Genomic DNA, 288,358 nt, shown 5'->3' with positions numbered 1-288,358 from the left:
TATATTTATATGATTGGTTGGCTGTTGTCCTTCATTTTTAAAGAGGACCAAAATGACATCACCATGAAAAACTGAAGTTTCAGTGTGTCCAACTATGGCTGATCAGACCAATACTAGTTCAGAATGTTCTACCACAGGTTGGGGACAGATAATCCGTATGAATTTTGGGGGTGGATACTCCATATTTGTGCATCCCACATTTACTTTGTGCTGTCTCAATTCTGCTTTGCTCATAGAGCACAGCACCCTTTCCAGAATGTCATGTGAGCAGTCCTGTGCCAGTGTCTCCCATGTTGCAAAATCAAATCCAGAGTTCTTGAGAGAGACCTTGAGAGTGTTGTTGTATCACTTCTTCTGACCACCATGTGATTGCCTGCCCCATGTGAGTTCTCCATAAAATGGTCTTTTTGGCTAGCATGTGTGTGTTCATCCTTCATTGCCGAAGATCATGCTATCAGAGAAATAATGACATGACTTGCACTTGACTTTGTTTTCAGTGAGGGAGGACTGTTGCAGGTCACCAGCCTCACTTCTCCTCCAGAGCCATCTGAATCCAGTGACCAGATATTCATCAAGATAACTGGAGATGACCCAGGATGAGGCAATTGCGGTTAAGTGACTTCCCCAATATCACACAGCTAATGAGTGTCAAGTGATTCGAACAACATGGCCAGCCCATCAGAGCTGTGCTCTCTGAAGCATAGTTTGAATACTTGGCAGTTAAGCTCTAGCAAAGACTTTAGTATGTGGTACCTTATCATGCCAGGTGATACTCAGAATCTTCCTAAGACAGTTCAAATGGAAGTGATTCAGTTTCCTGGCATGGCTCTGGTCCATGTTTCACAGGCATACAACAATGAGGTCAACACAACAACTCTGTAGACCTTCATTTTGGTAGTCAGTCTAATTCCTCTTCTCTCCCTGACTTTTCTTCAAAACCTCCCAAACACTGAGGTAGCTCTGGCAATGCTAGACCTCATTGTCAATGTGTACCTCCCTGGAAAGTATTCTACCAAAGTAAGTGAACTTATCCACAGCATTCAAATCTTGTCCATTTGTTGTAACCAATGGCTTCACATATGGATAGTGTGGTGGTAGTTGATGAAGTACTGGGGTTTTCTTGGTGCTAATTATTAGGCCAAAATTAGTAAGACAGCAGTGAATTGATCCACACTTTGTTGCATCTCAGCTTCAGAAGCTACATACATTTATGTGTGTATACATTTTTTCCTGGAGCTGTGTGAGTCTTAAGCAAATTATAACCTTTGCAATTGAGGGATGGTCTGTGACTTCATCTGAGATCCTAAACACTATGTTGTGCCTGGTTCTTTTCATATTGTTGCCTGTGAGAGTCAAGCTATGTTCAGTATTGTGCTTGCTTGGTTAATAAGGACCATAGGATAGAGAGGAAAGAATGCTAGAGAGAAGGAACACAAGGATTAAGCACCCATGGTTGCAGAGAGTCTAAAGCTTCCTGGAAACCAAGGAAGCCATACCATTCTCAATCCACACCACCATGGAGCAGAAACATTAGTCCTCTCTGGGCTGTCAAAATGCCTACAGGGGATTCTGAGTTCCAGATTTACCATACACACAGTTATCTAAGTACCCATGTATATAAATAGGTGCCAGGCCTAGAGGCCTGTGGGCTACCCGAGTCTTACCTTACCTCTATCAGAGGTCTTCGGCTGGCCAAATCAGATACTCGTATGAGAGAAGAGACCTATCAGAGTCGAACAAGGGTTGAGATTTATTCAGGGTTCTGGTTACAAGTGCAGGAGAATTCTTCCTTAGGAGGGAGCGAAGAATCTCCCAAGGAGGCAAAGATCTTACAATAAGAGATTGGAAGTAGAAGTGTAAGTGGGGAGAGAGGGGGAGGGGAGAGTGGAGAGAGGAAAAGCGGAGCCTTCTGTCCTGTCTGCTCCACGCCCCTCCCACCCAAGAGCGCTTTCAGGCTTTCCTGATCCTAATTAAGCTCTCCAGCCGCATAGTTTGCACCTGAATACCGTGCTGTTAGATAACAATAGTGTGCCCAGATCCGGGACAATCTCGAGGGCAGGGAGAGCTCTCTCCCATCACGTTTCTCACGGGAAGAGGCGGAAATACACGAGATAGCTCGGTTCACCTCGATTCCCAGTCATTTCCTGGGGGGCCTCGTGAGAACTCTAAGATTTAGAAGTTCCCACCTTTACCCGCCCGAGACTGTCCACATGGAATTGAGCTTCCATCCCCAGCATCTCCCCTTTTTTGTTTTGCGCAGCGTGCACATGGCTCTAGAGCAAATAGTGGCTGGAGGCTGAGTGGGTCAGGAAGGCCTTTAGCATATGAGTACCCCACAACAAGAACTTCATTTACACAGAAATCTGCAGCTAGCACAACTGACAAAGAGAGGCATCAAATAAAACAAAGATGAAGCTAAATGGCTGAGTTACAGCAAGAGAAAGGGCAATCACTAATTCCAAAGCATATTCTAAGAGAAGCAGCTAGTGCTGGCGCCTTACACATCACCACCCCCTCAGTCATGCAAATGGATCTCAACGGCCAAGCCTGAATGGCCAAGCCTGTGGTATTCAGGCGAAAAGTTGGTCATCTCCCGAAAAGTTGGTCACCCCCTCCTGCCCCGAGTGTCCTGGGTTTGTGATATCAAAGTCCTCCTTCAGCCTCTGGAAAGAGATGCCTAGATGGAGTGGGCAGCAATGTTGGGATGAGTGCTGCTTCCTCTCTGGGCAGCAGGGTTAAAGCTGTCAGCAGCAGACTCAGGTGGTGCATGATCCTTCTCCGGGGTCTCCGGGCTCTCCAGGGTCTCTGCCTCCTGCGTCTCCGTTGTCTCCGACACCGGTTTCCACCTACGGATCCTTCTAATGGGAATCCACGCATCCCCTTTTCCTGTGGAGACACAAACATACCCTGGACCCCATATTAGTATCTTATACGGACCTTTCCATTTCCCTGAGGCCATATCCTTTACCATGGCCCATGTGTCTTTATATCCAGCCTGGGTATTACTTTCCTTGCGGAGTTGTCGTGGAATAGTCACAAAATGTCTCATAGCTGGAGTAGTATGTGAATTTTTTGAGACAGCTGTATCAAGCTCTGTTTGTGTTAGGCGATCTCTTAATCTCCCCCTTTTTTGTTTAGCGAGGATCGCCTTTAAGGTGAAGTTGATAAGAATGCATACTGGCTGTTTATTTTGGTATAGCTGCTGCCAGGTGCTCACAAATGCTTGATTAACATCTGTAAGGAACCTGAATTTTACGGATTTTTTCTTTATAACAAACACAGAAGCATTCCAGGGTGCTGATTGCTCCTTGACCAATAGTTGTAGTGCCTGGAGTTTTTCTGGAGTCAGGGGCCATTGCTCCACCCAAATTGGGGTGTCTGACTTCCAATTCAAGGGTGGGGACTCCAGTGCAACTGCAATGGCCCTTACTAAAAATTTGATAGCCTCATCCCCAGGCGGCTCATGATGTCTCTGCCCCAGATGTTAAAACTAAGTCCTGGAATCACCAACAGCCATACGGTCCCTTGGCGATCCTCTGCCTCCCACTTTACTGGGTGCATTGTCTCTAAGGTATTTTGGCACCCTCCTATTCCCCACACTGGTCTCTGGCTTTCTTTGAGCTTCCAGTGCCGGGGTACTGAGCGACCGCTAAGGCAGGTCCTATCTGCTCCAGTATCAAGGAGGCCAGTCATGGGAATTCCATTGAGCCAGATTGTACACTCAGGTCTATTCTGTCCTATTTCCTTTAGTAACTGGATTTGAACTGAGTGCTTTAAGGGAAGGGCAATAGCTATGGGAAGCTGATTGTCTATATGAGCCGGCTCGGCTACCACATTGGAGCATGGAAGTGCTGTGGTGCCGGTGGGATAAACTCCTGTATATATAACTACGGGTGCATGAGAGGGGTTCTGCAATATCAGGGATTCCTCCTGTATGGGGTCTCTCAGGGGAATCATAGTAAACTGATGAGCTGCAAGCTAGCACTTCTCTAAGCTGTAAAGGTGTTGCATTCCTTCCTCTGGCCCCATAATCTCCTGTATTCTCCCTCCAAGGGGCCGTCCTGATTCTCTGCCAAAGGGTACACTTTCAGGGCCCTCGAGGGGCCCCTCACCCCATTTCCCGACTTCCTACATTGTCTAGCTAGGTGACCTGGCTTTCCACATGAAAAACAAGGGTCCTGGCCCCTCCCTGTACTTATTTCTTTCCTACACTCTTTCTTAAGGTGTCCCGGTTTTCCGCAGTTAAAACATTTTTTCTCCAAAGAGATATTACTTAAGGCTGCGGCCAGGTACTTCCCTTGCACCTGTGCCAAGTAGACCTGACTTCTTACCCTGTCACATCTTTGTATCATTTCTTCAACAGATGCATTCTTTGGCAGTCCCAGCATTGCCTTTTTGCAGTCATGATTACAATTCTGCCTCAGCAATGTCTTTAATACTATCTCTGTCCCTTGATTCTCCTCTCCCATGTCTTGACCTACTGCCTCCTGCAGCCTGGCCACAAAATTAGTAAATGGCTCAGTGTTTCCTTGCATAATCCTAGTCATGGGAAACTCTCTCTCTTTCTTAGAGGCTATAACCTTCCAGGCGGCAATAGCCATTCCGGCAATCAAGACATAATCGGCGGCCGAGTACTGTAATTGATTTCCTGTAGCCTCAAACTGCCCTGTTCCTGTAAATCGCTGATAAGCCTGGGGGGCCTGAGCCCCCAGCCCACTGGTAGTGCTCTTTACCCTCTGAGAAAATTCTGATACCCAAATCACATTCTGCCCAGGGGTAAGGCAGGCTCTAGCTAAGCTCTTCCAGTCATTAGGAGTCAGAATGAACTGACCACTGAGAGTCTCAAGCATGGCTATGACAAAGGGTGAATTGGGGCCGTGCTTGGTACAAGCCTCTTTAAGAGTCGCTACTCTCTTCCACTCTATGGGTATGTGGCTCCTCCGAACCCCACCGGGGACACTGGGGTCCGCTATTTCTAGCACAGGAAATGTCCCTACGTCTTCTCCATTCTCTATAGCCTTTCGTATTCCCTTTTCCAAACTGGACTGTGGCCCTATACTGTCTGACCAATGGAGCATGCTATAAGAAGGCGCAGAGGGAAGACACGGCGTATTCTCCCCTGCCTTGCCTTTTCCATCTGCTAGATGGAGCTCCGAATCTATTTTTTCTCTACACTCCTTAACTTTCTGCTTGCCAGGGTTCTCCCCTCCCCTCTCTCCGCTTCCACTCTCCTTCCAATCCCGCCCTGGTCTCTCTGGCCCTTCCAAAAGACTCTTAAGCACACCAAATATCAGGAAATCTAAATCCCCCAGCTCCCCGGGGTATTGTTGTTCATAAGCGGTCATTTGTTCTCCAACCGCTCCCCATCTTTCTCTTGATATTCCTGTCTGCTCGAGCCAAGGAGAAACTTTCCAAATCCTTTTACAAAATTCTCGGAGGTCGTTTAACTCTATAGTGACCCCCGCCTCCCTGCATTCCCTGTAAAGTATCTCAGCCCAGACCTCCTGTTCCTCTGGCTTTATTACTGGCAATTGATTCCCCATCCCTGCCCTTTTCCCATGGGTGCGGGAAGCTACTCTCACTCTTTCTCTCCTTCCGAATCTAGGATTCGGGACTCGCGTCTTTCACAGCCCCTTCCGGGTGTTCCCAGGCACCCAGGATATCTGCACTCCTGTCCCCTGTTCGGAGACGCCAACTGCCAGGCCTAGAGGCCTGTGGGCTACCCGAGTCTTACCTTACCTCTATCAGAGGTCTTTGGCTGGCCAAACCAGATATTCGTATGAGAGAAGAGACCTATCAGAGTCGAACAAGGGTTGAGCTTTATTCAGGGTTCTGGTTACAAGTGCAGGGGAATTCTTCCTTAGGAGGGAGTGAAGAATGTCCCAAGGAGGCAAAGATCTTACAATAAGAGATTGGAAGTAGAAGTGTAAGTGGGGAGAGAGGGGGAGGGGAAAGTGGAGAGAGGAAAAGCGGAGCCTTCTGTCCTGTCTGCTCCGTGCCCCTCCCACCCAAGAGCGCTTTCAGGCTTTCCTGATCCTAATTAAGCTCTCCAGCCGCATAGTTTGCACCTGAATACCGTGCTGTTAGATAACAATAGGTGTGCCCAGATCCGGGACAATCTCGAGGGCGGGGAGAGCTCTCTCCCATCACGTTTCTCATGGGAAGAGGCGGAAATACACGAGATAGCTCGGTTCACCTCGATTCCCAGTCGTTTCCTGGGGGGGCCTCGTGAGAACTCTAAGATTTAGAAGTTCCCACCTTTACCCGCCTGAGACTGTCCACATGGAATTGAGCTTCCATGCCCAGCAAATGGGAATCATTTTGAAACTAAAATAGTAAGTTTTCCATCTTGATAAACTTGAAAATAGCAACAGTAACTGCTTCTTCTATGCTCAAGCCAAACTGTGTTTGTTGAACCCAACCCAAACCTGTTGGATGAAAACCCCACTGTACAAAATGTTTGTAGGTATTCTGTACATTTTATGTATCCCCTCTTGTGTTTCTGTAACTAAGTTCCTTGTTTTTTATAAGATATTTCTCATCCATTATTTGGATTAGCACCTTTAATTATTTTGTGTGGTAATAGGTTGATAATTTTGTAATAAATCCTGGGATGTCTCTTGGCTACTCCTTTATTATGAGTAAAACAGATGGATTAGTTTCTTTCTATAAACATTATTCTGGAAAAACCAAAATGAGATTGAAATTTGTGTTTGTAAAAAAAGAAAGAAATTGATCTCTTAAACATTTTAAAGCTCAACTCATCCAAAACTGATCTAATTATCATACCCTATATCCCAAGCCTTCTCCTCTTCCTTACTTTCCTATTGCTGGCAAGGACACTATCATCTTCCCATCCAGGCTTACAACCTAGGAGTCATCCTTGCCTCCTTACTCTCACTCCTCATATTTGATCACTTGCTAAGTTCTATTGTTTCTTCCTGTATGACATCTTTCCTCTACTCTATAACCATCCTCTTTTCTGATACTGCTATATCTGTGGTACAAATCCTAATCATCTCACACCTGGGCTTCCCACTACAGCAATGGCCTACTGGTTGGTCTCTATGCCCTAATACTTTCCCTACTCCACTCAGCTTCCAAATTAACCTTCTTAAACCTCAAGTCTGATCATGTCACCCTCCCCTCACTTCAAATAATAATCTCTATCAGCTCCATGTTGCCTGCAGGATCAAATATAAAATCTTCTATTTGGCTTTTAAAGTCCTTCATAACCTGGTACTTTCCCACTTACAACTAACTCCTCCCAACTTACTTTGCCATCTATTGATCTTGGTCTCTGTGTTCCTTAAACTAGATTCTCAATCCCTGGACTGGGCATTTTTACTTGCTGTTCCCTATGCCTGGAATTCTCTCCCCCTACATTTCTTCCTCCTGGTTCTCTGGATTTCTTAAAGTCCCAGCTAAAATCCTACCTTCTATAAGAAGCTTTTACATTCCACCTTAATGCTGTTGCTTTCCCTTTGTGATTATTTCCTATTTGTCCTGTATATTTCTTGCTTGAACATAGCTGTTTATCTGTTGTCTCTCATTAGGCTGCAAGTTCCTTGAGACCAGGACATGGGCTGTTTTTTTTTTCCTTTCTTTGCGTACCCTGAATGTATCACAATACCTAGCATATATTAGGCACTTAACAAATGTTGACTTGACTTTCTGCAAGGTACCATTCAGTTGCCATCTTTTACCTGAAGACTTCTCTGATGCCCTTCAATTCTTAATGCTCACTCTCACTCCTAATTTGTTTTATATTTTATCATCTGTAATTGTGCTGTGAAGGGCATAAGGCATAGTGGATAGAGGGTAGCTTTGATATCAAGACAGTAGGGATTCAGGTGCCTCTGATACATACTAGGTATGTGAGACTGACTTCACTAGTACTTACTCAATCTTTCAGGGCCCAAAATTAAGATGAAGTTGAATTGTTCATTTGTATCAATGGAGAGTTGTTTTCGCATCAGGAATTGTCCACAAATAACACCTCTATCCCTTACCACAAATACACAGTTTGCCTCCAGTTGGACATATGTTTATTAGTAATTTGTTTTTCCTCTTTGTATCTACAGCAACTTAAATACAGAAGTGTGTGATGGATGGACAGACTGCTCCATACTCTTGGGTGGTTTGGGGCAATTCATTTAACCTCTCCATGCCTCTGAAAGAGTCTAACATTCTACATTACAAAGCAACTGGTTAGCAACACTGGAAGAGAGTCTTTCTTCTTCTGGAGTTCCTTTTGTCAATGAGATCATAGATCTGTTTTAAAAACAAGAACGAGTTTAAACATTTAGCAGAGTCTGTTGCTTGGGTAGGGGCTAAATAAATATTTTTTGTGTTGAAATGAAGTCTCTTTTTCTCTCATTATTATAGAATATCATAAGTAGCAAGACACTCAAAGGTCCTGTGGTTCAAACCCTACCAGAGCAAAAAGCTTCTTACATGTGTTCCTTCTGAATATATTTAGTCATGGTCATCCACAGTTCCCAATTTTATCTTAAATTTCAAATTTTCTTTACATAGTATATTGGTGGATTGGTTAGTTGATTGTTGTCCTCTGTTCCTGAAGAAGACCAAAGTGACATCGGCAGGTTAGAGTCAACGTACAGTGAGCATATCTGACTGCAGCTTCTCAAGTCAATATAGCATTTATCTTGTCAATAAGAATAAATCTCCAGAAAAAGGTTGATAAATCGGCTTTACTTCACACTTATTTGTTGGCCTTCCTGTTTCATCTACATACTTGTGAATAATATGACTTATCCAGGCCTCAAACCACATATTCTATGACTTGTTTTCCCCTCAACCACTTTCCCTCTTTTGTAAGGCATTAGTGCTGGTAAAATTTTGCATTGTTTCCAGTAACATTTTATAAGTGAGTTTTTTATTCTAAACCTGTATAGTCCCTGTCTGTCATAGCTTTCTACTTAAAAAAATGTTTTTAAATGCTTGCTGAGATGATTTCCAGCTTCTTTAGGCTTTAATGTTTTCCACTGGTTAAATTTCTCTAAGGAATTGTAATAGGATCAATGTCTTTACCTGTGTCCATTTCCTATTTTCAGGGTCAACAGATTAAACAATTTGGGTCTGTAACTGCATGAGATCTTATCTTTATTTGTTTCTGTGAATTTTATATTTATTTAAAACTATGATCTATAAAGTGGATGAAAAGACTAAACACAATTTCACCTATTATTTCCTGTACGTTCACCTATAGTCCATTTCAATGTTTTGGTGTTGAGACCCTTTTGGCTTTCTTCTTGAAATTATTTGTGGCACCAAAGTATGACTTATAACCAAGCTTTTCATCTCCTTTCCATCTTAAACTGGATTTTCCAAAATGACTCTTCCCTGCTCCCACAATATCATTGACATTAATGAGATTGAAGTTGTCTTCACATAACTTGAAGAATGTCGCCCAATTCTTAATATGTATTTTATACTTTTCCTGGCAATTCCTCAGTCACAGGTTTTGGTGTATAAGCTATATTTACAATCATTTACCTGTTTACTTAACTATTCATCGTGAGCAAGACAAAGATGACCAAATGTCCCATGAAATAGGATTTCAAAATATATGCTGAAATTACCATTTAAAAAACTTGACTTCTTTTAAAGAACATTCATGAATGTAAGAACTTATCTGCAACTTGTTAAACTTTTCTGGTCCCAATGATATTGATGGTATTATAATGCATGTTTTTCCTTTCCTCAGTAGTATATCCATTAATGGATTATTATATAAACATCAGCATATGGAGAATACTAACAGCTGAACTGATGTCTGTAGACAGCTTAAGAACTAGCAAACAATTAATCCATCATCAACCATTTATTAAGTGCTTACTATTTGCAAGGAACTGTGCTAAGTGTTGGCATTACAATGCCAAAACTGAAACAATTCCTTCCTTCATGATCCTTCAGTCCTATTGAGGGGTTCATGTATAAATAAATTCAAAATATATGCAAAAAGGGGAAAATGATTAGGGAGGGAACATTAGCAGCTGGAGGTATCAAGAAAGATTTTAATGTAGAAGGTGGTCCCTGAAACTGAACTCTGATGGAAACTTGGAATTTTATGTGGCTAAGGTGAGAAGGGATTGCATTCCAGGTCTCAGGAACAGCCTGCAGAGATGGAGGATAATGTGGCTTGTGTGAGGAATATCAGGAGAATATTTTTGAAGGGAAGTAGTATACAATATGGCTGGAAAAGTATTCTGGGATCAGAGTGTGAAGGGCTTTAAATGTTATATAGAGGCTGTTTATATTAAATCTAAGAGGAAACAAAAGTAAGAAATATCATGAAGGTAATATCATGAACCCACACAACCACTTGAAATATTACCTCTGACACTTTCTGTCTATGTGACTATGGAAAGGTTATGTAACCTTTCTTACACTTGGTTTCCTCATTTATAAAATGGGCATGATAATAGCACCTACCATCAGATTGTTGTGATCAAACTAGGAAGTGCTTTGCAAATTTTAAAATGTTATATGGATGTGGGTCCTTGTTATACGATTATCATTATCCAGCAAAAGAAACTGAGGCATAACCAGATAGGTTGGGGGAAAATCAAGGGATAAAAGTATTATGAAAATCCAAATAGAAATGAGGTTCAAGAGAAGAGGGTGATCCATTATATCAAAGACTACAAAGAAGCTAAGAAATGTGAGGATTGAGAAAAGGTTGTTTTATTTGATGATAAATAGGTAATAACTAATTTTAAAGAGATGAATTTCAGCAGAGTGGCAAGTTTTGTAACCATGTTGCAAATGTGAATGAGAGGACAAGAAGTGGAGACCCTGAGTATAGATGGTCTTTTTCCAGGAATTTGACTTGGAAGAGAAGGAAAGATATAAGATTAAAACTTGGAAGGTTTACTGACTGGACAAGATGTGCTTTATTAAAAATATGAAAGACCTGAGCCTTTTTATAGGTAGTAAAGAAGAAGAAGAAGAAGAAGAAGAAGAAGAAGAAGAAGAAGAATGAGAAGTTAAAGACAGAGGTGAGGGTTTGGGTTTTTGGGGGGGGGGAGAGGGAACAATGAGCCAGAAACAGAAAGAGATATGATACTGTACCCTTCTGCCATGTTACTAAAGTACATTTTATATTTTTATCCATATCTATTTTCATTGTGTCTTAAAAAAAAAAGATTCTCTTGGGCTCTTGAAGGCTTTATTAATGGATCATAAACTCTAAAAGTTTCTACCAAGCTCAAAATATAAGCATAAGGAGAGACTTTAGCTATTGATCAAAGTCTAGTCTAAATATAGAAAACCTCATTATCCATGATTATGAAATGATGTATAATAAGAGCACAACCCCATCAAGCAGACAGAAATACAGAACAGTAGAAAATGTAATAGCATCAGTAATTTGTTTTTTTATACCTTTATGATTAACAAAGCAGTGTGTATAGCTTTCCATACCTACAATAACCACAGAAAGGTCAATAATGAAAGTATTCTTTGCCCTGTGATTTCATTGATATAGAGAACTCCCAGTTGATCAAACACCCTCTAGCAATGCCAATCAGCATCTTTTCTTCTACTTACAGTTGCTTAGGGCACTAAGAAGTTAGGGGACATGTCCAGGGCTACATAATGCCAGAAAAGAAACTTGAAACTCAGGTATCTGTTCTCTGAGATAAACATTCTATCCCATTGTATTTGACTGTCTGTCTTATTATTATCACCACATTTTATAAATGAGAAACAGACAGTTCAATGGACAAGCTAATCATCATACAGTTAGTGTCAGTTAGTGAGATGTGAACCCAGCACTCTATCCACTATGCATGACACTTTACATATAGGATTCCTCATTTTCAAGAAGTGAATGAATTGCAAGAAAAGGTTTGTGCTAATGCTCACAATTCCAACCCTAAATGCTCACGATTCTATGTTGGGCTTTCCTACCTACTGAAGAGATTTGGGTTAGATCCTAGAAGAGATCTTTCAAATTTCATTGTAAAGGAATCTTTAAGGAAAAACTGAGACATTACTGAAACCCTGAGAACCATCTCTTTCATCCAGCATGTGTTCTTCATCGATCTAGTCTGCATGGATAAGGAGATAATAACTGGAGTGAGAGGTCAGTCAGATACAACAATTCTCCAGCAGCCCCACCATGCCTTGACTACTGATGGCCTTCAGATGTGTTCTGTAAGAGGCTGGGAATCAGTTAGACCCTGCTCATCATCAGAAAACCAACAGTAAATCTCACAGAAAATTATGCAGCTAAACACTGGCAATCATGGTCTTTCCACAGTAAATTAAATATTAACGGATGCCATATTTGCTATTTTTGTGAATTAAGCAGGATATCTGATGCCCATCTCCTCCAGCAGATTATTTGTTCAGTAATATCCTCAATCTCCAAGGATTATTTTTTCTTTACATTTGTATCAACAGTGGCTAGCACTGTGCCTCAAACACACAGCATGTACTTAATAAACGCTTGTTGATTAAATGAAACCCTTCTTTCTGAAGTGACCAGAGGCCTCTCAGTTGCTAAATCTGAGGGTCTTCGTCCTCATCTTTTCTGTCAATTTTGTGATTATATGCCACTACTGCTTTTCTCACCCTTTTATGAACTATGAGGGCTACTCCATTTCTTCAAAGGATTTTTGCCCACAGCAGTATATGTAATGATCACTTGAATTCCCATTTATTTTAGTTCACTAAAACCAAGATGGTGGTGTTTAATCTTTCCACCTCCTGTATGGCCCCACCCTGTTTACCTTGGTTCCTAGATCTTGCATTCCGGGTTCCTATGTAATATCTTTACAGCATCGGACTTTCTTTTTGTCACCAGATACATCAGCAGGAAAACTTCCTTTGGACTTTGGCCCAGCTACTTTATTCCTTCTAGATCTAATTGTTGTCCCCTACTCTTTCCTCACAGTGTGTTGGTTGTCTTCTGACATGAGGGACCCATTTTCTTGTGTCATATCTTTTATTATTTTAATACTATCAATGGGATTTTTCTTGGCAAAGATACTGGAACAGTTTACCATTTCCTTCTCCTGGGGAATCAGCATTTGTTAGAACTCTCCACTGTGACCTGTCTATGTGGGTAACCCTGCATGCAATTGTTCATTGTTTCATGGAGCTACTCAGATCCTGTCACCATAACAAGGCAGTGAGTGATCCAGGAGGGTCAGTGATCCATATCATGCCCCTTTCTGTGGGTGTCTCAAGTAGAACTTTGCTTGGGGCCTTTTTCTCTACTCTCTCTAAGTGACCTTAGTTGCTCCTATGGATTTAATTATCATCTTTTATGCTAATGAATCCCAGACATATAGCCCTAATCTTTGTCTTGAGCTCTCCTCATACCTTTCCAACTAGTTACAAAATGTTTCACACTATATGTCCCAAAGTCATTTCAAACATGTCCAAAAGAGATTTCATTATCTTTCCTTTAGAATAGACTCTACTTCCAAATTTCCTTACTTCTATCAAAGGCAAAGCTATCTTGGCAGTAATTCACATTTATAACTATGTCATTATCCTTCACTCTTGACTCTCCTACACCCCATGTATCTCATTAGTTGTCACATCTTGTCATTTCTCTCTTCAGATCTCTAGCTTTTTTTCCTGTTCTCTTTATTCATATGGACATATGGTCTAATTCAGGCCCTCATCACCTGTCATTATTATAATCACTTCTTAATTAGTCTCCTGCCTCACATTTCTCCCTTCACCAAATTATCCTCACCACAAATGTTAAAGTTATTTTTGAGTGTCATAAGATCATGATACTCTTCTATGATCAATACACTTCACTGGCTTCTATTGACTCTGCAATCAAATATAAATAGCCCTCTCAATGTTCCCCACACAAGACACTATCTCCCTTCTCTTTGTTGGACTAATTGACTTTCCAACCTATCTCTGCCTCTTTAAATCCCTTGCTTCCTTCGAAATTCCATGAAAATTTCGTTTCTTTAACCAAGGTTCACAGATAACCCCAACTCCTGGTATCATCTCAGGAAAAAATAACCAAAATTACCTTGTACTTCCTTTGAATCAATATATGTATTCATGTACTTAATTTAACCCTTAATAGATCATAGGCTACTTGATAGCAGAGACCATTTCATTTTTTTCTTCATGTGCCCTGAATATGTAACAATATCTGACAAAGAACATGTGTTTAACAAATAATTATTCATTGTTTGATCCGCTTTGAAATAAAACAACTGAGTAAGAACTCAAAATGATGCTAAGATTTCCCTGTTTGAATTACATTCTTTCTGTATAAGAAAATAAAGTATAATTTTATCAACATTCTTAATAAACCACTTAGAATGTGGCTAAGAAATCAGACTACATTTTGGCCCTTCCATCACACTTTCAGATACAGGATATAGACATGTTACTAAAGAGTGCAACAATTGGAAAGGAGCCACATTGCACCAGGAGAATATAGAGAAGATCCCTGCAGGAGGAGAAAAAATGAGGTTATGGAGAAATCAGAATGTAAGTTATATGAAGGATGGGGGAGATAGAAAAGCATGGCCAAGGAGTCGGGGGGGGGGGAGGGGGCGTGGTGTTGGATCTTATTAACACTCAAAAATGTTTAACAAAATGTAGGTGATTAACCTATTCCATTGCTTCAATGTATCTTTGCAAACAAATCGTGGAATTGAACATGTGGAGAAAAGATTGTCTGCTGCTTTGTGGAAAGCCCTTGGCTGGACAACACATGCATGCCACATAGATCGAGTCATAATCATTATCATCAATGACCTCATAGTTTAATATTCTATGATAACAGAATAAAGGCATTTTAAAAATCTTTTCCATAATGAAAACATAAGTAATCTTTCATTTGATTATATTTGTTAATACGCTTTTTTGCTGCCTTATGTTTTTACATTACTCCAATAACATACACTCCTACTTCCTCACTCTGTTGTAACAGAATCCTCCCTTTTAAGAAAGGGAAAAAATAAGTTAAGCAAAAACAACTAATACTATTTACCCCCCCTCAAATTCTGTTGTCTTGTCTGTTAAATTGGGATCCTTGGGACACATGCTTCACAGAGTTTTTGTAAGGCTCAAAAGCATGTTTAAAAACAAAACAAAAATTTGATCCAGTCAGTCCAACTAATAATCTATGCAATATCCTGTCCCTATCATCCCACAGCTTTCTGCCAAAGGGAGTGAGTATGTTTTCCTTCTATATCCTCCAGGAACATTATTTATTTTTAATTACTCAGAGTTTGGTTTCATTTTAGTGGTTCTAAAAGCATAAGAACCTTTTGCCTTTATCTGTGATTGAATTTGGTTCAGATAACTAACGGGGATTAACAGCCTCTTCTTGTTTTCAATTTTATTTCTGCAAATATTAAAAATCCGTGTAATCAGATACCTCCCTCATACCTCCAAATGTCAGAGAACCTTAGCAAACACTGTGAATTACTCATGATATCATAGATTTCGATTGCCCCTGCTGGTTGTCCTTCAGACTCTAAATATTGCCACCATGACTCAGCTGCCTTCTCACCCTGGAAGGTCCCTTCACCATGCCCGCTTTCCTCTCTCATTTACAGGAAATTTCTTCTGGTGGCCTCCATTTTGGGAATGGACCCAGGCCAACCAGACCATGGTTTTGTCTGGACTCCATCCCATCTTTGCATGCAGGGAAAGCCCTCTCCACACAAACACGAGGGCACACACACACACACACACACACACACACACACACACATACACACATACACACATATCCTCTTTTCCAGCTTCCTTTCATGTGTTATTTCCCCCAATTAGAATACAAGCTTCTTGAGAGCAAGGACTGTTTTCTTTCATTTGAATTTGTATGCCTAGAAGTTAGCAGAGTGCCTGCCACATTGCCTGCCCAATCCTTGATGACCCTATTTGGGGGTTTCTTGACAAAAATATTAGAGTAGTTTGTTATTTCCTTCTCTAGCTCATTTTACAGATGAGGAAGCTGAGGCAAACAGTGTTAAGTGACTTGTATAGGGTAACACAACTAGTAAGTGTCTGAGACTGGATTTGAACTCAGGTCTTCCTAACTCCAAGTCCAGTGCTTTGGGGACTGCCCTGCATGGCACATAGTAAGCTTTTGCCGTTGCTTGTTGTCTAGCTTCCTAAGGTTGAAAAAGATTTAAGAGGGCATTGATTCCAAGCACGTCATTTTACAGATGAAAACATTAGAGGCCCAGAAAAGTTATGAGAACTGCTCAGGGTTACCTAGCAGTGAGTCATTGAATCAAGATTTGAACCAAGGTCATCCTGAGCCTAAGTCCAGAAAACTGGGAGGAAAAGTTGAAGAAAAACTTCATATGACTTTGCTACTAGAGTCCATACCTAGTATACAATTTATATTTATGTGTTCACGCACACACATACACATCAATAATGGAATATAGTCAGTGCCTCCTGCCCTGCAAGCGCTCTTGGTAGTGTTCTTTCAACTACCAGCTTCTGACAATATGTGCAGTCTTACAATGTGTTCAGGGCCTGAACATGCACTAAAAGTTTTATTCATCTTGAAGAGGCCAAGTTCAATTGAAGAATGGGTCTAGCTTTTTGAAGGAGGGCTGGGGGGGTGGAATCCATCTGTCATCTTTAGAGCAGAAATGGAATTCTTAGTGGTCTTAACTGACCCTCAAAGTTTAAACTCCCTCCAGCCTCATATATTAATTTTAGAGTGATTTATAAACAGACAACAATAAATCTGATTTACTGATAGTCCTCTCAACTCCATGAGGGGAAGAAGCACTTTACAATTCTCCTGTGATCCCTTGAGCTTGCCTAGGGATTCCTATCCCAGTTGAGTTGAGAGTCCTTCCTCATACATCAGCCCATGGCTTCCATTCCATGGACAGCACAGAAAAATGATCTTTTTTGTTATGATAGACAGGCTTGCCCAGAGGCATTGCATTACTGAATGATGAGTAATATTTCCAAGACTTTAAACTTTTCTTAACATCTGCTTTTCACAATCACCCTTCAAGAAAGAAAATAACAAAAGCCAAAAAGGGAAAAAATATGCAAAATCCCCAAGACAGAAAAAAGAATACCCTTATCCCCTTTTTCATAAACCAGCCTCAATTACAAATAGAAACCATGGATCATGAGATGACGAATGATGTTTTTCTGATGTCCCTTCAGGCCTGAGACTCCTTCATGCCATGATAATTGTCCCAACAAAGGTTAACATGATTTCTCAGAAACCCTAAATCAATCGATCTCTTCAAAATAGAGCAACCATCCAAGACCAAGGCACTGATGTAGGCAGAGTCCTTTTCTAGTACCAAAAAGGTCCTTGCCAGGACACAAGAGGCATCCTTTTATTCCTTGTCCCCTTCCTTACTAATTTCAGGTCACGTTTATTTTCCTAGGGGCATAAAAAAACGTCAGAGAGAAAAGACTTTTCAAGACAAGGCATTTGCCCCCAGGGGTGTCTCCAGAGATTCACCAAAACACTGAATTCCAGAGATGGAAAGAATCACAAAGGTCATGTTGTCTAATTCATCTCTGATTAGGAAATTGACATCTGTGGCCAGCTTTTCCTTAAAAGCCCCTAGTAAACTAAGGAACTTCCAGTCATCCAAGGTAGCTCATTCCAATTGGTAGGACATCCAGTTGGTAGAGCAGGGTTTTTTAAAACTTCATGTTTCACAGACCTCTGGCAGTCTAGTGAAGCCTGTGAACCTCTCCTCAGAATAATGATAGCTAAGTAGCACCATGGATAGAGCACTGGGTCTGGAGTCAGGAAGACTTGAGTTCACATCCTGAAGCAGACATTTACTAACTTTGAGACCCTGGGTAAGTCATTTAACTTTGTTGCCTCAGTTTCCCCATCCCCAATAAAATAGAGACTATGATAATAGCACCTCCCTCCCAGGGTTCAGGGTTGTTGTGAGGATCAAATGAGATAATATTTGTAAAGCCCTTAGCAGAGTTCCTGGCACACAATAAATAATTAATAAAAGTTTGTTTTCTTCCTCATTTTCTTCCTTCCTTCCTTCTTTCCTTCTCTTCAAAATAATAGGAAATGTTAAATTTTCCTTAGAGGTTACTGAAAAAGATACTTTGTGTCTAAGCCCATGAACCCCATAAAATCTATTAAAACCCCTACTTTAACAACAATTGAAGTCACCTTCTGCAGCTTTATTGCTTGATCCTAGTTCTATCTTCTGGACTCATTCAAAATCACCCTAATTTCTGTATCTCTCCCAGTAACCAGCAGTTGTATAAAGTACACATTGAGATTAACCCCAGAACCCAGAGATGATTCCACTTGGAAGTCAAAAAGCTTTGGGAGAAATGAAGAAATCAAGTCTACTATTTGTTGGTGATGTTTTAGAGAGCAGCAGTACCATATGAACGTTGAGGGTTTTTCCAGCTTGGGGACAGGGCTTCACATATTTCACATATTAAGCATGTATTCAAATACATAGAGTATGTCAGCTATTGCATTGGGCTCTGAGGCTGTGGCACAATGATTATGAGCCCACAATTTTTTTACATAATGAGAGGAGAGGGAGAGAGTTAGAAACCTTGACCATAAAGGAAAACAGATTCACAGGTTATAAGCCAGAGGGAATTTTAGAGGTCAGAGTCCCATTTCCCCATTTTACAAATTAGAAAGTGGGAGGTCAGAGAGTATAACTGGCTCATCCAGGGTCACACAATCAGTAAGTAGAAGACTCAGGTCCTCTGACTCCCAAATAAGCCCATGTCCTTTCTAATGTACACTATATACAATATTAGGAAATGGAGAGAACACACAGCTGTTAGAGGGCCTTGATCCAGCAAACAAAATTACGAACAAGAGGTTAATGTTGCAGAAGGTGATTTCATCTTACCATAAGGATAGCTTTCCTCATGATTTGGACTGCCAAATGTGCGATCCTGGAAGGACAACTCACTTGACGTCAGTAGTCAGCATACATTTATTAAACACCTAGGTGTCCAGTGGATAGATCACTGGACTTGGAATAAGGAAGACTCATCTTCATGATATTAAATCTGGTTCCAGACACTTACTAGTTCTGTGACTCCTGGAAAAGTCACTTAGCCTGATAGCCTCAGTTTCCTCATCTGTAAAATGAACTAGAGAGGGGAAATGTCAAACCACTCCAGCGTCTTTGCCAAGAAAATCTCAAAAGAGGCAATGACAAATCATATAAGACTTAATATGTGCCAAACACCATGCTAAGCTCTGGGGATACAAAAAGAGGTAAAACATAGTCCCTCCCTCAAGGAGCTCACCATGTAATTAAAATAGTTCACTCTCCAAGAAAATGTTGGTTTCAGTCATCATGGTATGTTGTAGAGACTTCCACATTCACTTTTGAGTTGGAGTCACACTCCCGGCTTATTTCATGTATGGAAAATATATTGGAGAGAAAGATCCAAGTAGAGTAAGAATTCTATAACATTTGACTCTGTGGGAGTTGGTTCTCTATTTAAAATATGCCTCCAAAACATAACCAAAACCAATAATACAAGGTATGCCCTTTTTGTTTGTTTGCCTTAAATGTGATGGTGGATATTGTGTAATGAGGACAACCTAATTCAAATCCTGCCTCAGATGTTTTATAAGTGTCTATGTGATCATGGACTTACTGTCTCTGTTTTGTCTGAGTTCAGATGAGGGGGTTGGAGTCAACTGGCAGCTAAAATCCCTTTCAGCTATCAATTTATGATCCCATGGAAGAGACATTTTAAACTTATTATGACTACCTAAATTCACAATCATCACCATTTTTTTCCTAATTAGAATTAATGATTACCTTCTACATAAAAGAGAGGGTCCAATGCAAATATCTTATACCTTTCTTGATGCACATAGATGGTATTAAACTATTAGAGTAATTTGGTAGATGGGGACCGTGCTGAATGTAGGATTAGGGAGACCAGAGGGAGAAACCTCTCTCAGTTACCTAATAGTTGTAGGACCATTGGCAAATCATTTAATGCATCTGGACCTCGTTTTTCTTATCAGGAAAATGAGAGCATTAAACTTGACCCCTTGGGTATCTTCCTGCTCTCAATCCCCATTTTATAGTTGAGGAACTGAGGCAAAGAGAGGTTGTATGACTTACCCAAGGTCATGGAGCTAGTAAACATCTGAGACCAGAATTTACCTCAAGTCTTTCTGATTCCCTGTCCAGTGCTCTGTCCATTAAACCATATAGCAACTTTCCAAAATAATTTCAACTTGTTTCCCTAGAATGGTTGGATCATGCCCACCTCCATCAACAAAGCATGAGTCTATGCCTCTTTCCCCAAGCCCTTCAGTACTAATTTTTCCCATATTTGCCACCTTTGCCAGATTTCTGGGTATTGTTTTGGATTGTTTGGGTTTGCATTTATTTAGTGAAAACTGATTTGGAGCATCCACTCCTATGATTATTAATAGTTTGCCACTGTCTTTTGAGAAGTTCTTTCATATCCTTTGACCACTGCTCTTTTGGGGAGTGCCTTTTGGTTTTATATATTGTTAGTCATCTGTATAAGTTATATATCAACCCAATTGCCAAATTTCCATGTGGTATGAAATAAAACCTCAGGATTGTTTGATTTTCATTTTTCTTATCATTAACAATTTGAAACTATACTTCATATGGTTGTTAATAGTTTTCAATTCTTCTTTTGACAGTTTTCTATTCATATTCACTGACTGCTGCTTCTTGAGACCGATGAAATGTTTATCAACTTAAAGCTTCTTGCACTCTATCTCCACCTAAGTTTCATCTTATACCCAGGAGCCTTTGGAATAGTAATGCATCCAGCCCCCTGCCCAAGGCTATCATCCTGAGAAGCAATCATTATGGAGAACACTTCTCCTTTAGGTGTTGCAAACACTTTAATGGGAGACCTGGAATAGAAAGTCCTTACCTTTGACATATGGTTCAGTATCAGAAAGGATATGTATTTTATCACTGGAAAAAAGAGACATTGTCATCTGCTTTGCCCCTACACCCTAAGAACCTTATGACCTTTCTATCTCATTTGCAGTTATAACCCTTTATGTACATTATCTCTACCATTTAATCATGGCCTCCTAGAGAGGAGGGCATTTTCTTTTTTCATTTGTATTCCTAGCTCCTAGTACAGTACCTGGTAATAATAATAATAATAATAATAATAATAATAATAATAATAATAATAGCTAGAATTTCTATAATAATTTAAAATTTATACAATATTTTCTAAATATTTTCTCATTTGATCCTTACAAAACTCCTGGGAATTAGATATTATTATTATTTTCATTTTACAGGCAAAGAAACTGAGATAGACATTAAGTGACTTGCCCAGGGACCCACAGCTACAAGGTTCTGACACCAGATTTGTACTCAAGTCTTCCTGACTCCAGAAAGAGTGTTCCAGCCATTGCACCATCTAGCTGCCTTAGCATGTACTAAGTGTTTGATAAATACTTAGTTCATTTATATAAAGCATAGAAAGTGATAGCACTTAGAGTTAATGTAAGAATCAAGAAGGTCAAATATGCAAAGCATTTTTAGAGCCATGGAACAGCATGTAGATATCTATCATCATCATCATCATCTTCATCATCATCAATCATCATCATCATCATTCTTGCACCATCATCATCCTTATCATCATTATCTCCTTTGGGTGTTTTAAGGAGGAGCCTAATCTAGAGGTTTTTGGAATGACAAGGCATGAATGAATTGTTATTGGCATCTTTGGGGGAGGAGATTAACAAAATCACCTCTTCATTGAAGTCTCTAAAGCAAGTTGAAAAATTCATTTCTCGGGTCCTCCTTATACCACAGCTAACTTTTAAAACAAATTCATTAGGTGGCATAATTCACACCTTCTGAATTCTAACCAAACTAGGTCTATATAAAATATGGGACAAAGAACAAACAGAATGTTTGAGTTTATTTTCAGACCCTGAGGTCACTTGTTATTGGAATATGTAATCTCACTTCTACTGCAAAGGTGGCAAAAACAAGGGGGAAAAATGTGATGCTGAATTTAGTGCTGGAAATAGGACTAGCAGTCTGTATCATAGCTTATACTCGTATTTTTCCAGAGTTTCTGAGTCAGTCATCCTTGTACAATTCCCATCATACTCATCATTCTGAGGGTCACAAAAGCTCTTTACCAAATTTGTTGTCCTCAGAAAAACAACCATTCATACTTAAGAACAGAACAACATGTCTGCACTCCTAATATGTCATTCATATGCCTGAGTTGATGAATTTGAGATCATAAGGTTTGAACTAGAATCAGTTAGTCAGCCAATACATATTTAATAAGATCTACTAAGTTCCCAGGCACTGTGCTAAGTAGTAGAGGTACAAAAGGGAGCAAAAGCCAGTCCCTGCTCTCTATGGGAAATACAAGATGAAAACAATCATGTACAAACAAGATATATACTGGATAAACTGCAACTGATTTATAGAGGGAAGGCAATGGAATTAAGGAGGGTTTTCATAGAAGGTGAGATTTTAGCTGAGAAACAAGGAAACCTAGACAGAAGCCAGAGATGAAACAGAGATGAGGAAAGAGAGTATTCCAGGCATGGAAACAGCCAGTAAAAATGTCTGTTTTCTGGAGATGGAGTAGTTTGTTCAAGGAATAGTAAAGAGGACAGTGTCATTAGATCATGGGGACCTTAGAGATCATCTAGTTCAACCCTCTTTGATTTACAAATGAGAAAACTGAAGTTCAGAGAGGTAAAGTGAACTGCCTACAGTCATAAACATAGTGAGTATCAGAGGTAGTTCAAAATTCAGCATATTTTTTAATTGCTTGAGAGAGAACTTCTGAAGGCACAAGGGAAAACTCAAACATGCTAGTAAGGAAGGAGAAGGGAGAACTGTGTAGAGACTGGTGTGAATGCATAAGGAACTCAGAGGCTAATTTTGACCCATTAAAAATACACGTAGATGAAATACCTGTAAAAAATGACCCTAAATAAATTCTAGACCAGCAGAAGTCACCAAATGACAGAGTAAAAGATACTTCTAGCCCAAGACAGCCTGGAAGACTGAAAGAAAAGGTCTGTGTGTGTGTGTGTGTGTGTGTGTGTGTGTGTGTGTGTGTATAGAGAGAGAGATGTATATATGTGTATATGTGTGTATATATATATATGTATGTATGTATGTGTGTATGTATGGAGAGAGAGAAAGAGAGAGAGAGAGAGAGAAAGTGGGGGAGAGAGCACAGGATGAGTTGAATAGGAAGAGATGATATCTACGAAAATAAAATCAAGGGGTGAGAGAGGAATATATTGGGAGAAAAAAGGGATAAATGGAATGGGGCAGGTTATCTCAGGCAAGCAAAAGCTTTTTCCATGGAGGGGAAAAGGAGGGAGATGAGAGGGAAAAAGTGAAACTTACTCTCATCACATTTGGCTTAAGGAGGGAATAACATACACACTCAATTTGGTATGAAAATCTATCTTATTCTACAGGAAAATAGTGAAGAAGAGGATAAGTGGCACGGGGGGAATGGTAGAAGGGAGGGCAAATGGGAGGAGGGAGTAATTAGAAGTAAGCACTATTGAGCAGGGACAAGGTCAAAAGAGAGAATAGAATAAATGGGGGGCAGGATAGGATGGAGGGAAATATAGTTAGTCATCCACAACTAGTCACTCATCATAACATGACTATTATGGAAGTATTTTGCAAAACTACACATATATAGACTATACTGAATTGCTTGCCTTCTCAGTGGGGATAGGTGGGGAGGGAGGAAAGGAGAGAAGTTGGAACTCAAAATTTTTGGAATGAAGGTTGAGAAATGTTTTTGCATGCAACATGGAAATAAGAAATACAGGCAATGGGGTATAGAAATCTACCTTGCCCTACAAGAAAAGAAAGAAGATGGGGATAAAGGATGGGTGGGGTGTGATAGACAGGAGGACTGATTGGGGGAAGGGGTAATCAGAATGCATGGAGTTTTGAGGTTGCAGAAGGCGAGAGATGGGCAGAAATTTGGGGAATATTTTCTCTTCTGGATCTATTTTCCAGGTCAGTTGTTTTTTTCAAATGAGATAGTTCACCTTACATTCTATTTTTTTTTATTCCTTTCATTTTGTTTTGTAATTTCTTGGTTTCTCATGAAGTCATTAGCTTTCGTCTGCTCCGTTCTAATTTTTAAAGAACTATTTTCTTCAGTGAGTTTTTGAATCATCTTTTCCATTTGGCTAACTCTGCTTTTTAAAGCATTATTCTCCTCATTAGCTTTTTGGGCCTCTTTTTTCCATTTGAGTTAGCCTGTTTTTAAAGGTATTATCTTCTACAGCATTTTTGGGGGTTTCCTTTAGCAAGCTGTTGACTCACTTCTTACGATTTTCTTGCATAACTCTTATTTCTCTTTCCAACTTTTTCCTCCACCTCTCTTATTGATTTTCAAAATCCTTTTTGAGCTCTTTCATGGCCTGAGACCATTGCATATTTGTTTTGGAGGTTTTGGATGCAGAAACCTTGATTTTAGGTCTTCCTCTGAGAGTATGCATTGTTCTTCCTCATCAGAAAGGATGGAAGAAAATACCTTTGAAGCTGTCTTTATCATTTGTGGGTTGAACAATCTGGGAATCACAGCTTCTGCTACGGATTCTGGCCCCTGAAGCCTGTTGTGGCCAAGGCCAATCTGTGTTCTGCTCTGGACCCAGTGAAATAGACTTATCTTGTCAGCTTTCCAGGCTGTCTTGGGCTGGAAATCTCTTTCACTCTTTTGTTTTGTGTCTCCTGCTGCTCTAGAATTTGTTTACAGTCATTTTTATATGTATTTTATGGACTATGGAGGGAAGCGTCTGCATGTCTGTCCTTCTACTCTGCCATCTTGGCTAGGCCCCCCCAATACTCATTATTCTCATTTTATAAATAAGGAAAAATGAGCAGAAGAAAGGTTAAGTGATTGACTCAGGGTCGCATAGCTAATAAAAGTCCAACATTGGATTTGGACTTCATATCCAGCTTTCTATGCACTGGGCAATCTAGCTATAAGTATTAAATTTTAAGATCAATATTAAGACTATGATTAAGAAACCAATTTAATAAAGTCTCTCATTATACTCTTGTAGACAAACTGGGGGGTGGGGTGGGGTGAGGTAAACAATAATACTGTTATATGGGAAAAGAATGAGTTGAACACCCAGAGCAAAGCTGTTTTTACTGGTTCTGTAGCAGATCGGAAGACATATGTAGTGGGAATGAGGGGAGAGAGACTGATTCTCTTTGTATAGGGTAAAGAGGATATCCTTAGGATTCAGTTGACTGGAGTAACTAGGTCTTGAATCACTGGAGTAGTTTCCTTGTTTTCTGAGGCATTTCTTAGACTATGAGGTAATGGTATAGCAAAGGTCTGCTGTAATTCCCATAATCCTGCAGGATATAGCCAGCCTTTCTATCATAGTGAATTGCAAGTAGGAAACAGAACATATTTGAATTAGTAATTGTACTTTTTTATTGTAAATACATTTACTTTTATTGAATGTCAATGTCTCTATGTGTTTCCTTTATAATAATCCCAAACCTGAATCACTGAACTGACCTGAGGGAGACCTGGTCTAGAATAGAAGTCTATACTGAAGTATGCAGGGATCTAGTCTTATCTCTGCTTTGTTTAAACATTTTATCAGGGAGTCAGATAAAGGCACAGATGCCATTTGTAAGGCAGGGAGGAGAGGTAACAATTTGAATGACAGAGTCAGGATGCATAAGAGATCTCACATTTGGCTGAATTGAACAATATGTAAATGAATAGAGATCAATACAATACGTGAAATAGGACATATTTAAATTCTACATTTGAGTATTAAAATGCTGATTTTACAAGATAAGACTGGCTATGTATGGCAAGGAAGTAGTTTCTCTGAGAAAAATCAAAGGATTATAGTGGATTGTAAGCTTGGCATATATCAAGAGAAATAGAAAATGAGAGAAAGATAATGTGACTTCAGAACATATTAAGAGACCCATAGGAAGAAAAATACTGGTTATTTCCCTATCTTCTGCCCTAGTCAGAGAACATGTGGAGGACTGGGCTCAGTTTTAGGTGCAACATTTTAGAAAAGATCATAAAACAAACTAGTAATCATCCAGAAAAGGCAATTTGCATGGTGAATAGGCTCAAGATTTTCCATTGTGAAAAATGGCTAAAGTCAGTGTGGATCTTAGCCTGAAAGAGGTGAATACAGGGATATGTTAGAGGTTCCTAAGTATTTGAGGACAGTTAGGTGGCATGATGGGTAGAACATCAGCCCTAGAGTCAAGAGGACTTGAGTTCAACTCTGACTTCAAACACTTAACAGATGTATGAACCCTATTTACCTCAGTTTCCTCATATGAAAAATGAACTGGAGAAGGAAATGACAAGACAGTATTTTTGCCAAGAAAACCCCAAATGGGTCAGAAAGAGTAGGACAAAAGTAACTTTTTGAAAAGTGGTTGAAGGACTGTAATGTGAAGGATGGGTTAGACTTCAGTCTATATGACCCAATAGGGCAGAAATAGGAGCAATGGGTGGCAGATTCCAAAAGGGATATTTAAGAGTTAAGTTTAATTGACATCAGAAAAATGTTCTAATAATTAGCATTATCCTAATGTAGAATAGGCCATTTCACAAAGTATTGGATCTCTTCATTTGTTTTTTGTTTTTTGTTTTTTTTTGTTTTTGAAGTGATGACTGTGTGATCACTTCTTGGGGCAATCAAAAGACTCTTCTTACTCCAGTGTGTTTTGAGATCCTCTGAGTTCACTTTCAACTCTGAGATTCTGTGATCCAAAATCCAGTGTGTCCTGCGTGATATCGTGTTACTACGTGTAATTGTCTCTGATGCTCCATTGATTTGTGTCAGTCTGGAAAAACTGATCCATTATATTACAAACATTTATCTGATTTTCAATGGAGTAGTTACAAATGAACAAGGTCAACATTGAAAAATTTGTCTCCTGCCAATGTGGTTAACTAGGCATCATTAGAAAGTCTTCTATCACCACTTCCTGCTCTCCTTGTTAACCTATGCAAGAGATCAAATGAGATAATCTGTGAAAAGTACTTTGCAATCTTTAAATCCCCACAGAATTTGACTTTATTTTTACTTCCTTCTACAGCTGTCTTTTGTTGGGAGTGAAAATGTACTGCCTGCATTTCAATGGCATGGCATCTTATCTATCTTTCTACAGTAAAAAGTAAGTTCCTTGAGGATATTAGCTATGCTGGCCTTTTACAAAAGTGGGAATTTTGAGGGAAACTCAATACAGGAGATAAAGGTCAGCTTTTGCAAATAAATCTGGGCCTTAGACCTCTTCCGGCCTTTCTCCCGGTAGTGCCTTCTAGATCAAGTGATAAGGTAATATTATCACCCCTCTCCTTACCAACTGATTTGTAGTCAAAAGACCTAAATTTGAACTCCACCTCTACCACTTCCTACCTCTAGAACCAAGGGCAAATTACTTCACTATGATGAGCTTCGGTTTGTTTTTTTTCCTGTAAAATGAGGGAATTCAACTAAATGGCCTCTAAGGTCCCTCCCAGCTTTGAATATATGACCATATGATTCCTGTATGCAATATGAAGTTCATTCATTGATCACCAACTGCCCATTGAAATCACATCAGCATTGCATGCTATCAGTCTCTGTCCCTCCTGGTTTTGCTCAGCTAGGGAAAGAGGACATGACTTCTGATTTGGGCCACTAAACCATGGAAATAATCACTAACAGGTGGTGATAATCTGTTGCCAATCTAATGGATTTCCCTGAAGATATGCCAGGAAATACAGTTTTCATTGAAGAGCCCTTGTTCTTAATGTACAAAGCCAATAGACAGAGTCTATCCATTGCAGCTGGAAGAGGGAGGCCTGCTTCTGATTAGTGAGATAGAACACACGAGCTCCACAAGTTCCAGTGGCAGAAATCACTCTACATCAATTTCTCTATCTCCTCTTGACTTTTAACCTTATTAACTATATAACCACTTGTTCCTTGGTTTCTGGGAGCCTGAGTGTGCTTTGTGACAGCTGAGAGGTCAGATGAGGTCTTTGTGGCCTAACTCACGAGTACCCCCCTGTTGCCTTTCCCAGAAGATGTCCTATCTTCTTGTCATATGAGGAGTCTGAGCAAAGACTGCCAGGGATTGATTTCTCAGGTTATCCTAATGATTAGCAGCACAGCCTGGATACTCCTCAGAGGTGGAAGATTTAAAAAAGGGCCTTATTTTAGGGGTTTTCTTGAGAAGGAGTCAGTTGCTCCCAGTCATGGGCTATAACAACAGTCAAAATGTTAAGAGCATCATGGCCAAAGAATGCTTTCTAAAAAACTAAATTGAAGTTTTAGGAATTTGAGATTCCTAATGAAAAAAAATAATGGTACAATTAGGGTACTACAGATCCCTGGGCTGAGGAAGGTTGGTTTCTGACCAGCCCCACCACCCACAAGCCTTTAATTATCAATCAATCAGCAATTATTTATAAGTACTTCTCATGTGCCAGGTACCATGTGAAACAGTATCTGCCTTCAAATGGCTTACCTTCTAAGGGAAGTGAAGAGGAAAATGTGATGTGAGCAGGAATATACAATGTATACAAAAATTGGTATACACATTATATACAGAGAAGTTTATGCCAGTCAGCCGAAGATTTAGAGAGGTAGTGGTGTCCATGGACAGAGAGATGCAAATGCTTTTTTCTGGTTCTCCTACATGCTCTACATTTAATGGCCCCTGTAGGGAAAGTTATAAGGGCTCCTTCCTCCGGGCTTCCCACCCCTACTGCATTATAATACCATGGTAAATTTCAGTATATTTTTATTGGCACCTGTTGTTTTCACATCACCATTTTTAATCTGTCCCTCCCTTCTCCCTAATCTAGGGAGCTTTTCATTGCAGAATGTAAAAAAAAATGGCTAGCAAAACTAACCAATACCTTGACTACATCCACAATATTCTAATTATCAAATGCCAATCTAAATTGAATTGTTGTCAAATTAAATTGTCATTTTTCTCAACAATTCTTGTCCAATCAGACATCTTCCTCCAAATAATTTAGATCAGACTTTTATCAAAAACAGATTTTAAGTTTAACTCCTTTCAATTCTTGCTTTTCTGTGCTTTCATGGTGATCCAGAACTTCCCTTTTCTGCAGTAAAGGAAGGCAGTCTCATTTTTTCACTCTTCTGCAGGGCCACACTTGGTCATTAAATTACACAGCTTATTTTTGTTGTTGTCGTGGTTATCATCCTTTCCATTTACTTCATTGTAGTTATTTTATGTAGTCTTTTTCCTGGTTCTGCTTAAATTCACTCTTTATTAATTCATGTTTTTCCATGTTTCCCTAAATTCATCATATTGTAGTTTCTTTCAGCAGAGTAATAATATCTCTGCCACAATTTATTTGCCCAGCCCTCACACTTGTTCTTTGCTGACATAAAAAGTGATGCAATTAATATTTTGTCATATGTGAGATCTTTCTTTCTGTCCATGACAGTTCTGGGGTATTTGGAGAGCAGAGGGATTTTATGGTCAAACAAAATGGGTAATTCAGGCCCCCTTCTTTATTATATCAAAATTACAAATTGTTTTCTAGGATGGTTTGATCAACTCTCCAATTCACCAACAATGTATTAATTTCTGTCTTTCCAATATTAAATATTTCCATATTTTGTCATTTTGACAATTTTCTGTGTGAAAAAAATGTGTCAGATTTTTAAATTTGGATTTTTATTATTGGTGATTTGGAACAATGTTTCATTTGGTTATTAATAGTTTGCAGTTCTTTCTGGAACTGTTCACTTACTTCATTTGACTACTTATCCTTTGGGAAGTGGCCCTTGGGTTTATCTATTTAGGTTAATTCCCTTTATATCTTGGATATTAGATCCTTATCCAAGGTTTATATTTTCCTTCATTCAAAAACTTCCCTTCATATTCTATGTACATTGAATGTGTTCATGCAAAAAGTTTCCTTTTGATACATTGTAACTGGGGTTGGGAAGTAATGGATATCATTACCAGCCCTTGGAAAATTACCTGCACTATATGATTGTATATACTTTGCTCTTTACTGGTTCATTTAGGCAGGACTTTCTCTCCATTCACCAACCTTGGCTCCCCACTATACATACACATGAATATATTTCTTCAGATTTGTGTGGGAGGAAAAAGTCTTCCTAAGCCCTTAAAGCAAATACAGCTGCAGGAAGTAACTCTTGTGTCTTACTTACCAAGATCCTTTTCCCGTAATGCCATTGTTTATCTCAATTTTACCCAAGGGAAACTGGATTCATCTTGATCTCTGCTTTGGAATATATTTGGTTCATTGAAGTCCCCAGCTAGCACACTAGCAAGACAACAAAAGAATTTCCTTCTCTCTACCTCTTTATATAAAACCACAGCTTTTCTCTTAGCTGTGTTGACTTTCTCTAAAGACACACATGTTCACACAGAATGGTATCTTGGATAAATCAGAGTCTTTTGTGAACACGTGGCAATAAAATGCAGAAAGCAAATAAAGTGAGAGAATCAATGAGTAAGAGTTGAGGGGAAAGGGAGGGATTTGACTCTTGGAGTTCGTGCAAGCTGGCCCAGCTAATCTATCATTGTGCATATCATGCCATTGAGACCTGATGGTCTCAGCTACAGTCTACTTTCTTATTGTCCCACTGCTGATGGAGTGAGTGGTATGGCTGAGCTCCTATATTTTCCTTCCGTTCTTTAATCTACAGTTGTCCCATAATTGAAATCACTGGGCAAGGGATTTGTGGTGTAGTAGCAAAGAAGTATCATTTTCTCTTGCCTCTGCCTACACAGAAACTGAGATCTTTCTTACACTGGACAAGTATTCCTCACCACCCCTCCAATGGACTTTCCTTTCTTGCTCTCTCTCCTCTTGTTTTTTGTCTCTCTCTCTCTCTCTCTCTCTCTCTCTCTCTCTCTCTCTCTCTCTCTCTCTCTCTCTCTCTCTCTCTCTCTCTCTCAAATATGCACTCATGCATATACACATAAACACATATCATTTGTTTCCTTGAGACTTCCCCTGCTCTTCTGTTTTCTTTCAGAGAGGGGAGGGATTCGGTTTTGTTACACAAAGGAAATGATGATTATTTTATTTTAATAGAGTAATTTTCAGTTCCTTATTGACATGATATGTTCCATATCTTACAGTTTTACTACACCAGTAGAAATTTGGTATTTAAAATATTGACCTTTGTTTCTGGGAGAAGTTTTAAGTGACTAAAATTTCCTGAAAAATATCCAGATCACTCAGATCTTTTTTATTTTATCCTTGTTTCAAGTCACTGTTCATTTATACAGTCTGTCCCATATATGCAATCTCCTAGGTCACCTAAACAACCATGTGCCATAAACTGCCAAATTTATTACCACTTGATCTGTCTTGAGTGGATAGATGGATCACACCATTTGAGTCCTTATAGATCTCATTTTGGAAGCTCCACAACATTCTCAAAAAAAAAAAAAAACAAAACAGCTGAAAACAGCCACCACACAGGAGGCAATAGTCAAGGAATTACCATGTGTGAGAAGTCTGCAATATATAAACTATCAGAAGCTTAAGAGATGACCAAGAGTTAAAGATTTGTTCAGGGAAACATATGAAGGGGGGGAAAGGGCTATTCGCATGCAAGGGCAAAAGATGGCAGATGGGCAGTCCAAATGTTCTATGGAAATCTGTATGATATCAGGCAAAATCAAAGGAGACCTTCGATGCATTGCATGAGCACCCTGTGGTGACCATATGCAAAGATGAGAACATTAGTTATACAGTATGGTGAGGAATGAATGGGTCAGTATATCAATGGAGCATTCAGAATAATGAGATCAAAGATTCATTAGAGTATGGAAAATACATGTTTTGTGCTGTCCTCTATGACTTTTTTGTTTTATAATTTGTTTTATAATTTTTTATAATTTTTTTGTTTTATTATTTATAAAACAATTTTGTAATTGTTTATAATCCTTCCCCATTGTTGTGGAGGTATAATTATTCATTATCTTCTTACTTTAAAAAATAATATGGACTTTTATATGCATTGAAAACTTATCAGGAGATCCTTGATCAATTGTATCCCTCTATCCACATGATGGATAGGCACCATTTGTCAGAGCTTGAATACTGAAGTCAGTCTGGCCCTTAATTTTCTCATCTATAGCATGAAGGGGTTGGACTAGATGGTAGCTGAAGCTATTTCACTCTAGGAAATAAAACTCATAGAATTCGACTTTCCTATGAATCATTTCCTTGACATTTCAGGCTATATTGCCTTTCTGACCTTTGCTGTTAATACTCCTATTAATTAACATTGATCTTTTACTTGATACTTGAGTGCCCTGGAAGCTGCTCTCCCATTCATCCTTTGTTGTTTCCCACATAATGACTTCAGGTCTTATGGCTCATCAGCTGGCCAGATCCTCCTGATTATAGAGTTCCATAATATTCACCACTAGATTTCTTTGTCATACCATAATTCACATATTTGAATATGTACAGAATGTCCACTTTGGGGAGTCCTCAGTAAACATCTAGTACAACTCATACCTGAAGGGAATCTCTCTATTGTACTCTCAACAAGGAGTCATTCAGTCTCTGCTTGAAGACACTGGACTTTTCAGTTGATATAATCACTGAAAGTTTTTTCTGACATAATGTCTGACTTTATCTCTTTTTGAGTGCTGCCCATTTCTCTTGGTTCTGTACCCTGGGGCCAAACTAAACTAGTCTAATCCCTCTTCCATATAATATCCCTTTAGATACTTGAAGATAACTATCATTTCCATCCCTCCCCCAGCCCCTGCCCAAACTTCTGTTCTATATATCATATATTTTCAATTCCTTTAGTCCATTTTATAACATGGACTCAAAGTTCTTCACCAATCTGATTGCTCTCCTCTAGATACTCTCCAACTTATCAATATCCTTCTTAAACCCTGGTACTCAGAACTGAACTCAATATAACAGATGTAAATTTATTGAATAAACATTTATCAAGTACCTACTGTGTTCCATGCACTGTGCTGAACCCAGGGACCAAAAAAAGAAAGAACAAAGCAATATTTTTCCTTAAAGAATCTGCATTTTGAATATTCACAATGTGTAAACAACTGGATACAATGTTTACATGGATAAGTAAATTTGCAGTGCACAGAAAGTAAATAAAATTAGGATTTTCTGGTGGAGAAAGTGGACATAATAGTAACTCAGTGGACGAATCAAGAGAAGGGTCTTGTAGGAAGTTTCTAGCTCTGAATGTGCCCTTAGAGGTGGACCGATACCTAGCACTTCAAAAATGAACAGCAAGTCATAGAGGACACATAAACTAAACAGTAATTCCCAGTGATGGATCCAACCAAGTGTTCTTTTCTAAAGCAATTTATGAATCCTACTTGAACCTATCTCTGCTGTGGATGTCTCCTGCAAACTAACCCTTCAATTTTACTCTGAATTATTGCTAAATCCATAATCTCTTGATGTGAGCATTCTTTAAACTATAGAAGATTGATCCTATCTCTTACACCATGTTTTCTTCATAATTGTTTGCTTGTAATGTACTTCAACCTACTCAGAAGCAGTGTTAGCTCATGTTTTCCCTTTTGGGGAAAGTTTTGAAGCACATATTTCATTGGTAATAGAAAGATAAAGGTCAAAAGAAGGAGATAAACAGCTCAATGAACACATAAAGAAAGAAGAAATAATTAAATACAAAAATACAACGAATTGGGAACAGGGCTAGTAAATGAGAGGGATCAAGGATCAAAGTAGCATAAGACAAACAAGGAGAAATTGCTTGCTTTCTGTGGAAGGGGAAAAATTCAAAACAGAAGAAAGAAAGAGGAAAACAGAAGTGCAACTATCAGAATTTTAGTGTGAATGGCTCAAACAATTTTTTTAAAAGGAAAATAAGTGGTAAAAAGGATCTGGAGGAAAACTGCCAATATTCTAAACATACATACAAATCTAAAACATAAAAAATATACAGGATGAATATTAGGGTGGATAAGTATTTACTATGCATCAGGTGATTTTTAAAAAATAATAATGCAAAAATTGAAGCAAAAATTAAAATTCATGATGCCAGAAAGATAGATGGGGAAACTACATTATTATCAAAGTTAACCCAAAACAATGTAACAATATAAATACTAAATGTATGCACCAGATGATGTGACATTTAAGTTTATAAAGGAGAAAATACCCTGAATTTCAAAAGTATTTAAAGAGTAACACAATGATATCAGGAAATTTCAATATTCCCTTTCCAGAGGTGGATAGATACAACAAAAAGAGCAGAACCAGGATTCACCTCCAGACATTCAGTTCACCAAGCTCATCTCCTTTCCATAGAACCACTCTGATTCACTTTCTGTTAAAAACTGATATTTACATAGTATCTTAAGGTTTGTAAAGAGCTTTAAAATATTTTAGTCTTTTTCGATCCCCAGAAAAACCCTAGAAAGTAAGTGTTGTTATCATACCCATTTTACTGCTAAGGAAACTGGACAGAGAGAAGGCAGGTGACTTGGGCAGGGTAACACAACTAGTAAGTGTCTGAAGTGACATTTGAACTCTGTCCTTCTTGACTCTGTAACCAGTATATCATCCTTTGCTATACCTAAAAGAAAGCTTATTGTAATTATTGGTAATAACAATAATAACCACAAACCATCATCTGTGAGAGAAGTGTAAAAGATAAAATTGACAGACCTTGACAGCAGATTTTATATGGGGGATGAAAAAGAAAAAGGAAGTGAGAATAGTACCTAGGTTTTGAGCCCAAGTGACCGGGGGATAGTAGTAACCTCAGCAGCAATATGGAAGTTTGGAAGAAATGAAGGTTTTGAGAAGAAAGGTCATGAGTTCAAGTTTGGGCATATTCAGTTTAAGATGTCTACAGGAATTCCAGTTTGAGATCCCCAATGGGAAGTGGAGATGCAAGACAGGAGGTCAGCAGAAAGGTTAGAGCCAGATAAATGATTTGAAAATAAGAACAGAGGTGCTAATTGAGTCCACAGAAGCTGATGAGATTATCAAATGAAGTATTACAGAGAGAGAAGAGAAGGGGACCCAAGACAGAAGGCAGGGCATCCATCTTTATCTAGAATGATCTGAAAGAAAATCCAGTAAAGGAGACTGAGGAGTAGAGGTGGAATTAGTAGAAGAACCAGGGGAGACTATTGCCTCAACAACTTGGGCAGAAGAGAGTACTGAGGATGAACAACTGTCTCAAAATTTTTCTGCAGAGAAATCAAGAAGGGTGAAGTTTGAAAAAAGGCCATTGGTTTTATCAATTAAGAGTGAACTACTCACTTCAGAAAGAGTACTTTTGGTTGAATGATGAAGTCATAAACCAAATTGTACTGTTTAAAAAAACTGTGAGTAGAGAAGAAGGGGAAGCATCAATTACAAACATCTTCCTCAAAGTATTTAGTCACAAAAGGGAGAAGAAACATGGAATGTCAGATAATGGCAATAGATAGATCAGGCATGGGATTTTTGAAGACGAAGGAGGTATGGGCATGTTTATAGGAATGCAGACAGTAGATAAGGAGAGATTGAAGATAAGTGAGAGTAGATGATGATGGAGGAGACAACTTCTGGAAAATATGGACTGGAAGGGGATCACTTGTATAACTAGAGGAGTTTGATTTGCTAAGGAGAAGGGCCACCTCTTCATGGAAGATAGGTGAAAGAGAAACCTACTCTGAAGCTCCTTTCCCTTTCTACTTCTTCCCATTCCTACATCACCATTCATGTCAGCCTCATCCTCTTTCTTCTCCCCTATCCTTCCACGGTGGAATGTTTGATCTCTCTAGGACAAATCTGTGACTTCTACATATATTTTATTAACAGTTGTTAATAGTAAACATGCTGATTATTTCCCAATAGACTATAAACTCCTTAAGGGCAGGTGCCATTTTATTTTCACCGTTGTATCCACAGAACCTTCCACTGCTTCTATATTGTAATGGACACTTAAATACTTGGCAAATTGGATTGAATTAATGGGGAACAACTGAAAAGAGTGCTAGACTTGGGGTCAGGGAACCTGAGTAAAATCTCATTTCTGCCAAGGGCTTGAGGAAATTCAGGCATCTCTCTTCACTCTCTGGGTATCAGTCTTTTCATCTGTAAAATGAAATCAGTTTACTATTGAAATCCCATCCAACTCTAAATCTTTAATAGCAATTTCTGATACGTGTGTATAGGTATACATATACATGTGTTTATATGCGTATATATAAGTTAAGGTTCATTCACATTGCATTTAAACTCCACAATGAGGTTGCCATGTTCACATTTTTCAGATAAGGAAAATAGGCTCACAAATTTAGTGATTAATCCGTAGTCACACAACTAGTTAGTTACAAAAGCAGGATTGGAACTCAGGCCCTCTTCTCCAAAGAAAAGCAAAAAATTCTAGTGCTCTATCCACTGTATCATAATTTTTCTAATCAAAATCTCTGGTTTTGAATCAGTGAAAATTCCAATGTATCACAGATGTCTAAAGATTACCACCATTTGAATTTCAAAGTATGGAAAATTTGAACCCTATTTAGGGCTTAATTGAAGTCCTATTTGAATGTCATCTGTGGCATTTTCTTGCCTCTAGTTTAAAAAAAAAAACAGCATTAAAGTCATCACATAAGGTAGGTACAAAACTAACTTACAAGCTTTCACATTTTCATCCCCTCTCAGTGGAAACTTCACCTGAAAAATAAAAAGTTATTGGAAGACATTTTCTTTGACTTTAGTCTCATCCTAATCCCCAGGTAAAGAGAGAGGTTCTAGTTGTTCCATTGGATTCAGTTACTCATTTATATTTGGTTTTAACTCAATTGCTGTGAATATCACAGTTGTGAAAGACCTGGGTAAAGAGGCTGTTAGAAGCAGAACAGGGAAAACAGGAGATCTCATTGGATTAGGAAGAAAGGGAAAGTCTTTAAGAGTACTGAAGGCTGTTCATTCCAGCTGTCTTCAAGGACCATTCACCTTAGTGGAGGAAGTTGGCCAAGATTTTTTTTTTTTTAATGAAGTCATGGAAAAGCTGACAGATGTTCTCATCACAGGGCCATTTGCTAGAACAGGAAGGTGATTCTTAATACCAGTGGGTGAGTCATCCACTAACACGAAGTTCACAAATAGGTGATGTGTGCTCATATGGACATCTGGAAATGGTGCCAGGCATCCCAGAAGTCAGATCCCATACCCTCACGTTGTTCCACGTCTGACAACTCTAGCATCATCTAGGGGGCGTTACATGATTAATTGGAGGACTATACTTGCCTTTGAAGTCTCCAACAACCAGCTATGTACTGTCTAGGCTAACACTTCAGGAAAAAAATGCAACTTAGGCAATTCAAAAACTGCCCAGAGACTGAAAATATAAAAGGATGCTCACAATTTATCTTTAATTACACAGAACATTCAGCAATTCCCAGCTGCCCAAGCCCATCTTTTTCTACCAAATTCTGTATAGCTTTGAATCTTATAATCCCACTATCTCAGAAGAATACCAAATGAAAATGCCTCAACCAACAATAAAAAGATGCATGGTAGATATAAGTGGGTTGCAACTTATCAAGATTTTAATGGACATAAAGGAACTAGTGTCCTTTTCAGCTAAGGAAGTATTTTTAGCTCATTTGCCCTGTCCCTATTCCTAAAGTCAAGAATATATGTATACATGTACACAAACACACAACCACACACACACACACACACACACACACACACTGGGATGTGAACTCTCATTCAATTGACTTAACTTCCTACAATGATGGAAAACCAATTAGGTATTGAAAGTGGGTTTTGAGAGAAGGAAAGAAGCTTTCTATGTTCCATATGCTATGCTAAGTACTAGGGATACAAATACAAGTGAAAAAACATTCCCTACCCTTGACAAGCATCTATTCTAATGGGTGAAGACAAGACAAAAAAAGGCTCTGAAATGTTCAAGTCAAGAGGTAGCATACATAGTGAGAATGGGTTTTATGTAGGATATGATTGGTTTTAGTTCTTTTTTCTAAAAAGAAATATAACCATGAGCTATTGGATATGAGTAGAACTAAATCCAGCAGTAACTGGGATCTTTTTTTCTTTGCCTACTTTTCTATTATTTGTTAATGAACACTATCAGTATCATTTAATAAATTAAAGGACATTACACCCCAACAAACTGTCACAGATAGCTCCTAAAATAGGAATAATAAATTCTAGGGAAAATGTAGGAAGGAGGCACACTGATACGTTCAAAGAGATTTGGATTGGTCTAACCATTCTATAAAATAATTTGAAATTATATTTAAAAAGTGACTAAACTTTTCCTGCTTCTTGACTCAGTGATCCCACCATTTGGCACATACCACCAAAGAAAAACAAAGAAGTTCTAGCACATACACACACAACAATATATTAACAGGACTGCATGTGTGTGCATGTGTGTGCGTGTGTGTGTGTGTGTGTGTGTGTGTGTGTGTGTGTGTAGTGGCAAATAATAGAAATAAATAAAAACAAAATGTATATCCCTTGATTGAGGAATGGGTAAACAAGTTACTGTACATGAATATAATGAATTATCATGCAAGATTCATTAAATGTAAAAGATCGAGAGAAACATTGGAAGATTAGTAAGAACTAATGCAGAATGAAATAATGGGGGAAAAGACAAAATGCAAAATGACTGCAATAATATCAGTTTAAACAGCACCATGTTAGTCAAACTTAATAATTATAATAAAAAGCTTTTTCCCATAAAACATTTAATAAAACATTTATTTCCCTCCTCTCAGGAGAGAGGTGTGTGTTCAGGGTGGGTGGGGGACTTTCGGGAAATAATGATGCAACAGGAACTGTATCATGTGTTTTTATGTAGGTATTTTTCTTTAATATAAGGTTTAATTATGGGGAGAGGATGGGGTGAAATGGTTATTCAGAAAGCACTGTGATATAGAAAATAAAGTTTAAGAAAAATAAAAAGTTGAGATTTTTTTTTAGAGTTGTACAGACTCAGGTTGATTTGTATCATTTTTTTGTCTGTGTGTTAGGAAAGAACAAAGATTCTAAGCTATGTGGCAGTATCCCTACAATTAGGTCCATTTGCCACTTTCAGAAAGACTCCAAGAACTGAAAATGACTTCTCTGAGATCGAATATCTAGTCAGTTCTGGAGCTAGGAGTCTTAGAACACTGATTTCCTGACTTAACCCAGCATTTCTTCCTACATGTATGAATCTGCTCAGTTGGTATCTGATTCTGTCTTCTATGAATTCTTAGTTCTCTCTACTTGGTCTTCAATTTATCTCTCCAAGCAAATTTTATTTCCTTTAACATCTATTTTTGCTTCCCACTTTTGGATTGTCATTCCTTTTTTATCTACTTTTAAACCAAATGTTTGAAAGACCAAGTTAGATTTGTTTTAGATTTCTTTAGAAAATAAAACAAGCCAAGGCAACCGAGAAAGTCCTTGAATAAAAGGAAGCCTTGGCTACACAATAATTCATGTGGAAAAGGTCTAAAAATCAACAGTGGACATCAGGATGAATATGATTCAGTTCTGTGATTCTGTGTAAAGCAACACCTTCTGTTGATTTAGCTGTTCAAAAATAGAATGGGCTGCCTTAAAAAGTATGAAGTCTTCTCATTTGGTTACTTCAAACCAGAACTGGCTAATCATTCATGGGATATCTAGCTGAGGAAACTTCTATTTCAGAATTGATTGGACTCTATAACCACTGAAATCCCTATAAAACTCTACAATTTTCTGTGTCTTTAAACTCCATTTGGGGATTCCAAAACCTTTTCATTTTCTCCCTAACCTTCATTCCTAAATTCCCTGGTAAGCACTAAAGCACCATAAAAATCATGGAATGCTTTGGTTTTGTGTTTTTGTAGTAAATGTTTGTGGGATGGAATCGAATTGAAAGCATACAGACTGGCCCCATCTGAGCCATGGCTCTGGGATGCAAAAGTCCATCAACTCATGACATTCTGTCCCTTGGTGGTAAAATATGACAATTGTGACCCCACAGTATTTCAAAACTAGTATCCTGGGAGTTTTAAAAATGACAAGGATACTAAGATGTTGAGGAGTTTCCAAATTCAGTTGAGGTTCCAAGTTCATTTGAGGATAGAGCAAAGGAGATGGAGATGTTTAGCTTTGAGATAAGAAGTCTTGAAGAAAGGTAAGAAAGGTAGCTTCAAGTATGTGAAGTGCAGAGAAGCCAATTTAAATTGGATGTAAGGGAGGGGATGAATACCCAACATTTAGAGCTATCCCAAAAAGTAACTGCTGCTTTGAGACCTCATTTGAATTTTTTAAGCAAAGGCTGAATGACTGTTTGCTAGGTGAATTTGTAGAAGGAATTCTTGTTCAGTGACAAACTGGATTAGACACCCCTGAAATCCCTTCCCACAGTGAGATTCTTTGAATTTCTAGCAGGACTTCTGATAATTGCAAAACATTGAGTTGCTCTCAAAGTTAGATGAATGACCCACTGACCTATTTTTTTCAGTTTTTTCTTTTCTCCTTTCCTTCCTCTTTTCTTTCCTCCTACCCTCCCTTTATTCTTCCCTTTCTTTCATTCTTCCATCTTTCCTTCTTTCCTTCTCCCTCCATTCCCACCCTCTTTCTCTCCTTCCTTCCTTCTTTCTTTCTCTTTCTTCCCTCCTTTCCTCCTTGCTTTCTTTCTTCTTTCTTTTTTTCTTTCTTTCTTCCTTCCTTCTTTCCATTTGAGAAAGAAATTGATTATGGAACTGAGAGCAGCAAATGCAATTTTTCTATGTCATAAAAATATATCTAGACAGCATAGGTGAGGTTCTATGCACATACAGCAACTGAAGTAACAGTAAGAACAAGGAGTCATAATACTTTTGGAACAAGTAAACATCATTTCACTAAAGAATACTAAAAACTTACAGCAAAAGTACGTGCTATCCAATTTGCCAGACATAACAGAAGGTGACTTACCACCTAATGTGGCCTACAAAATACCTAAAATCCAAAAACAGGATGAAAAGGTCCTCCATGAATATCTTCAGCAACTCAGCCAACAATATGCTGACAAGCTTTACTAAATGGTGTCATGTAGGTTTGTTTATGGAAAGGGAGTGGTTTATGATAGTAGTTCTGGTCAACAGCATCAGAAATTATAGGACTGCCCATAAGGGACCCACTAATAGTAATCAATGTAGATTATGCAAGTGTAACGTTTGTGTATGGGTGTATCTCCACCTCACATCTCTCAGGTAGAGCATGTGGACACTTACCATCTAGTCTGGTTTGATCTTCACACTAGCAGGTTTATGTTCCCAAAGAAAGACCATCAGCATTTATACTCACTTCCTTTCCAGGACCTAGGAGAAACTCTGTTTTGGTGGCATATACTTTTCCTACTGATCATTTTAGCTGTTAAGCCCCACCAACATGCTTCCATTTACATAAACCAACCATTTGCAATGATTCCATATTTAAATCTTTAATATAACCATTTACAACCCACCTTATCATATGGTTAGTAGACAAATTCTCATTCTCTGTTTGTGATACAGGCGAAGATATTTGTCCTATGCCACAGAACCACTCTGGTAGTCACAGTTTCCCTAATTGTTAACCTACTGTTCACATACAGATCATTGAAATATACTAAATTTTTCACTTGCACTAGTAATATAGTTTTTCATATTCAAAATGAGCCACTGTTATGTTAGAACTCTGAGTTAAAGCAATTATTTCTTTTGGAATGCTGAGCAGATTTGTATCCCAAAGAAATAAATTGCAATTCTCTCACACAAGAGGATGGTAGGAACTCTGCAATATGTTACTATGGAAAATAGATATTTATCACTTGTTGAATATAAGACAAAATCTGGTGTCTGGAAACATAGATGTGTGTGTATTTATGTATATATGTATATGAGAAATTTATCTTTCATTAAATGACAGATGTAAAATTTCCATACCTTCCTCAAAATATTCAGAACTCAACAAATAAATATCCCTATAGTGGATCTCTCATTACAGCCTAAACTCTTGCTCACCATCACCTATAAATAAGCCTGATCCACAAAAACCTTAAAACAATCCGTTCAGTATATATCACCATCCTAAGTTCTCAAATGACATAAAGTAAAAGTTTTTAATATAATGATCTAAAACAAGTGATCCAACAAAATGAAGTACACTTCATCCCTATTGTCTTGTCTCTTGCAAGTGTTTTACTGACAATGTTTTGTTGAGTCAATAGAGATTGAGCTTACTTTCTACTAGTACCTCAGTTTACCACAAAACCGCCTCTTTCCCTTCCACTCGCACCCACAGTAGTAGCCCATCAATGTTCAATTTCAAAGAATAAGAACAGGATAACCATTTTGAAGCATATCCAATAATATGAGGAAGAGATGATTACATGACAAGGTTCTTGGTAGACTGTACATCCATACATGCTAGTAAGCTACACAAGGTGGTCCCCCCTTCTGACTGTAACTTAATTCAGTACCACATTCATTCTCATCCTTTCAAGTTCTACATGTCTCTGCTTTACTCCCCAAATCCCATGGAGATGCCTGATGTACACAGGCTACTCAAGGATGAAATGACTGGTCCAGGGTCTCATAGTAAGCATCAGTGGCAGAACATGAACTCAGAGTTTCATGATTTCAAACTCAGGCCTCTACACACTATGCATGCCTTTTTCTAGAGCATATAGTAGGTACTTAAGAAGGACTTGCTAAATTAAGGATTTAGACTCACTGGAAATGAGTAACTATGCAGAAAGCGTGTAGTTTGGTCATAACCTGAGAAAGTTAATCCAGAGTCAAGGCATTTAAAATAACATGCTGGTCTGCATTTGCACATCTCCTAACAGATGTAAAAGATTATACTTGTATTAATTGGAACTATGTGACAGACTCACTCAGACTCCAAACATTTGAAATACATTTATCCAATTAAAGTATTAAGAAAAAAAAAAAACATGTGTGAGAAACTACATCAGAACATACTTTTTCCATTTGGGAAGTAAAAAAGAAAATGAACATATTAGTGATTGTGGAAATCAAGCCAAATTCTTAAAGTCAGTCTTAAAGAAAATGAGCAGAATTTAAAGACCTTTCCTCAGCAGGGAGCTACTGCTGATATCATCACTGAAGGGGGGATGAGACTGGTGCAGATGAAATAAACCACATGATTTAACATTCTTTTGTTTTATAGTTGAGCTGTGGGCAGATAATAGGATCTAGGAACATGATTTCATTTGTGAGACATATGGACATTTTCTTCACATTGCAGCACATCACTAATTTCACATACTATTCACACCCACAGAGCTGATGCTGAGGGTATATTGCTGTAGAAGAGGTACATGGAAAACATAGGGTACCATTAACAGATTTCTCTTTATGTGTTTCATCTGGTTATGGTTATTACTATAGCATAATCCAATGGAAAGATCACTAGCTCCATAGTCAGAAGAGGGGTTCAAATCCTGCTACCTGTGTGATCACAGGTCAGTCATTCACCTACCTCATTAGTATATAATTTCCTCATCTATGAAACGAAGTAATTAGACTAGATGGTCTTTGCAGTTCCTTCCATTTCCAAATCTATGGATCCAGAATTCTTTGAATTTCTCTACCCCAATCTTTCTCTAATGACTCCTCCATCTACATTCTGAACAATGGTACAACATGAACATGACACATCGCAACAAAAGTTTACAGTTAGTATTATGGAGGGTTGTCAACAATGAAACAATAATGATTTCAAATTGAAGTTCAGAAACAGGATATATCTTGGATGTCTCATGAAATCAACATTTTACAGTTCCTCAGAAATGATAAATTCCCAACTATACAGGTAGGATGCCCTAGAGAAGGGGTTGAAATTTTTCTCTGATCTTGGAATTAAGAATGTTCTGATATTTGTAAATAAATATCTTGGGCTGTACAAAAGGATCAGGTTTGGTCCCTGGACTGTGGTTTGCCAGTTCCTGATCTCAAAAATAAGCTATCAGAGAAGATGCTTTCTTAGATTAAATTCCCTGGTGCTAAACTGGATAAAGGAGAATTGTAGGAGAATGTGAGTTAATCAATAAATATCTTTTAAGTGCCTACTGTGTGCCAAGAATTAGACTAAGCACTTGAGATACAAAGAAAAGCAAAACAGTCACACTCTCAAGAAGTCCATAGCCTGATAGGGCAAATAGCATACACACAAAGATGTACAAAGAAGATATATACAGAATAAATGGTAGATAAGCAGCAGAAGGAAGAATTAAGAATGAGGAAAGGCTTCTTTCTCATAGAAGCATAAGTTCAACTGAGAATGTAAGATCCATAAGAGAAGGTATTATTTCAGTTCAGTCTTTGTACCTCCATTTTCAGGCATATAGTAGACACTGCATAAATTCTCATTAAAGTCTTAAGCTTTTGCAGATTTTTCTACTTTCCAAACATACTGACACCCAGAACATTGGCATGGTTTAGGGCTCTATGACTTTGTGAGGGCTTTCATCACTGTTGCCGCCTCCAATGGGAAACAGACAGATGCAATGATGGAGGCTACATAGGTCATTCTTCACTACTCGCTCTCACCCCATCCCCATCCAATCTGTTGCCATGAGCTGTCAGCTTGATCTTCACATTTCTCATATATGCCCCATTTTCCCCTTTGACATGGCCGCTGCCTGGTCCAGGCCCTCATCACTTCATTTCTCCACTGTTGCAGTAACCAGCTAGTGGGTCTGACTGCCACTAATCTCTCCCACTCCACTCCATCCTCTACTCAGATGTCAAAATAACCTTCTGAATGTATAGAACTGTCAGAGTTGTCCCATAGTCAATGAGTTCCAATGGCTTACTAGTCCTAAAGTCAAATAAAATATCTTCCTTTGATGTTCCCAGGCCCTCATAAACTGCCCTCTCCCACTCTGGCATCTCCAGCATTCTTCCATCTTCCATCTTTGCTCTCTCATAGCTTCATACTCATGCTCTGGGATCCAATGACACAAGACTCTTTGCTCTTCCTTTAACAGGATACTCCATATCCTGACTCCAGGTATTTTTTCCTGATTATCCCCCTTGCCCAGAACACTGTCTGTCTCCTGACATCCTTCAACACACAATTCTACCTTCTGCAGGACTTTGAAGGTCTTTCCTCTGTTGACCATTCCCAATTGATCTTGCAACTACCTTACTGGTCCATACTGATTCCAATGTTGGCTCCTCCATAGACTGGGAGCTCCTTGAAAATAGGGAATGGCTTTTGCCTTTTTTTGAAAGCCTAGTGCTTAGCACAGTGCCTGGCATATGGAAGGTCCTTAGTAGGGAATAGCACAATAAACATTTACTAATAAAATTTATTAGCTTACTGACAGGCATTCTTGGGTATCAATTTGTTAGAATGATCTCTGGAAATAAAACATATTTATATGTGATCTTTCCTTGGGACCCAGTCATGCTTTAAAGAGAAGCAGTATTTTGTAGTGTATAGAACCAGGAAGACCTGGGTTCAAACTCTGCCTCAGAAACTTAATAGATGTGTGACTCTGGGAAACTCACTAAGTTTTTTTTTTCCTCATCTTTAAAATGGGGTAGGGTGTGTTGAACTTTAAGGGCCCTTGAAATTCTAAATTTGTGATCCTGAGAGATATGCTCCTGTCTTCATCTCTTGTTGTTGCTTAGCCTTTGTTTTGGAAGATGACCAATGAAATTATGGATGATGTTTGGACTTTTGCATTAGATTTAAATGCATTAGATTTAAATGAGGTAGAGTTGTGCAAAGTTGTCAGCCTCACTCTCTCTTCCAGAGTCATTGAAGTCCAGTGACAAGACAAAAGTCAATATTACTGATGATAGCCTGGGATGCAGCAGATGACTGTGGCACCTCTAATGTTTGAACAAGCATTCCACAGCACCTGCTTCAGCCACCTTCATGGCCATTGAAACAAATTGCTGTCATCCACTCAAACACCAGGGGTAAGTCTTCACATTCTTTGGAATAGACATTCCCCCAACTCACAAATGAGTTTGAAGCTTGTAGGTTACCCTCAATCTAGTTTAGCCCGTCTGATGAGACAGTTTTACTGGGGTGTGGCCAAGGCACAAATTATTGCTTCTTGGAGTCACAGGTGAGAGTTAGGTGACAGGTAAATGTCAAAAATGGATAAGCAGTCCTGAAAAGGACTCAGGAAGCCCTCACATGACCAGAGAACCAGAGGTGCTGGTCTTCCCTGAGTACTCTTCACCTAGACACACAGTGTGAGAACTGAAATGCATCTCAGAAGCAAACATTGGAGTCAGAAACTTGATGATTAAAAATTTATATTCCATTGGTCTTTCTTTCAAGTAAGAGTGAAACTAGATTCCTAGACTAAGTGAACTCTTCAGAGTCTACCCTTTTGGTGACATACACTCTGCATGACATCATAGAATGCTGGACTTGGAGTCAGGATAGCCTGCATTCAAATCCTAATTCTGACATTTACAGGCTATACGACCACAGCCAAGACATTTAATTCTCTGAGACTCAGTATCCTAAAGTGTAAAATGGGGATATTAGGACCCATCTCAAATGATACAATGTATCTCAAGAGCTTAGCAAGCTAACTTGTCACTGTCAGCTACAATGTTATTATCTTTAATGTAACTTATGACATGTATATACTAGTAAGAGGGGACAGCAGGGTATCTGCACTGAAGGAATCATCAGGATGTTCCTTCCTGGTCTCTTGGTGTGTAGTGCTAGCTTAAGGAGAGCACAGTAGAAGAGGCTACACAGACCCTCTGGGAAAGGATAATAGTCCAGAGGGTCTCTTTAGGGATGGGCTTATTTCTGAAGCAGAATCTTGATAAAGCCCCACTGGCAAATGTTCCATTAAGCAGAAGTATCAGATTCGTGACCTGTAAATAATAAACAAACAAACAAAATACAGCATGAAGCAGATAATGACAATATTTGCTTTTGTGTTTTTTATCAGTATGCTACGCTCAGGAGCCTTTCTCTAAGTTTGACACCACAGCTATGAGGGATCAATTCAATCCTAATGGAGAAATGATGAATGAGCTTACCCAGCAGAGGTTCAGCAGTTCCAGATTGTCTCTCAAAGGGTCACATCAATTATTCTTCTCCACATCAATTACTCTTTGTCAGCAGCCTCCACCATGATAAATTGGAGAGGGTCATGTTTTTGTACATCTTATGTCACCCATCACTCCACTTTACCATCTGTTTTTGTTGGAACTCTACACCCAAGTGTTCTTCTGCATGTAACTTGTCAAGTCTGTCTGGAAAGATGGGGAAGAGGAAGCTTATGAAGAGGAGAGGACAACCCAAAAGTCCAAGAAAGGTGATAAAGGTGATGAAAACAAAGAATCACATAGGGGCAGCATAAAAGAATCTGTTTGAGAATACTGTATGCTAAAATGAATACAAGAAATATACTCAGAATTCAGAGTTACTTTTCCCACCAGAAATGTGAGAAATAGGACACAGATAAAGGTCTTTTCTTCTGTTGGCAGCTAAGTTCAGCAGCTAGGTGGCATGGTGGATGGAGTGCCTGGCCTAAATCAGGAAAACTCTTTTCCTGAATTCAAATCTGGCCTCAAACACTTACTAGCTGGGTGATTCTGTGGAAGTCACTTAATCCTGTTTGCCTCGGTTTCATCATCTGTAAAATGACCTGGAGGAGGAATTGGAAAGCCTCTCCACTGTCTTTGCCAAGAATGGGGTCACCAAGAATTGGACTGAACAACAACAAAAAGTTCAACAGCCACCTCAATCTGAAACCTATAGACTATTCTTTCTCCAATGGCCTGGATAGCATACTGAAGAAGTAATGTAAAGGATTCGTGGATTACAGATATTTGGGGGAAACAAAGTCTTAGTCTCTAAAGTGACTATCTTAGGGAAATTGAATGGTTTCTTTTTTTCCCTCTAAATCTGAGGTGGAAGAAACTCCTACTACGAGAGATACAGTATGGTAAGAGGAAAGGATGCCAGGCTCAGAGATATGAAGATATGGGTTAAAATTCAAATTTTAGTGTATGTTACCAATGGGCAAGGAACTTAACCTTGGTGTCAGTTTTCACATTTGTAAGCAGTAACACTATTTCTACCAATTTCACAGGAAGAAAGAAAGACAAGGTAAGGAAATACATATTTATGAAACACTTCTTATATGCCAGACATTATGCTAAATGCTGGGGATAGAAATGCAAGAAGAAAATAGCCTGCCTGCAAGGAACTTCTATTCTAATAGAGAAGACAACATACAAAATGGAACCGAAATGCAAAGAGAGTTGGAATAGGAGATAAGAGATTGGAGGCATGGAGTTGAAATCTAGGAAGTTAGAAGTAGGAGAGAAATGAAGACTGGCCAGCCTGGGCCCCTCCACAAAATGGAAGCTTTGGGAGTAGTTCACCAGTGGGAGAATAAGGCTATCATGGTGGAGGAATACTTTGGAGTGAAAAGGCTTCAGGGGATCATAGATGTCCTATGGTGAGGCATCCCCAGGTATGGAAGGAATTTCCAGGGTAAGAAAGCCATTGAGTCATGGAAGGAAAGTCCAGAAAATCAGAAGCATAGCCTGGAGGAGAATGGAATTTGATCTATCTGTGCCCCTCCCTAAAATGGAGATGCAAACTTAAAGCCTATTATGACTATAAGCTTTTATATATGAATTCATCCATTTGAGTACAGCTCCTTCCACTGGTGCAGGTTATAGCCTTTGCATGACCTTCCTCCTGAATCATTGTTGTCTCTTGTCAATAAATCCTACATAAGGAAGTCAATCTTTTTGTAATATCACAAGACTGTAAGATGTGGAATAGTCATTGAATCACCATGAACCTCAGTTTTCTCATCTGTAAAGTGAGGACATTATATTTGATGGCACCAAAATTCTTCCCAGCTCTAGATACTGTGAACAACCTCAATCCATTTGTGTGGTGCTTTATCATTTTGCAAAGTGCTTTTCTCATTATACTTTTGTCTTGTAATGACTTAGGATGTGTCCCAATACATACAACTCAACTGCAATGTGTTGTTCAATGAGATACGGTGGTTGTGACATAAAATGAGAGAAAAAAAATATGCTTTTAGCACAACTGACAGTCCTGGGCTTCTGGTGATGAACAGGATGGTTACATAAAAACCTGAGAAAAATTGTATGAACTGATGCAAAGAAGTGAGCAGAAGCAGTAGAACATTATACCCAGTAACAGCTATATTGTATGGATGATCAACTGTGAATGATTTAGCTACTCTGATCAGGACAATAATCCAAGACAATCCCAAAGGACTCATGATGAACAATGCTATCCTCCAGAGAGAAAACTGATAAACTCTGTGTGCAGATTTAAGATTTTTTTTTATTTTTTTTGTTTTATTTGTTCTGTGTTTTCTTTTATAACCTTGATAATATAGAACATATTCCATGTTATGCAAAAATATATTTTGCATGATTTCACATAGATAACCTATATCAAATTGATTGCCTTGTCCTTGAGTGGGGAGGGGGCAAGAGGAAGCAAAGAATTTGGAACTCAATTTTTTCATGCGTGATGCAATTGGGATTAAGTGACTTGACTAGGATCACTCAGCTAGTAAGTGTCAAGTGTCTGAGGCCAGATTTGAACTCAGGTCCTCCTGACTTCAGAGCTTGTGCTCTATCCACCTTGTTCCCTAGCTGCCTCTCATTTTTTTCACTATTTAAAATTAGTTTTAAAAAAATCATGTAATTTGGAAATATTTAACAAAATAAATAAAAATGTGTAAAAAAAAAAAAAAGAAAGAGAACAAAACTTGTAATCATAGGACCTGAGTTCAAATCTCCACTTTGTCACTTAATACCTGTTTGATCTGGGAGTAGAAGTTTCCTCACCCACAAAGTGAAGGGATTGGAATAAGTGACCTCCAAGACTCCATGTCTAGCAATCTGCTCTTTGACTTATTACATGTGGCCCCTTTGACAAATTACTCAACCTCTCAGAGCCACAGTTTCCTCAACTTTAAAAGGAGGAAGAATTCATCACATGACTATGAAGCTCTAAATTCACAAATTCCATATATAAATCTACGAGCATATGAAAACATTGTAGCAACTTGAGGCTTGACCACCTTCCTTGGGCACCGCCATTGTTGTACATCAAGCTTTGTTTTTTTTTTGTTTTTTGCTTCCTTTGTTTGGTAAACTGAAAACAATGACCCTATTGATCATTAGGGATGACTAATGTTGAGAAGGATAAGGTCTAACCATAGGGATTGCATCTGTGATTTTGGTGATACAGGGAAGTCTCAGGTGAGGAAACTCTTTCTAAAGTTCAGGCCCACAAGTCACTTTCTTTGCAACTAATGGCTAGAAAATTGCCTAGAGCACAGAGGGTATGTGACTTATTTAGCTTCCCAAAGCCTAAGCATGTTGGAGGTGAGATTTGAATCTCCAAACTTCCTGATTCCAAGTTCTCTTCTGTATCCTTTCCCATGTTGCCTCTCTTCACCTTGCTAAGGACTTGGCAAGTGAGATATATGCCAGAAAAATATTTGTCAGATTTTATTCTAATAATGGACAAAGGAGAAAAGCCTAGGGGTGGGTTGCTTCCCAGTAGGAGGAGAATAGGGCTAAAGATTCCTAACAATTATTCCATTTTGGTAGTAGCCTTATCTAACCAAGCTGAAAAGGGACCTTGTTTGAAACTAAGGGAACTATACTATAAAAAAAAAAACAAAGAGAGAAAGTGTGGCATATTGACTAGATGGCTACCCTTAAAGACAGGAAGATGTGGGTTTGAGTCCTGCCTCTGAAATGTGCTTGCTGAGTGACTCTGGACAAGTCACTTAACCTCTTAGTATTTTAGGTAGCTGAGACTCTAAGTTTCAAAAAAGGTGTTGACTTGCAATGGCACAGTTTCTTCTCGCAATCAAAGGTCCAGTTCCTATTTCTAAAGAGATCTTGAAAATGTTTCTCATGCAAGAACCAAAATAGCTAAGCCTACCCACACAAGTAAGCCCTGGATAATAACCAAATTCTCATTTTAGTAACTGAGGATTATATCCCAGAGTCATGTCTTCAATGTGAACATTGTAAACCATTGAATAGAGGGTGAATCAGCCATCAACACAATTCCTATTTCATAATTTCCCTTTTTATGTCTAACAACAGTGATAGTATTCTCTGTTTAGATGAGGTAACCGGACATTCCATGATTTGGAACTTGGGAAGGGTGGGGTCCATTTCAGAACTTTTGGAAAAGAAATCCAGAAGCCACCTCCATTCTTCCAGGCTCTGATGCTTGGCTGTGATGTTGATTGCATGGCACTAATGACTTTCTTTAGGGTTTGGTATGAAAGGCCCCATAGAAATTAAAGTTTCACATACTGATCTCCACTGCTCTGCTTAATTTATTATCTAGTGGCTGTTACTCTGAGGGCTCCAGGAACAAAATGGGATCTGCCAAGAGAGATTCCTTGATAACTGGGCTGCGTGTCTGGAAAAAGGAAAGCCATGTAATCAAGGGTGTTGGGAAAGGCCACCCTCAACTTCATCACTGCCTGGCAGACAAGTGACCACTATATTCTTTTCCTTGGCCCTTTCCAGAGTTCATGGGCTGATTATGGATTGTGTTACATTTTCACATCTCAAAATGACTTAGAGAAGACACTTAGGAAAACAACGGTTGATTTTTCGAGATCCCTTTTTAATCAATCTCATCATCCCTGAGGCTTTAGATCCTTCAGATTTTGTACAAGAAATTCTTTTTTTAAAAAATATCCAGGTATAAATGAAGAAGGCTTTATTTGAAAAATTAAAATTCTCAGTTGTACCCACATATCCAATTTCTCTTAGAAAAAAAAATGTTTCTTATGAGTTTGTTTGTTTTAAACATTCGCACTTTGGTCAATATGAGATTTGATCATAGAATCACAGATTTAGAGTTGGAAGAGATTTTATAGGTCAACATGTCCAAACCCTTCATTTTACACACGATAAAACTGAGTCCTGCAAAGGTTAGATGATTGCCCTAGGATCCCAAGTAGAAAATGGCTGAGGTCAGATTCAACCCCATGTCTTCCTGATTCCACATTCACCCCGTCCACCACACAATAGCACATCGTGGTACATAAAATGTTTTACTAGGAAGTTTTAAATGAGCTCAGTGTTTTGTTTTTTCAGACATTATTTGGGCAGGTGAGGATTAGAGGAAGATGTTTCTAGGAAAGCAGTTCTCATTTCTCAAAAATTACTAAATCAGGACTTAAAATGCCACTTCTACTCACTCCGTTTTAAGAAAAAATTAATTTAATCCCAAATCTGTAGATTTAAAGAGATAGTCTCTGTTGTTATTGTTGTATGTTTGTTACTAGACTCTTTTGTTGAACGAATTATTCTGGAATTAATTCAGTTGATTGGAGGGAAACGGTTTTTATTGAGGTTTCAACTTAAGAATGTTAAACAAGGCACTGTCCTAGGTGCTAGGGCTACAAAGCAAAAAGGAAAGCAATCTCTGCCTCAAGGGGCTTATAGTTTATTGGGAAGGATGGTGCCTTTTTTTAAAGTTTGGCTTCTTTTTGTTTTAGCATTTAACTTTGGCTTAATCAGATCGTAACTTTATCGGTGCATCTACTAAAAAGCAAATCGTGCTTTCAAAGGAAAGAACTTATAGGTTGCAAGGTGCAGTTGGCCTGATAGAGAGGGCACTGAGCTTGAAGTCAGGAAGACCTGAGTTTGAATCTCATTTCAGACAACTACTCACTGTGTGACACTAGGCAAGCCATTTAATCTCTCCAAGGTTAACTTTGTAAAGTGAAAGGCTTCCAATAGATGGTCTCCCACATCCTTACTAATTCTAGATCTATAATCCTGTGTATGAGAAAGACCTGTATTCAAATCCTTTGTGACACCAAACAAGTCACTGAAACTCTAGAGTTTCCTCATCCTCATGTACCAGCAGCTCTAATGGGTTTTGATTCCACAAACATCATGCTTTGCACCAGGGCATGTGCTGTCTCCAGTTGTTCTGATCTATGTCTGGCCACTGGATCCATGTGGCTCCACAGGAGAAAGTGAGTTTGGTGACTTTGCACAGCCTCCCTCACTTAAATCCAATTCACTTTCAAGGCATGGCATCACCTTTCTGATGTCACAGTTCTCTTCGAGAATGAACGACAAACCACTGACATGCTGTGTGGTCCCCCTTTTCCATTTCCTTTTTTTATGTTATGTTTTCCTATTAAATTGTAAGCTCCTTGAGGGTAGGAACTATTTTCCCCCTTATTTGTATCCCCAGCACTTAGCAGAGATCCTGGAATGTAGTAGGGGCTTAATAAATGTCTGTTAACTGTTATTGAATTAGAACTTCAATAGTCTTACCAGATCACAGCCCTGATCTCCAGTAATATCTATTCATTTATTCATTCAATATTCATTAAGCTTCTACTACATACAGAACATCATGTGCTGGGGACATGTAACCATCCCTTGCTTGAATTAGGAGGCAGTGTAATATGGCAAACCTGTTCCTCTGAAATCAGAGAATCTGGTTCTAAATCCCTTCTCTGATGCTTGTGACGTAGGGCAAGTCACTTAATTTCTTTGGATCTCAGTTTTCTCTTCATTATGATAAGCAGACTAGTTGAATTTTGTGGACCCTTCTAGCTACAAATTTTATGATACTTGCCTTTGCCCCCAGATTAGGCAGGGAATAAGACCCAATCCTAATGATTGCTTTAAAGGCAATATGACATGAATGTATTTGAGAATTGCAAAACACAATCCCCTGTGATGCCCAAGAGGTCTTAAAGGTTTACCACCAGAATAAAAAATTTCCTAGAGGAAGTAGCTCTTGGATCATAGTTACCTTTCTTGAATTCCTTTACCTTCTCCTTAGCCTAGTTCTGCCTTTCTCATTAGTGAGCCATAGCATGGTGGTGAAGAGCACAGACGTAGTCAAGGGAACTTGACCCCCTGCCCCCAATTGCCAGTGCTCTAACCCATCTGCACATGGAATGTCTGGGAGTTGCATCACCTTCCCCTGTGTACTCTCAGGCTATAAAGCATTCAGCTTCACAAGCAAGCCTTGGCTCCTTGGGTCCATCCTCCTATCTCAAGCCAAAGCAAGTGGGACCATTTGGGTTATATTCAAATGCCGTTTTCACTCAACCTCAGGGTTCCATCTGTTTGCTATCCAGTAGGCACATTCCATTGTGGTTTTGTTATCATTTTTTTCTGCAAACATGTAGCAATATATAAAGAGAATCTAGGTGCTTAGGGAGAAATATATATGTATGTATATATGTATATATATATTCATATATTTGTATACACACATCTAGAGATAGATAGATAAATAGATAGATGATAGATGTATCTTTTGTTGTTGTTGAGTTTGTTGCTGATTGAGCTCAGGTGATTTATTAAAAGGCTTCCCTTTGAGACCCCAAGGCCCGTAAATACCTAGTTGACATATGGTCAGAATAAGGAGCTGTTAAGGCAGATTCAGTTACAGCAATTCTGAAATAGAATAAAGGCTTAAGTGCTCATCTGTGATTCAGCTTTTCAGAGTATTCTTTTTTAAAAATGATATATCTGGTTTTTCTCAATAGCATATTGAAAGGGATGATGTGGGGTGGAGAGACATGAGGCCCAAAATCACAGAATCATATATTTAAATCTACGCCAAAGTACAATGGGCTTCAAATTTCTCTTTCATAGTACTATAACTTAGAGGTCATCAGATCCATCCCTCTCACTTTATCTAAGAGGAAAATGAGTCACAGAGAGTTTAAGTGATTTGCCCAGGGTCATACAGCTAATAGGTATCTGAGGCAGGATTTGAGCTCAGGTCTTTCTGATTGCCAATCTAGTGCTCTGGGCACTGTGTCACCATGCCCATGTCTATTCTTTTATTCTAGCAGAACCAAAGTGTATTCCATGGAAATGAGAAAAATGATTATTTCTCTCTTATATTAATAATTCTTTAGCATTGGGGAGATTCAGGATTTTTTCCCTTTCTGTTTTCTCATTCAGAAATCAGCCCTTCACAGGTTATTCAGCCGGCATCTGAAGGACATTGCTGATAATGAATTTGTGGGAGGTAAACTGTTTTCTACTCAGACTTAGGTGGGAGTTACATTCTGTATCTCGATCGCCCAAGTCAGGGAGTCATCTGGGAGTAAGAGTGACCTACTCTGTCTCTGTCACCAAGTCCTTCATTACAATAGATCCACCTCTCACAATATTTATTCTTATTAATTGTTAACCAATCAGAGTTGATTGCCATCGGTTGGAAACACCCATGCTTCCAAGGGCATATAAGCCTCAGGAAACCACCATGATTAGTCTTTAGTTCATGAGAGATGACTAGATGACCAGTCCACTTATTAATTACTTGCTAGCCATAACTAATAAAGTGATTATTCAGAAATTATGTCTCTTGAACTTTTTGTACACCACAAAAAACTCAAGCCATAAATAGGCAAGAAAATTTTAATGTACCAGCAGCCTAATACTTGTTCCTTGGAGGACTTAGGAGATTTTAGTGGTATAGGCCCTTCCTGCCAGATAACCGCACCCTGGGCAACAGAACAGGTCTTTGTTTTCCATTCTCTAAGATCTTAAAGCTCAAAGACTGAAAACCATCCATCTTGACATATTCATGTGGTCCTCTAATTTAAGAAACCACGGGATAAAAGCAAGTGATTAGGAGGGACATTTCTTGTGCTTCTGATGTTCCCAGGGGCATCCTAAGGGAGCAATCAGGAGAGTCCCAAGTCAAACTAAGAGCCTGGCAGAACAGAGATTCCTTCTAGAAATCATGTCAAAAGCAATGGATGTGAAAATGCTTTTCGTACTGATGTCAGGCTTTCTATCATTTTTTTTTCTGGATAATTAGGCTGTCTTTCCCTATAATTTTTGAGCTTTTCTGAAGATGGCTTCCTTCATGGAGATTTGCTAATTTGAAACAGGACTCTGGGCAGAGCAGCAAGAACTTCATTAATAGGATGACCTTCAAATTGAAATAAAAGGGATGAAGAAAATAATCATTGTAGAAAGACTCGACAGCTCTATCTCTGGAGTATTTCTAAAGCAAAGAATCAAAGGTTCTGAGTTGGAAGGAAAGACCTTGGAGGTCATCCAGCCCAAGTCACTCATTTTACAAAGGAGGAAACTGAGGTCAAAGCACTTTGCTCAAGGTCACCCAGAAAGTAGGCATCTGACTTGAGATTGAGATTGAAGTCTTCCAACTCCAGAGTTAAAACTAAAGTGGTCCTCTTCTTGTTCATTTTTCTAGTCAGGATACAGGTCAAGAATTTGTATGCTTAAGAGACCCCCTTCCCCCGCAAAGGACCACAGGAAGTGAATCAAGCCTGTGCCCATAATGCAGAATTTAGCAAACCTGGAACAGCATGATAAAATGTATGTAAGTTTGAACTTGTAGTCAGAAGCATCAGGGTTCAAATGCCACTCCTGGCTCTTACTAACTATATAAACCTGGGCAAATTCTTTGAGTCTCAGTTTCCTCATCTATAAAATTGGCACAATAATAGCACCTGCCTCTCAATGTTGTTTGGGAAATCAAATGTTATCAAATGTAAAATACCATACAAACCACCAATGCTATATATAAATATTACCTATTATTATGGGACAGTAAGGAAATATCAGAACAATGGTGGGTTCACCCACTTTTATTATTTAAGTAAAGGGATTTGTGATAGCACTTTAGGATTAGATCCTAAAACCACCAGAAATTGTAGGAAAATTTATTCTTAAGAGTCCTGAGTTTAATGATCAGTGCAGATTATGTGATGAGAATAGACAACATATTACTTCAGAATGTAAAAATGAAGTATTTATTAGATACCTATCCAATAATATCTAATGGGTATTAAATACTAATACATGTATCTGTTAGATACACACAGCTGTTTAGTGCAGTGGATTAAGAGTTGGACTGAAGTCCAGAACACTTGAATTCAAATCCTGCTTCAGATACTTAACTTTGACTCTAATAATTGCTTAAGTTGTGTTTGCTTCAGTTTCTTCAAGCCGTAAATCAGGAAAGTAGTAGTACCTACTTCTCAGTGTTCTAGTCAGGTCAAAATGAAATACTATTTGTAAGATGTATTGCAAACCGTAAAATGTTATAAAAATGCTAGCTCTACTACTACTACTACTACTACTACTACTACTACTACTACTACTACTACTATTACTACTACTACTAAGCTGCTGCTGCTGCTACTACTACTATCTGTAAAATTGGGATAATAATAGCACTTATCTTAGAGGATACTTGTGATCACCAAATGAGATGAATTTTTCAAGGCATTTTGCAAAGCTCAAAATGACATCTTAATTCTGATGATTTTTATGGTTATTACTACTTATTATACCTACAATGACCTGATCAAGTACCTAGAATTAGATATCGAAAACTCATTATCCTTCTCATACTAAGAGATGACATATCCCCTATGCTACAAATCCAATCCCTCAAATATCTCTGAGAATTCCACAAGCAGACTATCCTGGAACCATACCATTATCTTTAGATCAAAATCTTACCCACAGCCATCCAGACATAGATTTGATTCATAACAGTCTATGAACAACATTTCAACAGACGCAGCCATACTGAAAACTCATAATGTTCAAACCACAAGGAATGAGAAGCTTTCCAGAAAATAGAAACCTAAGGGAGTAAAGTAAAATTATGCTCACCACTGGAGTTGTCCCAAAATTGCTTGTAGTAAGCCCACAAAGGAAGAGTTTTTAATATTTTTATTCAATTACAAAAAGCAGGGATTACAAAAAAAAATCTACCTGTGCATTACTTCTCAGAACTTTAAGTATATGAGAATAATAGTTTGATAGTGACTTTCTTTGGACCATTTCCATCTGAAACCCATCAAAAACAATGAGAAAAATGATATAACAAAAAGAATATTTCATGTCTCAGTCAAAACTCTGTCAATACACATTTATTAAGAACCTAGTATGTGCCAGGCACTATGCTTAACACTAGGGATAACTGCTTATCTTTATTTGGGTGTGTCCAACTCTTTGTGACACTATTTGGGGTTTTCTTGGCAGAGATACTGTAGTGGTTTGCCATTTTCTTCTCTAGTTCAGTATACAGATGAGGAAACTGAGGTATACAGGATTAAGTGATTTACCCAGAGACACATGACTAGTAAGTGTCTATGGCCATATTTGCACTCAGGAAGATGAGTCTTCTTGATTCCATGCCCAACACTCAGCAGATATGCTGTGCCACCTAGCTTCTCTAGGGATAATAATGGTCAAAAGACAGTTTTTTTTTTCCATTAAGGAGCTAATAATCCACTGGTGAATACTATTTGTATATTGTTTTGAAGTTTGTAAAGCACATTAAATCACCTGATTTAATACCCAACAACAACCTTGCAAGGTGCTGTCTCCATTTTACAAATGAGGAAAGTGAGGCTGACAAAAGTTAAGTGACTTTCCCAGGGTCACACAATGAATAAATGTCTGAGGTGACACCAAGTTCAGCACTCTATCTGCTGTCAAGTCTTGTCCTTTCTTCTCTTCCTTTCATGATCTCTCCGAAATATTCCCTTCTTTCTTTCTACTTACACAGGTACGATTTTGGTATAGATCATCACTATCTCATTTATGGACCATTCAGGGTCAGGGAACCTGTAGCCTTGAGGCCACAAGTGGCATTCTAGGCACTTGGGTGAAGCCTTTTGAATGAGTCCAGAACAAATCCTTTTATTAAGGGGATTTGTTCTATGAAGTTCAGATTCAGTCAAAGGGCCACACATAAGGACTGACAGAGTCATATGTGGGCTCAAGGCCACAGGTTCTCTACCCCTGGTTGCATCCTGATTGTTTCTCATATTTCTTCCTATTCTATTACATCCTATACACAGTTGACATAGTGGTTTTCCTAAAGCACAGTTCTGATCATATCATCCTTCTACTAAGTAGGCTCCAGTGGAACCCTATTATCTTCAGGCTCAAATGTATCATGCTCCTTTGGCATTTTAGTTCTTTATGAACTGATATTTCTTCTGTCTTCCAAATGCAAGATAGATTTACACCTCATTCCCTTTTGAAGATTTTTCTGATATGGGTAGAGTGACGCACTTGCTGTTTCTCCCAAGAGATTCATCATCTCCTGACTCCATGACTTTGTACTGGCTGTTCTCCAAGAACAGAATGCATTTTCTCCTCTACTCCCCTGTCTGGCTTCCTTCAAGACAGCTCAGATCCTATGTCCTTTCCCATTCCTCCTTAGTTCTTTGTCTTATCTCTGATTACCTGCCATGACCTTGTATCGTGTATTTGTGTGTACAATTTGGGTATTTTTTCCCTGCCATTAGAATGTGAGATGCTTGAAGCTAGAAATTGTGGTTTTAGTCTTTATTTAGTATTCTTTAGGGCTTAGCATGGTATCAGGCACACAATATGTGATTAATAAATCTTTGTTGATTGTGTAGTGCACAAAAAGTTTAGTTCATTGTGTATACAATCTATTGGTTAGAGATGACCATGAAAAAGTATCTATAATTTCTCAGGAAGCTATAGGAGACTAAGTACTCAACCTACAAATGGCAGGACTCTTAACTATTCCTATCTCAATTGGGGATTTGTCCAAAGGCACCAACATCCAATGGTATAGTTTCTCCTTTTAGTGATTACTATCCCTGGCCCTCATCTTGTGTTCTTCAATTTGCCCAAAACACCAAGGGGTCCTACAACTGCTGTATAGCACCCCTTTCTGTGGCCTGAGTGACACACTTGCTGTTTCCATTGTGGTAGACCACTTCATATGTTGTCATGATTGTGTCTATGACTTCAGTTATTTATACCATATCAGTCCTTACCCTTAATCTGCTTTGGGTGCTGAGTGATTCTCTAATGAGGAGAAGTGTTTGAGTGATAGCAGTAGATGGAGTTTAGAAGTCACAGTGGGAATCAAGGAGTATCCCAACTGCATCTCCAAAACCAGTGAGTCAGGGGGATAAGGTAAATACAACTGATAGTGGAAAGGATGGCCAGGATTGCTGGGAGAGCAGATTCAGGGAGAGCCAGATTTTGGCTGTCTTGACTTGAGTCTTGTCACTGGACTCCAATGACTAGAAGAAAGAATGAGACTGATGTCTTTGTGCAACTGCCTCACTGAAACTCAATTCATGAATGAGTGAAGACATCAATCTATGATGTCATTGATCTTCAAAAACAATAAACAACAGAACACGCATATATCTACATGTATGTAACTGCATCTAATCAGCACCCCACAGATAGATCTATCAGAATAATCAATTATTAATCAATCCCACTTAGTTAAATTCAGCAAGTATTTATTGGACATTGGCCATGAATCCGATAAAAGTAAAGCATTCCCTCCCCATTAAGAAGCTTACACTCTATGCACGAATATACTCATGGGATGGATCTTACAATTTGGTCTCAGATACTCTGCCCATGTGAATGTGAACAGGAATCATATGCAGATCTTGACACAAAAGAAAAAATGAACAAGGCAAAACAAGGCACATAAGATGAAAAAATGAATCTTCATTTACATGCTAATAGCCAACAGCAATTATAAAATCATACATATGCATTTTTTAACATTCATTTAACATTCTATAAATATTTTCTAGTTTCCTATTAACTGAAGGAGAAATGGCGTGGCATAATGTATAGAAAATTGGCTTAGAAGCCAGGAAGTCCAGGTCCTGATACTACCTCTGATATCTACCAACTATGGACAAGACACTTTACCACTCAGTGACCCAGGCAACTCTCTTAAGAGTGCCACCCTGCATTGAGAGAGGGAGTTTTCTCACCTGGAAGGTTCAAGTACTACTGAAATCTTAGGTTCCATTCCTATCTCTATCCTATTATATGCAAATATTATGCTAGCTTCTAGGGAGAATATCATCCAATAAGGATGGTAAAGAATATGCACAGAAAAGTATAACACAATTGAGAATAAGATGCGTGCAGAAGATTCCCCTACAATTAACTTGGGTGTCTTCTGGGTCTTCACAAACATCCTGGGGCTGCTATAGGACTACAGATAACGTTCATGGATAAATACACTGCAGAAGGGAGTCTATTTTTCAGGTTCTAAACCATGTGGGAATTTAAATACAGGAACAATGAGATGAGACACAAATAAACACATGTATACACTTCAACTTTCCTGCCACGTTCTTTTCTGGATCTCCATTTCTTAATCCAAGTTTACAAAATCTATTCTCCTTTTAATACAGATAAAGGCTTTAAGACTTAGACACATCTTTTTGGAGATGCATGTACCAATGTATCTGATAATTTTTGCTTATTTGGAATTCTTTGGTTTTTAACATTCACTTCGGTTCCAGTTTAAAGGAATTGGTAAGATGGTAGACCAATGGACAATTCAGTAGTCTTACAAGTCTATCACAAACCAGTCACAAAAGAAAAAATGCAAACTATTAACAACCACATGAAAGACTCCTCCAAATTACTGTGCAAATAATAGTAACTATGAGGATTCACTCCATATCTTTCAAATTGGTAAAGATGACTTAATGCCCAGGTGCTCTGAGTCAGAAATTACACTAGTAGGCATGTGCCCATAGGAGGTGCAAGAGAGAAATATAGGTCCCATAGAAACCAAAATAGTTACAATGACACTTTTTTTAAGAGAGGGGAGCAAAGAATGAAGTATGAAGTAAATCCTCATCAACTATAGAATGACAATGTAATGGAATGTTATTGTGTTGCAAGAAAGAACAGAATAGTAACCGTAATATAAGCATGTATAGATTTTTATAGTTTTCTAGGCACTTTACATATGTTATCTCCTTTGATCTTTATAACAACCATGTGAGGTAGCTTCTATTATTATCCCTATTTTACACATAAGGAAACAGGCAGAGATGAAATGACTCATCCAGAGGCATACAGCTACTAAGTACCTTAAGCCAGATTTGAACTGTCTCTCTGATGTGAAATCCAGCATTCTTCCCACTATATCACCTAGTTTCCTGATATGCCAAGGGTGAAGAACTGAGAGAAACAGAGCAAAATGTATATGAGCAGAACTAGGGCAATAACAAACTACTTTGTTTACAGAAATGCAAAAATTATAACAAGCAAATCCTAGGGGAAAATTAAAAAAAAAATAGACCTCTCTCACTTGACTGTAGAGGCAGGGTGGGAGACTATGGTTATTGAATATTAACTACAGAGTCTCAGACATTATCGATGTTTTGGTTTGTTTTGCTCAACTAGCTCTCTGTCTCAGTTTCTATGTCTCTGTGTCTGTCTGTCTCTTTGTCTCTTTTTATTCAGCAGCTAGTGATGCCATTGATAGGGCACTGGATCTGAGTTTAAATCTAACCCTGAGGTCAGATTTGCTATGTGATCCTAGGCAAGTCACTTAACCTGTGTTGCCTTAGTTTCCCCTGCTTGTCTTCTTCACTCTCTTTTTCTCTACCTATGTCTCTAATAATGATGGCTTCCTCAATAGGAGTTGTGGAAGGAGTTATTCATAAGTGTGTAGGTTGGAAAAAACAGAAGACATCAATAAAATCTAATTAGGTGAGGAGAACTCCCTTCACTGATGCCCATTGGATGGTACAGGTCCATCTCATCAGAAGGTTAGCCATCCCCAATTGCATGTGGCCATGCTGTGCTTTCCAGGTAAATTTCACCAGTAGCATGGTATAATATGCAGAGCAGTAAGATTACCCACAACTCCTCTCAGGCTTCATAGTCACATATGCAGGCAATTAAGCAGCCTAGGGCTGGGGTGGGGATGAGGAGTGTTCCAAGAAATGAGAAGAGGTTGGCCACTCCAATAGACACATTAGATGATTTTACAGCTGTTCATTTTTTTTTTTTGCTTTAAGATGATATTACATATCATGTCAAAATTAATTGAAAACACTTTGCATTTAAAATATGCAATTGCACTAAGTGACATTGAAGGAAATATGATCAAGCTATTTTTATAAATCAGCCAGTATACAATCAGGAATTTCAGAAATGTGATGCCACATTGGCCTTCATTTCATTTCTCTAAGTTCCAGTCACTGAATTTATTTTTTGGAAAGACATCTTTGCTAAATTCCAAATGCAGGCTTTTGTGCTTTTTGGGGGGGAAGGACAAATGATTGTGCACAGATTTCCTTTATGTTTCTCCTTGGAAAAAATTGGACCCGAATGTGGTGTAGCTACAAGCCCAAAGAGTGGCAGAGAGCTGATTTTTTTTTTTTTTTGGCTGGGGACAAATTAGAACACAACAGTTTCCTTAGAATTGACTCTTTTTCAGGAAGAAATACAGCCCTGGAAGGGGAGCTATAAGATTAGAGATTTCATTCTCAATCTTCGCATTTTGGATGACCTGCTACCGTTTTGACATCTGTCTCAATGCTTTAACATAGCCTCATCTTTCCCTTAATCTAATGTCTGCTTAGTATAAATTTCAGTCAACTGAAAGCAACAGAACAGACAAGTTTCCTACCCCAGTGCCCATTAAGGATCTGTGTCAACTGAAGTCATAATTTTTAAAATCTCAATTTCTCTTAAAAATAAAATTCTTAAAAATAAAAATCCACTCACCTCTCAAGCCCCTGGCTCTGTTTGAAGGAATTTGTCTTTTTCATACTCCTGGCAGAACAGTATGTAAATACCCTAGAAATTCCTTTATAAACATAGCAATTTCCATGTCATACTAAGACTAGCCACATGGAAGAGTGGATAACATGTTAGACTGAAGGTCAAATCCAATCTGCAGGACTTCTTGGCTGTGTGGTGCTAGGCAAGTCTGTTACTTTCCCAGTTTCAGTTTCTTCATCTCTATAGTGGTGATTAATAATATTTGTAACTGTCATCAGAGGGTGGTTGTGAAGATCAAGTGAGATAAAGCATAAGAAGCACTTTGCCAATGTTCAAGCATATAGAAATGGCAGCTGTTATTACATTGGATTTCTTTGGCAGAAGTAACAATAAAACATCTGTTCTGTCCCTCTTTTGTGTGTATTTTTATATGTTCTATTTCCAGGGACAACTGATCCAAATTAAAAGGAAATAATGGCATGAGGTGGTGAAAGAAAGCTGGATTTGAAGTCGGACTGCTAGGTTTAAATCTTCCGTCACTATGTGTAATGTTGGGCAAAGTACTGGAACCCTCTGTGCCTCATATTCCTCTTCTATGAAAGAAAAGGTTTGGATTCCACTGCCTTCAAGGTCTCTTACATATAATAGTAGTGGTAGTAGTAGTAGTAGTAGTAGTAGTAATAGTAGTAGTAGTAGTAGTAGTAGTAGTAGTAGTAGTAGTAGTAGTAGTAGTAGTAAAGTAGTAATAACTACCATTTACATAACACTCTAAGGTTTAAAGGCACTTTACAAATATTCTGTCCTTTAACAAAAGATTAAAGATGAGAGAGAGGAAGAAATTTGGAAGTAGATCACAAGTCTAGCAGTGGAGGAAGGAAACAATCATTTATACTGTGGCTACTATATGGCAGGCACTGGGCTAAGCATTTTACAAATGGTTTCTCATTGGATCTTCATAACACTCAGGAGGTAGGTGCTATTATTATCCCTATTTTATAGATGAGAAAATGGAGGCAGAAAAAGGTTAAGTGACTTTCTCAGGATCATAGAACTAGTAAAGAACTGAGGCTGGATTTGAACTCAAGTCTTTTTTTTTTTTTAATCCCAAGCTCTATGCACTGCATTAGCTAGCTGCCTGTCCTTATCTGTGAATGGTTTAATATAAAAGGAAAGGGAAGAGGAAGGAAAAGGGAAGAGAAAGGTAAAATGAAACCAAAGAGAAGTGTAATAGGAATGGTAATAATGAGAAGGAGAAGGAGAAATGACAAAAGGAAAGGGAGCCTTATGGGATACTTGAGTTCTCCTGGCACATGGAGAACTGAGTATAAAAAGAGGGTCATTTACTCAAAATGCAAACAAAAGAGCACTATGACACCCTTCCCACACCACTCCAACCTATTTCTAAAGTTGCTAACATCCTGCAGAATTTCAAAATAAGTCTTCTTAATTTGTACCTTAAAATAAAGATTTTTCAGACTGATATGAAGAAAACAGATGGACATATGGAATATACTTCTATCTAGAAAGATCTCTATCATTCTCTCTCTCTTTCTGTGTGAGTGTGTGTGTGTGTGTTTGTGTGTGTGTATGTATGTGTGAAATACATATAATAATATCTCCTCATCACTAAGGTGAGGAAAACCTCTTTAGAAGAAGAGCACTTCTTTAAAACAAAAATAAATAAATCTGTGACTTCACTGATGTAGTCAACCCTTCCAGTGAACCAGACTGCAGCTCCCACATATGTACCCATACTAATTGTTGTTATTGGTGGTGTTCAGTTGTTTCATTTGTGTCTGACTCCTTGTGATCACAACTGAGGTTTTCTTGGCAAAGGTACTGGAGGAGTTTCTCATTTCCTTCTCCAGCTCATTGTACAGATGAGGAAACTGAGGAAAACAAGGTTAAGTGACTTGTTTGGGGTCACACAGCTAGTAAGTATCTGAGACTGGATTTGAATCCATTAAGATGAGTCTTCCTAACTCTAGACCCAGTACTCTATTCATTGTACCACTTAGCTGTCCTCCACACTTAGGCTTCCATAAAATGACCATAATAGGTTCACCCAGTAGGGCAGAGAGGACATTTCTCACTTCCTCTAGATATTTTCTGCATCTAAACAGAGCATAAAGGATGCTCATTTATTATCCTTTGCACTCTCTATAAGATTAAGTCACAGTTTCAAAGCTAAAAATGACCACAGGGGTCATCTGGCACTCCCATCTCCATTGAACAGATGAGGAATCTGACCCTCAAGGAAGTTAAAGATCTTGTTCAAGGTCACAAAGTCAGTAAGCATGAGAAATGGGCCTTGAACCTAGGATGTCTAATTCCAGAGTCAGTGCTCTTTTCATTGGGTCACTACCAGTCACTTATTTCTCTCTTGACTGCGTAACATGCAGAAACCTCTTCATCTCATAGCGTGCATCTCCATTGGTCGAATTATTGATACATTTTGTTTTCACACAACAGATGCTTTCCAATATGACTTTTTTTCCAACAAAGGATAGTTCCTAGAAACGTTTAATTGACCACAAACACAAAGGATGGCTATGTCTTCCCCGACCTCTCATCTCCTGGTCAGCTATCAGCCTCTCCATGGACATTCTCCATATGTACTTTGAGGTAGTCATTCCGTGTGAACTTCTTATGGCAGAAGGGGCATTCAGCCATAGGACGATTGGGGTTGTGGGTCAGCTTATGACGGATCAACATTTTCTTCAGGCTGAAGGACAAGTCACAAACCTGAATGATATTAAAATCAGTTATATCTTTAAAATCTCAAAAATGTGTAAAGCTCACCCTCATACCATATAAGCATCATGCTGCAAAAACTTATAAGGGTCAACAGTTTTAGAGCTGGGGAGGGCCTTCAACATAGCAAAACTCCATCCCTTCATTTCATAAGAAAAATTTTGAGGCCCAAAGAGGTGATCATTTCCCTAATGCTCTTTTCTCCCCCTACCATCTACTACCATTTCCAGAATTATTATTGAATTTAACATGGAAAGAGACATTGAAATTCATCTATTCCATTCTTTTGTTTATTTGTAGATGATAAAATAGAAACCCAGAGAAGACTCCTTACATTTTTCTAACATTACCAAGGAAGGAAGGGAGAGCTAGAGTTCAAACCTATATTCAGTGATTTCACTACCACTCAAAGCTTCCAACAGACAGTAAAGGTCCATGACCTCCAAACCTGGGCTTGGGGATGGGGTATGCCATTGAGTTGATATGTACCTCTAGAGTATCATTTTGTAGTAATATTGATAACTAACATTTATATAGCTTTATGTTAGCTATTTTGAATCCAAATTAAATCTAACTCAATCTTAGAGATTCTTTAAAAATCCTCCTTTAGTCTTTTTTTGGCATGGATTTTATTTTTTTAATTGATATTCATTAGTGATACTCCTCCATGGCACTTTTTTTTGTTTATCCTTTCCTACTTTAGGTAGGAACTGTATCTAGCACATCAAAGGAGTTTAATATGATTTTCTTCCTCATGTTTTGAGAGCAATTTGTGTAATATAGATATTAATTATCCATTAAGTATTTATATCCAATAGATAGATAGATAGATAGATAGATAGATAGATAGATAGATAGATAGATAGATAGATAGATGATAGATAGATAGATAGATGATTTCTTATGTATTCTGTGCCAGGCACTCTACTTAGTACTATAAAAAATACAATAAAAAAGACTCTCCTTTCCCTAGAAGAGCTAATATTCTAATGGTGAAAGACAATCCATCAAAGGAAGCTAAAAAGTTGGGGGAGGATGAACCAGACTCCCTAAATGCTGGCAAGGAGTACAAGTGGACTGGATTTGCCTGAAACTGAGCAGTGCAAGAAGTGATCATGGCCTATGCAGAAACTTCATCAAATGGAGCTGCTGGGAGGTATTCACCAAATGGAAGAAGAGGGAAGAGAGCTGGAGGCATCTCCACAGTGAGAAGGTCACTGAGGTCAAAATGAAAAAGTCATCTGGAGTGTCAGGGGCTGAGCTGAGCTCCAAGTGACAAGGAAAACAAGGATCAGAAAAGTGAATGATTTCCCACACAATTAGGAAGGGTCAAAAGTGGGATTTGGACCAGGGCTTCCATGTATCCACGTCTGACACTCTATTCCTCATACTGCACTACTTCAGATGTCATCCAACTCTCATTTCATTAAGTGAGAACTTAAGGTTCAGAGAAAAATGACTTCTAAAGTTCTAAAAGCTTGTTAATGGCAGAGCAGGTACTAAAGCCCAAGTGCTCTACTTTCAGTTTTCTGCTTTTGTTTCCCCAACTCTAATATACCACCTTGCTCTCTGAAGCATGCAAGATCTGTCACAAGGCAGGAAATGATTAATTACCAAATGAGACTTATGGACAATAAGCTCTTCAGACTCAATCTTTTTTTTGACTACACCACTTTTCTTTCCATTGTAATGTTGAGAACAATTCATTACTATATTTCATTTAATTTCTCCAAATTCACTTTTTAATGCAAGTTGTATAATTAGGGCGAATTTTCAAGAGGAAAATTAAATTTAAGGGGTGTATTGTAGCAGCGGTTTACAGGATGAATTAGAGAAGTCAGGACCAGGGACAAGGACACCAGTTAGGCAGTTACAATAGTAATCTGAGAAAGATTGATAAGGATCTGGTCTAGGTTGCTCATGCAGTGTCCTATAAGGCTACTTTTCATCTGCTTTACATGTAGTTTATATCTGTCTATGTTACCTCCCCAACTGGAAAGTAAGCCTCTTAAAAGCAAGAACTGTTTTGTGCCTTTTTTTTGTATTCCCAGCACTTAGCACAAGGCCTGGTACATTGTTATCCCTTAAAAGATGCTTGTTGATTGATAAGCTGATAGCAGGAGGCAAGGAAATGCGGAGACACACCAAAGGTAAATTATGAGGAATAACTGAACTTAAATCTTGGGTCTATGGAGAAATTTCTGTTTCACAGTAGTGTTGAACTCCTCCTCCTCCTCCTCCTCCTCCTTCTCTTCCTCCTCTTATTACTACTACCACTACTACTGCTACTCCTCTTACTCTTGCTACTCTTACTCTTACTACTACTACTACTGGTATTGCTACTACTGCTATTACTACTACTACCACTACTACTTTTACTACTATTACTATTGCTACTGCTACTGCTACTACTACTACTACTACTACTACCACTACTACTTTTACTGCTACTACTACTGCTATCATCACTACTATAACTACAAACAATAATTGCAGGTAGCATTTATGTAGCACTTTATATCTTCAAAGTACTTTACTTATGTTGTTTTACTTAGCCCTGAAAACATTTGTGTAGCAGTTATTATATTTTCTCCATTTTAAAGATAAAATAACTGATAGTAAGTGAAAAGTTCAACGACTTGTATAGGGTCCCATGGTAAGTGAGAAGTAGAATTTGAACTCATGTTTTCCTGACTCCCAGTTCAGCAGTCCTTCGACTATACCACAAACTAGTAAGATTAAACATGAGGAGTTCTTCATTCACTAGCTGAGAGGTAGAACGGTGCAGATGAAATAAAGGAGTAGGAGCAAAATCAGATAAGCAAGTTGTGGCTGGAGAATCAGACGGGTGATTCTGAAGTCTTAGAGATAAGACACCTAGGTGGCACAGTGGATGGAACACCAAGCCAAGAGTTAGGAAGACTTGTATTGAAATTTGGCCTCAGATGCTTACTAGCTGTGTGATCCTAGGCAAGTTCCTTAACCTTGTTTGCCTCATTTTCCTCTTGTATGAAATGTGTTAGAGAAGGAAATGGCAAACCACTCCAGTATCTTTGCCAAGAAAACCCCAAATGGGGTCACGGCGAGTCAAACACAAAGGAACATCAAAACCATGTACTGAGTAGGATACTAATAATACTGATTACAGTTTTGTAATGCTTTGAATTTTGCAAAGCTTTTACATACATGACATCACATGATCTTATTTGAGCCTCATAACAATGCCATTTATAGGTGTGGAAACTGAATTGACTTTAAGTGATCTGCATAGGATAACATGACTAATGACTAAATGAGGATTTGAGATAATGAGAAGGACCCTGGGGGGAAACACTGACTTAGGAGTTAAACCTCAGAGCAAGAAGGGGGTAGGGGGATGGAGACGTGACAAGGTGATATCCTAATGGGAAAAAGAAGCAGGGGATTATGGGATGACCTGAGGGGAAGTGAGATTCTTCATCAAAAGCTCACGATAGAGGGAAGAGATGAAGATACAAAGGATGAAAGGGAGTTTTTCCATAATGGGACAAACATTCCACAGGGCACAAGAAGTTGTGTGAGTTGTGGGTCATGGAAGGGCACCCTGCTTTCCACTTTCACTGTTACCTGAAATCACGTAAACCTTCCCTTCAGTTAATCATGGAATTGTTTGGAACTAGAAGAGACTTCAACATTCATAAAATACAAGCTCTTCATTTTCCAAGAAGGAACTAGGCTCAATGCAGAGGAGGGGGTCTTACTTCTCATATCCTTTCAACTTTATTAAACTACATAGTGGCAAAAATCAACCAGGGCCCTCCCCCAAAGCACATCTATTTGGGATTACAGGGGAAAAAAAAGGATTTTCACCTGCCAAAAAAAAAGCACAGATGGAGAAAAGGTGATTTTTTTTTTCCTCCCATGAAGCCTGTAAAAATACTTTACTCTGACAACATCATTTGGATCCCAAATAATCTTTTTGGCACTTGATGATATGCTCTGCCGGTCAATTTGTTATTAATAGCCAGATTGGTAAATTGTAACCATTTGTATCAATAGGTTATTAGAAGGAAATGAATGAGCAACAGTGCAATTACTCACATAAGGGAAGGAAATTGAAACTCTAAGCACCACCCCACCCCCCCAGTTTGGGACAGGGGATAGGAATGGGAAGGGGATCCTGAATGATCACAGACAGATGTGTTCAGTTACAAAACTATCGTTATGAATTAGGTTTCAGTGACTTGGTAAGAATATTCTGGATATCTCTGAGCATAGTGGCTACAGTGCCAGACTCAGAGCCAAAAAGTCCCCCATTCAGATCTTGCCTCTGATAACAGATTAGCAAGTTATCTGACCTCTCAGCCTCGGGTCCCACAGAGAAAGTGGGCATAATGATGAGAGCTATCTCTGAGGATTGTCAGGAAAATCAAGTAAGATAAGGTACCTTTCAAATGTGAAAGTGTTCTATAAATGAGAGCTATCATGGTGGTGGTGGTGCTGCTGATATGGCTTTATCAAATCTTGCTCATCTTCAGAAAGGGAATAAAAATATCTGTAATGCCTATTGCCAAGTCTGCTGAAATTGAAATGTAAAGTACCCTGTTATTTAAATGATGATGATGACGATAATATGTATATATAGATACTCATACATAAACACACACAAACTACTACGTGCCAGACACTATGTTAAGTGTTTTATAGATGTTATTCCTTTTGACCCTCATAACATTGGCAGATAAATGCATTTTTATTCTCATTGTACAGAAGAAGAAACTGGGGCAGCCAAAGATCAAATAACTAATAAATTTCTGAGGCTGAATTTGATCTCAGGTCTTTTGATTCCAAGCACTCTCTCCACTGTGTCAGTCACATCATCATTGATCCTCTTCATAATAATTATACATCCACCATTTGTCTGCCATAGATATAGAAGAGCCTGTATATATGGTTCATAGAGTTTTTCACCTAAAGAAAAAAGAGACTGGGGGTAGGCTGTGTTTTCTACTGATACTGGGCTATTATTGGAGGGTATTTTGCACTTAGCAGTCTGCAGAATAGGCACTTAGCCTCTGTGGATATGGGACCAGAAATGGTTGCAACAATGGTTATGTGTACTATAACAACAAAAATAAAATTCCACAAATGAGTTCAATGAGTATTGTTTGGTCAGCACCAAGTCTGACTCTGGGGCAGATAAATTTAGAAAAGGTACAATCCCTGCCCTCCTAGAACCTAGTCTAGTAAGAAGGATAAACCACCCTTCAAGGTAAATATAAGGCACAAGTATACACTCTAAGTACCTTATAAGCACCCTGGTGACTTAGTGGGTGGAGTGCTAGAATTGGAGTCTGTGAGACTTGAGTTTAAATCCTCCCCCAGACACTGAATAGTTGTGTGGCCTTGGCAAGTCATTTAAATTTTGATAGCCTCAGTTTTATCCTCTATAAAATGGGAATAAAAACATCTACCTCCTAGGATAGTTGTGAGGATAAAATGAGAAAATATTCAAAAAACATGAAGAGCTATATAAATACTACTTATTAATATGGTTATCATTATTAATATTAGAGATCTTCAGAACATAGTGTCCTAGGTAAAGTCTGGGGTGAAATGTCATGGAGAAGATTGGATCAGACAGGAGGAAAAAGGGAGGGCTCTCTGAGTGGGTGGCAGAGTCTCATATGCTTCTCAAGAAGAGTGTTCCTCAGAGAAAATAATGAAAGCACCTGCAGAGATGACTTTCCCTGGGAAGGCAGTCCCCACAGACTACAGAAGTACAGATTATGCATTAATAGTATCAAGGGGCCAGGAAAGAAATTGTTTCCTCATTTCCCATCTCCCCAATGTCTTTTCCTAGTCTCTTCCCTCCCATCCTCACATGAACAACAAGCAATAAAAAAGAAAGATTGAATTAAGATAAATGGCTATTTTCTGGTTTCACGGAAAATCATACTGTTACTAGGGGGTCATAACATGAGAAAAGTGGTTTGCAGAGCTGAAAGTGCCATCTAAATTATCTATTAATAATATTATAATCATGATTATTATTTTTATCATTATTCCTATCCTAATTCCCAGGGATGAAATAACTGCATTTTTTCCACTTGAGTTCTCGACACCACTTTCTTAAACAAAATCTCTTTTAAAATAAAAAATGACATTCTTTGAAAAGTTCTGTGTTTCAATATGGTTACCATGCACAAAATCCTAGGCCAGAAGGTCAGCTGCTGGCATTCACCACAGTCACTGGGGAGAGATTAGAGGGATGACAAGCTGGCAGTATATGCACGGGAGGTGGCAAGAGCTGCTGAAATCAATGACAACGCTTTGGAATTAAGACAGTCCTTGAAGTTCAGGAGAGGAAAAGAGAAGTGAAATGGTGGGATCCCCTTCAATGGCCAAGCAGGGGGAAGGATGAAAGGGCAGTGTGTGCACTGCCCGAGGCAGTCAGCAATCTGTCAGCTGCATGGCCAGAAAGTCCTCTGGCTTTAGAAGAAATCTCAAGACAACCAAATTCCAGTGCATCATGGACACCTTTCTTTTTCCTTGTTGAGAACACCAGACTTGGAGTCAGGAGGGTCTGAACTCAAATTTTACCTCAGACTTTAGTAGCTACATAACTGTGAGCAAATGATTTCATTTTCTGCATTTCAATTTGCTCATTTGGAAAATGGTGTGAAAATAATAGCCCTCCTCTGTCAGGGTTGTAGGACTCAGTGCAAAATGTGAAAAGCATCTGGTGAACCTTAAAGATCGGTACAAATGTGAGGTATTTTACCTGTCTCTACAGATACAGAAATGTAAATATATGGTTTTTAGGCAGTGAGACATGGAGTAAAACAGTTTGCAAAGATTTTAAAATGGGTAAAAATGAGTACAGAAGACATTGGAGAGGTGCCTGGTAGCTATCCACATGGCAAGCCTCAATGCATAACCCATAAAGAACTTCAAAGAACAGAAGTAAAGGATGCCCTAAGGAACTGTATAATGGAGGGAGAAAATGGGCTGGTCACATGAAAGAGAGCAAGGGATGATAAGTAGATGGCAAAAGTACTCCACTGGTGCCTTTATTATGTCAAGAAAAAGTGAGGAAACTGAGGTCCAGAGATGTTAATTACATGCCTAGGTGGCACACAGGGCAGCTAGGTGGCACAAAGGATAAAATACTGGGCCTAGAGTCAGGAAGACTCACCTTCTTGAGTCCAAATCCAGGCTCAGAAACTAACTAGCTGTGTGACCTAAGTTACTTAACCTTGTTTGTCTCAGTTTTCTCATTTGTGAAACGAACTAGAGAAAGAAATGGCAGACCACTCTAGTATCTCTGCCAAGAGAGTTCCAAATGGGGTTATGAAAAATTAGACATGAATGAATGACAACTGACCTCTGAGGGTCACATAGCTAAGTGGGATCTTGAATATGCATAGACATAGACCCACACATAAGCATACTCTCTCCCTTTCCCTTTCCCTCTCCCTCTCCCTCTCTCCTCTCTCCTCTCTCCTCTCTCTTTCTCTCTCCCTCCCTCCCTCCCTCCCTCTCTCTCTCTCTCTCTCTCTCTCTCTCTCTCTCTCTCTCTCTCTCTCTCTCTCTTTCTTCCTCCCTTGGTGCTTCCCCTGTTCCTTTTCTCCTGACTTTTCTTCTCAAACTTTCAACATCACTCAAAAATGAACTAAAATTTCCTATTCTTTACTTATTAAAAAAATGGTCACATTCATTTCCTCAGTTAAGTTTAGGAGCATATTCATTCATAGGTTATATAAGTTTGGCCTGATTTTTTTCTGTTAATGAAGTGATGCTTTGGAGGCACTGAGATAAGTCACATTTCCTATATGGGTTTCTGGTCTGGAAGGTTAAATATACTGGTCAGTAAACCTATCCAGGGAAATCCCTTCCATACACAGAGATCCCAAGTCTTGTAAGGTGGAGAAAAGCCCATCCAGTACTAATTCCCATTCATCATTGCTTTGCCTTTTATCCCAAACTGTAGCAGTTACTCTTGACAAGCCAAGATCTTCACCTCTCTGAACCTGCTCAAAGCCCGGGGTAGGTGCAAGAGAGCCTGTGGATACATTGTGAATTTGTGACTCAGAATAGCTAACCTGAGCTTCAAAGGAAAGCCGGATCCATGGACACTAAGCCATGAAACAAATTGCTACAGTCATTTCATCACCATCAAGCAGGGTCAGCACAATGATGGCCATTGACATTATGGACAAAGCCTGGAGCACAAGACAATCAGGGGCCCTCTCTGCACTCAGGGAATATAGGAGGAAGGCACTTACATCACATTGGAATGGCTTTTCACCGGTGTGTGTCCTCATGTGCTCATCCAAGCCTCGTTTCTGACTGAAGGCTTTGTTACACTGAGAACATTGATAGGGCTTCTCCTGCATGGAATGAGAGGCAACAAGGGAAAGTAAGTCAGGCAGTACAAATATTCTGATATCTCTAGGGGAAAATCACAGACCCAGATTTCTAAAGGTTTTCAGTGATTCTGGAAAACTATGGTCTCTTTTAACTTTGCAAGTCACAGGAGTTAAAGAGAAAAGAGAATAAAGACATCACCCTCCAACATTTCTCCCGAGGCCCACCAATTGAATAGATGATGGAACTAAAGACTAGTCACACTGTTAGTATTGGAGGCAGGATTCCAGCTGAGGTCTCCTGGCTCCAAATCCAGCATTCGTTCCACTGCTCCATGCTTCCTCCCATCTTGTGAGACAGAGGATATATGGACAGAATGCTGGACTTGCAGTGGGGAGAGTTGAGTTCTGGTTCAGTCTCTCCCACTTGCTAGTTGTGTGACCTTGAACAAATCACTCAACCTCCTCCATTCTCAGTTTCTTCATCCATAAAATTGGAAAATAACAGCACGTATTTCACAAAGTTTAATTTACATTAATTTACATCATCATCATCATCATCACTTAAGAATCCCCTATATGTGTGTATATATATATACATATATACATGTATGTATGTATGTATCTTAACATCACAAAAAAAGCAACGTTGAATAAACCTACATGGTAATCAGAGAGGGAAAAGTACTCAGTTTTATTATTTTTTTTCTAAAGGGCTATTCACAAATTTAGAATCATAGAATCAGAAGTAAGGTCATGAGCCTTCTAGACCAATCAATTTCTGGAAGCATATGTTTCCAAGTTATACAATAACTTATACATAATTTACACCTAGCTTACTTACTTATACATGATACACAAGAGGTTCTTGACCTTTTGGTGTCATGAACTTCTTTGACAGTCTAGTGATGACCATGCCCCTCCCCCTTTCTAAATTTTTGTTTGTTTGTTTTGATAAATAAAATAAAACACATAGAATTACAAAGATAACTAAAGTTTAGTGAAAATCAAAGTGTAGTTGTTGTTTTGCTTTGTTTCTTTCATCCAAGTTTCCATAGTTCCAGAAATCTACAGACTCCTTTGTCTCCCACATTAAGTACCTCTATCCTATAGTATCTCTAACAGTCATTGAGCCAAATCATTGAAAATCCAGCCCATTCCATTTATCCTGACCTTAATCTCTAAAGTTTCATCCGATTTTAAATTAGTTATCCTACCCCTAATAGGCATTGAAATGTAAAAAAAGACAGATATCAACAGAATAATTTCAGTTGCTTTTAATGTCACTCTCTCAGAGCTCCAAAAAATCAAATAGAAATATAAAAATAAAAAACAGACAAATAAACTACTGGAGAATTTAGAATGGAAAGATGAAAATATCTGAATGAGAATAATTTACACACATATTGTGGATAGTTGGATAGAAAGATAGATGAAGTGTATCATCAATGGTGCTTTTACAAAAAGGATGCATAGAAATGATGAGTGTCATAGGAGACTGGAACATATGTAGATTCCCTGGGTGAAAAATGCTAGGAAAACTCCGCAGGAGAATTGAGTTGATGTATAATGGAATTGTCTCAGTGAGACTGAAGCATGCTTAGACAGTCTGTAACTGGCTTCAGTTTTCTATCCACTTGGTTGATATCAGTCTCTCTGACTACAGTTATAGACCAGAAGTGGACGTTGCTTCCAAAGGACTTAGTAAGCCCTAGCCTCTTTCACTGTCTTGTTTGAATGTATGTTCTTGGTTTGACCTCCAACATCTGACAAAAAGACAGTTTTATAAGGGAAAATGCATTGAGGCTTCTCCATCAGAAGCTGGCATGTGGTCCAAATTGACCTTAGCTCTCTGCTTCACTATTTGTTTGTCTGTTTGTTTTCCATTTTAGGTGAAATACATCAGAAGCAATGACCTTGAGAATTTTGAATAATCAAAAGTGTGAATGACCTGAGATCTTAGTCTATGAGTTTGGAATTCACAGTCCAATGCGAAATTTTGTAGCCATCTCAGCATTAAGGGAGAAAGAAATGACCTTTGGGATCTGACCTAGTGGTAGTTGAGAAAGGGTTCATCTAGCAGTGATGTTGCATTTCTATGTAAATTGGGGGGGACTAGTGCTATGCACGGACTGTGCTAAGAATAAGCCTAATCTCTCCAGAGACAAACATAATAAAGAGAAGAGAGTGTGTGAGATTTTGGAGGAAAATATTTCTACTTTTGTTCTTCATATGTCTTCAAAATAAACATCTATTTGTGAAAGCTAATAGATGTTAACTGGTTACATGAAACTGGCATACCAGTCACAAGGTGGCAAACCCTTGGAATGAAGGCTCAAGCCAATAGCATTAATGAAGAGACATTACCCCCTCAGGAGTACCTAAAAGAAAGGGAAAGATGTAACCATCCGACCCTGGGAAATGATGCCAGAAAATACTCACAACATAAATTTATATTTTTGTTCTTTTCACTAAACATGTTTAAACTTTATAAACAGTTGGCATAACAGATACAGGACTGGTCTGTAGTCAGGAAGGTCTGAGTTCAAATCTAATCTTTCCTATCCGTATCACCCTAGGCAAGTCACTTAATCTTTGCTTGCCTCAATTTCCTCAGCTGTTAAATGGTAGCACCTACTTCCCAGGGCTTGTGAGGATTAAATGAGATAATAATTGTAAAAGACTTAGCACAGTACCTGGCATATAGCAGGTGCTATATAAATGTTAGCTGTATTGCTATCATCATTATCATCACCATCATCATTAAATATGGTAATTTATACAGGGAATTTAAGCAAGAGATGCGGATCAAAATTAATGAAAAATAAAATATTAAACATCAAGCTCTGTGCTAAGCAATGAGGAAATAAATACAAAAAAGAGACAGCTAGGTGATGCAACTGATATATTGTTGGGCCAGGAATCATGAAGATCTGAGTTCCAATCTCGTCTCTGACTCTTTCTAGCTGTGTTATCCAGGACAAGACACTTAACCTCTGCCTTAGTTTCTTCAACCATGAAATAGAGATATTAATGACACCTACCTTGTTGTGAGGATCAAATAAGATAATATTTCTAAGTACTTAGAACAGTCCTTAGCACATAGGTGCTAAATAAATGCTTATTCTTGCCTTCTTTGCTTCTTTCCTCCTTCCTTTACTTCCTCCCTTCTCTATTCCTTCCTCTCTTCTTTCCCTCTTTTCTTGCTCCCTCTCTTCCTTCTTTTCTTCTTTTTTTCCTTCCTTCCTTTCTATTCCTTTCCTTTGAGGAAAGGACTTATATTCTAATAAGAGGAAACAACACATAGAGGGATATGGTAGCTATGGAAAGACGAAGTCACAGAGTTGACAAGTACAGCTTCTAACAAATATAAGTACAGAGAATCTACCAAGACACACTCAAAGCATACATACTACATATCTTGTGCAATTGCAAATGGTCTATTGTAAGGTAATAAAGATCACCTAAAATAACTAGAGGTATATTCTGCTTCCACAGTTATTGTACCAAAATTGAATACTTTATAGATTAATTTACAAATTGAATTCAACACCAACCAAACTACCAAAAATCTATTCATAAAACTAGATAAGATAATAACAAAACTCATTTGGAAGAATAACAGTGTAGAATCTCAAAAATGTTCATTTTTTAAAGAGCTTGGTATTCATGAGAATATCACTTCCATACATTAAATCATAATATTAAAGTAATAGAACTATTAGTTAGAATAGTAATAGAACTTTTCTAATTAGAACTATTTGGTAATATATCATAACAGAAAACTAGATCAGTGAAGTAGTTCTAATAAACTTAAGAACCTAAGTTACTTGTAAAAGGACTCTATATTTGATAAGTACCACTGGGGGAAAAATGCAGTTTGACAGATATTTTGATCAGCATCCTGCCTTGTATACCACAATGTGCTCAAAATGGATATACAGCGTGACTATTGTGACTATTAAAAACATATTAAAAGTATAGATAAAATGAGATGAGAACCAAATTAGTTACTTTCACAGCTATCATTATGGGCAAAATTCTTACTCAAACAAAAGCAATCACAAAATATGACAGATAATTTTTTGATTCCATAATATTGAAAAGCTTTTCTCCAAAGTCAATGACTCTCACTCAAAGGTGAGAAACTGTGGGGAATAGGGGAATAGATGGGGACAAAAATGAAAGAAACATAATTGCAACAAATACCACTGGTAAAAATTCGCATCAAATATCTTGGGTAAATCTATAAAATCTTCATATATAGAGAAATAATACAAATATATATGATCTAAAGCCCAACGGATAAAGGGACAAAAGATATTAACAAAGTTTTCAAAGCAAGGATTATATAGTATTAGTAACCATGAAAGACATCTCCAAATCTCAAATCAAAAACAAATGTAAAAACAAAGACCCCATGTTTCACCACACACCTGGTAAATTGACAAAGTGACAAAAGATGCAAATAGTTAATGTTGTAAGGCTTTTGAAAAGACAGGCTAATTTTGGTATTTATGTGAGTGTTGTGAAGTTTTTCAACCATTCTGGAAAACAATTTGGAAATCATGCTATGGTAGTACCTAAAATGTCCATACCCTTTGACCCAGAGATAATATTGATATGGCATAAATACAAGAAGATCAGAGAAAGAAAGGCCATATGTGAACCACATGTGTGTGTATCTGATAACAAAGAAATAGAAATACAATGCTGATTGAGGAATGGGTAAACAAATTATGGTACATTAATAGATAATAATAGATAGACTTGTTCTGTTTGGCCCCAAAGACAAAATCAAACCAAAAGATAAAAATTGTGGAAAAGGTTCTAAGTATCTAAGGAAAACTTTTCAGGTATTAGAGCTATCCCAATCATGAACTGGCTGCCTTTGGGGATAGTGGTTTTTCTTTCCATATAGATCCTCAAACAAACTTCAATAATGGTGTTGGGGATGCTTTAGAGAGGGTTCTGGTACAAGTTCAGGTTGGACTGCATGACCTCAGGGATCCTTTTCACTTAAAATTCTCAAATTCTTTGAATATTCTAATTTCAGGTTCTTAGATCTCTTGTACAGGTATCCCTTCCAAATTGGGGGCATTAGGGGCACAGCACACCTGTAATCTAGAAAATCTTCACAAAATCTTTTGGCCCTCCCTTCATAACAGAGAAGAAATCTGATATTTTTTTCTTTTTCTTTTATAGAGTGTTTATGGTACCTTGTTGTAAAATGTGGGTTGATATTATAAAATACTATACATATATTTCATTTATTTCTGAGTTTCTAACCTTTTTCAGTTTCATCTACTAGGCTTTGGCATGTCATCTGTGGCTTCCACAAAACTCCCCCCCAAATTTTTTTTTACTGAAACTATGATAGACAAAGTTGCAATTTGGATGGAATAATTCTATATTCATTCTCTTCCATTCTTAAAGGGAAACTAGGCCTGCTTCAAGGCTGACCAAAGGAGAAAGAGAGTAGGAATAGAAGGCATAGTATAGTTCACCAGTACAAGAGTGTGCAAGACCCAGGAAGATAGATTAAACAAACTTGGGGAGTCTGGCTGTGAATCTCACTGACCAACACAGCAGCTAGGGATGAGGCAGAGACCTCCCTTGGGTACATGTTTTGACCTCGGTCATGGCACTTTCACATTTCCTATAGGCTGTGTGTATGTTTCCCCACAATTGAGACCTCCATGAATCTCCTCACAGACAGATCCTTACAAATTAATTATTTTTCATTTAAATTTTTAAACCAGATCCATCAATTCACTTTCAGCATACCACTAGTCAGTTAACTTCCTTTATTCCTATTTGCCAGTTGTTAAAATGGAGGGAGACACCAATTTATCAAAGAAGTTTTGAGCATTGTTTGCAAAGAAGGCTTTGTTTTAGGATGAAAGATGGAGTCTAGGACAGCAGAACTGACTTCATTAGCTTGGTTGAACAGAATGATTTGGTACCTGATTAACTGTGCCTTTGCATGCTGACATAATCACACTGACAAATAGACTGTCCTTCATTATTACAACCCAGGAACCATGATTATAAAAATGGAGGGCAATCTATGTGTCAACTAAATCATATTATCAATCAGAGGTATAATTAATCAGGAACCAAGTCATTCTGTCTTCTTTCAACCAAACTTTGGCAGGAACATATAGTAGGAAAGGCATATTTAGCACTATATATTCTGATGTGGCAAGTTTTGTTCTTTATTCTATATTTGTCACTTCAAAATAGAATACCGCTAAGTTCAAGTGCTTCTTTCTTCTAATATAAACTTCATTAATAAATCTCCATTTTAACAAATTTAAAGGAACTACATGATGTGTGTTTTTAACAGATACACAATTTTGGGAGGATGTAAGAGTGCTTGAAAAAGTGACACATAGGTATAGCCTTGCTTAAATAGTTAAAGCTAATCAATTAACAAGCATTTTTTAAGTAGCTCTTTGTGTCAGTTGGGAAGTGCTAAAATGAATAAAACTGATATCGTGTCGGCTTGCCCTTGAGGATCTTACAGTCCAGTATGAGGAGATACAAAATATATGTTTTACAAGATAACGTTCTAAAGAAGACATTGGGTAACTGGGAAAATGAATAAAGGCTTCACATTTGAATTTCACCTTGAAAGAAACTATCTACTGTAAGAGACAGAGGTGTGCAGGGCATGTATTCCAGGGACGGGGGAAAGCCAAGGCGAGGACATAGAATCTGGTGGATCAGAGAGTACCATGTTTGGAAGAGTAAGAAGAGCAATTCAAGTGTGTGTGTGTGTGTGTGTGTGTGTGTGTGTGTGTGTGTGTGTGAGAGAGAGAGAGAGAGAGAGAGAGAGAGAGAGAGAGAGAGAGAGACAGAGAGAGAGAGAGACAGAGAGAGAGACAGAGACAGAGACAGAGAGACAGAGAGACAGAGAGACAGAGGGACAGAGAGAGACTGAGTATGCATGTGCTTGTGTGTGAGTGCGTGTGTGTGTGAATGTGTGTGACTGACTCAGTCAACAAGTATTTACTGAGTGACTACCATGCACCTGGCAATATACTTGACCCTGGGGATCACTGGGGATACAAAGATAAAAATGAAATATTCTGCACCCTCAAAGATCTTACATTCTGATGGAGAAGACAACATGTACACATGTATTTATATATAACATAGTGATATATAAAAAGACTGGTGAGGTAATGTAGGCCAGGTTGTCAAAATGCATTAAAAGCCAACAGGAAGAATTCAACTATCTGATTCTACAGGTAATAGGGAACCACTAGAATTTATTAAGTAGGAGAATGACACAATCAGTCCTACACTTCAGGACAATCCCTTTTGTGGTTCCATGGCAGGATGCTGTAATCATAGGATTTGAAAATAAAATCAACCTACTTTAAGTACAGTAGAATTGCTTTCTTGATATCTTTCCAATTACTGTGTGATGGTAAAGATGGTAGCTATTTGGGAATGCAAAAGACTCCATGTTCCCTACTATTACTTCATTGAAGGTGTCCTGATTGTGTATGTAGACTATCTGAAAATAATAGGAAAAGGAATGAGATTGTAGAATTCTCTAAAATGTATAACCTTAGAGAGTTTCCTAGAGCATTTGAGAGGATAATTGACATTTTCTATACTTGGGAAAGTCGGCCACATGCTGAGGTCGTTTTATTGGTTGCTTTATATTTGTGGTAGGGTTAGGGGAAGGGCAGGAATTAATAAAATCTTTGCTATCTTCTGCTCTGTCCAATTGCTTTCCTTTAGATATCTTCACATATTATCCTTTAAAACACACAAATGTGCCATCTCCTACATAGATTTCCTCTATATTCATTTGATCTGATCTATCAATGTTTTCCCATCCATGTTTTCCATTGCAACAATTCTACTGCTTTGATAAACATACTTACAACTATAATCTTAGAGTTTAGAGGAGGTCAATTCACGTTTTAATGGTGAAAATATTTGTTGCGTGCTTTAAAACTATGAGTAGGGGGATGTGGTCCTTCTAGCAAGTTGAAATATGGAAGAAATCATAAAGGACAAAACAGGTGATTATGATTACATAATATGTTATTTTGCACAAATGAAAGCAATACAAGAAGAGTAAGAAGAAAATAAATCAATCAGAAAAATCTTTGCCCTAATATCTCTAACAAAATGCTAACATTCAAATTCTATTTGATATTGAAACTAATGTATAAGAAAAGTCATGCATTTATATCATCAAAAATAATAAAAATTTCTGTGATTTTTAAAGAAAACATAGTAATTATCAATAATTACTTGTAGAAGAATTCAGAGCCATTATCATCAATGTAGCAGTCCATAAACTAACTCTGAAGTACACCTGCTAAAAATTCACACATCAAATTGGCAAAGATGGTAACATGACAAAATTCAATTCTGACAGACCTGCAGGAAAACAGGCATTAAATTCACAGCTGGAGAATATGTGAATTGTTTTAACCTTTTGGGAAAGCTATACAGAATTATACAATAAAATATTACCAAAGTTTATACTCTTTGATCCAGATATTCCACTTTGACTTATATAATCTAAGAGGGCAAGTGACAGGAAGGAAAACAAAACCACTTTTCCATACAAAAGTATTTATAGCGGCACTATTTGTGACAGTAAAATAAAAGAGAAAACAAAACAAACTCAAGTTAGAAAAAAACAACATACAGTACACATCCAGTGATTAGCAAATGGAAAATAAACAGTGGTATATAAATGTAATGGAATATCACTATGCTCTAACAATTAATGAGGCTACCCAACTGGCAACAGATTGCTGCCATAAAATTATGACAACCCTGAAAGAAAGACAAAAATGTAAAAGTAGGAGCCAAGATGACAGAGGAGAAGGATAGGCTTGCTGTAACTCTACTCCCATAGCCCATAAAATACCTGTAAAAAATGACTCTAACCAAAATCTAGAGCAGCAGAAGTCACAAAATGACACAGTGAAAGAGATTTCAAGACCAAGACAGCCTGGAAGGACAACAGAAAAGGTCTATCATGCCAGGCTCAGAGCTGAGAGCAGCCCAGCCTTGGCCCTACCACACATACAGGATTGGAGAAGGCTTCAGGGCACAGAATCATTGGTAGCAGCTGCGGTTCCCAGATTTTTTAACCCACAAAAATTTTCTTAAAAAGGCTTCAAAAGTCGGTAAGAAAGCTCTTTCACATGGGTGAGAAGGGAGCAGGGTTCAGCCCTAGTCCTGGGCTCAGGGCTGTGGGAGCCCCTGCAGCACAACATCCATTTTTGGAGCCCTCAGCCTGAAGACCCTGGGGGAATGGAGCAGCTGATCTGAGACTCAACCGTAAGTGGCAGCCTTGGAGTGAGGAAGAGCACTGATGTGGAGGAGCTGGTGGAAGATCTGGAGAGGCAATTCTACTCACAAATCCTGGGTGGAAAAGCTTGTGGTTGCTTCTAGATCAGAGCATAGGGCAGAAGAGGAGTAAACTCCTCTACCTTGATTCTCCCACCATAGAGGAACTGATAACCTACAGGTCCCTTGACTATACCCTCCACTTGACAAAGGACTCAAAAGTTAAGTAAAAGGTTAGAGAAATGCCCCAAAAGGAGAAAAATAAGGCTAGAGAAGGTTACTTTCTTGGTGAACAAGTATTTTCTTCCATTCTTTCACATGAGGAAGAAGAATGCATTTAGAGGAAGACATAAAAGTCAAAGCTTCTGCATCCATAACCCCAAAAATAAATATACAGTGGTCTCAGGCCATGGAAGAACTCAAAAAGGATTTCGAAAATCAAATAAGACAGGTAGAGGAAATATTGGGAAAAGGAGTGAGAGCGATGCAAGAAAATCATGAAAAGCAAGTCAACAATTTGCTAAAGAAGACCCAAAAAAATGCTGAATAAATTAACACCTTTAAACATACACTAACTCAAATGACAAAAGAGACCCAAAAAGCCAATGAGGAGAAGAAATTAGTCAAATGGAAAAGAAGGTTCAAAAGCTCACTGAAGAAAATAGTTCTTTAAAAATTGGAATGTAGCAGATGGAAGCTAATGACTTTATGAGAAACCAAGAAATTACAAAACCAAAAGAATGAAAAAATAGATAGACAATGTGAAATATCTCTGTGAAAAAAACAATTGACCTGGAAAATAGATCCAGGAGATAAAATTTAAAAATTGTGGGACTATCTGAAAGTCATTACAAAAAAAAGAACATAGAAACTATCTTTTATGAAATTTTCAAGGAAAACTTCCCTGATATTCTGGAACCAGAAGGTAAAATAAATATTGAAAGAATTCATTGGTCACCTCCTGAAAGAGATCCAAAAAGAAAAACTCCTAGGAATATTGTAGCCAAATTCCAGAGTTCCCAGGTCAAAGAGAAAATATTGCAAGCAGCCAGAAAGAAACAATTTGAGAATTGTGGAAATATAATCAAGATAACACAGTATCTGGCAGCTTCTACATTAAGGGATCGAAAGATTTGGAATATGATATTCCAGAACTCAAAGGAACTAGGACTAAAACCAAGAATCACCTACCCAACAAAACTGAGTATAATACTTTAAGGTCATTCAATGGAACAGAGGACTTTCAAGCATTCTTGATGAAATGACCAGAGCTGAACAGAAAATTTGACTTTCAAACAAAAGAATCAAGAGAGGCACGAAAAGGTAAACAGGAAACAGAAATCATAAGAGATTTAGTAAAGTTGAACTATTCACATTCCTACATGGAAAGATAATATTTGTAACTATTGAAACTTTTCTCAGTATTTGGATAGTTGGAGGGATTACACACATACACACATACATAGAGAGCACAAGGTGAGTTGAATAGGGAGGGACGACACCTAAATAAATAAATATAAATAAATAAATAAATAAATAAATAAATAAATAAATAAATAAATAAATAAATAAATAAATAAATAGATAGATAAATAAATAAATAAATAAATGAATGAATAAATAAATGAATAAATAAAATTATGGGATGAGAGAGGAATTTATTGGGAGGAGAAAGAGAGAAATGGAATGCGGCAGATTATCTCTCATAAAAAAGGCAAGGAAAAGCTTTTTCAATGGAGGGAGAAAGGGAGGAGATGAGACGGAAAAAGTGAAGCTTACTCTCATCACATTTGGGTTAAGGAGGGAATAACATGCATACTCAATTTGGTATGAAAATATCTTATACTACAGGAAAGCAGGGGAGAAGGGGATAAGTGGATTGTGGGGAGGATGATAGAAGGAAGAGCACATGAGAGGAGGGGGTAATTAAAAGTAAACACTTTTGGGGAGGGATAAGGTCAAAAGAGAGAATATAATAAATGGGGGAGGCAGGATAGGATGGAGAGAAATATAGTTAGTCTTTCACAACATGAAGGTTATGGAAGTCTTTAGCAAAACTACACATATATGGCCTATATTAAATTGTTTGCCATCTCAGTGGAGATGGTTAGGGAGAGAGGAAGGGAGAGAAGTTGGAACTCAAAGTTTTAGGAACGAATGTTGAGAATTGTTTTTGCATGTAAATGAGAAATAAGAAGTACAGGTAATGGGGTAGAGAAATCTATCTTGCCCTACAAGAAAAGAGAGAAGATGGAGATAAGGGAAGGGAGTGGTTTGATAGAAGGGAGGGTAGATTGGGGGATGTGGTAATCAGAATGCATGGTGTTTGGGGATGGAGGAGGGGCAAGATGGGGAGAAAATTTGAAACTCAAAATATTGTGGAAATGAATGCTGAAAAGTAAAAATAAATAAATTGGAATCTTTTCTTCTGCAAAAAAAGAAAAATAAGTAAATATCTACATAGATGACAAAAACATTTACTTCTAAAGTTACTGATGCTTCTTTTCTTGACTTTCTGTTGCATTCATAAGGCCTTAAGTTGTTTCCATGCCTTAAGATATATTCCTTTTTCTCACATTTCTGTGAATATACCCCTCAACATTTACAATCTCTGACCGCAAGCATAGTTTTTGTTTCCATTTATACACTTGATTCAATTCCATTGCTTATCCAGTCTTTGTGTTCTTTAGTGTCATTTCTACTTTTTTTTCCAAAGGCACATCTGAGACCGTGATGTTATGGTACAAGTGTAATCATTCTTCTGTGCTTGAGGTTGATAAAAAGTTTTTTAAAAAAATCTTTGCAGATCTTTTCCATTTTTCTTCTGTTTGTTATCCTTCAATTCGTGTCCTTAAATATACCCAGAATGACTCTGTTTAGTTGAACTTATTACCCAGTATTCTTTCAATTTATTTTATCTTCCAGTGTTTCTCATTACTTTATGAGCCACTAATTTTCCATAATCTCCCATTGTCCTTCCCTGTAATACTTGTAAAGAAGCAACTCTATGCATTATACAGTTTTTTCCCCAATTTTTTAATTATAATAAATAAAATAAACATTCGATTAAGAGATGAACATAAGTAATACTCTGCACTCATTAACACTTTCGGCCATCTAAGAAGGATTATATTTTTGGCAGAAATGAAAAGAATGCTATCCCACTAAGAAATCCACAGGGAAAGTGATCCACAGGGAGAGAGAGTAAGTGCATGATTAAGTCTTATCTGGGTAGTACAACTCTGTGAATGTTACAAAGTATAGGCAAGCACTCTATGCTTCTCAGGTTATATGATACAAATTCAGAAAAGTAAACGTTAAAACCCCAATAACTTTTTTAAACCAAATACATACAAGCTCTTGCTATATTTATGTTGAGCTCTTCACATAAGAAAGGTCATTTACAAAATTGTCTTCTTCAACATTGTCACAAGAGTATCACAAGCCAGTGAGGTTGAGATGGAGGTGAAAAGACTGGAGAAGAAAAGATGCCATCTACTTTTTTTCTTTTTTAAAAGTAACAGAACTTTGAAGGGCAAAACCATGGTCCTTCTTCATTTTAATGTCATTCTTTTTTCTTCCCTTTTCCCAGATTGTTCTTTATGTCTATGTATTTACATTCCCAATCAATTATTTTCTCTTTTTCTTTTCCTCTAGTGAGATTTGCTACTGTGAATTCAAATTCTGTCTTTTTTGTTTTGTTTTTCATTCTACCATTCATTTCTTCTCTGCAGGTCACAATCACTGCTCTCATATTTCCTATTTAAAACACTCAGGAATATTGTGCTGTGGTTCCATGTTCTCTTTGAAATATGCTGGTCATCTGTTTCATCAGGTGTTGAATTATTTTGATTTTTCTTGAAATACTTATTCATGATGTGTGAAGTTTTAATGCATCTATAGGCCATACTTCCATTATTAAAGTCTTTCCAGTTGACTTAGCTACTTATGTTCAAAATCTTTGACTTTTGCTTCACCCTTGAGACTTTTGATAATAGTATTTTTTTCCTCATTCTCATTTATTGCTCACTTTCTGACTCTATCCCCTAGGCTTGATCTGAAAGCATTTTATCCTCCTCCAATATGGAGTAATTCAGTTTACCAGCCTCAGTGTTTACTTCAAGTGATTTCTTGAGGGACAATACTAGCTTCTGCTAGATTCTGGTTTTTTTTACTCACGTTTGAAGGCCACATCACCACTCCTCCCCACAAACTTTGCCCCTATTTCCTGTTTTCCAGTTCTCTGACTTGGTGACACAGAATGCTGCCACACTGAGATTGCAACCTAAACAAATTTTTAAGTTTGAAGTTTGGATCACGATGGCATAACATGGGAGGAGGAGGAATCAGGGCGTGGGGTTTGGTATCATTGCAAGCCCATGAGTAGAATTCTGTAACTTTGGTAAAGGGAACATGATGGGTGGTACGGAAGGAGAAGATCAGTAAATTCAAGTTAGAAGTTAATAATTACTGGTTTTTGTTGTTAGTTCATAGAATCTTTTCCTTATTTAAGTTCTTAGTGTCCTAGACCATGGAAAAGCTGAAATTGTCTTGTCTTTGATACATAATTTCTACTTTGAAAAGATTTAAGAGTTGAAGTAGATTGGAGAAAATTTCTAGTCTTACTACCTTGGTAGTCATGTGACTTGATCCTTCCATGACAGAAGAGACATAGTGTAAAGGTCAAATTGAAGAAAAATCTCCTTTGTTTTAGGATACCTTATTTTCATTATTTTTATGCCAATAAGAGTGTCTTTATTTTGTTTAATATGTATTTAACATCATACTGGACTTAGTATCAGATGTCCTCTACAAAATAGAAAGATGAAGTCACAAGAAATGTTGGGAGTGTTTATATGTTGTAGCCCCTAATAGGTTATAAGATCCTTGAAGTAGGAACTATTTACCAGGTTATCCCTATATCTCCATCACTTACGGTGGCATTTAGCACAGAGTAGATTCATAATAAATGTTTGTTGATTTGGGCTAAATTGGGTGAAATTGGACTGAACTAAAAAATAATTTTTATATGCACCCCACTCTGATTTGTTTAGGATCCCAACAGCTAATACTCTCAAAAGGGTAGGCAAATGGAGACTCCCATAGCCCAATGGCTCTCGTATCTCATCAGTGTAAATAAGCTTTCCAAATTTAGGGAAGAGAGAGGGTACCAGGATGCCTAAGGAAGGTAACATTAGCCCAAGTCAGACATGGAACAAGTTAAAACTTCTATGTTAATCACCACTGGGTTCAGACTGCTTATTGAATGCTGAACTCCCCATCTAGGTGAGATAGAGAGATCTAGTCTTAGATGAAATAAAATAATAAAATAAAAACCAACTTCAAATTAACTAGGAGATTAAATATAAAAGTTAGCTTCCAGATCCAAAATCTAGAGACAATGTGGCTTAATGATTGAAGTGATAGATTTAAATACAAGGAAAACTGGGTTCAAATATTGCCTCTGAAACTTATAATTCTGTGATCTGGGCAAGCTATTCAACATTTGTGAGACTCAGTTTCTTCATCTGTACAATAATAGAGTCATACTATATGGCCTTTGAAATACTTTCTAGATCTAAATTAATGGTTTAATGATTCATAGCCTTTTTTTAAAATGATATATAAATAATGAAAAGAAAGGTTGGGTATGAAACAATACATTAGTACATCAGAGGTGTCATAATTCTTTTTATAGGTCCATTTTTCCCAGTATGTGTAGAACCAGCTGTAAACAATCAAAATGTACAAAGAACTTCCCACTAATGAGCATCCTGGCCTAGAACACTCCTTTTGCATGTGTCTACTGCATCCCTGACTTCTTATTCATCAGGTTATTTTTATAGTTGGTGTGATCTTTCAACATATGACAAAACACACCCATAGTCTAGTAAACAATGCACCTAAAAATTATAACTTTCATGAAGACTACAGATCACTGTATAAATATGAAAAGCCAGTCTCAATGCAGCCTATCCCTAATTAGCTTTGCAATGTCACTAATGGAAACCACATTCTCTATAAACTATGAACATGAATCACATATGCCACATATAGAAAGATGAAAATAAATATAAATAAATAGAATGCCTTTTTTAAAACTGTGCAAGTGGCATACAGACCCTGTAAATAGAAACAGAAGAAACTCTGAGCTGCTCTTAAATGAACTTCTTGGTATAGGACCTTGGGATAATGTGGTTTACCCAAAGGACTGGGCAATTGGGAAGGCTTGCCATAATCATAAACATGTTAGAAGAGTTGGTTTGTCATAAAAGAAGACAAGAATCTGAGGCTCCTTACATGACAAATGAGAGAGGAGAACCAGGAGGCAAGGGCTACAAAGCCCCAACAAGCCAAAAGGCCGTCTTAGGTGATGGGCGTAGGTCCAGTGAACTTTCCGAATGGAAAAGGAATGATATCAGGCTGAACTAAAATCTTTCTTCATAGTTTTTATTCATTGACTCATAGGACAGAATCTCAGGGATTTTAGAGGCCTCAAAATCTTCTCTACAACATCTGTGTTGGCTCTGGGTTCAAAGGATTTCCGTGGTCTGACACGATGGAGAATACTCACAGTTGGCTTGTTGGCATAGACTTTATTGAAGAAAATACAGAGATAGAGTGATGTTTGCCATTTCAAGATGGTTCTAAGTGATTGCTGCTGCTTTGTCCAAGTCCCTATCCAGTCGATTGTAAGTGTCAGACTCACCAGTGCTGGAAATCTGCTCAACCCAGACTTGAACAGAGGAAAGGAACGTGCGTGTGCGTGTGTGTGTGTGTGTGTGTGTGTGTGTGTGTATGCATGTGTTTCTATGACTGACACTGGGTCTTTAGGCAAAGGCTCACATGGAAAAGAAACTGGCCCAAGTTCAGTCTAGTCCATATGATGTTTAATGCTGACTATTTTCTCTACGCTGGGGTCAAGTATCAAGCAATTTCCCATGGTCTGGTGATATGTATTGATCTGGGAAAGCCAAAACAGTTCTTGCCCTGGAGCTACTTTCTTCCATGGAAGGACCATTGAACTTGGATTTATAAGACTTGAGTTCAAATTCCAGTTTTGCAACTTGCTACCTATGTGGTGTGGGGGAAGATTCTATATCTCTGGGCTACAGTTCTTTTGTAAAATGACGCATTTGGGTTAAACAAAATTGTAAGTCCATTCTAGATCTTAATCTTAAGGCTTGGTCAGTCATAAAAGATGCCCAAGTCATCCACTGCGTTCTGGACCATTGCCAGTAATCTTGACTTTATTCCTGTCACTGGAGTTCAATGACTCAGAAAGAGAGAATGAGGTTTACAACTTTGTGCAACTCTGCCTCACTTAAATCCAATTCGCTTGCAAGTCATTAACCATCACATTGTGATGTCATTAGTCCTCCTTGAAAATGAAGGACATTTAAAAAGAAAAAAAAGAAAATGAAGGACATTTGACTTCACTCTCCCTTTAGCACCATCAATTTAATTCAAGATTTTTGTTTGTTTCTTTTCAATTTGGTCAATTAAGTGGAGAAGGTAGTGGAAGGGAAATATTAATTTAAAATACTGGTTACTTGATATAAAACTATTAAGCTGTTTTTTAAAGAACAGATCTGGCCATATTTGTATCCTAGACAATGAACTTCAATGACTGTCCATTGCTTCTAGAATTTGTTTAGCAATTAAATACTTTCACAATCTTGTGCCAATATTGTTCCACACTCATTGAACATTATTCCTCTCTGCACATCCTACAAGCTAAACAAAATACCTTCTCCTCGTTCCTCGCTGTAACACTTTATCTCCATTATTGTGCCTGGCATTGTCACTCTCTCCTCATCTCTCTCTCTCTCTCTCTCTCTCTCTCTCTCTCTCTCTCTCTCTCTCTCTCTCTCTCTCTCTGTCTCTGTCTCTCTCTGTCTCTCTCTCTCTGTCTCTCTCTCTCTGTCTCTCTCTCTGTCTCTCTCTCTGTCTCTCTCTGTCTCTGTCTCTCTCTGTCTCTCTGTCTCTGTCTCTGTCTCTCTCTCTCTGTCTCTGTCTCTCTCTCTCTCTCTGTCTCTGTCTCTGTCTCTCTCTCTCTGTCTCTCTGTCTCTCTGTCTCTCAAAGAATTCTTCTCGTAAGATGCAACTTCTTACAAAATGTTCCACCTTTCATACACAAAGCCTTTTATGGAAGCCTTCAACAGCCTTTCCTTTCAAACGACCTTGAACTTAACTTAATTCTACTGATTTGCACTCATTCTCTTTATATTCATATATGATTATATATAATTACAATAATATGTATTAAAATTATTATATAACAACGCATATGATATATAGCAAATGTATAAAACAGTTTGCATTTCTCTGTGTGTATTTTAGTTATGTATACTGGGGCCATGGCCCCACGTGAACGTGAGCACCTTGCTAACAAGGAGTATCATTTATTGAGCTTGTCTTCCTAGCATTTGGCCCCGCGTTTGGCTTTTAGATGATATTTCTAAATCCTTATTGGTTGTTTGATTCAGTAATAGTTGCAAAGAAGCAAATTTAGAAATGATGTCAGGAAAGTGGAATGGACTGTCTTGAAAGATGCTGGGGTCCCTCTCCTTGGAAGTTTTCATAGAGGGTCTTGGATGGGCACATTCTAGTGGGGATTCCTTTCGTGTATATGTTGGACTGGGTGGTTGCTGAGGTTGCTGATATCTCTCAAATTTGGGAATCTGAATTCATGATTCTGTGAAGTGAGTTTTGCTGGTATGAGTTTTGCATATGAGGTAAAAATGCCAGAATCCAAAGAGTTTTCAGGAAGTGGGTGCTGTTCATCAAGTCTTGTGGAGAACAACATCAGTTTGTGAAACACCCTGAAATTCTTGGACAAGGGATACTGTTAAAGCTAGAAGAGTTACTATTGAGGCCACCTGTATAGAGAGTCATTTATCTAGTGAAAGCCAGACATGAAGAAAAAGATGTGACTTCGTAAAAAAAAAAAAAAAAAAAGTAGGGAAAGTTTATATCATGGAAAATAAACACTGCTTGGTAAAAATGCCTCGATTAATCTTACCTGAGGATCTAAATGAAAATGACAGTAAGATATTAGAATGACAGTATGAAGGGAAAATAACAGGAAAAATCTCCCTTCACACACTTTTATTCACTCAAGGCATATTAATTTAGCAAGGGGAAATATATTTATATATTCCTTATCCAACTAAGTGCAAATGTCATGAATGCCAATGGAAATGCATTGCAAAATGTGGAGGGGCAACCTAGTACAATTTTGAAAGCTCTAATCGTTAAGATGTTTTTTTTTTTTTCCTTAATATCTATTCCACAGAGACATGGCAAAGGTAAAAGGAAAGAAAAATGTAAAGATATGAGCAAAGGGAAACAAATTATTTTTTAAAAATCACAATGGATGTTTATGAGGATGTAAAATTCCATTTGTTAGAGTATCTCAGGGCTGTGCATTTAAGGCAGAATAGTAGAATCAAATAAGTTTTCATTGGATTAGTGAAATGAGAGAGAAGCAGCACGAAAAAAGCGACTAATCAGTTAGAGGTTTTGGTGACAAAAAATCTGAGTTCATCTACTTAGTATCTGAGTGACAACCATTTCGACCATTTTTTTCTGAATGTATGAAAAGGTCTTCACCACTGATATAATCATGAGGTACCCTATGCCCACTCCTATCTCCACCCCTCCCCACCCCTGCTTCCACCTTTCATTTCCATCTTATCCACAAGATCAGAATGTATGTGTATGTGTGTGGGTGTGTGTGAGTGTAGGAAGAGGATGAGATAAGATTAAAAGATGATGAGTTTTAAACTAGAAGAGAATATGTATGCATAATATGTGTCATATATAATGTGTTTGTATACATGCACACAGTGATTTCTGAGAGCATAGTTCTAATATAAAAGGTAGTTTGTTAATAAAAGATTGGGCCATCAGAAGGCATAATGGAAGGGTAAAGTGGAGTTAAGACACCTACTCAAAGGGACTGGCGTGGATGGGTAGGAAGGATCACATCAATAGAGACTTAAGTTCATTCTTTTTAATTAGAAGGCCTTAGGCTAGGAGATCAATAGCATATTTCAGATAGTTGCCTTTGTTTTGATAAAATTATTCAACAAAAATTCCTGATGTTTCCATTGTGGACAAGATAAAAAGATGTACATTAATTAGACTAGATCATTATGTAGATTTTGAACCAGCTGAATGTTCAGATTCAGTATAAACCATTAATGGATTAATAGCAGCTTGGAAGGCAATCTCTACTGGAGGTCTCCGTTGATCTTTCTTTGATCTGTACCTTTCCTACATTTTAAGTAATGATGAGGACAAAGGCATAGAGAGGACATTTGTCAAATCTACTAATAGCACAGAGCTGACCAGGTTATCTAGTACACTGAAGAAATGAGTCAATGAACAAGAAGTCTCAAAGTTAAAACACGGAAACAAATTAAATTAGATGGAATTTAATAGGGATAAAAGAAAATTCTTATACTTGGGTCTAACAACCCCAATATTCCAAAATATGATAAAGCAACCAAGAAAACTCATGAAACTTTTATGTTGCATCAAGAGAGAGACATTGTTTACAATTAGTTGGGTGAGCATCTCATTCTACTTTGCCATGATAAAATCATATTCTAAGGGCAGGATATACTTCACATTTCTGAAAGGCAACCAAAGAAAGGCAACCAAAATGATGCAGGGCCATATGAGATGAAAAGGACTTGACATTTTTAACCTGGAGAAGTCAAGAATGGGGGAATGGAGAGGGCAAAAAGAGGCATGGTAACTGCTCTTCAATATTTGACTGGTACCAGAGGGTAAAACAAGAAAATAAAGGATGGAAGTTAAAAAAGAGAAATTTAGATGGCCGAGCTAAGATGGTAGAGTAGAAGGACAGACCTGCTCTAGCTCTCCCAACATAGCCCCTTAAACACCTGTAAAAAATGACTCAAAAGAAATTCTAGAGCAACAGAAGCCACAAAATAACAGAGTGAAAGAGATTTCCAACCCAAGACAACCTGGAAGGCCAACAGGAAAGGTCTATTTTATAGGGCTCAGAGCAGAGCACATCCCAAGCTTGGCTGCACCATATGGGCATAGACAGGACTGGCATAGGCTTCAGGGTGTGGCATCACAGGCAGCTGACCTGTGGTTCCCATATTTCTCAACGTACAAAAGCCAAAGACAATGTAAAAGGTCCGTAAGAAAATTCTTTCACCTGGGTGAGAGGGCTGTGAAGTCTACCCCAGCTCTGCCCCAAGGAGGCAACAACCACTCTATCAGCAGAGTCCACTTTTAGACTTCTAGTCTTTAGACTTTTTAGACTTTTAGTCCCTTGGCCTAAAGACCCTGGGGTAATTGAGTGGCCAATCAAGATCTCAGTTTTGAGCAGCAGTCCTGGGAGAAGAGAGTGCTTGTGGTTGCTCACAGACTAGAGTACAGGCCAGGAGAGGAGTTTACTGAGAATTTACAGGTCCCTAGACCCTCCACTTGACAAAGGACTCAAAAGTCAAGTAACTGGCTGGGAAAATGCCCCCAAAGTGGATGAAAAACACTATAGAAGGTCACTTTCTTGGTAAAAAAAAAAAAAAAAAAAAAAAAAAGTTATTTTATTCCATCCTTTCAGATGAGGAAGAACAAAGGATATCATCAGAGGAAGACATTAAAGTCAAGGTTTCTGCATCAAAAACCTCCAAAAAAATATGCAATGATCTCAGGCCATGGAAGAGCTCAAAAAGGATTTTGAAAATCAAGTAAGAAAGGTGGAGGAAAAATTGGGAAAGGAATCGAGAGAAATGCAAGAAAATCGAAAAGCAAGTCAATAGCTTGCTCTTTTAGCAGCTCCTTTAGGAGACTCAAAGAAATGCTGAAGAAAACAATACCTTTAAAAATAGACTAATCCAAATGGCAAAAAAGGTCCTAAAAAATCAATGAGGAGAAGAATGCTTTGAAAAGCAGAATTAACCAAATGGAAAAGGAGACTCAAAAGCTCACTGAAGAAAACAGTTCTTAAATAGTCAGAATGCAGCAGGTGGAATTTAATGACTTTATGAGATACCAAGAAATTATAAAACATAACCAAAAGAATGAAAAAATAGGTGACAATGTGAAATATCTCATTGGAAAAATAACTGACCTACAAAATAGATCCAGGAGAGATAATTTTAAAATTATTGGTCTACTTATAAACCATGATCAAAAAATAAACCTAGACATCGACTTCCAAAAAAATTATCAAGGAAAACTGCCCTGATATTCTAGAATCAGAGGGTAAGATAGAAATGGAAATAATTCACCAATCACCTCCTGAAAGAGATCCCAAAAGGAAAACTCCTTGGAGTATTGTAGCCAAATTCCAGAGTTCCCAGATCAAGGAGAAAATATTACAAGCAGCCAGAAAGAAATAATTCAAGTATTGTGGAAATACAATCAGGATAACACAGGATTTATTAGCTTCTACACCAAGGAAAAGGACTTGGAATATGATATTCCAGAGGTCAAAGAGATAGGATTAAAACCAAGAATCACTTACGCAGCAAAATTCAGTATAATACTTCAGGGGCAAAATGAAATTTCAGTGAAATAGAGGACTTCCCAGCACTCTTGTTGAAAAGACCAGAGCTGAATAGAAACTCTGACTTTAAAATACAAGAATCAAGAGACACATGAAAAGGTAAACAGGAAAGAAAAGCCTTAAGGAAATCACTAAAGTTAAAATGCTTACATTCCTACATGAAAAGATGTTATTTGTAACTCATGAGAGTTTTTTCAGTATTATGGTAGTTAGAGGGAATATATATATATATATATGTGTGTGTGTGTGTGTGTGTGTGTGTGTGTTATATATATGTAGATGTGTATGGGTATGTATGTATGTATGTGTACATTATATGTGCATAGGTATGTACATGTACATGCATGTGTACATATACACATACATACATAGACAGAGGGCCCAGGGTGAACTGAATATGAAGGAAGAATATCTAAAAAAAATAAAATTTACTGTTGAATAGAATGTACTAGGAGTAAGAGAAAAGAAGAGGTAGAATATAGCAAATCATCTCACATAAAAGAGGGAAGAAAGAGCTTTTACAATGGAGGGGAAGATGGGGGAAATGAAAGGAAATATTTGAGCCTTACTCTCATGGGATTTGACTTAAGGAGAGAATAATACACACTAAATTGGATATGGAAATCAATTTTATCCTGCAGGAAGGCAAGGGGGATAGGAGAGGGAAGATAATAGAAGGGACAGCAAATTGGGGAAAGGGATAATCAGAAGCAAAAACTATTGTGGGAGGACAGATCAAGGGAGAGAATGGAATAAATTGAGGACAGGATAGGACAGAGGGAAATGTGGTTAGTCTTTCATATTATAACTATTAAGGAAGTGTTTTGCATTGTTATAAATGTATGATCTATATTGAATTCCTTGTTTTCTCAATGAGGGTGGATGGGGAAGGAGAAAGAGAATATGGAACTCAGAACTTTAAGAATGAATGTTAAAAATTGTTTTAGCATGCAACTGGAAATTAAGCTACACAGACAATGGAGTATAGAGACCCATTTTGTCCTACAAGAAAATACAAGGGAAGGGGGATGGAAGAAGGGTGGATAATAGAAGGGAGGACAGACTGGAGGCAGGGGTGGATGGAGTGCATGCTGTGCTGGGGAGCAGGGGTGGGGAGAGATGGGGAGAAAATGTTGAATTTAAATTATTGTGGAAGTGAATGTTAAGAACTGAAAAATAAATTAATTAAAAAGAAACAAAAAATAATAAAAAGAGAAGTTTAAGTTTGATGCTAAGGGAAAAAAAAACATCAAAAATTAGAACTTTCCAAAAGTAGAAAAGGCTGCTTTGGATGCTCTTTTTGAAAGTCTTCAAGCAAAGGTTGGATGACCACTTGGAAAGTGTGGAAGGAATTTTTATTCAGGCATAGATTGAATCTCTTCCAGTTCTTACGTTCTGTGATTCTACCCTAAGCTGCTTCTGTGTGTACACAATAAAACAAGACTCACAAAACATCTACATCAATTATATTCCAAGCTCCATTTGAGACTCAATTCCAATGCTACCCCTAAAGGTAATCTTCTCTGATTGCTCCAGTTATTAATGGTGTCCTTCCTCCAATTATTTTGCTCATCTATATAATGGAGGTAACAATAGCACCTACTTCCAAGGTTGTTGTGAGGATTAGATGAATATAGTAAGTGTTTTATAAATGTTATTTATTCTAATTATTTTTTGTCAGTCATTAAAAAAAAAAATTAAGCAAATAGTGCCAGGAACTATGCTGGGTTCTATCAATACAAAGAAAGGTAAAAGTCCCCCTCACCTTGAGGAGGTCACAGTCTAATGGGAAGAAAATATGCAAGGAACATGCATAAACAAGGTATAGACAAGATTGACTGGAAATAATCACAAGAAGGAAGACTCTAGAATTCATAGGGATTGGGAGAGGGTTCATATAGAAGGAACGTTGTTAGCTGAATTTGAGGGAAGTCAGAGAAGTCAAGAGGCAGAGATAAGGAGGGAGAGTATCCCAGGTATGTTATCGTTGGTGTTGAGTTGTTTCTCAGTCATGTCTGCCTTTTCATAACCCCATTTCAGATTTTATTGGCAAAGACACTGGAGTGGTTTCCCATTTTCTTCTCCAGATAACTTTATATACGAAGAACCTGAGCTAACAGGATTAAGTGACTTATTCAGTGTCACCCAGCTAGCAAGTGTCTAAGGTAAGGTCTTGCTAGCACTCTGTCCACTGCAGGCAGAGTGGACAGCATCTGCTGTTCCCTTCCCAGTAGAATGTTAGTTTCTTGAAGGTAGAGGTAGAGACTGTTTTATTTTTATCTTTGTAGCCTCAGCATCTAGCATAGTGTCTGGCACATAGTAGATTCCTAATAAATACTTTGAATTTAATTGAAATGAACATGAGAAAGGCAGGTAGATAGGTAGCAAGTATTTATTAAGCACTGATTATTTGTCAGGCACTGTGCTAAGTTCTAGGAAGACACATACAAGCAAAAACAAAGAGAGCCTCCTTCAGGGTTTTACATACTAATACAATGGCATGGATGTAATCATAGAAAGCCAAATTCAATCTAATTCATGATATTTAAGTTTTGAATTTAACAAGGAATTGAATTAACAACAGTTTTTCCTTCTGAAATAGTATACTTGGTGGCACAGCAAAATACTGCTTTTTCTGTGAGTAAAATTGGAAAGAAAGTTTATAATAAATTCCTCAGGAGAAAGATATTCTATAAATACAAACACCAGCAAAGCAGAATCTAGTTCCAAAGGAAGAGCATTGCCATTGACTTATGTGACTTGGAAAATCATAAAAGCTTAGCAGAGAGAGTGTAATGTGTTTGCTTAGTTCATTCATGGTGACAGCCAAGTTCATGTTAGCAGTTGTAAAAAAAAAAATGCAGGGAGGGGAAAAAAAGAAGGCAAGGATTTCCATCCTATGAATTATGGGAATATGCTCCAAATGGTGGGAAGATGACAGCACTGACCAGTTTTGTTTCAAACCTCAAAAGTATTCCAAGTCTCATTAAGTCAACAAGCCAGGCATTGTACTAAGCAGAGGGCATATAAAGAAAGTTTAAAAGCTAACCTCTGCCCTCAAGAAGCTCACAATCCAAAGGAGGAGAAGACGTGTTATGTACAAATATTAGTCATGTACAAATATTAATTGGAGCGAATCTCAGAGGGAAGGCATGTTAGAAGGAGCACTCTTTGAGTCTCCTTTTTTTCTCTTTGTATCCCGCCATGCTGAGTGCAGTGCTTGGTACAAAGTAGGCTGTCAATAAATACCTTTTTCATTCATTCATTCATCCATTCATTCACTCAATCATTCACACTTTTCTTTCCTTTTACTACAATGTTCTCCTGATTCTGCTCATTTCATTTTGCATAGATTAATACGTTCTCCCAGGTTTTGTGAAACCATTCTACTCATACAAAAGTATTCCGTCACAATCATATACCATAGCTTGCTCAGTCATTCCTCAGTTGATGGGCGTCTGATTCTTTGCTGTCCCATGGGAGGGAAAGAGAATTTAAAGCTCAAAATTTTAGAATATAATTATTTTTAAAAAATCACATGTATTTGGGAAACAGAAATAAATATTTAATCGTATATGTGAACTGATAAATAATGCAATAAGTTAGTAAAATATTAAAATCAATTAAAATCAATGACTACAACTACAGTGTGAACAGCTCTGAGGCGTCCCACCTCCCACCTGTCAGACTGGTTAACAATTGAGAACAAATAAGTGAAAGGGAAGAATAATCAAGTGAAAAGGAAAGCTGGCCATTATAATGATTAAAGCTTTGACGAAGAGAACAGTTGGGAAAATATACCTCCATCCTCCATTCCAAAGGTCAGAGACTTGTGCAGAAAGTGCAGAGTCTGTGAAATATTTTTGATGTGCTGATGATTTAGCTAAATTGCTTTTTTCCCCTTTTAAAAAATCCTTGCTACAAAAAAGGGCTCCCTAGGGAAGAAAGTACAGGAGGTATATTTGTGAAAATCAATGTTTTTTAAACAGAAATAGTACCAATAATTTTAAATTTGAAAAAAAAATGGGGAAAGATTACTTTGGAAAGGTTTTGTTTTTTCTTTATATTTATTATATTAGTATGACCTAGCCATGAACACCGAGTGTGATAGGTATGGACTAAGTATGCACCAAGGAACTTTGTGCTAGAGATAAAACAATGTCAAAAGCAGTAAAGGAACATTCTGAAAGGTATCTCAGAAAGGTGAAAGTAGAAGAGAAATGGAGCAAAAAACTTGAAGGACATTAATTTAAAATTTTTAAAAAATGAGTAATCCGTGGAACATCATATGCCTGCTTTCTTAGCATTATGAAATCTTTTAGTGAATGAGTCACATGTGTATCAATAGTGAATTTTATGGAAATATTAAGAAATCAAAAGCAAATAAATACTTCTTAACAAGCAGACCACATCCATAGTCGCATAGCCACCTCAAAGGTATAGGGAAGACAAGCTTCTATTCTGTTTATTGCCCATTGATTATAAACCATAAGAGTCAATAGAGTAGAGATTGAGGTGTCTATAAATTAAAAATGATGATGATGATGATGATGATGATGATGATGATGATGATGATGACAATGAGGATGATAGCGATGTTGACATAGTTCTTTAAGGTTGTGAGAATACTTCACATACATGGTTTCGCTCTTATCTTCACAACAATGATGTAAGGTAAGTGTTTTTATCAACCCCATTTTAGAGATAAAGAAACTCAGAGGGGCCAAATGACCTGCTTGTTTTATGGAGCTATTAAGAATCAGAAGGAGAGTTGGAGTTGAAGTCCTCCTCACTCCACACCCAGAATTCTTTCCACTTTGGCATGTTTTTTCTGATCTTATTTAGCTCTCCTTTAGATGTCTGAATAGTCACATTTATAATGAAGCATGTAGCTCCAGTAAATTAATTCCCCTGGTGTGATCTCAGGGAAGTCTTCCTACTGGACTTCTAAAAGACCTCCCCAAAAAGAAAAATGTCTTTAGACCACAGTCGATACCACTTCCAAGCCCTGAGAGGGGGAAGAAGGGGAAGGAAGTGTCCAGTGAAAAGTTCCCTGTTTCAGCTGGAAATACAAACATTTTCCTTGGACCAAGCAAAATGTCTTTATGATTCAGGAAGTAGTTTAAAAATCAAGGAATGTATCCTTCAAAGAACATGCTTAGTTAAGTGTCAAAGAGACATACAAATTGCTTGACTCCATGTATTTCAGAATGTGTCTGGCAGAACACAAAACTTTGAATTGAGATGTTTTCACATACTTCCTATCCTTGGAAAATATCAAGAACTCAGAAATGTGCTGTTGTTCAGGGTTATGAAGGCACATTCTTCCCTTCATTCAAAAGATGCATTCATTCTGTTCACCAGTAAATGCCCACTCTCTTCACTGGAAGATTAACTTATGGAAGACAAGTCTTAGACTCACAGAACAAGATATTTGGAGCTGGAAGGGACCTTGTTGTTCAGTCATACCCAAATGTTCATGACCCCAGTAGGGATTTTCTAAACAAAGATATGGGAGTGATTGGTCATTTCCTTCTCCAAATCATTTTACTGATGAGGAAACTGAGGCAGCAAATAGGGTCAGATTTGAACTCAGGTCCTCTTTACTGTAGACTCAGCACTCTTTCCACTGTGTCTGTCACCTAGCTTCCCAGAAGGGACATTGGAAGACAATTAACCAAACTCCTTCATTTTATAAATGAGGAAATAGAGGTTCAAAGAGGTTATAAATATTTTGACCATGGAAGAGATGCATTATTTGAAACTTAGTCTTTCAGACTTCAAGACCAGCATTCTATCTACTAAAATAACCCTACTTTTCCATGTAATTACTGCTATTTTCAAATTATTTGCTTCAATACTTCAAAATCTTCAAAAATTTTCTTGGTATTAGAACTCCTTATATTGATGCAGATCTCAATCCCTATATGCCTTGATCAATATTGTTCAAGAAATTCTATGACTCCCTCTCAGAGCTCAATGAGGTTAAGCCTTGACTGACAGTCTATTTGTCATCCAGAATAACCTTCTAGAAGCCTTTTAGTTAGATAGGATCTGTCAGAGTTTTCACTAGACTGGCCCATAAAGGTCTCATCTAAACCAATGGGGAGGCAATAAAACAGGTCTTCTCTAAGTGCCTGATATCAATTGTTGCTCATTCCATGCAAATAAGCAAAGCAACGATTCGAAGTCAAAAGTAGATAATACACTGCTACTGTAAAATTGTTTTTTTTCCTCTAAAGCAGTAAAAACTTAAAAAACATGAGTCAGTAGAAAGTGGGATGAACTTGGAGTCAGGAAGTCCTGGGTTCATGTTATGCCAAGCTTTGATGAAAACAAGTTTTCTAATCCCTCCGAGTCTCTGAAGAGTCACTAAAAATATAACTTAAAGACAATCTATGTCACTATTGTCTCCGACCTCCTCCAAGCCTCAGAAAACATCTCACCTTCTACCCAAAAATTTTCAGGATCCCCTTAATACTAGTGCTTTCTTTTTGTTGGTTATTTTCAATTTATCTTTTATATAACTTGTTTGGATGTAGTTGTTTCCATATTGTCTCTTCCATTGGAATCAGTTCCTCAAATACAGGAGTCATTTTTTGCCTTTCTTCACTTAGCACAGTGCCTGGCACATAGTGAGAGACTGACACATTTTTATCGACATATTTGTCTTATCCCACTCCACAACATCACAGGTGTCCAGTATATGGACCCATTTATCAAAAGCCACTAATCTCTAAATCTTTGTCTCTACAAGGTACATAGGATATAAGTAGTAGAAAGATTTATCTGTCAATAAGCAGACTGATCTACTATGTGGTGATGGGATTTTCCCAATTTTCTCCCCTCTTCCCCCACCTCAGCTCAGTTAGTGCAGCTGTTTCTCTGTCCTTGAATGAAGGACAGATCTAAATTCCCAAAAGAAATCTTTCCATCCTCTAGCCTGGAATAAAAAAACATTCATTGGTCATTTCAAGACACAAAAGGGTGGTTGGGTAATCCTGGGTCCCAGGGTTTCAAAACCCACTGTAGCACGAACAGAAAAAAAGGAAAAAATACTTTTGCATGCAACCACCACAGCACTGGCAAAAGCAGTTAAGGGGACAGATGTGTGGGAACTCATTCATGTCTTGCCAATACGGAAATATAAACAGCATTCAATATTTAAAATATTCAAAATTCAGTCATCGAGTCATATATTACTTGGCAATAAATTGTCCTGCCTGCTGAAGACCATATTCTGGGTGGAATGATATTTTTTGGCAAGATATGGTTGGCTGCTTCTACTCCTAAGAACACATGTTAATTCCATCCCTCTCTGCCCTGGCCACCTGCATAAAAGAAGCCAAGTCAATGCAACTGACATTGCAAACTAGTAAAGTATGACCCGTCCAAACCTGCAATTTTCCTTTTATTTACCTAAAATGAACACAGGCATTCCAAATTAATGGCACATGAGTCTTCTAGCTACTCGCCAAAAAGCCAATGTGTACAGTGACTCTCAAGGGAATCTGGGAAGAGTGAAAAATGTAGCTCATAGATCACTTAGTTTATACGTGGGATTTGAACTGATAAGAAGTTGAGAAAGATTTTGGTGACTCTAGGAGACTTGGGAACTAAGCACTGACTCAACCCCCAACTCATCTGGAGATTCTGCATAATTCTGACTTTTATCCTTACTATGAGATGTGATACCTTGGAAATGTCTTTTAGATTGTGTACTTCAGTTTTCTTCTACATCAAATGAGTTTGTATTAGATGGCTTTGAAGGTTTTGTTCACCTCTGAGTACATAATTCTATAAGCTGGACAAGGTTTGGAGTGGTTCTGCCAGGATATCCGTAGCCTCAATGTAATGTCAGGCAACAAAACATTCATAATCACAAAGGAAATAATAAAAAGACAAAAGAAGGGATGAAAGAGGAATAAAAGTGCAACTACTCCCCTGTCATCTTGATGCCATTCTATGCCACTCCAGCCTCAGCATCTGTCCTGGAACTTCAGCTTCTGCACTGAGTTCCATCAGCTCATAACTGGTGAGAGTTCTTATATCTAATCCAAGCATGGAGCTACAAAACTGCCCTCTGTTCATCTTTGCACTGAGTCTCTGCTCTTTCTTCTCTCCTCATCCTACTTCTGGCTTCCAGCTCTAGGGAGAATAACCAAATAAATGATCATTCCCAGAAAGGGCATGATAGTCAATTTTCCTATAATTTCAGTCATCTGCTCTGTCATGCCCAAAATCAAATCCTTTCTGATCAATGTTCCTCTATGTGCACTGGCTTCCCTCTTCAGAATCTATGTTCCTTGAAGGCAGGGCCTCTGTTATGGAATCGTGGAATCATAAGCAATTAATATATTTTAAATTAATTTTTGTCTTTATTTCCATAACAAATGTTTTATGGTTATATTCATGAAATTCCTGTATATGTCTTACTAGATGGACTGCTAGGTATTTTGAATGCTATTTTTCTCTCTCTTCCTACTTGTTACTGTTTTTCATATGTAGAAGTCTGATTAATTCTGTGAGTTCATTTTATATCCTGCACTTTGACTTTTTTTTTTTAGTTTCAATTAGTGTTTTAGGTGAATCTCTAAGGGTTCTCTAAGTAAACCATCATATATTGGCAAAAAGTGATTATATTATTTCCTCTTTCTTTATATTTATGCCTTTAATTTTTGGTGTTTTTAATGTCTTATTGTTATAGCTAGCATTTCTAGGATAGTATCAAATAATAGTGGTGAAAGCAAAGATCAATATTTTCCCTTGATCTTAGTGAAGAGGCTTCTAGTACTTGTACGATGCAGATAACGTTCGCTTTAGTTTTTACATAGACCTTCTTTACTACAATAAGAAATTGTCTAGTTATCTCTTTTAAAAAAATTAAGTGTGTTTATATGAAGATAAAATCATAGTTTGTGTTTTTATTAATATGACCTATTTGTTATTAATATTATCTTTCCTAGTAGTAAACCAACTAGTCTTTCCTGGTATAATTTCAATTTTGTCCTCATGCATAATATTTTAAATAAGCTGTTGCAATCTTTGTTACCATTTTATTTACTGTTTTAATTAATGCTGTTTAGTTATATTGATCTGTACTTTCCTTGGTGTTATTCACACACACACACACACACACACTCTCTCTCTCTCTCTCTCTCTCTCTCTCTCTCTCTCTCTCTCTCTCTCTCCTTATATTGCTTTATGGTGGTAAAGGACTGGTTCAATATTTCTGCTCCTCTACATTTATTATTGAGGTTTCTAATACCCTAGAACAGTCAAGTTTTGTAAAACTCCTATCCACAGCTAAGAAGTATGTATAAAGCTTTCAATTCCAGTTCCATAATGGATAGAGAATTGTCACATCCAACTTTTCAAAAACCTTATTCAGGATCTCAGATTCTTTCTTGCTTACCTTCTGTTCCATTTGTCTGAGTCTGAAAGGGAGATATGAGATTGACAACTGTTACAGTTTCCATCTCTTTTTCTCTCTGCAGTATGATTTATTTTTTAAAAATTACTTAGACTTGTGTCATTCAGTACTTATGTAATAATTATTAATATAATCTCTTTATTCATGATGCTTTTAAGTAGAATTTTGTTTCTGTGGTTCTTTCTTTTGATCATTTCACTTTTCAAAATTAACTCTTCTGAGACCATAATAGCTAGTTCTGTTTTAAAAAAACAACAAAACAAATAAACACCTTAGTTTCAATTCATTCCAGTTTGACCCTTAATTTTAACTCCTTGTGAACCTTTATGCTTCATGGATTTTCCTATTGTTGTTGTTTTTAAAGTTTCATTCTTCTATCTAAACCATTCTGGTATTCTCCTCTGTTTGATAGGTAACATTTTCACATTAACATAATTTTGGGGATTATTAATCATCTGTTTCAGTTCATAATATTACTCTTTATGTTTTTCTCTATATTCTCCAACATCTCTCCTTTAACAAAAAAAATGATGAAAAGGAAGAAATATGATCAACAGGAGGAATCTATGAATTTGCCTATTAACACTCTTCCGTTTTTTGTCCCTTCAAATATCTCAGTCCAGTATCATCGGTCCTTAAGTTTGCTTTCTCTCTTTTTAATCTCCCCTTCATGAAAAACCTTCTGAACCTGAAGCTTCTTTTGCTTGATACTATTCTCTCCCTAACTTATTAAACTCTCATTTTACCTCTCTCTTTCTCTTATTCTTCCATGGTGAGGTTTCTGCACCAATTTGTGTGTGTGTGTGTGTGTGTGTGAGAGAGAGAGAGAGAGAGAGAGAGAGAGACAGACAGACAGACAGACAGACAGACAGAGACAGACAGACAGACAGACAGAGACAGTGTTTCCTATGCAAGAGTGAAGTTTATGTGATATTTACTCACCCCACCACCTTCTCCATGTTTTCATGCCCTTCTTCTCACTTACATTGTTGGTGGATGTGTAAATTGATACAGCCATTCTGGAAAGTAATTTTTGAATTTTGCAAAAAAAAAATGGTACTAAAATGCCTATAAAATGGATAGATAGATAATAAATAGATTAATTAATAACTGGAATTCCCCTTTGATCTAAATATTCCACTGCTACATATATACTCCAAGGAGGTCAATGACAAAAATAAAGACTGGATATACACCAAAATATTCCTAGGAACATTTTTTTGCTTAACAAAGGTAATGAAATAAAGTAGACTGAGAATTGGCTTTAAAAAAATCGTGGCACATGAATATAATGGAGTAACCCTGTGCTGTAAGAAGAGGCAGTTAAGTGGCACAGTAGAGCACTGGTATTGAAGTCAGGAAGACTCATCTTCTGAAGTTCAAATCCAAATACTTACTAGTTTTGTGACCCTGGGGCAAGTCAATTAAACCTGTTTGCCTCAGTTCTTGATCTGTCAAAATAGCAGAGAAAGAAATGGCATACTACTTCAGTATTTTTACCAAGAAAACCCCAACTGTGGTCCCAAAGAATCAGACATGACTGAAACAATTGAGGGACAAATTCCTTAAGAACTGATGAACATGATGGATGAAAAGACGTGGGAAAATTGATGCAAGTAAAGTAAGTGAAATCGGGAGAATATATACAACGACTATAACAAAGGACAGAGAAGATAACATTGTGGAATAGAATTTTTTCTCCAAAAAACATATGCTCTTCAAGAAGCAATAAGAAAATATAAGTGAATTAAGAGGTGGGGGTACAAAATCTCAAATGAAGAACAAATTCTGTGGATGGACAGGTCAATCAATATACATCTATAAAGCACCTACTATGTGCTAGTCACTCCTGAGATATAAAGAAAGAGACAAAGATAAAACAATCCTGACCCTCAAGGGGTTTATATTGTAATATTCAAAAACACATAGATGCAATTATGTGATCTCCAATGTCCTTTTTAAAATTTTAAAACCCTGTAAGCCTAGATAAGAAACCCTTTTTATCTGAAATGAATTGCTTCTATTTTGGTTCATTTACGTAAAACATCAGAGAGGGGGAAATTAGATGACCTTACCTTTAAAACTACGGATTAACACATCTAAGAATGCCTTGACAGCACCACTTCTCCAACAATTTCTAAGGATATGTTGAATGGTCCCCTATGCATTTGATTTTTGTTTTAAAAGGAAGGAAAACTATCATTACAAGAAACACATTTTTCCCATATTTGAAATATCACCCCACATATGTTGAAGCTGCGGAATGGCACACATTTCCAAATTTATGTTTAGTCACATTTCCCAAATACTCAGATTAAGAGAATAGAATGGGGAAGGGGGAAGATACATGTGGTTTTTACGATGTTTGTAGAAGATGCTATAAATGAACACATTAGATATTTATAAACTGACGTTTTATTCATTTTTCACTACTAGCACCAATAAAGTTTGTCATGTTAAAAATATTTTCTGTCAACTCATTATGGAGAGGCAGTGCTGTGTGATGGAATGGAATTGCTCTTGAAGACTTTACTTTCATCCCTGCCTCTAATAGTTATGAGCTGTATGAGCCTGGTTCCATAGCTGTGCCTCACTTACCCTCAGTACATGCTTTCAGAAAATAGGGGGAGTCATGCCATGGAGGTGTTGTGAGGATTAGGCAACATAATGAATACATATAAAGGTGATTTCCATCTACTCTCTATGGATCTTGAATGTATGTGGCTATTAATATTCATACTTTCTTCCTCATTAACTCAGAATCTACTGAAGGGAAGGAGAAATATTTGTACCTTTTTTTTTTTTTTTTGGTATCCTCAGCACATAGCACCATGCCTGGCACATAATAAGTCTTTAATAAGTGTTTCTTGACTGACAATGCAAAATGTTTTGGAAAATGTAATGTGCTATAAAAATATTAGATTTTGTTATTGTATCAAATCCTATTTACAAAATTTTTAACATCAGCAAAAGAATGTAGATATGATTCATATTGGATTTTAAATATCATGCAGAAAGACATCAGAAACATCAAAACAAAACAAAAAAACACTAAGGGTGGAGAAGAAATTTAGCTTTTAGATCAATAAACTTTAGCCCATGTTCCATATAAAGTAGATGCTATTAAACCTCAGGACCTAACATGAAGCATCAGAATCTGATTGCCTCAGTGAGAGACTTTTATCTCCCATATTGCTACTAGAAAAGAAATTCACTGCCTTAATGATTTTGATTTTCACAAAACCACAGGTCTTATTTTAATGACATCTTTTTCCCTTTCTATTTCCGTGGATGACTTCCTGCAGGCTCATTCTTTCTAGGATAGTAATAACTCCTACTAACATAATACTTTAAGCTTTACAAAGAAGGTGATTTTTCAGAATACTCCATGTGGCAGGCAGCACAAACTTTATAGTACGTATTTTAGAGATGAACAAACTGAGGGTCAGAGAATATTGGATTTGCCCTGGGCTGCACAAGTACAACAAAAGTGAGATTCAGAAGTCTCTCCTGAATTCAAGTCCAACATTCCATCCAATATATCCCATTATCTTTTGTAAAACACAAAGCAGAAATGTTGACTTTGGGAATACCACCTCTCAGTAACATATAGCTCTGATGACTGTACTTAAGGAATTGATCATAAAGTCCAAAAGGTTTGTGATGTGCAGTGATGTTGTGGCTCTCTGTATCTATCTGTAAGTCTGATCTCTTAAAGATGATGTATCCGTTGTCTTGGGTAGCAATGAACTGATTCTGTGCTTCCATCTTGAACCCTTCTGTTTCTCTGAACAAATCCATATGCTGTCAGTTTCTTTGTCAACAAGGAAACCTGCAGTTGAAGGAATTTGTGTAGAGGGTCCCTCAATGAAGGGTCGTTTGGTTCTATTCTTAGAAATTAGCCACTTTTAGGTAAGTAATTTAGTGAGGGTGGCATTGGGAGTTTGTGGAAAGTTTCCTTGAGAAGTCTCATATAAGGTATCAATTCAAATTTATAATAAAAGCCATTCCCCAATTGATAAATTGTCAAAGGCTATGAAAACTAGTCCTTACAAAAAGACATCCAAGCTGCCCAGAGTCGTTTGTCTAATGCTTCCAATTACTAACAATTAGAGAATTGTAAAATAAAGTAACTGTCATTTCATAGCCCTCAGATAAACAAAGCTGACAAAAGGAGAAAATGACAAATGTTATGGGAGGGTAATATTTTTAAAGGCATATCAATATACAATTGATGGAGCTGTGAATTGTTGCCACCATTCTGGGAAGTAATTTGGAATTATGCCCCCTAAATCACTAAACAGTCCACCTTTGACCCAGTAATAACTCTAATAGTTTCATATACCAAAGAGAACCCAAATGTACAAAAATATTTATGGTAGCTTTTTTTAAATAGTGGCAAGAATTGGAAACTACATGCTATCATACAGAGAATAACTGTACAAATTATGGTATATGAATTTAATGGAATACTATTGTGGGATATTAATATTATGGAATACTATTTTAGTAATGAGAAATGATGAATTGTAGGATTTCAAAGAAGCCTGGTAAGACTTGTATGAACTAATGCACAGTGAGAGCCAGCAGAACAATTTTTACCAATAAGAGTCAACACTTTTAATTCAACTTTAAAATACTTAAGAATCCTGATCAATTCATTGACCTACAATGATTCCAAAGGACTGATACTGAACTATGCTAACCACATCCTAAAAGAGCAATGGAATGGATTTGATGGGCTTTAGATGAAGAAGGAGATACATATTTGGGGGCATGGATGACATGGGAATTTGTTTTTCTTGACTTTGAATATATGTTGCTATGCTTTTAATTTTCTTTTTTCTCTTTAGAATTGGGTGAGATGGGACAGAGAAAATAAATTTTTGTTTGTTTCATAAGTATAAAACAACAAAAAGATCTTAGCCTATTCATAGGCTTCATTCGGAGGTAAAGATTTTAAATCATATCAATCAGATTTGGTAAATTCAGTGGTAGTAATTGGTACTGTTTAATCTTGTCTGCCTTTATTGTTGCTCTCTGAAATGAGAGCTGTTTGTTCCAACAGGGTTTTTATAAGTTGCAAACCTATTTATTATTCAATTTAAGGACATCTCTCAGTTTTCTTCCTCATTTTGGAAAAGGAAGAGTTAATTTTTCTATAGCTGCCTTAGGGTGATGGTCCCTCATCAAATGAAATAATATTTGTAAGAAGTGCTTTTCTAGTGTTGAACACATAGTAGTCACTGGAGAAAGGCTTCCTCCCTTAGCCCCTTCCCTATATTGCATTAGTTGTGGTCCACATAGTTTTTAAATCCATTATTATTCATTTTACTTCTCCAAAGGTGAATTTTAAGACTCCAGATTGTGAAAGTTGATGGCTTTTAATATGCTGTTCCCATGGGAGTTGGCTTCAGGATGCCAGGAAGTCTCTAAGTGCAGGAAGCTATAGCTCTCTACAAAATGACTTTATGTTTAATATGTCTTGCCTGGAGAAAGCAAAGAGATTTTTCTCACCTTTATCCACTACTTCTATTTCACTTCTGGATTCAAGTTCAAAGAATTCATTCTGTATTGTCCTTTGGAATAAAATAGGAATTTTATACTTATCCAATTTAAATGACATTTTGATATAATTGGAGGATTTCACTAAATGAAAGAACTGTTTAACCAGCTTTTTAGTGAAGCCATTTAACTTGATAAAATACAGGTAAACCTAGTGATTGATACGTAAACCTAGACTCTCTCTCTAATTTGAAAGTCACACTCAGTTCCTTTCAGGAAAAATGACCATGTTCTAATACTAAACATCAGCATTCTGAGCATAAATTATTTCCTGAAAATATACCATATTTTTATCTATTGTTTTTAACATTATTTTATTGGTAATATGTTTTAAATAGAGATGTTTTCCATGTGGACATCAAATACTCTGGTCATCTCAGTATACATGTGTCTAAAATACTTATAGGATATGCACCTACAATTTATTAATCAATTAATAAGTGATATTCATAAACTGAGTACTCTAGTTGGCATATTTTTGGATTTGTGCTTATGCTCTTTTGTTGTTTTGTTTTATTAAAGTTTAAATTTCTTATCTTAGAGATCAGTGTATTCAAAGGAAATGTCTTTGCCCATATAGTGGAACAGTGTGTGTGTGCGTGTGTGTGTGTGTGTGTGTGTGTGTGTGTGTGAATGAGACAGAGAGAGAGAGAGAGAGAGAGAGAGAGAGAGAGAGAGAGAGAGTGTTTCAAATGAATAGGCTGAAAACGTTTTCAGGAATTCTTATAAATAATGATGAGCTCCACTCTTACCCTAGTGTGGGTCCGGATATGCATCTTCAATCCATCATTTTTGCTAAAAGCTTTATCACAGTAATGGCACTGGTATGGACGCTCACCTGCAAGGGAAAGAAACCAACTTTAGCAAATAGGGTGGGGATGCCAAGCAGCCTCACCATTACCCAGTGTTCCACAACTGGGAACAGAGGAAGCTGCTCGGTCCCTAACAACATGCCATTCTCAGTACTACAACAGCAATAATAATAACAACAGCTATTACTATTATTCTCTCTCTTCCTCCCTCCCTCTCTCTCTCCCCTTCCCTCCCACTCCATATGTTTGTGTGCACACATACATACATAGACACAAAGACACATAATTTACATGTAAAATACGCATATGCGTATATTTACATATATGCATATATACACATTAATTGTGCCTTTAAGGATTGCAAAATACTTTACATATATGTCTTTTCTTTATGTTCACCTCACTACTCAAATTGTTATACTCAGAAAACTGAGTCTAAAGTTAAGTGAATTGCCCAAAATCATTGAGCTTTTTCAAATGGGTTTTCATTCCTTTGTTTTTTGGGTTTTGTTTTTTTTTTTTTTTGGATATTTTGAGGCAAAAAGATGGTATGGATTTACATACAGGGTTGGACCTGAAGTCAGTACGACCTGAGTTCAATGGAGATAACATAACAGAATGTACCTCACAGGATTATGGTGAGTATTAAATGAAATATTTCTGAAAAACATTTACCACAGTTCCTGGCATATAGTGGGTGCCATCTAAATAAGTATTTCCTTTCCTTTCCATTTTTATGGGGAATTGAAAGGAGATAGGGGAAAAGAATTGGATTACTCCCCCTGAAAAGGAAAGAATAATGGAAGGAAAGAAAGAAGAAAAAAAGAAGGAGGGAGGGAAAAATCGATGAAATGAAGTATTATTAGGGTAGCTAAAAGTACAGGAAAGAAGACCGGAAGGAATCATAGGGAAGGACAGTTTTGTAAATAACATGTGGAATTTATCATAAACTTAAAAAAAAAAACAAGCTATAAAAGACTTGCAGTTTCATATATAATCCTTTTTCTGCTTTACTTTTTATAAGAAATTATTAATTTTATTTGGTGTTAAGTTCAGAATAAAACTTAAGGAAATATGTAAATACACACATGTGTATAAATGTATGCATATATGAATACACATACACATGTATGTGCATATACACGTAGCTATCAAAGATTTTAAAATGAAGATTGCTTAGTAACACATATGAATCCAGCTAAGTCATAGCTCCAAGACTTACAGAGTGATTTCTTCATAACAATTTTATGTGCTAGATAGTACAAGCATTATTAAATCCATTTCCAGGAGAGCAAACAAGAATTGAAGATGGTTAAATGACACATCGGAGTTTCCAGAGATTTCTAATTTTAAAACCAGTCCTTCTTCCACACCTCACCATGAATACATTATCAAAAGATGATCCTCATGCAAGCTAGTATTAAAGTGGATCTTGAAAACTATACATTCATTTTATAGCTTGTAGAAAGCTATGGGGAGCCTAAGGATCCTAGTTCCCAAGGAACCTAGAATATCTCATGCCCAAGATCACGATCCTAGAAACATTATATATTAGAGTATAGACTGGTCCCTGCATGGTGGTATATTTGTTTTACTTCTTATTCATTTCTGAGAGAATATGTAACCCCCGATTTCCTAGTCACTCCTCCAAATGGCTGAATGCAACTTTATTAGCCCAGAGTCCTCCTTCCATGTGGTTTTAGTTCCTTTGGTCTCTCTCTGGCTCCCAGTGATATAATTCAATTGATTCTTCCCATTCATAGTCTTGATAGGAAACCAGACCGAATTTGGCCAATCCAAGCCCTCCTGTGGTTTGACTGAGACCATATATCTTTTTAATGCAATGAAAGCTCAGTGTGTCCACAGGGGATGCAAGTAAGATTTGGAAAAAGAATTTTAAGTTTAAATCACTTTCTTTTTGCTTAACTTGCTAGAAGCTATGCAAAGAACTAACTGTTGTACCACTCAGGAAATGAAAAATGGATCTCATATCCACATTTGGTCCAAATATTTTTCCTCTCTATTCTATCATCCAGTGGGACTCCATCAGAAGTCTAGGATGGGTAAGGCAAAAAAAGAAAAGTTTGCCCTCTACACACACACACACACACACACACACACACACACACACACACACACACATCATGGAATTTATTTTCTCCATAATTCTGTTCCATAGCCAATTTATAGATTTTTGTTTCTCTACCATTATAGCCTAGGGACAAGACTGGACCTACTGAAGAGCTGCTTTGTGGAAGAGTGTATTAAACCATCATGTACTCTACTTGGTGTGGAAGTAAAGCTTCATGTCAATATTGTCACACAAACAAAAAGCATTTCTTAAATACCTATGCCTAAATACCTAGTCCAGACACTACACTAGGCAGTGGGATAACAAAGATAGGTCAAAGCAGTCTCTGATTTCAAGGAGCTCACCCTAATGGGGGAGATATATGGAAATAATACAAATGTCTAAGGACATAAAGGTACTTTGAAAATGTCATTTAAAAATATTATGTCATTGATCATGTCATTACTGATGTATTTTAAACATCTTACATTCCTACTCAAAGATCTTTAGTGGTTCCCTAGTGCCTACTACATCACATCAAAAGTTTCAGCATGGCCTTCAGAGCCTCTAGAAAGTAGTCCTAATCTACCTTCCTTTCTAGCCCCACCTACTACTGCTCTCTTATACATATAATAGAGTAGTGGTTCTTAAAACATGATCTGCGTATCCCAAGAATTCCTCCAGCCCCTTTCAGGGATTCCAAAAGATCAAAACTCTTTTCATAATAAAATTAATGCATTTTAATTTCTAACATGGCAAATGTGTGTGTTCGTTCTTCATTACTGAAGAAGACCTTGTCATCAGAGAAATGATGACATGACTTGCACTTGACTTTGTTTTGAGGGAGGGCTGTGCATGTCACCAGCCTTACTTCTCCTCCAGAGCCATCTGGATCCAGTGACCAGATATTCATCAGGATGACTGGAGATAACCCAGGATGAGACAATCTGGGTGCCTTTCCCAAGGTCACACAGCTAGTGAGTGTCAAGTGTCTGAGGTGAGATTTGAACTCAGGTCCTCCTGACTCGTTCTTTATCCACCGCACCACCTAGCTTCCCCAATATGGCAAATACTGATAGATTCAATCCACACAAACTAAAGATCTTTGGGGGATGGATCCTCATTTGAGACCCAAAAGTTTGAAAACTTCATTAAAAGAGGAAGAACCAAAACTAGTTTATTCTGAAACTAATTCAATAATAATCCACTTTCAATATTCATGGGGTCCTGCCAGTCTCTGGATTTATTTATTTCTCTATTCCTTTGCCCATTCCCCCCCCCCCAAGTATATATGTCGAAATTCTACTCTTTTTTCAACAGCAAACTAAAACACCAACTTCTTTCATAGAGTCTTTAATTCATACCCCTCTCCAAGCGTTGATATCATCTGTCCTTTCTCTATTTCTGTCATGTTTTGTTCATCTCTTTTCACACTTTCTGCTTTGTTATAGTTGTGACCTTGTCTTATTCCCTTTTTTCTATTCTCTTTGAAAAGGAAAACCCTATTTCCCTACACTGCAGTGTGGAGTAGAAACTTGTAAATATTGAATGGCACCAAATAAATGTGCTGAATTAATTCAACTATCAGTAATGATGTAAGTCCAAAGTTTAGACTGAATCCAAACTTCACAGAACAAATCCCCTTAATAAAAGATTTGTTCTATAAAACTTGGACTCAGTTAAAAGGCTTCACCCAAAGACATAGAAGTTCACGTGTCCTTGAGGGTGTAGGTTCCCCACTCCTGAAAACTTACACATTAATTCAACAGGTGTTTACTAAATACCTGCAATCAGCTCAGGACCAGGATTAGTTTCTGTGTCAGCTATGAAGGAAATTGATACCTTTCTTGTTTACCTCAAACTCTGGGATGGTCACCATCTTCCTCCCTTCTTCCCTTCCTTCTTTCTTTATCATACCCTGCTACAGCTAACATTAGAAAGAGGTTGTTTTGATAACCATACTAGATGACAAAAGAAAATTCATGTGATTTTAAAATTGTCACCACATGTATAACCCAAACACATATATCCAAGAGCATGTAAATTTCATTTGTGAAGACTTGAATGTCACCAGGACAATTATAATTCCTCCTTTAAAATTAAGAATAAATCATACATATCTCATGAGTTAATATTAGAAAAAATAGATGCATGTATTACTTAAATAGATAGAAGCATAATAAAGAATCATAAAATTGCAGACATGAAAATAGGGTTGTATATTGCATACATATAAATTCTAGAGGACATAGATTTGAATCCTGCCTCTTACAGTCATTAGTCTAAGATCATTATGTGATCTTAGATAAGTCATTTGATTTCTCTTTTCTCATCAATAAAAAGGAGAAAGTTGGCCTAGGGGAACTATAAATATATCATCCTACTGAATGATCAAGAAAGGGTTTTCAATTTTTCTACCATGTGACATGAATGTAGACATTCAACAATGTCTAAATACATTTTTATTTTTTTTAAATATTTCCCAATTACACTTAAAAACATTTTAACATTTATTTTTAAAATTTTTACTTCCAAATTCTCTCCCTCTATCTCAAGAATTGTCCACCTGCTGAGAAGGCAAATAATTTATTGGTTATTTGTGTGAAATCATGCAAAATATATTTCCATGCTAACCATGTTGTAAAATAAAACACACAAAATAATGAAAATAAAAAAGTGAAAAAAGTATGCTTGAATCTACATTCAGAGTTCATCAGTTCTCTCTCTGGAGATGAATAGAATTTTTCATTATGAGTCCTTTGGAATTATCTTGAATCATTGTCTTGATAAGAGTAGCTAAGTCTTTCACAGTTATTCTTACAATCTCACTCTTACTGTGTACAATGTTCTCCTGGTTTTGCTCACTTTGCTTTGCATGAGCTCATATAAAACTTCGTAGATGTATTTTAAACTACCCTGTTCATTATTTCTTATAGTAAAATAGAATTCCATCACAACCACATAGGACAACTTGTTCAGCTATTCCCCAATTGATGGGCATCCCTTCAATTTCTAATTTTTCACTACCACAAAAAGAACTGATATAAATATTTTTATAATAAATAGGTTCTTTCCTTTATTTTTAATCCCTTTAGGACACAGATATAGTAATGGCATTGCTGCATCAAGGGATATAAATATACATATACATGTACATGCAAACATACACAAGGGATATACATGCACATACACATACACATATATGCCTTTGAGGATAGTTCCAAATTGTCCTCTAGAAGGGTTGAACTAGTTCGTAAATTTATCAAAAATTCATTAGTGTCCTACTTTTTCCATATCCCCTTCAGTATTTGTCATTTTTCTTTTCTGTCATGTTAGTCAATCTGATGGGTGTCAGGTATTACCTCAAAGTTGTTTCAATATGCATCTCTCATATCAATAATTTTTGGAGTATTCTTATAAATGTGACTAGTAATTAGCTTTGATTTCTTCTTCTGAAAACTTCCTAGAGAAAATTTAGAATGCAAAACCTTATGGAAGTGAAGGTTGAAGACTAAAAATAAATAAATTAGTTAATTTAATAAAAAAGAAAATTGGAGAATGGATCTTTTATAAATTTGACCCAGTTCCCTATATATTTGAGAAATAATGCCTTTATGAGAGAAACTTGCTGTATCCTTACCCATTAACACAATGGCTGGTACATAGTGGGTGCTTATTAAATGCCAGTTGATTAAGCAGTTGAAAAAAAAGGAACTTAAATAGGGGGCAATTATAGTTCAGGTGAGAGTTGACTTGGGCCTGAAATCAGGTGGTGGCCTCTTTGCTGAGAGTTGGTACAGACAAGGGATATCATGAAGTAGAAATAACAAGACAGGAATGAATTGAATATGAGGGAAGTGAAAAAATAGAAATCAAGTATGAGACCAAGGATGTGAGTCTGGGTCACTGGGAAGATAGCAGTGTCCTCAACACTTTGGGGCATGTTCAGGGACAAAGATGAGGTAGATGTAGGTTAAGCATCTTGCTGGTTACAGCTGGCACATAGTAAGTACTGATTGACAGATCTTTCAGCAGACTGAAAAATTGCAACGATATCATTTGATATAAAAAAAGTGTGAAAGTCTGTGTCTCAGGCTTTCCTCAAGAATCCACTGGTATTTCTGGAGATAATCTTCATAAATACTTTGTAGAGATGGGAAAGTATATATTATCTGAGGGTTTCAAGAAGGGTTAACTTCTGAATGAAAAGGATAAGGGAAGACATCATGGAGGAGTTGACAGTGGAGCTGGACCTTAAAGAAGCAAGGGAAGTCAAGAGATAGAGTACAGTTCTACACATACATTCTTATTATACATATTTTCATATTAGCATGCCATCTTGGGGAGGGAGAGGGGAGAGAGGGAGAGAAAATCTAAGACTAATAGAAGTGATCATAGAGAACTAAAAACAAACAAATTAATTTTAAAAAGAGATAGAGTAGAACAGTGCTCAAGAGGAACTCCATCCCTGTCACGGTGCACACAAAGATCTGGAAGCTGGAAATGAAAGAACAAAGTAGATGAGTAGCTAGTTGCATAGCTTGGTAGGCAGGTACAGTGTAAGGGGAAGAATCACACATGGCTAGAGGCAGCCATTGGGAAGGTTATTGGGAGTAGAAAAGGTTGACCTGGTGCAAGAGATATATGTGGTAGAAGTAGAATTAACTAAGCTTGTCAACTTGTTGTTATGGATTGATGTGGATAATTTCAAGGTGACAGACCTAACTGATTGGTAAGATCACAGAATCACATAACCTCAGAATAACATGGAGTGGAGGGGGGAAAACTGTTGATAAGGAGTCATGACCCCTAGGATTCAATCTTGGCTTTATTTCTCCTCAGTATTTTGATTTTGGCTGCCACTTCAGCTCCATAGGTTATAGGTCTCTCATTTGTAAAAACAAATTTAGGAGGACATGATTATCTCACTGGTCTAACTAGCACAAAATCTTGATTGTCCCAATCACTTCATCACCCTTGGTTCAGAGGGAGTTTCCAAACTACCTTTTCAGTATATTTTTTTTAAATCATATTACTACATATCTGTTGAATTACTCTGCTTCATGTACACAACTATCGCTATAGTTCAGCCAAACTATATTATTAGTTGTTCTCCAAATTCAGTGTTTCTTCTCCTATCTATAGATCTATAGGCCTTTTCCCCATCAGACTCTTATGTCTAGAATTATCTATCCTACCTCATAGAATGATGAGTTTTTATAAAGGCCTGACACATGCTACTTCCTAAACAAAGACTATTAAAATCTCTACAGTGAAAAGAGGAAAAAAAATGAAGAGAAAACAAAAGAAATGGTAAAAAGAAAGAGAAAGGGAAGAGGAAGGGAAGTGGAGAAGAGGAGAAAAAAAGAAAAAAATATATTTTCTCTAATTATTTATGAGGGGGGTGGAGTCAAGATGGTGGGGTAGAAAGACACACATATGCAGGCTCTCCCTACACAGCCCACAAAATACCTGTAGAGAGGGACTCTCAACAAATTTTGGAACAGGAGAAGTGGAGAACAACAGAGTGGAGGAGATTTCCAGCCCAGAGTGACCTGAAAAACTCACGGGAAATGTCTGTTGCACCAGAAGCAGAGCAGAGCCCAGCCCAGCCTTGGCCATGTGGCACAGCTTGTGAAAAGCCCTCAGGGGCAGAATCTCCAGTCACAGAAGTAGTGGTGCGAAGATCCCTCAACCCACAGATGCCAATGATCAGTGACAGGGTTTTTAAAGCTGACCAGGAAGGGAGAAGGGCCTTCCCATAGTTCTAGCCTCAGGCAGCAGCTGCAGAGGCCACATCAGGGAGATGGCAGCAGTTCCCACAGCAGGCCCTAGAGCAGCCCACATCCACTGTTGGATCGTAAAACCCCTGGGGGCACTGAGGAGCTGATTATTACCTCAGCCCCATGTAGAGGCCCTGAGGGAGGTGATCTTTATTTTACACTGAATGGCCGCCCTGCCCCCAGTGCTGGCTTGGTGGAACTGGAGGCCTGTGGCTGTGGAGAGTAAACTGCTAACAATCTGGGCACAAAAATCTCTACCTGTTCCCAGACCAGTGTACATGTTTGATTGTGCCACCCTGGAGGAACTGAGATCTTACAGATTCCCAGAGTATACCCTACTCTTGACAAAGGACATAAAATTCAAGTAACTGGTGGGGAAAATGCCCAAAAAAGGGAAAAAAAATAAGACTATAGAAGGTTACTTTCTTGGTGAACAGATATCTTCTCCCATCCTTTCAGATGAGGAAGAACAATGCTTACCATCCAGGAAAGACATAAAAGTCAAGGCTTCTGTATCCCAAACATCCCAAATGAATATTCAATGGTCTCAGGCCATGGAAGAGGTCAAAAAGGATTTTGAAAATCAAGTAAGAGAGGTGGAGGAAAAGTTGGGAAGAGAAATGAGAGAGATGCAAGAAAAGCATGAAAAACAGGTCAACATCTTGCTAAAGGAGACCCAAAAAAAATTCTGAAGAAAATAACACCTTAAAAATAGGCTAACTCAATTGGCAAAAGAGGTTCAAAAAGCCAATGAGGAGAAGAATGTTTTCAAAAGCAGAATTAGTCAAATGGAAAAGGAGGTCCAAAAGCTCACTGAAGAAAATAGTTCTTTAAAAATTAGAATAGAACAGATGGAGGCTAATGACTTTATGAGAAACCAAGAAATCACAAAACAAAACCAAAAGAATGAAAAAATGGAAGATAATGTGAAATATCTCATTGGAAAAACAACTGACCTGGAAAATAGATCCAGGAGAGACAATTTAAAAATTATGGGTCTCCCTGAAAGCCATGATCAAAAAAAGAAGCCTAGACATCATCTTTCAAGAAATTATCAAGGAAAACTGCCCTGATGTTCTAGAACTAAGGGGCAAAATAAACATTGAAAGAATCCACCAATCACCTCCTGAAAGAGATCCAAAAAGAGAAACTCCTAGGAAAATTGTGGCCAAATTCCAGAGTTCCCAGGTCAAGGAGAAAATATTGCAAACAGCTAGAAAGAAACAATTCAAGTATTGTGGAAATACAATCAGGATAACACAAGATCTAGCAGCTTCTACATTAAGGGATTGAAGGGCGTGGAATATGATATTCCAGAAGTCAAAGGAATTAGAAGTAAAACCAAGAATCACCTACCCAGCAAAATTGAGTATAATACTTCAGAGGAGAAAAGGTCTTTCAATGAAACAGAGTACTTTCAAGCATTCTTGATGAAAAGACCAGAGCTGCAAAGAAAATTTGACTTTCAAACACAAGAATGAAGAGAAGCATGGAAAGGTAAACAGCAAGGAGAAATCATAAGGGACTTACTGAAGTTGAACTGTTTACCTTCCTGAGTGGAAAGACAACATTTGTAACTCTTGAAACTTTTTTCAGTATCTGGGTAGTTGGTAGGATAAAACACACACAAACACACACACATGCATGCACACATGCACGCACAAGCACACGCACACACATGCACATGCACACACAAAAACAGAGAAAGAGAGAGAGAGAGCACAGGGTGAGTTGAAAAGGATGGGATCATATCTTTAAAAAATGAAATTAAGGGGTGAGAGAGAAATATATTGGGAGAAGAAAGGGAGAAATGGAATGGGGCAAATTATCTCTCATAAAAGAGGCAAGCAAAAGACTTTTCAGTGGAGGAAAAAAGAGGGGAGGTAAGCGAAAAAACATGAAGCTTATTCTCATCACATTCGACTAAAGGAAGAAATAAAATGCACACTCATTTTGGTATGAAGACCTGTCTTACAATACAGGAAAGTGGGGGAGAAGGGGATAAGTAGGGTGGGGGGATGATGGAAGGGAGGGCAATGGGAGGGGGGAGCAATTAGAAGTCAACACTCTTGCGGAGGGATGGGGTCAAAAATGAGAGCAGAAGAAATGGGGGGGCAGGATAGCATGGAGGGAAATATAGTTAGTCTTACACAAAACGACTATTACAGAAATCATTTGCAAAACTACACAAATATGGCCTATATTGAATTGCTTGCTTTCCCAAAAGGGAATGGGTGGGGAGGGAGGGAGGAAGAGAAGTTGGAACTCAAAGTTTTAGGAACAACTGTTGAGTATGGTTGCATACAACTAGGAAATGAGAAATATAGGTAATGGGGTATAGAAAGTTATCTTGCCCTACAGGACAAAAGAGAAGGTGAGGATAAGGGAAGAGAGAGATGTTAGAAGGGAGGGCAGATTGGTGATAGGGGTTATTAGAATGCTTGGCGTTTTGGGGTGGGGGGAGGGGAGATATGGGGAGAAAATTTGGAACCCAAAATTTTGTCGAAGTGAATGTTGAAAACTTGAATAAATTTAAATACAAGAAAAAATAGATAAGAAAAAAATTATTTATTTCTGGGTCTTCATACTTTTTCCTCACCAAATTACCTTACACTTATCTATCTGTGTACATTACACATAACATATCTTTCCAGTATAATGTAAACATCTTGAGGGTAGGGATGATTTAGTTTTTGTCACTGTATCCCTAATACTTCATACATGATAAATCAATGTTTTAAATGGTTATGTAATAAATTTAATCGATATTATAAACATGTCTACTAATTCCAAAGCCACTCTTCTTTCCATTACTATAAGTTATCTTCCGTTGATCCCAAGGGACCAAAATAAAGGCTTAACTTCCCCCAAAAACTACTTTTGTAAAAAAGAAATATAGTAAATGAAAATCCTTCAGTACAAGAAATTATGAGTTTCAGCTGCTTCTTTTGGAGCCCAAAGATAGAAGCCATTTTTCATATGTAACCTGACCAATTAAGCTAGTATTTTTTTTCTCTAAGACAGTAATTTGCTCTTGAATAACCATGTACATAAAGTTACGGTTGGTGGAAAAAGTATCCAGTGACAGCTGGCATCTGTTAACACTGAAAGTTGGTTGGAATTGTAGGCAAGCAATTAACCTTCTGGCCCACAGCTTTAAAAAAAAGGGTAGTTCCTATAATTTCTTTCACAATTTATGAACCATCAATGGAATTCATGTCACAGTCAGTAGTTTCTTTTTGCTGAATTAACCCCAGTTCCCACTGACCTTAAAAAGCTATAAACCAATAGGGTAAAACACAGGTGAAGGTGATATACTGTTCAAACTGACCTATGGAGTATTATCTCTGTCATTTGTACACTGGAAACACCAATGATGAATTACAGAACTGCACGCCAGAAAAAGATCTAAACACTCCCCTTCTTTTTTATTTAGCATTTTAATTTTCCCCAACTACATGTAAAAGCAATTTTAACATTTATTTTTAAAACCAAGAGTTCCAAAGTCTCTCCCTTTCTCCCTCCCCACCCAACTCACTGGGTTGGCAAGCAATACCATATAGATTATATGTGTGTACTCAAGCAAAACATTTCCATAGTAGTCATGTTGTGAAAGAAAACTTAAAGAAAAAATCCTCAAGAAAACTAAAGTAGGGAGCGGAGCCAAGATGGCAGAGTAGAAAGACGCACATACACATAGCTCTGAACCCACAACCCACAGAACAGCTAGAGGGGACCAACTCACGGTGAATCCTGCACCCAGAGGCCACGGAATATTGGAGCGAGGGAGATTTCTGTTCCGGAGAGACCTGCAAACCTCTCGCGGGGGGTCCGTCGTGCTGTGGACTAGGCGCCGGGACTGGGAGCAGAGGGCAGCCCTGCAGCAGCCGCGACACCGTGAGGAAAAGATCCGAGCGGGCTACGGGGACGGGATCTCCAGCGGCCACATGGGTCCTTCCACCCACAGAGGGACCTGCAAACCTCTCGCAAAAGGTCCGTTGCGCTGCAGATGAGGAGCCCAGCCCAGACCTGCGGCGGCCATGGCTCCGAGAGGTACAGACCCGAGCAGGCTTCAGGGACGGGATCTCCAGCAGCGGCATAAGCCCCTCCACCCACAGGTGACGGGGGTCAGTGAGAGAGTCTCTTTGGCGGGTCGAGAGGGGAGTGGGGTGCCCCCATGGCTCGGGCCCCCCCCCCCGGGAGATAGAGGCTGAGAGGCGGCTACAGACAGGGGCTCCGCAAGCGGGCGGGAGCCTGGATTCATTGTGGAAGGTCTGTACATAAACCCCTTGAGGGAACTGAGCCTGAGAGGCGGCCCTGCCCCGACCTGACCACCTGAACTTAATTCTCACACTGAATAGCAGCCCTGCCCCTGCCAAAAGCCCTAAGGCGGGAAGCAGCATTTGAATCTCAGTCCCCAAACGCTGGCTGGGAGGACCAGGAGGCGAGGTGGGTGTGAGGAGAATATCCAGAGGTCAAGTCACTGGCTGGGGAGAATGCCCAGAAAAGGGAAAAGAAATAAAACTATTGAAGGTTACTTTCTGGGAGAACAGACATTTCCTCCCTTCCTTTCTTGATGAGGAAGAACAATGCTTACCATCAGGCAAAGACACAGAAATCAAGGATTCTGTGTCCCAGCCCACCCAATGGGCTCAGGCCATGGAAGAGCTCAAAAAGAATTTTGAAAATCAAGTTAGAGGGGTGGAGGAAAAACTGGGAAGAGAAATGAGAGGGATGAAAGAGAAGCATGAAAAGCAGATCAGCTCCCTGCTAAAGGAGAAACAAAAAAATGTTGAAGAAATTAACACCTTGAAAACTAGCCTAACTCAATTGGCAAAAGAGGTTCAAAAAGCCAATGAGGAGAAGAATGCTTTCAAAAGCAGAATTAGCCAAATGGAAAAGGAGATTCAAAAGCTCACTGAAGAAAATAGTTCTTTCAAAACTAGAATGGCACAGATGGACGCTAAGGACTTTATGAGAAAGACAGATATCACAGAACATAGCGAGAAGATTGGAAAAATGGAAGATAATGTGAAATATCTTATTGGAAAAACAACTGACCTGGAAAATAGATTCAGGAGAGACAATGTAAAAATTCTGGGACTACCTGAAAACCATGATGAAAAGAAGAGCCTAGACATCATCTTCCATGAAATTATCAAGGAAAACTGCCCTGAGATTCTAGAACCAGAGGGCAAAATAAATATTCAAGGAATCCACAGAACACCGCATGAAAGAGATCCAAAAAGAGAAACTCCTAGGAACATTGTGGCCAAATTCCAGAATTCCCAGGTGAAAGAGAAAATATTGCAAGCAGCTAGAAAGAAACAATTCAAGTATTGTGGAAATACAATCAGGATAACACAAGATCTAGCACCCTCTACATTGAGGGATAGAAGGGAATGGAATAGGATATTCCAGAAGTCAAAGGAACTAGGACTAAAACCAAGAATCACCTACCCAGCAAAACTGAGTATAATACTTCAGGAGAAAAAATGGTCTTTCAATGAAATGGAGGATTTTCAGGTTTTCTTGATGAGAAGACCAGAGCTGAAAAGAAAATTTGACTTTCTAACACAAGAATGAAGAGGACCATGAAAAGGTGAACAGCAAAGAGAAGTCATAAGGGACTTACTAAAGTTGAACTGTTTACATTCCTACATGGAAAGACAATATTTGTAACTCTTGAAACATTTCAGTATCTGGGTACTGGGTGGGAGTACACACACACACATGCACACACGCACACATACATAGAGACAGAGTGCACAGAGTGAATTGAAGAGGATGGGATCATATCTTAAAAAAAAAATGAAATCAAGCAGTGAGAGAGAAATATTGGGAGGAGAAAGGGAGAAGTTATATGGGGCAAATTATCTCTCATAAAAGAGGCAAGCAAAAGACTTATTAGTGGTGGGATAAAGAGGGGAGGCAAGAGAAAAACATGAGGTCTACTCTCATCACATTCCACTAAAGGAAAGAATAAAATGCACACTCATTTTGAAAGGAAAACCTATCTCACAATACAGGAGAGTGGGGGACAAGGGCACAAGCAGGGTAGGGGGGAGGATAGAGGGGAGGGCATGGGGAGGAGAATGCAATCCGAGGTCGACACTCATGGGGAGGGAAAGGATCATAAGAGAATAGAAGTAATGGGGGACAGGATAGGATGGAGGGAAATATAGTTAGTCCTATACAACACAACTAGTATGGAAATCATTTGCAAAACTACACAGATTTGGCCTATATTGAATTGCTTGTCCTCCAAAGGGAAGGGGTGGAGAGGGAGGGAGCTAAAGAAGTTGGAACTCAAAGTGTTAGGATCAACTGTAATGTTCTTACCACTAGGAAATAAGAAATACAGGTTAAGGGGTAAAGAAAGCTATCTGGCCCTACAGGACAAAAGAGAAGATGGAGACAAGGGCAGAGAGGGAGGATAGAAGAGAGAGCAGATTGGTCACAGGGGCAATTAGAATCCTTGGGTTTGGGGGGGGGAGGGGAGAAAAGGGGATAAAATTTGTAACCCAAAATTTTGTGAAAATAAATGTTAAAAGTTAAATAAAAAAAAAAAGAAAACTAAAGTAAAAAAGTATGCTTCAGTCTGTATCCAGACCATCAGTTCCTTTTTTTGATGAGAAAGCATTTTCCATCATAAGTCCTTCAAAGTTGTCTTGGATCATTCTGTTGTTGAGAATACATACGTGGTTCATAGCTGATTATCTTACCATATCGCTGTTACTTTCTACAAGTACATTTTTCTCTGCATCGGCTCACGTAAGTCTTCCCAGATATTTTTCTGAGAGCATCCTGCATATCGTTCCTTATAGCACAATAGGTACATCACATCCGTATCACAACCACATAGCACAATTTGTTCAATCATTCCCCAGTGAATGGGTATCACCTGAAATTCCAATTCTTTGCCATCAGAAAAGAGCTGCTATAAATATTTTTTCTACATGTGAGCCCTTTCCTTTTTTAAAAGTCTCCCTTTGGATACAGATCTAGTAGTGTTATTATTAGGTCAAAGGGTATGCATGGCTTTATAGCCCTTTAGGTATAGTTCCAAATTGCTCTACAGAATGATTGAATCAGTTCACAATTCCACCAACAGGGCATTAATGTCTCATTTTCCCCACACTCCAACACTTGTCATTTTCCTTTTCTGAACTATTAGGCAATCTAATAGGTATGAGGTAGTACTTCATAATTTGCATTTCTCCAGTCAATAGTGATTTAGAGCATTTTTTCACATGATTATAGATGGCTTTTATTGTTTCATATGAAAATTATTCGTATCTTTTAATCATGTATCAATTGGGAAAAGCTCTTTTTTATAATTAGTAATAAATTTATAAATTATATCTAACACATGATATGATTTGTCATATATAACATATATTAGTCATAAAGCTGTAAATATATAAAAGCATATATATTGTATATTTATCATATATTTATAAATATACCTATATTGTTGTATATAACATCATATATCTATATATTATTAATGTACAATATATTTAATATATCATAATATATAAACACATAATAGTTATATATAATATTTTAGTCATAAATTTATATATTAGTTAAAATTTTCTATATATTTCAAAAATTGCACTTTTATCAGAGAAACTTGCTTTACTTTTTCCACAATTATCATTGATAATTGGATTTCCCCCTCTTCTCCTTCTCCCCCTGTTTATTCTATTCTCTCTCCTTTTAATCTGTCCTTCCTCAAGTGTTTTGCTTCTGACTACCACCTGCCCCAATATGCCTTCCCTTCTATCGTTCCTCCCTTCACTTTTTCCCCATCCCTCCTAGTTTCCCGTATAGTAAGATAGATGTCTATATCCAATAGAGAGTGTGTGTGTATTATTTCCTCTCTGAGACAATTCTGATAAGCGTCAGGTTCACTCACTTTTGCCCACCTCCTTTATAGTCTCTTCCACTGTAAAAGTTTTGTTTTTTTTTCCTTGCCTCTTTTATGTGAGATAATTTACCCTATTCTACTTCCTTTCCCCTTCTTGCCGTTTCTCACCTATGAATTTTATTTTTTTTAGATATCATTCCTTCTTATTCAATTCACAACTGTGCACTCAGTATATATATATATACATACATACATATATATGTATGTATGTATGTATGTATGTATGTATGTATGTATGTATGTATAACTAGGATAGTTAGGAGTAATTAGAAAGATTTTATAAATTACAAGTATCATATTCCCAGGTAGGCATGTAAAGAGTTTAGCCTTATTAAATCTCTCATGATGTCCTGTTCCTGTTTACCTTCTTATACTTTTCTTGAAAGTCAAATTTTCTATTCAGCTCTGCTCTTTTCATCAGGAAGGCTTGAAAGTCCTCTCCATCATTGAATATATATTTTCCCTCCAAAGGATTATACTCAGTTTTGCTGGCTAGGTGATTCTTTTTTGTAAGCCTAGCTCCTTTGCCCTCTGGAATATCATACCTCAAGACCTCCATTTCTTTAGTGTGGAAGCTAATAAATCTTATGTTATCCTAACTGTGGCTCCATGGTGCCTGAATTGTTTTTACTGGCTACTTGCAATATTTTATCCTTGACGTTGGATCTCTGAAATTTGACTATAATATTCCTGAGAGTTTTCTTTTGGGGATTTCTTTCAGGAGATAATCAGTGGATTCTTTCAATTTCTATTTCACCCTCTGGTTCTAGAATATCTCAGATAATCCAATAATTTTTAAGTTGTTTCTCCTAGATCTATTTTCCAGGTCAGCTGTTTATCCAATGGAATATTTCACATTGTCTTCTATTTTTCATCTTTTTGGCTTTCTTTTATTGTTTCTTGATTTCTCATAGAATCTTCAGTTTCCATTTGATCCATTCTAATTTTTAATGAATCATTTTATTGAGTGAGTCTTTGTAACTCATTTTCCACTTGGCCAATTCTGTTTTTTAAGAAGCTTTTATTTTCTTCAGTAAATTTTTGTTCCCCCTTTTCCATTTGACCACTTCTGCTTTTCAGGACATTCTTATCCTGACTGATATTTTGTACCTCTTTTACCATTTGAACTAATCTGTTTTAAGGTGTGGTTTTCTTCAGCATTGTGTGTGTGTGTGTGTGTGTGTGTGTGTGTGTGTGTGTGTCCTTCACCAAGCTGGAGACTCTTTTTTCATGATTTTCTGGCATCGCTCTCATTTCTCTTTCCAATTTTTCTTCTACCCCTCTTATTTGATTTTTAAAACCCTTTTGGAGCCCTTCCATGCCTCAAGATAAATTCATATTTTTCTTGGATGTGGGAACTTTGATTTTTTATCTTCTTCTGAATGTTTGTTTTGATCTTCTTTGTCACCACAGTAACTTTCTATGGTCAAAAATTTTTTTGTTATTTGCTCGTTTCCCAATCTATTTCTTGACTTTTAATTCTATGTTAAAGTAGGGCTCTGCTTCCAGCGTGGGGGGTGTATGGTCCCAGGCTTCACTGGTTTTTGTGTTGCTATTTTGAGAGATATTTCTAGGTACCTGTAAATTTTAAGTTCTTCCAAGGTGGCATGATCTGAGGAGAGGTGTATTTACTACTCTCCTGGCCTATGCTCTGATCTGTGAGTGACCACAAGCACCCTTTTCTGCCCTGCAATGTGATGATGGTCCCTGCTTCACTGTTGTGGTAGTGCTCCTCCTCACCCTGAGGCTGCCACCCAGGACTGCAACCTGGATCTGAGAATGAGTAAAACAACAGTACTTCTTCAGTACTAGCAAGGAGACTCCTGTCATTTGACCCCCTTACCCTCTGTGGGCTGAGAGTTTCAGAAGCAGCCACTGCTAATGCAGATGCAGTGGTTCCCAAGGCCTGATCCTGGTTTACTGGGGATGGTACTATGCTCAGGCTGGGGCTGTGCTGGCACAGCCTGTGCTGGACTGTGTTCCATTCTCACCCAGGTGCAACAGACCTTTCCTGCTGACCTTCTAAATTGTCTTTGGCTAGAAAATTATTTCACACCATGATTTTGTGTGTTCTGCTGCTCCAGAAATTGTTTTATGGCATTATTTAAAGGTGTTTGGAGGGGTTGGGGGTAGAGCTCAGTGAGTTACTGTCTTTTCTCCACCATCTTGGCTCTGCTTCTATTAAACACTCCTCTTCTAAGACACAGACCTGAACATCGTCTGGTTGTGCTTTCACTCACCTCAGACAGGTTCTAATTGGAAGAAACACTCTGTGGTTGTTGGTTTCACTTATATTGTATTAAAGCTCATTGGAATAGTGTTATCTTATACTTCTAATGATGGAAGGAAAGATGGAGAAATGGAGTATTAAGAGAGAACCTTGTGGCACATATTTAAAGATCATAATTTTAGAAATATTTCCCATACATGGGGAAGGGGGCTTGAAAAGGGGGGGTTTCCACAGATGTCTATAACACTAATATTGTAATTCTATCAGAGTAAGAAGGTTTTTTTATTATTATCTTCTGCTTTTTTATCACCTTCTTTTTTCCAATATATTGCTCCACTGTCCCTCTTTGTACCACTCCTAGAGTAAATGAGATCTTGAACAAAGTTCCCAGTCCCTAGACTTAGACAATCAAAGTCCACTTTGGAGGTAACAGAGAAATTGTAGGGCCCAGCTGGAAACAGTAAGCTCAAAAATTCAATATAGGCTAGAGAACTGAGGCACACCACACACTCTGACAGAGTCATATATCCTGGAGAAGGACTGAAGCAGAAATGGGAGCAGAGGAGAATAGGGCCCCAGTTCACCTCATTAACCCACCTTCTTTGGTAATGATTAATGATGACTCCAACAGAGGAATTCCTAGGAAGAAGATATACATTTATGAGGATCTAAGATATCCATCAATATCTATATCTTCATATCTACATCTATATAAAAGTAATAATTAGACAGAAATCTTTCTGGTTGGACGTCAATGCTATTAAGGTCAATTCTGTAGACTTAATCCCTATGTGGATGATATACATAAAACAAAACTCAGAGCTGCTCTAAAATCCTATTTTGTAATCCTAAACCTAAATAGCAGTTTCTCCAAAGAAGACTGTTGGTTATGAGGTACCCTGGTTAAAAGGATCAGGGATGAATCTGGGGAAACACCAATTCATTTGTGGAATAAAAGGAATTCAGATAAGAAAGCATACCTTCTTCCTCTTAGAAGAAATGGCAGGAACTAGAAATGTGGAGAATGTTGTGTTTATAGATGGCAGGGAAGATACCAAATAATGATCTAGTGGTAGCTAGGGGCTGGAGAATATGGAGAAGATAGGGTTATGTATAAATGTAGAGGTTCTGTTCTTCATAATAAGAAAAGATGCCTTTTCATAAAGATTGGAGTTTGGTGGAAATGGGAGAAGATGATGCAAAGTTTTGATGCTTTAAAGAAAGGAACTGTTCCATTTGCAGGATGCAAAAAAAGAGCAGAAGAGTATGGTGACAGGGTGGTTTCTTGTCAAGGGATAAGTAGACAGGATAAGGGAACAAGGGATCCAGAAGTGGAAGACAGTGTAGAATTAAGTTGATTCACTAATGGATTATGATGGAAAAATGAGAAAAATTTGGCCTGGTAAGGTCCTGAAGAGTAGAGGGCATGGAGAATATAATAAGGATAAGTAGTAGGTTTAGAGGGGTTAAGACAGAGGGAACGAGATAGGAGATCATGATTGTGATTATACAGGAACTTCATAGTTCGTAATCATGAAAGCAGAACACTTGTGTATGATGGCAAGATCAAAAGTGTAATCATGTCTGCGAGCACCTGATATCAATTAGAGGAATAGGTCATAGGAGTGGAATACATTAGCCAATTAAGAGGCTAGGGTATTAGAGCAAATGTAAACATGCTTGGTAAAGTCTCTTAGTGTGAAGGCAGCAGTTAGAGAGAAACCATGAGTCAGGTACTCCAGTCATTGAGAAAGGAAGAAGAATGTCCTAGGGGTTAGTAGATAGTGGCTAATGGGATCATAATTGGGATATGAATTGACATAGTGTACCTTCAAGGAAGAGAGGTAGCTGAGCCTGGAAGTGGTAATGGGAATTAAGGAGTATTCCTATTCCCCGCATTGAGACCAAAGAAAATGTAGCCAGCTCTGATAAAGATGACCATGAATGTGGTGTCATTTGGCTAGTATGTACTAATTTCAAAAAGAGCCAGAAGATAAAAGGAACATGAGAGAAAAGGGTTTTAATTAAGGGAAGTTTGTCAACTGCAAAATGGGATTTCCAGTAGGCACAATGGAAATGGGAAACAGAAAAGAAAGGAAAGATGAGGGAGGAAAGACTGGAGATGAGGGGGATAGGGCTTAGTGGAAGGGCATTAGGAGTTGGAGAAAGATTTTGACAATCAGGAACTGAGGATCACAGGGATTACTGTGGATGTAGAAGATGGCATTTACTGTCAGACTCAGTTGATTTGCTGGTTAGTTTCACTGAACTCTCTCTCTCTCTCTCTTTCTCTCTCTCTCCTCTACCTTTCTCCCCGTCTCTCCCTCTCTTTCTCCTTCTCCCTTTTTTCTCTCTCATCTTTGTCACAAGAGTGATTCATTGGGTAGGGGAAGATGGAGCAACATGTTGGGAAATAAAGGAGACACAAAAACAGAAGACCGTAATTAAAATACAACTCAATATGATAAAATTACAAAATGTTAGTGTTAGAGGCATCTCTGGAAGTCACCTTTTTTTGTCCCCACCCCTTTCCCAATGTATACATTCATTCTGTAACATCCTCTACAGGTGATGGTCTAGACTCCTCTTGAATATAAATAGAGTTAGAGTAATAAGGATCATGCAGTCTGCCAAGGCAGCCCATTCCATTTTTAAATAGTTTCAGTTTCCCTTTCTCTCAGCTAGCTTTTCTCCCACATTTTTTAACTTATTCACCAAAACCCAGATTTTTGTAAATCCTAGCCACTAATCAAAGTACATCTTTCCTTCCGGTGCCAGTCAATCCCTGCAGAACAGATTTAGTCTCCAGATCTTTCCCAATTGCATTTCATAACAAAACACATAAATGTTCAGAAACTTCCTGTTTCTTTGCTATTAAACAAGTTTGCCTGCTTCACAGGTCTGTGTGATTACTTTTGTACAACTAGAGGGAATGTCCCAGATGGCCAGAGTTTTACTGAACCATGCTTCCTTTCAGCTCTATGGTTCCCTCTTCATTAACTGCCCTTATTTACTAAAGTCCATATTATTTTACCGTGGCTAGATACCCCAAAAGAAAAGAAAAAGAAAAATCATTATACTTAAAATAATAAGACTGGAGTCAAATCTTGTCTCTGCCACTAGCTACCTGTATGACATTGGGTAAGTCCTCTCATCTAACTGTGTCTTAATTTATCCCTGTGTAAAATTAAGGGTTTGCACAGATATTTCTAAGGTGTTTTCAAGCTGCAAACAATGAGATCCTTTGATGTTCCTGGGGTCCTCTCTCTGGACATTTTTCCATTATTTCATTGGTTGTCATATGGATTGTTTGGCATCTCTTGACCAAATCACCTCTCAGGAATTCCTGTACCTCTACGTAGACTTGATCAATCAGCTTTGTGTTTCTATACTTGAGACATCCAAAACACTGAAAACTTCACGAGTATGATTATAAGAATCTTTTTTTCCTTTTCTTTTTGGTCAGTATTTCCAGAAGACTTGAGTGGTCTCTAACTCAGAGCCAGCCAGTAGACCTATCAATGCTATGAACATTTCAAGCAATGGCAACTCCATGATGTCATTGGTCCTCTCTGAAAATGAAGGACAAACAACCACTCTTCTTGAATCTCAGGCAGGCCTAGCCAAGGTTCTTAATGTTTTCTGTGTCATGGCACCATTGTCAAGCTGGTTAGGCATATAGATTCCTTCTTAGAATAATGTGTTTAAATGAATATGGTAAAATACACAGGACTACAAAGGAAATAGATGATATTGAAATAGATAGTTATCTACCTATAAATATATGTTTAAGTGTGTATATATGGGTGTGTGAAATATGCTAAGTTAAGAATTCCCTGTTCTAGATGAAATGAGTCATTGAACGTGTTTTACAAGAGTCATAAAGGAGGATGTATCAACCCAGGTAAAAACTTCATTCATTCACTTATTCAACAAATATTTGAATATGTACAATGCATAATATACTGTAATACCAAAGAATGATTCCTGTGGCCAATGAGTTTACAGTCCAGCCGGGATTATAAATGAAAAGTCCAACTCAGATATCATTTTCTCTCTCTCCCCTTTCCCCCAAGGGTGAAAAAATCTTTCCTTGATGATATTTCTGATAATACTTTGCTTAGACCTCCTCTTTCTGCTTCTATGGGTATTTAGGTATTTAAGAACATGCCTTTCTCCCCCGGACAACTCTTTGAGGGCACTGTTTATGTTGCTTTTATCTTTTGCTTCCTGGTGGCCTTGAATTCCATCTGTGGGCACTTCACAGATGTTTGTTGGATTGAATCGACCATGACAGCTGTCATACACAAATAAGTGCAATACAGATAAAACCTGCCCACCTACTCTTATCCCAATTTTATCCATGGAAATCACAAATGCATAAAACCATTGGGGAAATTTTAAATTCTGCTATCAAAAAGAAATATCAAAGTACTCTTGGACTGCATGCTTCAGTGGGTTTAGAAGCACTTCTGTTGCAAGTTTTGGTAGAGAAAAGAACAGAATCTTTCTTCAACTTTTCAGGGAGTGAAAATTTAAACTTGCATATAACCTGCAGAACATAAAAAGAAGATAGTGCCATGCTTTGGCCACAAAGTACATCGGTTCTCTATTTCTTTTGTATTAACAAGTAGAGGATGCCTACCTGTATGGCTTCGGATGTGTACCCGCAGTGTCCCATTGCTCGCAAATTTCTGTCCACAATATGGGCATATCTTCTCCTTTTCTCCTGTGTGTGTCTATGTAGAAGGAGGAAAATAGATGAATAGTTTTAGGAAAACTCCATAGGATTGAAGAGGTTCAGGTAGATCTCATCATGGCCATTTGCTTACTTTCCATAATTACATTCCCTTGAAATGGTATAGCTTCTGAGACAGAAACAGTGCCATCATAAACAAATTAGATGAGCAAGGAAAAAAGGATCATCCATATTTGTAAATAGGGAAACAGTCCATGACAAATAGAGGATAAAGAGAACCTCTGGAAATAAAATGTTCAATTATAGTTACATAACATTTTAAAAGAGTTTTTTTGCAGAAATAAAAATAATGTGCCTAAATTCAAAAGGAACAACTAATTGGAGAAAGAGACGTTCTCACCAAGTTTTTTCTGATAAAGTTGTCATTTCAAAAATATATAAGTAATTAACTCAAATATAGAAGAATAAGAGCCATTCCCCAATTTACAAATGGTTATAGGATATGAACAGAAATTCAAACTATAGCCATATAAAAAAGTGCTCCAAATCACAAATATTTAGTGAAATGAGAATTAAAGCACCATTGAGTTTCTACTCATCAGAATGGCAAAGTTGACAAACAGAAAAATAACAAATATTGGAAGGACTGTGAGGGGAAAATGAGCATAATAATGCACTATTGGTATAGATTTGAATTGGTCCAGTCATTCTGGAAAGGAATTTGGAACCATTCCCCCAAAGCTACTAAATTATACCTACCTTTGCTATAGAAAGATTTTTGATATTTACAGTGAATTTGGAATGACTGAAATTTATTTGAAAATACTACAGTTTACTTTAGAAGTCTTTGAAGGTTCCATATGTATAATTTGCCTCACACATCAATTCTAACATTCCAGTGGAGATGTTAATTTCTCTAAGACTCGACTCACTATTTTTGTGATATTCCTGAGCAAGAGATCTCTTCCTGGCCATCAATCTCCTATATGTGTTGTATTTCCATATTAGAATGTATTCTCCTTGAGGGTGTGATCTGTTTTGCTTTTTTAATTTGTGTTCCCAACATGTAAGACAGTTCCTAGCACACAGTAAGGGATAGGGAGTGGGTCTGGACCTGTTTGCAATGTTGTAGGGAACTTCTTCTTATTCATTTAGGCACCTTCTCTTCAACTTACATTCTTAGAGAGCTGCCTCTAAAACTGAAAGATTGAGTGACCTCCTCACAGTCAAATAACCAGTATGTGTCATAGGCAAAACTTGAACCCATGTCTTCTGGATTCAAGACCAATTTTCTGTTCACTACACTGCACTGCACTGTCACCTTAATAAATATCTTTTCTGAACCTTAAAATCAACAAGCATCATAGAGGAAATTTTTAAAAAATACCTTCATTCATTCATTCAAAATTGTGGATTTTATCTTAGCATATAACTCATCTTTACAGCACATTCCTGTGTTAAAAAAAAAAAAAACAAAAAGGGCTCTTCAGGATCACAGGATCATGAATTGAGAATTAAGAGTTGCTTGTTGAAAATTCCACTGATAATAGTCACTTGAAAGTTACATTGGTCTGGGATTCAAGGTAAAAGGATTCTAGTTATTACTTTGGGTAAAATTAATTGCTTGAACTCTCTGGGATTGAAGTTCTTGGTGAGGGAAACTTCATTTCTCTTTATCTGATTCTAAGACCAATGGGAACTGAATTCAGTCTCATTCATCCCTAGTCCTTTGTACACTCTATAGCTATTCCTCTTAATTTCTTAGGAAGGTAACTCAGTTTGTACGAGGTCAAGACATGAATTCATTTATGTCACAAATCAGAGCCAGAAGAATCTTGGTCCTTGCGTGTGGGGCCAGCAATTGTTCTCAAAGAACCATTCTTGGGCTCCTAGGAATCCCTGAGACTTTTTCAGGTGATTAAAAAGATCAGAACTATTTTCATAACAATACTTCATTTTCTTATTAAAATGCTTCCCCTTTTCCCAACTACAAATCTATGGTAGAATGGACTTTCTTCAGATACATCAACCAAAATAAATCACAAAGACTGAATACAGAAATACTAGAATCTAGCTTTCTTCTATTAAGTCAGACAATGAAAAGATTTGCCAAAAAAATACACAAAATAATGCCACTCTTTTCACTTTTTTGCTTTAGAAAAGTTATTTTTAAAATCTTATTTGTGTTAATATATACTGAATTTATTATTATTTTAAATGAATTAATGAATATTTTTAAATCGTCAGTTTCACTTTCTAATACAGAAAATATTGATAGATATAACCCACATAGACAAAACTCTTTGGGGGTCCTCATAATTTTTAAGGTACGTGTGTGTGTTCATCCTTCATTGCCAAATAGCATGCCATCAGAGAAATGATGACATGACTTGCACTTGACTTTGTTTTGAATGAAGGAGGGCTGTGCAGGTCACCAGCCTCGCTTCTCCTCCAGAGCCATCTGAATCCACTGACCAGATTTTCATCAGGATGACTGGAGATGACCCAAGATGAGGCAATTGGGGTTAAGTGAGTTGCCCAAGGTCATGCAACTAGTGAGTGTCAAGTGTCTGAGGTAGGATTTGAACTCAAATCTGACTCCTTTTGAACCGACTCCTGTACTGGTGTTTTTAAGAGTATAAAGAGGCCAGAAAAGTTGAGATCTGAGGTTCTATGGAACCACTTAGCTTTTCCCATGACATTTACCCAAAAAAGGCAATTTTGTATCCTCTCTCAAATCCGCCATATTCTAAGGTAAAGGTAGATGAAAGTGAAATCCACTTGGTGGCAGGTGAAGGCAAAACGATCTTGGTTGGTTGCAACATTGTTTAACTAATTTCCATTTAAAGTATACAGACTGAGGCTAAAGGAAAGAGGTTCATCTATGATCGTTGATACATTGAAATCTCTTAGAGAACAGGCTTTCCAAAGTTCCATTTGGTTCTGTGTGTTGTGATGTTTCATTATTTTCTAATCCCTGAATTTTTAAAGTGAATGTTATGTGTTCTTCATCTCTCAGTAAGAAACCTTAATTCCAAGAGTCATAGTGCAGCTGAATGGAAAGTCATTACAGAATACCAATATCCTAACAGATAGACCACTTGGCTGGGAGCTAGGAAGACCTCAGTTCAATTTTTTTTTTTTTTACTTCATGTGTTTTTTTACTTTTACTTCAACCAGTCTTGTAACCTTGAGCAAATCTTCTGAGCCTTAATTTTCTCACATATAAAATGAAAGTCATGGAATAAATAGCTTCTGAGACCTCTTTCAGCTTGAGAGAAATTGTTATTAATAACCAAATATGGAGTAGAGCCAGGCTTTTTCCCTGTTCTATTTCCTTGTTCAAACCCCAGCCTTTAAAGGACAGTATTGACCTTAGCCAAAAATTGACCCTTTCTAAACCATCTGCCCATTGCTTTCCACTCAAGTAAGTTTTGGTGGAGGTAGATCCTTTGCTTAAAGTGCCCAAAGTTGAGAGTGTTCTGGTAGTAGAGATAGTCTCTCTGTCCAAGAGTGACATGATGTCACTCTCAGCCCGACTGGAGCGAGCAGACTTCTCTCTGTAAAGTCCATCTCTCGTTGTTAACCAATCAGAATTGATTGCCATTCTTAAGAACCATGAGTAAATATGGCCTTAAACAGAAAAAGTCAGTTTTTGGAAACATTACAGTAGGATAAACTGAAATCATGACATCACCAGCAGCTCTTTATGTTATTTTTTTCATTCCAAAGCAGACATGCTTTCCTTAGTTCATGACCTTCTTTACAAATAACATCTCAATTTCATGGAGACAAAACATACAGAAAACATAGAAGTACTCTAATATTACAAAAAGCAATCTTAAGTACATGAATTACTCTAGTCTAGAATATTAAAAATAAAGAAACTAAATTTGAAAGATGTATTTTCTCAATAGTATAATAGTAGTGAATTCTGTAATTAACAGTAGAATTGGCAGGCAAGGGATTTTCTAGGTTTTCATGAAAGCAGAGGACACGTGTTCAGAAATACAACATAAACAATGGCACTCAGAATTCTCCAAGGTCCTCTGATCAATGACATTGGACGACTGTGGTGCATAATACTTTTAACAGGAGAAGAAACAATTTAATTGTGTGCATATTTATTCCATACAATACTGAAAAGGAGTCATACATTTGTTGGATTGAAACTCGGCTCTGTATCATATAGAGTTCTAGAAATTCTAGTCTAGAGGGATCCCCACACACATCACATTGTTTAGTTGCCTCATTTTGGAATCTAAAAATTCACAATGAAGCCACTTTTAAAATACAATGACTATAAACATATGACCACTTTGTCAGCTTAAACAGCACCGCTACTACTAGTTCCCAGAAGTTATCAGAAAAAAGTATTGTGTATAATACAAACACTGTCTCTCTGCATCTCTCTGTCTCTCTCTGTCTCTGTGTCTGTGTGTCTCTATCTCTGTCTCTTTATATGTGCGTGTAATCTTTTTGAAGTAAGATAATTTTAACCAAAAACATTTTAAATCCGTGTGTGTGTGTGTGTGTGTGTGTGTGTGTGAGAGAGAGAGAGAGAGAGATAGAGATGAGAGAGAGAGAGAGAGAGAGAGAGAGAGAGAGAGAGAGAGAGAGAGAGAGAGAGAGAGAGAGATGAATTTAAAATATTTGGTTAAAATTATCTCAGTTTAAAAAATGTATATAAGTAAGTTTGCACAAAAAGGTTCCTTAAGTTTATTAAGATAATTGTATCCAAACGTATTTTAAATTCATATTACATTTATATGAAAATATATGTGTATTTAAAATATTGTTGGTTAAAATTACCTCAGTTTAAAAATTTTCCATCTAATCTCCATTGGAAGTGTGTCAAAACTCACTATGAATAAAGAATGTCTAGCCCTGTTATTTGAGACAATAAGATTTTCTGAATGGTTTCTCTAACCTTTTAAGAAAACTTTTGGAAGTAAGTCCAAATAGGTCACGCATTTTCTCTAAGTCATGATTTCTTGCCAGTATTTCCAGTGAGGTGAATCCTACGCTACTGGAGACAAGTTAAATATGAAACGAGTCTCCATTGTTCATCCAACCATAATACTCATCAGGAAAAGTTCCAAAGGAAAATTTAGAAATAAATTTCCTGCTAAACATTCAGAGAACAAGCAATGACCCAACTGAAGAGGCTGGCATCAAGGTGATGTGCATGCGTATGTCGCTTCTCCATATGCCTATCACTTCAGAGGAAGCCTCTGCCTTAGCAGACCCTCCATCAGTGTTTGTTGCTGGGGAATCAGAAGTCACTGAACACACAATCAGTAGGAACTGATTCTTCCTTCCTTCCTTCCTTCCTTCCTTCCTTCCTTCCTTCCTTCCTTCCTTCCTTCCTTCCTTCCTTCCTCCCTTCCTCCCTTCCTTCCTTCCTTCCTTCCTTCCTTCCTTCCTTCCTTCCTTCCTTCCTTCCTTCCTTCCTTCCTTTCTTTCTTTCTTTCTTTCTTTCTTTCTTTCTTTCTTTCTTTCTTTCTCTCTTTAAGAGTCATGTCTTTTACTTTTAAAGTGCAAGGGAAACCAGGCTCAAATCCCATGTCTGTGGTTTATTTGTGACTCTAGGTAAGTCATTTCAATTTTAGGGCCTTGGTTTCCTTATCTGTAAAAGGAGAAGGCCAGACTAGATAGTAAGGTCACCTCCAGATTTAGATCCATAAACCTATGAAAAAGAAAGAATCTCATTGTAAAAGAACTTCATTAATACTGAGGAAAAGCACCATGGTAGAATCAAGTAGCCATGGGTCATGTTAGACCCTCACCTTTACTGGCTAAGCAATCTAAGTCACTTAATTCCCAGTGATCCCAGAATAAGTCTATGGTAAGTCATAAAACCTATAATAAGTTATAAAGAAGGGGGCAGCCTACAGTCATGGATATAGTTTCCATACCACAAGTTCCCTATACCATAGATGCAAATTCCACACCTGCTTCCCCACCAAAAAAAAAAAAAAGAGGGAAGTGAAAACTAATTTATTTGCATAAAAATATTTTAAAGTAAAAAATCAATCTATCTCAATAATATATTTGATATTATACACATTTCATACTTGTAGCTAAACTATAGATCAACATAAATTATTTTGCTAAAATGTTTAAACTATTATTTATATACATAGATACATATTTAAAATTTCAGAATAAATAAGCTTTTTTTCCCCTCAGTAAATAATACTTCTGTATCTCCTGCTTTGGATGTTTGCTGACCACTCAGGTGGCCCAGTGGATGGAATGCTCCTCTTGGGGTCAAAAATCTGGTTTTCATCCTGGAATTTGAATTTGTCTCAGAATCTCAGTAGCTGTTGGATAGGGAGAAGGGGACTGAACATTTTCTACCTCATGTTCCTTACCTACAAGGTGGAGATGGTCATTTCGCCTACCTGGTAGGATTATTGTGACGATCAAATGACTTAAAGAAATTCTTAGTAATATTTAATATATTTTAATTGCAAAGGACTTTGTAAAACTTAAAAGCACTATGAGCTCTAACAGCTCAAAATTGCACTGAGACTCCTGGAATACCCTGTACATGTTGGTTATGGTTATTAGTAACGATATGAAGAAGCAAATACATCACAGAATATGCACAATTGTATCAGTGACTTCACAAGTACCCATTTGAATTAGAAAATTGGGCAAACACAGTAACCAAATCAACATTTTTTTTGTAAAATGTAGTGGCAAAATTCACTGGACAATATATACCACTCAATCAGTTTCCATTCCAGAAATATTTACCGAGTACTTATTGTGCATCTATCGCTCTTCAGGGCCCCTGAATCATAAAAGCTAACATTAATGTATCACTTTAAAGTTTTTGAAATGCTTTATAATTATTATCTCCTTTAATCCTCACAACAACCCTGAGAGGTAGGTGCTACCTCATTTTGTAAATATAAATGTAAAATCTCATTTTACAGATAGGGAAACTGAGGCAGGCAGACATGAAGTAATTTGCCCAAGATGGCACAATTACTGTCTGAGGTTGGATTTGAACCCAGATCTTCCTGACTCTGAATTCAGCATTGTATCCACTGCAGCTGTATCCCCTCTAACAAGAGAATAAACTTATGGATGGTATCTAGGACAGTGAAAGAAGAGCCTCAACCTTAGGCCCTGCAAGACAAACTGGGCATGTTTTAAATGTTCAAGTAATGAGGGAAAGAAAATATATAAAGAATTCCAACTGGGGATGGACTTGTACTTACTTTTTTGTGACTTTTAAGCACAGAAGGTGTTACAAACGCCTTATCACACAGATCACATTTGTATTTTTTGTGTCCATCATGGACCACCTGGATGTGAACATTTAAGGTATCTTTCCTTTTAAAGGTAGCATCACACTGATCACACTTGAAAGTTCGTTCACCTTGGAAACAAAAAAGTCAAATGTGAAGAGACCAAGAGAGGCTGGAACACTTTCCTCCTGTCAGCTAATGGCTGCCCTTCCCCCACTAACCTCAGCCTACGTAGAAATATTGCCTAACTATCAAAGAAAGTCATTTCTCCTGGATGGTGAACTTTACTTCAGACATTCCTACCCTTGGCTCCAGACTGAGTGGGAAAGGGTTCCCTTACATTCCCACTGAACTGATTTCTCTTCATCTAAACCAGCTCCACATGGGCAAAGATAAAAATCTTATCTTCACAGCAGAGCTGAAGATAAAGGTCAATAGTGTCCCATAGATGTAGGGGAAAATGGAGCAAGATAACCTTCTTGGGCCAATAAAGACACTTCAATTTCAATCATTCCACATTGCCTCAATTTTTTCAAAATTTTCAAAGGACCCAAATTCCCCAAATAAAATTATTCTGTTCCACTTCATTAACTAAGCATAGGCTATGGTAGCTTTCATTTTTTTCTAACTTGGGTATAGCTTTCACTCAATCATGAGCTGTTTGGGTCAAACTAGAGCATCCAACTCAATCCAATGACTGTCAAATGCCAAAGCCATAGTCAGTGATGGTTTGGAGTATGAATTTTCTATAATAATCTAAAAAATAAACTGCCTATATTATCCAAACCTCTCTGAGGGTCTTTGTAAGCTCCACCCTTTCCCATGACCAGCAAGCTTTTTCATAAACTGTCCTTTTCCCCATACTAATGAAGTTTTATTAAATGTTGAATATCTTAGCGTACTACACCTTTTCCCTTTCAAGGGAGCATGACAAGGGATATGAATGGAAACAGGACTAGAAATGTTCCAGAAGGAAACTGATGACCATCACCTTCTTCCCCTCTCCAACTGCCACAGAGATGAAACAACCTTTTAAGTTACTCAGCCATTGAATAACTGAATTGAATTATTAATATACTACACTATAAAGTTATTCAGTCATCTTTCAGCTGGCTGATTTTCTTTTGTCTATATCAAAATTTCAGCACAGAACTCTAAAGAGGTGTTCAGACTGGGATTTCTTCTGTTTTGTTCTTTTTTTAACTTCAAGGGTGTGTGTGTGTATGTGTGTGTGTGTGTGTGTGTGTGTGTGTGTGTGTGTACAATGCAGTGTACTGCAGTAAAAATCATTTGCTATCAAACCAGACAAAAGAACAATTTAAAAAATGATATGACCTAGTTTCCCGCATGTTTTTAAATAGGAAGAGGATAACACTTCTACATGACTTAGGTTTGGTTTGCTTTGGTTGTTTTTTTCTGTTACAGTCCTCTTGCTTTCCACCTTGTTTTCCAATGACCCTTGTTATTTTTCAGCTATTTCAGTCATGTCCAAATCTACAAGCCCCCATTTGGAATTTTCTTGTAAAAGATACTGAAGTGATTTGTCATTTCCTTATCCAGTTCATTTTACAGATGAAGAAACTGAGGCAAACAAGGTTAAGGGATTTGTTCAGGGTCATCCAGCTAGTAAGTGTCTAAGACCAGACTGGACACGGGTCATCCTGACTATAGGTTTAGCACTCTATTCACTACGCTCTCTGATGGTGATTCGTAGGAAAACCCTAGAAAAAGGTAAGGAAGGTGCTGGGAGCTGTTTTCAGGGAGCAGATGGAAGGAAAGGCCTATGTCCTCTCTTTGACAAACCTAGTTGGGTGCCAAAGGAACTAGTTTAGGAAGATGAAGATATAATGTCAGCAGAAATACTGACCGAAGAATATGAACCAATTCTAAGGCATGCTGGCAGAACAGAAGTAAGGTATGGCATGCTAGCCTGGGATGGATGCACAGGGCTTACAATGCGTGAGCAGTCCGAGTTCCTCGAAGTCAATGAGCCCATTTCATTCATCTTTTATTCCCTTCTCAACGAGCGTCATTTGAGAAACTTCTATTGAGTTTGTTAGTCTTGGTGAAATATTGAGCATCCTAGATATTAGGGAAAGAGAATTCTGGAGAAGCTTTTTTATCATTCTCTCTATTCCCACAGGCCCCATGTCAAAACCATCTCTAAAATCATTTGAAATAAACTGAATGCATGTTAATCAGAAAGAAAGATTTGAGATTCAAAAAAGCTCTCAAGAGGCTTAGAAAGTTGAATCATAACTAGGAAGATGAAATATAATAGTGATAAATGTGTGCTATCTTGAGGTTCAAATAATCAGTTTCATAAAGATGAAATGGAGGGATATGATTAGAACATAATTCACTATAAAAACGGCATAAGAATGCTAATATACAATAAGTTCAATATGAATTGGGGGCACTATGAAACAGCTGAAAGAGAACTAGAACCTGAGTTTGAATCCCAACTCTGACACCACCCATGTGATCCTTGGCAATTCATCTACTTTCCTAATCTGACAAGACAGTAGCTTGGATTAAACGACCTCCAATGTCCCTTCCATCTCTCAATCTATGATATCTTAACTGGCAACCAACAAGTCAATAAAATTGTAAGCTGTGTTAAAATTGCATTCAGCACTAGCAACATGAGAGTATAAATGCTCTATGGCCTGATCAGTCCACAGATGGAGCATTTTGTAACGTTCTAGGCACTACATTAATCAGCTAAGGAATACCCAGAAGAAAGCATCTGCAGTGTTGAAGGGTGTCAAGATAGTGTTGGATTTGCTGAACTAAACAGGGATTAGCTTGAAGAAGAAAAACCATAAGGGAGGGATGATGTCAATGACCCCCAGGTATCGGAAGGGCTTTCATGTGGGAAAAGTAGGAGATTTCATCTACAGGGCAGAACTAAGAACAAGAAGTAGAAAAGAAAAAAACATTGATCCCACCACCCCTGTATTAGAGTAGTCCAAAAGGAGAATGAGCTGACTTGGGATATAGCAGCTTCCTCTAACTGGTGATGAGCGAGAGGAGTGTACGTTTCTGGTGAAGATTGTAGATGGGGTGCTTCCTCAGGTACAAGTTGAACTACATGCCCCTAAGGAGCTTTCCAACTCTAATGCTCGGTCACTGACTCTTTTTTGAAATGAGGAAGTTGTTTAGCTATTTGTCTTGGGACTGAAAAGAAATAAAAGCTGTGACAATTCTAGACATCACTCTGATTTGTTTTCCATAGTCTACAGCCATAAATGCTGTTTTCTAATTTTGTTGTTTTTCCTAATGAATTGAGATTTGATGTACCTTAATACATGTATTCATCTATGATCTTCTATTACATTGTATTAGTTTTCTTAAAATTATTAGTCTTACCTGACAACTCTTTGGGGGGGGGGGGGGGGGAGTGGCATGCCTGCAGTTTCATTAGGGATTCCTAGCATTAAAGACCTTTATTGGCACAGATTGGTAATTTATCAATAACATTTAGTCCTACAGCTTTTCCTAGAGCACTAAGATATTCAGTAACCTGTCCCTGGTCACAGATGTTAAATGATCAGCTTTCAGTTACTCAGCAAGTACATTGTCAGAGATAGTACTCAGTTCTATAGTTGGTCCTCTGTTCTCTATACAACAGTGTTTTTTTTTTTACACTTTAGTGATTTTAAATGAAGATTCATAAAGACAAATAATCATTTTTAACTAGCTAAACATCTGGGTAAAACTTTTTGAAAAAAATATTTGATTAATATGCTTTTAGTACATATTTCATTCAAATCACGTCATATAACATAGATACAAATGTCGGCTCACACATCTAATTATTCTTGTCATCTTTAATCTCATATATCTCTGGTTGTCTGAAAGCTAATAAATAAAAATTAAAAGCATTGGATTCTTCCCATTAAGTATTCGCTATTAGTATGAGAAATAAAATTACATTGTACAAGAAGAAATTTTCCAGAATGTGAGGCCAAGACTTGGATATGCAAATCCTACTGTTTTTAGAGAAAGTAACTTTTAAAAAATCCCTTTTTTGAAAACAATCTTGTAAAAACTTGTTTTTTTATTTTAAAAAAAATAGCAAAGTGCTTCTGAAGTTAAGAGAAATCAATGCTGTGATACAAAACAGCAATTTCATTTTTGATTCCTCTTTTATAGAAAATTGGGAATCAGTTGTATGATGCATAATAAAATCTTGGAAAACTAAGAAGCCTCATTATAAGCTAGGCACCAATGGCATCTAAGAGATGCAGCACCCTTTTTCTCAATGGAAAGAAACTTAGTGTAGTCAATTACCATCATTTTCATCATTATACAACATTTATAGAAGTCATAACAACTTGATTCTTTTGTTATCAAACTTTAATATTCATACATAAAGAAACTTCTCCAAGATGCGCTTTTCTTTTAAACATATTATCCAAATCCATGAATCTTTTTGTCTTCAAAAAAAACTTTCAAGATTCCAATTTCTGTAGAGTAAGATGTAAATGAATCTAGAAACACACAATTAACTTTATATGATATGTAACATGTCAAGATAAAAGAAAAATATATAAGCATCCATACCATGATTTCCCATGGATAAGTACAGTTAAGAACATCTTAGACTTTTCTTTTTCTCTGTCATATAAAATTCTGATCTCTCAGAAGTAGAAGCCATTTTTATAAAACCCAGCACAATATGTTTTTCTCAAAGCCTTCAGTTCACAAAATTGATGTCCTAAAAAAATTGTAGCTACTGAAAAACCTTATAAAGAAGAAGGGGTAAAAAGAAGATAAAATCATAATTTTAAATTTGTTGGAACAATTCTCTGATAGGCTTTTATGGAATTCTACTTTTTCCATTGGGCAGAAACTCAACTGCTTTCCCACTCTGAAAGGACCTGAGTTTCTGAAAAAAGGACTCAAATATTTCATTGAGTAGGAGGGGGTATATTGACTAATGAAAGGAAAAGTATCCAAAACCAGGGTCTCAGAGTCCCTACACAAGACTCCAGCCTTTGGTATCTAAAATGAACTTGAAAGGTCAGAGTGAAGGGCCAAATATAAGATTTACATCAATGTAAAGTCTTATACTTGGGTTCAAGTAATGAATTGCACAAGTAGAATATGTTACCAGAAAATATTTCTAAAGAAAAAAAGATGCGGAGATTTGAGTGGACTGTGAACTCCAACATGGCAACTAATAATAAGCATAATCAATCATGATGTGACCTGAGGCTACATTAATAAAAGCATAACATTTAGAATGAAAGACATGATCATAGATGATGTATACAGCTCTACTCACACCTGGCACATGGTATTTGGATCAGGGTGCTGTAGTTTAGGAAGGATACTGAAAGACAGAAGTAATTCCAGGTAATGAAACATGTATGGTGAGAGAACTTGCTATACAAAGTTCAGCGGAAGGAACTGATGGCATTTGACTGGGTTGTCATGCAGAAGGAGGAGAATTATAATATTTATCCTCAGAGGATAGAATTAGGAACAATGAGAGGAAGAGTCCTGTTCTATTCAAAGAAGTGCTTGCTCCCAATTAGAGTCATCTGTAAAGCAAGAGTGATGTGTGAGAGAATAAGTCCCTTATTACTGGATGTCTTCAAGCAAGGGCTAGACAACTAATTTTCTTTTATGGTCTAAAGACTCAATGCTTCTAAGACTCCAGGATTTCTGTGGTGTATTTTGTAAGAGTTGAATGCATGTTCCTTCAAAATAAGCAAGAGACCGGAGAGAGAGCAGTCTAGTGAAAAGATCTGGCCTGAGATGACTTAGTTTCTCAGTTCATTTCTGTCATCATGATGTGAAGTTGGATGCCACAATTCTCCTGGGCATTTGTTTTATCCCAGGCAAAAATGTGGGGTAAGGGATATCCAAGATCTATAGGGTCACAAACCTTTTCTCATCATTGGGGCTCTTCCTTTCAGTCTTTCCTGTTATGGAAAATAACTATATTTGAGATCCATTTAAGTAAATTCCAAGAACATATCTAAACTCAGGAACTAATCCTAGTGGAAAAGTTAAAGGGGAATTTGAAATAAAACAGGAACAAACCAAGTCAGTTTGGGAATCAGGAGGCAGAAACAAAGTTCTCAGATTTTGCAATGAATTTCTCTATTTGAGAAGTTCAGGAGCACAGATTACCTTAGACACTATGTACTCCAACCATCTCATTGTACAGAGGAGGAAACTGAGGCTAAGGTCATAGGAATATGAAAAGACCAGGATTTTAGTGGAAGACTCAGGCTTCACATTCAGCATTCCTTCTTTTATGAAGATAGAGCCTTCATAGAATTTAACACAATCCATAATTCCCTAGGCATAGAAAGGCGTTTTTTGTCATAGATGCTGCCTAAGTGAGTCAGCATGAGCTCCAGGAGTTTGGCAACCCTTTCTTTGCCCTTTTTCCCTCTAACCAAATGCCTGAATTGGCACTTACTGTTATGTATTAGCAGGTGTCTCTGCAAAGAGAAGGGGGTCCGGAACAAAGCTTTGCATTCCTCACACTGGAAGGGCCTCTCCTCAGAGTGGGTCTGCAGATGAAAGAGTGTGTCAGGCGGGAGGACCAGGAACATCAGTTAGGCATTTCAGAAATGGGGAGCTGCTTGAGTTTTGTGGTGAAAGAGTGGAAGGGAATATCGTGATGGTCATAGCAGTCGCAATGTCTCTGTAGTGATAACAGCTGGCCATTTACTATACATGAAGTGTTTACCAGTCCTTCTGGTAAGGGGATCAGACAAACCTTACCAGAAGAGCGGTTATAAACATGCCATATCCCAAGCTTCAGCCTTTGGAGTAGGCTATTTCTCCATAGGTGGAATGAACTCCCTGCTCACCTCTACCTCCTGGCATCCTGAACTTCCTTCAAGGATCAGTGGGAGTGTCTTCCCCTGCATGAGCCCATTTCTGATATCTTCCTTCCCCTCACTCCTCATCATTAATGCATTCCTCTCCAGTAAGCAACTTGTAGATACATTGCATATATTTTGTATTTATTTATTCCTTTGATTAGAATGTAAGTTCTATGTGCATCAAATCTTTTTAAAAGTTCAAACATCTGCTCATATGAGTTTACTCTCACTAATGAAATTTGTGAAAAGCTATGATTTTGCCTTCAACTAGCGATACAAAAACGAGTAACTGCTTGGAAAGTAAACTACTTTACTATTGAAAACTTAAAACATCATCAGTGTAATTAAGGAATGATCTTGTCTTGATAAATATTATACCTACATCACTTTCCTATTATCTTCATGTGTCTGTTTAAAAAGTAAGATGAACCAATTAAGTAAACTGTTTGGGGGGAAAAGATCTGTTTCATAATTTAGAACTCATCAATCAATGACATATTTTTCCATTACTTACTCTATGCTAAGTACTGGGGATACAGAATCAAAAACATGGGGATACAGAATCAAAAACATGGTGACTTTCCTCAAAAAGGTTATAATCTACTGAGGATCATGGAGGTGGGCATAAAAATGTACATTTAAATAATATACAAGGTAGATACATGGTAATATTGAATTAAGGGGACCTGGAAAGATCTCCATTAATGCAAAGACATGAAGATAAGAGATTAAGTATCTTGTCTGAGAACAGAAAAAAGGCCAATAGGACCGGCCCATACAGTGCAGTAGGAAGGGGACAGTTGTGATAAGTTATAAATATAAAAACAGAAAATTTATATTTGATCCTAGAAGCAATAAGGAGTGAGTTGATTTTCATAAGTGACATGGTCAAAATGGCACCTTAAGAAAACCATTTTGGCTAATACTGATTCTTATCATATAGTGTAAAAATTCTAGGTTTCTTTGTTCTTTGAAAAATCTATAGAGAAAGATATCTCATTTCTGTGGTATCATCTAAAGGAAGAAAATATTCCTTTGAGGTAGAGATTTCATTGTGTTTGTCCTTTGTTGCTGAAGAAGACCATGCCATCAGAGAAATGACAACATGACTTGCACTTGACTTTGTTTTGAGTGAGGGAGGGCTGTGCAGGCCACCAGCCTCTATAGATTGGCAATAAATGAAGTGGGAAAAGACAGAGCTCAGTATTTAAAATAGCATGAAAGGAACTGGCTCACATTTTGACCATAAAATCTTTCTCATGTGATAAATGGCCAAAAGCAAGTGAAAAATCCATGATCATTTTCTTTGCAAAGATCACTACCACATTCTGGACTGGTTGAATCAGTACTACCTACCCACCAGTAGTCACTGTAGAGAAGTTAACAATGGATGGACTAGTCAAATCAATGAGCATTTAAGTGCCTACTATGTGCTAGTCATTGCACAAAACCAGTCCCTGCTCTGTAGGAGTTCACAGGGCAATGTAGGAGACAACATATAAATGACTATGTACAAAGAAGACCTATACAGCATAAATTGAAGATAACATCAGGACGAAGGTACAAAGACTAGACACAAAAACATGGAATGGCTGGCCCTTCTCACCTTGGGAAGAGCACCCTACAGGACTGAACTGAAATGGATGACAGTGATAGGAAGAGGCGGGAGAAACTTCTCTAAAGGTGACTACAGTACTGGGCTTTGAGTCGGGAAGATTTGAATTCAAATTCTCCCTAAGTCACTTACTTGCTTTGTGGTCCTGGGCAAACTGTTTAACCTCTGTCTGCTTCATTTTCCTCATCTGTAAAATGGGAATAATGACAGCACCTACCTCACAAGGTTGTTATGAAGATTAGTAAGATGACACATACAAAGTGTTGTGCAAACTTCTAAGTTCTTATGAAAGCTAGCAATAATTAACATGACCATTGGAACGTGTATGCATCTTTCTATAGACTGTTAAACTCTTTCTAGGAACAAAATTCCAAACACCTTGTTGTTTTGTCCAAATTACAGGATACTTTCTGTGCAAGGCAGCCTATTTCAATTCCTATAGAAATTATAGATGACATCAACATAATGAAGGAGAACACATTACGTAGGTCCATAAAAAAGCCCTAGCATCAATCCAAAAAAGATTATGCCACCTTCTACAACACTGCTTTTAACCTAGGGAGATTCTACCTCCTTACTAACTTTCTCACCTACCCCAAAAACTATTTAATTTTTTTTTCAGATCTGGAGCTGTAAGATACTTCCGATAGCATCTAGTCCAAAAATCTCCATTTTCAAGAAAAGAAAACAACATCCCAAAGAAGGTAAGTGACTTATGGCATCATCACACAGCCAGTAAATGGAAAAGTCAAGATTCAAACCCAGGTCCCCTTACTCCAAGTTCATGCTTTTTTTAGCCTACCACACTGCCTCCCTTGTATAAATTGAAGACAACATCAGGACGAACTTTTTGTAGTGATTTACACGTACGTGAGTTCTTTTGTTATTTTTTTCTTTCCAATAGTTCGTAAGTTCCTTGAAGGCAAGGATAATTTTGGTTTTGTCCAGCATCTAAGTATAAGGGACACATAATAGATCTTTTAAAGAGTTCATTGAAATGTAAATGAAAAGGACACCAGCAATTACAAAACCCAAACAAAATAAAAACTCTGCATTCCACTTAAGTGTAATAACCAAACTTGGCTATGATAACTCATTCAGAAAATGCACCTTCTTTGGAGAAGTGGGATACTATGGGAGTGAGACAAGCTTATTCTGGCAGATGCAGTTGATGTGTTGATGAGTTTGGTTGGAATCCTTTGCTCTCTATCACTGTGTGTCTCAGTCTTTCTCACTTATTCTTTGTTACAAGAGATGGGGTAAAGGGAGGATATCTTTGGAAATTAATTTGATGTCAAAATAAAATCTAAAAAGTAATTTCCTAAGAAGAAAATAATGTTTGTGTTGTGAGAAGTGATAGATAAATGAATTCCTTTGCATGCCATGACAGAATCTGAATCCCAATTGATTACAGCCGTTGTGGATGCCAAAAGTATTTATGTGAAAGCATGAAGTCTTCTTTGTAGCCACTTAGAGAAAGGTTTTAAACTTGCTTCAGTAGGACTTCTGATGTTATTTCTCTGTGGGAATTGCTGAATTGGTAAATTCCTCACCACAGTCATCAAATATTAACCTTATGGCAGGAGTGAAACTTTCATCAAGGCCATTTCAAGCTGAGTAGTAAATGTGTCCATCAGTAATATGAGCTTTGCCACATAACCCTGTATTTTACTGGAAATTCCACTTATTCAGTAGGTCATGTTGGGGACATGAAGATCAGTATGAATATTCGTGGAAAAATTCAGAAACCAAGAAAATTTAGGGGAAACAACCAGTAGGGAAGATTTTTGCTAGAACCATTCTTTTTTTTTCCTAACAAAGTTTGGTTCTCCCCAACCATGAGACAAAATATCCTAAGCATATGACTCTCCCCTAGGGGCAGGATATAAAATTGAAGTTACATAAAAGATTTGTCTTGCTTTCAAGGTCAGTGGATTAAACTTTTACTGCCAGCTTTAAAATGAGTTCCTTAAAAATAGCCACTTCTCTCCCAGAGAAAATAGAAGCTGGGAACAGAATAGAGAAATCAGTTTCTCTAGAGGGTAAATTATCAAACCCACTCTGAGACTCTTAGGACAGCAGGAGTGGGTTCCCATGTTCTCAGCAGAGATCAGTGGATTCTGTAGAATGTAACAAAAGTCTTTGCCATAGCTCCGCCACCATTTTTAGTTGAAACAACATGTGGTTGCACTCTGAGGCAAGCTGGTTTTGTCTGTGAGCTGGAAAGACTAAGTAATATGCCGGGCACTGAGGGTTATTCTTATGAAACTTGAATTGAAATCAGATACCAATTTATGCCTCCTAATGCATAATATAAAATGGTAGTATGTGTACAACTTGTCATCATTCTCATAGGATGAGCCAATCAAACCAAACCTGAATCCCTAAACTGAAGTCATTTCCCTCCTATCCTACCCAGACAGTGTTTCTATGTGATGCTCAGGCTTAAGTCAGGGGAAGGTTGGAGTCAACTCAACACTACTCACTGGGGTCAATTATTAAATTTTCAGTCTGAGTATTAACACTTCAGAAATCAGCATGTGTTACAAATCAGGGACTGATTTATTGTTTGCTATCTTGACTTAAGAAAGTAACAGGAAAAGTGTCAATAATATAGGTTAACCTTGTTTTATGTGCACATGTGTATATATTATGTATGTAATATATTATTATGTATATGTACATACACATATAAAATGTTATATATTATATATGAAATATAATACATACACATATATTAGAATTGGTTGCTACAACTTTACCAGCATACCCCTAGACTTAATGACACATGTACTAGGAAAAGAAAAACATAATCTATATTTACATAGTATTATAATTGTTAATTAAGACTATTATAACAACCTGGTGAGATTAGTTTTTTTGTCTTTATCATCATCATCATTCCCACTGATGTTATGACATCCATTGTGGAGTAGTAGATAGAGAGATGGTCTCAGAGTCAGGAAAACATTCCAGTTCTGAATGACCCATCCTAGCTGTGTGATCTTGGGCAAGCTCTCAGCATTCTCAATGGCTTTATCAAATTTTAGGCTGAAAAGCTGCTGATCTGATTTGGTAGAAGGACTGCCTCAGTAGGAGTTTCTTAAGTTGTTGAAAGTTCCTATCCCTCTCCATTTTGCAAGAGAAAAAACTGAGGCTTGGAGGAGGTAAATTCAGAATCACACAGCTAGAAGGTGATGGAGTCAAAGATTCAAAAGCAGGTCTGATTCCAGACTTGGGTTTCCTTTCACTGTGCCATGACCATCTCTTCCCAACAGACCATAGTGTCTTTTCCCTTGACTGTATAACTTCCATTACGCCTCTGAGATCTCTGACATGACAAAGACCTTTCCTAATCCATCCTTATCAAATGTAGACGTTAATTAATATTTACTCTGTTTACCCTTTGTGTCAGTTATCCTTCTCTTCTATCATATCTATCTTATGTAGTGTCACTCAACGGAATGTAAGCTTCTTCAGGGCAAAGAGTGTTTTATTTTTGGCTTTGTATGTCCAATGAGTATCTGGAACAGTGTCTGGAACATGGTATGTGCTTACAACATGTTTTTGAATAGAAATCAGTTCAAGACTTTCAATCCTATTGGACCTAGAAATCCTTGAGGGTAAAAAAAAATACTCTGAGTTTCCCTTCCTCCCCAGGTCTCAATGTCAACTAGGAGAGTCAGTCTTTACTTTTACACTTATAGTAAAAAGTTACCTAAATATTTTGAAAGTCTTGAATCTTTCATGCTAAGAAGCTGGTGCCATCTTTATCAGCACTACCCACTTGGTCCCCATTTTTCCCAGACAGTGGAGGGCCTTACTTCTAGAAATCCCTCACTTAGGGAAGCTTCAGAAACCATAATTTCCAGAGTCAAAAGGGTTGATGGAGGAAGAAACCCCTTAAAAGGAAAGGAAGATGCTGAAGGTATCCTCCTTGCCTATACAAAAGTCTATCCAGATGGTAAGAAATGGTTCATTGGAGGACTCACAATCATTCAGTCAGTTCTAACAATTTAGTTCAATTGAACTAAATTCAACCAAAATTTATTAAGCAACTACTACAATGTTCCAGACACTCTGCTGGGTCCGTAGAAAGACATCGATGGGATAGTCCATGGCTTCAAGTCTCTAACCTTCTACAAGCTGACATACCACACCATGGGGAGGAGACTTGGCCTCCCCAATTGACATGATGTGCTCAGAGACAGTAGGTGGTTTCTGATTGTCGGTATTCCCAGATTCAGAAGCAAACAAATAGCAGGGCTAAACGGAAGAGAAATCATGGAGCCCATGAACTCAGATCATTCTCTAGACTCCAGGGCCTGACCCTAGAATGGGAAATGGCTCTCTAGGCATTTGGAAAAGTGAATGATCTCATTTTCACAGATGCTCAGGTTCCAAACATTTAAATAATGCTGGCTCAGTCAAAAAGGGCTTTTTCTTAAACTCCACCCATATATGTGAAATGTCATCACCATTACAGAAGAAATATTCTCAATGAAATCTTCATAGAAATGTAGCCAATCTCTTTCTCACAATGATACAGTTGTTTGCAAAAGCCAAACAGTCCAATGTTTAGAGAATCCATTTCTGATTTTAAATATAAAACATTATTTACATTATATGGCATGAAAGGTAATGGTACCATACTCTACTCATTTTCACTTTTGAAAATAGTTAATTTAAGACTATTTTCAATACAACGTTTTCCACATTTTCCACATGGGTTTATTATAAGCCCACCTTGTCAAAACCCAATGAGAGAAATACTGAAAAAGGAAATGGATAAGTTTTCATTAATTCATTATTTTCTAATACTTTTATACTTTGCACTTCAAATTATTACAACAAATAGGAACATCTACTTCAAAAAGCAAGACGTGTAATTATTTACAGATTATTGTTACCAACAAGTTAATGATATTAATAAGTAACTAAAGCTCAACACAGCACGTCTTACAACTCAACTGCCTCTCAATGGCCATATTTTCTCACTAAGGCTATAACCATAATTCAGAATATCCATAATTTAAAATTATGTTTAAGGACAAAAATGACTCATGGTACATCATAGAACACAGGTCACAAGTATGAGAAGCAGAGTCAATCTGGGTTCAAATCATGGCTCAATTGCTATGTGACTCTGGGCAATTCACTTTAATCTCCATGGGCCTCAGTTTACTCAATCTGTAAAATGAAACATTTGCTATAAAAGCCAATGATTTTTTTTCTAGCTTAAGATTTACAAGCTGATGATCTTATTATATGGAAGATAAATCATGTCTCTGCAGAGTTAACCTCTTTACCATCCATAGTCCTTCCTAGCAAGGTCTAACTGCCAGTGACATAGGATTTCATTTATCTATTTGACATCATCAGAGAATGAAAAAAAAACTGTTGTGTGCTATAAGAATTATTCCCAGGAAACGAACTTCCCACAGGTGCTAAAAGATGTTTAATTATGTATATGTGTGTCTATATACATATATATATATAGACACACATCATATATATATACACACACATACACATACACATGTACATATACACATATATCCACACATACACACACACACACACATATGAAAAGAAGGATGTGAGGAAGGAACCCAGTGCAAGAAGTGGTTTTCATTTATATTGCAATTTCATCAATGGTACCAAATGCTACTAATGTGAGATAAAATTTAGTCAAAAAAATTAATTGGGTGCAATGAGAGTGACTCTCCTTTAGTAGGAATAAATTTTAGTTTTAGAAAAAGCATTCTTTCTAAATTGCTCCCACCTGAAAGCTCTAAATTGCATGGGAACCAAAACCAGTTTTCACCAGGGGCTTTCAATTTCAGAGGTAAGATTGAGCTCTCAATACCACAAATACTAGTGATGAAAAGATGATGGTGATAAACAAGGGAATTACTAATAAAAATTTACATTGATATAGTGTTTTAAAGCTTAGAAGAACTGAACAAGAATTATTTGATGTAAGTCTCAATACAACCCCATGAAGTACTGGATGTAGGATTGTCTCTGTTTTACAGGGCGGAAAACTGAGACTTAGAGTCATTTCATGACTTGTTCAGGATCACTCAGCTGGCAAATTTCAGACACAGGATTTGAGCCCAGGTCTCTCTTGACTCCAGAGTTCTATCCACTCTGCAATGTTATCATCTTAGTCAACAACTATCATGGCCCCAACATGAACATGAATAGATAGATAACAAAATAACAGCAACAACAATAGCTAACTACAATAGCCAGTATTTATATAACAATTTGGGGGTTACAAAACACTTTCCATATGTCTCATTTTATTCTCCCCCAAACTCTGGTTGGTAGATGCTCCTGTTATCTCCACCTAACAGTTGAGGAAACCGAAGCAGACAGATTAAGTGACTTGCCCAAAGTCGTGCAGTGAGTGAGGATGTGAGGCATAATTGGAATTCCATTCTTTCTGGCTCTTCGTCTAATATTTTATCCTCTGTGCAGCCCAATTACTATGCAACCTCCACCACGTCATCCAGCTGTACCATATACATATCTGTGGTCCCCTTAGGAAGATTATTCCACACTGCTCTCTATAACTAGACTAGCAGAGAAGAAAAGACAGCTTTGCGTGCAGAAAAAAAAATGTTCCTCCCTAGAGAATATTTCAGGAACTTCACTGTAATAGTGGCTGCTTCATAGGTAACCATAGAGTCACTAAGATCATTGTACGATGGGACGTGGATTTGTTGACCACAGAAAAGCGTTGGCTTTCTGCTCTGCAAATACAAGGTATCTTTGTTTCTACCAACTCTGAGTCATCCTTATTACTTTCCCATGATTTATGACTCAAAGCATGAGAGATGCTTCAGGAAACTGTATCAACTCCCAGCTCACATATAATATAAACCAAACTGTGAAAAGCTTGTAAATGTCACTGTATCAGTTTCATAACAAAAAAAAAAAATAAGGAAGTTCAAGAGAGCGGGCAAGAAACCAACCAGATAAATTTTGTATTCATGTAACTGCCAAAGCAGCATGGATGCCATTTTAATTTGGAAAGTATAATCCCTCAGTTTAAAATAATGGCCAGCAATTAGGCGAAGGTGATTGATGAATCTTATTAGTTGATCTTTGTCTGCCATGAATAGACAAGGTTTATTGGTAAACTGTGGGTTTGGTGTCATAATTAAGAAAGATGTCAATAGTTCAATTTCCACCCCCACTACTCCCCTTCCCAAAGGTGGCTTTTCAACATCTTGTTACCACAGAAGAGAACCATGCCCAAAATGTAATGATGTTTAAGTATTCTGTTATAGTCTCCCAGATCTCCATGGGACCTTAGAATTCAGCTTCTCCAAAACCCTTATTTTGCAGATTCAGAAATGATGGCTCAGGGAACAGAAGTGGCTTGTCTGTGGACTCCCATGGCCAAAGTCATCCTTGTTATCTATTCTCCAAAACTGATGAAACTGATCATTGGATGACAAGAAATATTCTGTCCTTGGGTTTGTGCTCAAAGTCTTTCCAACCTTGGAGAAGTAGCCACAACTTGCATTATAAAGTAAAGGTCCTCTCTCACCACAATGAGGATGGGAGGAAGATATCTCTGACTATTTACAACAGATAAGACCTACATAGCCTAATGACACAGAAAGAAAAGAACAAAAATGTTAGGACAGCAGAGGATGTCTGCAAATTTTTTAACCCCAGAGCGGCCATTGGACTTTTGGGACATTATTACAAGGTTATTGAATGCCTTCGGAACAAAGAATGAGAGGAAGGTTTTATCCAATATTGCCATCCCATGTTACACAATAACACACACATATATGTGTACACATTCATACAAACACACTAACAAGTATCTGAAAGGCAATGCAACTGAACTCAGATAGAGAAACTGGTAAATAATAATGGTGGACATTTTACCTTTTTGTGGTTCTTGTAAACATTTCTGTGGGCAAATCCCTTGCCACAAAGCTTGCATTTGTAAGGTTTATCTTCACTGTGTATGATTTTGTGTGCAGCCACCTGATCAATTCGTTTGAAGGATTTATTACAAACCTCACAGTTGTAGGGACGTTTTTCTGCAGAAAAGCAGGGGAGAAATTTAATCTCCTGTTTATACAGGAGCACAGAATGAAGCAAAAAAAAAGTAACCTTCCCCCAGATACATTGATTGCAACTAAGTTTACTTAATAAAACAATCAGAGAATCTGTGGATTGGCAAGGACCTCAGAGGCAACTACCCCAACATTCACTCTACATTCTTAGTTCTATAGATTTAAAACTGGAAGGGGCTTTGACATGAGAGACAAATTTCCTCATTTTACAGATAAAGAAACTGAGGCCCAGAGAAATTTACCCAGTGTCACATAGCTAGTATGTGAGTGAAGATTTGAACTCAAGTCTTTCTGACTCCAAGCCCAGTGGCAGTTTGTCCACTACACCACAATGCCACCTAGTGGCCATTCATTCAATGAAAAATTATTAAGTTTTTGTCAGGGCAACCATGTGTCAGGGCAACGAGGCACCATAGTGGATGGAGTACCAGGCCTGGATACAAAAAGGCTCATCTTCCTAAATTCAAATCTGGCCACAGACACTTAGTAGCTGTGTTACTCTGAGCAAGTCACTTAACTTTGTTTGCCTCAGTTTTCTTATCTGTAAAATGAGCTGGAGAAGGAAATGGCAAATCACTCTAGCATCTTTACCAAGAAAAACTCAAATGGGGTCACAAAGAGTCAGATACAACTGAAAGGACTAAATAACAACTCTATGCATCAGGGAGACAACTAGAACAATAGAAATTGTCCCTTTCTTCAAGGAACTTTACATTTTAATGTAATTTCACCAACGAGTGATGATCTACTTTTGTCTGAAGACCTCCTATGAGGAAGAACTCACCTCCTTCCAAGGTATCCTATTCCACATTGGGATAGTCCTCACTATTAGGAATATATTCCTTGATAATAACACCTGACATTTCTAAAGATTTTTAAGGCTAACAAAGATATTGAATATATTATCTCATTTTATTTTCCCTGTAATCCTATGAATGCTGCAGGTATTATTATCCATATTTTAGAGAAGATCAAGCGGAGGACCAGAAAGGCTAAGTCACTTCTGCTGGGTCCCAGACCTAATCAGTGGAGGAAAGAGAATGGAAGCCCAGAGAGTTTCTGATTCTAGGTCTAGGGTTCTTTGTTTCCCCTCTACATGGGTTGAGTCTGCCACCCACTGCTCCCAGCTCACCTTCTGAGGCCAAACAATCTATTGCCTCCTTCTCATGGCAGTCCTTAAATCCCTGATGCCATTTATCATGTTCCTCATAAGTTTTCTCTTCTCCATGCTAGACCTCATCAACTCCTCTAGCTTACTCTCATACTGCCAGATCTCATGGCTGTTCTCAATCTGTATCCTTATCTAGACAATCCTCATTGGTCAATGCTCTTCATAAATGCGGTGCTGAGAAGTGAATCAACACTCAAGGGAAGCTAGATGATACAGAAATTAGAATTCCAAACCCAGAGTCAGAAAGACTTGAGGTCAGATACTTACTGACTGTGTGATCCTGGGCATGTCACTTAACCTCTATTTTACTCTATTTCCTCATCTGAAAAATGGGGTTAAGGTTGTCGTAATGATCAAGAGAGGTAATAATTATAAAGTGTTTAGCATATTGACTGGCACATAGTAGCCTCTATGTAAATGCAATCTATTATTATTATCATTATATCAGAGCCAAGTTGATATAGAGCAGAACTATCTCCTCCCAAGGTGAGCCAATAGGTGTCTCTTAGTAAAGTCTGAGATCCCATTAACATTATCAAAGGCTATATGATGTAGGAGATAAAATGCTAGAACTGGAGTCAGAAAGACTGGGGCTTGAATCTGTCCTCATATATTTATTACATGTGTGATACTGGGCTGGCCAATAAGTTGTTCTCAGTCTCAGCTGAACTATCTGTAAAATGGGCACAATAGTGACACCTCCCAGGTGTGTTGTGAGAATACAAACCAAAAGAATTCAACTGAAATTTGTGTTACCATGATTAACTGAAAGATGTGTGATGACGCATGACCATAAATGGGCACAGTCTTGCGTAAAACCATCTCTTTAACCACATTCTGATTAATTAACTTAAACCAAAAGAGCTTCACTTAAAAGGGATTGCTTTAAGATAACAAATATAAAAGCAGATACAAGCTTAAACACTTTCACATTCAATTAAAACAATTATTTTTATTAGTTTTCAAAATAGCCACTGCCTCACAGCAATAACTTCACTTGATAGTCTCTATCACCAAAATAAATTCTCTAAGAAAACTAACATCAAAGTTTTGATGTCTAAACTTTCAAAGGGAATAAATATAAAAAGGCAAAGTAATTGAAATAATTGAATTCAAAATCATTTCCAAGCCAGGCCTAATTAGAATGTTTTCACTTCAAAAAAAAAAAAAAAAAAACATTGTGCATGTGTGATACACAAACAGCTGAGTGTGGTGGTGTCCTGATATAATTACTGCTTCTATGGAGGCTGAGGCTGGAGATCACTTGAGCCTGGAAGTTGGGAGCTGGGATGGGACTGAGTAGATTTGGTGTCAACATAACTATGGTGAGCTTTCCAGAGAGAAGAGATTGTCTTGGGAAGGGCAAATCAGTCCAGAACAAAAACAGAGCAGATTAAAACTCCCATATGCATCAATACAGAATTGAGCCCATGAGTAGATGCTACACTTCTAAGCTCAGCAAGGTAGGGAGAGACTCGGGTACAAAAAAAAGTATTTAAGGCATTGGAGTGCTTACCAAAGCTTCTGAAAAATAATAAAAACTTCTATACAAGTAGAAATATAAATAGAAAAAAAGATGTAACTTACCTGAATGGGTAATCATGTGACGTTTTAGCTGATTGGGGGTAATAAATTTCTTGTTACATTCCTGACATTCAAAGATCTCATGGACCTGCAAAATGAAGTGTCAATGGGCATTGAACTATGTGACCGAAAGAACAGCTCCTAATGGAGACAAACCAAAGTGAGCCTATGTAAAATATCAGAGCCAACAGCGTGATCAAGTTTTGCCTTTGTCATATGATACGCGAAACGAATACATTTCCAATTATTTAGCTCTACCTTTATTTGTGATGATTGTTTTATATTTACATTCATATAATTTCTGTGGATGTTCTGGTATCTGGACTCCCAGACAGTTTATCCTTTATATAGTTATTTCGAATGGAATTTATCTCTATTTCTTCTTGTGTTGTTGCTACAGGAGGCAATTCTAAAACTATTTCAAGTAATAGTCAATGGATATCACTATCTTGGTCTTTATCTGATTGGATGAAAGACCTTTATTAGTTTTTTTCAGTCGTGTCTGATCCTTCCTGGTTGGGGTTTTCTTGGCAAAGATAGTGAAGTGGTTTGCCATTTTCTTCTCCAGCTCACTTTGAAGATGAGTAAACTGAGGCAAATAGAGTTAAGTGAGTTGCCTAATGTCACATAACTAGAAGTGTCTGAAGCCAGAGCTGAACTCAGGTCTTCCTGAATCCTATCCTGGCACTTTATCAACTTTGGCACCATTCAGTTGCCCTCTGAAAGGCATTTAGCACTTCTCTATTACAGATAATACCATGCTCTTGATTTAAATGGAGGATGATTACTTTATTAAGGAAAGGACCATTTCTTTCTAAGCTCCTTGATGTTTTTAACATGAAGTGGTTTTGTATCTTTTCTAATGTTTCAATTATTGCATCCAGTGATACAATCATGGGGGAGGGGGTTTATATTTAATTTTTTTACTCATTCATATTTCCCAGTTCTTAATCTATTGAATCAAGAGAATGCATAAACTCTTCCTAGAATGCCATAACAACAGACAAAATTGAAGGTTCTGTAAGCACAGTGTGTTGTTTGCAACTAACAGAAGTTTAGTGAAGTCTGAGAATAAATCTTAATATCAAACAGTCTGCTCTAATTATACAGCTATTATTCAGGTATTCTGGGGAAAAAAAACCAGAAAAGTTACTAAACATTTTTATATGAATTGGAGACCCTAGGTACACTTAATCATTATCTGGGTCAATAGCAGGCATAAAGAAGTATGGGAGGTCTCCCTTTTCTTGCCAACACAAAGCTTTAAGGCTCTCTTACATTCTCAAGAGACCAAATTCCACTTTATCTACTTGAGTAGACTGACCCCTCTATCATCCTGTTTTTGTTGTGTTGCTTTTCACTCATGTCTGATACTTCATGACACCATAATTTATTTAATATTGGAATTAGCTGATGAAGTTGAATCATGTAATAGTAATTGTTTTTTAAATGTATGTGGACTATTATTTTTAAAGTTTTCCTGATATCAAACCAAATGTGTGTTTATGGTATAAATAGAACCTGCCCATAATTTATAATATTTTCAACATATTATTGTAGTCTTTCAGCTAAATAGCTATTCAAATTTTTATATTTATATTAATTAGAGATGCTGTCTTATGGTTTTCTTTCTCTGCTATTTCCCTAGAGTTTAAATAGCAGAAGTTTCATGGATTCCATTCTTTCTCAACTTTTACTAACAATTTATATAATATGGAATTAATTGTTCTTTGAATGTTTGACAGATTTTATTTATAATAACTCTTGGGTCCCAACTCCCCTCTTTGACAGGTCCTTTATCATCTCTTCACTTTCTTTTTTATGATTTTGGTCTTTAAATGTACCATGTCTTCTTTTGTTAGTCTGTGTATAATTTTCTACTTTTGAAATGTCCATCCATTTCATGTAATTCATCCAATTTACCAATTATGAACATATAATTAGGTAAAATAGTTTTGAATACTTTCAATATTTTTTCTTAATGTGCTGTGGATTTTTCTTTTTCTGTTTTCAATCATCTCAATTATGTTTTTCTTCTTTGATTAACTAATAGTTGATCTATTTTATTAGTTCTGCTTTTTCCCTCTAAACCGCAGTCTTTCTTTTGGATTCAATACAATATTTTTGTTATGGTTGCTTTTTCTCTCTCTTCTATTTTCTATTTCTTTCATTTTTAAAATTTATATTTTGTACCCTTTTTAAAAATTTGCTGCTTTTTAAATATTTGTTTTGGCTTGCACCCAAATCCAACAATCTCTTCTTTCTATCTTTTTGCTTAGAGATATATGTTTTTCCCTGGGGACTCCTTGGTCTGCACTTCAAAACGTTGGGCACATGATCTTATTGTCATTTTTAACAAAATTATGGGGAAAAGCCAAGATGGCACAGTAGAAAGACACACCTACTTTAGCTCTTCCCCCACAGCCCATAAAAAACCTGTAAAAAATGACTCTAAACAAATTGTATAGCAACAAAAGCTGCAAAATGATAGAGTGAAAGAGATTTCCAGCCCAAGGTAGCCTGGAAGGGCAACAGAAAAGGTCAATCACATGGGGTGCAGAGAAGAGCACAGCCCACAGAGCACAGCACAGCCTCTCCACACAGCACTAGCAGGAACAGGAGCAGAACAGGTCTCAAAGGAGGAATCCCTGACAGCAGCTGTGGTCCCCAAATCCCTTAACCCACAAAAAGCCAAAGACAGGGTCAAAAGTCACTGAGAAAGCTTTTCCACCTGGGTGAGAAGAGATCAAGGTCCTATTCTAGCCCCAGCCCCAGGTGGTAGTAGCAGCAGCAGCAGCCATTTTTGAAGTCATCAACCTAAAGCCCCTGGGGAAATTGAGCCATTGATCTGGGTCTCAGGCTTCAGTGCTGGCCCTGGAGTGAGGAAGAGTGCTGGTATGGTGGAGTTGGTAGAGGCTCTGGAAAGGGAATTCTACTTGCAGATCATGAGCAGAAAAGCTTTGGTAGCTCCTAGACCACAGTGCAGGCCATGAGAGGAGTAAACTCCTCTCCCTTGATTGTGCCACCTTGGAGGAACTGAGAACTTACTGTTCCCCAGAGTATACCCTCCTCTTGGCAAAGGACTCAAAAGTCAAGTAACTGGCTTGGAAAATGCCCAAGAAAGGGAAAAAATAAGGCTATAGAAGGTTACTTTCTTGGTGAACAGGTATTTTCTTCCATCCTTTTGCATGAAGAATAACAATGCTTACCATCAGAGGAAGACATAAAAGTCAAGGCTTCTGCATCCCAAAACTCCAAAATAAATATGTAGTGGTCTGAGGCCATGGGAGAGCTCAAAAAGAATTTTGAAAATCAAATAAGAAAGGTGGAGGAAAAATTGAGAAGAGAAATGAGAGAGATGCAAGAAAATCATGAAAAGCAAGTCAGCAACTTGCTAAAGAAGACCCAAAAAAATGCTGAAGAAAATAACACCTCTAAAGATAGACTAACTCAAATGACAAAAGGGGCCCAAAAAGCCAGTGGGGAGAGGAATGCTTTAAAAAACAGAATTAATCAAATGGAAAAGGAGGTTCAAAAGCTCACTGAAGAAAATAGTTCTTTAAAAATTATAATGAAGCAGATGGAAGCTAATGACTTTATGAGAAACCAAGAAATCACAAAACAAAACCAAAAGAATGAAAAAGTGGAAGATAATGTGAAATATCTCATTGGAAAAACAACTGACCTGGAAAACAGATGCAGGAGAGACAATTTAAAAATTATGGGACTACCTGAAAGCCATGATCAAAAAAAGAGCCTAGACATCATCTTCCATTAATTTATCAAGGAAAACTGCCCCTGATTTTCTAAAACCAGAGGGTAAAATAAATACTGAAAGAATCCACCCATCACTTCCTGAAAGGGATCCAAAAAAAACCCAAAAACCTCCTAGCAACGCTGTAGTCAAATTCCAGAATTCCCAGGTCAAAGAGAAAGTATTGCAAGCAACCAGGAAGAAACAATTCCAGTATTGTGGAAATACAATCAGGATAACACAAGATCTAGCAACTTCTACCTTAAGGGGTTGAAGGACTTGGAATATGATATTCCAGAAGTCAAAGGAACTAGGATTAAAACCAAGAATCACCTACCTAGCAAAACTGAGGATAATACTTCAGGGAAAAAATGGTCATTCAATGAAATAGAGGACTTTCAAGCACTCTTGATAAAAAGATGAACGCTAAATAGAAAATTTGACTTTCAAACACAAGAATCAAGAGAAGCATGTAAAGGTAAACAGGAAAGAGAAATAATAAGGGACTTACTAAAGTTGAACCGTTTACATTCCTACATGGAAAGATAATATTTGTAACTCTTGAAAGTTTTCTCAGTATTTGGGTAGTTGGAGGAATTATATATATATATATGTATGCATGTATATGTATATACACATATATGTATGTATGTATATATGAACGTTTAGATAAAGGGCACAGGGTGAGTTGAATAGGAAGGGATGATACCTAAATAAATAAAATTAAGGCGTGAGAGAGGAATATATTGGGAGGAGAAGGGAAAAAATAGAATGGGGCAAATTATCTCTAATAGAAGAAAGAAAAAGCTTTTTCAAAGGAAGGGAAAAGGAATGATGTGAGAGGGAAAAAGTGAAGCTTACTTTCATCACATTTGGCTTAAGGAGGGAATAACATGCACACTCGATTTGGTATGAAAATCTGTCTTACACTACAGGAAAGTACGGGAGAAGGGAATAAGTGGGGTGGGGGGATGATAGAATAGAGGGCAAATAGGAGAAGGGAGTAATAAGAAGTAATCACTTTAGGGGAGGGACAAGGTCTAAAGAGAGAATAGAATAAATAGGGGCCAGATAGGACGGAGGCAAATATAATTAGTCTTTCACAACATGACCATTATAGAAGTCTTTAGCAAAACTACACATATATGCCTATATTGAATTACTTGCCTTCTCAGTGGGGATGGGTGGGGAGGGAGGAAGGGGGAGAAACTGGAACTCAAAGTTTAAGAAATGAATGTTGAGAATTGTTTTATATGAAACTGGGAAATGAGAAATACAGGTAACGGGGTATAGAAATCTATCTTGCCCTACAAGAAAAAAGAGAAGATGGGGATAAGCGAAGTGAAAGGTGTGATAGAAGGGAGAGCAGATTGGGGGAAGGGGCAATCAGAATGCATGGTGTATTGGGGTGGGAGAGGAGAGATGGGGAGAAAATTTGGAACTGAAAATCTTGTGGAAATGAATGTTGAAAACTAAAAATAAATAAATACATTTTAAAAAAGAAAGTAATATGTATTGATTTATGATTTGTTCCTTGACACCATTTTTAGCATTACATTAATTTCCATGTAAGTTTGAAAGCAACCTTCAAAAACCCTTCATTTATTTTAGTTTTTATTGATTTAAAGGATGCGTTCATCATTTCTGCATTTCTACAGTTACTTATGAGATTGTTATGCATTTCTGTAAGATATTTTTTCCGGAAATTCACAAGGCATCTGACCAACATTGTATACACTGATTTGCCTGCTTATTCATCTACACTATCCAAAAAAACGTGGTTAATAGGCAATGATTTATTTGGGTGACCTCATGGCTGGTTCCAACTGACAGCTATCTCCCTTTAAAAATGTTATTAAAATGCTCATAAAGTTCACTCATCTACCATTTGCAAACCTTTCTTCCAGTTTGTAAAAAACAAGACAACCTTCTCTTGCACTGATTCTTCCACTATTTCTCAAAATTCTTGACAGTGATTCAGTGATCACATCTGCAAATATTTTTCCCTGCTCTGGGATAAAATTTATACAAGTCAGGAAACTTGAACCCAGTTAAATCATCCTGGTGCCTCTTATCATCTTTTTATCTGTGAGGAGACTGTATTCTTTCAAAGACATCCACTCTTTCCAATCGTAAGATAATGTAGAAGATAAAAGAAAAGTAGCACCTTGATTTCACTTTCTACTGCCTATCACCATTACATCATTCACCCGAAGCAGCACACCTACAGACTCTGTTCTTCTTCTTCTTATTATTAACATATCTATGACTGGTCTTTTTTCTTATTCTTAGCATTATTCAGAAGATTTTAGCCCTGCTATTCCTAATATATTATTCTTAAAGATCCATCTTTTTCTTTTATATCTAACCTTGATAATAAACCTCAGCTTCCGCCTAATATACCTGGCCTTTTTGAGTCTGAGATCCTCAGAGTATTTCTCTTGAAGCTATATAGATATCTTTAGACCCTTTATTCTTCATCAAAATAATTAACAAATGAAGTATTAGAATTTGACTTTTTTAACCTCGTATCCTTCATCATCATCATCAAGTATTCTTATTCTGCTCACAGACGTGGCTGTCTAGCCATTCCCTTTTATTGAATTTCAACTGGAAGCAGCAAGTAAGAAGTTTATGACACAACTTTAGTTCATAGTAATTAGCCATACTTAATTATATTTATGGGATTTTTTATATTTTATTTTATATTTTGCATTTTATTATTTTGCTTTATATCAAAGTTATTTACTATATTTGTATATTTTAATTAATTAAAGTTAAACTATCTAATTTGTTACAATAATTATTTTAAATCTTAGTTTATAATTTTAATTTATAACTTTGGTTACAATAATTTTATGTGTTATAAATTTTTATTTATAATAACTAATTCTCCTTTTTGAAAGAAGTGAGAACAAAAACAGTATTTATATTTATATAATGTTTTAAGATTTGAAAAGAACTTTCTTCATAGCTACTCTATGAGGAAGGCACAAAAGTACTACCAATCCATGAACAATGTAAACATATGTTTTCTATTTCCACAGGATAGGTGATCCTTGAGGGTCTGGGCTATTACATTTTTGTCTTTGTATCCCCAGTAACTGGCAAGATACTTGGCATATTGTACTTGACAAATGCTTGTTAACTATTAATTAAAATGAACAAACATTACACTAAACATGTAAAACGGAATGCCAATCAACATGTTTTTCATGTACTATGAATAACGTGTAACTTGCAAAAAAATATTTTCAGTAATTGTAGTTCCTTTACCTATAGGCCAATAAAATGTCGCAACAAAGAAGATAAAATGATAGTAAGAATAATAAGCAAAAAGAAATCATTACCAAACTTTACATGGTGCTTTAAGGCTTCCGTAATATTTTGTAGCTTTAACATCATTTGATTTGATCTTTATAAGAACCTTTGTAAGACAGCTGCTATCATTATTCTCATTTTAAAGATAGGGAATGTATGGATGAAAATGGTTAAGTGATTTGTCCAGGATTACTCAGCTTGTTAAGTGTCTGAAGAGAATGTGAACTCAGGCCATCTTGACTCTACATCTGTCCCTCTAGATTCCACCTAGCCTCTCACCAGAGTAGTTCTGTGGGCAGTGTTTATCTTTTGTACAACCAGCAGCATCTCTCCTCCAACATATTATTTTTGGGGAGAAGGACATCACCTGATGAAACTGCACCCTTGAAACCCTGAGGAATGTTTGGAACAATGGGCAGAAGAAGGGAGGAAGAGATCTTGCAAAGATGTGTGAGGTACCCAACCGTGTCATTTTGAGTTACTGCTTTTCTAATACTTGAAAAGATCTCATCATTAAGCAGGATCTTCATGACAGGGCACAATGCTTTGACACTCTATCGAACCATCTTCATAAATCGTTATGGTCATTAGCAGTAAGGAATCCAAGCTTTTCAACTTAGCAGGGTGATGGAGGCAAAAGTCAATTGAATAGGGAATGTTGACTTGGTACCATGGGACTTGCATTTGAGTCCTAGATCCACCATTTATTTACTCCCTATAACCTTAATTTGATCTTAATCCCCATGGACCTCAGTTTCCTAATTCCATCTCCCAATCATTGATCCTATAATCTTCTTTGACTTGTTAAGATCTTTCAGAGCTTGACATGGAGTGGGAGGTGGGAGAGGTGTAAAAACCTGTCGAGGTATTTTGAACCATCATCAAATACTAGCAAAGTTTAGTCCTTAACAAATTACAACAAAAGTAAAACCAATAAACTTCTTTGGATTTTGCTCACTTTCACTGATGCCATCCATATCCTCCCTGGTATTAGGTTATTAGAGGAAACAGACGGCTTTTGCTCAATCTGATAAACAGGGTATCAGTTTAGGAAATTAGATCTCCTGCACTTTGGCTTGTGGGGGTGGAGAGAAAGTTCATTTTATGAGCCCTTCCTGTGGGATTGGTAGAACTAAGCCCTAGTGACATCATCTGCTAATATTTCTGTACTAAGTAAGCATATGAACTCATTTTCAAAGCATATTTTTAATATGAAAAATCAGTATGATAAGTTTTGTATATATTACTAAGGAATACGTTGTGTGTGTGTGTGTGGGGGGGGGGTTTCCTGTCATATTTTCTGCCAAAAAATAAAAGATAGTTTGGAGTCTTGGAGTGCAAGGCTTGAAATCAGGGAGATGTAGGCTCAAACCCTGCCCCTGACTCTACATGACCCTGGATGAGTCATACATCCTACCTACCTGAAGGGTACATGATTTTCCTACTAAGTCAAAGACAGAATTCAGAACTATGATTTTATTGGCATTGAGAGCTCTCTGATGAGAGAACGAATACCATTCATTCATTGGTCTGCAACCTAGAAACGTGGACAATTCAGAAAGACTCAAGAACCCCTAAATTTGAAGAAAGAGATGCACATTTAGGGGCACAACCAACATGGAATTAATTTTGCTTCATTGCATTTTGTTACAACAGTTTTCTTTTTCTTCCTCCACAGTTAGTGAGAGAGGGAGAGAACTGAATTTGGATAATCAGAGTGATTAGAAAAGTTAATTAATCACACATTATGAGGGTTGAGGGGTAGGTAGAGATGAGAGGGGAAGGTTGGACCAAATGCCTTCTGAGGACCTTTCTTGTATCCTCAGTGGGTTTGATCATAGATAATGAGTCAGCTGCAGGAGACTCTCTATCGATATGAAATTTTATTTATTGTTGGTTTATTTTTTTTAACTGCCTTGAACCCCAATGTACACTTTAAAAAGATTCTGACATGGTCATTTTCTTTGCAAATTTATAATTCCTAAACTAGAACATATACAATCATCTGTAAAGATGGATTTGGTTTTGGTGTGTAGCTCACATGAGAGTGTGAACTCTGAATGCTCCTAAGAACTCATAGTATACTATAGCGAAATCAAAACCTGAGGAGTCTCATCCCCTCTCTTACAAACCTTCCGGTGTTCTTGAAGAGTGGATGATGAGGAACATTTCTTACTGCACACTGTACACATCAGCCTCTTCCTGGAGTTTCCTAAATCAGAAATAAAATGCAAACACGGTCTTATTAAGGAAACTTAATGGAACATACTCTATGTTTCCAGTGATTTTACAATTCCAGAGAATCAGTGTGGCCCAGTGATGACAGAGCCAGTCTCTGAGTGAGGAAAACCTGAGATTAAAGCTGGCTTCTGACATTTATTGACATCGATGGACAAAGTCAGCAACTCTTCAACACATGAGGGAGGTGCCGACCTGCACTGATAATGAGAATATCCTCATCCCAGAGTTCCCAACACCATACCAGGTCCAGTTCCCATCCGTACATAATATCTTTAGGCCAACTAGCTTTCTTTACAATTGCTAAACCTTTCATGTCTAAAATCCATAATTAAGGTATTTCTAAGTACTGCGTGAATTATAGAAGTCACAAAATACAGCAACAGTGCAACTGAAGTCTTTCTTCAGCCAATCACAAATGAGCAACCAAAGCCTTCTTTTTAGCTGCTACTTTATTCCTTATATGCTTCCAGGACAGCTAATTTTCTCTGTCTCTGTCTCTGTCTCTCTGTCTCTGTCTCTGTCTGTCTGTCTGTCTGTCTGTCTGTCTCTCTCTCTCTCTCTCTCTCACACACACTCACACACACACACACACACACACACACACACACACACTGTTGACTCATGCTGACTCATTTTACTTTTTGTTCTTCAATCTCTCCAGTAAAATTCTCCTTTATCTTTTAATAAATTGAATTAGAGTTTCCTGGCACTGACTCATCTTTCATTTAGGAAGTGACAACTCAGAAATGTTGCCTTAAAAATCAGCAGTCCCATTTAACCACCGTTTAGTCTTCAAATTGTTATACAAATTCTCATTTGGGTCTTACTTGCTTAGGTCTTTAAACAGCTATGTGCAAATGAACTAAAGGTTTGAAATGCCTTGAGTTCTCAAAATGGTCCTCTCCCATATATATTAGGTATCGTTATAAGTTTTTAGTGAATAAAAGCTATTCATCTGTCCCTTAAACTATCCACTACTCTATATCCTTTGCAAAGTGTCTTATCTTTATGTTTATTCCATAGCTCATTTTCTATCTAAAAATGCTCAAATTTTATCTGAAAACAATTTGTGTGTATACATACATACATAAACAGGGTAAGGATTTTAAAAATATGTTAAAATATTAATTCATATAGAAGTTGTGTATTTTTTTTATCACTAGACACAAGATCTGTCATATACTTGAAAGCAAGCTAGTTTGAGATTCAGGAGAGGCTTGGATCAAAACTTTCCCTCTGACGCTTCCAAAGCGGTCAAACACAGGTAAGTCATGTAACTACTCCTTGCAGGACAGGAATGATAACTAGAGAGCCTTTTCACTGGGTTAATGTGAAGCCCAGCTTAGACATTACATGGGAAGTCCTTCGCTAATTTCAAAGCCTTGAAAATGGCGGCTATGGTGACAATCGTTACAGTCTTGTGAATTGACTTCATATCAACCTTAACCTAATAGGTACAAGTTTATAAAATATAATCATAGACACAATTTACAGAATGAGTTAGAAATATATAAACAAGTGACATGAAAGTCTAGACCTATTTTTTGCCTTTGTGTGCAAAATTCCATATTCATAAAGCCGAAAACATTATTAAAATGTTGCTGAAAACAGAAGTTCTTTAAGCCATCAATGTCAAGCATCGCATGACCACATTGCACTGAAAATTTGGAACCAGACAAAAAAGGCAGTGGGGGGAAGAGTGGCTTGTGCAGAACATTCACAAAATATTTGAATCTGCCAGATAAATATCTATTCTCATGATAATTCACAAAACTAGTGAGAGGTCCTATTACAGATGAATAATCCTTCCTTTTTTTTCCAATAGAGAAAAATATATCATTTACTCAGATCTGTCCTTTTACCAATGTTTCAAGTTTATTTTAGACCACAACATCCTTATTACAAGACATTTCATTTAAGTGTGTCTGTTTGAAAATCCTGGCTCCAGATGTCAACATTGCTAGAGTAGTTTCTGCACTGAAATGATCATTGAAAAATAATAAAAAGACATAAGGAAGGTTCCATTACACTGGGTGACTCCTCCATAGGGTACCTTTGGGAGAATATGGATAAGAATCACATGACAGCAGAAGGTGTGTCTGGGCTATGATCTACATTGTGGAAGGAAGAACTGCATCACTTCTATTGCAGATACACCAATGGATCAAACTAAAGAATTTCTTATACGGATTATAGAGACCATGTAGTTCAGAAGTCCTTAATCTGTGCCCCAGAGGAAAGAGGATGGATATGGGAACCCATGAATTTGGATGGCAGAACATACAACTTGATTTTCACTAACTTTTAACTGAAATTTATTATTTCCTTCAATTATATATGTGTATGTATACATGTATGTATTAGCATTTTTATAGAGATAAGGAAACTGAAGTATAGAGAATTTAAGTGACTAGTTTAGGGTCACAGAACTAGTTAAGTGTTTGAGGCAGGTTTTATAATGTTCCTGACTTTAATGCCACCTGCTTTGACCAAATATACATTCAGGAGCACTAGTTTGATGTATGTCACTGGAAAGAGGCTTTCTCATTGATACCCTGAGAAAAAACCATAGATTAATAAAAGTATCAAATCAGTGTTTTAATATTCAAGGCAGAAACTCCATCCTAGGAATCATCCTCAAATTTTAGATGGAGGGAAGGAAATAAGTCGTTTTTCAGAACCTACTATGTGCCAGTTGCCATGCTAAGGGCTTTATAAATATCACATTTGATCTTCAAAACATATTATCCTCATTTTACAGGTAATAAAAAAGAGGCAGAAAGAGCTTTAAATGGCTTGCCTAGGGTCACACAGCTAGAAGGTGTCTAAGGCTGGATTTCAACTCATTTTCATGACTTCCAACCCAGTGTCTATCCACTATACCACCTAGCTGCCTCTAACATTGAGTTACTACAAAAGGAGCAAGTAGGCTAGCTGTTGGCTGCTCCTTTTCTCTTGCTACTTGGTGAATCAACCTCTCTTTCTAATCAGATATCTCTTGGAGGATCACATTTCTCCAGTGCAATCCCTGTGTGATATTAGTAAACTAGGTAGCACAGAGGATAGAGCACTGGGTCTGGAGTCAGAAAGATTCATCTTCCTGAGTTCCAGTCTGGTTTCAGACACTTACTGGCTGTGTAACCTAGGACAAGTCACTTAATCCTATTTCCCTCAGGTTCGCCATCTATAAAATAAATTGCAAAAGGAAATGGCAAACTGCTCTAGTATCTTTGCCAACAAAACCCCAAATGGGGTTATGAAGAGTTGGACATGACTGAAAAACAATTAAAACTCTATAAAAAAAGAATGGTTTTCAACCTACTTGCTCTCAACTTCTTTGTCATCATGGAACCATTAAAATTGCTATTCCAGTTTTTAGTTTTTAAGTCACCTCATTGTCAAAGTAATTAGCTAAATGTCTCCTAAATGCAACCATAGATCAGTAGTTTGCATTTTCAGTTCCAAAACGTACAGGAGGACAAATCTGAGAGTGACCTCAGAAGGGATCTAGGATGCCCCGCACTTAAGTAAGAATCTCTCCCACAACACAACCAATTAGTGATCATCCAAGGTTTTCTTGAAGATCTTCAACGAAGGCGAACCCACTACCTCCCAAGACAATGGCATCTCCCCAGAGAGGGCTCAAAACTGCCTAAATCAACATCAGTCAGAAATTATGGGCCCAAATAAACAAAATGAAGACAATGACTGCCAGAACCCCATAGCTGTGGGAAAGATAATGAGAGGATCAACTCTCCCATTGAGAAGGACAATGGAAACCAGATTGTTGAGACCTCCAGAAGTGACAGCCTCCACGAAAAGGACAGACTCCATTTGTCCTTACCGACATGAATGTTTTCCTTGTGTTTTTTCAGCGCATCTTTACTTCTGAATCTCTTTCCACAGCCCTCAGTCTTGCAGATAAATTGGGGATCTCCTCGACATGCCTCTTTGTGTTGCTCCAAACTAGAACAGGGAGCCAGTAAAAAGGGGTGGAAGAGGCAAAGGGAAACAGTTAAAAAAAAAACCCCACTAAACTCAGCCTCCCAGCAGGCCTAGTGAGTAGGCACCACTTGGGAGCCTCCTGAGGCCTCTGACTGCATGCATTACCTAAAGCAGATGAGCAGAAAAGGGCTTAGGCTGTCTGGCCATGCACCATCACAGCCTAGGAAGCACAAAAGAGGCATGCAAAGACGGGCCAGCAAGGACAGGAGAGCCAGGACATCAACAACTCAGACACAAAACCTCGATTCTGAGCTCAGGGATGTATTGCAAACAGAACAGCGGAAAGTCTTCAGGGAATCCCCAGGAGAGTTCTTCTCCATGCAGTGAAGGACACTAAGGAGGAAAAAGAAAAGAAAAATGAACAGCTGGAGAAAAGAAACATTCCCGGTGGGGAAAAACATTCTGAATGCAAGGTAATGATGAAAATTAGACACATAGCATTAGCATTTGCAAGGACTCTTATCTCATTTGACCCTCCTAACAATCTTGTCTAGGGCAAGATTCAAACTCCGGCCATCCTGACTCCAAATCTAGTATTCTACTCACTGCATCTGCTGACCAATCAGGAAGCATCCCTCCATTGAAACCCAACAACCCTGGATTTCGGACCCATCTTGTCCTCAAACTAAGTTAATTACCAATGGATTCTGAACTTTTTAAAGCCAAATCATACAGTGCTCAATAAGATAAAAATCACAATGAACCATTTAGGAATTGGAAAGCTCCAATCACTAATACTGTAAAGGTCTTCACGTCTTATACCATTTTTCATAATTAATGATTTTAATTCAGATCACCTGCGATGCAATTATATTATGGGAAAATATTTGGGTAATGGGGAAAAGTTCTTGAAATGGAAGCAAAAGTCTAGAGTTAGAGTACAGATTTGGGCACTGACCAGTATGTGAATATTGACGAGTTGTCCATCCAAACTAAGCTTTAATTTTCTAATCTGCAAGAAAACAACAACAGCTTATCTTCCTAGGTTCAAATCAAGCCTCAGACACTTCCTAGCTGTATGACCCTGAGCAAGTCACTTAACCCTACTTGCCTCAGTTTCTTCATCTGTAACAAGAACTGGAGAAGGAAATGGCAAACCACTCCGGTATTTTTTGCCAAGAAAACTCCAGAAGTGGTCACAAAGATTCTAAATGACCACAACAAGGTTTAGAAAGTATCATCTCCTTTTCTCCTCCCAGAACCCTAGGAGGAAGATGCTTTCCTCAGAGTAATATTGTGTGATATCTGGTATATTTTATCCAAAGGTGGCTCAGTAGATAGAAGAGTGGGCCTGGACTTAGGAAAAATGTGAGTGCAAACCCTGCCTACTTACCTAGCTGTATGATTCCAGGCAGTCACTTAACCTCTGCTTGCCTCAGTTTCCTCAACTGAAAAATGGAGATAATAATAGCCCCCATTTCCCAGGAATGTCATGGGGATCCATTGAGAATATCTGTAAGGTACCTAGGACAGTGCTTCTCACATAGTAGGCAGTATATAAATGTTAGCTATTATTATCCTCATATTATCATTTTACAGATGAGGAAGTTGAAGCCAAAAGAGGTTAAATGGCTTGCCCAAGGTCACAAAATCACTAAGTGTCTGAAGCAGAATTCAAATTCAGGTCTTCCTGACTCCAAAAGCTGTGTTCTGTGTATGAGGCCACTTTGCTGTCTTGCTATAAAGGAAGCTAACAGAGATCTCCGCCCTGACAAATCTTTCTAATCCAGATCCCCCTCTATTTCTTACCTCCTCCTTCTGGAAATATTAGCTGTCCTCAAGGCTCACTTCAGAGCCCTTTTTGATCCCTACACTATTTCCCCAAACTTTCTCTTGCAATCACCTTATTTCAGTTGTCCATGCCTTTTAGCTACTCCTCTGGGTCCAGGGTTCATCCTCACCCCACTACCACCCACTAAGAGAATGAAACTTCCATGACAGCTGGGTTTGTTACATTTTTGTCTTTGGGATCCCAGTGATGCCTGTCACAGAGTAGGTACCTAAGAAATGGTGAATTGAAATCAATCAAGAATTGATAGATCGGGCCAAGCAAAACTGTGTTTCTGGCCTTCAGAATGAGAACCCAGAACTCTAATTCATAAGCATGAGGGTGAATACTTAGCTCAGGGGCTGGGGGACAAAGAGTTACATTAAACCAGCCATAGCAGTTGAAGATATACTCCTGCTGTTTGTGAAAGGCACTCTGGGAAGGAAGGGAGGGTGGTACGCACTGTCTCTGTAAAGCCTGCTTCACTGGGAATTTCTTCCCACAGTTCTTGCATTTGAATTCCTTCTCCTCACTTGGCTTTTGATGAAGCATCTGCAGGTGTTCAGCCAGGATCTCCTGACTGGCAAAGCTTGACTCACAGTGGGGACAGGCATGGTCCTTTTTACAACTTGGAGAATCTGGGAATGAAACACAGAGAAAACCCTGTTTATCTGTGGTTGACTTAGGATGGCAGATGTCCTCCCCCTATTTTAGAAATTAACATCTATTTTCTTCATGAGCATGAGTGATCACTACGTACTCCTTTGTCATTTTATGGTCAATCATTTTTAGTTTATTTTTTTAAAATCATTTATGAAGAAGCAGTGTTAGCAGAGGTAGCAGAGAGGCAAACCTGGGTCCAAGTCACCTGGCTGTTTGACCCTGGGCAGATAGAACACAACTTCTGAGGGCTCTAGGCCACTCTCTAAGACTAGACATTGCAGAGAAAGTGCCAACTTGCACTAAGAGAGGGAGTCTCCTCAATCAGGAGGTCCTCCTAACGATAAAATCACAGGTTCTGGCACCATTCCTATCATGGATCAATCAACAAATATCTATTAAGCACCTATTATATGCCCAGTGCTGGAAACTACCATATGGACCCTGTACATCATTGTCTAGGGAAAGCAATGTTAATATACAGAAAAGACTGTACACTTCTAATGTCATCTCTCTTAAACACTAAATCAAAAATAGCAAGTCCATTTTGAAGAGTAAGGAGACATTTTAAATCAATTAATATTTATTTATGAAGTAGATTCTGGAAAGATCCAAACATTTCCTGTACTTCAAAATGCACAACTTTATTCTTAGGACTTGGAACACTGATCTGAACAAAATGGAAAGAAAAATACCATCCAAACGGGGTATAAAATCTGTCTGTCCCCCAATATCCTAGCAGATGAGAGGGGGTGGACATGAGTCATGAGAACATCCCTGATATCGTTGGAGATACTGATGTCCTTGAAAGCTGTAAAGGACTTTGAAGATCATGAGGTTCTACCTTCAAATGGTACAGAGGAGTAAAGAAAATCTGTTCATTCAGGGATGGTGCACTTACCCTACGTCCCACAGGTAGTCATTTCCAGGTACGAATTTGAACTCAAGTCTTCTGACTGAATACAACGTCTTTCTACTGAATACCTAGACTATGTGTGTGTTCATCCTTCATTGCCAAAGAAGACCATGCCATCAGAGAAATGATGACATGACTTTCACTTGGCTTTTGTTTTTGAGTGAGGGAGGGCTGCTATGCAGGGCACCAGTCTCACTTCTCCTCCAGAGCCATCTGGATCCAGTGACCAGATATTCATCAGGATGACTGGAGATGACCCAGGATGAGGCAATTGGAGTAAAGTGACTTGCCTAAAGTCACACAGCTAGTGAGTATAAGGCGTCTGAGGTGAAATTTGAGCTCAAGTCCTTCTGACTCCTGCACTGGTGCTCTATCCACTGCACCACCTAGCTGCCCCACACTTAGACTATAGGCTTAAACTGAAGTAGATGTGATCTACAGTCACTAGGAAGTCAACCATGGACATTATGTGGCCCTCTAGAAATGTTTGTGAAAGGGATAGATCAGTGGACATAGAGGCAAGAAGACCCAAGTGTTCAAATCCTATCTCTGAAATTTATTAACTGTGTGATCGTGGGTGTCCTTTAATATATCTGAGTCTCAGTATCCTCTTCTAGAAAACTGGAAGAAAAATAGTAGCAAATGCCACTTCAAAGCTTAAAGACAATCTCCAATACTAGACAGTGCCTCAGACATCCAGGCCAGGTAATTTAAAGGACCCTGTCCCTATACAGTAGATCCTCACAACCAAACCTTATGGGGAAACTGAGGCAGACAGAGGTTAAGTGATTTGCCCAGGGTCACACAGCCAGTGAGTGCATGAGGAAACCCAGTGCCACCTAGTTGTTGTTGTTGTTGTGGTGGTGGTGGTGGTGTTGGTGGTGGTGTGTGTGTGTCTGTTGCATGGACTTTAAGTGAAAAAACAAAAAGGTAGTTTGACAAATGCTCAGTTCTTAACATCTTGAAAAAAATCATAGATTCATAAAATGTAACTAATCCATTTTTGAGCAGACGATTTTAAAGCAACTTGATGTCAGCGGACTTCCTTGCTCACACACCACAGTGTGAATGAGTGGGTGAGTACCTTTCCCGTGAACTGGAGGCATTTTTCTGCTATGTTTCCCATGAGCCTCTTTGTTCACAGCTGTCTCCTCCATTTCTTTCTCTTCATCCTCATCCTCTTCCATGTCACTGTCCAGATAGCCAATCAAAAGCTCCGTGTCTGTCTCTATATCTTCCACCGCCAAGTAGAAGATGTTTTCTCCTTCCTGAGGCCAGCAGAAAGAAATACACTGTGATGTTAGTTGGATGAATTAAAATACAACGGTCAACCTTCCCATGATGTTTTTTTAATTATTGTAGAGTTAGTGGAGAAAGGGAACAGGCCTTGAAGCTTGAGAGACCAGAGTTCAAACTTCACCTCTAACCCATACTGACTCTGAGACCCTAAGCAAGTTATTCAATCTCCGAGGCCACTAAAACCAAGTTGCAGAGGGGTGCTGATTGTACTTGTAGAGGGAATTTACTCACCTGGGAGTTCTCTGCACCAATAAATTGACAAATCTATTCCCTCTTCTTGTAGCTTTATCAGAGTAAAGCATCATATGTTAGATAGCACTTCATTTGGACTTGTAACCATCTTGTGACTTTCAAGTGTTTATTGTCTCTTTTTTTTACAGGAGATGGGAGAATGAATGGAGACCCAGAGGAGTGAAGCCAGTAGAAAGTAATTTCCTCATGAGCAGGGTGTCTAGGATATTAGTATTAATAGGATTGTAGTGAATGAAGGAAATGGGCCAGAAGAGGGTAGGTGATAGCTAAAGTCATAAGGGACAACGAGATGGCAAGTGGTTAGAGTGCTCCCAGTCTGGAGTCAGAAAGACTCCTCTTCCTGAGTTCAAATCCAGCCTCAGACACTTACTAGTTAGGAGACTCTTGGCAAGTCGCTTGACCTCTGTCTGCCTCAGTTTCCTAAAATATAAATGAGGATAATAATACCTACCTCCCAGGGTTGTTGTGAAGAATAAATGAGATAATATTTTCATGTACGTAGCATAATATTTGGGATACAGTAGGCACTTAATACATGCTTCCTTACTTCCATTCCTTCTTCCTTCTCCACTCACAGGAATTTCCCTATCAACACTGCCCCTCTAGGAGATTGGCAGAGAAGGGTGCTAGAAGTCTCGGGCCACCTCCCCTAGGGATACTTCTCTGTTTTATCATTTGTATATATCTTTACCACACTCATCCATTTGTATTAGAGCTGCTGAGACACAGTCTCCCCAAGATTCATTCTTCTGAATTATCTGTGATTGATCCCTTCCCTTTCTGGCTCCAATGACACATGACCCCACCAATCATAGCCCTGGGGTGATTTCCACAGCCTCCCAGGTATGAAGCTTAGGATTCATGAATTCCCTTCTTTGAACCCACTCCCCCCACACACATCCTCCGTCATCAAACTAGAGATTTAGCAAAAACAGGCACCCTCTTGTAAATCACCAGACACTCTCCTCCTCTCTAGAAGCCAAGCATATAGGCCTGAGGCCCTAATACAACAAGAGGAGAAATGCATTTTCATCCATCTCTATGTTTATCAGATTAATAACCAGAAAAGATAATAGAAGCATCTTCACAGCCTTACAGGCCATATATCCACCCTTCAAAATACAAGGACAAGATAATGATTTTTAATTTTGCAACCTAAGATTAATTGGAACTGTCATTGGAAAACGCAGGGTACTGAACAGTTGGACAGCTTTGTAACAAAATGAGAAAATGTTAATATCTCTGTTAAAACTATTTAACTCAATAAACTTGTTGGCAGCACTGCAGGCTCCGAGGAGCAGGCACATTTGCATCTCTTTATGCTAATCATGGAATAGGAAAACAAATGAGATTGTATCTGTTGCTGAGAGGAAAAGGTTTTGTGGTGAGGGCTCTGCTGGCATCAACACAACCTTCCTGTCACCTCCTACACCAGCAGGCTCCCACTCATTCCTCATTTTCCAGCCTTATGTGCTTCAGGGAGGCTTCATTTACTGACATCTAAATGAAAAATAAATCAATGGGGGTAGTAGATTAAATGAGAAAAGGGACTACACTTCTTATCTCTAGCAGAGATATGAAGGAGGTGGCTGGCAGAAACTGATATGAAACTTACTTCTAAGTCCCTCTCGGGTGAGAGGCAGACTGTTGTGTCGGACAGAAAGCTGGCCTTGGAATTAAGAGGATATCGGCTCATTTCTGTACAATCCTTTACATGCTAGGATCATAGAGTTAAAGCTGGAAAGGACCTTCAAAGCTTTCTTGTCTAACTGTCTCATCTTTTCAGATGAGGAAACTGAGACCCAGAGACATTGTAACTTGCCTAAGGTCACAGAGCCAACATGTCCCCAATGCAAACCTAACTCTAGTCTTGCAACTTTTTCTAGCCAATCCTGAGATCATGGAGCCTCACTGAAACCCTGACTATTCTGAGAAAGTGTTGTTTGGTGGGTGGGAGGTCAGACTGGGAGTCAAAAAGACACACATTCAAATCCTAATTTAGATACTTGCAGGTTTTGTGACCTTGGGAAAGTCATTCAAATTCTCTGAAGTTCTTATGACAGTTACATGAGATAACATTTGCAAAGTGCTTCACATAGTGTCTGACACATAGTAAGGAGTTAAATGATTATTTCCTTCCTTTTTTTTTCTTTGTTTCTTTCCTTTATCCCTTTTTTTCTTCCTTCCTTGCTTCTTTCCTTCTTTCCTGGTATTCTGAGCTCCTAACACAGTTCAGCATATTGTGAATGATCAGTAATGTTTATCAATTGATAATTCACAAGACTGTTTTTTGAGAATCGAATGAGCTAAGTTTATAAAGTGTTTTGAAAACACTAAAGCACTGTATGAATGAAGACTTTAAATATATGTATGTATGTATGTATGTATGTATGTATTGCCTACTTCTCCAATCATCTCCCAGTCACCTAACCACCCAGATCAGAAATCGTGCCCTGGATGATTTAACCCTTTCAGCTCCAATTCTATGGCTCTAGGTTCTATGAGTGACTCACCTGGTTTCTGTCATCAGACCAACCCCAGCCATGCTTTGCTTTTCTTCCTGGTTGTTTTCTTGCCAGTCACCCTTCTACCCTGAGTTAACCTATTTTTGGTACCCTCTCCCTACCCCTTCCCCACTTTAAAGTTTGGGATTAATAATGAGATTAGTCTGTCATAGATACTAAAAAACAGTGCATCAATCTACTCTTCAAATGAATAAATTCATCACCCCGTCACTTTCCAAGAAAACTCTCCATGGCGGCTACCCTTCTATATCTATTGCTCTCCTGTTAGAATATAAATTCCATAAAAGAATGTAGAATTTTTTTACTTTTAAATTTACATCCCAATCATTTAGCACAGTGTATAACAACTAATAAGGGGTTAATAATGGTTTTTTTTTTCATTCCTGCATTCCTTATTTTAAGGCTAAGTGCAAATTAGCCCACTTCTTTGAATCATCTGTCATAGACAGTGAATTCCTCCCTCAGACCTTACTGAGCACTCTCTCTCTTTCTACTATTCCTATGAATTTAACATATATACTTTTGTACTGTTATTATTGATCTGGATCAATATGCGCAAATGTCCCATGATTAATGAATTAATATGTAACTAAGTAGTTAAGCCACATTTTTATTATACTGTTCAGTCGTTTCAGTTGTGTCCAAAGTGGTTTGCCATTTCTTTCTCCATTTCACTTTACAGATGAGGAAAATGAAGTAAATAGGGGCAAGTGACCTGCCCAGGGTCACACAGCTAGGAAGTGTATGAGGCCAAATTTGAACTCAGATCTTCCTGACACTGATCCTGGTGCTCTATCCAATGCACCATCTACTGACCGCACCAACTAGCAGCTAGTGGGAACAATAAAGACTTCATGTAGAATACGACGCTTGAGCTGAACCTTCAAGGAAACTAGGAATTCTAAGTGGTAGAGAAGATGGAAGAGCATATTCTAAGGATAGGAGATGATACAAATGCAAAGGCAGGCAGCAGGAAAATAAAGTGGCCTGTAAGAGAAGCAGTAAGAAAACCAGTTTGGTTGAATTAAACAGTACAGTGTGAAGGGAAATCGGGTACAATATGTAAAGATGAGAATGACTGACTAAATACCCATGTTGAAGAAATTTAAAGAAAGTGAGTAATGTATGCAAAAACTATTTCAAAAGTAAGAGTGTGGATGGACATCAAGGTATCAAGGAAAGGAGCAAAAGACAAAGGTAAAAAGATTACAAAAGGAAGGAGTTTTCAATGCCTTGAACTCAGCAGTTCATTCCTCCCAGGTTTATTTTGCAGAGGAAAATCAAGTGGACACTGAAACTTCATCTCTTACAAAGCATTTCCTTAATCCTTGAATCATTGGTGTATTGGTTTGAGTTTTTCAAGAATAGCCTTTATCATTCTAGCTGAATGTAGTTACTGAATCAGCCCACATTTATCCCTTCTAGAGTTTCAATGGATCTGATCAAAGATGGCAAGACGCTGGATATGCAGATGAAACTGCTTTGGGTTCTGTCTTGAATGCAATTTCTAATGGTGGCAGCTATACATTTTCCTTAGGTAGTAGTGAATTTGAGTCATGTTGTGCAGGGACTTCTTAGGAAATCTTCACTCTCCTTCATTGCAGTCAACCATGAGCCATTTGGATGAGGAACTAGAGTTGCTCTTAAAATTAGATGTTCCCATCAACAAGGAAGACAACACTCAGACACCTCAAGACCTCAAGAGAAAGAAGGGAGGAACATGGTGACCCAGGAGACAAAATTCGAAGGGGGGAATTACAGGCATCCTCTAACTGAGTAGTTAAATGATGGTGTCTTCATATGTTCTGTTGACTGCAGCATATTGCAACTTACTGCTTTATGACAAAATATTAAAATATTTACCCAAATAACACATGATATTCAATCACATTGTTCTCATTAAAAATGGTTATTATTGCTAATGAAATTTGAGAGCATAATGTTTCATTTGGAATACTAATAGAAAATTTTAAGGAATTTGAAATATTATTTCATTATTTCATTTTGAAATTTCTACTTTTCCATATGCTTTGGAATATACACAATATATTAATTATAAAGTACATATATTGAATTTTAGACCATTAAATATACAATCATTATTAGACTTACTCAGAAGAGATCAAAGAAAGAGGAAAAGGATTATAAAGTTTCTAACAGTAGCTCTTTTTGCAATGGCAAAGACCTGGAAACTAAAGAAGTGTTCAATATTTCAGGAATTCCTTTAAAAAAGGGATGGTGTATGAATGTGATGGGACACTATTATACTATAAGAAATGATGAAAGGGACAGTTTCAGGAAATTTTGGAAGATTTGTATAAATTAAGGAAAAGTAAATTTAGCAGGACAAGGAAAGGAATTCATACAATAACAACCTTGTAAAAACAAAAAACTTTAAAAGATTTAAAGACTTGGATCAATGGAATGACCAACCACAATTCCAGAGGATAACAGTGCCTCCTGACAGAGAGCTGAAAGACTCAAGCTGCAGAATGGGGCATATGTTTTTGGACAGGGCCAATGTTGAAATTTGTTTCACTTGACTATTTGTATCTGTTACAATGATTTAAAAAAAATTGGCATTGAGGGTGGGATATGTAAAAGAGAAAAAAAGAAAATTAAATTTTAAGAAATATAGAAATGTTAGAAGTTCATGCTCTTTTAAACTGCTCAGAGTGTAATTTAAAATTTTTGGCAACCACTCCTCCAAATCACTATAAATATTCTACCATTAAACTACTGAATAGACTTCAATTGAACTTTCCTTGTTGTAATGCTACATGTATGTTTCTGCTTTTTCTATCCCATCTCTCTAAGTCTCCCAAACCCCATCAAGAGTTATTCTTCAAAATGTATGACTTATGGACTTTGAAATTTCTTTCTGATCAATTTGACATGTCTTTCTAATTCTGAAATCCATGGTTGCCAGATAAAGATATATTTCAGTAAATCTGAATGGACCATTTGCCTTCAATTTCATAATCTAGGCACGTGGGAAGAAGGTTTGCTTATGAAATCCTCCCACAATGATTTTCATACTTAAATCATCATTTCCAAAGCAAATTTTCCTAAGTCAAATAAACAGCAGAGTTCAGAATATAACCAAGCCTTCAACGAGGAGTTCCAATCCTTTGCCAAAACAGACTTCAAATTCTCAATCTCTTGTCCAAAAAATTGGACCAAGTATTGACATTTTCCACCAAGCAAGCCACATAGACACAAATGTTTTTCATTTACTCCACTCCAGGGATATACAACCCAAATAAAAAATTTCCTGAATATCCCAAATACCAGATGCAATTTGGAATCCAAAAGATTCATAATGTTAGGCAGGAAACATTATAATACACTCATAGCACCAGGCATTCCTGGCCCACAGAGTGGAATGTAAACCTCATGAGATCATTCCAACCAACTGCAAGATTGAGGCTGCTCTCTGACCCAGGACCAGGTCATTTCCCCCTCTGCCCTAGCTGAGGTCCAGGCCTAGATTGCCCACAGTCTAGTACTGTCACTACTGTGAAGTCAAGAATCTCCTTTAGAGAAGAGTATGTGATAGTTCCCTATAATGTAGTGCACCAAGAATGGGGTGATGAGATAACGACTCTACCATTTTTTACTGGTAAAAAGTAAGTGCTCTATAAATGATTATCCCCTTCCTCTACATTTTTAGGGAAAGACAGAGAAAAAAGAGAAAAAGAGATGTTGGAAGAATGTTGTCTACAATGCACAGGAAAAGGAAGGAAAGGAAGAAGGAAGGAAGGAAGGAGGAAAGGAAGGAAGGAAGGACTTATTAAGTGACTACTATGTACCAGTTACTGAGCTAAGGGTTTTATAAATGTTTTTTGATTCGATCCTCACCACAGCCCTGGGAAGCTTTATTCCATTTTATTCCATTTCATAGATGAGGAAACTGAGCCAAACAAAGATTAAGTGACTTACCCAGTCCTACACAACTAGTAAAAGTCTGTGAACAAATTCGAACTCAGGTCTTCCTGACTCCTAACCTGATGCTCTATCCATTGTGCCACCTGGTGTCTCTAGAGAGACAGTGTGATGTAGCAAAAAGACTATCAGGCACCCAGTCATCCAACTTAAGCCATCCTAATATCCTCCCAGATCTATCTACATTCCATCTATCTTTGCACCATGATCCAATCACTTCATCAGTTTCTTTATTCAAAATAAGAAAAATAATCTTTGCCCTACCTAACTCACAAGGTTGATTTCTCTGGAGTCTGTGAACCTGGGTTCAAATCCTTCCTCTGACACTTTGACTTCCGTAGCCTCTGATGTTTCTGAGGTTTCCCTCAGTTCCAGATCCAGAATGCTAGCCATTCTTAAAGCACTACAGAAGTGGGAATCATTTCTTTTAGCACTTCAAGGACTAAGCATCATTCTTGGGGTTAAAGTGTATCTACTTTCCATCAGAGGAAGGAAAGACGACTACCTTTCATCATAGGAGTTTGGGATGAACTAATAGCATAAGAGCTAAAATTTCAGGGAACATTATCTCAATGAGGAGCAATAGAATCCAGTATAAAAGTGAATGCCAAAAAGACATTGGGGGAGACTTGGCAATGAGTGGATCCGGAAACGTGCAACCCTTCCCTGGCAGCTTTTCAGGGCTGCTAGTGCCATTTTGTAAGCAAATATTCTAATTGTGGCTGTAAGTGAAAATTATCACATGAACTGCTATGCTCTTAAGAAGAGTTTTGCTTCAGGGAGTCTTAAATGAAAGGAAATTATGCAATTTTAAACAATGGCCATGTAAAGTAAAAGAAAAATGATTTGGATCAATGAAAATGAAAGGGAGGATTAATGTATGCTCTGGAAAACCCTGCCCATGATGGAAAACTCCCCATCTCCCTCACCAGAAGCCCCAAAGGATGTTGGGAAGAAACTACCACTGTCCTCCCCCAAATTACAGTCAAATGTCCTTTCTTAATAATGAGAGCTGACGCTTTGATTCATTTAGCTTGTGAAAGTTCAAAACACTTTGCATACATTATCTTTTAGAATCTCAAAATAAAACTGTGAGCTATTTGGCACAGGTATCATTATCCCATTATATAGGAAAGGGCAGTGGACCTAGGTTCAAATTGTATTTCTGATACTTTGTGTGACCTTTGTGGCAAAGGAAATTACTTTCTCTTCTCTCCTCTCCACTCTCCTGTCCTCTCCTCCCCTTCCCTCCTCTCTCCCATTCCTCCTTCTCTCTCTGTCTGTCTCTCTCTGTGTGTCTGTCTCTCTCCCTCCCTTTTTCCCTCGCTCTATTCCTCCCTCCCTCAGTTCTCAATATGTAAAATGAGATATAATAAACTAACCCTAAAATAATTTCAAATGCAAACCTCTTTCATAATATTTTTTAAATACTGAAATGTTTGTGTTTATAGTTTCAAAGGTACCACTTCTTTCCAATGCCTCAGGTTTATAATCTTGGCACAGTCCTGGACTTCTCACTCTCTTTCAGTCCACATAGTCAATCAATTACTAAATCTTAGTCCCTATCAGTTCTAGTTATATGGCCCAGTGATCATATCATCCCCATTTTACAGGTTAGGAGACTGAAGTCCAGAGAGACTGATGTTTTTCTAGTCCAAGGTGAAATTGAAGGCCAGCTCTTTCCAGACTCTAGATTCAACAGACTTTCCACTTTGACATACTTGAATAATTCATTGTAACAGTGATCTCAGTGATTTGGGAATCCCTCCACCCTCACAGATCTCAACTCATCTGTGTCTAATTATCTTGAATAGTTCTTGTCTATGTCCTTAAATGAATCCTCCAAAGAAAATTCACCCTGTGTGCTAGAGACTGTTTTCTAAGTGTAATAGTTCAGTATACTAGGAAAATATCCAGGCAGTTGTTCTGTTAGCCTTGGTTCTGTCTTCATGGTGGACCATTAACTTTTCTGACCATACATGTGCATTGAACTTAGGATATCTACATTCAAAATCTGCACCAGGAATTGACAAGCTGAATGAATAAATGGATGGATGAATGCATGGGTTAATGAATCAATGAATGAGAAAAGCTGAGGGACCATGACAGGGTACAGAGTGGCTAGCACTCCCCGTGCTCTGAATGCTGCTACTTCTGTTCATATAGCCCACATCCACATTAGTCCTTTTGCCTGTCATGACACACTGCTAACTCAGGTTGAACGCAGTCATGCATTTAGACCTCTGTTTCTGAACTGCAAATAGAAGCAGCTAGAAGAGTGAATTCACTACCAACAAACTATGTGGTACCAAGAGATACCCAGCAGGCCCCTTACCTGAATGGCAGCCAGGTTTTTCTGCTCTGGGGTGGGTGCCTCATGAACAAAGCGCAACCAGTTAGAGAAGCGTGGGTTGCTGGCATCCAAAACATAGAGGACTTGGCCCTTACTTCCACGCACCTGGAACATAAAAGAGTCAAGTATATTATTGTTTTCAATTGTAATCAGCATAGGCAAGCTAAAGCTGATTTAGTATGCAGAAAAGCACATAGAATTAGAAACCATTTTAATTTTGTTTCCCTCAGTAGATTTTGAGTGGATGGGGCTAAAAAGATAGAAAGGGGGCAGATTGTAAAGGACTTTAATAGGCAAAAAGAACAGTTTATATTTTCTCTAAGAGATGATAGGGATCCTGTAAGATTAGTAAACACACAGGAAGGATTTACAGGTGTTTTACAGCCTCTCTAACACAGATTCATTCTTGATCTAGGCAGACAAGAAGACAGGGATGGAGTGACAATGAGGGGTTGAATAAGCTATCTTTATTCTAATCTAGTCTTCTCAGTGGGAGTGCTGACAATTGAAGTACAAACTCCTACAGCATTCCCTAATCATCCTTCTAGCAGGGGCCAGAGACAATCAGGGGGCAACTACCCCTAGGTCTTGATGGAGTCAGTCAAGACAGGTACAGCATTCCAGCTTGTGCACTTCCCTATATCCCCTCAAACCTCAGTGGGGGCCAGTTGAGGCAGATACATTCATTCCTCTGTGCATTACCCAAATCTCAAATCCCAATGGGTTCCCCCAAGACTTGATGGAGGCCAATGAAGACACACACAGCATTACGCTACCATATTCCTCAGTCGCTGACCAGTGCCCACCTGATTTATAGGGTAACAAAGAAGGAATATTGTCACTAATTACCTCACAGGTTTACCTTATCTCTCACCATTATATTTCACTGTGTAGAGATTGTTATGGCCATGGATCCTGAGAAACTAAGCTATAATAAAGAATAAGAAAAATTCACCCTTCATATACTAAAATCCACTTCATATACAGATCGTCTGGAGTTTATTGTGCCGGGGAGTGATATGATCAGTTCTGACCTCATCAAAAAAATCACTTCAGCATCCTTATGCAGGGTGAACAGCAGAGGAGTCAGACAAATGAGAAGGCCACTGTAACTGTCCAGGAGAGAAGTACTAAAGTGTTACAATGTGACTAGGGGCAGGAATGAAAATCAGTGATATGGCAAAGGAAATACCACAAGTTTTAGCAACTGTTTCTTTATTTGGGGTGAGAATGAGGGGTCACAGAAAATGTCAAGATTGAAATCCTGGAGGATGAGAGGGAAAAAGTTACCCAAGATAGTAATAATGGGCATTAATAGTAATAATTAGTAATTAGTAGTAATTAGTTCTTCTGGAAAGAATGTGTCAGTTGTCTTTCATATGGTTCCATTTATCATGACTGTAACCTCCCAAATAAAAACATCTTCCAATGGAAACTCTTTTCTGTGTATTTTCTCCCCTTACTGGACTGTGTGCTCTTTGAGGGCAGAAACAATCTTTATTTGGTATTAGTGTCAACAAAAATCGTCACGGTGCTAAGCACAAAATAAGCTCACTAGAAATCTTTTCATTCATTCCTTCTTTCATTCATTCATGCCCATGTCACAGTGCCGTGAAATGTCAGGAGCAAGACTTGGCCCTCACACTTCTGAACATCAAGGCCAGCTCTCCCATGATGGCTCCAGGCCAATACCTAGTTGCAAAGGAAAAGACTGCATAAAGAAATGGAAGGACTAAGTCACCACAGATATTTTCCCTTAAGAAAGTAACAATACTTGCACCACCTATTGAGAATCACAGGTTTGGGAGTTGGAAGGAAAAGCATTACCTAGGGCAACCTCCCCCCCATTTTTCAGAAAGATGGAAGTAAATGTTTGCAGAAAAGAAAGAAAGAAATAGAAATGAGATAAATGAAGAGTTTGGGAAACATCACAAGCCTGGCAAAGAGGCCTGATAGTATAGTGATCTAGGGACTTCAATTATGCTGATATCTGCTGGAATGCTCTCTCTCTCTCTCTCTCTCTCTCTCTCTCTCTCTCTCTCTCTCTCTCTCTCTCTCTCTCTGCCAAAAACAGAGCAGCTGATAACTTCTTGACTTGCCTTAATGATCACTTCCTCCTTCAAAAACTAATTGAAATAGAAAGGGGAAATTCTATTCTGGAACTGATCCTCACTAACGGGGGGGGAGCTGGTTACTAGGGTGGAAAAGGATGGCAGTAGGGGAAATTCATCACTCCCTTTTGAGACAGAGGAGAAGAAAGCCAGATCCAAGATACGAATGGCCAAAGAACATGAACAGCCCCTTTCCAAAAGAAAAAAAATCAAGCTTTCAACAAGTATGTGAAATGAGTAAGAGAAAATACAAATGAAAACAACTACCTCATCCTATCAGATTGGCAAAGATGACAAAAGATAGTGGTAACTATCACAGGCGCTGTTGGTGGACACTCTTGGTGAAGTGGTAAACTGATCCAATCCTGAAAAGTAATTTGAAATTATACCCAAAGTCATTAAACTCTCTCTACCCTTTGACAAGCACCACACTCTCCTAAGTATATATCCCAAAGAGGGCAAAGTCAGAGGGAAAGGATTCAAATTCTCCAAAGTACTTATATCAGAACCAATTTTTTTAATTGTGGCAAAAACTGGAAATAAAGTGGGGGCCCTTGACTAGAGCACTGCTGATCAAAAATGATATGTAAATGCAATGGAATATAATTGCTCCTTTTGAAATGGCTAAGGGATGGATTCAGAAGGGAAGACTTCTATGAACTGACACAACGTGAAGTAAATAGAACCAGGACACTTCACAATGATTATAAAAATGTAAAGAAAAACTGAAATACTTCTTAACTTTTCTCAATGTAGTAACCAATTATAATAGTATAATTGTAATATATAACTATATATATATATACATATATATATATATATAATAATAGTAACCAATAATATAACTCCAGAACACTGCTGTTGAGACATGCCCTCTCTTCTAGGCAGAGAGACAATAGAATAAAAGTATAGAACATAACGCATTTGCAGATATGGACAATGGATGGCTTTGTTTGCTTTAACAATATGTTATGAAGGAGTTCTATAGGAGAGGGAGAAAATTGATAATAATGAGGACTTTTTTTTAAATAGAGAAAAGAAAGAAAACAATTGAAAAAATACAAAGGAGAAGAGAAAAATGTTCAGAAGGAAACAGACAAACAGGGAGGTTTTGTTATGGTCTTGTGAAACTTAATATGTATATTTTAAAGAAACTGTACTTAATACAAGCTCATAGTTTCACATATTCCTATTCTTTATTAAAATACTTGTGTCTGTTGCGCGAAAGGTATCACCATTCTAACGTCTCGGGTTAATAATCTTGGCACCTCACTCTTCCCTCACCACACATAACCCATCAGCTGCCAGATCTTGCTCTTTCTAAACTCCACAGAATCTCTTGAATCTGATCACTTCTCCCCACTTACACCAACCACCACATTTCAGGTGCTCATCACCTCAGGCTTAAATTATTGCAGCAGCCCTATAATTGGTCTCCCTGCGACAAGTCTCTCACCACTCTAGTCTGTTCAACTCATTGTTACCACAGTCAATTTTATTAATCATAAATCTGACCACATGACACTATTCAACCAATTCCAGGGACTTCCTATTCCTCTAGGATAAAATACATACCTCTCTCTGCTTAGCTTTTAAAGCTCCAATACAAACTGTCCCCAACCTATCTTTCTGGTCTCATTGGACATTACTCCCCCACCACCACTCTGTGATTGAGCCAAACTGGCTTTCTGTTGTTGTTTGTGGTTGCTTTTCACACCCTATCTCATACACATGTCTTTTCCCTGATTGTCTCCCAGACCTGAAATATACATCCTACTATTGTTACCTCAGAGAGTTGCTCTCTTCCTTTAACACCCAGATCAAGCTCCATCCTCTGTATGAAGCCTTTTCTGATCTTAACTACTGTCCTCCCTCTTAAATTATCTTGTAGTTAACTTTTTTGAATGTGTGCATTACACATATTTTACATGTGTATGCGTATATACGTACATATGTGTATATATGTACATGTATATGTGTGTGTTCATATGTGTGTGCATGTGTCACTAAGAATGAAATTCCAAAGTCATAAAGGGGAATAATTGGGGCAGGGTATAGGGGAAGAAAATATTTCTAAAGAGACTGAAGTGACTACAAGGCAGTTTGCCAGCAACAGCTATGACTTTAAAAGATAGATAGGTATAAACGGTCATGATGATGCACACTAATCCCTGCCTTGGGAGGCACTTTAGCTTGGAAGTTTTGAGCTGCAGTGCCTTAAGACAATGAAGTGTCTAAGCTGAGTCAGGCATCAGTGTGGTGAGCCCCCACTCCAAGAACAGGGGCCATCAAGGCCACCTAAGGCAAGGCAAACTGGCCCCTCTCAGAAACAGACCTGCTCAAAGCTTCTGGGCAGATCCCCAGCGGGATTCGGATTGTAAGTGACCATTGAACTTCCAACCTGAGAGATACGGAGATCCAGTTTTAAAAAAACAGGAACAAAAAATGGAAGAACAGGCAAGTAATGTAGCACAAATCTAAGAATGAGACCCAATCATATAAAAAGAGTCAGGAGCATTAACATAGAGAATAATCTGAGGATGATGAGGAAGTCAAAGGACAAGAAGTGTTTTTTTAAAGCTATACTATGGGAGACAGATGGAACCATACTGGCATGAGGAATGAGATGATGATCATTCAGAGGAGTCAGAATACTGAACTCTAATTCTGATTGGGGCAGAGAGTTCTCTGCCAAGAAGAATGACTTTTGCAATAAAAATGGCAGAACAAAAATGGTTTACAGGGAATTGGTGCCCCATTAGTAAGACAAGTAAGGAGCTAAAGGACCCTTAATGAAGTCTAGTTGCCTGGCTCAGATGAACTATATCCTCAGGTGCTGAAAGTACTGGTTGATGTGATTTTATCACTTTGTCAGGGATATTTGAGTGATGGAAGGGAGAAACAGTGGGACCAGAGAATGGTGAATACTGTCCCAATTTCCAAAGCAATGGAAATAAACAGTCTGCAAACTATGGGCCAGCAAGTGCAACATTGATTATCAGCAACTTTAAAAATGTATCAGCAAAGAGATAGTTACACCAAAGACTCATAATTACAAAGATCCATCCTTGCTTTATCAAAAATAGGTTATCATAGGCTAAAAGTATTTTCATATTTTTCTAACACTAAAGAGATAGATCAGAACAATATTGCACATGTGGTCTGTCTAGATTTTTGGAAAGCATCTAGTGAACTCTCTCATCCTATTCTGATGGAGAGATGTGGACTAGACTATCCCACAGATTCTGAAATGGTAGAATGGCAGCATGCAAAGAGTAGTTTTCCATGGTCTTTTCTAAATTTTCATCCTCCTTGACTTCTCTTCATAGTATGATGCTGTTAGCCACCATCCCCTCTTGGATACTCTTCATGGCACAGCTTGATCCTGGTTTTCCTCCTATCAATCTGACTGTTCCTTCTCAAGATCTTCTGTTAGAGTCTCATCTATATGATGCCCTTTACCTCTGGGTATAGTCAAGAGCTCTGTACTAATCACCCTGTACCCTCTATCTATCTGTCTGTCTATATTTCCTCCAACTACCCTAATACTAAGTAAGGTCTCATGAGTTACAAATATAATCTTTCCATGTGGGAATGTAAACAATTCAACTTTAATAAATCTCTTATGATTTCTCTTTCCTGTTAACCTTTTTTGGCTGCTTGCAATATTTTCTCCTTGACCTGGGAACTCTGGAATTTGGCTACAATATTCCTAGGAGTTTTCCTTTGAGGATCTTTTTCCAGAGGTGATCAGTAGAGTCTTTCAATTTCGTTTTTACCTTCTGGTTCTAGAACATCAAAGCAGCTTTCCTTGACAACTTCTTAGACAATGTCTAGGTTCTCTTTTTGATCATAGCTTTCAGGTAGTCCAATAACTTTTAAATTATCTCTCCTGGATCTATTTTCCAGGTCAATGGTTTTTCCAATGAGACATTTCACATTGTCTTCTATGTTTTTCATTCTTTTGGTTTTGTTTTATAATTTCTTGATTTCTCATAAAGTCATTAGTTTCCATTTCCTCCATTCTGATTTTGAAGGAATTATTTTTTTCAGTGAGCTTTTGGACCTCCTTTTTCATTTGGTCAGTTCTGCTTTTCAAAGCATTCTTCTCCTCATTGGTTTTTTGGATGTCTTTTGCCATTTGGATTAGTCTATTTTTTAAGGTTTTTTTTTTTCTTCAATATTTTTTGGGTCTCCTTTAGCAAGCTGTTGGCTCGATTTTTATGATTTTCTTGCGTCACTGTCATTTCTCTTCCCAAATTTTCCTCTACTTCTCTCACTTGATTTTCAAAATCCTTTTTGAATCCTTCATGGCCTGTGATCAATTCATATTCCTCTTGGAAGCTTTTGATGTAGGAGCTTTAACTCTGCTGCCCTCCCCTGGTTGTATGCCCTGATCTTTCTTGTCACTAAAGTAAAGTTTTATAATCCAAGGTCTTTTATGATGTTTACTCATCTTCCAAGCCAAACACGTGACTTTCTAAGTCTTTGTCAAGGCAGGACTCTGCTTCCAATAGGGGTGGCAGTATATCTGGGGGTTGGGGTAGAGGCAGGTGTGCTGACCCGGGCTTCAGGAATTTTGTATCAGCTGCTCAATCCCCCACCACCTGTGGGCCCAGAGCTCTGGAAGCCCCCACTGCTGTTGCCACTGCTGCTGCCACCTCCATTGCAGGTCATTGCTACAACTACCCCCACTGCCCTGGGGCTAGGGGCAGGACCCAGAAAGAACACTTTTCCACCCAGGTCCTACAGAGTTTTCCAACTGACCTTTTTGGCATTTGTGGGTTGAGGAGTCTGCAAACTGCTCTGGCTGCCAATGATTCGGTCCCCTGAGGCCTTCTCTAGCCCATCTATGCTGCTGTGGCTCACACTGGACTACACTCCATTCCCTTTCCTGTTTTGAAAGACCCTTTCTGTCGACTTTATAGGTTGTCTTGGGTTGGGGATTTGTTTCACTCTGTCATTTTGTGGATTCAGTAGCTCTAGAATTTGTTCACAATCGTTTTTACAGGTATTTGGAGGGCTTTGAGGGAGAGCTCAGGGAAGTCCCTGCTTTTCCTCCACCATCTTGGCTCTGCCCGCCCCCCCCCCCCCTTATATTTATTCTTTATGTGATAAAGGTAAGAGCAGGTTTTTGTTTTGTGTTTCCCCATCAGCCCTGGGGTTAGCTTGTTAAGTGTGGGGGAGGGGTGGTCTGGTCACAGAAGATCTCCTCAGCTGAACTGAGGCAAAGGCAAGCTCAGGGGATGGTGATCCCAGCTGTCCTATTGTCTTCCCATTTCCCCTGGAGTGCTGAGGCATGCCTAGATCCTAGTGCAAGTTTCCACCCCTCCTGGGGCTCCTCTCCTGGCGCTGAGACTTGCCTAGATCCTAGTGTGAGTTTCCTCTGCCCTGGGTCCCCTCTCCTTCTGGTTTGCCTCCACCACAGTAGGAGGAATCTCCCTTAGCTATTTTCCTAGCCTCAAGTGTTATGAGCCTATTTGCCCCCTCTGCTGTTCCCGCTCATCCAGGATTTTTCTGGGGAAATATTTTATGGTTCTTTCAAGGTCATCAAGGCGGGAGGAGAGAGCATTTACTGATCACTCCACCATCCTGGCTCCCGGATGTTCATGTAGGTGTCTTACAGATATTTAATCTGTGGACTGAAAGTTTCAGGAGCTGCTGCGCTGATATCTGATGCTCAGTGGCTGTCCCTCGCTCAACTCCACTGGTCTCTCACCCTGGGCTGTGGCTTCGCTGGTTCCACCTCCTGCTGTCTCAGGTTTCCTGGAGCCCTCGCGTTCTGCTGCACTGGACGGTGCTGCGCTGTGCTGTGCTGTGCACTGTGGGATCACCCCCGCAGAACAGTTCCTTCCCGTGGACCTTCCCATCTGTTCTGGGCTGTGAATCTGCCACAGTCTGTCTCCTATTGGATTCTGCACCTCCAAAATTGGGTCAGATTCTCTTTTTAGAGGTGTCTGGAGTTTGTCTAAGAGCATAGGTGAGTTGCTGCTCTCACTCCACCATCTTGGCTCCCTACATTTATTCTTGAAATACTTAAAGACATAATTGCTGTCCTCCCCAGTAGAATATCAGCCTTTAACACGGACAAGCAAGATAGTTCTGAAAGATGTGTGCCGAATGCATGATATACTTGAAAGTAAAAGTAATTTGGGCATAAAAGAGATTCATGGTTTCATGTACAATCATCTTTTCTTCTATTTTAATTTGTATGTAGATGTAATAATTTTATGTATCTGTTCATTTCAGAACTTACAAAACAAAAGAAATGTAAACTTCTTGTGCCCTTGTGTATTCCCAATGCCTTGGACAGTGCCTGGCACACATTAGATGCTTAATAAATATTTGTTAATTGAGAAGACAGAGGCTTTAATCAATAGCATTATTGTTCTTCCTCCACTAACTTCAGATTCCAACCTGTACCATTACTTACGACGCATTGCTTATTTTTCCTTCTGGGCTATGCAAATACTTTGGGGATCTCTTCTCAACATCATTAGTAATATTTCCAGAGTGTTTTCAGAATTATGAAGTTCTTTACATTAATTCTGTCATTTAACAATTACTATCTCACAGTATACCTCCTGATGAACATCAAATGCAATATGATTATTCATTTAGCAAACATTCATTAAATTTTAATCACCTACTATGTGGAGAGGTATCACGTAGGTGTGACTAGGATAGGTATGACATAAAATGTCTCTGAAATGTGTCTCATTACCTATAACTAGAATTCCTGTGATGTTGACTCTTATGGCAATATAATTACCTACTAGTGATGTCTATTTCACATTCACAAAAAAAAAAAATAGAATTAACCTTTTTCTATTTTAACAATTCTAACATCCACTTAGGATCCAATATTTGGATCTGGAAGGAATCTTAGAGGTTATCTATTCTAATTTCTCCTTTTACAGATGAGAAAAGTAGGGACCAGAGAAGACAAGCATTTTGACAAAGGTCACACAGGTCATAATAGGGCAGCATAGAATTTAAGTTTAGGTTCTTGGACTTTAGATGCTGCTCACTTTTCACTGATTTAATTATGAACTCCACCATCCAGACAACTTTTCACTCATTGAACTTCAGTACATTTTCTCCCGCTAAATTTTAGCCATCCATCCTTTCCTTCAAAGAGATCTTCTATATTTACAAATTATTCCACTTCGATGTGCTCCTCAGAGTTCCATCTATGTCCTCTCATCACGTTCACTCTCTTACCATAGCCATATAGATTCCCTTCACTTTGTTCTGAACTGGAAATTCCATAAACTTCAAGAGTCCTAACCTCTTCCTCTGAGCAAAACTACATTAAAACAGTTCAAAGTGGAGACTCCTATGAACATTTCTACCTGTTTTCATATATCAAGGAAGTCCAAGATATTTTTTTAATGAAAAGTAATTTTGAAAATCTAATTCATTGAGGAATTTCTCAGCCACCCTTTCAACATTTCTCATATTTTGTGTTTAATATTTTCCTTTAAGTCAAATATAAATTATTCTAGTCATTTGCTTTTATTTTGTTTAGGGGCAAAATTCAATATAGTTATTTGTTATCCCCCTTACAACATCTTTGCTGATAAAGATCAGTTTTAGAAAAAGTCGGCTTTCTTTTCTCCCAGTCACAAATATCCCCCTTCCAAAATAAATCTGACTCACCAGGACAACTAGTAATAATTTCATCTTTCAGATTTGTCTAAAATATAGAAGGGGGAACAAAAGGATGAGCTTACAAGATAATACATTTTTTCTTTGGGGCTGAGTTCTAGAGCTGAAAGAGACCTCAGAGACCATTTAGTTGAACCCATCATTTTCCAGGTGAGGAAACTGAGGTTGGGAAAATTGGAGTTACTTGTCCCAGAAGCTGAGCTCTAGAGTCAATGTTTCTTCTGTTGTACCATTTTGAAAGGGACTTTAGTAAGGGTCTAGTCCAATTCTTTGATTTTACAGATGAGAAAACTGAGGCCTAGAAAGGCAAAGAAACTTGAAGATTACATAAGCCAGTGGTGGGACTCAAACCCAGACCCTCTGATTCCAAAGAATGCAACCTATTCTCTCCTCAGTTATGAAATCCTCCAATGTTTCCATAGACTCACGTCTTTATTACTATCCCACTCTATATGAAATGATACCATGACTTGGCTAGGATCCTGGTAAATTCTCAGCTTAATAAGATGTTATTACAATACAGAAGGCATATGTTGGCCATTACCATTTCTGAACCATATGGAATTGGCTGACCAAACTTTTCTATATGTCACAATCACAAGGCTTTGCCTTAGCCACTATCAACTATAGGTGGTTGTCTATGGTTTTGGCTTCCCTAGTGGAAAACCTTAAGACTTAATGAGAGGTTAGAAAATTAGGAATACTTCAAGGTCTATCCCCATATGTTCTCATGAAATATTTTTCTAACAAAAGATGACAGAAGAAAGAAAAGTGGGAAAAGATTCTTATTCATGGCTAATTTTCACAAATCAACATCTGAAATATGAACACCCTTCTTCCTTTTTCTACCACATTCTAAATTAACACAATTGCTTGAGGTATTCTTCACTGATGTTCCACCAAGTGCTACTGATGACTTCCAAGAAAAAGAATCAGACTTATCAGGATGCACAGAATCTTAGAAAGAGGGGCTAGCTTGTCTAATACCACTGCTTCATTAAGAAAAAAAAAAAAACATGAGTCTGGAGAAAGGAGGTGACCTCTCCAAGGTCACAGCAAATAAACAGCAGAAACCACACTGTCTCACTGATGAAACTCAAAAGCAATGAAACTTAAATCATAGAATCATAATATGCTAGAGCTGAAAAAGACTATCTTGTCCAAACCCTCCATTTTTACAGATGATGATGATGATGATAAGCAGCTAGCATTTGTATTGTACTTTAAGGTTTGCAAAGTGCTTTAGATATGTTATTTCATTTCCCAATAACAGTGAGAGGCAGAAGTTCTTATCCCATTTTACAGATGAGGATCTTGAAACACAGAAAGGCTGTCACAACCAGTAAAGTACTGTCACAACCAGTAAAGCTCTGAGTCAGGAATGGAAGTGAGATCTTTATGACTCCACATCTATCAGATGTAGTCACCTGTGCAAGGTCACATGGTTAGTTTAATTATATCAGTCCTATCTCCTAAATCCCAGAGCAATGCCTTTTCCATTATACTCATGAATTCAGCAACCATCCATTAAACATTTGTAACATACATAAACCTAGGTGCCAAGGGATAAAAAAATTAAATAAATGAGCTAATTTTTTAAAAAAATCTATCCCTGATGAAGCTTAAGAATCTAATGTGGGTGAAATACAACATTTAAATAGCTAAACAGATTAGAATTTTAGAAAGGAGAGAATATTGTAAAAGGTGAAGGAGTCGGGAAAATTCTTAACACACCAGAGGATCAATAGATAACATTTTATTTAACATAGGCTAATAGATTTAGAGTTTCAAAAGTTATCAAGGGCAAGAGGAATTTACATTTGATGCTGGAGGAAACAGGGAGCCACTGGAGTTAATCAAATGGGGGGAGGGGTGATCCAACCTGAGCTTTAGGAAGATCATTTTGGTAGATGAGTAAACGATGGACATCAATGGGCTTACAGACTTGTGCCAGTTGAGCAACCATTGCTATTGTAATAGTCCAGGAGAAGTTGAGGATGATGGCTAGACTGTGAACCTGGGAAGGTGGGGAAATGATGGTGTTCTAGAGAGTAACAGAAATTTGGAAGAGGTGATGGTTTGAGAAGAAAGATATTAAGTTCCGTTTTAGACATGTTTAGTTTTAGATATCTATGGTACAACCAGTTTGAGATGTGAGACTGGAGGTCAGCAGAGAAAAAAGAGTTGGATAAGTAGATGTGAGAATCATCAATATATTGAGGAAAATTGAAACGCTGGGAGCCACTGATCACCGAGTGAAATAGTATAGAGGGACCATGAAATAGTATAGAAGAAGGTCCAGAGTCTCAGGGCATACCTACAGGCATTGGGCATGATGTGGATGAAGATCTAGCAAAGGAGACAGATAAAGAGCAGTTCAACAGAGAGGATGAAGTCCTCTGATGAATTCCAATAGTCTTTTCCTTGCACTACGTTATTGCTGGTGCAAAGCAACGGTGCAAGATATTATCAGTGATTTGCTCATAAGAAAGGATGTGGCAGACAGCATAGTGAAGTAGGCCATGATCAGAAAAAGAAGGAAAAGGCGAAGGAGGAGGAGGAGAAGAAGGAGGAGAAGGAAAAAGAGGAGGAGGAGGAGGAAAAAGAGGAGGGAGAGGAGGAAGAAGAGGAGGAGGAGGAAGAGGAAGAAGAAGAAGAAGAAGAAGAAGAAGAAGAAGAAGAAGAAGAAGAAGAAGAAGAAGAATTATTGTCCTAGTATCCACAAAAATACTCAAAAAATCAGAGGAAAACCTATGACTCACTGGAGGGATTCATATTGAGAGAACAATGGGGAATAGGGGATGCATGCTAGAGATATTGCAGATACACTTCCACAGGATGAGAAGATGTGGGTGGGCTGGTTTCTATACCATTTGGGTGGAATTCTCAAATGTATTATAGTAATGGAAGCAAAATTTCAGTTTTCCTGAAAGATAGTGAGTCCCATGAGAGAAAAAGCCCAATCTTTCCTAATGGGAGATCACAATGTTTTATGCCATGAGACTAATTTATACAATGAAACACACTTTCTTTTCAATCTTTCAGTGAGACCGACAAAATGAGTATTTTCTTAGACTAAAACAAAACAAAACAAAACAGACCTCTAAGGATGTCATCAAGTGCTAGTGTTAATATTACCAGTCTTCCTCTTGCAATTGGCCCACTGGTGGATGTCTAAATGTCTTTGCCTTGACTGCTTAATTACTTCAACTTGAGAATATATTTGAGTGAAAATAAAAAGATTACTCCACCCTTCTGATTCCCTCCTCCCCCTCTTAGAGTGATCCATTCTGACAGCACCTAGTTCTCACATTTAAATGAAAGAAATCACAATTCCCAAAGTCAACAACTAATGTCATCACCTGACAGGTTTTTATGATTTATAGTCCCTCAAGCAAGGAAGTTTTGTGTTTGTTTTGTTTCATAGAAACAATTCTGCCCCCAAAGGTTTTATTTAGACCTAGGAAGAAATTAATTATACATCTTATCTGCTCATTTCTTCTTTCTCTGGATAATATTTGGTAACCCTGACCCACTAACTAGCCTTACTTTCCCTGAGAAACCGTGAAAGTCTTGCCAAAGAAATTAATCACTAAGTATTTTAGTAGACTTCTTTCTCTTAAACAGATATTTTCCAGATTAACACCCCCCATTTCAACAACTGCCCCATCAGTTTGGTTCTTGCCTTCTCTAGACCTTTGTTCACTCCTCCTTACAAGGAGAGGATTAGAATGCATCATTTCTAAAATCCTTCCTTCTCAAAAGTCTGTATTCCTATGACTTTGGTCATATAATCTAGATCCCTTCATTTGTAGGTAAGGAAAATTACCTTATGTGTATGGTCTTATAACCAGTTAATCATACCTAGTATTTATATATCATCTTAAGGTTTGAAAAGCAGTTTACATATTGTTTTGTTTAGACCTTGCAACAACATTGTGGGTAGGTGCTATTAGTATCCCATTTTACAGTTGAGAAAACAAACATGATAGTTTTATCAAGCTTCCCAGGATCACACAACTAGAAAGACACTATTTGAACTAAAATCTTCTTCCTTCCAGGTCATCACTCTATCCATTGTATCACCTAATTATAATTGGTCATTTTAAAAAATTAATAGTAGAATTAGAACTTGTGTTTCATCTTTGTCCTCAAGAAACTGTTCTGATGTCTTGGACATACTCTTCTTTTAAGGTAGAGGTTGGGGCAGGTAGGTAGCAGAATGGATACAGCAACGACCTTGGACTCAAGAGGACCTGAGTTCAAATGTAACCTGAGACACTTACTAGCTGTGTGACCTTGGGCAAGTCAGTTAACCCCAACTGCCACATCCTTGGTCATCTCCAGTTATCCTGATGAATATCTGGTCACTGGATTCAGATGGCTCTGGAGGAGAAGTGAGGCTGGTGACCTATACAGCCCTCCCTCAGTCAAAACAAAGTCACATGCAAGTCATGCCATTATTTCTCTGATGGCATGGTCTTCTTCGGGAACAAAGGATGAACAGACGCACAAGAGAAATTCATGTAGAGGTTATAGCTCAGATCTTCCTGGTATGTTAGCTGACTTATATCTTTTTTTGAGGGAATTGAGGTTAAATGACTTGCCTAGGGTCACACATCCAGTAAGTGTCTGAGGCTGGATTTGAACTCAGGTCTTCCTGATTTCAGACCTAGTGCTCTATCCACTGAGACACCATCTGCCTCCAGGCACAGAATAGTCCCATGTTATCTCAGTTTTATTTCCTTTATATTGTAACATCTTTCACATGATTGCTTGCAGAATCTGCTCTTTCTAAATTAAATTTTTAAATTTAACCACAGAATCATGGAGTTTGTAGGCTTGTTTGTTTCTGCTTTTGTGTTTTCTTTTTTTTCTGGAGGTGATCTATGAATCCTTTCACTTTGTATTTCATTTTCCATGTCCAGAAGTTCTGGTCAGTTCTCTTGTATTATTTTCTGCATTATAGTGTTGTTTAGGTTTGGGGTTATTTTTTGTCTTTTTGTGTTCTTCTGGGAGATTTATGACCTTTAAGTAGTCTCTACATATCCTGTCTTGAAGGTATGTTTCACTTGGATAGTGAGTCTTTTTTAGTGCTATTATTTTGTTTTGCTTTTCTTCCTCTTTATTCTCCTTCACCTCTGTGTGATTGCATTCCCAATGTATTATTTTCTTTAGTGACACTTGTCATCACAGATTTCAGTTTTTCTGTTTTGCACATCATTTTTTGCTCTTGTTCAATTGTTTCAGTCATGTCCATTTGGGATTTTCTTGGCAAAGATACTGGAGTGGTTTGTGATTTCCTTCTCCAGCTCATTTTACATATGAGGGAACTGAGGCAAACGGTGAAATGATTTGTTTGGAATCACACAGCAAGTAGGTGTCTGAAGCTGTATTTGAATTCATATCTTCCTGACTCCAGATCTGACTGCTCTATCCACTGAACTACATAGCTGCCCTTTTATTCTTCTGGGCTGGCCATAAATTTTGCTCTCATAGTTCCCATTCCTCTTTTAAATCTAGAACAATGATGTGGTTCTTTTTTCCTCAAATTCCAAATGTTCCTCCTTCCCATAAGGTGTTGAGTTGCTTCTCTTCATTTTGCAGTATTTATTCATAGATGGCTGAACTCACTTATTGAGTCCATTGTTCATATTTCCTTCTGATCTTTATTTTTTTCCCTAATGATTTATCTGTTTCTATTCAAGATCTTTGATTTTTTTATTCCTGAGATATTTTGTAATTTCTGCCTTCCATTCCCACTCATCCCCACTTATTTTCCTCTATTGCTCACTTTCTGACTCCATCCCTTTTAATGTTGGTTTCCATGGAGACCAGATTTCAAAGCATCTCAGCCTCTTCCCAGTCTTTACTCAATACATGGTTCACTATTCTAGGTCTCTGTTCCAAATTACTTTGGAAGTGGGGTAACAGAATTTGCCCAAACTGATTATCAAGCTCTTTTCCTATCAGTTTTAGCGAAATGGTCCATAGCTTCTCCATATAAAATGTCCTGTTGTGTTATCCTTTCTCAATCCTTCTTCTCTTCAGTTCTCTGGTCTAGTAGTGACAGTTCATAGCATTCCATGCTGGAACTAGAGGATTGATTGCTTTTAATTTAGGTATCTGAGGTTCTAGGAGGAGGGAGAGTATAGGGTATGGTGCTGAGCTATATTTAAACGCAGACATATATCTATCCATTTTCCTCTATTCTTTGGCTCTCCTGAAGATATATTTTATAATTCAGACTGATGCTACCGCTGTTGTACTGGGCTATCTGTTGCAGCCACAGCAACCTTCCATCCCAGGAATGCTCTTGTAGTACTGGCTAGCTATCACCTCCTAAGCAAACTTCTGTTGCTTCGAGCAAAGATCTCCACAGCACTAGAATGAGGGAGGGGTGACTGAAGTGCAGGGTTGTGTTTTGTTGAAATCTCCTGTTTTGGGGACCTTGAATTTTGTCACAAGCCTGAATATTTGTCACATTTTGTAACAAACCTAAGTACTGAGTACTTGGGTTTATTAGTGCAGCTTCACTGTCACTTTCATGGTGCATGGAATGAAAGATGTGAGCTGAGATCAAGCCTCAGTTTGATTTTTTAAACCATATTTTGGATTCTGAGTGTCCTGGACAACGGAGACATCCAAAGTTGCTTTATCTTTGGTGCATAAATTTTACTTTAAAGACTTTTGAGAAATCAAGAGGAACAGAGAGCATATCTAGTTCTTCACCTTGTTTTGAGTCAATGGACTTTCTCTACCATTCCTCCCTGGTTTTCTGCTTTCTTTTATCTGTTGTCTCTACCACCACCACCCCCCCATTGGAACATAAGCTCTTTGAGATCAGTGACTGTCTTTCTTTCTGCTTCTATTTATATTCTCCACACTTAGCACAATACTTGGCATATAGTAAGTGCTTAATGAATTTCTGTTGACGACTTGACTTGGCAGGGATTTAGATTTGGAAGATCCATCGTATCTAACCCCTTCATTTTATAGATGAAGAAACTGAGACGAATAAAGGTCAGGTCACTTGGCCTGGGTCATGGGGGTAGAGGAATTGGGATTCAGTGATCAGTCCTGACTGCAAATCTACTGTTCTGTCTATTATATTCGCATTGCTTCCCTTTGGACATGATAAAAATCTTGATGATGTCATCAGTCTTCTTAAGCAAAAAAATTATACTCTTTGCTGACTGGGAGAGTTTAGTTCATTTCTGACAATTTCCAAATAATGCTGTTATTCCTTTGAGCACAATGAAATCTCTGAATGCCACCCCCATCACAAACACTGTCCTCTAAGCATGGCACAGGGTTTGTCCTTCACTATGAATCTTTCTCTTGGGTCCTGCCAAGAGGCTTACTGCCACCAACAACTGTATCCATCTCCTGTCTGCAAACAAAATGACTGGCAGCAAAGCCCTAAAATGGTTTAGACAGATTTGGCAGGGAAGGCTCCAGCAACCTAGGACACAAATGGAGCCGCAAAGGGGGGTCTCATGGTAAAGAAACTCAAGCTTTGTCCTCTCCATCCCAAATCTCCTTACAACCAGGCATTAGTAACCCCAGCAACACTGGCCAGTAGAAATGAACATTCTCTCCTCAGGCAAAAAGACAGGGATCTTTCTACCATTTGCCTTCAGGAAATATGGTTTCATTCAGTTACAGCCAAAGCTTTGATGTCCAGCCAATCAAAATTCACTTTTTAAAAAAGGTATGCTTTAAAAAATCTATGTGACAATAATATTTTCACAAACTGAATACTTTTTTCTCCTCACTGATTTAGAAATAGTTAAAGTTGGGGCAAGAAGGAGAAGTAGCCCAAAAAGGGGAGCAAAGAAAAGGAATGAGTTAGATGTCACGGGGCTCAAATCCCAATTTGAGTATTTACTCTCACTATGATCATTTCCAAAAAAAACTTGGCTTGAGTTTCTTTTACTATAAAATGTTCAGGTAGGGCTATGTCATCACTAAAATGCTTTCCAGTTCTAAATCCTTTAAGCTACGAAATAATAGGATTAACCAATGACTAAATTTGTTTTGTCTGATGATGTTTAGTTGCCACAAAAAGGAGTATTGCTTTAGGGAATTGGGAGTATAGTTGAGGAGAGTAATGTGAGGAGGTAGCAATCTATCAACAAAATTAAGTGCCTACTATACAGACAAAGTACATGTCTAGGAATTAGAGACTGAAATACAAAGAATGAAATGAACTTTCTTTTTAATAGGGTAGATAAGCACATATATAAGCATATATATGGAATAAATATTAAAAAATGACTATAAATAAATACAAAGCAGTTGGCAAGAGGTGACCCAAGCAATTAGGGCATCAGAAAGGCTGCACTAAGGTAGTGCTTGATACATTAGTCTTAAAAGAAAGGAGAGATTCTATGAAATGGAAGGGAGGAGAAAATGCATTCCAATCATGGAGGAAATCCATTGAGAAGGCACAAAAATTAGAGATTTTCATATGGGAAGAGTAGTTTGGCTTAATTATAGTGCTAGTTCGGGAGAAATAAAGAATGAGGCTAAAAAGATAAATTGCGGTAAGGTAGTGAAAGACTTTAAGACAAAAAATGATATGTTATCTCAAAAGCAATAGAGAGTATTTATTGAGTAGGGAAGGGATATGTTTATATCTACACTTCAGGAAAATCACTTAACAGACCTGGAACAGGAAGACTAATTAAGAGAGTGCTGAAATAACCTGGGAAAGAAGTACAGATTAAGAAATGATTTTTAAAATAATAAGAAAAGGGATGAGCCCTAAGCTATTTTAATTATTTTTTAAAAGGGGGGGGACCATTAAAAAGATAAGGAAACTATACCTTGCTTAAAATAAAGTACCATTTTCAATGAAGTAATATCAATACTAAACATATTTGTACCAAACGGTACAGCATCTATTTTTTAAAAATAAGTTAAATGAGTTACAGAGGAAATAAACAGTAAAATTATACTAGTAGAAGACCTCAACCTTCCCCTCTCAGACCTAGAAAAATCTACAAAAAAGAACAAGAACAAGAAGTAAAGAAGGTGAATAGAATTTTAGAAAAGTTCGATTATAATACAACTTTGGAGAAAATTGAATGAGAATAGAAAGGAATACACCTTTATCTCAGTAGTGTATGGGACCTACACACACACACACACACACACACACACACACACACAGAAATGATCATGTATTAGGGTATAAAAACTTCATAATCAACTGCAGAAAAGCACAAATATTAAATGAATCCTTTGGGATCATAAGATCATAATGCAATATAAATTATATTCAGTAAAGAGTGGTGGGAAAAAAGATTAAAAAGTAATTCAAAACTAAATAATCTAATCTGAAAGAATGATTAGTCAAAGAACAAATCATAGAAACAATCAATAATTTCATGAAAGAGATTAGCAGCAGTGAAACAACATTCCCAAATTTGGGGAACACAGCCAAAAGCAGTAGTTACGGGAAAATTTACATCTCTAAATGTTTAAATCAATAAAATAGAGAAAGAGCAAATCAATTAATTGATCATGCAACTAAAAAAAAAGCTGGAAAAGGATTAAAAATCCCCAATTAAACACCAAATTGGAATCCTAAAAACCAAAAGAGAGATTAGTAAAAGTGAAAGTTAGAAAACCATTGAACTAATAAAAATAAAACAAATTAGTACCTGGTCTTATTTTAAAAAATAAATAAACCATTGGCTAATTGGATTTTTTAAAAAAGAAAGAGGAAAACCAGGTTACCAGTATCAAAAATAAAAAGGGTGACTGCACCGCCAATAAAGAGGAATTCAAAGCAATTATTAGGAGCTATTTTGCTCAATTACAAGCCAATAAACATGACAATCTAAGGGAAATGAATGAATATTCGCAAAAATATAAATTGTCCTGATTAAAATAAGAGGAAATCGAATACCTAAATAGCCCTATCTTAGACAACGAAAGTGAACAATCCATCAATTGACTCTCTTGAAAAAAATCTCCAGGATCGGATCGATCCACAAGTGAATTCTACCAAATACTTAAAGAACAATTAATCCTAATACTATATAAACTATTCGGGAAAAAAAGTGGAGTCTTACAAAATTATTTATGACACAACCATGGTGCTGATACCTAAACCAAGAAGAACAAAAACAAAGAAAGTGAATTGTAGACTAATTTACCCAGTGAATTTCAATGCAAAAACTTTAAATAAAATACTTGCAAGGAGATTATGGCAATATATCACAAGGATCATACACCACGATCAGGTAGGATTTATACTAGGAATGCAGGGCTAGTTGAATATTAGGATAACTATAAGAATAATTGATCATATCAATAAAAAACAGAATTCATATTATCTCAATAGATACAGAAAAAGCTTTTGACAAAGCACAATACCCATTCCTATTAAAAACATAAGAAAGCATTGGAATAAATGAAACTTTCCTGAAATGATAAGTAAGATCTATCTAAAATCATCAGCAAGCATCATCTATAATGGGGATAAGTTAGAAGTCTTTTGAATAAAATCAGGGTTAAACCAAGAATGTCCATTATTACCACTTTTATTCAATATTGTACTAGAAATGCTAGTTATAGGAATAAGAGAAGAAAAAGAAATTGATGAATTATAATAAGGAAAGAAAAGCTTTCACTCTGTGGATTATAAGATGGAATACTTAGAGAATCCTAGAGAATCAACTAAAATACTAGTTAAACCATTAACATATTTAGCAAAGTTGCAGGATATCAAATAAACTTGCATAAATCATCAGTATTTCTATATATTACCAACAAAGTCCAGCAGTAAGAGATAGGAAAAGAAATTCCATTTAAAATAATTTCAGACACATAAAATACTTGGGAATCTACCTGCCAAGAGAAACCCAGAAACTATGTGACTAGAAGCACAGAACACTTCTCATAAAAATAAAGTCCAATCTAAACAATTGGAAAAATATTAATTGCTCATGGGTAGTCCAAGTCAATATCATAAAACTCACAATTCTACCTGAAGTAATCTATTTCTTCAGTGCTGTATCAATAAAACCATCAAAAATATTTATAGAGCTAGGAAAAAATAATAAAATTCAACTAGAAGAACAAAAACTCAAAAATATCAAAGGAATCCATGTAAAAAAGAAAAATATGAAAAAAGGTGGTCTATCCATCAGATCTCAAACCGTATTATAAAGCAATAGTTATCAAAACAATCTGGTACTAAGAAATACAGTGGGGGTTCAGTGCAGTAGATTAGGTACAAATTACATTATAGTAAATGACCTTAGTAATCTAGTACATGAGAAAACCAAAGACCCAAGTTTTGGGAACAAAAGCTCATTATTTGACAAAAACTGCTGGGAAAACTGGAAGCCAGTTTGGCAGAAACTGGGAATAGACCAACATCTCATACTATATGCCAAAATAAGGTCAAAATGGGTATATGATTTACACCTAAAGGGTGATAACATCAGCAAATTAAGAGAGCATGGAATAGTTTATCTGTCAGATTCATGGGTTAGGGAAGAATTTAGGACCAAAGATGATATAGAGAACATTACAAAATACAAAATAGAATGATTTAGACTATATAAAATTAAAAGCTTTTACACAAACAAAGCCACTGCAACCAAAATTATAAGGAAAGCAGAAAACTGCAGGAAAAATTGTGCAACAAGTATCGTTGATCAGAGCCTCATTTCTCAAATATGAGTATTGAGTCAAATTTATAAAAATACAAATCATTCTCCAATTAATAAATGGTCAAAGCATATGAACAGGCAGTTTTAAATGAAGAAATTAAAGCTATCTATATTCATATGAAAAATGTTCTAAATCACTGTTGATTACAGCTCTGAAGTATTACCTCACACCAATCTGATTGGCTAATATGACAAAAAAAGGGGAAAATATTGGATTTGGAGGGGAGGTGGGAAAACTGGGAAATCAATGTACTGTTGGTGCAATTGTTAAGTGATATAACTATTCTGGAGAGCAATTTGGAGTTGTATCCAAAAGGTTATAATACTGTGCATTCCCTTTGATTTAGCAATACCATTGCTAGATCTATACCCCAAAGACATTCAAAAAATAAAAAAAGGGGGGGAAAGGACCTCTTTGTACAATTTATTTTTGTGTGTGTGTGGTGGCTAAGAATAAGGAATTAAAGGACTGTCCATCATTTGGGGAATGACTAAAAAAGCTGTGGTACATGATTTTAATGGAATATTATTGTGCTGTAAGAAATGACAAGCAGGATGATTTCAGTAAAACGTGGAAAGACTTATATGAAGTGATGCAAATGAAGTGAGCAGAAACAGAAAAACATTGTACACAGAAAAAGCCATACTGTTTGAGGAAGAAACTGCGGATGATTTAGCAATTCTCAGTAATACAATGATCCAAAACAATCCCAAAAGACTTATGATGAAAAGACTATCTGCCTCCAAAGAAAGAAGTGGGTTTTTTTTTTATACAGATTGAAGCATGCTGTTTTTCACTTTCTTTTTTTTTGGAGGGGGGAGAGTCTTCTTGTACAAAATGACTAATATGGAAATGTTTCACATAATTGCACATGTATCACCTATATTTGATTGCTTACCATCTGAGTGGAAAAAGGGAGGGTTAGAATTTATTACTCAAAATTTTAAATAAAAATGTGAAAATATTTTTTTGAAAAGAAAAAGGAAACACAAGTTTTCCATTCATTCTTTTAACCAAGCACGTTCCCTGTTCAGAGGGTGCTATTTGGGGCACCATGAAAGAAAGAGCTTAAATCAAAACCCATGCCCTTGTGGAACTGTCATTCAAGCAAGGAAACCAAACATTAAAGAAGGTAACCATATCATACACCATGGCATTAAAACTTTATTTGATGAAATGAACAACAGCAACAAATTTGAAATGTAATACTGCAAAATTACAATGACTAAAAGTCCCATCTCTGAACCACATTGACTGTGGAACACTGGACTTATTATTTAGCATCTCAGGGCACCAGGCACACCCCAAGTGAAGAGTCTGATGATGTACACTGGTAGAGGAAGTGTCTTCACCAGTTCTCTATAAAAATGAAATTGTGTGTGTATGGATTGTGTATATATGTGTTTGTGTGTACATGTATACATATACGTGTGTTTATTTCTCTATGCATATACATGTATTATGCTTGCATATACATATATTTACATATATACATGCACATATGTGGATATGGATGTATGTATATCTTGTGGGTACATACATAAATATATATTGTGTGTTTGTATGTTTACAGATTACATGCATATATGTACGTGTTTGCATGTATCTCTACATTATATATATATACACATATCTATCTAAATCATATATATGCATAAATGTATATGTAGATAAAATAAAAAGACAGATGACAGATACACATTGACCAAGCTTAACCCCAAGGAGGGCCTAGGAGAATATAATCTTTTCCCTTTTATTACATTGATCAGAGGGTGTGAAACACAACGTAATTCAGACTTGGTTGATAATTTTGGCTGAACTTTCTCCACCTCCGTTACTTTTTTTTTTTTAAAGGGATGATACTATTCTAAAATAGAAATAGGAAGGAGAAGTGTAGAAATGAAGATGAACCTAAGATATTAATAAAATGTTATTTTAGAGTACATTAAAGCAGTAGAAAGTCAAGTGCCCTGGGAGAACTCATGTGGCCTTTGGGATGATTTTGTTAAGACAAGGCCATAAAATCCAGGACCCTGCCCTCACTTTGTAATGCTTTGCATTTCACCTTTCATTCCAGAATTGTCCTCCTCCACTGAGTCAATGCTTTCCACCAGTGTGAATAAACCTTGTAGTTTTGCAGGATTTCACCTCAGAGCTGTTCACTTAAGGCATGGTCCCAAGAAATCACTGATGATAGAAAGTGGAATTTGTCCTATATTAATCAAGAAATTCCACACTCAAGCTGGCTACCAATACCAAGGAAGGACTCATATGGACAAAAATGTTCAGAGCAGTATTATCAGCTAAAACAATCTATGAGCAGGAATTCTTTAACTGTCTTCCATTTGTCAGATACAAATGTTAAAATGACATAAAACAAGGAGCTTATGCTCTAATGAATAATACAATATATACATATACAAATGTATTCAGAATATATACAAAATGAAAACAAGGTAGTTTTGTTTTGTTTTGATTTTTGAGGGGTAGCACTAGAAACAACAAGGACTAGGAAAGATTTCATGTATAATGTAGTTCATAAGCTGAATTTGGGAGGCCAGGAATTCTAAGATCTGGGTGTGAGGAAGGAAATCATTCCAGGTAAAAGAGAAAGCCAATGGGAAAGCCTAGAGATGGCAGAAGAGCATTGTGTTTGAGGCACAAGGAAATCAATTGGTTCTTCAAAGCCAGCTTGGTTTTAGGGACACAGTATCGGTCTTGAAGACTTGAACCTTACATTCATTAGCTGTATAACTCTGGGTAAATCATTTAACTTTTCCAAGACTCATTTTCTTCATCTATAAAATGAGAATACTGATAATAAATCTACCTCAAAGGGTTGTTGTAAAGATCAAATGAGACAATGTATCTAAAATTCTTTGCAAACCTTTAAGTATTATGTTAATAATACTCATGATGATGGTAGTGATGGATGAACCATAGAGTGCGTGGAATTGACTAGAAGACTAGAAAAGTTAAAAATGGCAGGAGGGGGGAGTAACAAGACTATAAAGTGCTCTGAGTGACAGCATTTATATCAGATTCAGAAGGTAATAGGGAAGCACTAGAGTTTAAAGAGTAGGAGATGACAAAGACAAACATGCTTTATGAAAACCATTTTGGTGGGTATCTGGAGACTAAAATGGAGATAGACTTGAAAAAGTGACATCACAATCACATTATTAGATGATTTTTCTTCATTGTTTTCAGAGAATGGACTTTTGGGGGGCAATATTAGGTTCTGTTGTATCAATAAAATACTTCGATGAAATTCTTTACATTTTTTTAATGTCTTCCGTCTAAAAGCAAGGGCCAGCTATAAAGAGAGGCATTGTGGTAGAAAGGGAAATGTGCTAGGCTCGCAATAGGAAAAACTGGAATTCAAGTTGCTGGTATAATAACTTTAAATTTTGTGACAGGGGAAAAATCACTTAGCTAAGGCTCAGTTTTGTCATTTGCAAAATGGAAACACTGATACATTTTGCTTCATATCTCACAGAGTTGTTGTGGGACTATCTTTGTAACCCTTAAAGGACTAAGGAAATGAAACTTTTTTAAGAGGACAGAGGAAAGCCTCCAGCATTGATTCCCAAAATACAGCTTTCATTCTAGGTGAGCTTCTTACCCACTAAATAATGTTTTATTCTTTATCAAATTATAATAGTTCGTTTCTAAATGTACAAAGAAAACAACGACAATTCTCGTAGTTACCAGCTACTTTTTCCCCCTATGTTGAACATAAATCAGAGCTGCAAACTTCAATAAATGGTTTAACACATGTAAAATGTTATATTGGAATACAAGGCACGGACAGTTCCATGCCCAATATCAAGGCAAAGAAATGATAATAAACTTGGAATGCTGTTAGTCCTTCTTTAAAGGAGGGAAGGGGGAAGGGTTAAATATAGGAAGGACCCACCACATATTCCTTTAATGGTTTTAGACTTTATATTTGGTTACAGAGACAATCAAGTCCTTCTGATTAAAAACATCTGTTCTTCTACCGACTATTTCATCTATTTCCTCCTTTTGCATAAGCCTTAAATTATACTGGAAAAAAATTACATTCGTTACAAAGCTGTTTGAGTGGTCTTCTCTGCCAACACATGGAGACACATCAAACTGGCATCAGGAACTTAACACATAAGGAAACTATTGACCAAAGTAATCCCATAAACCTCTCAAAGACGCGTGCTATGCTTTCTATTGACTTTTTCACCTCATAAAGACATAATAAACTATTAAAAGTACAGATGTTGATCCTCAAAAAAAGAGGAAAACTGTGAAAATGGATGCCCAAAAAAGTGTCAAAGGATATTAGATTGGGGAATATTTATGAACTCACAGATTTCACTAAGGATCTATTTTCAAAATTTGCAACAAACAGATCACTTTAAAAGATGTCATTTCAAAATCAAAGTAAGAAAGACATGTTCCAGGGCCAGCAATGCCTTACTTTGTGTAATTTATTGGTGGGATACTGTGTACTGGATCCAAGCATTTTAACACTGACCTAGTCTAGTACTGGTTAGTCAGTCCCTGTCAGTCTCCAATGTCTCCCTCTGGTGACTTGGAGGCAATGGAATATTATACATATCATAGAATTTTTGTAAAATATACAGATTATACCTGACAGGTGGCTGTTCAGTATTTGCTCAAAGACCTGCAGAAAGGGGGATCCCAGCACATCTTGAGATATCCCACTGTGCCTGTGAACTGCACTAATTTATAATCTAAAACGTTTATATAGTCTCAATTCATTATCAACAAATGAACTTTCAGGTCTTTCCATTTTTTCTCTGAAATTTTTGGTATTTTATTGCTCTTTTCCCACCTCATTATCTGTTTCTTTGTTTAATGTTTATTTATTAGTTCTTTTTTGTCTGTTATTCATTATAACTTAATAGTTTTCCATCACATAAATTCTCTATAGACAATTTCCTGAATTTGATAGTTAATCATTTATTATGTATTTATGAAGTGAAAAAGTAAATAGAAAGCAATGAATGTGCCTTTGAGAGGTTTATGGGATTATGTTGACTTGAGTATGCATGTAGATTTTTTTTAACCAAGGAAGTCCCTTATCCTGAGGAGATTTATGTAAGGACATGGGCAAGCATGACTGAGAATGGACAAGCATGTCCGGGTTTTGATTTCTATCTTTGGAGGGATCCACTGGGAAATTGAAGTCAGTTGGCTCACATGATCCTATATCTCCAGCAGAAAGGGACATCAGATGTCATCTAGTCTTACCCCTTCATTATATATATGAGGAAACCAAGGCAGGGGAATCTTTTTGAGACATGGAATCATATAGATGGTGTCAGAGGCAGGCTTTGAATTCATTTCCTCTGAGTACAACACTAGTAACACTTTTAGAACATAATTTTTTTTTCTCCACAGAAATAAATGAAAGATAAGAGAATGGAGGTAAATGATTTGAGATAAAATGTCAGAAAATGACTTCATATTATAAAATCAATCCCATTAAGAAAACATTTGTTAAGTGAATTATTCATGGGAGACACTAAGAATAAAAAGTTCAAATGAAAGTCCTTTACCTCATAAGCTCTGGGGTATCAGGTAGCACTGTAGACTTGAAGTCATGAAAATCCACAATGGGCCTCTCTTATATACGGTAATAGTCCTAGCTGTACTAGGACTATGGGCAGCCAATGAAAATACAACTCGAGGAAGAACCAAATGGAAATGAGAAGTCATATTCTTACTGCCTTAATCAAAAAGTAGACAAAACTACAACAATGATAAATAAAAATGAATAAGTGGATGAATGAATGCATGGAGTTGAGTCTTTGGGGACATAAAAGAACTAACTTCTCAATGATTTCAATTTCTTTATATGCACCCTGAAAGGTTCTGGAGGACCTTGAATGTCCTTTCCAGTTACTTAACTCCTTCTCATCCTTTATCCAAAGAGGCACCAAGTAAGCAAGACAATCTCTGGAACATATGACTGTTTCTTTCTTTTCCCTCCTGCTGCTCTGCTCTAAGCCAGACATCACTATTTCTGTTTCAATATTCTCCTTCCTTTCTAATCCAGTATAAACTTTCTAAATTATAGCTATGATCATGTTAGTCCATGATCCCCCACAGAATGCGTAACAAAGTCTAAAGTCCTCATGACAGCATTCCAGTTCATTCACAATGTGGTTCCATCTTCTCTCTAGCTTCATCTCCCACCACTTGTCCTCAAGCATTACTAGACTCCAGAAAATATTTCATAGTCCTCAGACATTCCACACTTTCTCCTCAAGGTTTTGCTCAAAGTGTTTCTTATATTACCAATTTTCTATTCTCATGATTCCAGTTAAAACTTTCATGACATCCCCTCTAATGATTGTCTTAGCTGAATGTCAACTCTCCTCCCTCTGTACCCCCAGATCATTGCTATTTGTGATTCTCCTCTATCACAATCTATCTCATAGTAGAGTTCTTTTTATCCATTGCTTATCTCCCCTTTGGACTAAAATCTCTGGGAAGCAGAGACTATATCTTCTTCATTTCTGCATGCTGCACAGATGGTTGATGGTTCTTGCCCTTTATTGTTGAAGAGGACCAAAATTACATCACTAGGTTTGGGTCAAGGTACAATTCATCTCACTGTCCAGTACAAGCTCAGATCTGCCACAGGTCGGGCACAAATATTCCATGTAAACATTTGAAATGACAATGTCTCTAAATTTGTGCATCTCACATTTCTTTTGAGCTACTGCAATTTTTATTATCTCAGAGACAAAAATGCTTTCTTTGATGTGGGCGTGCCATGCTGGGCTGTCCTGTGCCAACAACATCTCCCAAGTCTCATAATTAATTCCAAAATTCTTCAGAAAGACCCAGTATCCAGTATGGTTTCTCACACGTAGCAGGGGATTAATAAATATCTGCCTAATGGAAACAACTCTATCCACAATCTAAATTTGGACAAGATGTTAGTCAAATATAGTTTTATAATCATAATTCATTCTGCATCTTCCTTGGGCATAAAGTAGTTAAACAGATTCAAGTCTAAAAATATGTGGCCCAGGGTACACAAATGAAGGGAAAATTGACAACATACATTATATTTGATCTACAACATAGTCATTTTAGAACTCCTTATGTCAATTCTAACCAAAGATATACTGATAGGAAAATCTAATTATTCAATCAGTACCTTTCAAAATCCCTAAAATGGTGCATAATTTATTTCTTCTTGGAATCCTTTGAAGATACATAGCCTAGCCAGGAAAGTACAGGATGTCATGGCACTCTGACCAGAAGAACTGTGCAAATATTGACCATTTTGAGCAATCGGAAAAGAAATAAGGAGAGAACCACGACTCTTTTTTTGTCCCACTACAAATCATAAGGCAGTACCCTCACCCACTTAATATACCTCCCTGACCAACATGGAATGGCAGTCTCAGGGTAGGCAAGACCTGTTGTTAAGACCACATCCAAGATGCTTTCTGCTTCTAAATGCATGATCCTGGGAACCATGAAATATGAACTAATAGAACTGTCTTTTTTTCAGGAAAACATAATTTTGAGAAGATTTCTGTTTTAAATGCCTATGTGAAACAGCATAAAGGAGCCCAGTCTCCCATACATACTCCAGCAAAGAATAAATGACAGCAATACTAACCTCCTTTATCCAGCGCAGGATGAGAGAAAGAGACAGACAGAGACAGACACAGAAAAACGGGAGAAAACAGAGAGGAGAGAGAGAGAGAGAGAGAGAGAGAGAGAGAGAGAGAGAGAGAGAGAGAGAGAGAGAGAAACTTGCCAAGGAAACCAGCAGGAGAATATGTAAATTGCTAGCAAGCCCCTTCCAGCATTCAAGCCAGCAATGTTCCAGGGGTATGTGAAGCCTGCAGGACTCAGTGTTCTGAACAGGGCTGCTCCAGTAAGCTGGAACCCTGTAATGCCTCCTGAAGAGGAAGGGAGTGTGAAGGAGAACAGAAATGCTCAAGCAATAGAGCACTCCATGGAGGCCTGAGGATCAGAGCACTCTGACTGAGGATGATTCATTAGGCCTGGAGGCTAAAGCAATCTGGCCTGGGATGAGTCTGTGGGGCCAAAAATCTACCAGTGATGTAAGTACAGACACATTACAAAAGGTAGAAATCATTTGTAGAAGTTTGGGAAATTTAGGTTATTATTGAACAAGATCCAATCACCCAATCTTAGTGTATGAGAGATGGCAGGATTGGGTTCTGAAACAGAGTCCCAAACAAAGATGGAAGATAGAGATATTAGAAGACCTCAGAAACAATGAAGAAATACCATGGGGCAAGAGATACCCAAGGAATAAGCCCAGAAGTAAAAAGTAACTCTACAAGTACAATCAGAGAGTCTGATTAAATTTTTAAGTATTTGGTCACAACAATGCCAACAGTGGCTGAAAGAAATGAAGGAAGAGACTTTAACAAAACAAAATGACAAAACAGTGCCCCCAAAGTTTTAGTGCACTCTGCATTAAGAATATTCAGCTTCTGACCAAGCCATAGTAAAGTTTCAAACTGCTCTAAGACTTTTGGGACAGCTGTATAATTGAAATAAGAGTTCTGAAGTAAAGAAAGAAAAAATGCATAATTTACAGCAGAATGTGGAAACCTTTACCCAAGTAATAGACACCCAGAAAATCTGGATGAAGCAGAAAGAATCTAATGAAACAAGAACTATTAGAACAATTGTCATAATACCTACATTTACGTAGCACTTTCAAGCTTGCAAAGCACTTTACATATACTATCTTATTTGATCCTCACAAAAGCCCTAAGCCCTATGCAGTTGCTGTTATTAACCCTTTTTTACAGATGACACCAATGAGACGGAGAGAGGTTGTGACTTGCCTACAGTCACACAACCGGGAAGTGTTGGAGGCAGGACTTGGAACCATGTGTTTCTGATTCCAAGCCCATCACAGTAACTATTGTGCCATTGGGTCACTCCACTTCCTTCTATCAAAAGATAAACAAAACTTGAAGAAAATATAAGGTATCTAATATCAAAAACAAGTGATCTGGAATACAGTAGAAGGAGAGAGAATTAAAGAGTCAGTTTCCCTGCAAATCATGACCAAACCAAAAACCTGGTGATCATATTTCAAGAAATCAAAAATTAAAACTTTCCAGATCTATTAGAACCTGAGGGAAAGGGGATTGGAGTGGGGAGAATCCACTGATCATCTCCTAAAAGTAACTATAGCCTTGTAAAGAAAAATGGTTTGAGAAGAGTTAAAAACACAGATCAATGCAATGACCCATCTCAATTCCAAAGCACCAATGCCAAATATACTTCTCATCCACTGAGAGAAAGGTGAGGAACACAGAGGGCAGAATGAGACATACATTTTCAAACATGGTGATTTTATTTTAGGGTTTGTTTTTGTTTTTGCTATACATGGTTGTTACAAGGGCAGCATTTTGTTTGTTTACTTACTTTTCCTTTTGGATTAAGGAATTTGAGTGGGACTAATAGATTAGAGAGAATGAAGCCTCAAAAAAGAACAGAGGAGAAAAGACATACATATGTAGGCACAAATGCACACACGGACACGGGTATTTATATGGGCATCCATATATAATATACATATATATGTGTATGTGTGTCTTCATGAGTACATATACATTATTTAATTTTAAAATCTCTACCCTCACACATGTATATACATGTGTGAGCATGTAGATTTTTTAATTCAATATAAGAACAGAAGAAAGTTCAAAGGCAGAGAAGCAGCACAGTTTCGCAATTAATGCTTTGAATATTACACATGCTTTGAAGACACTTCAAATAACCAATTCATAGTTTTACATGTAATCCACATTTCTAGTCCTTTTTGTATGCAAATGTTCATATGATTGTGAAATTCGGAGTAATAAACTGTTAAAATTCTGGGGTGAAAAGACATAATGCTTTGCTGGTAGAAAAATATTTCCGAAATTAACTCTTACGAAAAGCAGTCTCACCGATTCAGAGGTCAAAAGCACAAACGTGGCAGTAAGAAAACAGGCTACATGTATAGTTGCATTGAAACTCTTTTAGAATAAATGGAAGATTTCACTTCTGAACCGTAAGTGACCTTCATAAGAAGGAAACTACATACTGCTCCAAAATGCGTTTCTTATCACTTTCTTTTCATGTACTACACCACTGCAGTCATACTCCAAAACTTCAAACATTCCAAATTTCATTCATTTCTGTCCTCTTTCCACCGATTCCTCCAAGCCTTAGGAAATATTTCCATGATCTTTTGTAGCCAAAAATATCATGTGCCTAGTGGCCAACCTTCAGTTGACGACCATCTCTAAATTTAGTCACGCTGATCCTTTGACAATAAAATTGCAGTCCTTTGAAAGATTTGCCAACTCAAAGTCTTTCCATGTTAGTGGAAATGACCAGAGATTTTGCTCTGTGCATAGGGGCTGGATAACCCAGGTCCTAGGTCACTAACCGACATCATAATGAGTATGAGAGTCATAACTGAGGACATTAGGTAGTAACCTGGTGTAACCTACTCTACCTTTCAGTTGACCAGGTGTTTGGCTTTGAAAAAGATGTCAGAAGGCAAGGATAAGTAAGAAGGACCCAGTGTGCCCAGCAAGCAGTTTACTAGCTTTTCTTAAACACTTCTACTGTTACTATTAGTTACCGTGATTGCTTTTTTTTTTTGCAATGTAGCCAATTTGTAAATATATTTTGCATGATTTCACTTGTATAATTTATAGATTGCTTGTGTTTTCACTGGGCAGAGGAGGGAGTGAGAGTGAGAAAGAGAATTTGAAACTCAAATTTTTTTAAATGTTCATAACAAATAATAAACCATAAAAAGGAAAAGTTATTTGGTAAATTCTTTGAGGCAGAGAGACAAAAGTAGGAGGCTTTTGCAATAACCCAGAGTGGTGGTGATTGGGGACTGAATGAGGGAGGTGACTACGTCAAAGAAAATAAGGGGACATATATGAGAGCTGGTTTAAAGTAATATTGACAAGACTTGGCAACTAGTTGGTTGTGTGGAGTGTGGGAAAATGAGAAATTAAGGATGGACAACCTTGAGTGAGTTATATAATCAGCTTTGGGTCTAACCTCCTTATCTATAAAATGATGGGATTATACTAGATGATCTTCAAGGTCCATTCCAGCTATAAATCCATGACACTATGATCCTCTGAACAACCAGTCTGATTATCCCGTTTAAAATAAGATTTTATTCTGGCATGACTTATTCCCTAAAAGTTATGTGTTTACTTTGTGGTCATCAGTACTATTAGCACGGTACATAATAAGTACTTCATAAATGGTATTTTCATTTATTCACCATCCACCCATTTCATTCAGCACTCTTCTAACTAAATGCTGCTTGGTAGAGTAATGGTTAGCATGTTAGATGTTGAGTGAAGAAGCCCTGAGTTTTTTAATTCAGCCTCACATACTTACTACCTCTTCATTTTGGACAAATCACTGAACTTTTCTCTGACTCAATTTCCTCATCTAAAAATGGCAGTAATAATCATGCAAAAATGCAAATAAATGAAAAAGTACAAATGAACAAGGTAGAAAAAGGGTTGTTGCAAGATAAAATGAGGAAATATTTATAAAGCACTTTGCAAGCATTAAAGTGATAGATAAATGGTATCTATTATTCTTAGTTTCTAACAATATATTTCAGAATTTACCCAGGAATATGAGTACATTTCATAAAACCATTTTCCTTTGTGAAAACTGTGAGATATGCCCTTTTCAAGTTCCATGACATTTCTATCATCCATGTTTTCAAAGTCAACTCAAAATGATTCAACAACCACATCCAAGAGTTTGGTTTGGTTTGGTTTCAGTTTTTTGCTCCCTCCTGTCCCCCTCCCCACTCCCACAGGAAACTTCATTTGCCCACATAACATTTAAGTTATTTAAGTTATCCCATCATCAAGAGCACCTATGTACTCTCTTATTATCTCCTTACTTTCCTTGAGTTTCAACATCTTTTTAACCATTTCTATTCTTTTTCTTCCCCAGGACTGGAATCAGTCTCCTTAAGAATGTTTTAGAGAGAAAAAAAAAACAAGGAAAATATCCATCTTCTCTTTCTTAATTTCCACTGTTCTCATTCACCCTGGGCAGGGATCCTGCCTATTCTCTGATCCTCTTCTTTTCCCAATAGAGCTTCAAAAACGAAAAAACAAACAAACAAAAAAAAAACAAAGTAAGACCTCACGTTTGTTGTCCTTAGCTCTGCTCACTAAGTCTCAGTTAATTCCTCAGCACCCCTGGCACTCTTCCTTCATGATGGCATTTTCTATTCATTCCACTCTCCATCTCCTGACCTGGATTCTAACATCTGTAAACCAGCTGATGTTTTATTCCTGGTCTGGCATCAGTTTTTAACCCCAGGCTTCTCACAGATTGCCTTCAATTAAATCAAACTCAGATTCAGACCATCTTAAAAAATAAGAACATGCTAGGTAAAAAACTCCAGAAAATCTCCAAATGTGTTCTATGCTAATATCTTGCTTTCTTGGTGGCCAAAAGCCAGACAGAAACAAATCAGGGGGAAAAATGTTTTAGTACTAAAAAGAAAACCAAATCTTGCATTGGACATGACTGTTGACAGGCTAATACATGTGGCTGTCAGAAATGTGGCAAGCAGGTGTGATGACTGGTTCATTTCTTCAATAGGTTTGGTGTGGACCCAAAAAAGAAAAAAACATTACCAACTAGAGACCAAATGTCTTTTCGTGAACCTCCATGTACCAAACAAAGCTGTTTCCTAGATAACATATACAGTCAGAACCTCAAATAATACTCAATGATACTTGAATATTTTCCATTCTATGATGGCAAATGACTATTATCCAGTCACCATATGATCTGACTTCCCTGTCCAAGACGGCTCTTCAACTATTACTTCCTATAATTTGTTGTCTTTCCCCATTAGAATTGAAGCTACATGAAGGTAGGAGCTGTCTGATTTATCTTTGCATTTACAATGCTGAGTACAGTGCCCAAGATACAATAATCATTTAAGAAATGGTTTTTCATTCATCCATTATAAAACTTTGAACAGTTTAACTCTGCTTAGATAGCCTTGAGGAAAAATAGATTTGGTTCCACAAGAGTAACATCATTATCTTTCTGAAATCTATCATTTCGACAAGCAAAAATCAACCAACTTTTCCTTTGCATTTTATTTAACCAAAAGCATCATCCAATGCCCACCTCATCCACAAAACAACCCAGATAGAATGCTTTCCTAATTAAAAACAACCTGCACCAATTTTCAAGAACTTAAATGTTGTAAATGTGTCTTAAATTGCCAAGGAGAAAAGAGATGATAGAGAACAAATACGACTTGTTCCCACATCTATATGTCATCAGTCATAGAACCATAAAACCTAAGAGCTAGGAAGGATTTTAGAAATCTAGTCCACCCCCTTCATCTTACGTTGCTTCTTATTCTTTGTAATGTTAAAGAAGGGCATAAAGTCACAATGCTGTAGTTGGAAGCGACCTCAGAGGTCACTGACTACAACCCCATCATTTTACAGAACAAGCTAACACCCCAAAACTCAAATGATTTGCCCAAGATCACAAGAGTCTGAATTCAAACCCAGATCCTCTGATTTCAAATGTAGCATTCACTAGAAGTCACACATTTTCTTGAAATGCATTTTCACAAAATTTGCAACTCTCCACATAAAATTATAAAAAGTACTATTCTTATATGGCACCAAACAATCTTAAGGATGTTTTATTAACCTTCCTGAGCCATTAGGTGGCACAATGGGTAGTGTCCAACCTCTTAACTATGTTCAAATTTGGCCTAAGACACTTAACCAGCTATGCGACCCTGGGCAAGTCTCTTTACACTATTTGTCTTGGTTTCATCTGTAAAATGAGCTGAAGAAGGAAATCATTCCAGTACTTTTGCAAAGAAAACCCCAATGGAGTCCTGAAGAGTCAAAGATAACTAAAACAACTGAACAAAAAAAGATTACCCCTCCCACTCTGAATAGCAGTCACCATGAACAAGAAACATTACAACTGATTGTACAAATGCATAAAGGAAATCTTGGCAAAATTTAAGTCCTTAAGAGGATATATATGATCAAAGACTCATTTCTCCTACAATAAGTATCTTAATTCTTCCATTAGGAAAAGAATGGCAAACGTTTGATATCAGGTGTAAGCAATACCATTAACATAACAGAAGAATTCCACCAAAGCCAGCTTTCTTGCTTCATTTTTTTTAAACACAACCTCTCTGCCATGGATCACAATAATACTTCTAAGTCACATTTCCAGTCCTAGTCTTCAGCCACCACCCCACATGGAGGTGAGAGTGCCTAAAACCCAGCAAATTGTGATTCAGTTATTCCAAAGTCCTCCTGGGAGTCATGAGTAAATCCAAGTCATAAAGAGCCAGGCCTACAATTGACCATGCCACTTTGCTCTAAAACCTTATCACAGAAAAGAGGACAGTTTAATTGAATAAAATTTATCAGTGATCTTCCTTGTACCAAGTACTATGCTAGATAGAAAGATTAAAAAGAAATACTCTCTGCCCTTTAAAAACTTACATTCTACTGGATGGATACAGCAAGTACAAAGAAAATTAATTGCAAAGGAACAGAAGTAGTGTAATATGGTGGCTAGAGTACTGGTCTTGGAATCAAGAAAACCCAAGTCTGAATCCTGCCTTGGACATTTACTAGCTTTGTAACTCAGATCAAATCATTTAATTTTCTATTGGCCTTTGTTTTTTCCTCTGTACAATATGGTAGTGAGATTTGATGAACTCCACACTAGGGAGCCTTCCCGTTGTCTATCTGGGATCCCTATGACCTTTACAGTCTCACTCAACTTTCAATCTATGATTCTATAATACAAAAAAATCTCAAAAGGTAGATAGCACTAGTCACTGGGGAGATCAGGGAAGGCCTCCCATAGGATGTGGTATCTGAGCTCCTTGAAGGATGTTAAGAATTCTGTGAATCAGAGGAGAGGAGAAAGTACATTCAAAGTATAGGGACAGCTGGTAAAAAGGCATGGAATGGCATGTCTAGAAACAGTCAGATGGACTGGAGTGGAAATTATATGAAGAAGACTAATATGAAACAAGACCAAAAAGGATGGAGAGGGGGGAGACTACAGAGAGTTTTCTATGCTAGGATTTGAGGCATTTGGATTTTATCCTTGAAGCAATAGGGAGCCACTGACCTTGGCAGTCTGATGCCAAGTCTTAGTAGTCTACAGGGCTTCCTGGGTGGCCAATTCAATCAATGTTCCATACTAAATCATTCCATTTGGACCCAAAGAAAACAGAATGTTATCATCTGCAAAACAAAAACATTTGGACAAGGACTTTCTGTGTCACAAACACCTAAAGGACCACTATAAACAAGAAGGAGCAAGAAAGGATTCCGGGAAATTAAAAACATTTTTCCTAAAAAACAAAACCTTTTGGGAGCCTGGAGCTGATTCCAGAGCAACAGGACAGATGTATGTGCCCAGAGACAGGGAAAGGAAAGAGAGAAGTGTAAACAAAGGACCCAGACTAAAGGCAAAGGGCTGACTCCAGAACAGAGCATCAGCTGGTCACCAACTCTCAATCCTGGGATCCTACAGTCCCATCCAATCAAAAACAATAACCACTTTTCACCCAAGAATAACCACTATGTTATAGATACAAACAAGAATTTATAGTTGTTGAGAAGCCATATCTATATTAAAATAGTGATTTTTAAATCATAACCCACTAGGCATATCAGAAAACGTATGACAAGTGCTAACCATGTCCATACTAATCCTGAATCACTAATACAAGTAAGAGTGGAGACAGGAGGAATACATGCTGACAATTAATTCCATCTTCCTTTCTATTATGCTTTAGAATACCTAACCAGTCTTCCTGCTGATTTCTCTCTACCCCGATCCATCCTTCATACCAGTGATGGAATAATCTTCCTTGTAGTCACCTCACTCTTATAGCCTTCAGTAAAATTTGAAATCCTCTGGATGATTTTTCTATGCCCTCCAAAATATGGAATCAACTCCCCTTTTGAGACTTATCTCATATTGCTATTTCCATGAACTCTACTGCAGCCAAAATGGTCTCATCAGGGCCCCACTTTCATGCTCTTGTTGGCGCTGCATCTCATGCCTGAAATGCCCTCCTTCCTCTCTCTTCTCTACCCTCTATTCCTACTCATCCTTTCAAGGAACGCTCAAATACCATCTAAGTAATGACATATCATTTCCCCCTCTTTAAAACATTAGCTCTGTGATGGCATAGGTCATTTGATTTTGCCTTTGGCATAGTGTCAAGAATACAGTGTTTAATAAATGCTTGTTGACTGAAGAACAGAGCTATTCCAAGAGACCCCTTTCAGTTTGGCCAATCTATAAGGTCATTCCACCACATAACTCCAAAGACCACCTAGTATTGTGTCTCTCTGATGTACTTATCTTGGAATATTATGGATTGCTAGGATTTTGTGGGCATCAGTCAAATGAAATATTGTGTGAACAACACTTCATATCCCTTGAATCCTAAATAAAGGTCAGCTGCTGTCATCATGGTCACCATCTTGTTCTCATTTTTTCCCAATGGAGTTCAGATATTATTTTTTTTAGCAGACTGCTTTACTGTTACTATTCTTTTATAAGTAATGCTTTAAAGACTATTAGAAAATGGATAAAACAACTGCTTCTTTCTAGTTTTCCTGAAACCTTAGGATAGAACCTCTGCAGGCTCATGGAGGCTAATGTTCTTGCTGTTTTTGGTATTATGGTTACCTCTGTATTTGAACTCCATTTGGAAGATTGTATCAGCAGTAACAGAGGTGGAAAGATAACCAAAATTCATGAAAAGCAAAAGTGTATTTATATGGGATGTTACAATTATGTCACTAGCAGCTAGAAAGTGCAGGGGTGGGGGGGGATTCTCTTTAAAAAGGAAGTATTTTATTTCCTGAAAAAAAAAACAAAACAAGAGATTCCAAGAGGCAAGGGTCCAAAGGAAGAGGGGGAACATACGTGCAAAAGCAAGAAGGTAGGAAATAGAATTTTATGTTTGAAAAATTACAAGTAGGTTAATATGCCTGAACTCCTAAACCTGAGTTTTGTTTTGTTTTCTACATTATTCTCCTCCACATGTTTTGCAATATAGCCATAGGATTGTCACTGTTCCAAATTTACAGTATTCCTCATCCTACCTCCCTGTCTTTTAATGGCTTCTCCCATGCCTGAAATGCACTCTCCTCACCTCCGCTTTTTGGAATGCCTGCTTTCCTTTAAGACTCAGCTCACCTTCTACCTGAAGGCTTTGCTCATCTACCCAGCCACTGGTGCCCTGACTCATCAAACTTCTGTGTGTGTATTCATTTTATATTCATTATATTCATTTTATTCGTTTTATATATGCCAATAGCTTCATATATAGTTATATATGTTTCATATATTATTGTATCCATATATTTTATACATAGTTAATATACACATATTGCCTCCCTGTTACAATATAAATTTCTTGAGGGCAGTGACTGTCTGACTCTTGTAGTTGTATCCCCAGTACTTAGTACTTGCCTGGCACATAGTGAACAATAAATGCTAGCTGATTTCGTTCTTGCTGTCGTTGCTGTTGGTCTGCTTGTTTGTTTTTTATTGAAATTATTTTAGAAATAGATTTTTTTTTTCTCGAAGGATGACTTTGGTTACAACCTAGAAGTTTTGCAAAGCTGTCTCATTGCTATCACTTCCTTTTATAAAAATCTTCATTGTTTCTGTGATAATGTTTTAAGTCATTCATTCTTTAGGAGTTTATGATTTGGTTACCACATAAGTCTATTGTTTTCAAATTCCAGTTACTGATTATAATTTTACTGCATTTTGGTCCATAAAAGATAGGCTTAATATTTTGTTTTTCTACGTTGGCTTGTGTTTTATACCACAATTTTATTAATTTTTATGAAAACGCTATCTATATAAAGCTCAGAGTATGTAAACTCCTTATGATTTGAATTCAGTAAAAAGCCATAAGATTATCAGAAGCGCATTTTTTAAAGCAAATCACACTTATAAGGGGAAAATAACTTTAAATGACATATTAGTGAGTTCTCAATTTCCAGAATATTTAAATCAAATAACTCCATATGAAGAACAATCATATGAGGATAAACTCAAGATGGCAGTGTGAAAGGCAGTATGTTTGTCTTAGCTCCTCTACAATTTTCTCCACAACAACACAGAAAGCTTGCCAGACAAAATTCTGATGGGGAAAGCCAAGAAAAATTCACAGTGAATCATTTTTCCAGCCCCAGGCAGTTTGGAAAAATAGACAGAAAGATCTATGGACATTGGGTTAAGGTCCAAGCAGGAGTCCAGTTCAGTGGCAGGAGAAGCAATGTTGGGGAACATTCTATCACCCAGAGACATCAAAAAAACTGAAAATCAAGGCAAGAAAATCAGAGGCAGCAAAAGATCCCAGAAGACTACCACTGGGAGCAGGAACAGGTGGTATCTGGCAGTTCTGTCTCCTATTACCCAGTTCTGTGTAGTCACAAGAAGACAGAAGCCCTACCTTTGTAAGAGCCCAAGAACTGAGTGGAGACTGACTCCATTTTGACTTTTGGCCCTGTGTGTTAGCCTTTAGTGGAATAAACAAAGGCAGGTACCAAACCCAAGAAAAAGTCAGCAGTTCAGTCACTCTGAATCTGCACAACCTTCCTTCAAGCTAACAGTGGCAAAGACCAACAGCAGTCAATGAAATATCAACTACACACAGACCAACAGATGCAAACCAGGGTCGAGAACTTACAGATATAGATCAAGAAGGTAGTGAATAGAACTCTCCCAATACCACACCACTTTAGAAGCACAAAAAACGTATAGACCTCTAGACTGAGCTGTGAAAGCAACAGAATTCATCTCCTCACCACCACTCCCCAGAAGTGACCAAGACACAACACTAATATAAAGTCTAACGTCAGAAAGTAGGCTGAAAGAATAAGAAAGCAAAGAAAGAACTCCTTGTTTTAAAAAAAGCTATTCTGTTGACAGGAAAGCTCAAATACTTAAACAAAGCAAAAACAAAAACAATGATTTTAAAGCATCTACAAGCATAACCTTAAAGAAAAATGCATATTGGACATCCTGAGAAGAAGCAAAGAGTTTTTAAAACAGAGCAAAAGAAAATTAAAATCAAATAGAAAAAAATCAGAAAAAGAAATGAGTTATACAAGAAAATTATGAAAAGATATTTAACAGCTTGATTAAAAATACGGAAACAATATGGAATAAGATAACTACGTAAAATTAGACTTGGTCAAAGGGAGGTCAGTAATTCAATGAGACATCAAGAAACAATAAAACAAAGTAAAAAGACTGAAAAAATAGAAAAAAAAATGAAACATCTCATAGGGAAGCCAATCAACCTGGAAAATAGATTGCAGAAAAATAATTTAATAATCACTTGACTGTCTGAAATCCAGGAACAAAATAAGAGGCTAGAAATCATATTTCAAGAAATTATAAAGGAAAAATGTCCAGGTATCTTGGAACTAGAAATTGAAAGAAACTGCTGGTCACCTTCTGAAAGAAATCCCCAAAATAAAACTGCCAGGAATATTATAGTCAAAATTCATAACTCTTATGTCAAGGAGAAAATAATGTAAGCAGTCAGAAAGACAGAATTCAAGTCCTCTGGAATTACAAGGAGAATAAGCAATGTTTAGCAACTACACTTACAAAAAGAAATGAAAAGCTTGGATTAAAATATCACAGAAGGCAAAGAAGCCAAGATTATAACCAAGAATAATCTACATGGCTATCAACATTTACTATATGCCTACACTATGCCAGGCAGTAGGTATATGAGAAAGCAAAAGCCAGACGATCTTTGCCCTCAAAGAGCTTACAACCTGAGTATAATGGTATGAAGAGGGAATGGGTATTAAATGAAACAGCAAATTTCGAAGCATTCCTGATGAAAAAGTACAGTTGAATAGAAAATTTGACATTCAGTTACAAGACTCAAGAAAAGCATAAAAAAGTAAGAATGAATGAGAAATCATAAGGGACTAAACAAAATTTAAATGTTTACATTTTTATATAAGAAGATGACACATATAACACCTCAGAACTTAATCATCATTAGGACTCTGAGGGAATCTACTAAGATAGAGGGCTGGGTATGATTTCATTATGTTGGGATAATCTCAAAAAAAAAAGAATAAAATGATGACAACGGGAATGTACTGAGAGACTGAGGAAGAAATAAGAAGAATGGAAAGGTTTATCTCACATAAATGGGGTAAGAAAGAGTTTATATAATGGAGGAAAGAATGGAGAAGGATTGGTCAACATTTAAACCTCACTCTCATCTAAATTGATTCAGGAAGGGAAGAATAGATACATACATACACAGCAGGGTGCAGATGTTAATCTTAACTAACAGGGAAGTAGGAGGGAAAGGAATTAAGAGAAAAGAGAAGGAATAAGAGACAGTGGTCAGAAACCAAATGGGCCATCACTGAGGGAATGGGTTTGGTTTTGTTTTGTTTTGTTTTTAAAGGGATAAATTTGAGAGAATAAGATGGATGGAAATACATAGATGGCAAATGCAACTGTCACTGTAAATGGGAATAACTCCTCCATAAAATGGAAGGGGTGAGCAGAATGCATTAGAAACAAAAATCCAACAATATGTTATTTCAATAACAACCAGATTGGCAGCTCAGCAATTGTGTGTGTGTGTGTGTGTGTGTGCGTGTGTGTGTGTGTGTGTGTGTGTGTAGAATCATACACATTTATTTTTTAACATCAAACTAAACAAACTAGGAAAACCAGGAGTAATATATTATTATTTGACCTTATAATTATTTTATATTTAAACTCTTCAAAATGGTATCTCCTATGACCGAATTTTTAATTTGCATATGCCTAAATAAAACAACCATCTTGTCCTCACCTCCCACATCAACCTGTAGTCCATACTTTCATCCAAATCCTGAAGCATCTTCTTCTCTCCAGCAAATGGGCCAAACTTTTCACCCTGAATAGGAATGACATTGAAAAGGCATTAGTAACGTCATTGAGTCAGTGGTGTTGATGATGAACAACTGCTTTAGAAAAAAAAGTGTGTCAGCATTTGCTTTTCAGAATTTCATGGAGATTGGAATCCTTAGGAAAATGTTGGTAAATAAAATACCAGTCAAAGGCTCAAGTTTTTGCCTTCCTGGGTCGTCTAAACTCAAATTTATTTGCTGTTTAAAGACTAATCATTGAACAAGAGTCCATAGAAAAGACTAAATCATTCAGAATTCTCGGATGAGGGAGGCATTGAAAAGAATATTGCCCTGTCCACAGCCCCCAGGTAAGTGGCCTCAGAATCAAAAGCACCGAGATTTTTGAAAATAACTTCATTAATGTATTTCATCTTTACATTGCCTAAATTTCTCCTTGTATCATCTCTATTCCACATCCTAGAGATCCATCAAGGACCAGTCTTTACTGGTTTGAAAGACAAAGTCTCTGTACTGGACTTCACTAGTTTTCCATTAGAATAATAAATCCATCCACACCACCGAAGAAAAAGAAGGGACATGCTATCCTCAGAAGAGTATATATGCTTTGGTTAAAAACCAAAGAGGAAAAAATGTACAAAATCCCTGGCTGGAACCTCAAACAGCCAGTCACAGGGGCAGACTTTGTACTTGATTTGTGTTAAGGGTGAGGTGCCTTGTAGCTGAGCCACAGTCAGCCACCTCCAGAAACAACACTAAATAGGGTAGACCTGGGTCTGCCCTCTCTGCAGCAGCCAGAATTTAGAGACACAAACCAAGCATTCTTCAGCCAGATCTGCAGGGAGACTACAGGAAGGTGCTCTTTTACTCATGAAAGGAAAGCCTTTACTACAGGTTGACCTTGAGAAAAATGCCACCAATAGCAGAATCTCTAAAGGGAGTGGGAAGAGGATGACTGTGATATAGGGAAGCATCAACAAACACAGTGGGTACTATGTATAAGCCAAATTCAATTCAGTAATAACTTATCAAGCACATACTGGGTGTAAGGCATTTTGCTGGGGAATAACACTACAAACATCTGTAAGGAAGCCATCCTTTCCCTCAAGAATAAGAGAAATCTTAGATAAATATCTATCACAATACACATGAAAGTAACTCCCCTGCTAGAACTCACTGAATTCTGCCTCAGAGAGACCATCTACTCTCAACCCATGTTGTAGAGGAGGAACTTGAGACCTAATAAGGACAAAGGACCTCATCAGATTCACACATATAGCTAGTTGTTGTTGTTGTATTGGTCCTTCATTTTCAAAGAAGACCATGAAATCAGAGGAATGATGACATGACTTGCACTTGACTTTGTTTTGAGTGACGGAGGGCTGTGCAAAGTCACTAGCCTCAAGTTACAGAGTTGGGGAGGCCTACTCTTCTTGAAATTAAATTCCATTGAAAACATATGTCTTTAGTAATTGTCATTTGAAAGGCCTCATACTCAGGAAATACAAATATTGAGGAGGAGGAAAATCCCCCTGCCTTCCAGGAGATTATACTCCATTGGGAATGACATAGCAGATACAAAGATAAGTATAAGCCAAAAAAGTGAAGAATGTGAGAAGAGCAAAAGAGAGGATCTAATAAAATTGTTCAAGGGAAATCTGAGGATGGAAAGAAGACTTTTGATGGAGAGATCAGGAGAGGTATCATGGAGCAAGTAGCTCTACTTACTAGCTGTGTGACTGTGGGTAAGTCACATAATCTCTATTTGTCTCAGTTTCCTCAAGCGCAAATTTGAAGAGAAAGAGGAGTTCCATTTTTTCAGTGGAGAGCTTGAGATGCCAAGAGGATATCCAAGTATAGATATCCAACAAGCAGGTAGTGATGTGGAACTGGAGCTCAAGAGAGATGAGGGCTAGACAGTCACATCTGAAAGTTGCGTGCATAGATATGAAAACTGCATTTTTGTGAACTGATGAAGTCAAGGGATAGAAGGGAATGAGAAAAGACTACCATGACAGATCTTTTGGGGGCATGTGCTATCAGTGCAAGAGAAGAGTACAGGAGGAAGACTCAATAAAAGTAGTTAAGAGAAAGAGCAGTTAGGCAAGTGTCTAGGGGAGGGTGAACTATTCAAGAGTAAGGTTGAGGAAGCCAAGGAAGGAGAAAGCATCCAAGAGGGGGTGATCCATAGTGTCAAAGGCTACAGAGAAGTCAAGAATAGGGGCCTTAGTCTTTCATTTTTTTTGTTACTTGTATCCCATGTTCCTCCATCCTCAGAGACCTAGGACCTTAGGATCATCATCATCATCATCCTCATCCTCATCCTCATCAACATGACATCAGCAACAGCACCACCAGCCTCATCAAAGCTAGCATTTATATAGCACTTCACGGTTTGTGAAGCACCTTACATGTGTTATATGATCATCAAAACCACCCTGTGAGGCAGGGGCTGCTATCTTCATTTATATATTAGGAAACTCAGACTGAGAGTTTAATTTGCAATTGAAGCCAGTAAGTCTAACTTTGTCATTTTTTTAGAACAGAGACTTGCTCAGTCATATTGATTATAAGTGTCTAAGGCAGGATTCAAACCCAAGGTCTTCCAAATTCCAAACCAAGTAACACCACTGTCCAGTGTACTGCACTATCTCCCTATAGGGTTATGACACAAACTCATGAAATACAGAAATAGAATTCATTTTAAATCTATAAGCAATAAGGGTTGAAGTTGCAGAAGCATATCTGATCTAATAATAATGACAACATTTATAGAGTGTGTTAAGATTAGCAAAGTCTTTTACATATGTCATATACTTTGAACTTCATGACCACTTTCACAGGTGCTATGATTACCATCAGTACATAGATCAGAAAAGGTATACAGTTGCTAAAAGGTATACAGCTAAGTGTCTGGGGCAGAATTTGAACTCAGATCTTTCTGATTCCAATTTTAGCACTCTATCTATAGACTATATTATGCTATCTGCCTGAAATGTATTCCCTCATCATCTCTACCTACAAAAATCTTCCTCCTCTGAAACCTTGATGAAGCGCTATCTTCCTGGAAGTATTTTCTAATTTTCCCCAAACTAAGTGTTCTCTTCCATCCTCAACTGTCTGCTTCTCTTCCTCTGGCCCCAGTGTTACTCTACTAACATGCCATGCAATTGATATTTTTTTTAATTCTTACTACTACTACCACCACAAATACTACTACAACTACTATTGCAACTGCTACTATCACTACTACTGCTGCTACTTCTACTACTATTAGTACTATGACTGCATTTATTTTTGAACATGTACCTCTCTCCCCTCTCAGTAAAATGTAATCTCAGTTAAGTCATGGACTGTATCATCTTTGTATCCCCAATAAGCATACAGTCTTATTCGTAGCATATACTTAATAAATATTTGTTCATAAGATGATGTAGTACTTCATCTGTTTGGGGGTTTGGGTTTGTTTGTTTTTCTAGTCTTTTATGACTATGGATAGATTTGGGTAATGGTGGTTGTTTTATAGGCTATGTACTCATGGGCAGGAAAGATGCAGTTAGTATTCACAGGAAATTTCATCGTCAAAGACTTCATTGTCCCAGATTTTTAAGGTTATAAAATATTGGTTTGGGGAAGAGGGATCAGAAAACCTAGGCTTGTTTTCACCTGCTATAAATAAACTTTCTAGGCAGCTTTTTTTGACATCCCAGTGTTTCCATCTCTCCTTCCCCAGTCCTTTAAACACTGGCTCATTGATAGGTTCTGGGTTTTCTTTTTCTTTCAAAGCATGGGTACAAACATAAACTGACTTTTTAAAAATATATTTTATTTTACTCAGGCAGTGCTGTCATGTTGAAAGGTACATAAGAGTTTTATTTTCTTATCCTTTCGTTTCTCTCTTGGACTAATTTCTCATTACACTATTCCTCATTTCTCTGTATCCTCCAGTCAATCCATCCTGCCCCCCCATCCCATTTTCCCAGTCAACGACCCCACCCGTGCCCTGACCTTCTTCTCTTCTAATCTAAACTATATAGTTGGAAACTTCTATTGGATGAAGCCTTCTACCCTTGAATTTCTTGTAGTTTTAAATTCAGTCTATTAAGAATTGAATAAACAAATTGATCACATCCTGCCAAAGTTCAGTCCTGAGCCAATCTCAATAACATTTTCCTTCTCCATTTCCATCTTGGGATGGTTCTCCCCTCCTTAAGCAGCATTGCACCCCCTCAGCATCCTGCTTCTGGGGACTCATCATATTGGTAACAGATTTAGCGAGAATACACTTTCTGCTTTAGCCCTAATGCTGTTCAGAACTCCCTCAGCATCCTAGAATTTATAGGGTTGCACCACCATACCCATCCCAAGATTGCTTTACTCTTAAATCTAATGGCCAATGCCCACTCCTCATTCTTCTTAACATCTCTATGGCTTTTATCACTGTAGACTACACTCTGGATACTCTGTTTTCTCCCAGACCCTGCAACACTGCTCTCTCCCAGCTCTCCTTCCTATCTGGCTGTTCCTTCTCAGTCTCCTTTGCTGGAATATCATCGATGGCCCAATCCCTTAGACTTCATCCTGGACCCCTTTCTCTTCCATCTCTACACCCTCTCCCTTGGTGACATTTCACGTATTCAGGTAGTATCTTTCTAAATGTGACTGCCATATCTACAAATCCAGCTCCTTCTCCCTCTACCAACCTACTTCTTCCATCCATCTACTGATGCTCAGGCACTTGATTCAAAATTACTGAATAATTTTAGGCCCACATCCTGCTAGGAGGTATCTTTTTCTGAAATTAGTGTCACAATATCAAGTTCGATGTGTCCAAAACAAAATTATTTTCCACTGTGTATGAATGAATGAATGAAAAGATACTTATTATAAGCTTACTATGTGCCAAATGCTACATTATGCATTGGGAACAGAAATATGAAAACTTAAGATAAGCTCTTTTTTATGAGCTCTTTAGGAGCTCACACTGTCATTTGGAAGATAACATCTAAAGAAAGTTCAATTGCCTGGCAATTGAGTCCTAAGCATGAGGAGGAAGGCCCAAAGTTGTTTAGGTTTCATTGCTAAGTCAGATAACAGTTCAGTAGATCTGGGGGCCATTACACAGCCCAGTTAGCAAGGCACTGAGGGACATTGGAAGCAAGTACAGAGCAGACAATAAGATCCAGTGGTTTCCTCCATCTCATCAAAAGGGACAGTGTTGATAACTCCCATCTGGTCTAAGCAATCAGTGGCCTGGATGGGTTCTAGGTATTCTGAGATCCTGGAAGGAAGGTACTAGGGGGAGATATAGGAGGAAATTGGGCTAGATGTGAGCTGGGACAATAGAAGTGTCTCCTTTCTCCCAGAGCTGTGGTTGCTACCAGTCTGCAAAGTTCCATTAGTCATGTCCCTCTATACCTAGCATACATTCCCTTCTGTCAATTCAGACAGCCCCCACTCTGGTCTGTGCCCTCATCATCTCTCTGTGGATTAGTGATAACCTCCTAATTTTCTCCCTGTCTCATCTCTCACCACTGCAATCCATCCTCCATCTAGCCACCCACATGATTTTCCTAAAGTATAAGTAATAGCATTCTCCTACTCAGTAGACATCCAATGGCTCCCTGTTGCCTCTAAGATGAAATATTATCTCTCTTTGGCATCTAAAGCTCTTCGTAACCTAGTCCTATCTGACTTTTCCAGTTTTTTCCATTTCTTTCATCCATACAGTCTATGGTCTAGCCCAGGGGTGGGGAACTTGTGGTTCCAAGGCCACAATCAAAGGGTCACACTTGAGGACCTAGAGGTCCTGCTCAAGCCACATTTGCCTTTTTTGCAGATCCTCATGCATGTTCCTCTATCTTCTTTCTCGTGCCTTTGCACAGGCTGTCCAATATATGTGGAACACTCTTCCCTTCCTCCTTCCACCACTCAGAATCCCTGATTGCCTTCAAGCCTTAGCTCAACCTCCACCCTGTGCATGTGGTTAGTGCCTTTGCTTCCTAAGCTACCTTGTATCTTGTTGGTGGGAGCTTGGTATGTTGCTGTATATGAGAATGTGCAATGTTAAACTCTGTGAGGCCAAGAACGGTTTTGGCTTTATCTTTCTATCTCTAGGACCAAGTACATAGTAGTAGCTTGATAAAAGCTTAAGTGATTTAGTGTAGAGGCTATTTTTTATCTCAACTCTGTATTTCCCTCAGCATCTGACCTGGAGCTCTAGATACAGTAGGTGTGTAAAAACAGCAAATGGATGGATGGATAGATGGAGGGATGGAAGATCCTGGGTGAGAAAGTGTGGCTGTGCTTAGAAGTGATATGGGGAAAAGATAGTAATGAAAAACCCTAGGAAGCCCTAGTCCAGGGAGTCACCTGGCTTTCCCTGCTCTGATGTCAGCCTTCTCTCACACAAAAAGAGATTCTAGATATATCCTGCTTCTTGATAGACTCATTCTTTGTGTGAAGAACTGGGACCAGGGCTAATATTTGTGAATACAAAGTATATAATTCATAAAGCATTCCCATCAACTTATCTTCTGAATGTTGGCAATGAGGGTGATGATGATGATGATTGACTGATTGATCTGAAAGAGAGGTTACCACTCCCACCTGCTTCATTTTACAGATGAGGAAAGTGAAGCAGAAGTGAAATGACTTGGCAGAGAAACGGCTAATAAATACCTCAGCTGCCTTGTTGCCTTGGAACTTTCCTCAGAGCCTGGAACTTGCTCACTTTGGAACATCCCTCCACCTTCCCAGGGTGAGTTTCTCCCAGGATTTCTTCATCAGCACCATCATAACTGCCATTTACCTAGCACTTTAAGATTCTCAATCACACTCCATGTCATTCAATCAACAAATGTTTATTGCGCATCTATGGGACAGAAGGTATTATGGGAAATGGAGGCGATAATACAAAAATGAGACAGTTCTGTCCTCAAGGAGGACATTCTACATCCTGCTAGAACTCCAAGTTCACAAATAAGTAAAGGCTAGTTATATAAAAATAAATGTCCATTGATTAGAGGGCAGGACACTAACCACCAAAGAAATCTGAAAAAAAATATCTCCAAGGAATTGAGATTTGAGCTGAATCTTGAAAGGAACTAGGTGTTCCAAAACATGGAGATGAGGCAGGAGAGTATTCCAAACATAAAACACAGCTAGTGCAAAGGTATGGAAGTGAGAGATGGAGTACTTTGTATGAGAAACAACTAGACTGATTTGGCTGGCGCAGAGAGTGCACAAGGTGGAGAAGTGGTATAAAAGTAGCTCAGAAGATAGGCAAGAGCTAGACTGTAGTTAAATACTAACTAGAGGACTTTATACATTCTCACTTGATTCTCCTAACAACATTGAGATTTGGGGGCTATAGTTATTCCCATTTTGTGGATGAAGAAACTGAGGCAGAGACAGGTCAAGTGACTGACTTGCCCAGGATCCCCAAGCTAGTTAGCATCTGAGGTGGAATTGTAACCCATGTCTTCTGTGAAGAGGACCCACAAATCAGCCAGGCTGAAGGGGCAACAGCCTAATAGCGAGAGAGGAGAGGATGTATCATATGGGTTACACCACAGAATCACAAAGGTGCTATATGAGGATTTGAACTCAGGTCCTCTGATAATAAATCTAGGCGTCTTTGCCCTTCCTCTCAGTTTCCCTTTGCAATATGGATGCTTGACATTCATAGTCTCCTTCAAAGTTCATTTGAACTCAAGACTTCGCCTTCCCAGAAGTTCCTTGTTGTTCTCCCTTACCCCCATTCCCCAGGCCTAGTATCTGTATTTATTTCATATCTGCTGAATGTGAATAGTGTTCTTATGTGAGGATGGAAAAGGCATCGTTTTGTATCTTAGTTAATTAAGGATGGGTGCTGTGCCTATTATTTACCTCCCTGGTGGAGAACTCCCAGGTGCGGGAACTCCTACCACGGCAAGTTAGCACCTTTTCAACTTAGAATCTCAAAGTGGCGAGAGCCCCGAGGTGGTCAGGGGCGTGACGAATCCAGGCCGGCTCTTCGGCCACTTACTATACCGCACAGACAGATAAGCAAGCTCTCGCTAAGTACTTGCTCACTGATTTCCTCCAAGAGCGTCAGATTCCTTCTTTCACCAAAAGCCTTTCCTCCAGGTACTTGGAGACTAGAGAAAATTAAAGGCTCTCGTGACCGAAGCCAGGACGAAGTTAGTTCCCTGGAAACGTGCAAAAGAAGCTGGAGCCGAGACACGGGAGGGCGCGGCAGACCCCTCCGACGTGGCACCACAGGACTGGCACAGAGGTCGGGCCTAAGGCTGGGGCGGCATCTCACAGGAGCCCCCCAGCTCAGCTGGCCTTCTCGAGTTCACGCGCTTAGTCTCCTCCTCCGGGGGCAGGCTCCCATTCTTGGGAGTGGGCAGCGGAAGCAGAAGGAAGGGAAGAGAGGGAGAGAGGAAAGGAAGGAGAGAAAGGAAGCAGGCAGCAGTTGGGCACCCACCTTTCGCACTCTTCGAGCTGTGTAAAGCCCCATCCCGTCCTGAACTTGGGAAGACTTCAGCGCAAACCTGTCGGGCACATACATGCCCAGCATGGTCCCCGGGGGAGAGAACCCGAGAGCTCAGCGATTTGGCTGAACCTGGACCGGCCTGGGCCCCGAAGCTACCACGGTCACGGCCACAGCCAACGTCAAAGAGCCTAGGGCCCAGAGAGTGGTGGGGCCGGATCACAATCGCCCTCACGCCCCCGCCGCTCTGAAACTCAGCCCTGCTCTGCCTCGGGTTCTGGCTCCGGACAAGGGCCCCCAGTCCCGGCTGTAGCTGCGGCTCAGCCAGGAGGAGGCCCCGGCGCCGGCGGCCCTGATGCTGGGTTCTGATTGGCCGAAAGTTTGCAGCCTAGACCCACTGGGCTGTGGAGTCTGGGAGGATGGGGGCAGGGCGGAGGCGGGCAGAGCAAATCCTGCATCCCATAAGTGTAGTGCGCTCACCCCAAACTCCTAATCTATGTGTCTGACTGACGGCCTGCCGGCACATCTGTCTGTCCATCTGTCTGTATGAATGACTAGTTTGTCAGAACTTTAGATTAGAAAAGGACCTCAGAGGCCATGTGGGCTCTTGTTCTGGAGTATGCAGATACCCAGGTAGTACTAAAAGCAAAGAAAAATTGGCAAATACTCTATTATCCAATTGATATCAATCTATTTTATTTCTCTTACGTATATGTATGGAAAGCTCTAAAACCAATGTCCTTACATACTGAATAAGGCTCCGAGAATGTTTCTGAAAGCCCAGAGCTATGGGAAAGGAAAGGGTTGGGATCTCCTAGTGGCCCCAGAATATGGACAATATCCCCTTCTTTGGCGTACTCTTCTGGGAGCCTGGACAGCCTCTGCATCCACCAGGAAACCAGTCCCACTTTAGGACAGCCCATATTGTTAGGAATTTTGCCTTACATCCAGCAGAAATCTTCCTGAATGCAGATTTCACCCACAGTAGCTACTACTGCCCTCTGGGATCCAGCAGAGCTACTCCATCCCTCATTTGAAGGTCAGCCCTTCGAAACTTAGAACAGGCTACCAGCTTTAGCTTGTGTGGTTTTTTTTTTCCTAAGTCTCTACTTCAAGCTAAGTGTTCCAGTTTCTTCCCCAAGATCTTCCTTTGGTCTATTTTCAAAGCTCTTCCCAGACCCTGATGGACCTCCTACAGATCTTCTCCGCAGAATTTATACTTAGACACCTCACAGCATCTTGTCGCATTCTGAGATCAGACACCATCCATTCACCTCTTCAATGCTGATCTCTCTACTGATGTCCTGTCTTAAATTTCTGTCTCTAATATACCATATGACCTGAATACAGGGCCAACACATAGTTGATTGCTAAATAATTTTTAGTTGGCTGAGTGATTGATTGTGGAAAGAAAAGCAGGACCAAAGGAATAAGCTTCTCAGTTGCCTGATTCAAATCTGGAAGCTTATTGCAGATCCTGTCACTCTGTTCCCTCGCGTTCAGTCCATTTTATTCTCTTATGTTCTCAAAAAAAATGTTTCTGTAGACATGAACACTTTAGAAAACATATACACACTCCTAGGAGATCTGAAAGAGAGAGTAAGCTCAAGAAGGAGATCAATTCTAGTCATTTAAAATAGAATTTACTTTAAGGAGGGAGGGAGAGAAGAAACAACTATATAGAACCAACTTTGTGCCAGGTACCATGCTGAGCTCTTTTTACAAATATTACATCATTTGATCTTCATAATAACCTTAAAAGGTAGTGCTATTCTCGTGCTCATTTTACAGCTGAAGAGACAGAGATGTCTAGAGAGGTCAAGTGTCTTGCTAGTGTCTGAAGTAGGAGAAGACCTCAGGTGTCCCTGACTCCAGGTCCATTTCTCTAACATCTGCCTTAAAAAAAGTGGCTATCTTCTGAAACCATTTTAAGAGTCTTCACAAAGTCTTTGAGCACCTACTAAACTGTAAATGCCAGTAGGACAGCTACCAAGGAAAACCAAAAGCCATCAATCATATGAACTTGCTAAATATCAGTAATGTATGAGAATGAGCCTTGAATTTGGAGTTGAGGACCTAGGTGTCATTCTAAGCTGTTATTACTTACTACTTATGTGATCTTAGGCAAGTCTTTTCTCTTTTCTGAACCTCAATTTTGTCCTCTGTTAATTGCAGGGGTTGAGTTGGATGAGGGCTAAATCCCTTTCTAGGGACAGGGATTCAATCTCAGGTTTTATTTGTATATGAAATCCTGAATGAGGAAACTTCTTCTAACTAAGCAAGTTTTCACCATCTCTACACAGAGAGTTCCAGAAACTTACCTAGAGCAATGGATAGGTTAAGTTCTTTACCTGACATCATAAAGTCACTAAATATAAGAGGTGAGAAATGAAGTCACGTCTTCATGGCCTTGAGACTGGCTTTCTATCCACTATATGGCAGTGCTTCTCAAAATCCATTATACAGTGTCTATGTAATGGGGGTATGGGGCAGGCACGAAGTGCCTCAGATGGTGCCTCCACATGGAGGATGTGAGGAAGCAGATGACCTCTCTCCAAATGGAAAACATGGGGAAGTTTCTTCCTGGAGAATCGTGATGATGTGTAAATGAAGTGTCCTGTAGAGACATTCTGTAATGGATTCCAGGTGGTTGGCTGCATGGTTGAGTAAAGCCTTTTTCTTTTGACCAGATCAACAGAACTGTTCATGTTTTCCAAAAGGCTTGAATCAACTTTCCTTCTCCTCATTGTCTTCAGCTGTGCTTGGATAGTGTGATGGTGTCCAGTGAGACTACACCATAAGAGAAAGAGTCATGGGTCCTCTCCCATCCGAGGTCAAATGGCTTACCAGGGAAATGGGACCTCATTGGCCCTCTCTCATTTTTTTTTTCCATCTTAAGAGAAAGGAGTGGAGTCTACAAACCTGGGAGTGTAAATTCAGAAAAAGCCTGATAGCCAAAGAAATTGTCTCCAGAAGTGACCTTTGGTACTCTCGTCCAGTAGATTTGTCTAGTAATAGTGCTGCATCTGTACATGAACTTGGTTGTGCTATATAGAAACTAAACTAAATTATAAGCTTAACATCCATCCCAAACTCAAACACCAAGGTGGTGTGCAGAAAATTAGGCAAGGAGGTATTGATAGCAATGTTGGTATAGTGTTTTTACTCTTTCTTTCAAGTGTATATTCCTTTGTAATAGTTACTCACTGTTAAGCTATTAAATGGAATTGGAAATAACAGCCATTGACCCATTAAAATGGGGGTGCAACAACGAGAAGGGGATCAAGCCAGTGGTAAGAGAAAATAGAAAACTCTATAAACTCTAAAGGGTATCTGAGAAGCCTGAGAATGGTAGCCTACCTGTCTGTAACAGAGAGGACTGGAGAATACATGTTACACGCACACAAACACACACACACACACACACACACACACACACACACACACACCATATACTCCAAAATAAGCATTTCTTGACCTCAGAGAGTCTATCCAAGAACAAGGCTTCTTAAGCTATGTCCATACATTCCCCCCAAAAAAATATGAATCATATTCATGGATAAGCTTTAGGTGGGGTCTGTAAACTTAGATGGTGAGAAAATACTTCCTAATTTTCACCAAATGAAAATTTTCATTTCTTCCCACTATTAATTTTGTTAAAGAATTATTCTGAGACAGGGTCAATAGGTTTCACTAGACTGCTAAAAGGGTCTATGAGACAAAAAAAAGGTTAAGAATCCCTCTCCTAGAAAGGAAGAATTTTTTTACTAAAGAAGAGATAGAAAGTGTTATGAAATGCAAGATGGATAATTTTGATTTCGTTAAACTGAAAAGTTTTTGCACAACCAAACCCAATGCAACCAAAATTTGGAGGGATGTACTAAATTGGGAGAGAATTTTTACAGCTAATCTTGGGGATAAAGGTCTCATTTCTAGAATATATAGAGAACTGATTCAAATGTACAACTATACAAGTCATTCCCCAATTGATAAATGGAAAAAGGATATGAACAGGCAATTTTCAGAGGAAGAAATTAAAGATATCTATAATCATATGAAAAAATGCTCTAAGTCACTTTTGATTAGAGAGATGCAAATCAAAACAACTCTGAGGTACCACATCACACCTATAAGATTGGTAAACATGATAGAATAGGAAAATGATAAATGTTGAAGAGAATGTGGGAGAGTTGGAACACTAATTCATTGTTGGTAGAGCTGTGAGCTCATCCAACCATTCTGGAGAGTGGTTTGGAACTATGCCCAAAGGGCTACAAAAATGTGCATATCCTTTGACCCAGCAATATCTCTACTAGGACTGTACCCCCAAGAGATCATGAAAATGGGAAAGGGTCCCACATGTACAAAAATATTTATAGCAGCTCTCTTTATAGTTGCCAAAAACTGGAAATCAAGAGGATGCCCATCAGTTGGGGAATGGCTGAATAAATTATGGTATATGAATGTAATGGAGTAGTATTGAGCCATAAGAAATGATGAACAAGAAGACTTCAGGGAGGCCTGGAAGGACTTATATGATCTGATGGCCAGCGAAAGGAGCAGAACCAGGAGAACTTTGTGCACAGCAACGATCACAGCGTGTGAGAGTTTTTTCTGGTAGAGTTGGAACTTTGTAATAATGCAAGAACTTAAAAAACAAAAAAATTCCAATGGTTTTCTAAGGCAAAATGCCTTCCACACTCAGAGAAAAAACTATGGAATTCATTCACAGAATTGTGTGTGTGTGTGTGTGTGTGTGTTATGTTTTGATTTGTTATATGATTTCTTCCATTTATTTTAGTTCGTCTGCATAGCATGACTATAGTGAAAACATATTCAATAGGAATATATATGTAGATCCTATATAGAATTGTATGCTGTCTTGGGGAGGGAGAGGGGTGGGAGGATAGGTGTGGGGGTTTAAAAATCTAAATTTTTATGGTAGTGATAGTAGAACATTTAAAAAAATAAATAAAATTTAAAAAAATTTCTCTCCTAAAGGAATCAAGGAGTTTAAGGGTTGCTCTTAAGGAAGGTGATTTTGACAGTAACATGTAGGACAGAATAGTGTGGGGAGAGACATGATTCAGGAAGACCAGTCAGGAAGCTGTTGCAATAATCTAGGGAAGAGGTCAGAAGGGCCTGAACTAGCATGGTGATGGGGTAGAGAGAAATGGGGTTTGATGCAAGAGACTTGGTATTTCCTCAGGCTCATCCTCAGACAGTGAGAAGGCTCAGCTTGTCACTTACCATACCCAGTATGATCCAACTTGCCAGAGCTTGCACATTGCTAGAATTACTCAGGTCCCCTACATGTCGCAATAGACATCAGAGAACTGATTTTCTAAAGCTCTGTTAACAACAATCATGGTAATTCCCATTTGGGTAATACTTTAAAATGTACCAATCACTTTTCTCCCAAGAAACTTATTTTTCCAATTCCCCCCTTCTCCACTGTGAGTTTCACTGTATCATTTCTTCAGATATGCAATTTGCTTAGAGTTTCTCTGCCTGGCAAAGCACTTAGGGATATTGTATCTGGGCCATGCAAGGGCGGAAGCCCCCTTACCCTTCTTGGATAAGATGTCTTGGCAGATTATGCCTTTGTTAGACTCAATAAAATGCCTCCTCATCAGTATTTTCTGAGCATTTAACTAGGAGGATGAAATCTCAAAGAAGTGTTATTTAGATCTTTTCGGAAGTTAAAATTAATGTCCCAGAACATGAGGTCCTCACTACTTGTGATTCAAGAGTTATTTACACTGTTCTCCCTTCCCCCCACAAAAACCATCCCTGGATGCCTAGAATGCGTTCCTTCCTCACCTCAGTCTCACAGAATTCCTTTCTTTTTTCATAAGGCATTCAAATACTTCATTCTGAATAAGGTCTTTCCTTATTCCTGCCCCCCCCCCCAATTGCTTGTACTCTTCCTCCCCAACTCCCTTGTATTTAATTGTTTTACATTTGCCCTGTTTATAGCTATTCTGCAAGTAATGGTGACTTTGTAGCATTCCCAGATCGCCTAATATAGAGGTACCCTACTTCTGGGAGAAAACATCCTGCATTCATCTAGCATGTAAGAAAGTAGCCTCTTTAGATTGGCTGTGTGGCTAGAACAAGCTCCTTCTTTCAAACTTCCAGCCTGGGACATTCCCACTCCCTCTCCACAAAGGGTAAAGTGTAACCTTCAGCTCAGAAATAATGAACTCAACCAGTAAGGAGAGAAGGACTTCCTTCTTCCCACTGCTTTAGACCCTGAAGCCCCAAGAAATGTGCCTGGGGTTTGAATTGAACCAGGGTAAAGGTGACCCCTACAACTGAGGGGAACATGCCAATTTTTGGAGTCAGTGGCAGTGTCTAAACATTCCCCAAACATGCATACTGAGAGCCTTGGAATGAGGTGTAACATATCTAGCTTTGAGGCAGTGAGGGCAGGGTTGTTTCTATTGCATGTATAAATACACTGTGTTTCCTATTAGTGTGTGAGCTCCTTAAGAGCTGGGAATGTTTCATTCATTCATTCATTCATTCATTCATTCATTCATTCATTCATTTTGTCCTCCTTCCTTATCCTTGATTGATCCAGAACTCTCCCAAGTCCACAGCTGTGAAAAGTATCTCCTTCCTTGCACTTCTACTAAGTTTATGATGTGATTTAGAAAAAAAAATCTAAGCCATATATCCCTTTGGATTTTATTGAGGCATAAAGTTTAAATCTTGAGCCAACCAAATTTCTACCAAACTGCTTTCTGATTTTCCCAATAACTTTTGCTGAGTAGTGAATGCTTGCCCCAGTAGTTAAACACCAGGGATTATTAAACAATATAATACAATGTTTGATTGCTTCTGAATCCTCTGTGCCTATTATCCTCCACTCTTAATCATATTTTTTTTCTAAAATCAGTACCAAATTTATTTCAATGATTATTGCTCTGTGATAGTGTGTCATCTGGTACTAAATGGTTCTCTTCTTTCCAACTTTGCTTTTTTTATGTTCATTATTGCCTTTTAGATTCTTGGCCTTTTTTTCCCCTCCAGATATACTTTGCTATTATTTTGTCTTGACCTATAAAGTAATCCCATGGCAGTTTGGTGCTGTTGAATCTGTAGATCTGTGTAGTGTTGTCATTGTTATTATTTTCGCATTTATATATAGTTAATTATCAACTAATATCAATCTAATTACTTAAATCTTTAGTCTGCCTCTGTCATATACTGACTGTGTGATCCTGGGCAAATAAATTAACTTTTTAAACATAATAGTTTAAAACAATTACAGACAGAGCACACTTAGGGTTAGGGTTAATTAGTGGCTGAAGGAGATTTGTTGGCTGGAAGTTTCATATAAAAATGAAATCATAGGTCAGGTTCTTATCTCTATCTCTTCTCTTTTGGTAAAGAGTGACTTCTACCTGAACTTTGAATCAGAAAGACTTCAGTTGAAATCCTGACACATATAATCCTGCCTCACAAATCCTGTGTGACCCTAAGTAAGTCATTGAACTTCTCACAATCTGTTTACTCTAGAACATAGGGATAGTAAAAGCACCTGCCTCCCAGGGTTTTTGAGAGGATCAAATGAGATAATATTTGTAAAGCACTTTGCAACTTAAAGTGCTACATAAATGTTAGCTATTATTATTTCTCTAACTTGGTAGGTTGACTGACAGATATTTTAGATCATCTATAATTATTTTGAGTGGTATTTCTTTACTATCTGGTATTTTCTTTTCTGTCCCTTATTGACGAGTTTTATTGAAAATACATAGAAGGGTAATGATTTCCATGGGTTCATTTAATATTCCAGTTTTTTAACTGAAGTTACTGTTTCAATCAATTTTAGTTGAATCTCTTGGGTTGTCTAATAAACCATTAATCAACTGCAAAAGTGATGATTTTGCTTCCTGTTGCCTATGTTTATTTCCTCAATTTATTTTTCATGTCTTATTATTTGTATCATATAAGGGTAAGGTCAATGAACAGGCTTACTTTATTTCAAATGCTATTGAGTCAGCTAGGTAGTGTAGTGGAGAGCACTCTGGACTTGGAATCAGGGAGTCTTGAGCCTGTCCCTTATGTTGAACCTGTATGAGCTAAGTAATCTGAGTAAGTTATTGACCCCTCAGCTACATATTCTTCGACTGTAAAATGGGAATAATGATAGCACTTATGAGCTTTTGGAAGGATCAAGTGAGATATTATATGGAAAGTATTTTGTAGATCCTAAAAGTAGCATATGAACACTTGCATAATACAGGCCACCCTGGCTCCCATTGCCTAAAAGTCAGGTAGGTTAGATTTCACTGTTTTCTCCCCGTCCAAAGTTCCCTAGTACCCTCAAGGGAGATCGATATTATCTAGGCTTCAGCCCCTACAGATGCTGATACCTTTCTGCCTCCTTTCAAACCATACAAGACAGCCTCATGCTACATAGAGAAGAGAGCCTTGCTACACTTGCTATTGTTATGATGATTGGAAATGCCTTTAGACATTATCCGTGGCAGATATTCTAGATTAGATTTAGACAGATGGTCCATTTGTCCTTAATCTTTATATTTTAACATAAATGGGTATTAGATATTGTCAAAAGCTTTGTTTTCTTCATCTACTGATACACTTTTGTGATTTTTTTTAATTAACATGGTTTACTATATTTAAAATGTACCTCATGTTGAACAAACCTCAAATTTCTAGTTTAATATTATCATACTATATGTCTTTAAACATATTGTATACTCTGCTAATATCATCTTAAACATTTCTTTTGCATCAATATGCATTAGAGTTATTGGCCTATAATTTTCTTTCTCTGCTTTGTCTCTCTTCGGTTTAGGTACTTTAGTATTAATGTACTATGTGTCATAGGAAGAATTTTGTAGGATACTATCTTTCTGTATGTCTGGAAATAATTTATGTAATATTGGCATTAATTATTCATCAAATGTTTAGTAGAATTCACGTATTAATCCATCTGGTTCTGGTTTCCTTGCCTTCCCATTTTGGCAGTTCTATTATGTCATTTTCAGATTATTCATCTGAGATTGTGTTATGTGTCAGTTTTGCCACAAAATTAGGCAAAATAGTTTTTAATAATTTTATTCCTCTTCATTTGTTAATTATTTTTTTCATTTCAATATAGCTTTATCTATTCTTTATCGTATTAGTTAATAGCTAATCCATGTTATTGGTTATTTTAACCGGTTTCCACTAGATTTGTTTATTAATTCAATGGCTTTTCATTTTCTGTCTTTTAATTTTTATTTTTGTGTCTAGTGGGGTTTTTTTTATTATTTTCTTTCCTATTCCCACCCCCTTTTTAGTGACATGCCCAGTCCTTATTCTATTGTTGAGAGTGTTTAGAGAGAGAAATTGACCTGCAAATACTGGTTTTGGTTTTACAAAATAGAGGGAGTATATTGTCCTATTTGTTACTGTTTTTGATTAAATTATCTGTTGGTTCTATGATTTTGCCTTTGATCCACATTCTTTAGGATTGAATTGCTAAGTTAGTCTACTGAAATTTAAATCTCCTCTTTAAGAAACCTTCAGAGATTTTTTTTTTTATTAATTGCACTGCGGTCAATAAAAAATATGTTTATCATTTCTTTGTTTCTCTATTTGTTTATCAGGATTTTGGTATGTAGCACATGGTGACTTTTTTGAAAGAGACCAAGAACTGAGAAATATTTCTTTTCCTTTGTCATCAGATTTTGTTTACCAAAGTTCTAGAACACTTACTTTTTCCCTCAAAAATTCCATTCAGATACTTAATTTCTTTATTTAACTTTTTGTTAGATTTATCTAGGTCTCAAAGGGGCACACTGAAGCCTATAGTTCTTATCAATTTGCCTTATATTTCTCCCTATTGTTTGATTGGCTTTTCTAAATATTTCAACATTATACCATTTAGTGCATATAAAGTAAGTATTGATATTATTTCTTTGTCTACAATACCTTTATAGATATGTAATTTCTCTGCCTATCTCATATAACCTTGACTGATTTTATTGCTGCATTGCCTGGTGCTGTGTTTGACACTTCCCATCCCCCTTTTTTTGCACTTACCTATGGCAAAATCAATTCTGGTCCATTTCCTCATTCTCGTCTTCTTGTGTTTCTTGTAAACATCATATTTTGGGATCCTTCTGTGCAATCCACTCTGCTCCCTTCTTGAGTTTTGAAGATTGGTTCACCCTATTCTTATTCATGGTAATGCTGTTTAATTATGTGTTTCCTTCCATACTATCCTTTTATATTTTTCTTTTCTCTCCACCCTCCTTTCCATTTCCCTCCTCACCAAAAAGGAGTTCAAGAAAGAGAAGAAATATGATCATTTTATTATCATTCCTTTCTCCTTTCTTTCTTCTCCAAACTCAGAAATGATCTCTGATTCTTACACTTTCTTTTTCTCTTTTTAATCCCCACTCATGAGCTAGTCTCCCAAGCTAGACTTTGTTTGGTTTCTGACCTCTTCCCTCCCTGTATCTACTCTCCCTCATAAATTGTTTTTTTATTTTTTCCTCTCCCTGTCTGTTTCCATGTTGGGTTTAGGATATTTCTGTCCTTAATACTTTGCCTTTCTGTGTGTGTTTATTCAACTCTTATTTGTCTATTTCAGATAAGAGTGAGGTTCATAAGATTCCTCCTCCTTTCACCCCTTCCTCTGTGTTTCTATATCCTTGTCACAAACCCCAATTATGATAATGGTATACTCTCCCCCTTCTTCCCCTTTGATTCTCTGGTGCATTCATTTTTCTCTCCCTTTTCTTTCTGCACTTAAAACCAACAAAAACAGAATAAAATCACATCTAGAGCCTGTGTTGGGTCTCATTTAATTTCCCCATTGACCCTTGAACATAGCAGAATTCTGAGGGAACACTGGCCTCTTCATTTTAAGCATTTCATCAGTGCTTTGATTCCTTCCATTTCTTGAAATGTATTTACTATCTAGGTTTCTCTTGAGTCCTCAGTTTGAACTACTGTTTCTATGTGGTTCTGAACTTTGAATTAAATTAATAAATGAAAAGGCACTTATTCAAGGGCTTCCATCATGCCAAGTGTTCTACTCAGTCATGGGGATACAAATGCAAAATTAAGACAGTCTTTGGCCCTTAAGGAGCTTATATTTCAATAGATGAAAGTAATAGATGTTAGGGAATAGTGTGCCAGAAGAGTTATTATGATCAGTGATGCCACAGGAAGTGAGTGAAGTTGTATAATCAATTGCTTGGTATGAACTGTCCAGGAATGGTGTTATGGATGTGATTACTGTACTCAGTGCTAGATTTGGCAGACAGAGAGGGCAGAGGTGCCCAAAAGTAGCATGGTGGAACTGAATCAATCTAGCTATGGTGAATGGTGATGACTCAGGTGCCTGAGGTCTGAGGTTGAAAGGTCAAGGTTTAGAGGTGCAAACTGGAATGCAAGAACATGGCATAAAGATGCTAAGCATCAATGTTCTGTCATCATGGATGCTTGAAAGTCTTCTATTTAAAATTCACCTTCCTACCTATATAATTATTCTCAGTTTTGCAAATTACATATGATTGGGTTATAAGCTTTTGGCTATTGAAATAAGGTGTTCCAAGATTTTTCTGTCCTTTTCTAAGTTTTATGTGATTTTAAATGTTTCCTTTAGTACGTGAACTCTTTCTATCTCTTTGCCTGTTGTATTTTCCTTTACTTTGGAAGTTCTTGATTTGGGGTATAACATTTATAAATGCAATTTGCAGTTTCTTTCAATAAATGATCTTGGTATTCTTTTTCTTTTTATTTTTTTCTCATTCTGATAGAGACAGTTTTCATTTATGATTTATGATATATTTTTGCTCTTGTTTTCCAGTCATTTTTTCAGAGGATCTGATGATTCTTAAATTGCCTTTTCCTGGCCTGTTTTATGAATCATCTATTTTTGTTAGTACATATAAAACATTTTCTTTTTTCTTCTTCAGCATTTTGATTTTGTTCTAATATTTCTTATTTCTTGAAGTTACTGAGTTCTTATTGCTTATTCTATTTTTCAGGGAGTCCACTACTTTGATAAGATTTCCTGCCATCCATACAGTTATTTATTCTGCTTCCCTGTTTCCCCCTCTGAAGCTCTTGTTTCATTTCTAATTTAAATTATTTTAATCTTTTGCTTCATCTTCCCCCCAGCTGTTCTTGTAGTCTTTGTGACAAGGATATTTCATTTTCTAAGATTCTACTCATATTTCTTGTGGAATTATCCTCATCTTCTGGATTTGTTTCTTGAGTTTCTCTTCATTCATTGTGTTTCATCATTGCATTTGATGTTTCTTTTGTTTAGTCATGTTTTTTTCATACTCAGGTCTTAGATTGAGACTTTCTGGTGGGTCAGCATTCATTCCCTGCAACCCTTATATGAATTGGGTAAACCCTGCTTGTTTCTGTTCCCTTTGGAAATCACTACCACTAATTTTGTGTATGATGTGGTTAGAATTAATCTCTACCTGATTCTTGGCTTCTTCATTTATCTCCCAATAGTAAATACTACCACTTACCATATATGCTACAGATACTACCTGGGCCTGTCTGTCACTTTCTCATAGTCCCAATGAGAAGTTTACTCTGTCCCATCTCAGGGTCCCAACAGGACTCAGTTGGATGCTGGAGATCATAACCAGTCTCAAGCCTCCTAAAATGTCTTTTGCTACTTCCATCTAAATGCCAAGTTGCCCTTGTCTCCTGTTGTGACTCCTAGTGATCTGAGGCATGTGTAGTCCCATCTTTTGAAACAATGACTTGTGGAGACTGCCTTTGTCTCTTGCCTTTGGTCAGATAGGCCATGGCCAAGAATTGTCTGCAGGACCAAATTACTAAGCTCGTGTTGGTAAACTTTATCAAGGATTCATTTTTCCAAGAAGTAGCCTCATTCAGAGACACCCTCCTCCTCCAAGCTTTGGGCCTGTTTGTTGGAGTTTATTCTGGTTTCCTTGATGAAATCCCTGTCCTATCTCCCACTGGCATAAGGCTATGATATTGTCCTTCTCCAAGGGCTTGTTTGCCAATCAAGGGCATTGATTTCCCTGGTGTGACCTGTCTATCAGTCTCTCCTGGTTTTAGGCTGATTTATTGAGACTGGATTGAAGGAGGAGTATATGCCATTCCAGGATGAAGACAAGATTTTTTCACTTTTCTTTATCACTGTTCGATAACGATGCGATTTTCAGCTAATTATGGGATACAAGTGAAAGAACTGGGCTCCTCTGTGACCTTTCTCATTGCCATCTTAACTGAAAGTCCTCCTTTTTCTCCCTACTAATTATCCTAAGTATCTTATCAAACATGAAATCAGCAATGAAAAATCCTTAGAAATACAATCTAGTCAGACATAAACACATGCACGCTCTCAAACACACACACACACACACACACATGTTAAGTTAAAATGAACTCTATGACCTAGAAAACTGTTTTTACAGTCTAGAAGAAAGTAATTATGGAGGGAAGCATCTATTAAAACATAAAAACCATACAGTGACCTTTCTGTATCATCACTGAAAAAACAGGAAATTAAAAGTGTACTTTATAGCCATAGTTTAGCTCCAGGCAAATGAAGTCTTAGACATCCAATCCTGAGGATAAACCTAATCCTTCACCCAATTTATTTATTCTAGATAACACTATGCTATTTTGACAAACCATAAAGATAAGAGGGAGAAAAATACAAAGCAAATGTCTCTTTAATTTCAAGTTGATTTTCTAGAGGCTTTTCCCACTTTGGTTTGTTTAATAAGCTTATAGCAATAAGAGCTGGAGCCTCCCCAGTGGCCAAGAGAGCTATCCAGAATTGAAAGCATGAATCATTGTGACAAAAGGAGCTCCATTACTCTTTGCTGAGCCAGCATATATTTAAATGATGAAGGAACATAGCATCTTTATAGTACTTTCCAATTTGCAAAGCACTCTACATGTACAACCCCATTTGATCTTTAAATAGCTTCTGAAGTTCAACATGTGTGAGCCTTATTTTTTCCATCATAGGGAAAAAATGCGACTGTAATTATATATTAATTAATTATATAAATACATCCATGTTAATGGAACCTTTTTTATATCTTTCTTGACTTTTATGAAATGTTTCCACTTGTCCTGGTAAAATAAAGACAGACAAAGGAAAATACAGAGATTTCATTTTCAAAGGTCTTTGACAGTCATTGGTCTTCTGGAATACATTTATAGAAAACCAATCTTTTTTTTATCCCATCCTTTTTTTTTTTTTAGACAAAACTGCAACTTTATCCCTGGAAATCCTTCTAGCAATGACAGTAACTTCTCTCAAATTCTGTCACACAAGACATACACACACATACATGTGCACACACACATGCACATATATGCATCCTGGACATGAAATTGACATCTTTCTGGCTTCATGCTGGTAAGTCCAGGCTTTTTCATTAATGCCATCTTTAAGAAACTTCTCCTTAAATGTTTATTAAATCTATTCACACCATACAGACAATGGTGGATATGGTTTACCTGTTAGAGTGTGAGATCCTTGAGGGAAGGGACTGTCTTTGTATCCCAGCATGTGGCACAGTGATCAGAACATAGAATGTACTTAAAATATGTCTACTATACATTTATTACTACATAAGTAATGCATTGATTATTAAAGGCTTACATTCACGATCTCCGATTCTTCTCCTATCCTTCACTCTTTAAACTTCAACAATATGGTTTCCAAACTCATCATTCAACAGAAGTTGCTCTCTCTAATATGCCCAATGATTACTTCATTGTGAGATCTGATGGTAGTTTTCATTCTTCATCTTGTTCAACTTCTTTTCAGCAATTGATGTAGCTGACTACCTTCTAACCCTGATTACTTTTCATCTTGTTGCCACTGCTATTGTTTAGGGTTGTTTTTGTTTTAATTTGGTTCTGAACTTTACTCTCTTGATCTTCCTCCGATCTGTCTGACACCATTGCTCAATCCCTCTTGTTGTTTCATCATTCCTGCCATTCCCTCTATGAATATGCCGAATAATTTAACTTTTCAACCCCATTCTTTCTCTCTATACTTTCTCTTTCAGTGAGCTCATCAGCTTTCAGAGTTTCCATGATCATTTGTCTACTCATGACTCCTCAATGATTCACAAATCTGTATATTCAGTTTAATCTTTTATTTGAGTCCTACTTCCCATATCACTTATTTCCTATTGGATATTGCTTTTAAAAAATAGATATTGTTTACATGTTTTTGTATCACCTATATTTTCCCTTTTGTCTTTCACCTCCACTTATCCAAATGACCCTTCTCTTACAACAGAGAATTAAGAAAAAGGAAAGAATATCCTTTTGTCCCATGGGGAAGTTCAGCAAAAACCAATAACCACAAAGTAAAATTCTGACCTAACTTACTTTTCTACACTATACTTCAGCAAAGGAATACAGGAATATGTCTTTTCATATCTTTTTAAGCCTATTTGAGCTTGAGCTTTATAATTTCACAACATCCAATTGTTTTTATTTGGTTGTCCATTTTCATTGGTGTATTCATTGTTTACACATATATGTTCTATACTTGTTTATACACATTATACGTTATGTGGCTGGATACCAGAGTAGCTGGACCAGTTCCCTCCATCACTCTGAGCACACTTCCTGTGTGGTCATTTCACTCCATTCTGTGGTTTTCATGCATTTGGAAACTTATCAAAGACTTTTTTCTGCTTAGTCTTGGGGCTTTTGTTGACTGATTGCTATGCCTTGTAAATCCCCTTAGTAAATCTCTTAATTGATTGCTACCTGAAAAAACATCAGGATCTAGAATTTTGTCATTTATTTTATACTAGGTAGAGCACCTGGAAGACTCAATCACCCCCATCCTTGCATTGGGGTTAGCTTGTTTAGAATTTCTAATTGGTTTTCTGCTAATTTGGACAATTTAGTGGTGTAAGAAGATGAACATATGCTAATGTTCATAGGATCCAAGATTCTTGGTAAACACATTAACTTTCCCCTCACCATTCTAGAATGTAGTGAACCTAATCCCTTCTACAGATTATGGTGTGATGTCAACTTTCTAGGACAAAAAAAGATGGCAGATCTTCTGCAAACATTCTATGGGGTCTTAGAGATGCACCAGTCTATTAATCAATAGAAAGATAATCAATAGTAATTGGTCACCCAGAAATCCACAGAGGGTCCACTGGTGTCCTACAGAGATCCCAGGGCAAACAAACTGGGACAGGGTCAAGAATGAAGTATTGGGGGTGAAACACAGGAAACCAGCACTGGATTTATTGGAATAGTTTAATCAGTCCTTGTTTGAACTCTGAAGCAGCCAAGCCCAGTCAAGTCTGAACATTTTCTGTGATCCATGACTTGAAGAGAGTGACTTTAGGGCATTCTAGACAGTCCAGCATGACATTCCCAGTCTAAGCCTCCTCAAATCTTGCTACTTCAAGGTGTTTCTGGTGGGGCCAGTGTAGCTTTGGAAAAAAAGAGCCTAAAATCAAGTCTCAAGGGATTTGAGGACTTTCAGGCCCTAGGACACAGCCTGCAAACAGCCTTGTCCTAGTAGAAAAAGAAGCCTGAAGCTATTCCAGGTAGGCTGTACATGGCACCAGTGGCTGATCCAAGCAGCAAGGGAAAGGACCTGGGTAAATCCCAGCCTGAGCAGTCCTTAAGGCTGTGTATGGATCTCAACATCAGAATAATCTTTGAAGCTAGCAGTGAGGGTAAGGACCCCAAGCAGAGCCCACTATGAGGAAAGGTTACACAGCGTGCTGTGACAAGACTAGGCCTGCAGTGTTCCCAAAGTCCTTCAAAGTGGGGGGTGGGGGCTAGTTTGATCCATTCTACTCAGGACCAATCAGGCCCTGACCACACCATTCTGTTGTAGAGCTTACTCTAAGTCCAGCCTCACGCCACCCCCAAAAGAAATTCGAGGGAAACTTTCAACACCGTGATGAAATACCTTCTTGGTGTGAGAAATGATCGAAGGGTAAAACTCACAACATGACCTGATAAATCTTCAGAGAACAAAAATCCCTAACCAAAGAGACTATAGGAATAACCAGAGGAAATGAAACAAAATCTAGAATAGAAAACCGAAGAGAAAAGAATGGTAAAGAAAACTGACACCTTGGAACCACTGAAGGAAAACCTCAATGAAGGACAAAATGCCAAGACTTCAGGGAACAAAGCCATGGTGGTATAGAGAAAGCACTCAGCCAGGCTCTCCCAACATTTCCCTACAAATAACTTTAAAATAGTGCTCTAAATCGAATTCTGGAGTGGCAGAACCAACAACAGGTTAGAGTGGGACATTCTTCCAGTTCAAGACAATTTAGAAGATTGGAAAGAGAGTTCTGTGACAGGATGGGAGAGGCTGACCTGGAGGCCACATGGATGAAATACAAGGGGTGGGAATAGGTGGTGGCAGAAGCAGCAGTAACAACTTTGAGAGCTTTCAAACTGCAGGAGGTAAGGAGACCGGCAAATGGTCAGAAAGAGGTTACGAAAGCATCCCTGTGCTAGTACTAGATTCAGGACCAGACATTGTCTGGCAAATCCTTTGCCTGTACTCATTTCTGAGCCATCATTCAAGGACAGAGAGGAACACCTTCTAGTCCAACCATTCTGGAGAATAATTTGGAATTATATCCAAAAATCTATAAAACTTTTCCTTTTTTTGATAGCAATACCACTACTAGATCTGTACCTCAAAAGAGATCAAAGAAAAGCGAGAAAGGACATATTTCTACAAAAATATTGATAGCAGCTCCTTCTAGGGTGGCAAAACATTAGAAATGAAGGCAATCCCCATCAATTAGGAAATGGCTAACAAGTTGTGGTATATGATTGTCATGGAATATTGCTGTCCTATAAGACATGATGAGCAGGATGGTTACAGAAAAATCTGGGAAGACTGAAAAGAACTCATGCAAAGTGAAGTGAGCCCAACCAGGAGAACATTATACTAGTGACAGCAATATTGTAAGGATGATCAACTATGAAAGACTTAGCAATTCTGAGCAAGACTATGCCTCAAGACAATTCCAAAGAACCTATGATAAAAAAAATGCTATCCACTTCCAGAGAGAGAAAAAATGAACTCAGAATGCAGATTCAAGCATACTTTTTAAAACTTTCTTTATTTTTCGTATTTTTGTCTGTGTTTTCTTTTACAACATAGCTAACATGGAAATATGGTCATAATGACTTCATGTATCATCAATATCAAATTATCTTCTCAAGAAGAGTGGAAGGACAAAACAGAGGGAGAGAAATTGGAACTCAAAATTAAAAAAAAGAATGTTAAAAACTTTTTTACATGTAGTTGGGAAATATTTAATGAAATATAAAATATATTAAGAGAAAAAAAGAACAAATTACCCTGGAAATTAGAATATATGAAAAATTTAAACTCAATAATAAAACAAGAAACAGCAAAACAGAAACAGTGAAAAGGAGCTAAATGTAAGAAATCAAATATCAAAAACCAATGATCTAGAAAACAAGGCAATAGAAATAATCTAAGAATTATCTGATTAATTGGAAACTACGATCAGAAACAAAATCTAGACACAGCATTTCAGGAAATTATAAATGAATATTGTCCCACTCTTCTTAAATTTAGGGGGCAAGGTGAATATGTAAAGAATCCATCCAGCACCTCCTAAAAGAAATCTCAGAGAAAAACTCCTGAAATGCTATAGTCATAAATCTAGTTTCTAGGTCAAAGAAAAAAATACTAGAAGTCATCAAAAAGGAGTTCAAATAGCAAGTAGCCAAAGTAAAGATTGTTGTTGTTCAATCATGTTTCACTTTTGTCTGACTCTGTGACCGCATTTGAGGTACTCTTGGCAAAGATACTGGTGTAGTTTTCTGTTTCCTTCCCCAACTCATTTTACAGGTAAGGAAACTGAGACAAACAGGTATTGTGGTGGATAGAGCACCAGGTCTGGAGTCAGAAAGACTCTTCTGCCTGAATTTAAATCTGACCTCAGACATCTACTAGCTGTGTAACCTTGTTTGCCTCAGTTTTGTCATCTGTCAAATGAGCTGGAGAAGGAAATGGCAACCATTTCTGTATCTTTGCCAAGAAAATCACAAATATGGGGTCAGTAAAGGTGAGATATGACTGAAAATGACTGAGTAACAATAAAGATTGCACAGGACTTAACAACTTCCACCACAAATCATATAGTTTTACCGTGCATATAGTAAAACTGTAGGGAAAAAAGGCAGCTCTAACGGATTAAATGATTTCCAAGTATTCCTGATGAAAAGATCAGAACAGAATAGTTATTTGGAAATGGAAATGTAGGCACCAAGAGAAATATAGAAAGGTGAAATATGTGTATAACTGAAAGAAATATGCAGGCATGAATTGTTTACACATTAGTAGGGGGTAAAGAAATAAATGTCTTCTCAGAACTCTATTTTAAAGACCTTAGAGAAAGGTTAAAATGATAAGAGTCTGGGATTGTTTCTCTCTCTTTAATGGTTTTAAGAGAAGACAAAAATAGGAGGGATGAGGGACTATACTGGGAAGGAAAGAAGGAAGAAGTGTGGAAGGTTTCTCTATCGCATAATTAATATAGGTACATGAGGTTAAGAGAATATAGCCATGGAAAAGGGATTGGGGGAAATGATCATCCCATGTATCTCACTTTCAAGTGACTGAAATAAAAGAAGATTGAACATAATTGTATATACCACCTTTCAACGAGAGAGAGAGAGAGAGAGAGAGAGAGATATTTTGATATAAAAATACATTAAACTCAAAAGAAAAATTGGTGTGGAAATGGACAAGATAAAGATAAAAAGAAGACTCTAAGGAGGGAAAGATAGGTAAGGGATTAGTCAAACTCTGTGGAGTCATCTGAAGTTGAGTTTATGACGTATGTCATAGGTTGCATTAGCAACAAAGACTTCTTTTTCTAATTCAAAGTCTGTCTCTCCCTGTAATTTCTGTAGATATTTTTTTTCCTGGTGTAGCCTCTTTAAGTTCCTCAGTCCAACAACTTGAATCTTGGGAGGAGGAAAGTAAAGGATAAATTAAAAGGAAAAAAAAAACACAAAAACCTTGTGTTCATTGGTCTTGGATTGTTCTGGTCTGTATTTCCTGAAGCACATGGACGATATTTCCTCTTCAAATACTTGTTATTCTTCTACCATTCTTTCGTCAATGTCCCAGAAATTTAATGTAATTTTGTGCTGTGTGATTTGTAAACGTTTTATTCATAGACTCTAATGGTTTTCAACTTTCATGCTTAGCGGGAAAAAAATTGTGGCAATGTTTGATTTTCCAGTTTTATATTTTTCCTGGGCAATGGAAGCTGAAATCTGAATAGCAGCACATACAATAAAATATTATGCTTCTTTTCCCACAGGTCTAAGTGTTATCAAGCTCAAATGTTTTATTGTCGATAATTCCAGCCAATTCAAATGGCCAATTTCCCTGTAACATGTTAAGCAGGAAATATCAATATATTTTCAAATATAATTCCAAATTCCGTGTTCTGCTACTCTTATGAAATTCCTTTCAACTTTGGTGGGTGCTATAAAAATTACCCCTTGAGAAAGCAGTTAACTTATTAAATTCCAGTTGATTGTATGGTAAGTAAAATATTTCTTCACACATGATTATATAACGGTTGTGAAAAGGAAAATTACTTCAAAAACCACCAAAAAAAATAACAGAAGTCTATGCAAAGTAACCTTATTCATTTGGTGTTATCTAGATGTGAATGCTTTTTACATTGTCAAAAAAAAATATCAAATACTGAAAAAATTGGTGTTTTTTTAAAAGGATCTAAATCTTTTTGCATCCGTACATTTAAAGTCATTCCTTTTTTCTGGCAATATGCTCAGTGCTAGGAAAAGAAAGACAAAAAATAATATAGTCCCTCCCTATAAAGAGTGGATTTTCTGTGGTGGAGAGGAAGATAAAGGTGGTAAGTTAAAGAATACAACGCATTTACAGAAAAGTAAATACAAAGTATGTGCAAATTTTATGAGAGAACTATCTCAAACAGCCAAGGGGATCTATAAAAGTCATTTGTAAAAGGTGCCTACTGATGGGTGCCTTGATGGAAAGTATGGATTCTATGAGGAAAAGGTGAGGAGGTAGCATATTCCAAACAGAAGAGTTACTTAGGCAAAGGTAAGGAGATGAGAGGTGGAGTATTTCACAGAGATTATCCCAGTTTGTCTTAAGACAGAGATCTTGAAGTAGAATAATATGAAATGAGACTATAGAGAACCCTAGAAATCCAATTAAAAATCAATTGAAATAACTAATAACACAGTAAAGTAGCAAGGTATAAAATAAACTCATGAAGATCACCAGCCTTTTCACATGTTACCTATAAAACCCAGACCTTTTTGGAAAGTTCCAGAAAAGCACAGCCCACCTCCATCACTGGATCATGGATCTGGTGCTAGAAGAGACCTTAGAGACAATGTAGTTCAACTTTCTCTTTTTACAAAGAGGAAACTGAGACCTAGGGAGATGAGGGGACCTGACCAATGTCGTCCAGGTAATATACATTAGTAGAGAATATCCTTTGCCTCACAACAGTGATTTTATTAAATTAAATAGTTGCTTTTTAAAATATTGGAGATATCTTATTGATGTAAAAGTTTTTAAACTGCAGTTAGTGCTCTAGTTTGTTAAGCTTGTTCTTTAAAGGAAAGGAAGTATCAAATATCCTACAAAAGTTGTTTTAGTAAAGCCTGAGAAAATAATATGGTTAGTACACTTTAATCCCACTCTAAAAAATGAGGGTCAGATGGGTAGTGCACTTGATAAAGTTCTGGGTCTAGAGTCAGGAAGACTTCTCTTCCCAAGTTCAAATCTGGCCTCAGAAACTTACTGGCTATGTGATCCTAGGCAAGTCACTTAACCCTGTTTCAGTTTCTCATCTATAAAATGAGCTGGAGAAAGAAACAGTAAGATGATTCAGTCATTGCCACAAAAACTCCAAGTCATCTTATGAAGAGTTGGACAGGATTGAAATGACTCAACAAAACCAAAAGAGAAAAAAAGAGACTTTTTTCCCCAGATATTTAAATCACACAAAACAGGCAAAGATCCTCACCCCATCCCTTAAGAGTTGCAACAGTAGAAATATTGTGGTGAACATAAACTAGACCAACTATACTCATGAGGGATCAAAAGTTGAATTTTGTCAAACGCAATGAGGACAACACCTCTGTAGCTTCAAGGTGGGTGGATTTCGGCCATTGAAATTTCTTAAAGTGTCTAACTACTAGCCAATTCAAGCACAGAATTCTTATTGTGAAATAGGCAGCTTTCTTTGTCATATATTTCTAAACTCTTCATGATCTACCTTAAGACAAGACAATCTTAATATTATATGTGTTGTTGTAAACTGCTTATATGAAGTGATGAAGGCTGAATTATTGATGACACTGATAAATACTATACTCTTTTTTTTTTTTTTTTGGTCTCATACCAAATGTTGGTTGCAATTTATTGATTCTTTTGCCCAGCAGCATAAAAGATGACATTAGTATGATTTCTTTTATGCTGTTTTGGTAGTAATTGAGTTTCTCAATTTTTCTGTTTCCTCATTGGATTAACATCTAAGTGCTCAGAGGTTCAGTAAAGAGCAGGAAAAGATAATGTCCTTTGGTTTGAAGCATTTAGCAGAACTGAAGGAAGGCCAGTGCTCTTTGTTGAAAGGACCATGGGCAACTGGGAAGACACTGGGGAGAAGATGAAATGTCACATGAAGTATTGTCCCTATCTTTCATAAGATGCCAGATCCTCTCTTACTGCAGCCTTTAATCCTTTCCAAGAACTATGCTTTTCTTCTTTCCTCTTTGGTTTGTCTTTCACTGCATTGTTGATGAATTGGTGATCTCTTTCAAGTCATCAGTTTCTAATGAAATATTAACATCTAAATCGAATTCTCCCTCCAAAAATCTAACATAATATATTGATTTTTTTCTAATGGCATAATATTATCCTTTGATAACTTGGCAAACTCTGTGGAGTCATCTGAAGTTGAGTTCATGACATGTATATCACAGATTGCATTACAACAATGGTTTCTTTTTTTACTTCAAAGTCTGTCTCTCCCTGCAATTTCTGTAGACATTTTTTTCCCTGATGTAGCCTCTTTAGGTTCTTCTGGCCCTTCTAACATTTTCTTAATTTCTTCTTCTTGTCTTCTGTTACTATTTTTCTCTTTGATTTTCTTTGTTTTTCTGATACATTTGCTTCTGGTTTTTTCTCTCTCTCCTCTTTATTTCTTCATATAATCATTCCACTTTTCATTGACATCACCCTCTTCGTCCTTGACCTACCAGCAGAAGCAACTCTTGTTTACAATTTTCACACCTGTTTCTACATCCAAACCATGTCAGTATCCTAAGAGTCTGTCTCTCTGATGCTCCTACTATCTTGGAAGGATTTATGCAAATGAATGAGCCCCAGAAGGGTTTGGGAGACAGTAGGAGCAAACAGTAGTAAGTCAGAGAATAAAGAGGGATTTGAACCTAGGTTCTCTGACCCTAAGCTCTTTCCAAAGTATCATATTGCTTCCTTGTTCAATAAGCCGTAGTGTCTGGTTCTGACCGTTGAGGTTCCAACAGTCCAGTTCAGAAAACCAGAGATTTGAGCCCAGACTTCCAGTATTAGCTTCCCTCTCTTCTGCCTCATTTATGTTTATAACTCTGCAGTCTTCTGTGATAGTCCTGGACTAAATAAAGGAAATTCTTGCTATTTCTTTCATTTTTGTTTCTTTTGATGTAACTTATAATGGCTTTGGAAACATTTTTAGAACTTTGGTGGAGTAATTATAGAAAACTTGGCTCCTCTAGGTTCTTTCCTATTGCCATGTTAACTAGAATTCAAATTCAATCACCTTTTTTATTTTTTTTGGCTTGGTTTGTCTCTCTAAGCTTCTTTTCAATTTTTAAACAATACTAAATAATTTTGATGATAACTACTTTATATATTATTTGAGGTTTGGAAATTCTAATCCCACTTTATTCCTACATTTCAAAAATGTTTCCCTTGACATTCTAGATCTTTTATTCCTCAAAATTAATTGTGCTATTTTGTCTAGTTCTCTAAAAAAAATTGGCTTGATTATTATAACATTAAGTTTGTTACTTAATTTAGGCAATATTGCTATTTTTATTAAATTAGGATGATTCAGTCAAGAGAACTGAATATCCCTCCATTTATTTTGGTAATTCTTTATTTCTTAGGCAGCACTTTGCAAATGTAACTATGCAGGTTTTTAGTGTGCCTTGGTCAATTGACTCACAAATATCTTATGCATTTTATAATTTCTGTGAATGGGGCTTCTTTTTCTATTATTTCTCCTTGAATTTTTCCCCTTACACAAATATGCTGTTGATTTTTCTGGGTTTTCTTGTATACTATTAATTTATTGAAGCTACTAACTTTCTCTTTTCTTGCTTATTATTTAGGGTTTTTTTTTTAAAGAAAGTCATCAAGTATTAGCAAATCAGGATAATTTTGTACTCCTTTGGTCAGTGTCTACATCTTTATTTTCTTCCACTTGTCACTGAAATTCTTGATATTTTTAGAACTATGTCAAATTATAGTTAGTAAAAGAAGGAAACTTTGTTTTACTCCTGAATTCCTTTTGAAAGCTTCTAGTGTTATCCTATTGCATATAAAAGCTTTGCGTTTTAGGTTTATACTGTTAATTGTATTTTTAAAGGCCTGAGTTTTTCAGTCTTTATAGAGATCTTAGCAGAAATGGGAGTTTAATTTTCTCAAAGAATTTTTCGGTGTATGTTGATATGAGAATAGAATGCAAATCAAAATAATTCTGAGTATTCACCTCACACCCAACCAGTTAAGAAAGATGAGAGAAATAGAAGAGTTCTGAGAAGGTGAGTACATATAGTCTCTGGTCTGTCCCAACTACATTCAGACTCCAGAGCAAGATTTTTCCAGCCCTCAGAGTTTTAGGGGTGACCCTGATGGGTTAGGATTTCTCTAATGCTGTAGTTCACAAGAGATTATCCATTGTATATACCCTGACCATATCATCCCTGGTTGATGTATCCCCAATGTTATGTAGCCTATAATCATTACTCCAGTGTCAGTTTAACCAGCTGATGTTTCTGCAATATCAATTAACCAACAAACATTAACTTCTATATAATGATATTTCCTGGGAAGATATAGCACAAAGCATAATGCAAAAACCTCTGAAACTGGAATCCCATTCTCCTCTTCTGTCTTGGTCTCTGGGATGAGTGGATTAGAACTAAAGTGGTGACTAGAAACATTCTCTGTTTTGCACATAACAAATTCCTTTTTGAAGATTACATAATGTATGAATGAGTGATGCCCTTGCTTTAAGAACAAGGTAGTTCAGCTGCCAACTAGATGCCTTACTGCGCTGAGTCATACAGGTAGCTTCTGAGTACTAGTTCCTCATTGAGTCAGCTGCTGTTGCTAATGACTGACCTTGATATGCACTCAAGTTACTGGACCCCTGCTAGCTTTCTCACCTTTTCAAATCTTACCAGGTTATAATTTGTTCCATACTCATTCACCTGAGATCAAGAAAGAATTGACACAACAGGGACCAAAATTATAAAAATGTTATGGATTCATGGCCACACGGAGGCTCAAGTGGAGAAATAAAATAGTTGTAGCAATGCCTGACACCACCACTGACACTAATTTATTCTACACCCAGCATTCCTTCTTCCTCACTTGAAAGTTACCAACAAAACAGATCAGTTTCATCTGTTCCAGCCTTTGTAAGCATGTTCACCTCTGGCTCAGAAGAAAGTTTGAAAGGCTTTTCATTGCCATACAGTAATCCAACAGGAAACAATCGTAGCTGTGGAAGCATATTAAAAGTCTGTTTAATTATTTTCTAGAAATATTAGGATATACTATTTCTCTAAAGCCCTCTTCAGACTCCTGAGGAAAGTTCTTTGGAAAGTTAGGATGTCAGGAGAAAAGGCGGGGAGAAGTGGGGGTTGGTAGGTGAATGGATCAGTGGTGGTATTTCTTTTTGTTTGGTTATTTCAGTCATATCTGACTCTGTGACCTCATTTAAGATTTTCTTTGCAAGATACTGGAGTGGTTTGTCATTTCCTTCTCCAGCTCATTTTACAGATGAGGAAACTGAGGCAGGCAGGATTAAGTGACTTGCCCAGGATCACTCAGCTTAGTGTCTGAGGCTGTCTTTGAACTCAGGAAAACGAGTCTTTATGATTTCAAGTCTTGTGTTTTATCTATTGAATCACCTCGCTGCCACTTTTCAAAGATTTAAAAGTACATACACCATAATCCTAGTGGTACCTCAGTCTGGTTCAGTTTATTGGTGATAACCAGAAACTTAATGAAGTGTTCTTATCAATAAGAACATTGACTTCCTCCACTTTTATTACTCATCCACTACTGTATAGTGATCAACCTAAGGGCAATCTTTCTAGGAAAGGATTATACTAGAGTCCACCAGACTGGAAATATCATCTTCCATTAAAAGAATGCACTTAAAACACCTCTATTCAATCTGGATTCTCCATATAGAAGTGTGGGAGGATTTCCTTTGATTTCTTGAGAATAGTCTAAGAGGAACAGGTTAGATATATGGTTACTCAGTGCTGGAAAGTTAAACCAAAATATATGCTAAAATATCTTTTCTTTGTTCAAGATTGCTATAAAGTTATCTAAAATTGTTTTGGGACAAGGAGAATGATGTTGGGGGAATTGAGGTATTGAGGGGGTGGACTATGCTAATGTGGATGTCGTACCAAACTAGATATGACTCATAAATTAGTATTATATTAATTTTAGGCAGGCTTCAACTCAGTTGCAGAGTAGAGTATTAGTATTTTTTTTCTTCTATATGGGATATTAGCACATAAAAAGTAAAATGTAATGGTAGGGGGTGGGGGGCCAAGATCTCTCCATAATATATGCCCTAAACTGAGTTCACCAAGCCTCCATGTGGTTGGTATCAGACACAGTATGCTGTGCCTGCTCTAAAAACTAGGTCCTCATCAACTCTCCTCTCCCCATTTCACAGGCACAAAAATACATTGTTTATAAGGCTGTGAATTGGTCCAATTGTTTTGAACAACAATTCGGAATAATGCAAAGAAAGTGATTAAAGCTCAATATCTTTGACCCAAAAATCATACTGAAAAGTTTATACCTGAAAAAGATAAATGATAAAAAAGGGAAATGTCATGTGTATAACATGACATGTATATCAATGTATGTGTATAACATTTATATAAAGATGAATGGATGAATGGATGGATGGATGGATGGGTGGGTGGGTGGATAGATGGATAGATATAGAGATAGGAACACCTTATTGGAGTTTCAAATAGCTGGAAACAAAGTATCCACATCAATCGGGGAATGGCTAAATAGATTAAAATACATGACTGAAATATTATATTATCATGCCTCAGGAAGTAATGACAAATGATAAATATAGAGAAACATAGAAAGACTTCTATCATTGAAGCAAAGAAAATTAAAAACTGAGAAAAATCACAATCCAATCATGTAAATGGAAAGAATAAAAACATTTGAAGCTACGTTTGAATTATAATTAACGATATTGGCCTCAACAAAAAGACATAAATAGTCACCCCACCTCCCAGAACCTCACCTTGCTTTTTATGGGAGGGAGGTAGAGGAGGATGTCTGTGGAAGACTACACATAATGTTGGATATTTCTTAAGGATTCAGGATATTTGCTAAATGCCTTTAATCTTTTTTTCCCCACTGCTTACGAGGAAGCAGATTAATCCTTCCTTCTCTCTTTTTGAAATGTTAAGAAAGTATTTTTAATTATCTTAGTCTGAAATCTTTGGTTAATCTAAAAGAGAAACACAGATCTTTTTAAACTATCAATTCAGAAATAATCCACTGTATTGAAATCTGTGTATATCATTCTTATCAAAGGTTTGATTTTGAAATCACATCAATACTCCCTTTTCCTGATCAATCTAGGAAGGATTCCCCTCTGAGTTGATTTGGGTAATAATCATCAAACTAAGGCAAGGAAGAAGTCTAACTACTCCAGTTAATAAAAGTGTCTCTTGAATTCACCTTTGAGCAGCTGGCTAGCAGAAACCTAAGAAGGCAGTGATTAAAAAGTGAAAAATGGTTCTCCAACAGGGTCCCAAAAGTTTTGATTATTATTCTGTTTGATGGATTCGTTGAACTTTAACGTGAGTTCTGGAGCTATGTTTTATCATATTGTGAAATTCAATTGCTTGGCTATCCCATAAATTGTCATTCAAAAATGCCTTATCAGACAGAGATATTCAAAGTTTTGGGTAACTTTCCCCATTCAGATTAGATAATTTAAGTTAATGAAATTGTCTCTGGAAGGCTTGGGCCTAAAATTTTGAGTAAATACTGAAAGTTTAAAAGAATGGAAGCCAGCACTTAGCGTGGTAGTAATGGGGAAGACGGGTGTGAGTAAGGAATAAAGAATATGAAATATTAGATGAGTGATCAAGAAGACATCAAGGGATATATCCTGGACCTGATGACTGGGGACATACAGTGACCCCTTGTGGCAGGGCAACAAACCTTTTAACTTTGGCAGCACTTCCTATAAGGTCTGGTCTCTGTAGTGTAAAGATGTTTGCCATTTAGAACTTCTATAAATGAAAATGCCAGTCTTTCTCTGTGAAAGGAAAAGAATCAATTATTCCTACCTAAAGACTAGATGCATACATAGATAGCTGTATTTACAATCTTAAAACTTTTTCTTCTTAGCTTTTAGAAACCTGGGGAAAGTTCCACTTTCTTCTCTGGCCCCCAATTAACTCACCATTCAGATGGAGAATCTGAGGGGGAAAGCTGTAACTCCTTAAATCAAAGTCACTATCATTCTCCCTTGAAAAAGCAAACCCCAAGGCCATTCTCCAGGACACTGGGCTAAATAGTGAGAGGCAAGGAAAATTCCTTAGGATGCCTTGGTTCTTTTCTGCTTACCTATAAAATTTATCATTTGTCTAATATCCCTAAACTGCTGAGATGTCCCCCCATTTCCAAAATAGTTCTAATGCTCAGTTCAGTTCAAATTAAGTCATTTTTTAGCACCCTTGTTTTTGTAGATAACAGATTCCACACCCTAAGGAGAGAGTAGAGAGAGGGACAAGACTCTTGCCAATTAGTCAGTCACTGCCCTGGAATCCCTGGAATCTAGAGTCCCAAGAACATCCCTAATACACATCAGAGATGAGATCCTTTCTTTTTACTAGAGGTAATGTGTCAACTGAGAAAGGAGTATGACCCAAGGAGCTCAATGGTAAAAAGAAAAGTTTAATCCACACCCTAATATTTATAGCAGCCTTTTTCTTTTCTTTTTAGTAGCAAAAAACAGAAACTAAGCGGCTGTCCATCATTTGGGAAAGGGGGAAACTGGTGGTGTTATACTCTAGTAGAATGTAATAATAGAAATCGCGACGGTTGAATACACAGCCACAGGGTAAGACTTCAGGGGACTGATACAAAGGATGAACCAGGGGAATAATAAATACAATCAATATTCATTCAATTAACATTTACTAAGCACCAATTACTATGTGCCAGGCACCACATAAGTGGAGATGGAAACGAAATCATGGAAATGTTCAAAGGTTGAACGCTATGAAACAATGATGACATGCTAAGGTTAATCTTGGCTATTCTATAATTCATATGACCAATGTGAGAAGGTTCAGATTAGTCCTGAAAGGCCTCACCAAATGGAAAAAAAACCATTTATTTGAAAAACCAGAAACTGCTGGAACCTTGTTCCTTTTCAAAAGCTCAGGATGAAGTTGCCATGCATCCTCTCCAGAAGTGCTCATCCTCTTTACCACTAGGTGCTCAAGTAAGCGTTGAATTTATTTGTTTTTTCCTGTTGGCCAACATGAGACTAAGAAACATCGTCATTTCAAGTGGACCCACTGGTAGTTGCTTGGTTTCTAGGGGAGTTGATGTGTCTTGAAGTACAAAGTGTGAATTCAAGATAGAAGACTGACACCTGACTGCAGTGTTGGTGTTGAGAACTTTACATGAGCCCTTCCAGTGGGGTTCCAATGAGAGATTTTTTCATTGATATATCTTTATCTGGACTCAGTCATTGAGTTGGATAAAATGTCCATTTGTTTGAACACAAGGCAGAAGGATACAGTTTATTAGTTCATTATGTAATAGTTTCACCCTCATTTTTCTCCCTCTCTGGGGTTCACTTACTCAACTCACACTGCTACTGGCAGGTTGGATCCTCAATGGGTAGTTGTGACTGTTCACAGGATCCTAGGGGTAAGCCTGTGGGTGACTATACTCGACGTTCTCCTAAAAATACACTCACAGTCCAGCTATGAACTTAAAATACAATGGTAGCGAGTCACACATATAGAGGGTACAGAAGGCCAAGGTAATTCACCTGTGGAAGTGGAGGGTGTCCATCTATCTCTTTAGGGAGAGAATTTTCATAAAGTTCTTTTTAATTGCTTCTGTTGAGCTGTGCTAGCTTTTCTCAAGGCAGAGTCTCTGAGCAGTGGCCAGCGAAGCTTACTCATCTCAAGGTATGGCATCTTGGGTGGATGGGGCAATCAACTGGTGGACTGGGCTAGAGTGAGCAGACCGCTTGATTCTGGCTCCTTATCAGGCTCTGCTACTTCTGGACTAGGCCAGGCAGATTCCATGGTATTCAGATTCTGGCTTCTCGCCAGAATTCACTGTTGTCATAATAGGTCAGGCTGGCTATACTCCTGCTGGTTGCATCTGAGGAAGCAGCTCAGCCACTGTTCAGGGGCTGCCAAATGGGGCAGATTTGATTGCTCTGTATCTAGGCTTTTCTCAGTGAGAAGTTTCTACTAGACCAGTTGATCTCTGATCTCATTATTCAGTGGATTCTTACTATCTTTTTCTACACTGAGCCATCAGTTTTCCTGGATGGTACTGTGACCTCTTCTGCTGGAAGAGTTCTTTTCAGCCAAAGAGATATAAAGTTCTTTCTGATGCACTAAAGCAATAACGCCAAGGTTAGTATCCACCAGAGGGTCTTCCATTTGAATTTCTCAGAGCCTCGGCTTTGGCTTTTTGAAACACCCTGGCAGGAAATGGGAGACGGTTTTCCTTCTTACTGAATAATTCTTCCTTACTCAATAAGTCTTCTGCCCTTCCCAGCAGGGGAGTCATTCCAGGTGGCTTTAGGGTAGTTAGTTTCAGTTCAGTCATTCTCACTTTCCATACTTCTTTGGGACTCTTATGTAGATGAGTAGTTAGGGGAAACCAAAATGAATGCATTTGTGCCCCAGAAACCCAATTATTGTCTTGCTGGACTCTTCATATGCAATTAAGGTATTCAAGGCTCCCACACTTTTTAGACTAGGGAATGTCTGTTTTGCATCTGAAGGCTTTCCTCTTTGTCTTTCAAAGTCTCCTCGGTGGTAAAACTTCGGTCTTCTTAATCTCTGTGGGCCATGCTTACACTTAGAATAATTCAATATAATATCATCAATCAGCCATAGAGAAAAATCTTCCATAAAAAAAAAAATGTTTTTCTGTTTGTTTATTTTTGTCCTGTTGATGACAGTGCCAGCCTCATAAGTGCCTTGGGTAAAATGTTCACTCATTTAATTCTAGTTCCACATAACTTTTAGTTATTTTATTTTTAAAATCCATTTAAACATTCTACTACTGTAGAGTTAGTGTGATATGGCTAGTGAAAAATGTTAGTTTTGTTAAACTTTGTAGATTTCTTCCGTAAATTGAGGCATCTAGATAACATAATGGATAGTCAGAAAAACCTGGTTTTGAATTCTACCTGAGCCACATTCTAGTGGTCAGGCTCTGGGAAAGTCACTTAACCTTGTTCAGCCTCTTTTCCTCATCTGTAAAATGAGCATAATAATAGAGCTTACCTGACAGGTTTGTTGTGAGGAACAAACAGATAAAAATCTGTAAAGCACTTTTTACACCTTAATATGCTATATGCATGTTAGCTACTTTATAAGTATTGTTTGTCCTGTAAAGTGGCTGCCTCTGTCACTGTTGATAAAGGGACAACAAATCCAGAAATGAGTTCATTTAACAGTCTTTTACTAAACTTTCACCAATCCATCCATCCTGAATACACTCCTACGGCTCATAGGTATTGCAAAGAGCAACATTTTAGCATTAAATAAAATCAACGTATGATATCATTATAAAAATCCTGATCTGTTCAGGATGGTTTGGAGTTGTTGTAGTAGTGTGACTCTTCCACATTTATAAAGTTTGGATAGTACTGTCAGACTATAACAATTTGGGGGAAATCATCTCTTTCTACTCTTTCAATTATCCCTTCTTTGTTTACATATTTCATTTCATGGTCCTCAAATCCTGGGCACAATCCTATCACATATATGAACAAGGTTTAAAAGAAACCCTCCCCTTCCCCAAACATCTTGCTAAGTTTCTGAGGTCTGATCTTAGAAAGGAGCACTGCTCAGAGAAAACTGTTCTTAGAAAGTGAAACCAGTGTAGATGTGGCTTATTCTAGTTAAAAAGGTCATATTGTACACCTTAACTGAGGCCCTCATCACATGAGGTAATTCATACTGGAGTTGGGCAGAGCCAGTGTCTCTGAAAGGAGAACAGAGCAAAGTGACCTTGGTGTCAGTATAAGACCCTGGAGTCCACTGAGTCAGTTCATGAACTGAAAATAATCTACTATTTTGCTTTAATAAAGCTCTATACAATAGATCTTTGAGTATAGTGGGTCATTGAATCTATAATGTCAAGAAAGAGGTAATGTTCATAAAAGAATGATTGTGTTTCTGCATCTCCAATCCTGCGGATGTGACGCTGAACTTAGCAACTCCTATCTCATCTTCCAACTCCAATCATTTGCATGGACCTCCTCCCCTCTGCCTCTTGGCTTCCCTGTCTTCCTTCAAGACTCGGATCAAGTTTTGCCTTTATCAGCTCCCCCTGCCCAACAGACTCTTTCCTCTTAGATTCCATTCCCTTTATCATGGATGTCACATATGTAAAAGGATTTGCATGTCGCTTCCTCCATTAGAACGTGAACTCTTTGGCAGCAGGGACTGTGCTGTTGGCCTTTCTGTGTGTCCCCAGTGCCTGGGCAATATTAACCACTTAAATACTGGTCTTATTGACTATCTTTTGAAGTTCTTCATAGCCTGAACCCATCTGCCTTTGCTTCATTCCTTCCTGCACTCTATAGTTCAGCCAAACTGACCTTTTATCCCTTTGCCCATGCACAATACTGAATCTCTAAGCTATATCATTCATTGGTTGTGACTCCTACCTTCCTACTGGGTGTATTCCATACATAGGGAGTGTAGTCTTCGAATTAGGTTAAAGGCAAAAACCATTTCATTTTTTTGTCTTTTTAGTGTAGCACAATGCCTTCACACAGTAGGTCCTAATAAATTATTGCTAATTATTCATTCTTTGGAAAAAGTACCTGCATAACTGTTACAATAAAACTTATAAGGTCCATAGTCATAGTATGGCAACTTGTCCAGATGGGTTTGGCAGTCACCTGAAGGATAATCCTGTGACACTGGGCATGTACAAAAAGACATGACTCCTGACTGACTGGGAGATCACTGAAAGAAGACAGATCTCTGAAAGAAGAAGAATCTCTGAAAGAGAGAAGTAAAGAAGATGAGGGAGATGGGAGAAGGAGAAAAGTTACTGACTTTAAATGGCAAATAGGAAGACTGCAGAGCCATAAGAATGTGAAGAGGCACCAGTACCTCAGTGATGTCCCATGATTTCCAGTGTTTACATCCCCAGAGACTGTTAAGAGAGGACTTTTTGAAAAAGAATGATTTCTAACTCACTATAGGAGATACAGAGCTCTCTGACTTTTATCCATATGTATCACTTCCTCAAGTACTATTTTATTACTTATTTTAATAAATACATTTGCTTGTTATCTGTGATTATCTTTTGTGTATTAAGTGTTTGATATGAGGGAAAGCTTTGCTGGACAAAATTAAGCTAATGTTATCATGCTACCTGGAGTGACCAAGGAGGGTGGATTTTATCATGAACTCCGAGAAAGATGTATACTCCCTAGACAACATATATCTAATGGAAATATGTTTTAATAACTTCAAGCTTAATCCTCTTCTTGAAGAAAGGAGAATAAGTAAATGATCATGTAGCCATGACCAACTTTCTAAACATTATAAAGGTGGAATTCCAGCTTCCTTGATATACCGAGCAGGACGTTCCACATCTATTTATATGTTCAAGTTCGACATGAGTTATTATGGGTCTAAAGGATTATGTTATATGGTCCATTTATGGTATAACTCTATATACACCTTAATATGCATCCTTCTCATTTCCCAGGTCTAGCAAAGCTTTCAACATTCTAGCTCTTGTGCCTCATTATACACAGGATGATAGTAAAGAAAGAAGGACCAGATAAATATCAATTTGAGCAAGAATTACTGATAAAAGTAATTTCAATTCATACTGGGGTGAACGATACCTTGGACCTTAGTTCCAAATAACTTCAGTTTGTACGTGGGATAATTCAATTCACACAGGGCCCAAACAAATAAGAAAAAGACCTTGGAATTCTTCATTCTGAAGTGGAATCCATGAAGGATTGGTTTTGGTTGGGGACAAGGAATAGAGAAATCATTTCCTCAATCCATCTCAAACTTTGTACAGTGAGGTTAGACATCAATTTGCTTGGGGATTCACATCCATTAGACACCAGATTAACCTTAGAACTAATCCCTTTATCTTCTTACTTAAAGAGGTTGTTCGACATATTTGGCAGAAAGAAATGATCAGATGATGTATACCCACAAAAATCAGACACGTATGGACAGCCTGTTTTCTAAAAGTCCCAGTTTAGATTTCAAAAAGTCTCTTACCTCTTTAACAGTTCCATGGAGTCAGTGGAGAAAACCTGCCTTCTGCTTACCCCTCCAATAACAGCAGCAGGAACAATTACAACTTCTGTGTGGGGAGAATGAGGATGTTAATATGAGTCGTGGCACCAAAATTGTAGAATAGACATATTTGGTCTCATATTATGTTTAGGATTAGTTCCATCCAAGTCACTTAAAAAATCAGTTATTTATACGTATTTGAAGTAAGGGTTCTAAGCTGGGCATTCATAAGAACTCAGAGGCAGGTAAGGTAAAAACATTTTCAATAACTTTAATTATGCTCTAGAGGAACTCTGCGCTTTACACTTGCAGAGAAAGTTTGACAGAAGAAAAAACAATAAGTTTTCTCAGGATTTCTCCTGGCTGTTTAACAAGGTACAACCCTGGAGATTGAGAAAGTAACCCACTATTTCAAGATATGTCAGCTATATGTTCTTTTAAATTTTTATTTGAAATTTTTAATATCTTTTGTTCTTATATCACTTTCATTTTCCTCAATATATCCGAAACAAATAATTAAAAAAAGAGGGGGAAAGCAGTTCATCAAAACTTACCAACAAATCAATCAAATCTGACGTTATATAAAGAGTTTTCTACAAGTTTCTTATCTTTTTCATCTCTTCTATGGTGGGAGGGGGAGTAATTCAACACCCTCTCCCTTTACTTTTACTCTGAGGTAGCTTGGATCCTGTGGGTTTCATATTCTGTATTTATTATTATTATTATTGGAAAACAAACCCTGGGTGGTCCCCTAGTATCTCACTCCATAATGGTTGTGGAGGCAAGGTTGCATCACCTTAAAGGGAATAACTCCATCCTCTGATCTCTCTCTCTTCCTTCTTATCCCCAAAAACCATGTGGCATGTAATTTTCATTCTCTATGAGATTGCCATGATTGGGGTGGGAGGAAGGGTGCCTTCCAATGCCTACTCAGTAGGTAAGAGTATAGGCACAATTTTTAAAAGATTATTTTAAAAATCAGTAGGATCAATCAAAAAAAAAAAAAAACAAATAAAAGAGAAGACTCTATCATCTTGAATTCCGAGCAACAAATTGTATTGGAATTGTCTAAGTCTCCTCAGCAAGGCCCCAGTGGACAGGTGACATTTCAGGGGAAAAAGCTCTCGGACACATCCAAAGTCCAGAGCCTGTAACCTCATCAGGTGGATGGAGGAATTGATCCAATGGATCTGGGACTCTGTTAATTCTCCGCAATTCATATATTTTCACATGGAAACCCTTATTGTATTGTTTTTAAGGAAAATTATATTATTCATGACAGACAGTCTAGAGAGTAAAGATTGGTTTTTCAAGCCATTTTACTTTCTATTCTAGGAAAGAGACAAGCTGCACTTCCATCATAGATAAACATCATAAACACCACTTGGCCATGGCAGAAATCTAAACATAATGCAATTGATGTAGTTTGTGGAAAAATTCTCCCTGTTCTAGTTATCTTGAGAACTGTCCCAACAAAGTGCTTATGGGGAATTTCAATACAGAATTTCCCATTTTTCCCCCCATTCTTGTTTCCAATTTTTTTTCATGAATGCTGTAGGTATCTCATAGTCTTCTACTATGCAGTATTGCCTTCCATTACTCCCAAGGTCTTTATACTTGGGTTAATAGCCTCACTAACCATACCATTCTGCAGTCTCCTTAATTTTCACTTTAACAATGCACACATGTGGCTGTAAATGGGACTGAACTATCTCTTCAAATTTTTCTACATGCAACACACACATTTAACAACAAACTACTTCTGGGTTATTGGTCAGTGCATGTTCTCTCTATATATTAAGGGGACCATACATTTGACTCCTTTCCCACTCATTTTTCCTGGGACCTTGTTTTATTTTTTCATTCCTTTGATTTTATTTTGTTTTCCCTTGATATCTCATAAAGTCACTAGCTTCCATTTGCCCGGTTCTAATTTTTAAGTATTATTTTCCACAGTGAGCTTTTATACCTCCTTTTCCATTTGGTCAATTTTATTTTTTTAAGAAATTCTTTTCTTCAGTGGATTCTTGTATCTCTTTTTCCATTTGGTCAATTCTGCTTTTCAAGGCATTCTTCTCTTCATTGGATTTTTTTTTTTTGTATCTCTTTTACCATTTGGCTATTTTTGTTTTTTAAGATGCTGTTTTCATCAGTATTTTTTTTGTGCTTCCTTTACCAAGCTATTGCCTTTTTTTCATAATTTTCTTGCTTCACTTTCATTTCTATTTCCAATTTTTCCTCTGCCTCCCTTACTTAATTTTCAAAATCCATTTTTAGCTATGACATGGCCTGGGCTAATTCATACTTTTCTTTGAGGCTTTGGATGTAGGAGTTTTTTCTGAGTTTCCATTTTGGCTTTCCCTGTCACCATAGTCACTTTCTATAGTGAGGATCTTTTTCTGCTGTTTGCTCTTTTTTCCAGTATATTTCTTAACTTTAACTCTATGCTAAAGTGGGGCTCTACTTTTCAGAGTTGAGGAACTATCACCCCAAGCTTCAGGTTTTTTGTGCAGCTGTTTTCAGAGGCAATTATGGGGATCTATAAGTTTTGGGTTCTTCCAAATTGATATGATCTTGAGAAACATATGTTTACTGCTCTCTTGTACTGTCCACTAGTCTGTGCATGAGCACAAGCACTCTTTTCCACCCTGGAACTGCCAACAGAGTCCCCTGTAACCACAAGCTCTTGTGTGCTAGGGCTCTTTCTTGCCCTAGGACTGAGACCCAGGACTGCTACCCAGATCCAAGTATGGGCAATGCAACACAGTCCTGTCCCTGGTGCCAGCAAAAGGACCCCTGTAATCTTTTGACCAGTTGTCTGACCACCTTACTGTCTGTGGGTTGAGGGGTCTGGAAACCACCACTGCCAACATTGATTCAGTCATACCCAAGGCCTGCTCCTGGTTTGCAGGGGCCTGGTGTTAGTGCAGTCTGCACTGGACTTCACTCTGCTCTTACCTGACACAACAGACTTTTCCTTCTGACCTTCTAAGTTGTCTTGAGCTAGAAAATTGTTTCACTCCATCCTTTTGTGTGTTCTGTCGTTCTAGTATTTGTTTCGAGGCATTATTTAAAGGTATTTGGAGTTTGGGGAAGAGCTCAGGTGAGTCCCTGCCTTTTCTCTACTGTCTTGGCTCTACCTCTCTGAGAACTTGTTCTAAGAGTGGTCTCATACCACTTCAAATTCTACCCTGTCACTGACTTTTTCTCATCTGACTACAAACTCAAAGACTGCAAATATATCTGAAAAAAGTTGTTCCTTGAACCTTCTACTGGATCTAAATGTTATCTTCTTTTCCTTATATCCACTGCTAAATTACTTGATAAACTATAGTTAATTAACTGCTACCAACTCCTTCCTCATTCCTTTGCAATTTGGTTCCTTTCTCCTGGCTATTGAACACAGTCATTCAAAGGGAACCAAAGATTTCCTAATTATCCAGTCCAATTGTCCTTTTTTTTAAGATTCTCATCCTCCTTGACTTCATTTTAGCCATTGACATATTGGCCTTCTCTTACTGGATACTATATCTTTCCTTGACATCAGAAACACTGTACTCTTCTGAATTTCCTCCTACATCTAATGACTTCTTCCTTCTTTTCTTATCTTTATCCTCTTCCTTAATAATAGATTATTCCCTGAAGTTAATCATTGGACCCATTCTCTTCTGTCTCTGACATCACCCTTACTAATTTAGTTCATTTCCTCAGCTTAAACTACTCCTTATGCCATTGATTCAAAAGCCTTCAGCCCTCACCTGTCTTCTAAATTCTAGACAAATGCCTGGTGTTGGGGCAACACCTCAAAATTAATAAATTAATGTGCCTGAAGCTGAGTTTTTCAAAATCTCCCCCTCTGCCTATTCATCTGTCTTTTGTGAGCACCGTTATTCTCCCAATGTCTCATGTTCAATATGTTGGGATGGACTTTACTCTTCTTTCTCCCTATAACATCAGTCTCCTATACTTCTTTTCTCTTCTAAGTGCTCCCACTGTCGTGCAAGTCCTCCTTATCTCTTGCCGAACTAGTCCAACTGGCTTCTTGCAGGTCATCCTGCATCCTCTCTCTTCTTTCTATATTACATTCCTAATAGTGCTAACATAAGACTATTTCTTGGATAGGTCTGATCTATCTGCTCTACAGATCTAGGCTCTGGGTAGGGAGGCCATTTCTACCATCTGGCTTTTTCTAGCTAGCTAAGTCTCTGAAAATCAATATAGCACAGTGAACAGAATGCAGAGATTGGAGTCAGGAGCCCTGAATTTGACTTCTGCTTCTGAAATTAACTGTGTCAGCATGAGCACGTCACTGTAACACTGTAACACTGAAACTGAAACTCTGCTTCAGTTTCCTTATTTAGACAATGGGAATAATGATTAATAATAATAATACATTATTTATGTAACAAAATTGTTATTAGGAAAAAGTTTCACCAACATTAAAGTTAGCTTATATATGTGCAGACACATATATACACATGTAAAAATGTGAGTCTAAATACTGACTTCCATGGGCTTCAGTTTCCCTACCTGTAAGGTGAGAGTTTTAGACTTGAACATCCCTAAACTCTCCTGTAGAGCTCTATGAGAAATTCTGCAGATATCATTATCCTCTTTGTTGTGATTTACAACTGCACACAAGTATTGAAAGGATATTGATTATGGAGTCCAATTTCCTGGTTTCCCATCCAGGCTCTCTGCTACTTTATTGCCCATGTGACCTAGAACAAGTGACTTATCTCTCCTGTTTCTTAATTCCTTCTCCACAATATGAGGGGTTTGGACTTGACCTTGAAGAGCCATTTCATTTCAAAAACTAGGATTGTCTGACCTCGAGGATGACATTTACACGCTTCATGAGATCTGGGGAGGTAGAAAAGTCAGGAGGGAGAGGTTCACAATATTAGGTCAAACATGATTCACAATCCAGCTAATATATTTGTCTTTATCCTAGAACTAATCTGACAGCTTTAAGTACTTTTCGTCAGTCTAAGAAGCTACAGTAATACCATACTTGAAGAATTAATTACCTTAGAAAACTAGAGAAGAGGGAACCCAAAACTTTAGAGGGGGAGAGCATTTCCTTGCTTCTTTGCCAACTATTTCTAAGCCCTGTAAAATAAAATATCCCATTGTAAAGAGATGAAGTGAACCCACTCAGGATATAACTTGTAGAATCATGCTGTGGCTATTCCCAGTTTTAGCACAATGCCATAACTCACTCTTGGAGGTTTGTCACTATCATAAACCACAGAGTACAGTTTTATGAAGACAGTAGAACCCCAGCCTAAATTCTCCTCTTAAAGGGATTATGTTCTAACTAAAAATCCAAGCTGGGCTGTTCATGGTCTGGGCCTAGAGAAGATACACAAGTTCACCACCAATTTCATGAAGTTTGCAGCTGGTGAAAGGGCAAGATATTCCCAATGGCTTTGACTATTTAAGTCTGATAATAAAGTTTAAAGGTAAATCTAATGCAGCCAAAGTGGGAGGAAGGGAAAGAAAAGCAAAGATGTAAAACATCTGAAAGTTTGGGAGAATCTCTTTGGGACAACCTTGATTCCCATTTATTTTTAAACAACTTATGATAGAATTTTAAGGAAATACATTAGAGGAAACCTTATCCATCAGTGTAATAAAATATATTAGAAATAATAACTGATATATAAAGAGTATTTAAAGTGTATAAAAGACTTTTCAAATATTATCTTATTTGAGCCTTGAAACAATCCTCGGGCATATACAAGAATTCTAAGAAATGAGTCAGCTTGGTGTTATAAAAGAATGCTAGATTTGGAATCAGAGGAACTGACTTCAAAGCCTGGCTATCCCAGTTGCTACTCATATGAAACTTGGACAATTTATTTAACTTCTCTTGACCTTTCTCATCTTCAAAATGAGGGGTTGGAGTCTGTGGTCTCTAAAGTCCCTTCCCCTCTAAATCTATGATCACATCATTCTAAATTATTTTCCTTCTATAGACCTTAGTTCCTGTATCTCTAAAATGGGTTGAAGATCACAAGACATGGAAAATCAGAAGAACATCAAGTTTTAGTCCCACCTCCAGAATTTACTAGCTGTGCAATCATACAAACGTTACTTAATCTCTGAGCCTCCATTTTCTCAGTGGTAATGTAGGGAAACCAATATAGTTACCCACTTTATAGCATTGTTGTACAGGTCAAATGAAATAATGTATTTGTACCTCTCCTCCAACTCATACTCACAGGTTGGGATTCAGGTGGGGAGTGTTATATGGTGACCCTCAGATCTAAGGCACTCTGTGGTTCCGTAACTCCAAAATTTATAGATTGCAAGCTCTAATCAGTTTATTTACCCTTAAGAGTCAGTTGGGTGACACAATTAGCTCAAAGCAAAGACATTTTCTAATATAGACAAAGACACCCCCACATTGCAAAAATCAGGGGTGCACTCTTCACAATTACATAAAAGTTAGAAGAATGGGCAAAAAGAGGAGAGTAGTGAAAGGACCTATCAGGAGCCCAGGTAACTCACTTCTTGGACAATGTAGGGCTTTACTATCCTCTGCTTTCTTGCTCATCTATGTTGATCCCTCTATGTGTCTCAAATTGATAAGTTACTGGGTTGATCATCTTTAATTGTCTGCTTTTGAGAGCTCAGGTCTGAAGACCGGATCTCTTCTTGACTCACAGAGCTAATGCTATTCAAAACTGTTCTGGAATGGGCTTGTACCAGGACAAAACAGCCAATTGTTGAATTATCCATGTGAACATTTACACTTTGGAAATTGACAAATGCTGCAAATGAAGGCTTGATTTATGGTTTTGTTGACTGCGTAAATTTAAGAAAGTGATAGTTTAAAATGTTAATAAAGAAGATTAAACTTAAAAGTGTGTTATGTACATACTTTTGGGGGGAAAGCACTGATTGCTAACCATTTAGCATTGTACTCCTGATGTTATCTCTATTGGAAGAGTAACTGAGTTAAAAAGATGTTCTGGTAAATTGGGGAAATTGGGGTGGAGAAAAAAGAGAACTCCCTTGACCCTCAAGTTGAGAAATAAGGAATGATCACCTCTCAAAAACTGAATTCTTCTTCCTGCACTGGCTCTATTCTCTACTGCTAAAGGTTACACTTTTCAGGAATGTCTTGAAGGGCTCCTTAAAGAATGTATCCTGTGTTATAAAGGGCCACCAGGAAGAGGGAAATCTTTCTACCAGTCAATGGCTAATTGTTCTCTGTTCCATGAAGCTTGCCTGAAGAATTTCTTCATATCTTATAAAGGAGTAAGAAAGTGTAGGTAAGTCTTTCCAATTCATTGGAGATCACTATCCCTCATTGTTTTTGTTATCTGCCTTCTTACCTTCTGAAAATTCATCCATTTTGCTGGGGAAAAATCAATTGTATGTCCTGAGGAACTATCCCACCCCCATTTATGAAAGTATCCTAAAAATGTAATGTCAAAATGTCAAAATCAGCTATTATTTAAATATTATTAATTGGTATTTGTCAATAATTGATCATAAATTATTACTTAATATTTGGATTAAGATTGGCACTTTGCTACTTATCTGAAATGTTAAAGTCACTTTTAAAGGACCTTACTATTTTCTATTTTTAAAGATGAAGATGATAATAGTTTATAAGCTAGAAGTGAGGATAAATTTATATTTGTGAAGTGCTTGGCAAGTCAGGGAGGAAAGGAAGTGTGATTTAATGGACAAGGTGTTATTTCCCTACCTGGATTTTGATTCATCCCATCCCTTTAAAAATAACCAAAATCCTCAACACTTTATCTTATGATAACCTACAAACAGTTCTCATTTGGGTGTCATTTCTATATGATCTAAGTGTCTGGAAGGACGTCTTCATAAAACGAGATATAGGGCTGGACTGATGCATTGGCGTGGCTCTATTTCTTATGACTTCTTTAAGATCCTAGTTTTTGTTCACCTATTCAATGCTAATCTAGTGATAATAAACATTTTAAAATATTTAAATGAGGAGCATAATTAATTGTAAATGTAACCCTCCCTCTTTTAGTGAATTTTTTGTTGAGTCATTTTCAGTTGTGTCTAACTCTTAGTAACCCCATTTGGGGCTTTCTTAGCAAAGATACTAGGATGGTTTACCATTTTCTTCTCCATGATTTACAGAGGAACTGGGACAAACAGAGTTAAGTGACTTTGCCAAGGCCTTCCAGCTAGTTGAGTGTCTGAGGCTGGATTTGAACTCAGGAGGATGAGTTTTCCTGACTCTAGAGCTAATAATGTATCCACTGTGCCATCTAGTGACCCCTAAATTACTAAATTAGTGAATTTATCAGTAATAAAATGTTTACTAAAGAACTTTGTGAATGAAGAAGCCCCTATATTTTATCCAATAACTTTAAAGAGTTTGTGTAGACCTCAAAGATACAGTGGATGCCAATACCAAAATTCCCAAAGCAGGTTGCTACATTTCTGTAAAGCTGGAAGTGATGAGCTTATGCCAAATAAATGTGATTTGCTTTTACACTGATATCCAAGAAAGAACCTAGAATAGCTAGAGTATATCATGGTTTCTTCTAGATCAGTAAAATGAAACTTTTCATACCTCACTTCAATTTCCAGCATTTCTTTCTTCTTTGTATTCCCCAAATCCCCACCTCACATAAATTGAATGAGTTAAACATAGACAGAAAATTACGGTGGCTGCCAAGTGCCTTTGCATTCAAATATACGTCATTTGTAAAGAAGCTATGTGGCATAGAACAGTGATCTTCAAAGTGAGGGTCCAGACATCTTGAGAGGAACTGACCTGATCCCAAGGGGTGTAGAATCAACAGTGTAAAAACCACTGCCTCAGGAGTTAGGTGGATGATTTGGTTGAAATCCCACCTTTGGTAAGAGCAATAGCCTCACTCCTCCCACATGAAGGTTAGACTGTTTGTTTTTTTTCTTTTTTTTTCCTTAAACATTATTGAAATGTTCAAGGCTTTATTAGGTCAGGTTACTAAGGGCTCAGACTGTTGATATTGCTTGATCATCCTCTAAGTACAAAACAACCATGCTTGACTGATATGTCACAATGAGAATTTTGCTCAGTTGAATCAACTCAAAGGGATTCTCAGTGTCTACCATTGTTGAATATCCTTCTGCTATGGCTGAATAAATCTCATTTCCTTAACTGTTGAATGGTCCTCTGAGCAGCTCATTTTGTTCTAGTGTTGAACCTAAAATAACAGGGGATTGGCCTGTCAGACCCATTCCATAACACCATCTCTGATGATTACTGCTTATGTGCCTTGGGCAAGTCACTTAACTATCCTGAGCCTCAGTTTTCTAATCATGAAAATGATGTTGTTGGATTGATGCCTTCTGAGATCCTATCTGTTTTTAGATATAGGAAACTATGAACCAATCAGAGAATGAAAATTGTTTGGGGGTTGTCTTCAACTCTCTACCCACATCAAACTAAAGTTCACCCTATCATTTCCTTGCTTTGCTCTATAAGCTATAAATCCCCCTGATTCTGAAATTAGCTCCAATTCTGAGGGCAAGTAATGTGCTAACTGCCATACAGAAGCAATTATGAATGTCCCAATTTGAAAATCTCCCATACATGACCAGCATATCCATCCTTGACCCTAGATCACCTCATGGCTGAGGCAGACACCCCAAAGAGGATATAGGCTTAGTGCTTGAGGGCAGTGGCTGATAAATATGAGCCCAGTCTCCTCCTTTTTTGTTTTAGGGGGGATAAAATGAGTCCCACATGATGGATAAGCATCAGTTGCTTACAACAGATCAAAAATCTCATTATATTATTATCTTATACACACACCAAGGAAAAAAAGTACATTTCTTCTAAAACTTACTATTATTGTTGAGTTCACCATTTTCATCCTTCCAGTCATCTAGGTTGAAATTTTGTCATTTCTACCATCAGCTCACTTCTCTCTATTCAAACAGCTATTACTCTAGTTTAGACCTCCATTCCTTCTCACCTAGACTACTGCAACAGCCTCTCAGTTGGGTTCCTTGCCTCACCTCTACACTCTCCAATTTCTCCTCCACATAGCTGGCAAAGTTCACTCTTCTATCCAATAAACTCCACTCTATTGTAAAGTATTGTCACTTTTATCTTGTCTTTTCAAAGTTTTATAAAACACATATACATATACATATATAATCATTAATGCTATAGTATATGTGTATGATTTATAAGTAAGTACCCACACCTATTGAGTAATGCAAGTTCCAAGATTCTTTACTGATTGGAGTGTATGATAAAAATAACTTTTAGAGATCAGTAGTATAATGTCTTCCAGATACCCTGGGGTAGAGTCATATGTTGACTTATACTACGTGACCAAGGACAGAAACTCAACCTCTCAATACCCTCCTCCCTAGGCAACTCTCTAAGACTACAAGTTAAAATCCAGTTGGTATTGTTGATCTGTATTGGTGGAGGGACTTTCCACACTGGGAGCTCCCTACGCTGTGAAGTCACAGGTCCAGAACTGCACCTTAAAAAGGAAATTATTGGCATCTCTTGTTTATTTTTTCAAAACTTTATACTCAGCTGAACAAAATACAATCTTAGAAACTTTTTGTTGTTGTTTTGTTTTATTTTTAATTTGTGAAATAAAAGAAGCATTTTCATAAAACAGTATGATAAAAAAGATGGTTGCATATGAAATGGTAAATCTACTTTGTGCAACTTTTTATTCCTTTCAAATATACAATAAAATTATCATTTAAATTTATTTTTCCTTCTCTCCCCTGTCCTAGAGATAGCTACCATTAGATACAAATATATATGTGTATAATACATATGTATATGTACACATGTATGTATGTGTATGCATGTATGTATAAGTATATATGTGTGTATATACATATGTTAAACTTTTCTATTCATAATTCTATTTATGAGTTCTTTCACTGAATGCAGATAGCATCTTTCTTCATATGTCCTTTATAGTTAATTTGGGTCTTTGTAATAGTCAAAACAACTTATTTGCTCAAAGTCACTCTTAAAATAATATGACTTTTATTATACATAATGTTCCTTTGGTTCTCATTTCACTCTTCATTATTTCATGCAAGTCTTTCCATATTTTTATAAAATCATTAAGCTCATCATTTCTTATAGTATAGTGGTAGTCCATCACAATCATATACCACAACTCGTTCAGCCTTTCCCCAATTGATGGACATCCTTGAAATTTCCAGTTCTTTTCCACCACAAAGAGAGCTACTATAAACATTTTAGAACATATAGGTTCTTTTTATTTTTTCTGTAATTATCTTTGTAGGTAGACCAAGTAGTGGTACTGTTGGGTCAAAGGGTATATGTAGTTTAGTGACTCTTTTGCCACAGTTCCAGATTGCTCTCCAAAATGGTTGAATCATTTCACAATTCCACCAACAATGAATTAGTGTACCAATTTTTTTCACATCCTGTCCAACATTTGTCACTTTCCCCTTCTATCATTTTAACCAATCTGATAAGTTTAAAATGATATCTCAAAGTTGTTTAAATTTGTATTATTTATTTAATATATTTAATTTGTATCAATGGTGATTTAGAGCATTTTTTCATATGGCTATAAATTGTTTTGATTTCTTCTTCAGGAAATTGCCTATTTGGCCTTTGACCAATTGTTCTTACACCAGTTATCAGGTGAAGAATGACTCGTACTCTTATAGATTTGACAAAGGTCTTTCTATATTTTACATATGAGACTTTAATCTGATAAACTGTCTATAATTTGTTTTCCCAATTTTCTGCTTTCCTTCTGATCTTGGCTACATTGATCTTACTTGTATAAGTAACTTTTTAATTTAATATAAGCAAAATTATCCATTTTATGCCTAATTTTGTTCTCTCTTCCTTTTTCTTAAATTGTTCACCTATACATGTCTAATAAGTAACATGTTCTGTTCTCTTCTAATTTTCTTGTAAAATCTTTCTTTATATCTAGTTCATATATTCATTTTAACCTTATCTTGGTAAATGGTGTAAAATATTGGTCTCTTTTCAAACAATAGAATCTGTGGATTCTCTGTGTTAATCTGTATGTTAAAATGAGATTTGTCTTCCAGGTGTGACTGCAGGGACAACTTTGTTCCATTGTCCATTAACTATGAACATTGGTGAAGACATTTTCTCACTAAAGGCTAAAGAGTCATAGAACACCTAGAGGGATTAAGAAACTGAGTCTCAGGGAAGTTAAGCAATTTGTCACAATAGCAGGTCCTCTGACTCAGAGTTAGTGAATCTTCAGTAAGGTACCATTTTGCCAACCTGTACTTGTTAGTCACAAAGGATGTCACCAGGAACAGAACCCAAATAGAATTAAATCCCTACCCAATGTTGAAATTTTTAAATTACTCTTCTTAGATCACCTTATATTAGTTGTACTTAGCCCTGGAATACTATTTTCATAGTGAAATCTGTAGTCATTTGTTGAAAAAAAAAATGATGTAACATCTACACTGGAAAAATAAAGTGGATGAAAAATATGTCATACAGTTGATCAAATAGGTTAATGAGTTAGCCCATAGTTCCCTATGTCTTGGGCAGAGACTGCAGAGTTGCAGAATTAAGCCTGTATTTGAACACTGGCAAGCTATCAATTAGAGTGCATTTTTTAGAAAAGAAAAAACTTTTTTTAACATCAATGCTTTCCTTGTGATGATATATGGCTACCAACCATGGCATGTCACAATCTCAGACAAACAAGATTGCCAGTGACCCACAAATCAATAGAAAGTTACACAATGGCTAAAAATGCACTCTGGTACATTAATAAAGATTTGTGATACCACTGGATAATTTTTACCATGGAAGGTGAGCTCCTCCTTGAAAGAACAGGAGTGATATAAAAGCTAGACTATATTAAATACAGAAGTACCCATGGGGCACTAAAAACAATGACCTGACATAGGCAGGAAATTTGGTTAAAAGGCAAAGGAGTCAAAAGCAAAGGAAACCTACCAGAAGTGAGGGAGCCCAAAGGTAAGAAAGTGTATGGAACAGATCCTTTGAATGAAACAAAGTGCTTTAAAGTCCAGGCCTTTATATTGTGGAAATCTATGTGTCCTACAGCGATGGGTCCCTTCACTTACAGTTGATTCAGTCATACCCTTAGAGACTGGAAGGGATACAAAAGAGGCCCTCTAGAGAAAAGAAAGGCTGCAACTAAGCAAGCTGCTTTAGACAGCTGGAGATAGTGATAAAGGACTAAGGAAATGAGGAAGCTGGGCAAGCCTCCAATTCCTTCCTCCAGCTTCATGCACCTGGAGCAGAGTCTCCAGAAACCCATAAAGCACAACTCTTGCCCTCTGGGGACCTTATAAGAACTGGGCCAACAGATAGCCTGGGAGATTCAACTTTCATCTGGACGTGAAGACACTTTGCAAGAGTGTACGATGAAGGGTAGTGCCTGCAAATATCTAGCAAGCCAGGCAATGCTGCTTGTTTTCACTCATCCAAAGAGAAGAAACAGACTTTCATATGTGCCTAAAGTGTTACAAAATAGATTACCTTCAGGATAGTTGAGTTGGCCCCTAATTGTAGATGACAAATAATAATAGTTGAAAAGTAAATAACACAAGGTTTGCTAAACAATTTATACACTGTCTCATTTGTGCTTCATAGTAACATTGTAAAATATATATTACAGGTTGGAGTGAGGTGGCTCAGTGGACAGAGTGCCAGGCCTGGAATCAGGAA

At 37.7% G+C, this 288,358-nt stretch overlaps 1 protein-coding gene and 1 long non-coding RNA gene across 4 annotated transcripts; both read right to left on the bottom strand.

The window, feature by feature from the left end:
* Window positions 1-60,338: 60,338 nt before the first annotated feature.
* PRDM5 (PR/SET domain 5) lies at window positions 60,339-240,122 on the bottom strand. Of its 3 annotated transcripts, XM_072625267.1 has the most exons (16): window positions 239,737-240,122; window positions 231,209-231,292; window positions 188,750-188,872; window positions 179,478-179,661; window positions 177,281-177,455; window positions 175,290-175,382; window positions 174,889-175,010; window positions 170,936-171,015; window positions 161,732-161,816; window positions 158,780-158,937; window positions 148,839-148,932; window positions 142,367-142,527; window positions 135,078-135,171; window positions 112,353-112,438; window positions 74,633-74,737; window positions 60,339-66,356 (listed from the first exon to the last, which is right to left on the bottom strand). In XM_072625267.1, exons 1-16 carry the CDS (start codon window positions 239,827-239,829, stop codon window positions 66,192-66,194), a joined length of 1,902 nt encoding a protein of 633 aa, XP_072481368.1. In that variant the 5' UTR covers window positions 239,830-240,122; the 3' UTR covers window positions 60,339-66,191. The 3 variants fall into 3 exon arrangements, with proteins under 3 accessions (XP_072481368.1, XP_072481371.1, XP_072481369.1); XM_072625268.1 differs by lacking the exons at window positions 60,339-66,356; window positions 74,633-74,737 and adding an exon at window positions 108,433-109,867; XM_072625270.1 differs by lacking the exons at window positions 142,367-142,527; window positions 148,839-148,932 and having other exon boundaries at window positions 239,737-240,121.
* Window positions 240,123-265,405: 25,283 nt separating this feature from the next.
* On the bottom strand, window positions 265,406-270,425 carry LOC140514001 (uncharacterized). Its single transcript, XR_011970425.1, has 3 exons — window positions 270,165-270,425; window positions 268,316-268,412; window positions 265,406-265,589 (listed from the first exon to the last, which is right to left on the bottom strand). It is a non-coding gene; the product is annotated as an uncharacterized lncRNA (long non-coding RNA).
* Window positions 270,426-288,358: the final 17,933 nt, after the last annotated feature.

Source organism: Notamacropus eugenii, chromosome 7 (assembly GCF_028372415.1).
Source record: "Notamacropus eugenii isolate mMacEug1 chromosome 7, mMacEug1.pri_v2, whole genome shotgun sequence".
Classification (NCBI taxonomy): Eukaryota; Metazoa; Chordata; class Mammalia; order Diprotodontia; family Macropodidae; genus Notamacropus; species Notamacropus eugenii.
Note: the sequence above shows the minus strand (reverse complement) of the source record. Positions and strands in the feature narration are given on the sequence as shown.

Coding starts and splice junctions, on each gene's coding strand:
- PRDM5 (XM_072625267.1), bottom strand. CDS start 239,829: ATGCTGGGCATGTATGTGCCCGACAGGTTTGCGCTGAAGTCTTCCCAA. Junction 231,293..239,736: donor CAGCTCGAAGAGTGCGAAAG/GTGGGTGCCCAA, acceptor ATTCCTATTCAG/GGTGAAAAGTTTGGCCCATT. Junction 188,873..231,208: donor ACTACAGGTTGATGTGGGAG/GTGAGGACAAGA, acceptor TTTATGTTCCAG/GTGCGTGGAAGTAAGGGCCA.